This window comes from Euprymna scolopes, chromosome 12, assembly GCF_053919585.1.
Source record: "Euprymna scolopes isolate OS-2025 chromosome 12, ASM5391958v1, whole genome shotgun sequence".
In the NCBI taxonomy this organism is placed as follows: domain Eukaryota; kingdom Metazoa; phylum Mollusca; class Cephalopoda; order Sepiida; family Sepiolidae; genus Euprymna; species Euprymna scolopes.
The window spans coordinates 135,649,303-135,861,802 of NC_136493.1; the positions used below are offsets into that span (position 1 = coordinate 135,649,303).

General features: G+C 33.6%; 3 protein-coding genes across 3 annotated transcripts in view; 2 read left to right on the forward strand and 1 right to left on the reverse strand.

The window, feature by feature from the left end:
• The window catches only part of LOC145291502 (ras-related protein Rab-22A-like), a 31,510-nt gene extending 19,276 nt beyond the window's left edge, over nt 1–12,234 (forward strand). The window contains exon 2 of the mRNA XM_080137425.1: nt 11,324–12,234. Within this exon, the coding sequence (XP_079993551.1) occupies nt 11,324–11,699 (376 nt within the window). The 3' untranslated portion in view covers nt 11,700–12,234. The remainder of the gene's footprint in view (nt 1–11,323) is intronic.
• A 35,081-nt stretch (nt 12,235–47,315) lies between these two features.
• On the reverse strand, nt 47,316–88,219 carry LOC145291504 (tRNA-dihydrouridine(47) synthase [NAD(P)(+)]-like). Its single transcript, XM_080137427.1, has 12 exons — nt 87,965–88,219; nt 85,192–85,485; nt 79,529–80,249; nt 77,950–77,991; nt 76,004–76,153; nt 70,929–71,045; nt 67,578–67,754; nt 60,983–61,079; nt 56,399–56,477; nt 52,647–52,835; nt 50,317–50,445; nt 47,316–47,536 (listed from the first exon to the last, which is right to left on the reverse strand). The coding sequence occupies exons 2-12, from the start codon at nt 85,473–85,475 to the stop codon at nt 47,464–47,466; spliced, it is 2,058 nt and encodes a 685-aa protein (XP_079993553.1). The 5' UTR covers nt 85,476–85,485; nt 87,965–88,219; the 3' UTR covers nt 47,316–47,463.
• Nucleotides 88,220–88,409: 190 nt separating this feature from the next.
• LOC145291503 (general transcription and DNA repair factor IIH helicase/translocase subunit XPB-like) lies at nt 88,410–179,366 on the forward strand. The gene is made up of 21 exons (XM_080137426.1): nt 88,410–88,548; nt 93,117–93,197; nt 102,362–102,483; nt 105,796–105,876; nt 108,554–108,709; nt 111,763–111,837; nt 115,779–115,895; nt 117,244–117,488; nt 119,633–119,704; nt 123,755–123,861; nt 126,236–126,339; nt 127,598–127,670; nt 127,902–128,021; nt 132,277–132,479; nt 133,985–134,050; nt 135,768–135,904; nt 140,848–140,944; nt 145,140–145,257; nt 148,742–148,890; nt 150,649–150,762; nt 179,145–179,366. The coding sequence occupies exons 1-21, from the start codon at nt 88,521–88,523 to the stop codon at nt 179,268–179,270; spliced, it is 2,391 nt and encodes a 796-aa protein (XP_079993552.1). The 5' UTR covers nt 88,410–88,520; the 3' UTR covers nt 179,271–179,366.
• The last annotated feature ends 33,134 nt before the right edge of the window (nt 179,367–212,500 follow it).

A 212,500-nucleotide genomic window follows, 5' to 3' on the forward strand; every position in this document is an offset into this window, starting at 1 on the left:
AAAAAAAAATTGTTAATCTTTCCTAGGTATGGAGGTATAGTCCCAAATAGTATCTCCTTACGCCCAAGTGGCAATATGCCTTGTTAGGATTGAACGTGAGTATATATAAAAAAAAAATCGTTTCATAGGATACGAATAAATTTAACTTATTGTTTGTAAAAAAAAAAAAAAAAACAAATGGTCATGACAGCTGTACCTACTTCCACGTGTTTATTGAATGAGCCACGGATGGTGATAATTACCTTTTTTGTTTGAAGTTTTCCTATTTGCTTTCTATCTGGAAGAAATACCTGTATATTGTGACGATATAATTGTAGGGCTTCTTGAATATTTCAAACCAATAATGGTCAGAAAAGTAATAACTGTATTTATTGATTAGAAGATTTCTGTTTGCTTATATCCCCCCCTCTTCCTTTCATTTTTGTTTGATCACATTCCGTTGAGCATTTCTTTTTCTTTCTATAGGAACGATTTATCATCTCTATGAATATCGTTAACAGGTGTTACTATTAGGTAAATAGGATCTGTTACTATTACGTGAATTATGCTGTAGGTAAATAGGATCTGAAATAGGAATTATCACCTCTCCCCTCCCCCTTTATTTTATTTTATTTTTTTAACCCCAAACAAGACATATTGCGTTGGAATGTAAGGTTCTACTAACAGGAGATTATGGGGAGTTGAGCAACAAGATGTTTGTTCACATTACTTTTAAACTTCTACACATTAGTACAGTCAGGAAAACAGAAGTCTAACAATTTGAGAAGAAATCAAAATAGAAGGCTCTCCTGCATCTGGGGACCTCAACAGTGATGAGGTGGGATTTTGCTGTTTGTCTAGTTATTCGAAGTTATGTATGTCGAAAGGAGGACAAGTGCTATAAGTTCATCAGAGCACATTCTATTAAAGTACTTGTAAAACAAGCATAGGGATGTAACATTGCGATGATGTGACAGAGGTTGGAGCTTGGCTGATAATGTGGGATCAGATTTTTATTTTTTATATAAGAGTGAGAGTAGTGATAATAAAGTTTATTTCACAATGTCAAAGAAAATGTCTTCTTTCTAGGATTTATATTCAGATAAATAACAGCTGGTGTTTTTTTTTTGTTTGTTTTCTTTTTTGTTTTTCTCTCTCGAGGGTGGGGGATACTTAATAGATTATTTATTGAAATTGAAAAAAAAACAAAAAAAAAACGGGTGATGACCCTAAAAGGGATTTTTCAGATTCGTACTTAAAATGAATAAAGTATTTTATTCAAAAAAATTATATTGAAATGAATTCTGGAAACAAATCTACTTATTTTAATCTTGTTAATAGTTGAAAAAAAATGCTAATGAATTGTAACTATTTTAACTGCGTTTATAGAAACTAATTTCCAGCTTTTAAAATTGAGCAAATCCAAATGTTTTAAAAAATTGAATGTTTTCACTGCTATTTACATATAATAATTTTATGATTTTTAACATTACTTTCCCCTGGTGCTACCAGATCAAACTTTTTGAAGATATTGGCTTCTGCTCTTAAATGCATCAAACATTAATGTTATTTTTTTTTTCATTCACTTTGCAAAACTGAATCATTTTTTGAAAAAAATAAAAAATTTTCCTATACAAAAAAAGCAAACTAAGCACCATGAATAATTATTTGAAGAGATAAAGAACTTAAAGTATAAAAAAACTTTTCCAAAATGAATGGATTTGGCATTTAATAACTCAAAAAGGATTAATATGCCATAAAACAAAACTATCAGACATTATCTTGACAAAATCATCATAAATAAAGTTGATTTAAATAAAGAAAAAAAAAAAACCTCAAGTAACAAAAAAAAAAAAAATCTTACAATCTTTGGTAACCTAAATAAAAAAAATATTAATTTAAGTCTGGTATTCTTATGAAAATTAATCTGTACGATGTTACTCGACAAATATTTAATATAATCAGAGCCTTCCTAACCAAAACGATCCACGTTCTCTATGATGGCTGTACATCTAAGCAACATAACGTCAATGCGGATGTATCCCAGGGTCAATCCTTGGACCTTTATTATTCTTGATATTCATAAACGACCTCCCTTATAAAATTGTGTTGGAGATGGTTCTATTTGCTGATGACACCATCTATTCTAGATTTGTGAGCAAAACATCTTAGACAATGTTTGAATCATTAGAAAATTGCTCCTACACAGTTCCTTTTGTGTGTGTGTGTGTGTATATATATATATATATATATATATATATATGATGATTGCAACGTCTTGTCAGACGAGTGCCACTTCCTCAGATACGAGCCCAAAAATGACTTCCATCGCCACAGGACCATTTTAATAGACAAATGCGTGAGGGAGTATCTATACACAGATGATGTTATAGAGTCTTAGCTTTGTACAACAGCTAAGTCTCTCTCTCGGTTCAAAATGTTGAGATCCAGCAACGAGCAAGATAGCCAGCAACAAGTTAAACTGCAGACAAGCTTAATACGGGTACTGGTCTCCCGGTTTATGGTTTTTTAAATTAGAGATTTGCTTCTCCTAGAAAGGTTGCCTTCACCACGGCTTACTGAGCCCTCTCCACCCCAACGCACACACACATACACACAAACACACACGGTGCTAGTTGGCCGCTGACCCCCAAAAAGGGTTCATTCGCCCTTTGGAAGGTCTTGTTTTTAATCCTTCAGGGAGACTAGCCACCCTCCTCACCAAACAAGTCTGGTGGGGTAACCAGTTTAGTCGCCGGTGACCCGACCATGAGGCAGGTAGTACTGGGTTACATGACATGGTACCAGTAGCATATGACATGACCTGACACAAATATATATATATACATATATATATATATATATATATATATATACACATACACCTGGTGTTTAACTAGCTAATCAATCAGATTCACTGTTATTCCCTTCTATGGGTTAATGTTTCCATTAGCCAATAGCAGAGCTTCTTTCAAATAAAGGTTGCACTTATCCTTTTTTGTATAGAAGTAACGACCCCCCCATTTTGTTTTGAGAATGTGTCTAGTTAATAGGTGACCTTATTTAGCATGTGCATGCCTGGAGGTACTTTTTCTATTTTAGCTGTTTAATTTAGTTATTTAATTATTTTATTTCATTCTTATGCATTTTTATCCTAAAGCAATGTTAATTCTGTGTATACAGTTATTTGCTATATTATTTTACAGTTTAATAGATTTAAGGAGGGGAGTTTTTGAAGTTTAAAATTCTAAATTTCTTTAGATTTAATCTATATGGGTCATCTAAATTTCTGCATGAACTCCACTGTCCAGCTATTTTCCATTACTGGTGAGCATCAATTTTCTTAGAAGACCCAGTAATTGGTGTTTATGCTGTTTTAATTTAGCGGGGTTTTTTTTGTTTTTTTTTTGTCATTAAATGTGCTTTTATGGCCATATCTATATTGTACCTGTTATTCGGTTTTTCTTTGTAAATATTATGGCTTTATAAACTATGCTTTTAGTGTGGCATTTTTTTGTAGTGGATAAAGTATATGAGTCCTACAGTTAGTTTTTTTCTTAATTCTTAGCTTATTTCTATTTGGGTGATTGCTATTAGGGATTGGGTTATTACTATTTCTAATGATTATACTTTTTGTTCCTTTTAGTGTTATTTTTATTGTTGCTATATGAGTCACTTCTTCTTAATGTATTTTATTTTATCTTATTCTCTATTGCTGTCATTTAATATTTTATTGTGTGCTTTATCATTTCTAAGTTTTCACAGCAATTGTGGAACAATTTTAGATTTTTGTTGAATATTTTATGCAAGGGATTGATTACAAGAAAGTGTGTATTTTTATAAGATTTAGGAATTTAAGTATAGTTTTTAGCATCTGATTATAGGGTGATATATTCCAGATGGCAAGTATGACACAAATCAAGAGGAGAATTGAACAATCTAAAAACTTTTAACAGCATGAAATGCATTTTTACCAACAATAAGATAAGCTTCAAGACAAAGATACTTATTATGAGAGCCTATGTTTGGTCCGTTCTTGTATACGGATGCAAATGCTAGACCGTAACAAAGGACACATAACGGCAACTAGGAACAGTGGAGATGTGGTTCATCTGGAGAATCATGATTTGTCTCGTAGACAAAAAGAAAAAGAAATGCAGAAATAATGGACATGGCTGGATACAAGAGATCTCTTCTTAATACCATCAGAGAAAGACAGCTCAAATTTTTCGGACATATAATCAGGACTGACTGACTAGAGAAATAGTTATGGATTGGTAAAATATGTAGAAATAAAAGAAGACAATGCACAAAATTCACAGACAATTTAAACAAATTTGTAACAAATAAAGAGGGCAACAACAATGAGAAAGACTGCAACCAGGGAAGAATGGAGAGCCATGATTGTCGATGTCTACAAAACCAGACCGGACACTTGAAGAAGCAAAAGTATACCAGATTATATTTCATATTCTTCTATTTTGAATCTTATAACTTTTATTTTTAGAGTTGTGTTGTAAATGTTGCTTGACTTGCATACATTTTTGTTGCTAGAGTTACTGCTGAGCTTGCGTTTGATATTAGGAATCTGTTTTATGATTGATGAGATGATTGGACTTTAGGTTTGTTTGTTGGATTAGCATTTTTCTTTAAATATGGTTGTAAAATATCTTCATTTAAGCCTAAAGTGATATCTAAAAAGTAAGTTATTTTTATGATAGCTAGTACATCTACCTAAATTTTTCATTTCTATATGTATAATTTTCTTCCAGTTTTTTTTCCCCTTGACCTTGTTGGAATCCCTTATAACTATTATACAATTCTGTGCATATAGTAAATGTATATAGGCCAATATATGTATTATCAAATATATTTTGTGAGGATATATAAGATACATATAATTAAACAAGTTCAAAAATATTGATAAAATGAACTTGAAACTGATAATTTTTCAATAGGACTCGATACAATGTAGAGCTTTATTATATAAACATTTAAAATAACCCACATAAATACAATTACATTTCAGTACTTGTACCTCGTCGTCGGGGCCAAAGAATAGTAATGAAAAATGTATTCAAGGGTCAAAATGAGATGTCAGAATGTTTTTAATTAGTTGCAACACAGATGGCTCGGTAATGAAACGTACTTGTATTTATGTAGATCATTTTAAGTGTGTGTGTGTTTGTGTGTTTTGTTTTGTTTATTTTAATCACACAAAATATATGCTAATAGTTTCCTCAATTTTGGGATTGAGTGATGTTTGAAAAAAAAAAAACTTTCATTTTGTTCTTATTAGCTGCAATTTGTAATTAATTCACCAAGCTACCATATATGGTTTGATCCTTCCCCCCTCTTTGTACTGTTACCCTCCCTCTTGACCTCTATCTGTTTTAACAGTCGATTGTAATAAAAGAAAATACCTTTGTCCATTATAAACAATAGAATATCATTACACGCAGTAATATTATTAATCTAGAGAGATATTTAATGAGCAGAAAAGATTAATTTTTGGAATATATTTAACTAATTTTGCAGACTCGTTTTTTTGTTTTTGTTTTTTTTTAACAATGTAAACTGAGTTACATCAGTCACATTTTTTTTTTTTCATGCACCAGGGATCAAAACGGAGCTCATTCTTATTTACAATAGTCATTAACAAAAACTTGCAGAAATAGTGCTTCATGGGAGATTCTGTATAAAGATGATATTGTTAGTGTACTCAGTGCAACAGAAGTGTGTAAAACATGTAACGGATGGAAATCAGCACAGGAAAGAGGTGGATTCAGGGTTAATATGACAGACGAAGCATATGATATCTGAGGTTACAGCGATCATATGTTGCACAAACACATGCAGCATTTGTAAGCTTTGAACTGACTCGAAACCCATCAAAACTTATGCAGAATATGCAATAAGTTGTCACAAAAGGTGCATTTACCTACTAATGTTACATGCAGCAGGTGCAACTAATTTCGTTTGCAGTATCTGTCAAAATCTGCCTCCTATGGAAAAAATTAGTGTTGGGACGTTAATCGGGAATCTGAAAAATCAGAACTTTGAGATATCAGATCAGAATCGGAAAACTATTTTCCGATATAAAAAAAACGATTTTTTTTTGTTTTTGTTTTTTTAAACAAAATCTTCCACTACTGGTAGTAATAACAAAATAATATTGGTTTGTAAAAACTATAATCTATAGATCACCCTCTCCCACAAGTGTTTTTACATTTGAAAAACATATGCAGATTTAGCATGCGTTTTTATGATAATCGGTAAGAAAAAAATCTTTATAGTTAAATATTTGAAGCTTTATGATAATTGTATTAGAATTGGGAAAATATTGGATTCGTCCCATCAGTAGAAGTTATTGCAGGTGTTAGTAAATTCACCTATCAATGAGTGAAACAACAATTGTCACGTTGTTGCATACATATAAGCTCCATTATTAACTATTGTTGTTACATTACGTGTGCCTTCGATTGAATTACAGCATACAGGTCTTCTGAATGGTTTTATTTGTATGAGAAAGATATAGACATCGATTACAAGTAATCTGATAATATATAAGAGAGAGTGCACATGTGGTAGAGAGACAGGCATTAAGCTACCATTTTGCCAAATTACTTCATGGGTCTCCCTGCGTCCACCTGTCTCGGAGATGAGACAATTGATTACTGCACACATCCAATTTTGGTGAAATCTCTATAGAAAAGAGACCATTAGCCTCTCTAATTGAACTGCTGTCATGCCTTGACTTTTATCCATCAGGGGTCGTACTCTGACCTCTATCTCCAATCATTCAGCAAGTTTATTGATTGTTCCGGAACTTTTTTTTTTTTTTTTATTAATCTAATACACTATTCTTTCCCTTCAATCCCTGATACTCCCTATAAAACATTCACAGTAGGAATTCGTTTAGTTATAATCACAATTTAAAAATTTATTTTCTTTCTCTTTACAAAAAAAAAGGCAAAAGCAAGCAAAACTTCCATGAACAGTTTATTTCCTAGAACATCTTATGTGTGAGACAAGGTATGAGTTTACTTCCCAGCTGACTACAATCTTCAAGTCTAATGTGAACAAATATTTGTTGAGCTGTCCCCTTGGATAATCAATTCCTCTTTAGTAATATTCTGCCCATTCTACTTTATTGCTTTTGATCCTTTCATAGATGCAACACAATCATGTTGATACACCCGTTCCCACTAGATCACCAAAGTTAGGCAACAATGAGCCTGGCCAGTACCAGATGGGTGACCATTTGGAAAGGCTAGGCACTGTATGTACCATGCCAAGTCGTAAAAATTTCCAGGTTGGTATCTGAGGGCGCTTTTAATTCGCTGGGGGAGATGCACGCCCAAGATAGGACGGAAAGCAACAGGGGGAAACTACCGTCTTTACTTGTCTTCCCGAGATTACCATGGAGAGCTGTGGTCGCTGATGCTGTTAAAACAGTAGGGCCGCTGATGATGATGATGCTAGAAGCGATTATGATCCAACTGACCATCTCTAACTTTTATTCTCGAGTAGCCGTCCAGCCTTGAAAAGTGGTGATACATCAGTAACAAAAAAAACAAAAATAACCCTGTTGTGATTCATCTGCTTCATAAAGATGAATGGGCATGCTTAATATAAATGCTAATATCTATTTTTTTATTAGTGTTTTGTTGGGATAAATTGAAAATCCAGTTTGATATGTTGTAGTACTCGTTATGGCAACAGCAGAAGCCGCCATTAATGGTGTTTTGAAATATCTGCTCGTAAGGTGGATGCTGATTGGAGAAAACATGTGATTGAAAATTGTGCCAATCAGAAATGATTTCTTATGTGACCAAAATTCTGGTCCCAAAGGGTTATTCCAAAGAGTACACCAGCATTTTTAGCTGTAAGAGGGTACAGTTGTATAATCCGCCCCAACGTCCCTCAGTTCAACCATCAAACTCCTCTCTTGGTGCCCAAACTAAACTATCCCTAGCCATGGTTATCGGCATTGGCAAGAACATTTTAATATCTAAGATGGCGAATTTTCAGCATGTGGACATGCTCTCAATACCATTCGAGATATAAGCTTATTTCAAAATAACAATATGAACTCCTGCCAAAACTACTTTTCTATTAATACGCATGTACATATACACTGTTAAGAACATTACTCTATTATGAACTCTCAAACCTTTTTTCTTGTTTAGACTCGTCGACTTATCCTCTGTTACTAACACCTTGTCTGTTATTACATGTTTAACAAAGATGGCCAATAAGGTCAATGTAAATGGGACTTTGTCTTTAATTCTACAGATATACTCATGATGAATACAATTGGAACAGATAATGCTTGTAATCACTTCCGTTGTATTGATTCCAAATATTGAATATAGGATACCGATGCCTTTTTTTTACCCTATTTGAAATAAGGTTTTGGCGTGGATCTCATGTTGAACTATCTGATCCTCGATAAGTAGTATATGAGACTAATTTTTAGTGCGTTTAGTCGTTTTATTGTATTTTTCAAGAAAATAATTAAGTATAAAAGAGTTTTCAATCTAATAGGTCCTACTTTGTCAACTAAGCACCAACCTCTGTCCCATCACCACAATGTTGCATCTCTGTGCCTGTTTTACAAATATTTTAATGGAATGTGCTCTGATGAACTCATTGCACTTGTGCCTCGTCGATGTAAATATCCCTGACAAACCTGATTAGCAACAAAATCTCATCCCTTCACTGAAGTCCCTAAATGCCAGGAAGCTTTCTACTCTAATAATTTCTTCCCTCAATCAGCTAGACTTTGGAATTCCCTTCCTACTACCTGCTTCCCTAACTGTTCTGATATGCAGAAGTTTAAATGCAATGTAAACCAATATCTTAATCTTTCCTAGGCATGGTCCTAAATAGTAGCCCCTTATGTCCAAGTGGCAATATGCCTTGTTAGAGATGAATGTGTTAAAAATTATATATATATATATATATATATATATATATATATATATATATATATATATAACAAATATTATTGAATAGCACGGAATTATTCTGTTTTACAATTTTCCTTTTTATCTTCTCCAATCTCCGAATAGTCCTTTTTGTGTTCTTCTCGAAATTGTATATGTTGGATCCATAATTGCGAGCGCTTTCGACAGAAGTACTTCTATCATCCTCAGGCATATTGTAGAAATAAATGTAGAGATTGTTTTTTAATTTACTTATATATATATTTTTTCTAGTCATGTGGTAATTTGTTACAAGTTAGGTGGGCGGACTTTTTTTTTTTTTTACATATATTAAACACATTTATATATACAAACACATATATACATTTTCAAACATTTATCCCAAACGTTTTTAAAAAAACCTACATCCGTTAATTCCTGTATTTTAAATTTTAAAAGTGAATGTCCATTCCGTTATAAAACGAATATTATAAGGAATCTTATACATCGTGCAAAGGTGATTTCCTCCAGCAAAAAAATATTCTTTAACTAGCGGGGGTACCCGGCGTTGCCCGAGTGTTTGTTTCCGGGACGGGGGGGGGGAGTTTTAAAAAATGTTATGGTAGGTAAGTAGGAAGGATCAAACCCGGAGTCATGAGTAAAAGTAGGAAAATAAAGTGTGAAAAAAAAAAATCTGCAACGTTAACAGTTCGGCCACCAAGAAAAGTCCATTCCAGTTGTTTAGGAAAAAAAAAAAAAAAAAAAAACGACTACGGTAGGTCAGCGCGAACGTGAAAATATAATGTGAATTGTCCAGCACGCTAACCACTATGCCACAGAGCACTGCAGCTTAGTTTAGTGATTTTAAATAACTTCACATGAAAGAACTACGAAGCCAAACCGGTGTTCTCTTCTCAACTGTTCCTTGTGAACGATCTCCAAACGGTGTTAAGTGGTGGCAGGGGGAGGAGGAATTTATTAGAGAGAAAATATTTTACCACTTCCATTGATCTTAACCGATTTTGGCCGTGACTTCTCAGCAGAAAAAGTATAGAAATCTAAGATTATCGAGGAATTTGAGAAATAATAAGCCTATAACACACCTCAGATATTGTTCTGCCGTTTGTGCATATTATATTTGCATGAAATATCTTGATTTTTAATCCTATTAATGTCAAAATCAGACGGGAAAAAATGAGTTCATTTTATTTATATAGAGAAGATGAATTAAAAAAAATATAAAACAAGTGTTAGTAAATAATCAATTCCCTAATTCTCTTGTTGATAAAGAAATAAAACTAGTCATTAGTAATTTGAATCAAATTAGTAATTTTCAAGAAAATTATCAACCTGTTAATATATATTACCGTAACCAGTTACACAAAAACGCAAAAATTGATGAGACTATTCTTAAAAATATAATCCGTAGATATGTGGCTCCCAAAAATAACAAAAAAATAAAATTTATTATATATTATAAAAAAATACAGACAACAAGCCTTGTAATGGAAAACAACATTTCGCAAACAAATGACCTGGTGGAAAGGACCAATGTAGTTTACAAATTTAGCTGCCCAATAGGAGAGTGTATCTCCAATATTAGTAGCTACGTTGGTTCAACAACTAACACATTGTCGCAAAGATTGACTCTCCACCTCTCTGACTCTAGCTCCATATCTCAACATTTGAAGGGACATGGCTGCCAACATTCGGAATTTCGAAGAATTATGGTAGAAAATACAAGACTATTGCAGAGTGAGAGAAATGTAAATAGGCTAAGAATACTCGAAGCATTGTACATTAAAACAAAGAAGCCTCAAATAAATAATATTAATTATAAGTGCAGCCGGAACGTCTTGAAATGTTTGGGATAAATGTTTGAAAATGTATATATGTGTTTGTATATATAAATGTGTTTAATATATGTAAAAAAAAAAAGAAAAAAAAAGTCCGCCCACCTAACTTGTAACAAATTACCACGTGACTAGGAAAAATATATATATAAGTAAATTAAAAAAACAAACTCTACATTTATTTCTACAATATGACTGAGGATGATAGAAGTACTTCTGTCGAAAGCGCTCGCGATTATGGATCCAACATATACAATTTCGAGAAGAACATAGAAAGGACTATTCGAAGATTGGAGAAGATAAAAAGGAAACTTGTAAAACAGAATAATTCCGTGCTATTCAATAATATTTGTCTAAATGAGAAAATGCTGCCTAAATATACACTATATATATATATATATAATCTGTGGTTAGTAGCTTGTGACTTGATTTCACTACTCTAACCAGAAAAAACTTTATTAGAAAAAATTAGTAAAGAATACACTTTTGAAGAAGTGTATTTGTGCATTTAAAAATATTTTCTTTTAGAAATCTGTCATTTTTTATTTTTATTTTTTTCAGATCGGCAAAAGAATGGGTTAAAGAATTGAAGAAACATGGGGTGAGCGATGCAGTCATTGCTCTGGCTGGTAATAAGTGTGACTGTGAAGACTTGCGGGAAGTGACATGTAATGAGGCCAAAGCCTATGCTGACTCCATCCATGCCATTTTTGTCGAGACGAGTGCCTTGATCGCTGTGAATATTCCAGAATTATTCACATCCATTGCTCATAAACTGCCACCGTCTGCTGAAGATAAAGACAAGAATCGAGATTCCAACACTGTGAACATGTCAAATCGGGGTTCAGCCACACCAAGGGCAGCATGTTGTTCGGGGAGCTCATCTGCAACTAATTCTAGTAATTCTATAGACAACACAATTGCATTTACCAAATGACCTCCTCAGCTCTTCTAATTTCTCTAATTTTTTTTTTTATTACATTCCTTTCTCTGATTAAGAAAAATTGAAACATAATTTTCTTTTTTTTTTTTAAATCCTCAAATCACATTTTTGTTCTCTCTAAATCACATGATTTTCTTGAAATGTCATCTAAATAATACAATGCTCATTCTTTTTGAATTTGATGAAAATATCTTTTTGGCCTGTGACTGATCACTGAGGTCAATCTCACACATTTCTTTTAATGGTTAAGGGATTACTAGTCTAATTGCTAAGGTTAAATTGTGGTTAACAGATTGGTGGCCTCCCTCTGCTTACAGATAGAACATGTGGAAAAGCAGCAACTTTGAGTCACCTTATATTGTGATTGGTTATTTTTTAGTTTATTTCGCTTTTTTAAACAGTTAATTTTTGTGAACTGAATTTAAATTTGTCTTTAATAAATAAATTTGCAATAACATCTATTTAACTAACATGTATGCAATCGGACATTTTTTTTTAATGTGATTAAACTATTTTTTTTATTTTTCAATTTTAATTTTTTTTTAAATTTGCAAGCTCGCTTTTTTTTTTTTTTTTTTTTTTTTTTTTCAATACCAGCTATATCTAAGAAAAATTACTACTGGAAATTTGAGAGGCATAAATTTTAAGAATAAATCCTGGACGGGAGATGTGGAGGTAACAAGTACTTGCATAAGTATTTTTAGAGGGTGCGTGCTTCGTCTAATGAATCCCATCTTTGTTAAAAATGACAGTGTTGTAGTCAGTTGGGAATCAATAGTAATGATATAAATAAAAAGTCAACGCATAATGAATGAGGATGATAAATAAAAAAGCATATATAAATATGAAAAATATGAAGTATAATAAATGAAAATATCAGTTATATCCAAGAAAAATGACTTGTATATATAAATAGGCAACCAGTATTTTGGTAAAATTAATATAAGGTTCACAAAAATATTGTTTGTTTAATTTCTGGAACTGATGCATTTTATTTCAATTTACTAATTCTTGCATAAGAAATTATATATATATATATATATATATATATATATAATTGAAATAAGTTATATCAGTTCGAGGAATTGAAATTCAAAATGGCATAATGGAAACATGTAAGGTATTTACAGCTTCTTTCCCAATTTTCGGATTTTAATCATGTCAAAAAGCACTTTATTTCCTTTTGACGGATTGATTGTTGCTATTTCTTCTGATGAGTTGAGGGCAAAATAGATTCACTGATTGATATAATAATTAAGTGATTGATTTTGCGCTACAAAACAGATACTGTCAAGAATTGTATAAGTCAACTGAATTAAAGGAATAAATTATAAGATGGTCAACGTCATGAATTTTGGAATATAACTTTTTGTTATTTATTCTCTATATTGCTCTATAATTATATTGAGCTTCTTAAATAAGGATTGATATATAATAAGAAAATATATTTCTACAAATATATATATATATATATATATTTCTGTGGAAATATGATTTTTTTTTTCAATTTCACCTTTTTTTATATATTAATCCTTAATTTGAAATTCAATGTAAATGCAGAGCATATAACAATCAAATGGCAAAATTTTATATTTCAAATTTCGTTTACAATTCTATTTAATTAGATTGACATTCATATTTCTTGATGGCTACTGTTTCAAAGTGCAAAATGATTCATGAAATGGCATAAGAAAAGATAAAATAAAAGGTAATTGCAACTTCCGATTTTTGGATTTTATAATCATGACCAAATGCATTTTCCAATTCTTTTAATGAATTGATTGGTGCTTTTTCTTCTAATGAGTTAAGGGCACAATAGATTCATTGATTGATATAATAATTATCGAAACAATAATTTTGAATGTCAATATAATTAAAGGAATAAATTGTAAGATGGTCAACATTTTAAAATTTGGAATATAGATTTTTGTGTGTGTGTGTGTGTGTGTGTTTAATTGTTCATTATTTGTAGTTTTATGCGTGAGCGATTATTAGTTGATCCTAAAACATGTTACATAAGACGGGAATTAAACAAAGAATTCACAGGTTTTTTAGGTCGGCTCATGCTGGTAATGATTGATTAAAAAAAATATTTCAATAACTGAGAAGTCATCAAGTATATATACATATAAGTGTAAATCCGAAAGCTTGAACTAATTTTAAAGAAGATACAACTATCACCGTGTGTGTGTGTGTATATATATGTGTAATAGATCTACTGGTATGGACACCCAGTGATTATTGGTCTTACAAAATATTATTGGCTGTAATATTTTATAAAGACAATCCCAGCTAAATAAAAATTGCTCAATATACCAGATAGAGCAAATAAATTAATATGAAATTCAATATTCTTTTCATTTTGAACCAATATATAATTTCCCTTACTTTATGATTTTTTTACATGGAGGTCACCACTTATCAAGGCCCGGAAGCCACTCAGGGATAAGGGTTATTGCGTGTACAGTAATCAATGGGATAGTACCATTATAATCGTTAGTATTGGAGAGTTGATAAAGTGTCTTATTTACATCCAGAGCAGCAAAGCTTGTTGGTTTTATACAAAGTCCGGGAAGATTTTGCCCACAACATATAAAGGAATGAAGGTGCACGTGCATGAAACCAATATTGTTATCTTTACTCTAAAGATCTGTGGTTTTGTGCCTAACAGTCTTGCTTATCAAAAACAGGGGAGACGAATAGAGCATAACAGATCTGGGGTTTAATTCTATTTTTACTAGAGCCCTGTTTTCCAAAGAGCTTTCTCACTACCACTGGATGAAAGAGTTGAATTTTGTGGGAGGTGGTGGAGGGAGGTAATTAGTAAACCAAATTTCACTCTCCACTTATGCCATAATACAATTCCTCTTTAATGAATTATTTCCAATAGTTTTTTTTTCTCTCCATTGAATAACCTGCAAAGAAATTGGTTGATATGCTGCAAAGAACAAAATCCAAACTTTCTCTGAAAAAGACATTATTGCTTCGTTTCTTTTATACAGGATGATAATCGGGTTTTGTAAGAAGTGCAACTTTGGCAGTTATTTCTCCTTCACTTCTATATAATAAAAATAAACATATGTCTGGTCTGATTCATGATATGAAAAAAAAAAACAAAAACAAAATTTGTGGGAAGAGAAGAATGAATATAAATGTGAAAAAAGTAGGCTGAGTAACTGCTGCTCTCAAAGTTTGGTCAACAATTCAAAATTCAGTTTTTAAACTGTTGGCTTCTGCTTCAGTATAAATCCAAAAATTCTCTTGTTGGCATTGGTTTCCTCAATAATTTCCTAGTTATTATTTCTAGAAAGATATCAAGTACTTATGTGAGGAATCATGAGAAAGTCGCTAACCTATTAAGTGAAAATGATTTTTGTGGAATGAACAGGATTTGAACTTGAAACACCCAGGTTGTCAGTGTTGTTAATCACTTGACCATTGTTACCTATCTTCACATACCAATGAGTAAAAGAGTGAGAAAACTCAGATTTTACTTAGTTTTTAGCGATTAAATTGTGAAGTGATAGTAGGCAAAACTAGCTAGTAAGAAATGATTGTGATTTGGGGATTGCAAGTTCAGCACTTCCTGCTCATTTTTTTTTTTTTTTTTTTTTTTTGTGCAATTATCATTATTATGAATTATTTTGCATTGTATATTTTCACTGACTTTTTTATGTAAATCAAATGCTTCACTCTTCGAAGCCTCTGCAACACATTTTATTTTCCTTTTGGTTGTTACGTGAACTCTTAATCATAACAACAATATTGTGCTATTTTTATCACTCCAACTGATTATGCAGTGCATAGCAGTAAAACAAGCAAAAAAAAACAAAACAAAGATAACTTTGAAATAGATTTTAATAAACTGTGATTGGAGTGAATCATAGCAGCTGTGGATTTCTCTTTATGGAAAGAACATATTTGTTTCAAGCCGTGATGATGCCAGTATTAACATGTCCATTGTGTTTAATGTCTTGTTATATAAACATTTTTGTACTTTCCTTTTTAAACAGAAGAAACAAATTTTCTAAAATTCCTCAAGTATTTTGTTTTTATTTACTGACTGGAAGAAGGTGCTCTGAGTTTTTTTTTTTTTTTTTTTTTCTGTCAGATCTGTAAATACTTGAACTAAATGCAATGCTTACCAAACATTTTCATTTTATAATTATTACTAGCAGTTCAGCCTGGCTTTGCTCGGGCCCTATGTACTTTTCATAACTTGCCCTACGTGTGAATACACTTTATGTAACATTCCAAACGTTTAGACCAAAATTTGTCTGAGTAATTTCGTAGAGACCGCAGAGGTCAATTTTTTTAAAACTTTGACCCCTTAACATATATTATTTTGGTCTCAAATCAAAATACAAAGTTTTACTCATGTCCAAGTTACCTACATCTAAAATTTCAAGTGTTTAGACCCAAAATTGGTGGAGGAATTTGGTAGAATCTGCAAAGGTCAACTCTATCAACTTTAACCTTTGGCAGCCAAATTTCCGCCCTAAAACTGATTAAAATGCTTGCCGTAGGTCTTTATACCTGTTATGTATAAATTTCAAATCTTTAGACCAAAAATTGGCTGAGTAGTTTGCTAGACACCGCAAAGATCAAATCTTTTGAACTTTGACCCCTTTGCAGCTCAAATTTTGACCCAAGCCAATTAAAAGGCTTGCCCTATCTCTGAATACCCTTTATGTAAAATCTCAAATGTTCAAACCAGAAACTGGCTGAATAATTTGATAGAGACCACAGAGGTCAATTTTTTTTAATTTTGACCCCATAACATTTATTTTGGGGGGCTCAAATCAAATAATAAAGTTGGATCCATGTCCAAGTAACCTACATTTAAAATTTTAAATGTTTAAACCCAAAATTGGTGGACGAGTTTGGTAGAGTTTTCAAAGGACAAATGAGTGAACTTTGATCCCTTGCCAGCCAAATTTCTGGCCGAAAACCGATTAAAAAGACTTTCCAAAATCTTAATCCTTATGTCAAATCTCAAGTCTAGACTGAAAATTGACAGTTATTTGGTATGGAAATGTATACAGACATGCACACATAGACATTTTATCTTTTATAGATATAGATTACTAGCAGACCACCCAATGTTGCCTGGTCATAAGATATGCTTAAATATATTTTAATTAATGCAGATTACATAATATAAAAACAATTCTATCGATTATTACATTGAACCTAATATATGGCAGTGATATCAAAGCTAAAAAAATATGCTTTGGATGCTATCAGCTAGAATTGAAACCAAAACATACAATTCTTCAACCTCATTCCTTAACCTCTGAGCCACAGCCGCGCGCGCGTGTCTGTTTATATGTATACACACACACACACACTGCAAATGCAGTACAACCCAAAAGACCAATTTCTTTTATGTACTTTAACTGGATTTTTTTGCATTTTGAAATTTAAGCCATTGGACCTGAAATTCTGAGTATTTTTTTTTTTTTCTTAAAAGGTGTTTTCTTTTGCCTTTCGAATTATCAATGGAAAGGTTATTCCCGGTTTGTTTTTGTCCCCCCCCCCCAATTTTCATGTATATACATTTTTTTAAACTGTTTTTCTTAAAATTTATGACCAAATATCATAAATTGTGGTTTCATCTAATGCATCAACCAGCAAATTTAGCTTTGCTAGCAAGAGTGGCATTCTTTGAAACTCCACGGAATAAGGACTTTGAAAATTGTTTTAGAGTATTTTGTCGAATAATAAATTAAATTGTAAATTTTAATTTACAATTTTAAATTCTTTTATTTTCCCATATATATATTCACACACCAGTCATCTTTTTCTTTCTTTTTTTTTTTTTTTTTTTTTAAGATAGAATTGCCCGATCATTGAAGACAAGATTCAAGCAAGCCCGAACGGGCCAGTTTTATGTATATTTGTTATCTACATACAGTACTGTTGTTATATCACAACTCATCAGTGTGGCTAGAATAGCAGCGTTCCCTTGATAGTGGGCAGTTCTACCCATCGGCCCATGAGATCTGTGCTCATAAATGACCTCAACAAATATCCATTTAAATAAATATTGCTTTTACAGTGGTTAAGTTGCTTGTTTATTTACTAACAAACAGTGAACCTTGCTTTATAGCCATTTAAGTAGCGGATGAGATACATTGACGACAGTGTTTTACCCAAAGAGGGGGAGTTTAAATATATCGTCCTCCACATACAGTACCGTTTCAATTCTTCATCAGAAATGTATTGCTTCACTTTTATGTCAACTTACAAAGATTAAAATATATAATGATTCTAAATCTTAGGTCTAAAATCCTTATTCTGTTTTTCATAAAACTGTATTACGTGATTTTGATTATAGAAAATATTTAAGCAGTCTTAATTGGTGTCTAACGACTGTAGATCAAATTAATTGCAAATCTGAAATATTTCCATTTCAAAATGGGAGATTGTGCTCATATTATGCCTCCTAAAACTCTTTAAAATACTCCAAAGAAAGATTTGAAGTATCTGAAGCTTTATAAAGGGTTTTCCTTGAGCTTAGGGAATAACCAAAAGTCACAGGGAGCAAGGTCTGTACTATAGGGAGGGCAAGGAACTGTTTTGATTCCCATATTGGTCAAATAGTCTGATCTTCTCTGAACACCCTTGGAACAAACTTTGCAAATCTTTCACATTTTCAGTTCCTACACTGACATCAAACTGTGCACTTATTGTCTCTATAGACATAAAGGTCCTTATCCATGAAATTCTTTATTTGGCCAATCAACTCTGGTGTTCTGACTTCCTTACTCCTCCCACACCTCACATGATTTCTCACAAATCTCTGCCTTCTTTGAATCTCTTATGCCACTCAAAAACTAATGCTTAATTTTTGCAAGGTGGTCCAAAAGCAATCTGAAATATTACATACATTTCTGTGGGGTTTTTTTCCAAGTTTAAAACAGAATTTCATTGCATATCGTTCTTCTAAAGTGTCCTCACGCCCAAATTACATCTTTGAAATTCACCAGCTGTGACAGTCGGGTCTTCTGTAGGGTGTATTTCAATTCCAACTGTAGCTGTTTATTTGAACCTGAAATTATAAAAATTGGTCAGTCATCTCATGTATAGCAGTAACATACTGAATTTTCAAGAATCTACGACAAAAAAAGTCTGGAAACTTATTGAAGGCACCTTCATATGCGCACACACACACACGCACACATATATCTATAATATAAAGCTGAACGTGTGTGTGTCTGGTCATGAATAGGCTCCTATATGGTTGACTATTATAGAAAACTGATCTCATATAATGATAGATGTATCGAGACACAGGAATGGGTATGTTTGATCTGGCATAATGATGATTCATTAAAATTGTGGGGTCTGCATACGTGCCTGGTCCACAAAGTGTGGAAATAAAAAGTTGAAAAATTTAAAAAAAAAAAAAAAAAAAAAAAAAAAACGTTTACAAGTGTTTTTGATATAGATGTACATAATAATACTTTGATAAGTATCTTTTAACTTAAACTTTAAAGACTTTTCATATCTATCTGTATATACTTTGATAATTATGTTTAAGTTTGAAGAAATATGGTATAATAAAATTAGGGGGTGTTCGTTCGTGCCTGACCTCCATAGAATGGAAATATATCACAAAGTTCAACAAGGTTTTTTAATATAGATCCAGAGAATATTGTGATAAGTGTTTCAGTGTGAACAGGTATGGTATAATAAATTATGGGGTTTATCTATTTTATTTTTACTTTCATCATATTTTGCTTTGGTTTTGATACCCCCAAATTCGAAGCTATCTCTTTACAAGCCTTCCTTTTCATAACCTATCATACTTTCATAAATCAGAGTCCATTTTCTGTAGGCTGTTTTTGAACCCAGTCAATAGCGGGTACTTTTGCTAGTATTTATATATATATATATATATATATATATATATATATATATATATATAATGTATGTAACTTTGGTATCAATCTATTAATTTTTAACTTGTTTATCAGATTCATCGTATTAATTGTAAACAAGTGTTTAATAATGATACAAATTGGTTTATTCTTGAATTATAAATCCTATAGATTAACATTTGAATTCCTATTTATATTCTCCTCTCTCTTCCATCCCCATATTTTAATTATTTCATAATTTGTGAAGAATTCCTTTTATTTTTACGTGAGAAAAAAAAGCTCTTGAAATTTAATTATCATATACTAGCATTGGTGCCCGGATGTCTGGAGGTGTATGCTTAGCAACAAAAAAAATAATAAAAATTTAAAAAAATAATAATTAAAAAAAAAAAGTCAATTTTTTAAAACTTTAACCCCTATTATGAACCCTTAACATTTATTGTTTTGGGCTCAAATCAAGTTATTAAATTAGATCCATGCCCAAGGGACCTATATCTAAAATTTCAAGTGTTTAGACCCAAAATTGTTGGAGTTCTCAAAGGTAAAATCGTTGAACTTTGACATCTTAACATCCAAATTTCTGGCCAAAAACCGATCACATAGATTTTCCCAAATCTCAGTACCCTGTATCTCAAATTTCGAGTCTGTAGACTAAAAATTGACAGTTATTGCGTAGGGAAATGTACACAGACAGACACACAGACACGTCCACTTTTCTAGATTAATAGCACAAGATTACAAATTTTAATTTTGAATACTGGAGATAAAATAAATGCATAAAATTGTCATTTCTGCAGTTATCATATTAGTATTATATATATACGAGAGATGTATGAAAAGTCTTTAGAATAAGACAAACTAAATGAATGAGATTTTTGATAATTTATTTTTCAAAATAGTCCCCTAGTACATGATTCTTAAAACTTTTCATACACCTCTTGTGTGTGTGTACACACACACATACGGTGGTCACTAGAAAAGCGGGAAATTTGAGTTTAAAATTTTAAAATTTTATTGCATCTGGCTTATTCGCTTAAATTTATACAGACGACATTTGAGCAACTGTGAGTGTATTAAATCATTGTGTTAAATCATTTGACAATTTTTCTAGCAACTACTGTGTGTGTGTGTGTATATATATATATATATATATATATATATATGATCTCATTAGCTATCATTCTATGTGGACCCAATCTCACCACAGCTGTGCTATGAAAAATAATACTCTGTCGAGGTTGCCCAGTTCTCTCTAAACTTTACGACAAATGTCTTAACGAATCTTGCTTTCCTCACTGCTGGAAAACTGCTTCTGTAGTTCCTGTTTTCAAGAATTCTAGCGAAAGAACTGGCTCATTAAATTATTGCCTTGTTAGCCTCCTCCTGCTTTTCGCCAAAATATTTGAGACCATAATTAACCAAGCTTTAGTCCATCACCTTACAGCTGCTAAACTTCTTACCAACAAACAATATGGATTTAGGCAAGCCCGTTTTACAGCATATATAAGGCTTTTAACAGGGTATGGCAAAATGGTCTTCTGAAGAAAATCAAATCATACGGTATCACTGGACGAATACTTAACATAATTAAATTCTTCTTAAGTAAGAGAAGAATCCAGGTTGTTCTCGATGGTCGTACATCTAAACAATATGATATAAATGTGGGAGTACCTCAGAGGTCTATCCTTGGATCTTTATTATTCCTAACATTCATAAATAATCTCTCTGATAAAATTGTCTCTGAGATGGGTGTATTTACTGATGACACCATGCTCTATAACAGGCATGACGGGAAAACAAATGAACACATATCTAAGGAAATGGCAGAAACACTAGAGGAAGATCTCCAATCTGTAGTCAAATGGGGACATATGGATAGTCACGTTCAATGCTGCCAAGACTAAACTTGTTTCCTTTAATAATTACAAAAAACCTTCTCAACCACCAATAGCAATGGCTAAAGATACATTACCTGAAAGTACTTTTTTAAAACTCCTCGGCCTAACGTTCACAGGAAATATGAGTTGGAAACATTGAGAGCATTGCCAGAGCTGCTGCGATAAAGGTGGGCTCTCTACTGTGCTTGATAGCTACTTATGCCTGAAAGTATTCTGTACCTCTGAGGCCACCATTCGCCCATGTATGGAGTATTGTTGTCATATTTGGGCTGGTGAATCTGTCACTAGTCTCTCATGCTTGGACAGGGTTCAAAAGAGAGTCGCCAAGCCGGTAGGTTATGAGCTGTCATCTAAGCTTCAACCCCTGTCTCATTGATGAAATGTTGCTCCCCTCTGCCTGTTTTACAAGTACTTTAATGGTGAATGCTCTGACGAACTACAAGCACATGTACCCCCTTGACATAAATAACCCTGACAAACCTGACAAGCAGCAAAATCTCACCCCTGCACAGTAGAGATCTCTAGATGTAAGAAAGCCTTCTACTCTAATAGTTTCTTCCCCAGAACTGCTAGACTTTGGCACTCCCTTCCAGGATTCTGCTTTCCCAACTGTACTGACATGCAGAAGTTCAAGTGTAATGCGAACAAACATCTTGCTACTCAACTCCCTACGTAGTATCCCTGCAACTTATGTCCCTGATAGTAGCTTCTACATCATAGTGGCACTGTGCCTTGTTTGGGGTGAAAATGGAATTAAAAGAAAAATAGATGTACTAAATTCCCTTATGAATTTTTATTCATTTTTTTTAAAGTATGCCTTCAAAATGTTTCGTTAAATAGTGGAAGATCGCTAAACAACTCCCCAGAGACAATTGTATGTTCTTAAAAAAAAAACATATAGATAATTTGTACTTACTCATCTTTGCCTGGAAAGTAATTTTTATTTGTCTATTTTCTTTTAAACTTGCACAGAAAAATTAAAATTTTAGTTGTAAGAAACATTTTTTTTTCATATTCAATTAAAACTAAGAACATAAATTTTCTTTGATTATTTTAAAATGTTTCATAGTATAGATTGTTTGGGTTGGATTGAATCATTTTAACAAACATATGTAGCAAAGTATGTTATTGCTAATAACATGGCACAGTAATAATAAATGAAAATTTGATAGTGGGGAACAAAATTTAACTGTCCGCTTAAAGGCTATTTGGAAAATCAAACAAAACTTTGGTTATATATATATATTTTAATTGATGTGTAACTGCTTATCAAGGCTAAAAATCACTCGAGGATAAAGGTTATTGAAATGGATGTTTGGCAATTGAATGATAATGATTATTATAAGAGTAAAATATTTTTAATGGTTAATAACTGGATCTTAATTGATTTAATGGTTAATAAATGGATCTTAATTGAGGTAGTGTTACAGATTCAGATTTATTTTCTTAGAGTTTATTGTCACTTAGTTTTTAAGATACCTTTAATGGAGATAAAAAACATTTGATTTGAATAATTTTTAAAAACTGTAAATGTCTTCTGAAAAAAAAAAACAAATAAATCGTTCAATAAAAAAAATAATCGGAAATATTTTAATCTATATACTTCTGGGTTTTTTTTTCTTCTCACACTGACATTGGTATTAAAACCCTACTTTTTCTATTTAAAAATTATTAATAACTTTTTAATATACTCAGTCATGGATATGTGAGTGACAACATAGAGGTTAACTAATTTACATATTCCTTTGAAAAAAAAACGAGCATTAATTAATTATTTATGCAAAGTGACCTTGTTGGTGAGTGTGGAAAAATCTCTACCAAACTCCTCTCTAAAGATAAGGTTTATAGAGTTCAATTTTTATATATGGGGTATTTGGACATGTAGCACACTTGCAATTTGGTTTTTAGCCATAAAAAATTGCTGCTAAAAGTCAAAATTGAAAACAAAAACAGTAGACCTTGGCAGAGTAAGTTGAATAAAAAATTACTCCTGTGGTTTCTTTTATGCATGCTCAAAATTGAACATTCATAGCTCAAAGTCGTTTAATTTCCAGACGACGCTGGAAAGATTAATAACAACTAAGGCTGGAGCTCTAAATGTTCTGGTTTTGATTCTAGCGGATGGTAGCCAAGTTATATTTTTTTATAACTTTCGAAATCATTACTATATATTGGGTAATAATCAATAGAGGATTGGCTCTATAATGAGAAATCTGCATGAATTAAAATATAATATTTATGCGTATCTTACATATTTTATTTTAGGCGACCTGCTAATGTTTAATAAAAAGTGGTTAAAGTGTTCATTTATTTGTAAACTGAATAATGAGATTTTTTTTTTTTTAGGTTTCTTTGTTACAGTAGCAGGTTCAGTTCACAGGGGAAGGCCAAGGAAACACAGGAGGAAGTTATAAGAAAAAAAGGGAGATAAATAAAAACATGTCTTCTGATGGGTTACTTTAGAAGTCAATTTCTTAAAACCATCCCACACATGCCAGTATGTAAAATCGATGATATACATATGTTAGTATTCTTACATACTGGGCTGTCACATCCAACTCTCAGGACAAAAATAGAAACAATTTATTTTTAAATGTAAAGCCAATGTTATCATGTCAAGGAAATAACAAGTCACAAACTGAAACTAGAACACCCTTCATTTTCAGTGAAATGATTTAGATCCTGCTTCTAATGATAGCAAAAAAAAAAAAAAAATAAAAATAAAATATTACTTGAAACATGAAAACGCAATTCAAGTGCTTTGGTGAGGGAGTTTTTTTTTTTTTTTTTTTTTAATAATCCCTGCATTCAGACCATGTACTTTTTCATGAAGAGATCTAAAAGACAATATCTACACTATAAAATCTGGAAAAGTCATCAAATTTAAGTAATTAAATGTGAATGCACCAAATGGCAGACGAATTGTTACGTGATGTATACGATTCTATTGCTTTGCATCAGGGGTCTCTAAAGTCTTAGAATGGGGAGCCATATTGCTGACTTTTTAGAGCTACGTGGGCATAAATAAATTTAAAAAAATGACTTGAACGTGTTTTATGTTTTGCTCATTAGCTTTGCTTTTTAGTGAAACCTTTTCTCCAAAACCTCATTCTTTTAATTATTTTCTGAACAAAAAAACAAAAAAAAAACACCACACTATTTTCACACATTTCCAATTTCAAAAAAAAATTTTCCTGAATACTCTTACATTTTCCATAAGAGCTCCATGGGCCGGATCTGACCCACGGGCCTTAATTTTGTTAGCTTTGGATTGTCAGCAGTGGCTAGATTCTTTAAAGTCTGTCACTGTCCCTACCACAGTGAAGTATGGTGGTATTAAAGCTACCCAACTAACCGGGCTCTGGTGAAAATCCAGAAGGAGTCAGCATCTTAATTCCTCATCTGATTGTCTCTACCTCTCCTTGTAGAAACTAATCTAGGAAAAAGAAAAACTCTGAAATAACACCAGTCTTTCTCTGCTTATACCAGCAGTTTTTCTTGTCGTTAAAAATTTAAATTAAATTAACAACTAGAAATATTGCCGAGATAAGCAGAGAAAGACTGGTGTTATTTTGGAGATTTCCTTCTTCTAGATTAGTTGCACAATCATATTTTGAGCCTAGTCAACCTTACTGCTTCATCTATAACTGAAGATGATATATGGATTAACCCATTTCAGTTTAGCGGTGCATACATGGCACAGTAACAGCATAATACAATACTCCATCATACATTTCTCTAGAGTGAAAAAAAAGTCTAAACAAGGGCATTAGCAACACTCATCAGACGTGTTATATATGTAACACGTCTGTACTGTACGCATACAACCCTTCAAACCTGCCAATCTGTGCTCTGCTTCCTCTGTGAAAAGACCCGTCACTGTCACATGTAAATTAATGCATTTTTCTAATCAATTATGTTGAGCCGACATTAGAAAACTAAACATGCTAGTATATGTCATAGATATATATGTCATACAAGTCATATATATACAAAAAAGGATTGTCTAGTGTTGAGTTACTTGGAAAGGTCATAAATATTTGACAAGTGATCGTTATTGTAGCTTCTACTCATAACAAATGTACACTTTAGAAATGAACAGGAAGAGTTTTTACAAACAATACTACAATCCCATTCTCTCTCTTGTTTTTATTAGAACTAAATAAAACAAAAGATGGCGTTTTTGTTCAATAAATATTAAATACAGGAAATGTTTAAAATGTTCATATTTTTTATTTTTAATCCTCATTTTTTTTTGTTGTTTTTTCAAATGTTTTGGTATAAAAAAAAATTTGGTCCTTCTTCATTATGTTAACAAAATTCGAAAATCGAAATATTGAATTTCAAGCGAAACCAATAGTATCTACTGAATTGTCATGTCGCAGTAATGAAAATATCCAAATATTAAGAAAAACGATTAGGTAGAAAATTAATTATTAATGAAAAGTTTTCGAAGACAATTAGCAAAAATTAAGTTTTGTTAAATTGCCAAAGATTTTTAGTTTTCAGAAAATATTTGCCTTCCTTTTGTTATGATTCAAATTCTCTGGTTCTTTTTTTTTTTTTTTTTTTTTTTTTTTTTTTTTGCAAAACTCCATTTTTGTTAATTTTCTTCAAAAATTATTTCATTAATAATTTTCTACCTTATGGTTTTTCATAATTTTTGAATATGTTCATTACTGTGACATGACAATTCTGTAGATACTATTGGTTTCACTTGAGATTCAATATTTAAATTTTCGAATTTCGCTACGATAACAAAGTCTAACCAAAGATTTTTATATCAATCTGGATATCGTATCAAAAGCAAATCTAAAAAAAAGCTTGCTCTCTTTCTTATCATTCTGCACAATATTTTTCTCAATTATTTCACTCTTTCAAGAATTGTCAGTCAAATTTATTTATAAATAAACATTGAAGCTGATGAATCAGACTTTATTTCTGACTAGCCGATTTCCATTTGTTGTTGTTGCACCATGTTATTGGCAATATAATAACGTATTTTGTTACAATTTATTAAAAAAAAAATTACTTAGTCCATCCCAAACAACCGGTAACATGAAACATTTTTTAAATGATAATCCAAAAATAAAAATCATATTATGCCAGTAAAAAAAAAAAAAAAGATAATAGATTTAAGATTTTTCTTCAGTTACAGGTTTTATAGCATAGACCTAATCTTTTAGGTTTCTGAATTTTTAGATGAGGATTGGCTATTCATATTATTTGGATTTTTCAGACTACTGTTCTCATCTTCAGTGTCATTTTTCACAACATTTCGGTCGCTGTAATCTCCAACCCTCTTCAGGTGTATCTTGTCAAACTTGAGAATGTGTCTGTCGAACTCGGGAATCTTGATGGAATTCTTAGTGTGGGCGACCGAAAAATAAAATTGCAAATCTCTTAGAACCTCTATCTAGTCATGGCTGATGGAACAAGAGCACGTTACCCCTGTGAAGTAAATAAAGGATTCCGTTCGTTAAGATTCCTGAGTTCAACAGAAACATTCCCGAGTTCGACAAGATACACCTGAAGAAGGTCGGAGGTTACATCGACCAAAACGTAGTGAAGATGATACTGAAGATAAGAACAGTAGTCTGAAGAATCGAAATAATCTTTAGCTTTTAGATCTCTCCATCAAAAATACATGATGTTATGTTTGAATGCAAAGATTATTCAATAAAACTCCATCATCCAAACACTTGAGTTGCATTTTCATAATTAATGTAGTGTTTTATGATATTTTTTTGGTGCTGTTTCTGTTATCATTAAAAGCAGGATCTGATTTATTCTACTAAAGATGATTGTCTTGATAGTTTTATAACTGCATAATAATAATAATAATATTATTAAGAATAATGATAATAATAATTCTTCAATAATTCTATGCTTCAGCCTCTGTCCCATCGACGAAATGTTGCATTCTTCTGCCTTTTCTACAAGTACTTTAATCCTGAATGCTCTGACAAAGTACAAGCACTTGTACCCCCTCGACGTGAATAACCCCGACAAACCTGACAAGCAGCTAAATCCCACCCCTTCACAGTAGAGATACCTAGGTGTAATAAAGCCTTCTAGTTCAATAGTTTCTTCCCCAGAACCGCTAGATTTTGCTACTCATCTACCTTCATAATGCCTCTGCAACTTATGTCCCCGATAGTAGCCCCCCACTTCAAAGTGGCTCTGTGCCTTGTTTGAATTGAATAATAAAAAAAAAAATAAAATTCCTTCTAATAGTTTTGTGTAATATTTATAAATTTCAAATTGATCGAAATGTGAAAATAACAACCAAGATAAGAATCGTAGTTTGATTATATATATATATATATATATATATATATATATATATATATATATATAACTACTTCATTTACTCACATAAAATTAATATACGAAAGTATAAATTTATGTGTAAACTTTAAGTATTTACTTCAAAAGTGCTCAATACGTAGGTAGAGCTAGTTATAAGTTATAAAATATATATGGCGATTAAGCTACACTGAATATTCCGTGTTTCATCCACTCTGGGACTCTTCAGGCTTACGCGCGAATTTTGTAAAAACGACAGACAACAAAATTTGCGCATAAGCCTGAAGAGTCCTAGAGTGGATGAAACGCGGAATAGTCAGTGTAGCTTAATCGCCATATATATTTTATAACTTACTATATATATATATATTAATTTTTATTAAAAAAATATCATAAGGCCTCTCTAAGGAAAGTTGACCCCTTTTTAGGGAATTAAGAAAAAGCAATAATTTTTAGTGCAATGCAATATACCAATGTCTGTCGTTATTTCCTAGTAAAGCAACTGGTCCCGACGGTATTCCAATTATAGTGTTAAAATAATTACAACCAGAACTTGCCCCCCATACTTTCCAAACTGTTTAAGCGTTGCCTTAAGGAGAAGTGCTTTCCAACACCCTGGAAAACCTCATCAGTATGCCCTGTATTTAAGAATTCAGGTGATAAGTCATCCCTCTCTCAGTACAGACCAATAAGTCTCCTGTGTGTCATGAGTAAGTTGCTGGAATCCACAATAAATAGAGAAGTAGTCAACCACCTCAGCAGAAATAACCTTCTTAGCGACACGCAATATGGTTTCCGCTCTGCTAGATCTACAGCAGATGTGCTAACGGTTATATCTTATAGGATTAGCGAATCTCTCGACAAAGGCTTCATTTCTAGGGAAATTGCTCTCGACATATCAAAGGCCTTTGATAAGGTTTGGCATAAAGGCCTACTACACAAGATTTCCAGCTACGGTATAACTGGAAATGTTTTCTCTATCATTAAGTCATTTCTCTCAGATAGGCTCATAAGAGTAGTTGTTGATGGGCAGAAATCAGAGGCCCACAGTATTAATGCTGGAGTCCCTCAGGGGTCCATACTGGGCCCAACTCTCTTCCTGATCTACATCAATGATCTTCCAAAACACATACTACAATCTTTCGTTGACATCTATGCTGATGACACGACCATCTACGGTGTGTTTAGGGAGATCATTGATGTAGATCAGGAAGAGAGTTGGGCCCAGGATTGACCCCTGAGGGACTCCAGCATTAATACTGCAAGCCTCTGATTTTTGTCCATCGACCACTACTCTTATGAGCCTATCGGAGAGAAATGATTTAATGATTGAGAAAACATTTCCAGTTATATCGTAGCTGGAAATCTTGTGTAGTAGACCCTTATGCCATACCTTGTCGAACGCCTTTGATATGTCAAGAGCAATTGCCCTAGAAAGGAAGCCTTTGTCAATTTAAGTTTTCACTTTTAATTCTCATTTTCGCAATTTCGCACTTTTACTTCAACACCTGAAGATGATCTGTGGACGAATCGAAAGTGCTCATGACAGCAACAATTATGGAACTTTTATTAATATTTTTGACTTTGATATAAAAAAGATTATACGGAAAATCGAAAAATTAAAAAAAGAATCATAAAGTAAAGTGTCTCCGTTGCATTTAATAATATTTGCTTGAATATATATATATATATATATATATATATATATATATATATATATATATATTATATATATATATATATATATATATATATATAAGAACAAGTAGTTAATAAAACATGTTAAAAAACACTTTGAGAAAGAGTTAAAAACATATTTAATTTTAAAAAGGAAGCACAAAATAAGTGGACAGTCCTTAATCCGCAGAGTTTCAAATAGATTCTTTCCTTCTCATCAGAGGATAGTGATTTGCAAAATGCGGGATCGGATTTTGCTTGCAAAAGTATTTGATGAAACTACAAGTAAGTCATAGATCTTACTTGGTAAAAATAGTGAACCAGAGGGAAAAGGTGATTTCATGTGAATGGATAGCTTGGTGAAGGGTAAAATATCCAATGACGGTAAAATCCAAGAGTTGATTAAATTTCCAATTCCACAAGTAAAATCCAAAGGAATCGCGTTAATGGAAGATGGTTCAAAGTAATCCAAAAGGCAGAATTCTGTGGAATAATTCACAAATGGGTACAAGGAAAAAAGGGAATGAGTTCAAATAATATTATTAAAAGAAAGATAACTTGTTCGTAGAAAGAAGAAATGGAGAGATTTTAAAACACGGCTGTCAATGCTGAATTAAGAAAAATGACTTATTTATGGACATTTTACCCTCCACCAGACTATCCATTCATGTGAAATCACCTTTTTCTTCCCCCTATTCTCCCTGCTTCACTATGTTTTTTACAAAATTGCGATTTCAAAAATAAAAACTATATCTATATGACTTGGGTTCATCAGCTTGAATTAAAACCGAATCCTAAACTTATGAATATATATATATATATATATATATATATATATATATATATATATATATAATTTTAGTTCCTTCATATATACATATATACATATATATATATATATATATATATATATAATTTTAGTTCCGTCAGCTATCATCGAAACCGAAACCAAAATTTAAGAAGAATTATTGATAAAATTATTTATAAAAAAATAAATTACTAAAGTGCTATCAGCTAAAATCGAAACCGAAACCAAGACTTATGAAGAATTATTGATAAAATTATTTTAAAAAATAGATTATTGGAGTGCCATCAGCTATAATCAAAACTGAAGCTAAAATTTATGAGGAATTCTTGGTAAAAATATAAAAAAATATTTATACTTATTTTCATTGACTTAAGTGCCATCAGCTATAAACAAAACCGAAACTAAAATTATGAGGAATTCTTAGTAAAATTATTTATAAGAAATTAAATGACTTGAGTGCAATCAGCTATAATCAAATAATCGAAACTGAAACCAAAACTTATAAAAAATGCTTGGTAAAATTATTTATGACAAGAAATGGAAGTACATAACAATTAAATGACCCGGATGTAAACGTGACACAGAAAATAACACACACACTATCGTATTAATATATAGATGATGATAATAATAATAATAATAATAATATAACCACTAATCATCACAATAAATTTACGTTCAGATGAAACGAAGTTTTACTCACTGAATTAAATTTAAATAGTTCAACTCATCAAAAATTAAACTAAATCTCCCTCAGTATTTTCTTTAATTTTTTTTATTTTTGAGCGATTATCAAGACTCCTAAGATATAATCCCTTATGTGGAACATTATTTCTTATTCTCATGTAACACTCGACGCTACTTGTTTTTTTACTGAATAAACGCTTTAAAATAAGTTAAACCACAAACAACTTAGCCAAATAGGTAGAAAAATCGATTTTGCTCTTTTCAAAACAAGAGAAAATAAGTATAAATATTAAAAAAATATATTATGTGGTCTGAAGTCTCTTTTTTTTTAACTGAATAAACACTTTAAATAAGTTAAAATACTAAAAACTTAGTCAGCTAGGTAGAAAATGAACATTTAGTAAATCGATTTTATCTTTTTTTTTAAAAGAGCAGTAAAAAATAAAAATATTAAAAAAAATTATTTTGGGGGCGTAGTCTCTTTTAAAAACAATATCTCCTTCAAGAACGTTGATAAAATGTGTTTTCAATCGATAATGGACCAGTTTTCCTACATAGCAAAAATGGACGAGTTTTCCGTAGACGAGTTTTCTGTGCAAGAGTCTCTTTATGTATCATTCAAGATTTTGATAAACTCATCTGAGCTTTTCATCTATATTTTTCACTTGGTTCTAAGATGAGCGTCATAAAATTTTATTTATTTCAGAAGAAGCCGATGACAGACACCTTCAGTATACAGCTGGCTCCAAGAAAATTTAAAAACCCCATCCAGAACATTTAACCTTTTAATAATCAAGTGAACTCCCTCGGATGAGGGTATCTAGACATTTAGCAAATAAGTGCAAAATGTTGACAAAGGGAATAGGCAAGTTATCTCTGGATAAATGACCAATAAATAAAATAAATTAAACTTTGTGAATCAATGTTCAATTCTGTGGCCCTTCTCAGTCTGATGTTCTAAATGAACAACTTCTAATAAAAAACAATTTGTGCTTGTTTCATTTTTTATTGTTACTGCGCGAGCCTTTTCTAGTCTCACACAAAAACACGCGTTCACATTTCAAGCTATATTACTTGTCATATACATACGCGCACACAAACATACGCGCCCACGTACACATACATCATATATTCACGTTCGCGTACATGCACTCACATTCACGTGTATATACACACACGCTAATGTACACACATGTACTCACACACACGCACACAAGGACAACGTCACTTCCCCTTTCAAAGGAAATACACACATGCGCAAAAGATCACCGGAAACAAGTATAAAAGAAAGAGCAATAAGCGGCTTCTTTTTTTTAGGACCAGCTTTCGATCAATTTCGACAGCGTGCCTTTTCGGCATGCGCATGTACCTCACACCACTTGCTACTATGTGGGACAAAAAGCCAACAGACAGTACGTACACTTTATACACTTTCTATCTCCATAACTTGGATTAACTTTCTCACTCTATCTCCCCTTCGTTTTGGTCCATCAACACAGACATGTCCGCGACTCTCTACTGAGCTTAACCCTCTCTTTCTACAGGCCGGCTTGCCACTTCGCGTTTCTCTATTGCATTCCCCTTTCCTTCCATGCGCTTAGTCGTCAACGGCCGAATGAACACGTGTACACCCAAGACTTTCATTTCTCAACAAAAAATAAACGACATGTTTATTTTATTCCAGCATTTGAGTTCTTTGTTTCCTTCATTCAATTCGTTTCATTATTTTTTCTTGTAGCGAGTTAGGGTATTTATATCCTAGTCTTCTACATAACAAAAGACCATAAATTAATTACAGTACCAATTATATAACAATAACAAATGAATCAGAATCAAAATTACTTTTGTGAACTTAAATGCTATTTAGGTTTAACTTACAAGCTCACAATATTAATAAAAGCAAGAACAGATTTATCGCAAAGCTGGAGCGATGAGTAAGTTTTATAAATTCAGTCTTCAGTGACGGTTAGGCTTATTAGCCAAATGGTTAATATGACATCCGTAACAGGACATAGGTTTTTAATTTATGAAATAATGTCAGCTGGATTTTAAAAGTTGGACGTAAGTAGCATTTAAGTTAAATCTAACTTAAATTCTGACAAGCCAATTTTTATTTGTTATTTTTGTACCATGTTATTGACAATAAACTAACATATTTTGCTACAATTTCTTTTTTAAATATGCTTCATCTGGCTTGACAGTTTGTTAACGTGAACATTTTTTTAAAAATAAATACTTTAAAAGAAAAACGATCTACAGGAAATAACTTTATTATTTATTATTATTTTAGTAAAGGTTGGATTTCTTATTTACATTTTTTTTTGTTTTTTTTTGTTTTATTTTATTTTTTAGCTTATATCAGCATTTCTCAACCAGGGTCCAAACATTCAATCAGAAAGCCATAAGATGACACCAGAAAAATGTAATTCAAAATGCAGAAACTTGCAATGTATAAATAAGGTGACAAAACTCCAGCTACGAAAAAAAAAATAAAAAAATCATTTATTACTAATACAGTGGAACATCTAGATATGAAATTAATTGGTTCCGGCTTGAATTTTGTATCCTGAAATTTTTCTATCCTGAAAGGCGTTTTACACACAAATTGCCTAATTTATTCTAAACCTTATGAAAACACTCAGTAAATTTTATAATAAAATGAAATAAGAACAAAATAAACAACATAAAACAAAATGTCGAGTAGAAACAGCCAGTATGTAATACAGGGTGACCCCAAAAAACGGGCCCCAACTCTAATTAGGCCCCGTTTCTTAGTGTTTTGTCTGAATGAAATGAAACTTTGGTCATAACTAGTTTATTATAGTCAAAACATCACATAAAAACACTAGGGTCTTTGCCCTTTTTTTCTCCGTTCTACAGCATATGTTCTAGATGGCCTCCATTTAGCTTTTGTTTTTTTTTGGGTCACCCTGTAAATATGGTGTCAGTCTATTTGTTTAGTGACATGATTGAAAACAAATTCACGTAACACCAAAAAGAAATTTTCTAAGGTAAAATTTTCTGAAGAGACCAATGGTGATATTTATATTTATTATCTGAATTAATTTGGAGCTGTTTTCCCTTCTCAATTCACAGCATTTCATATTAAAATGTTTATGATCTTTAATTTTGCCATAATAAATCACTAGTGCTTTTTTCAAGTCCAACATAAACAAGTTCTTGATGAACCGTTCCACTTAAGTTAACAAATTTACTGAATTTCCATTACTCTTTAACCCTTATCCTCGAGTGGCCTCTGGGCCTTGATATGTGGTGATGCCTATGTAAAAAAAGAAAAAAAAATTGTAGCACATAAAAAATATTTTAAAAAGTTTTTTTAATTAAAAGACAATTTCTGAGTCACATAAGACATTGACAGGAAACGTTTGTACAAAGTGTCTTTTGGCAAAAAGCAAAAAGATGTATTTGTTCTTATGCTTTCCTTTCATCATAATTGCTCCCCCCCCCATCACACCCCATCTGATCTGAAATGGAACACATACATCAAATCTGTTGCCAAAATCACTTGTAAAATGGTTGGATCACTCTACCATTCCAGAAGGTATCTCACTGCTGATGCAATCCGCTATCTGTATAAGAGCCAGATACGCCCTAAAATGGAATACTGTTGTCACATCTGGCCAGGAGCTTCTCGGCGCGCCCTATCCAGCCTTGATAGAGTTCAAAACCAGCTTCGAAACCTAGTAGGTAGTGCCCTTTTCTCTTCCCTGCAACCTCTTTTCCACAGAAGAGACGTTGCTAGCCTGTCTCTGTGCTATTGTTATTTTTATAGCAAGTGCTCGACTGAACTTCAATCTATGGGTCCCCCTTGCAAACTTTCACAAAACCACTTGACTAGTTACAGCCACTATAAACGATTTCCCCCCACTCTCTATCTGTACCTAAAACTAAACGCAGATTCCATGAACAAAGCTTCTTTTCCAGAATTGCCTGCCTGTGTAACACCATTCCGTTGGGCTGCTTCCCAGTTGAATACAACATGGTAGTCTTCAAATCGAATGTAAACAAGTTCTTGTTGAGCCATACCCATAACTAATCAAATTCTACCCATTGTACACGATTAACGATTACTAAACTATCACCTTACATTCATTAAAGCTTATCCTTGAGTGGCCTTTGGGCCTTGATAAGTAGTGACTCCCAAGTAAAAAAAAAAAAAACACTTCATCTTATCCTCGATTGATGGAGGGGAAATCCTTCTAGATTGGGACAATTTTATTTTATTTCCTTATCTAGAGCAGCCCTTTTGTGGAGTTGGATTTTTCCCACAATAAAAAAAAAAAAAATAGGGAACTCTGTAAAAAGGTTGAATAGACACATGAAGACAATCAAAACACAGAAAATCCTATCTTAGAATTAAATGTTCTGCTTTACTTATGTTATGTGAAATCTGGTAGCGCCAATCATTGAGAGTAAAAATATGCTCAAGATGCAGGAGGCTAGAATGTGAATTATTAAGTCCTCTCTGCCTCCTCTGGCATGGAGAGGGTGTTAAGCAGTCAGTCTGGAGTCCTATTCAAGGTGCAGTAGGCTTGAGGATTCTGAAAGAAACTGATTTTTTTGACCAGATCTTATAAGAATTTCTAAGTTCACACTGACTTATTACTTTTACATAGATGTGTTACTTTTTGGGGAATTTGGAACGATTTTCATTTTTTGGAAATACTTTCTGTGAAACTTACTTGCTTTTGGAAGTGACGAAGAAAGCGAACTCGAATGAAGTGGAAAAAGAAAGAGAGTAAGCTATTTGAGCCATTTGCGTTTTAGTGTTCGTGCGAATTCAGTCACCTGGTGAATCAGAAGAACAGGTGACTCGAAGCCTGCAGCAAACTGTCAGACAACAAAAAAAATTTTGCATGATACTTAATTATTTTGTGCATAAAATGATAAATAAAATGTTCATCTGTTTTGAATTTGCTTTTAGTAATATAAAAAATATATTACTTTATGAAATAATTATTGATGTCTTTTTTTTTTTTTTAGAAAAATAAAATAATTTTTTATCTGACACTGTTTGTTTCAGACTTCAAGTCGCCTGTTCTGATTTACCCATATATATATTTTTTTTAAATTGGCGCTTCTACACTATCAGAACGAAATTTCGGAAATCGTAATACTAAATTTCACATGAAAACAATGGCATGTATGTATTCCTCGTATTTCTAAGATTATTAAATCCAAAAATTACGACAATCGATGAGGCAAAAAATTATTTATTAAAGAAAATAGGAAATAGAATTTGAAGAAAGTGATCCTATTTGCTTATGCTTACACAGGAGAGTTCAAAGGGGAGGCAATTTTCTATTTTGAAACAAGATGACCGCAATTTTTCACCTGCTAACATGATTAAAGTTTTTTTTTGTTTTTTTTAAAATAATAATTCAGTAATATTCAGGTAATTTTGACTGCATAATTTGGAAGCTAATATTGTAATTTATTAGAATTGACAAAAAAAAAAAAATCAGTAGAAACTTTTGTTTTTATCTGAAAACTCCATTTATTGACTACAAAATTTCGTTCTGATAGTGTAGAAGCGCCAACATTTTGACCTACCTAAAAGCAACTTTTGTAAATTTATTTTAAAGTTATGAGAGGTGAGGTAGGTGGGTTTTAAATGCTGTCATCTCTATATTTTATTTGCAACAATTCATCTAAATACAAAGCAAATGCAGACTTTGGTTCAAATCATTAAACAACTGTGGCTGCGGGAGAGAATGACGTCAATGTCTATGACATCTTTCCTTTTTTTTTTATTGTTCCATTTTGAAATAATTTTGTTTGACATGTAGATAGCATAAACTTATGAATCATACTTCCACTACTTTGGATGCTAATAATAATTCTGCATGAGTTTTAGAAAAGCTAACATGAGAAAAAGAGTGAAATGTTTTCAGATTTTTCATTTAATTGACAAGGAACTTATTTTAGTGCTTATTAAGATACAGTCGACAGATAGATTTTAAAAAAAAAAAAGTTTCATTTTAAGCAAAAAAAAAAAACAATATTACGTACTTACTTGTCATGCCGAAAATAGTAATATATCAAAAAATTATGAAAATTCATCGAGTAGAAAGTTATAGTTAAAAGTAAGTTTTTACGGAAAATTGGGTAAAATCGCATTTTTCTTAGATGTTATAAAATAGACGGTAGGAGATGTAGGGATGTATTTTCTGCAGGGTAACCAATCTATAAGGATGAATTCACAGCGGAGTTACCAATTTAAAGGATGTTTTTTTCGGAACCCTTAAAGATAAATTAAACGGGGTCATCAATTTATAGCACAAGGATTACCACTTACATCCCACAATAAAGAAATAAAAATAAATTCAGGTAAAGATCATACTCGACAAAGAACACAAAATCGCTGAATTAATATAAAATAAACAACATTTATTTACGTGTTGGAATCGTTAAAATAGATTGTTCCAACGTAAGTGTTTTCTTGTGTTTGAACGTTCATAATGAATGGTTGCTGGTGTGAGGATTTTTGTGAGTATGGCACGAGGCTTGAAATTATTTTATGATAAGAGTGTTGTATGAGAGCTTGGAATCAATATTGCTTATTTCTGGTGGGAACAGTTCATGATCCATACAAGCGAATATGTATGTATGTGTTCGTATTGTAAGAACAGTGGTTTGAAATATGTTTACAGGAAGATTTGAGTTCTCGCTAAATGTGGGGAATTTCCGCAATGGGGTATTGGTTTGTCTGTGGTTAGCGTAAAAACCATGATGGGTGTTTTAACATCTCCTGCAGACAGAGTTCCTGCCAACACGTTTCGGCCTTGAGAAATTGAAGAGAAAATTCTGGTTGTTCTGTGGCATTTTTGGTGATGCTGCTTTACGTCTAAATAGATGTAGTCTGGCATATGTGATAACCACGGGCAGCGGTGATGGTTACTTGTGGAACTACTTTTTTCTTTCTTTCTTTTTTTTTTTTTTTACATAGGCATCATCACTTATCAAGGCCAAGAGGCCACTCGAGGATAAGGGTTAAAAAGTGTACAGTAGAAATTGGACAATATAGTAATTGTCAGTAATGGAAATTCGGTAAATTTGTTAACTTATATGGAACAGCTCATCAAAAACTTGTTTACGTTAGACTTGAAGACAACCATATTGTAGTCAGCTGGAAAGCAGGAAAATGGAAGACAATTCCATAGGTGTGCAGTTCTAAGAAAGAAGCTTTGTTCATGGAATCTACGTTTAGGTGTAGGCACAGATAAAGAGTGGGGGAAATTGTTGATAGTGGTTTCTGCTAGACGGTTGTTTCTTGTGAAAGTTTGGCGAGGGGAGACCATAGATTGGAGCTCAGCCGAGCACTTGCCATGAAAATAACGATAAAGCAGAGACAAACTTGCAACATCTCTTCTGTGAGAAAGAGGTTGTAGGGAAGAGAAAAGGGCATCCCCTACGAGGCTACAAAGTCTATTTTGAACTCTATCAAGACTATTTAAATTTTGATGGGTTAATCTTTGTATAAAGGCTTTCTCGAACGTTCTGGCCTGTTCACTTTATTCATACAAAAGAGAACATAACAGAGTTCCTTTTCTTTTATGTGTGCAGTGGTTGCATCACATTGTCATGTTCTTACGCGTTTTTCATATGTGTGGGCGTTTCAAAGTGGTGATTGCTGTGAAGTGTTCCTGCCGGGCATTTATTCTGGCCGGGCATAGCGGTTGCTACAGAGTCTAAACAAATGGGACATAACTCCGAAAAGAATATTTTAAATTACTTATGTCATAGTTGCAATATTTGTTGTCTATAACGATAGACTTTCTTTTCTTTTTTTTTTCACTAAAAACACAATAGCAGTTGTTTTACTTGATGAAGTTTCATAATTTTTGGACATTATGATATGGTAATTAAGTACGTAATATTGTTTGTGCTTAAAACGACATACGTCAAAAAAATCGATTTGTCTACTCTATCTTAACAAGCACCCTTTTTTATTTTAGAATATAAATATTCAAATGAAATGTAATTGGGATATTTTGTATATATATTCACAATTTTTATTTGTTTATTTTGACTGTTATTTCACCACAAACAAGGCGCAGTGCCAATTTGAAGTAAGGGCCTACTAATTGAGAACAGATGTACAGGGATACACTTCATATTTATATAATTCCTCTAAAAACTCATAAAAATAAAAAAAAGTTATGATTTTAATTAGTGTCAGAATTGGGAATCATAAAAATCAGAACTTTTTAATGCATTGGAATCTGTATCAACATTTTGTGCCTATTTTCTGATGCCTAAATGATTATTTTAATCATCTTTTGTTCGTTTTTGTTAAAAACTTAATTTTTCATTGCTGTTACTAATGATAAAATGATCAGTGTTTATTGATTAAAAAGTTCCAGTAAAATTAAAATCTTTAGACTCCCTCCCCCGAAAAAAAAAAAAAAAAAAAAAAAAAAAAAAAGCGTTTTTACGTTTGTGAAAATATATGCACATATCAGCTGCAGCTGTTTATTTGAACCAGAAATCATAAAAATTTGTCAGTCATCTCATAAGATGTATAGCAATAACATACTGATTTTTCAAGAGCCTATGACAATTTTAAATGCCTGTACAAAAGAAGTCTGGAAACTTATTAAATGCATCTCATGCTTTGCCCAGGCATGAAACCAATCTGCATTTCATCTATACTTATTTAACTTTTTATTTGCAGCTTTACCTTTGTAGCAATTTAAAACTGAACTAAGTTTTCAGCTGTTCAGGATACCCTCTTCATTCACGATCTGATTTATGAAGTCTGTGAGACATTGTGTAAAAATCGTATACATGCACACATTGTGAAGGCAGAATTTTTTTTCCATCATAATCATTTTATAATAAACCAATAAATCTTCAAAAATGTGTCTACAATAAACATTTCAATTTAGTTTCTGTGCCACGCATTTCCTCCCATGACGTCACATCTTAACACGGAATCCTTATTCTAAACTTCAAGGAATTTTCCACTCATTTATAATTTTTACCCTCACATGAAAATCCTAATTTTAAGCTGATTTTTTTACACATCCTCAATTCAATATCGCTACATTGTAGAATCATTCTTTATCATTTCTTTGCTTTCATTTCACCTCAAACAAGGCACAGGGCCACTTAGTCATAAGGGGCTACTATTTGGGATCAGATTTGCAGGGATACTATTTATGGAGTTGGGCAACAAGATATTTGTTCACATTACACTTGTATTCCTGCATGTCAGTAGTCAAGAAAGCAGGCTCCCGGGAGGGAATTCCAAAGTGCAAAAGTCCGAGGGAAAAAGCTATTCGGCTTTACGGCATCTAGGGATTGCTACTTGGCAAGTTTGTCGTCGAGGGAGTACTAGTGCTCGGAGTTTGTAAGAGCACTTGCCATTGAAATACTTGTAAAACAGGCACAAGGCTGCCACGTTTCAGTGATGGGACAGAGGTTGGAGCTTAGTTGATAGTTCAGGACCTATCAGGTTGACGACTCTTTTTTGAACCCTGAGAGACTAGCGACAGATGCACCAGCTCAGATGTGGCAAAAATACTCCATGTATGAGCGGACCATGGCCTTGTATAGATACAGGATACTCTCCAGGTGTGAGTAGCCTTTTGACATGGTAAAGAGAGCTGATTTTTTTACACATCCTCAAGTCAATATTGCTATATTGTAGAACCATTTCTTTATCATGGTAGAGAGAGCTCATCTTCCTCGCAGCAGCCTTGGCAATTGCAGTTTGAAGTGGAAAGCCAGAATTGTTTACCTTTTCATAATAATAAACTCACATTGATAGATTAGTATTGATTATGTCAGTTTTAGACGTGTCCAGTCATCTTTTAAAGTTTCTGGCAGTCAGTTTATCTCATACTTCATCACTAATGATTAAACGACAGGTGATTAAAGAACTGGTGAAACGTGTTCAAATGTTATTTTAGCATGATTATCAGTGCCTCCGACTCTTCACAAATCATAAGCAAGTAGCTGTCCTCATTTTCTTTTGTGATTTTGTAGACAAATCTATATATTGTACACTAGCCTGGGTGTTTGTAGGTGTGTGTTGAGAAAAAAAAAAAAAAAAAAAAAAAAAAGAAAGTTGTAGTAGCCAGGCAGGCTCGAACCCATGACGCGAAAATGGAAAAGAAAGTGGAAAAAAAACAAAACAAAAAAAATATGACACGTTAGTTGTTGTGCCCATCACCAAATCGGAAGTGACATCGGTTTAAATTAAGGCTAGATATTTGAAAAGAGCCACTAACTTAAAAAAATATTGGCAAAAAAAAGTGACCCCTCCCTGTAGAAAAGTGCCCAGTTGAGGGTGAAGGAATTAATGTTTTTAGCAAATTTTTTTATATCTATCATCTGAAAAGTCAAACTTCCAAATGATACCGATCTTGAGAAAATCCATCACCTCTGTTGAAAGTTTTTGCGATACATACAAACATACATACATTTAAACAGACAGGTGAGATTTATATTATAGATGATAGCATGTGTTATCATCTTTTATCAAACTATCACTTGTAAAACATGCTTAAATTTATTTATTATTTTTTTTACTCACATTCACTCCTAACAAGGCATATCGCCACTTGGATGTAAGGGCTACAATTTGGGACCATGCCTAGTAAACATTAACAAGATGTTGGTTTACATTACATTTAAATTTTTGCATATCAGTACAGTCAGGTAGCAGGAAAGGAACTCTAAAGTTTAACTGTTCGCGGAAAGAAACTATTAAAGTAGCTTTCTGGCATTTAGAAACCTTAAAAGTAAAGGGGTGAGATTTTGTTGCTAAGTGAGTTTGTCAAGGATATGTCGTCAAGGGGCACAAGTGAAATGAGTTCATCACAGCATGTTTCATTAAAATATGTATAAAACAGGCACAAAAATGTAACAGTGTAGTGATGGGACAGGTGTGGAGATTATCTAAAACTAGCATGACCTGTTAACCAGCGTTGCCCGGTGGAAGCATGATTTGGTGGAATGTGGATATATGTATATTTCCACCATCGAGAAAAATCATTTAACATTACCACTTTCCCAGGTTTTTGGTGGTGCTGAAAACAAAAATAACGTATACAATTACTACCAACACAGTTTCTAAGATATGAGGAAATGTTAGTTTAACAAAGTGAGGATCAGTTTCCTCCAATAATGTTATAGAAGATGAGCACCCACTTTATGGCAACCTTTTGGGAGAGGGCACATACAATGAACTAAATTTAACGTAAACTGAGTACCCACATGTTGACCCCCCCCCCCCCAACAATATTAGATGTTTAAATTTGCGGGAGGGGGCAGGCCAGACAATCGACTTTGCAAAAGAAAATTTAAGAAATCCCACCTTTTTTTTTTTTTATAAATAGATTGTTGAAAACACTTTACAGATGGGCCAGACAATTGACTTTGCAAAAAAAAAAAAAAAAAAAAAAAAAAAAAAAGAAAAATTTATAGTAAATTAATAACGTAACGATTTCTTTGTCTAAAAGAGAATGTGGAAAACATGGTTTCTAAATCGAAATCAGTAATGTATTTTTAAAAAAGTCAATATTGCAATAAAAAAATTGTGTGTGCGCGTGTGTGTTTGTGTTAATTGTTAATTTGTTTGTCTATGTGTGTGTTTGAGTGTGCATGCGCGCACATGCCTATGTGTGTGTTTGAGTGCGTGCTCGAGCATGTGATGTGCGTGCATATATACACATATATACATGTACATGCATGCTTGATTGTGTACAGATATACACAAAAACGCATACGCACGATTGTGTACATATATACACAAATACCTGCATGCATGTTTTCCATGTAATGGCAATGTAATTTGTTTTCGAACCCAAAAAAAAGAAAACCGTGTTTTCGACATTATCTTCAGTGAGACACAGGAAAACAAACACAGCATCACATGACTGGAAAAAAAAAAAGAAAAAGAAACGTATAATACGATATATATATATATATATAGTAGATATATGTAATAAATATTTATTTTCAGTAAAATATTCATCAACCGGGAACTGGGGTTCGGTAATGTAGGCAAGTGTAGGATTCTAAGAATAATGGAATCTTCCAAGCTTAGCTAATAGGTAACAAAACTTCAGCCATCTCAATATCCTTGTCATCCAAATATACTTTTTCTACATCCGAGTTCTCAATACTTACAAGCACCATACAAAAGTGAAATAGTATAAACAAACACATCATATTGGGTTATATGCAACCAGATGTTAAGGATCGCGCATTCGTTCCTTTGCATTTACGACATCAACAATCAACTTTAAAAAAATAAATTTTGTTTTTGCAATCTAGAAATATTTAAATGATACAGATGATGTGTTAAAGACAGGCTTAGATCTGATTAAGATCTAAGATCAGAAGAAGATTAAATCTGGAAAGTATAGAGTGATCTATGCAGAGCAGTAGACATTGGTGGTTTGGTCACATTGAAAGAATGGAGGAGACTGCTTGGGTTAGTGACAGAGTTGGAAAAAATACATTTTGATGACAAGGCTATTATGAGGTTTTTCAGAAGTTTTATTATCTTGATGATACCATGAGAGCACAAGGTGGAGCTGGTGCTAGCAAGAGTTATGAGTGGATGGAATAAGTTCAGGAAACTGGTGACCTCAGAGGAAGATTAAATCAACAGTATTGGAAGATGTGTGCAGAACAGGAGACTTTGTTGGTTAGATCACATTGAAAGAATCGACGAGAGTGTTTAGGTTAGTACATGGAGGTTAAGATAAGAATGTCAGATAGCAGGGAAAGGTCAAGAAAAACATGAGAGAGAGAGAGAGTGATAAATATGGACCTGGTCATAGATAATTTAGTTTGGAAATCATTTTTCTAAAGGCCATCCAAGAACAGTATGTAAAATGCACATTAAAATCGAATATGATGATGATGATAACATGCTACTGAATGTAAATGATTCATCATTTGTTTTTACGAAATCAACAAAAAAAAAAACTAAAAAAAAAACTTTCATTGTTAAATGTTTGAGAGATCTAACAAGCTGTGACCAGAAAAGTCATTTCATCCACAATTGAACATAACAAATTAGGTTATTGATTAGAATTAGAATTACTAAAATACGATTTTTCCCATGTGGAGAAAAGAAAAAAATAATACTACATAACAGAAAATGGATTATTGATAGGTTTGTTTTCAAGTGGAAAACTTTGCAAAAAAATGTTTTTTTTTTTTGAGATGACGATGTATAATTTGTATTAATCAGACTACTGTTCTCATCTTGAACATTATTCTCACAATATTTCAACTGATGTAACCTTTGACCTCTTCCAGGTGCATTTTGTTGAACTTGAAAATTTCCTCTTGTTTGTCAGTCTGTTATGAAAAGGGATAGACCCCAGTAAAAAAAGTTAATACATATTGAAATCCTAGGCATGCAAAACGATTGTCATTGTTCTCGCAAATAGCTAAATATTATTTATGTCAGAGATAGATAATTAATTTATGAATTCAGTCTATTGTTCATTCTTTTAGAAATAGCTGGATATTAAATATGTCAGTTAAAAGAATGGACAATACAAGTTTATAAATAATGATTAAAATAGGTTAGATATTGAACAATAAAAATTGGGAATTCTTTGTTTGCCAAAAGTGTGTTTGGACATACATATGAAAATCCACGTGAAATTTATTCACATTGAACAGCAGGCCTTTGACATCATAAAGAAGGGAGATTCTCAACATATTGAGACAGAGTTGGAGTTAGTCGGAGAGCAGACGAGAGTCGGACAATGACTTAGTGATAGCTGATGCCCTCTTGGAGGCAAGAGGGGGGAGGGGCGCGGAGAAGAGGAGACCATGTAGTTGTAAAGGCTTGAATCCCTGACAATCATCATCATCCAGCTGGTATGAATAAAGAATCATCTAATATTTGTAAACTGTTGTCTTCGTCTGTCGTCATTCCACCCAAAAGGAAAAGGTAAATGTGTTTTGTCTATTATCTTGTAAACAAACTTTGTATAACACCCTTCCAAACAAATCCCCTACTTCAATAATGGATTCACATTTCTTATGTGTTAAAAATATGAACTGTGTGTGTAATGTATATAAATGCCATTATAGTCTCTGTTCTGAGTCCCCATTGTATATTGAATATTCTTGTATATATATATATTATAATTATATATATTATAATAAAAGATTATATTATATATATTATAATATATTTATATTATAATATATATTATATAAAAAATTATATATTGAATGTTCTGAGTCCTCGTTATATGCGTCTCCAATATGTACCCGCTACACAATAAGTCACGACCGGGTAAAATTTGTCCACAAGGACCTGTTGCATAAAGGAGGAAGTCTCCAGGGAATATCATATTCACAAGTGGTCCTTAGTTGCATGTATTAGTTGTAACGTAACGGATATAAGTGCTATCCTCTGGAGGTTGAATCCTCATTACGGCCAATACTAAAAATATAGTTGAATTTCTTAAAATTTTTACCCGAAAAAAAATTCAAAAACAATTTTATGAACATTTATCATATTAGTTCTATTTTATACACAACTAGCAATCGGTGCCCGGCGTTGCCCAGGTGTTTTGAGGTTAATGCTGAGAAAAAAAAAAAGGGTCAATTTTTTAAAACTCTGACCCCTATTATGACCTTTTAACATTTATTGTTTAGGGATCAAGTAAAGTTAATAAGTTAGATCCATGTCCAAGGAATCTATATCTGAAATATCACGTGTTTACTGTTTAGACCCAAAATTGTAGGAGGAGTTTGGTAGAGTTCTCAAAGGTCAAATCGTTGAATATATTAAATATTATTTTTTAAAGCAGTTTGGCCTTCAAAATTTCTGTTTGGCCTTTTTCTTCACCGATGAAATCTGGAGACGCAACGGGAATTTTCGGCAAAAAAATGTTGTTACTATGCACATCTTTGTGGCAAAATTTCAGGAAAAACTAATGGATGGTTATCTCGCAATAGTCCGGACAATTCGCTAAATTATCTCGTCAAAACCTTAAATCTCGAATTTTTGTGCATTTTATTTTTTTGGAGGGGGGGCTAATTTGGCATAATAGTGTCCATTTAATAGTATTATCTTGAAAAAATAAAAAAATAAGGAAAATTACCAAAAAAAACAAACAAGAACAACAAAAGTGTGCCGTATTTTTAAAAGTTTTATTGCGTTGTTTTTATGTGCTTCTTTTATTTCATCGGTGAAGAAAATGGCCAAACAGAAATTTTGAAGGCCAAACTGCTTTAAAAAATGGCCAAATTCGCGAAATTTGGCCTCGCTATAAAAAAAAAAGGGGGAAATCCCCCTACTTGAAATTTCTGTTTAATTTCGCTTGTAGCGTTGATTTTTTTCTTTTTTCGCTATAAAAAAATAACTACTTGATGAAATTACGTGATTTTTTTCTGTAGGAAAACTTTATCCCATGACGAGTACGTACAATATATTTTTTTAAAAAATATTTCCATTTTTTAATGTCAATGGAAAACTGCACACGTACCCAAACCCGAAATGTAAAGACGTAGAAATGAAGAAAATCAAATTTACTGTGTATTTATCGTGTTGCCATAACAACGTGACGTAGCCAAGGACGGTAGTGGACGTGAGTGTGTGTGCGTGTGTGCGCGTGTTTTGTTTCGTATCTTATCAACTTCTTCGAATCTATGTGTACAGTAATACACACCCGTTTTTCGAGCTGAATAAATGTGTTACATTGAATAAAAACACGAAGTTTGGTAGAAAAGTAACTTATCTTGCCTTTGATAACATTTATTTGTTATATATTTGTTTTTTGACACCTTTTTCGAATCTATGTGTACAGTAATACAAACCCGAAATGAAAAGACCACGAGGGAACGCGCGTTTTACATAAAAATAAGTATTTTTAAATTTTATCTTTCTAGCTTTAAAAAAAGTTTAAAAATTTTATCAGCCGGCATAATTTATTTTTAAATATTGAAAAATTTCAGGAAAATTAATTTTTGCTAGATTTTCAAAACATTGTTTTCGTGCTGTGTACGTGTCTGCGGCTAGCAGAATGGCGGCTGTGGATGTCGTAGGTTGGATTGTAAGATTGTGTAAGATTCGTATTTTTTTAATTTGTAAATAAACAAGTTAGAAAAAAATTAAACCCTTCCAAGATGGACAATAAATAAAGCCATAATATTTTATGGTAAAATTAAGAGCCTACGAACCATAGTTTTTTAGGAGATGTGATTATTGGATTAACCAATCAGAAATCGTCTGTGGCACACACATCTCTGTTTTTATAGATATATAGATTGCTCCTTATTTTGTTACAATGAGACGGCAGTAGATGGAAATAATTCAAGAAAGACAATCCAGAAGAATTTAGTTGTTTTATTCAAAGATAAATTTTTCTGTCTTTAAATATATACACACCCGTTACTTCCAGATGGCAAAGCTAAAAATGAATGTACACTTTCGTATTCATGGAGATTTATTTTGCCTGTGTGCATCAATCAGAAATTCTTCACTTGTAGGCGTTGGCTTTGTGCTTTGGTAAAAAGACAAATTGGTCAGGAACCGGACCCAGCAGCATTTCACTAGGGAAGAAAAGAGAAATCAATCAGTAAAGAGAAGAAAAATTGAAAAATGATTTACATGTTTTTTTTCAAATACCAAATATGTGTTATAATCAGAAATTAGATTTGTATCTGTCTCTCCATTTAACTTAAAAAACATCCTGGGAAGACAGAACTATGGCATTAAAGCAATAACTCCAGTTGTAAATCAAAGAATTTAGAATTTTGAACAAAAATATATTTTAAGTGTAGGAGATGGATGGGACAAGTGCACCCTATTGGGGATGACCATCAATATGAAATGGCACTAGATGATAATACTATTGGGGATGACCATCAATATGAAATGGCACTAGATGACAATACTATTAGGGATGACCATCAATATGAAATGGCACAAGATGACAATACTATTGGGGATGACCATCAATATGAAATGGCACTAGATGACAATACTTTCTGCTATCTAGGAGATATGCTGAGTGCTGATGGGGATGTGAACTCAATACCGCCACAAGAGTGAAAGCAGCTTGGGCAAAACTGTGAGTTGTGATCTCTGATAATATCACGTGCCGTCTCTCTCTATACAGGGTGGAACGATAAATTTGTCCCTCTTAAGAAAACAACACTACAGCTTTATTTTAAAATTTTTATTGAAAAAAAAAAACAAAACAAAAAAAAACAATTCAGGTAACAATTATGTAGTTGAGCTGACATCTATTCAATGTAGCCACCTTCAATCTCAATCACTGCCTCGATATGGGTCCAGAACTGGGAGCATGCCTTTTCCACAAGCACTGACGGGAGCTTAACGAATACTCTGTGGATGGTGGCAATCATGCTGGCTTTAATATTGTGGGAGGTCATGTTGGTGATGTTAATGGTGATTAAAAAATTTAATACCAGAAAGTTGGAAGACTATATTATCATTATAAATAGTAAGGAAATATATACTGTGTTAGAAAACTACAAAAACATTCAAAGGAAAGATGTGTTGTTATTCTGTCAACATGTATATGACAACTAGTGCATCCTCTGTTAGAAAAGAAAGAGAGAGACAGTTGTACAACAAAACTGCTAAGTTGGTTGGTTGGTTGGTTGATTTTGTTTTACGGCATATCAACGCTTTTCATGTTATTTAATGCCAAATCCAATGATTTTGAAAAACAATTTTTTAATAGAATATATTTGCTTTTTACAAGTCGGTTTCTACTTAATCCATAGTTAATTTTCTTTAAGACTGCTATATACAAAATACTAACTCATAATTCCATCAATTCCGACTCCCAGCTTCTAGAAAAAAAATTCTCTGAATTGAGTGGATATTTTATTTATTAATATTTTATGTTGACCATGACTAAAATAAATATAAACCTCTTTCTAAGCAGGTATACCTAAAAAATTAAGCAACCAACAAAACAAAAAACTGTTAAGACTGACAATAATAACAAGTGAGACGATTTGCTCCCATTTCTATTAAAGGAAGTTAGAGACAATGATCACTACTACTACAACTATGATGCAGCTGAAAAAAATGAACACAAAAATACAACAAAATATTAGGTTAATTTTAACATTTTAATTTTAAATAATTATTAATTGCAAAATACTCCATATCTATATTTTATTTCTTAAATTTATGTGCTCCTCCCCTTCAATTTTTTAAAATTTAGCCTTATGGCTTCTAAAATATTTCATGCCAATCCCTCTCCCATATTGAGAGACCCTTGTTCTAGACAATCATCATCTTTGATCATAGACATATTGAGAAATCTCAAACTGTAAGGTTTATCATATGCAAAGTATAAAAGGACAAAAATATATTGCTTGTACAAAAAACAAAAAACAAAAAAAATGTAAAACAAACAAACAAAAACAAACATGGATATTTTTTGTAACCTGATGATCATGTTTGTGGTTGTGCTATGATAAAACACAAGATGAGTACTTGATGGACATTTGTTAACTTTATGTGTGTGTGTGTGTGTGTGTGTGTGTGTGTGTGTGTTTGTGTGTTACAATCATGTAGTGCAGAAAAAGAACCCCCAAGCATTCGTTCTTAACTGTTTGGTTGCGTTGTTCCTCAAAAATTTTCTTCTCAGCCCGATTTACTCTTGTCTGACTTCAACTCTAATTTCTCTTGGGGGACCTCCAACTGTCCTCAACTGTCACAAACTCAAGAGTCTAAACTGTCCCTAACTAACATACAATTCATTGCCACTCTTAAAAATCTCCATAAACTCTAAATATATTGATCTGTATATCCAATCTTTTGCCACACCTTGATTAACAATCCTATGTTAGCTTTCTTTTGTGTACCTTGGTGAACAACTTCTATTGTCTTTCTAGTAAGCTCACTTTCTTGGTTCTGCTCATCAACTTATTTTCTCTCTTTTTTTTTTTGTTATATTTTTTCCTCTTTTTTCTTTTTAATACTTCTATTACAGTTACATCCTTTGCACAGCAATCAGATTTCCAGTTATAAAACGCTAAGCACATCCCCTTCAAAGAAGAAGTTGATACGTCGCTTGCTGGATGACGTCTTTGGTCTAATTTTTAATATTTCTCACATTAGTGGCTGCCACACTCTAACTTACTTTGTGTTCCTTAGTGAACAACTTCCTCCCCATTGTCTTTCTATTAAGCTCACTTCCTATAACCTTTGTTCTGCTGATCAACTTATTTCCGTTTTTTTTTTTCCTAACGCTGCATTGATAGTGTCACATTTTGAGTCTGCAAATTCTAACCCAAATGCCGCCTTAGTCTCTCCCAATCCCCAAGCTGGCACTTCAGTCTCTTACCTAATCTTGATCCAGTCACCACAATTTGAACTTGCCATCAAAGTTTCAAGATCATCACGAGCAAAATAATAAGGTGGACGTTCATTAATCTTTTGAGGAACACGTTCCAGAATCCCAACTGGAATGTACCTAGACAAAAAATGGGAAAAATAAATGTAAGTGAATGAATATATAAAAATAGGTGTCACAAACTGATTTTTTTTTTCAATATACAAAAAACAAAAAAAAAACAAAAACAAATGTATGCATATATAGTATTACAAGACATAAATAGAAGTACCAAATTTATCTTGGAATCTTGAGTTATGACCATTTAAAATTAGTTAGACATTGCATTTTATGTGATACCAAACAAAAGACATTTGGACAGTGTATAAGTATTATTTTTTTTTTACTTGGGGAGGGGGGGGTCACCTCTTATCAAGGCCTGAAGACCACTCTAGGATAAAGGTTAAGTGTTAGGTAGATAGTGAGACAATATGATTAGTGACATTGGAACTTGGGTAGGGCTAGATTATTTAAGAGAAGGGCTCAATAAGAATTGAAACACATTAGATTTTGAAGATGATCATTTTATTGTCAGTCGGGAAGCAGACACGATATTGCGTTCCACAGACTAACAGTTCTAAAAAAGTGAAGATAAAAACTTTAAATAAATAAATAAAAAAAATCCTCATAAATATAATAACATAGTTTATTAAAATAAAAATAATATAGATCGACCTAACAATTCTTAGATATGCTCAATCTAAAATGTTGGTGAAAATCCCATGCTGTTGCAAAACTCGTGCAGGAACGAAGCGAAAAACAACTTTGTTTACACAAGTTTTATTTTAGCAGCTAACACATAAAATTATGATTCATGTTTAAGTTTTTTTTGTTTTTTTTTCATTGGAGCATTCAAAAAACATCTTATGTAAACATGGCGTAAGGCCTGATTTGGTAGTTGGTAAGAAAAATAGGTCAAATGTATTGCTTACCAAACTTTTGGGAAAATGTTACCTATTTAAGATAAAAAAACCCAATTTTTTTAATATTTGGATAATTTTAGGATGAGGAATAAAAAACAAACAAACAAAAGTTTTCGACGATTCTACAGAGTAAAACTAATAAGATGAGGCCAATATCAAAATCTATAAAAGAGAAATCAGTAACCAATAGGAAACTCATTGTAAAGCTTAAGACCATTTATTTTTATTGTTTATTTAAAAAATTTTATTCATTTTTATTGTAAAGCTTTAAAACATTTATTTTTTGTTTATTTAAAAATTCTATTTATTTTATTGTAAAGCTTTAACCATTTATTTTTCTTGATTACTAAAAAACAAAAAAAAATAAATGGTTACATATATTGAGAAGATCCTTTATAATATCGTAGATGACCTATGGTCTAAAGGATCATGGGAGCATCAAATATGGAACAGTAATCTAGTAATATTTTTTCAAATAAATCAGATATAATTCTTTATAACATGCAAAGTTAGCACAGAATTGTTAATATTTATTCAAAAAAGAAAAGTGTGCAAGAGAAAAATGTGTGAAAGAGAGAGAGAAAAATGTGCATGGCAGAGAGAGAGTAAAATGTGCATAAGTTTAGGCACAGATATAGAGATGGGGAAATTGTTGATAGTGGTTGTAGTTAGACGAGTGCTTTTTTGTAAAAATTTGGGTCATAGATTGAAGCTCTGACACGCATTTGCCATGACAATAATGATAGAGCCACACTCGCATCTCTTCTGTAGGAAAGAGGTTACAGGGAGGTTTAGTGGTTTCCATCAATTTGCTGTCTTAAGACTTCACTATAATACAACTTTCTAGTTGAGTAGCTTCAGTAGCTTCTTTCTAAGAACTGCAAACTTGTGGAACTCTTTCTGCTGACTGTTTTCCTCCTACTTATTAGTCTTGATCTTTTCAAAACTAAGGTCAATAGGTACTTCTTGTCTTTGCAATAATCATCTTTCGTTTTTTTTTAGCTCCTCACATAAAGTGGCTTCATGCCTTGTCCGGAGTGATTTCCATAAAGAAAAAGAAATTAAAACAGATTTGTTTTTAAAACATAACTTCATCCCAATACCAAGAAATATTTTCACACATATTTTGTATGATGAAAATATATACGAAAAACAGCTTTAAGGAAACAAACGTTAATCAACCCGGCTTTAGTATAATAATAAAAAAATTAATAACAACCAAGTTCCCCCCCCAAGAACCACACCCCCATATTAAGCTTAACTTTGTGTCACATCTAGCCCTTATAAAGAGACAGCTAAATAATAATGATTGAAAATCTACTTTAGAGAGGTGGAATAATGAAGGAGGGGGTGTCATACCTGTGAAGGAATGAAAGCCACTCTAGTAAAAATCTTCGTGTTGTCTCCACGCCTTGTTGATCACTACCCCAATGTTCAAAACCGTTGTGTACAAACTGACGTAGAATATCCATCCGCTCACTCGATGAAATATCCCAATGTCTTTGTTCTTTGATTTCTGTGAAAATCCAAGGTTTGATTAGAGCTCCCCTAGTTACAAAAAAAGAAAATGGACATTTTAGATTTCAACGAGTTTTGAATACAAAATTCAACTTCAGCAAAAGCAAATAAATGTAGAAAGAACACAAATAGATAATTAACAATAATTATATTAAACATAATTGATTTATTTATAGGTATTTGTGATCGGCCAAATAGATAACGTCAGAAACTATGGAGTCAGCTATCTTAAGAAATTGACATTATCAAAAAATTAAAAATCTCTCTCTCTCTCTCTCTCTATAAGTAGTAGTGTGTGTGTGTATAACTCTCCTACAGACCACATCACTGGACTGATCATGACCAAATCTAGCATAATGATGGTCCCCGAGCTAGAGATTGTGCACACCATTTTTCAAGGTTAAGGTCAAAGTTCAAGGTCATAGCCTATGTATGTATACTCTCCTACAGCACACACCACTGGACTGATCATGATCAAACCTGGCATGATGGTCGCAGACCTAGAGATAGTGTACACAATTTTTCAAGGTCAAGGTCAAGGCAGGTACCTAAGCATACAGCAAAGTCCCATGCAAAGTGTGGGTATCTTTGCCCAGTAGAATGATAAAATAGATCCATACAAAATAATTCTTTTTATTGAAAAAAAAAAATGAATAACAAAGGGTTTGTAGAATACAGAAGCTTAGAAAATCCCAATAAAGAAAATGGGTTGTTTTAAAACTTTTATCAAGCACTGACGTGTAAGAAGAGAAGCCAGAGTTTCTAAGGTCTCTGTACAGAGGTTTGTCAGGACTTTGTATGAGGATACTTTTCGCTACAAATAAGCCCTGACTAAATATTCAAAATTACATAGTATTCACAGACCAAATAAGATCTCAGTATGACTAACTTAGACTGGCTTTTACGAGGAATGGTGCACCTTCTCAGAGTGATGTTACCTCATGTAACAGCACGAAACTGGATACTAGATTTATTCTTGTCCAAAACCAAAAGTATTCACAGACCAAATAAGATCTCAGTATGACTAACTTAGACTGGCTTTTACGAGGAATGGTGCACCTTCTCAGAGTGATGTTACCTCATGTAACAGCACGAAACTGGATACTAGATTTATTCTTGTCCTGTAATCCAGTAAAACCAAGAGACCATAAGAAATGTATACTATAATATATTTAACTGGTTAAAAGTGAGAGGAAAATTAATATTCCTAAATATTTTTATTGAGAATTAATGGGATATTCGAACATTTATGTATCTCATATAGAGATCAAGTGTTAAGACTCCAGAAAGGGGCCCTTTGTTCTTGAGAGCTTTGACTGAAGTAAAAAAAAAAAAAGAAAAAAAAAAAAGGCTACTGTGAATTAAGGGCCAGATTTATAGGGGATATTTATAGGGGATATTTATAGGGGATATTTATAGGGGCAATTCTAAGTTGATCCTTATGTAGCATGATGTTTGTTCAAATTACATTTAAATTTCTGCGCATTGATACAGTTAGAAAAAACAAGGAGAAAATTCCCCCAAAACAAGTCGTTCCATGGAAAGAAGCTATTAGAGTAGAAAGCCTTTCAGTATTTGGGGGACATCTACAATGAAGAGGTGCAATTATGCTGCCCAACAGATTGGTCAGGTGTATATCCGTCGTGGGGCACAAGTGCAGCAAGTTTGTCGAAGCATAGAGTTAGACATAAGGTCGTTTTTTTTTTTTTAATATGTGAGGAGGTATCCAACTCTTCCAAAAGGGATACCCTGGATCAAGACAAAGATAAAAATTGCCTCAGTCTAAAAAGATTTCTTCTTCACTGACAGAGGACAGAAAATATGAAGGTACTATTGAATAGATACTACTTTGCTCATAGCCAAAAGATCAAGATGTCATAGCAGGTATTTGTGTTTACCTGTAATGCGTGTATGTTTTATACTGAATACAATTTTGTAATTAATCTTCCAACTTTTAGAAGTGATTGTTAAGTAACACCCTTACCCATATGTTCATGTTGGCCATTCAAGTATGAATTTAGGGAGACTTAAACCTCGTATCTAGGTGTGTATTGTTAATATTTATCAGTATAGTATTTTTAGGGGCTTCTGTTATTAGAGAGAAAATTGAGAAAAAAAAAAAAGAAAAAAAAAAAGAATTTTCATTAAAAAACAAAAAAAAACAATGTTATCTACTTAATTGTTGTGCCGCAATTAGTTAAATATTACTGCATTATTATATAAAACAAGTACTTTTATGGTTTAACAAAAGGAACGATTCTACCATATTTGTTTGGTAAACACAAGGAAAATAACTCAGTTTAGAATTAATTACCTCCCCTGTTAGTATGCAAACTATTCTGTTTATAATTTAAGCAAAACAAGCAAATTGCTTTGAAAACTATTTATATTAATGATTAACTTTCTATTTTATCGTTTTTTGTAATTTTTGGATATATTACTACTTTTGACATGACGATTAAGTATTGTTTTAATTGACATTCAATAGTCTGATTTTTGCTCTAGTAACAAACCCTTATCCCCGAGTGGCCATTGGGCCTTGATAAGTGGTGAACTCCATGTAAAAAAAAAAAAAAAAAAAAAAAAGCACCAATGATTTTTTTTGAAGGTGTGGAGCTAATGGTTAAAAGCAGTAGTTAACAATCAGGTTATCTTCTGGGAAGGTTTATGGTTCAATACTTACTACGGGCAATAATAACAAAGAATAACATAAAAACTTAGCACTGGTGAGCAAAATGAGAACAATTTACCTCATGGGTTACATAAAACGTTCAGTTTGAAATTCTGTACAGGTTTCTTAGATTAATATAAAGATTCCCAAGTTTGGAAAAAATATTCATGAAGGTTGGAGGTTATATTAGTCGAAAAGTCTTGAATATAAGAATATTGATAGAAAGTGTGGGGGGGGGGGAGATAAGACACTGACTGAAAGCCTAGGTGTGCCAGGTTCAAATCCAGTACCTTCCAAAGAAGTACTGTAATCATACCCACACTTGAGCTACTGTTTAACCTGCTGGAAAAGAGGTAAAGAAAATAACAACCAAGATAAGAATAATCGTTCAAATAATACGAAGAACATACTTTTCTTATACTACTTTTTCCAAAACATGTTATTTCCCTCTTTAATGTTTGATACAAATATATATATATATATACTCTTTTTTTTTTTTGGTGGGGGGGGGGATGAAATTTATAGAAATATAATTTATATAATATAATAGAGAAAGAAAGCTGAAATCAAGATTAATCCCCATGTGTACATGCATGTATGTTTGTGGAGGTTAGTACAAAGAAAAAAAAGGGACAGGAAATAATTCTTTGATGAAACAAAAGTAATCTACTCCCCCACTTAGCATTAAGAATTATCTGAAGTTTGTGTTCATGGCAAAATTAACATTTTCAATTTTCAGAGGGGAAAAAGGTGTAGAAGACAAGACAGAGGAAATACAAAGAAAAAAAAAATTCTGGGAAAAGAGAAAGACAGAGAAAGAGTGATGCAGAAATAAAATCTAATTAAATAGCGAAAATTTGCTCTTTTTGTAGAATTCTGCTAATAAAGTAGAGAACTCTCATCACTGATAGTTGTAACTTACCTTGCCACCATGAGACCACTGACACCCGATTGAGACTGGAAAGCATTGGCATCTTCAAAAGAGTACACATCACCATTACCTGCAGTTGAAATAAAGCATAAAAACAATTATTACTAATGCAAAAAAAAAAAAAAAGGTAACTTTTCTTCCACTGTCATTGGCATCTAATTAAAAACACTGCATTAAAATAAAAATACACTCATTTCAGCAGGAATATGAAATAACCAATAAAATAGTCATGCAAATAAAATCGTTTTTAATTTTAAAGATTAGGTTTGATAATTTGGATTATTCAGACGATTATTCGCATTTTGGATGTGAAGCTCTGACCTTTTTTAAGTGTGTCTCTTGTATCATCGATTTTGAGGCAATGCTGGAAGGTGTGCCGATCAATTATTATTATGATTGCATTTTGTAGTCTAATGTCAACTAAAATAGGTATTTTAGAATAAAATATTTACTTACAATAACTTTGGAATGCTATCAAACGGATGAATTTTTGTTGAGAATTTAGGAATTTCTAGATAAACATAGATTATGTAAAAACATCAGGTGATCTTTAATGTTACATGTGATAATGACATCATGAAAGGAAGATAGATTTTGAGACATGTACAGTTTTAGTTAGAGTTTGGTTGTTGTTGGAGACAGTCAGTCAAACTGATGGGTCATAATGACTCTAAACATCTGGGGAAGCTGTGGATCCAACACCTATCAAATGTAAGGAACATAGGACCAGCTTGTAATTTCCAATGGCGGAAACATCTGAAATCAAGTTGCTGAAATACAACCCGAGATTTGTTGGTTTCTTGGGAATGAATCTTATTCGCAGATTTCCATCAAAACAAAAGATGGACCAGATATGTTTCTCCGATTGGCCAGAGGTTAACCCCCAACAGAGAACTGTTATTTATCCCTTTTTGTTGTAAAGATTGTATGTCTGTTGTTAAACTGTATTGTTATATAGTTGTGGAACAGAAGAGAAATTAGCTGTTATTTATCTATCCATCGATCTATCTATCTTTGTATCTGTTTACCAATATATTTATCGATCTATCTATCTAACTGGAAGTAAACAAGAGATGTGGAACTATGTTTTAATATATTATCAAAAAATGTCAAAATACATCAAACTCGATGACCGATCTAGTTGCACTGGAAGATATTTGACCAGCCGATCGGAAGTGACTGGCTGTTGTCATGTGTTCTGGTTAGCTGGGAAGATAGTAGAGTTGGATTGAGGGAGTCAACAGAAGAAGATGATCTGAAAGATGTCTCTTCCAGAGGGAGGTAGGGAAGAGTCTCAGACGTAGGTCGCTGATCACTCCTCTGCGAATGTCGACTACTTGGGAGAAATAAAAATATAAAAATATACAGCATCTTGGTTTCTCTCTGAAACATCTTGTTTACACAGAATCTTTCTCCCCAAGATTGGCTGAATATCTTCCAGAGAAAAGACAGCAGAAGGAACATGTACATCAATGTATGTGTTTATGTATGACACACATATCAACACCTAGATGAAATTATCATGGACCATGAAATAGACAGTTACGTGTATATATATATATATATATATATATATATAATGTATATATATGAGAACATATGGTTTAGATAGTGAAGAAGCCCACTATAGACATTAATAACAATCACACTACATACGTTGGTCTGTTTAGTTTTAATATACAACATTTTCATACAAGTACATTACAGTATCTGTTAATATATCGAATACGAGAACACTAGACGATCATAGAAACACTGTCACGTTATACACGCATCAATTCGACGAACAAAAAAAAAAAAAAATGGAGATGATTATGAAACGAACATATGCATCACACACAGATATACACATAAACACATGAACGTTTATATATACAACTAAATAGTATATACATCCTGTTATATAAACCCCAGTATGAACATACATCAACTTCGTTATTCGCTATATAGCAACCTCAGATTATACAACACATTGCCAAACTCATGGATCTGCATGGAATTTCTATAGAATATAAGAATTCTATCAGATCAAAGATGATGGAATAAAGAAATTCAGGTTGAAAACTTCAATGGATGACATACTAAAGAAATTCAATTTAAAAGATGAAAAGAGCAGTCCAAATAATCCGAAAATATATCATTTCAGTTATTATTACCTTGAATATTTAATTAAAAATGCTTTTAGTTATCCTGAATATATATATGACAGCAACTAAGTGGCAAGAATGAACAGTAAAATTTTGTTGGTATGCCTTTCTTATAAATTTCCAAAGAACTTTCTGGATAAATATTTATGATAATTATATGAAAAAAAGTTCAAAACCGGTTTCACCAATTTAGATGTTTGAAAAAGTTTTAAATGAAAATTTACTGAAACACATTAATTGAACTTTGATAACCAACTACGGCCAAACTATTTGACTGACTTTAAACATACTAACTTAAATGTGCTTTGGAATAGAATTAAACATGCAGCTACCCCTTTTATAAACTTAGTGAAATTAAAAAAAAAAAAAGAAAAATGGTTTTACAAGGATGGGTCACTTTTTCATTGACATTTTTGCAAGTAATTCAAACCTCACATCAATGATGTTAAATAAAAGAGGTTAGTTTGACTGCCCGTGACGTGACAATCGTGGTGGGTGCATCGATAAGACCGTTCGCTTTTTTTACCTCCTTTTCCTCTTGCATGTTACGGTTTTGAGCCTGTCTATTACACCTATTTTTTTTTTTTTGCTCAACCAACCCCTCTTATACATACCTTCACACACCCGGCACTGCTGGGCACCCAGGCTAGTCTATATATATAAAAGCGAAAATGTGTGTATGTATGTGTGTTTGTGTGTCCGCTAAAAACTTTCGACAGACAGAACAAAAATTGACAAACTTGGTATCATATTGAAGCTCCATCCTTTGCCCCCAAAATATCGAAAAATTGGCTAAAAACGTTAATTTTTTCACCCTGAAATCAACAGTTTTCTACAGGGGGGGGGTCAACAAAAACCGTCCTCTCATGACGACGACCGGTTCTACGCATGCGTCAGATGACGTCATGACCTGATTTAGTTTAAATAGTTGAAGAACTTACTAAATTTCATGTACGTCGTGTTAGCACAGTTGGTTAGAGCGTTGGTTCATTATCTAAACGTTTTGGGTTCGAATTATGGTGTGAGATGTCTTTTTTTTTTTTTTCGATTTTTTAAATTTAAATATTGAACCAGTGTTATTTAGGCCATTTTTCACGTAACGTTCGTTTTTCTGTTTTTTTTTTTTTACTTCGCTTATTCTTAAGTTTTCATTAACACCCCCGACTGACCACACATACCCAAAAACACCCGGGTACCCACCGATTTTTTAAATTTTAATATCGAAACAGGCTTATTTAAGCCATTTTTCACGTTTTTTTTTTTAACGTTCGTTTTTCTGTTTTCTTTTTGTTTTCTCGATTTTTACATTTAAACATTGTTCGTTTGCCTTACGTTAGTTTTTTTTGTGTTTTTTTTTTCCGATGTTTTGATTATCCTCCCCCCTCACCGCCCGGGTACGTTTTTCTGTTTTCTTTTTTTACTTCGCTTATTCTTAGGTTTTCATTAACACCCCTAGCCCCTCCAAACACTTGGGCAAGGCCGGGTACCCCCCCCCACACACACTTTAGTTTTAATGTTCATTTTTCTGTTTACATTTTTGTTTTTTCGATTTTTACATTTAACATCGTTCGTTTGCCTTACGTTAGTTTTTTGCAAGTCATATGCCTAGTAATCTGAATGTACATTTATAAAATGTTATTTCGAAGGCTCATGACGTAATAAGTTGTTATGGCTGTGACAGCTAGCACATTACCTTTTTCATTTCCTTTTTCTTTTGCGTTACAGGTTTGAGCCTGCCTACTGTGGCTAATTTTTTGGTGGTCACTCAGGCACTCGCTGATATTATGATCGGAACAAAAGTTGTTTTAACTCATTTATTTTTTTTTTCCTGAGGGTTGCTCAATATCTTTAGTATACCAGCTCTCTCCACCCGGGCAATGACAGGTATCCTCGCTAGTGTCTTATAAAAGGTAAAATAATGTTGCAATAAAATGAACTTTGCCTTTTATCCTGAGCCTTTTTTTCATTGGTGGATTCAGTGGACGTTCCTACAGAAATACAACAGGACTTTCGTTGTTCTCTTGTGTTTAGTTTTGCAGTACCAGGTTTGCACATTTATAAAACCATAACATTTTTTTATAATTAATCACATTTCTTTTTTCAGTGATTTGTATTTGAGTATGCGTTCCCTTTGGATGTTTAGGTAGGAGTAAAGTGTGGTAACTGTTCTGAAACACTTCATCTTTTACGTCATCATTCAGTGAAGAGGAAATCTTTCTAGACTGAGGAATTTTTTTTTGTTTCAATCCAGATTGTCCCTTCTTTAGGGAATTGCATTTTCCTCCACATCAAAATCGAATTCGTGTCTAACTCTGCCCTCACGAGTAGGAGAGTGAATAGAAACAAAAACCAAAACAATACAAAGGAGATAATCGTGGTGATCAGATTTTTACAGAACTTAATTTATTCTACATTGAAAAGGACTTACCAAAAATAGGAATTGTTTTCCCTGCGATTGAACACTGTTTAATGTAATCCCAGTCAGCAAGTTTTGTGTACCTCTGTTCACGTGATCTGCCATGAATCTGTAAAAATTAATGATAGAAATGAAAGTTTTCTTTTTTTAAAAATGTGGGCAAACAGATGTTTTGATAAACAATATCATATTTACTTATCACTCTGCTGATGTGTAAGAAACAACAACAAAAAGATTAGTTTTAAATGAGAAGGATAAAGTAGAGGGATGGGCAAAACAAAAAAAAACAAAAACAAAGTTATATTAAAAATATGAACAACTTCTATGTTTCCTGTTTGAAGAGAAATATATTCAGAACCTTTAGAGAAAAGTAACTTCAATAAGTACAAAAAACAAAAATCAATGAAAGGTACTGTTAGATAACTCTACAACGCAGCTGGTGGGTCCTAGATAAAGACTAAAAGAAGGGAATTGGAACAGCTGTTCTATCCCTTTATGAGGTATGGATTAAAGAAAGCCCATGGGTTGTAGTTTATATATATATACATATATTTATATAACATATTTTTTTAACATATTTTATTAACTGTTTGCTCATATAAGTACATAGATATATCGCCGCTACTTCAACATTAAGAAAAGAATATCAAACCACATTTCTTTTAACAACCATAATTCTAATAATAACCAAAAAACTTCTCTAACCACTTTAATTAAAAAACTTAATTCTAATAATACCCCCTTCTCAATCAAATGGACTATTATAAAAAAAAGTTAAGTCTTATACTCCAGGCTCTAAGTCATGTCGCTTCTGCACAACCGAAGCTATAACTATAATTACTTCCCCTCAAAGTAACAATATAACAAATTCTAAAAACGAACTGATCTCTTAAACATAAGTCCAAATTTAATTATGGTAATTTTGAAATTACATAGCTATTACTTTAACCTGTCAGATATATATAATTTTTCTTTAACATTATCGTTTTTTTCTACATACTTTTTTAATACTTTATAACTTAATAATCCTTTTTTTAATTCTTTATTTCTTCTTTGCTTAGCTGTTTTTTTTTTTTATCTGCAATGTTTTTTATCTGCAATTTCCATTTTAGTCTTTAAATATTTCTATCTATCAAATATATCAATCTACCTACACATTCATATCCTGTATGTATATTTATTTATATTTTACTATATGCATTTACTTACATACTTACTTGCTTTATCCAGAATTTGCAGATACCGACCATCCTATCCCCTTAAATTTTTATTTTTTTTATTTTATATTTTATTTTTTCCATTTAGTGTCTTTTAATAACTCTTGTTGACAATTTCTTAAGTAATAACCTGTACATTTCAGTTGACCTCTTTTTTGCCCTATATTTTTTGCGTCTTTTAACGTCTTCTTGTCTGGGTCATTTTGACATTTGCTTTTCTATTTAATTCTATCACGATTTAATCTTTTTTTCCCCTCTTCTTCACTAATTTTTCTTAATTACACTTTGTCTCAGCAGCCGTGTTAAACGCATATCTTATTTTTCTTTTATTAATATTATTGGAATTTTTTCCCCTTTTCCTCGTACATATTTGTGAATTATTCCACGAATTTCGGCCTTTTGGATTATTTTGGACCATCTTCCAATTACGTGGTTTCCTTGAATTTTACTTGTGCGAATGGAAATTTAATTAACTTTCTTGGATTTACATTTTTGGATTTTACCGTCATTGGATACTTTACCTTTCACCAGACTATCCATTCACGTGAAATCACCTTTTTCTTCACCATATTCCTTCTGTTTCACTTTTTGTTATCAAGTAAGATCTTTGATTTACTTGCAGTTTCATCAAATACTTTTGTATCCAAAATCCGATCCCGCATTTTGCTAATTCCTACCCTCTGATGAGAAGGAAAGTATTTCTTCGAAACTCCGCGGATTAAGGACTATCCACTTATCAAGTGTTTCCTTTACAGATTAAATATGTTTTTAACTCTTTTTCAAAGTGTTTTTTTAACATGTTTTATTAACTGTTTGCTCTTCTACATACATATATATATATATATATATAGGAGAACCATAGGAATGGGAAATGAAGTCACAAAAACTATATTGGTGAATATAGATTGGTTCATTTATTCAATAAGGGAATACAAACAATTAGTTGGGGGATAGTTGGGACTCTTTATGCCAAGGCGTTTTGAAGCCTAATGCTTCTCATCAGAAGAGTAGAGAAGATGCTAGGTAACATAGTGGGGATGTGACGTCTAGCGTTGGATTCGTTCTTAATTGATCTAATTCGTTCCTAATGAATCCAACGCTAGACGTCACATCTCCACTATGTTACCTAGCATCTTCTCTACTCTTCTGATGAGAAGCATTAGGCTTCAAAACGCCTTGGCATAAAGAGTCCCTACTACCCCCCAACTGTTTGTATTCCCTTATTGAATAAATGAACCAATCTATATTCACCAATATATAGTTTTTGTGACTTCATTTCCCATTCCTATGGTTCTTCTATATAAGCTCCAATTGATACTTGTTGAGCTTTGTATTGTCCAGATAAGTCTCCTCTTATAGAATTGAGCTCACTCTTTTCTTCTCATGCACTAAGCTATATATATATATATATATATATATATATATATATACTGTTAAAAAAATAAAACAAAAAAAAAAACACTACCAAAAAATTGTTAAACTCCAAATGGTTGCATGCTATCATTATTGATAACTTTTACAACTGCTTTTATCAAAAATGAATGACTGCAACAAAAATCGAGCAACATTACTTTGACACCTACTACTGCTAGGTGTCATTTACGCAACAAGATTTCAGCTATTTACATTATCTGGCATGATCTGGTTAATATCTGGAATCAAAGAAATGGTACACCATAGTATTTTTTTAATTAAAAAAAAATTTTTTTTTTTTTTACATAGGCATCACCACTTATCAAGGTCTAGAGACCATTCGATAAGGTTTAAGAGTGTACAGTAGTCAATTGAACAATATAGTAATTGTTAGTAATGGAAATTCAGTAAATTTGTTAACTTAAGTGGAACGGCTCATCAAGAACTTGTTTACATTGGACTTGAAGACAATCAGATTGTATTCAGCTGGAAAGCAGGGAATCGGAAGAGAGTTCCACAGGTATGCAGTTCTAAGAAAGAATCTTTGTTCATGGAATGTACATTTAGGTTTAGGCACAGATAAAGAGTGGGGGGAATTATTGATAGTGTTTTCAGCTAGATGAGCGTTTCTTTACAGTATGGCGAATTCTAATTGGTGTGGCTTTAAGGTCTGCATTGGATGGAGAAGGGGTAGAAAGCAGACCAACAAAGAAATATATATATATATATATATATATATATATATATATATAAAAATCAGGTGTGCCATAAGTAACACTTGTTTTTATTGACTGTTTAATTTTTTTATTTTTTTTGAATTATTAATAAAAATGACATTATATTGCAACCTGTATATGTGTGTATATATATATATATATATATATATATATATATATATATAATGATATATCAAAGTTATATCGTGATTTAATATCAATTTTGGAGCAAAAGAAATATTATATACATTTCTGGAAAATTTTAACGCATATCTAAACAACTCCACATAAACATTCTGTCTGTAATTAGAAAGGTTTGCTGATTTGGAAGCAATTTTTCTGCATTTATATTAAACAACAAGGGTGTTGAACTTGCTATTTGTTTATCAATTTCCTTAAACAAGCCATGCGTGCATGGTCCCACTCTGGTGTTGTATCAGAAATTATGCCACAAAAAATAGTAAAGAAATGATGAATGTGAGAAGTATGAATGAACGGTCAACGTTGTCTTCACATTTTCGCCAAGTTTCAGAAAAATCTAATGGATGGGGCAAAAAGTGTCATTGCTTTTACAATTTTGAGGCATTTGTGACACCTTTTCAGCTCCTAAGAATGCCGAATCCCAGTGAAAATAGACAAATGGTGTAGTTTCACACCTTAAGACATGTATATTTGAATTTAGCACCATCAAAAACTACTATATAGACATACATATCAAATTCTTGAGTAATATGAAAAAAGAGCTCAAAAAGGCATGATTTTTTAACCCTAAAAGTCCCAGAGGGATGCAAACCAAAATTTTGCCAGGGTCACCCATACTGAATTTATATTAAAAACAATGGCCTTCACATTTTGGCCAAGTTTCAGGAAAATCTAATGGATAGATCAAACGCCATAAAAGTGTCATTTTGGGGCATTTTTTAACCGTTTTTGAGCAACGGGAATTTTCGCAAAAAATTTTTTTAACTGTGCACATCTATTTAATGAAATAAAATGTGGCAAAATTTCAGGAAAAACTGATAGACAGTTATCTGGTAATCATCCGGACTAATGGATGGATGCCACGTAAAACATAGGTCCCTCTCTGATAAATCGGGGGACCAATACATGAAACTGATTTTTGTAGCAGTCTTTTCCTCATTAATTTGTGTGACAAAATGGATACATATGTGTATCCGTGTGTGAATGGATTTCTGCAAAACTTTAAAGCTTCAAGTTGCCATATGAATATCACATCTTCAGAGTCAGTTGCTAGATGAAAACCATACAGTATCGAGGAAAATTCATGCAAAGAAGCCATTAGAAAATTGTTTAGAAAAGTACCAGCAATATCAATGGCAATATGAAAGTGATACAGGCCAACTCGGTCAAAATATTATGGGTAACATAAATTCAAAAGTATGCAAACGCACCAAAAAAATTATTCATAAACTGATTCCATACTTTTTGGATACATTTTCGATTTTATTGCGTCACTAGCCTGGGTGCCCGGCATTGCCCGGGTGTTTGGAGATGTATGGTAGCAGGCAGAGAGGCTTGAACCCGTACCGTGAAGGAGGAAAAGAATGTGGAAAAAAAAAAAAAAAAAAAAATTGACGTCTTTGCTGTTGCGTTCATTGCCAAAGGTTTAAATTAGGGCTAGTCAATCAAAAAAAAAGGGGATGACTTTCGAAAATATCGATGAAAAAAAAAAATATAACCCCTCATTGTAGAAAAGTGCCCAGCTGAGGGTGAAGGAATAAATGTTTTTAGCCAATTGTTCGATATTTGTCGTCCGAAGGGTCGAGCTTCAAAACGATATCGATCTTGTGAAAATCCATCACCTCTGTCAAAAGTTTTAGGCAGACATACATACATACATACATTTAAATAGACAGGTGAGATTAATATTATAGATTAACTGACCTTTTTGATCCTGACTAATCCATTTACACTTCAGATTACAGATTCTTCCACTTCGATCTTATGGAATATAATTTTATTGATTGTTTGATAGTTTACTTTGACAATTTAATTTCTTTAGTTCTATTAAAGATGCCTTTTAATTTACAAAAACCTTTTTTTTTAAATATATATTTTTAAATTTATGCTAACACCAATATATTTTTTTTTACTGATTTTTATCCTTTAATGAAAAAAGCTAATCTATGAAAATATGGGAGTTAAGAATTAAAACTTTTTATTCTTTAACTTCTTGTTTCAATATTTTAATTTATTCAATTTTTATTTTCATCATCAATTTTCTTGTTTTTTTAATTGCTCTAATTCTACTATCTTGATAGATTCTAATATAGAGATAACTATTTTTATTATTTCATATATATATATAGGTTGAAACGATTGTCGCCATAGAAAAGACAACATGATTCCATTTCTGTTTTCTTTTTTTGTTGCAGACCATCTGCTAGTTGGCCAGTTGTGTACAAGTCTCAAGAGCAATAGGAACCTTCTATCATATCTGAAAATGATACAATGTCAAACAATCAAGATTATCGATGCACTGCTGTAAACATGCTTTCAACTGATCCAAATTATGACAGCAATACCATTGCCAGTATCCTCAAAATGCATCGCTGGATTGCTATGAACAACAGAGTGATAAAAACAAAGTTTCTGGCCATGGTTATGGTATTTAGTGTAGTTTCAAGTAAAGGCCACGTCATGCCATCTCTCATCATCAAAGTCAGCTTGAATGTCAACACCAAAGTGTACCTGGATGTGCTGAAGAGTGTGGTGATCGTCTGGTGCAATCCTGTGTGTAGCAACAGGACTCAGCACTGGCCCACAAGTCCAAAGAGACCCAGGCTTTGTTTCAGGAGGAGTGTTATAACTGCCCCCCTCTTCCTCCGACCTGAACCCGCTGGACTACTTTAATTGGTCATACACCAAGAACATCACCAACATGATCTCCCATTACACCAAAGCCAACCTGATCATTGCTATCTGCTGCGTATTTACTGAGCTCCTGCTGGCATTTATGGAAAAGGCATACTCCCAGTTCTGGGCCTGTATCAGGGTGGTCATTGAGGCTGAAAGCGGCTACATTGAATAGATGTTAGCTCTACTACATAATCAAGTTACCTGAATTGATTTTTTTCAATAAATGTTTTAAAATAAACTGTAGTGTTGTTTTCTTTACGGCGACATTTTTATCGTTCTACCCCCCCACACACAAACGCATAAATAAACATATATAGATTACAGGATTAATAATTAAATAGGTCAGACTTTAACAAATCTTGTGACATCAACATTACTTACTGTGACAAGGTCTATACCCCAAAGTTTGAGGCGTGGAATTAGGGTGTGTGCTATACTCTTACTGCCATAGATACCGGTCCTCATCTTTAAAGTTAGTGGTATTTCCAAGACTGACTTCATACCACGGACAATCTGTTCAAGTCGGCCTGAACGACCCATCAGCGCACAACCTTCTCCCTGTGAGGAAAGATAAATGTACACCATGAAAGAAAATACAAATTGCTTTTATGTGTAAATACTTGAGAAAAGTTGAACAAAAACATTTTGGAAAAAAAAAAATAATAAAATAAAGCCTATTCCTGTATAAGTATAATTTTTCAAATAAATTAGTCAAAAACATAAGTCTGCGATAGATCAACATTTAAGATGTCATTCTTAACAATTCAACTGTTAAAAGATTATGCATTTAGATTTGTTTATTATTTTGATTATTCATGTGTGTATTGTATTGATTAATCGCTCAATTATTTTCATCTTGGGTGTTATTACCACGTTTCAGTCGCTGCACCCCACAACTTTCTTCAGGTGTTGAATTCATGTTCCTTTTTTTTTCTACTAAGGAAAAGAGGGGTTAGCTCTGCATCGCAAGAATTCGAATCGTGGGTTTGAAAGGAGGGGGGGGGGGTCCGTAGATCATAAAAATAGTTCAATCTTCACGGGTCACTAAATATTTTTTTTATAGGGTTTTCCTATGACTCAAATTGTTAAGATATCTATGCCAATTGTTAATATTAGTGAAAAAATATGTTTTACGCAACAAAGGATCGATACCCATATGTATTTTCGTTTTTTTTTTTAAAACACAATGCAAGGGAGACAACTCAACTGTCCTCATCTTGAGTGTCATTCTAACAAAGTTTTGGCTGATGTAACCTTCGATCTTTTCAAGTGTATCTTATCGAATCTGCACTGAATTTCAAACATGAGGACAGCTGTGACAGAGTAGAAATCTTAAGTAATTTGCAATTATATTCTTACCATTGCCCGCACTGAGGATTGAACCTTCAACCGTCAAAAGGTCACTTAGAACTGCATTTTGCCTAGTATTTTATCCATTATGCCACGGACAATATACACCTGAAGAAGGTTGGAAGTTGGAGCCGAAATGTTGTGAGAATAACACTCAAAATGAGAACAGTAGTTTGAATAATCCAAATTATCAATGCTTACTTAAAAAATTCAGAAATATTTTAGATTTGTATTTGAAATTAATTTACCTAGTACGGGGCAAGAACAAAGACTGTTGAATATTGATAACTGAAATTTGGTGTCAGGTAAAAGTTTATTTTTATCTAATACTAGCATGGATGCCCAGAGTTGCCTGGTCATACAATACACTTAAACATGATATTTTAATTTATGCAGATTGCATATGTATTATATAATCAATCCTCTATTGATTATTATACATTACGAGGAATAATTTGCAAACAAAGATAATGATAATGTCATTCATCAAATTCCGTCTGTGTTTGTTTACAATATTATGTCAGCTGATATTTGAGCGTCACGATGAATGCCCTGGAAAAGTAACTTCTGATTAATGTTTAATTTTAAAATATGCAAATGAAGAAATGATTTGTGGTGATTTTAAATGGTACCTCTTTTATCATAAACTGAACTTTTAAAAAATTTTTTTAAAATTTAATTTTCACCCCAAACAAGGCACAGTGCCACTTTGAAGCAGGGGGCTACTATTAGGGACTTAATTAGCAGGGCCATTATGAAGGGAGATGAGTAGAAAGATGTTTGTTCACATTACACTTGAACTTCTGTATATCAGTACAGTTGGGAAAACAGAATCCCGGAAGGGAGTTCCAAAGACCTGCAGTTCTGGGGAAGAAACTATTGGAGTAAAAGGCTTTCTTGCACCTAGGGATCTCTACTGTAAAGGGATGAGACTTACTAGCTTGTCGGGTTTGTCGGGGGTAGTTACGTTGGGGAGGTACAAGTGTTTGCAGTTCGTCAGAGCATTCACCATTAAAGTATTTGTAGAACAGGCAGAGGGATGCAACATCTCGTCGATGGGACAGAGGCTGAAGCCTAGATGACAGTTCAGGACCTATCAGGTTGGCGACCCTCTTTTGAACCCTGTCCAGGAGCGAGAGACGAGCAGCAGATACACCAGCCCAGATGTGACAACAGTACTCCATACATGGGCGAATGGTGGCCTTATAGAGGTACAGGATACTGTCAGGCGTAAGTAGTTTTCTAGCACGGTAGAGGGAGCCAACCTTCCTTGCAGCAGCCTTGGCAATGCTCTCAATGTATCTATTCCAGTTCATATTCCCTGTAAATGTTAGGCCGAGGAGTTTAAAAGAAGTACTTTCAGGCAATGTGTTCTTGGGCATTGCTATTAGTGGTAGAGAAGGTTTCTTGTAGTTATTGAAGGAAACAAGCTTAGTCTTAGCAGCATTGAATGTGACCATCCATTTTTGTCCCCATTCCACTACAGATTGGAGGTCATCCTCTAGGGTTTCTGCCATTTCCTTGGATATGTGTTCATTTGTTTTCCTCTCATATCTGTTATGGAGAGTGGTGTCATCCGCAAATATACCCATCTCCGAAACAATTTTATCAGGGAGGTCATTTATGAATATCAGGAATAATAGAGGTCCAAGGATAGACCCCTGAGGTACTCCTGCATTTATGTCATATTGTTTAGATGTACGACCGTCGAGGACAACTTGGATTTTTCTCTTACTTAAGAAAGATTAATTAATAAGAAAAAATTAAGGTACACTCGGGCTTGAACAAGGGATCATTCGATATGTTGTCGAATGCTCTACCACTGAGCTATATTTCCAGATGACAATGAATTTTTTTTTTTTTTTTTTTTTAAGAAGGAATGATTTAGAATTTTAATAGCCATTCCATATACGTCATTTTTTTCAAAAGGAGAGAGAGCGTATTTTGTATCATACAAAAACAAAAAAACTTTAAAATAAAATTACTGCAGCAAATCTCTTTTTTACATGATCTAATAAAGAAATATGAAAAAATTTTAATTTAGTTTTACCAAAAAATTAAAGTGAAAATATTTTTTTTTCAAATAAAATAAAATATAAGAAAAATGTTTTTTTTAAATTAGTGAAAATTTTTTAAAAATAATTTAAAAATATGATAATATAAAAATGATTTTTTTAATTTAATCTTACCAAAAAAATTAAAAAGTGAAAAAAATGTTTTGTTTTTTTAAATAATTTAATTTTAAAAAACAAGTATAAAAGTATTTGTTTAAAATTTAATTTTATCAAAAAATTTAAACACAGTGAAAATTTTTTTTAATAATTTAATTTTAACAACAAAATAAAAAGACATGTAAAAAAAAATATGGGAGGAGCAAAGTACCTTTTGAAAAACGAGTTCAATTGGGCAGCCACAATTGATATCAATAAAATCCACTTTACATGTATCTTGGATCAACTGTGCACAGCGGGTCATTGGTTCATAATGAGAACCGCACACCTACAAGAAAATTAAAAGAATTCAACAAAATGAAATAGTGTTAATTTTCTTTTTTCATAATTCACAAGCATTCACACTTGGTGCTGCCCAGGAATGAATAAGAACTTCTGTCGGGTTAGAGATGTACTCCAAACCCAACATTTCTATTTTTGATTTTATTTTTCAATTTCTATCATTTTAAATTTTAATTGGTTTAGAGAAAATAACTTTAACTGAATAAAAGAACATTTTCTTTTGATAAGTACTTTACCAAAACCTTACTGAAGTGAAAGTTTGAAGCCAAATATATAACTAACAAATCAAATTCAATTCTCTTATAATTGACACTGGGGTTAAAACCTATCAACCATACCTAAGTAAACACATGCATATATCTTATACAGGGTGCGTAAGGTATTTGAGAACACTTATAATTTTGTAATTTAAATTAAAAAATATACTGTTTTTTTCTTTCAGAAGATCCCATGGCAAATACTACTATAACTAAAAGAAATGAAAAGACATGCTATAATAGTATCTATAAAAGTGAAACATAGCAATTTAGAAATTGCAAGATTTCTAAAAGTGGCCAGATCTTTATTGCAAAGTTAGAAAGGAGTTTAATAAAAACAATGGTGATGAATTGGCCAAGAGTAGAGAACAGCATTGCCAACGCTCTGACTTGCTCAGAACACCTGAGTTTGTTAGAAAGGTGCATGGCCTGATCAACGAAAATCCTGTTATATCAATGTGACATCTCACCAAAAATCTTCAAATATCTGCAGGAACAATAAGGAATGTTGTTCATTCAGACCTCAGATACAAATCATACATTCTTAAGCAAGGTCAGTTCATGTCAACAAAAACTTACGAGAATCGTTTAATGCATGCTAAATGACTCTTAAACAAATTGAATCATCCAGAAAAACAAGAGTGGCTTTGGTTTTTCTCCTATGAAAAAAATCTTTGACCAGGATCAAAAAGTCAATCGAAGAAATGACAGGTGGCTATGTGCAGAGCCACTGAGGTTCCAACTGTTATGTACACAAAGTTTCCAGCAACAGTGATGGTTTTCGGTGTTGTTAGCAGTGAAGGGCGCATCATGCTTCCTCATTGTTTTCCACAGAGTCAACGCAGATTCCTATGTTGAGACTATTCAAACCATTGTTAAGTCTTCGATAGACAACGTAGCTAATGGAAAGGCCTATGTCTTCTAACACGATTCGGTACCATCACATAAAGTTCTCAGAAAACAGGACTGGATGACTGAGAATTTTCATGATCATGTCACACCAAACTGATAACCTCTTAACTCACCAAACTTTAATCCTTTGTATTTTGAGGTATATATTACACACACACACGTATTACACAGACACACACACATGTATTACAAACACACACATATATATTAGACACACACAATTACAGACACACCCACACCTATATACACAATATATAACTATACAAATCAATCAAACCCACTTCTTTTATAGCTGAGTCTAGCGTCCAAACTTGTCTAAGTAACTATGTGCACATATCTTCATTAAACTCCAAGTTGCATGTAACAAAGAGAAAATGAAAACAAACGTTTGCAAGTCGAGATGAATGACTATGACATGTCATATAAAACAAAATAAAAATAAAGGAATATAAGTGGACAACGTAAGTTTCCCAATCTTTATGATTTAGTAAAAAAAACGATTGATTTGATAATTTGTATTATTCAAACTATTCTTCTCATCTCTGACCTTCTTTAGGTTTGTCTTGTTGAACTTGGGAATCCATATGGATTATTAAACTAAAACTTTCATTTTAGCTACATGGATAACTTGCTCTTCAAGACAGCAAAACATGCTCTCTGCAACACAATAGCCTACAAATGTCTTTATTGACCAAAAAGAAATAGCTATAGTTGACTACTTCACCTATTTAGGAAGCTTCATAAACAAGGCAATATAGACTATGAGTTGCAGTGCAGGATAAGCAAGACCTCAGCAGCATTTAACCAGTTCTGTAAGATTTAGAAAAATAAAAAAAAATTTCTCCTCAAATTTAAATTAAGATTTTATAACAGCAACGTCTTGTCCACACTGCTATATGGAAGTGAAAGCACCTCAAAACTTAGCACCTCAAAATTCAGCCACGAGAAAAAATCTGATGCGTTTGATTCCAGGTGCCTTAGAAGGATTCTAGGAATCAAATGAAGTCATCGAATTACCAAACAAGAAATTAGAGACTGTATTAACCAACAGTTAACATCAATAATTTGCAAATGACAACTAGGCTGGCTCAGACATACACATACCTAAGATTGGCTCCAGAGAGAATTGCTAATCAAGTGTTCCATAAAAGACTCTTGATGAAAAAAGGAGATGACCAAAAACGAACTGAAAACAGACAATCGAAAGATTTGATTGAAAAGAATTGGAAGGATGCTGTGGATCTGGCTTCAAATCAAAAACAATACCATACTTTGACTACCACATGCATCGCAATGCGCAAGAGTCCCTAAATCTAAGATAATTTGTATTTATCCCATCAGCCATGATTGGGTAGAAATCTTAAGTGGTCTGTAATTACATTTTTATAACTGCCTATAAACTTTATGATTTATTTAAAAAAATGATTTACTTTAAAATTTAGCAAAAACCAAAAACACTTGAACAAATAATAAAGTGCACATTAATAATCGTAATAGTTGGAAAATAATTTTGCTAAAATCATCTGATCTCTACATGATCCCTTCAACTTATATTTGTCGCTAACATATCTATGTTTTAGAATTTCTCAGCAAGTTATCTTGTAGATTAAATAAAAGGTTCTATTTGAACAATTCTGTACAGACTCGCAAGTTCGACATATAGATGCACCTGAACAAGATTGCAAGATTAACATTCAAGATGAGAATAATAATCTGAATAATCCAAATTAAAACAAAATTTCTATTATAAGTTTTTAAGAACACATTTGAAATTTTCTGGTAGCAAAGTTCTTGCAATGTATTACTCACTCGCCCTTATTGCAAAATTACATTTTTTTTTCAATTTTAACAAAAACAGACAAATATCATGCTACTGTTTAAGGCTTACATCATCACATTCAGTTTAATGACCGTTTTACTGATTGGCATATGTTGAACGGTTTTTAGGAATTAATTTCTAGACTAATCTCCCTCTGGCCAGATTCTTATTTATCCTTCTTTCTCCTAAACCATCCTTATCACTTCCATCTTTCCTTGGCCTTCCCTTGCAATTTCAACTATTTTAGACCTACTAAACCCCAAACTCTAATCTATCTTTTCACCATGACCAAATTAACAAAGTCTCCTGTTCTGTACATGTCGCCTATATTGTCCAAATTTGTTCTTCCTTTGAGGTCATCAGATCTAAGTCTGTTTTGAAGACTCATATTACATATCAATTATATTTCTTAACATGCAACACAATGTCCTCAATGCTTATTGTTCAGGTTTCACTTCTACACATCATCACACTGCATATACATGCTTCTAGTCATAGACTATCCTTGGTCAATAGTGGTAACACTCTGCTGTTTAGTAATGAAAGAAGTTCCTTACAATTGGTGATGAGTTAGAAACAAGTAGATGTGATGTTAGCACCTAAACTTTTTTTTTTTTTTACAAAGGCATCACCACATTATCAAGGCCCAGAGGCCACTCAAGGATAAGGGTTAAAGAGTGTACAGTAGAAATTGGTCAATTACAGCAGAGAAAGAAAAATAAACAGAGTTCAGTTAAATAACAGGGAGAATATATCGAGGAAGGTGGGCTCTCTCTACCGTGCTAGAAAACTTCTAACACCCGAAAGTATCCTGTACCTCTATAAGGCCACTATTCGCCCATGTATGGAGTATTGCTGTCATATTTGGGCCGGTGCATCGGCTACTAGTCTCTCTCTCCTTGACAGGGTTCAAAAGAGAGTCGCAAATCTGATAGGCCCTAAACTGGCATCAAAACTTCAGCCTCTGTCCCATCGTCGAAACGTTGCATCCCTCTGCCTGTTCTACAAGTATTATAATGGTGAATGCTCTGAAGAACTGCAAGCACTTGTGCCCCCACGACGTGAACACCCTCGACAGACCCGACAAGCTGCAAAATCCCACCCCCACACTGTAGAGATCCCTAGATGTAAAAGATCTTTCTACTCCAGTAGTTTCTTCCCCAGAACTGCTAGACTTTGGAATTCCATTCCAGGTCACTGCTTCCCCAACTGTACTGACATGCATAAGTTCAAGTGCAACGTGAACCAACATCTCGCTGCCCTAATCCCTACATAGTGCCCCAGTAGATGTTTCCCCTGATAGTAGCCCCCTACACCAAAGTGGCAATGTGCCTTGTTTGGGGTGAAAATGTAATTAAAAAAAAAAAAAAAAAAAAATCATATGAATATGCTATTTCTCAATACATCAGGTCATCTAAGTGACTTTGAGCCTGATCAGTACTAGATGGGTGACCATTTGGAAATACCAGGCACTGTATGTGGGATGATGGGGAAACCTCCCATCAAGAACTAACATTGTCATTTTTCCTGACCAGAACATACATGCAACTGAGGTTTAATATTCCCATGAATTTAATATCCCCTAGAGATTTCATCCTTTAGAAGAAGCCAGCTGAATCCATCCGGGTCGAGTGCTGCACTAGGAATATTAGAGAAGCTCTAATGTTGTTGGTGCTTAAAAAAACAAAATTGATAAAATAAATATGGATCCAGTTCAGCTATCCATCAACACTAGACCCCCCCCCCATCAACTAAGAAAGTAGTCCCTTATGTTTCAGTGGCAACATGTCCTTTAGGTTTAAAAAAAAGAAAAAGAGTGGGGGGGGTGTTCACCAATGAGCTGAAAATCAAGGAATGAATAGTAGGAGTTATGTAAACAAAAATATATAATTTTTTTCACTGTTCATCGACAAAAACAAATTAAGTAAAACGATTCACCAAATGTGAAAATATTACCTGAATGCCGAATAAATCTTCTGATGGATGTCTTTTAAGCAATGCCCATTCTGTTTTGCCTTGCAAAAGGCTGGTAGCCATAGCCATTTCACTACACGTGATGTCAGCACCTAGACTCTTACAAATTCGACGGTATGGAAGATTACCAACCTACAAAAAAACAAAAAAAAAAAATAAAAAAAAATAAGAAAAACACATTTTGAGTTGAAACAAAGACAAAAAATACAATTTGCCCAGGCAATATTTTACTATGGCAATAAGAACATACAGATAAACATATATTGAAATAATTATGACATTTACATCCGGGTCATAATAAGAGTTACTTCTATCTATTTTTGTGTATGTATAAACCTGAATTTCTATGAACAAAGATTCTTTGCACAGGTTTCCTGGGAGGTCACAGTGATTAAACGACATGGACTGATTACCTGGGTGTTCCAAGTTCAAATCCAATTTGTTCCTCAAAAAAATCACTTCCATTTAGAATGTTGGCAACCTTCATGTGGTCACTCCCGTAAGTACCTGATGTGTTTCTAAAAAGAATTCTGACTAGAAAAAATATTGAGAAAACCAATGTCAACAATAGAATTTTCAGATACATACGATATGATTCAAGACTTTCTTGTCTGTGGAACATGTTACTACAGGTGGGCTTCCCTGCTGATTACAACAGTTATCTTCAAATTCAATGTCAACAAATTCTTGTTATGAACTGTCCCCACAATTATTCAAACTGGGCCCTGACAATCATTTCCTCTCATTAATCCTTATCTTCCCGTGGTGATTCATTTAATAACGTAAAAACTTTTTAATAAAAAAAAAATAAATAAAATAAAGAAAAAAGGTGGACACCTTCTATACAAAATCAATTGGTTGTTCTTCATTATTATAGTGAAATCTGACAGCCGAAAAAATGAGTTTTCATTAAAAAAAAACAACCGAGTATGTGAGGTCACCTTCCACGAGTGAAAAATTTACTTTAACCATGACTAATGTTTGTGCAAAATTTCCAAAAAATCCAAGGCGTGGTTATTGAGAAAAATGTGAATGGACGAATGGTAGTGAATTACTAGGTCCAATTCCTCCTTTGTCGGAGGACCAATAATGAGAACTACTTACTGTTTTTATCAATTTCAACAATAAGCAATGTTATCTACCTAATTGTTATGTCACAATTGGTTAAATATTAATGTATTATTACATAAAACATGTACTTTATACAAATAAATAATTGTGTGACAGCCACTATTATTGTAACAAGACGAACCGAGTTACTTCCTCTGACTTCATCCTATTAATTTATATACACACTTGAAATTTTTTCAAAAACTATTTTCATTAAGAATTAATTTTCTATCTTATTGTTTTTCAGAAGTTTTGGATAATTTCATCAAAAAATTGAATGCCAACTAAAAACAATGGTATCTACTTGTCATGTCGCAGTAATGAACATATCCAAAAATTACGAAAAAACAAGGTAGAAAATTAATTATTTATAGAAAATAATTTTCAAAGACAATTAGCGAAATAATTTTAGCCTAAGATTTTTTAAGTTTTCAGAAAAAAAAATTACCTCCCTTTTTTTATGATTTGAACGCTCTGATTTCGCAAAACTCAATTTTCACTAATTGTCTTCAAAAATTATTTTTATTAACAATCTTCTATTTTATTGTTTTTGTAATTTTTGGATATGTTCATTACTGCAACATCATAATTCAGTAGATAACATTGGTTTTACTTGAAATTCAACATTTCAATTTTCGAACTTTACTTTTATAATGAAGAAGAACCCAATCCGATGAATACAAGAATTAAAATTTTGTAAACTTTAGAAGTCAAGTACAATAATTGTACTTTACAAAGAAGAAGAACAAATTAATCTATCTTAACATTCTTAAGAGATTAAGTAATACTTCAGTATGATGAAAGAGTTGAAAACTTACGGTGGTCAAGGGTGCCAAGTACAGCTTATTTGAAAAGTCAATCTGAAAAGAAAAGAGAAAATTAAAAAAAAAAATGTTCAATCTGTTAAATATTTTTTTTTTGTTTTATTCATTTTTTTTTATCTTATCGAGTTAAGTATAAGAGTAACTTATCTTGCCTTTGGTAACACTAATTTGTGATTATATTTGTTTTTTGAGACTTTTGGAATTTCTGTGGATTATAAAACAAACCATTTTTCTTTTTTATTAAAAGATCTTGTTTTTAAGTAACATCTGGAAGTTGACGGTTCAATCCTTACTACAGGCAACAATAATATGAAGATAAAATTAACACGTTATTTTGACAGAATGAAAACAATTTATAACTGAATTAAATATGTAATTTTTCACCTTTTTTCAGGCGTGTTGTGTCGAACTCGGAAATCTGTACGGTATTTTAAATGCCACCCTTTGCGGCATATAAATTTCATACTAAAATTGTCCACATGGATCTGTGGTGCAATGGATAAAAGTGCTAAATATAAACAGTTCTAATTGAATCTTCTGGGAGGTGAAGGTTTAATTCTCAGTATGATCAATACTAAGAATACAATTAAGAATTACTTAAGACTTCTACCCAGTCATGGCTGATAGAACAAGAACAATATACCCATGGATTAAATAAAGAGTTAGGCTTGAAATTTCATAGAGATTCCAGAGTTTAACAAGATGCACCTGCAGAAGTCTGAATTTACATCAAGCTAATTCTTGTGAGAATATAAACATTAAAGACGAGAACAATTCATTATTGAGACGAGTATTAATTTTATTTGTTGCAGATTATTATCCTCAGCTTTTAGTTGCTTCACAACGGTTTGGCCAACTATTCTTCTGGCCTTCAGAATTCCTATCCCGTCGTGGTTTCCACCTGACGAAGGCCAGAGGAATAGTTGAATAGTTGGCCGAAATGTGAAACAACTAAGAAAAGATGAGGATAATAGTCCGCAATAAATAAAATTAATAATAGTTTGAGTAATTCAAATAATTTATATATCTATCAAAGTGAGAATGTGTGGGTGTGTGTGACGATGCTTCTCAACCTATATACGCAACAAATTTTTGATCTACAGACTTGAAATTTGATACATAGGATATTCAGATAGGTGGAAAACTTTTAATCCATTATCATCTGGAAAAAGGGCTGCTAAAAAGGTGTTAAAATTGAAAAACATTGGTACGTGGGAATCATCAGTTTTTTTTATCTGTTTGCTGTTTCATGAATCCGCATGCATGAATAGTTCACATTACAGGTTACTTATGTTAAGAATAAGTAGGTTTGAAAACACTTTTTATAGATTGTGTCATGCTGGTCTAATGGTTATCGTACTCAACTCACTGCCTTTAGATTTTGATTTTAACTTGAGTATTTTTTCTTTTTTTACTTACACAAAGTGAGCAGTTAAGAAAAAAACAAACATAATACTCGCACACATTTGTCTCAATTTCTGTATGAATTAAATTATAATAGTTATGTGTATTTTATGACTGGCTAACACCGAGCAGCCTGCTAGTACATTATAAAAAATGCAAACTAACTCACCTTTTTCTTTTCTGCAGGTCGTAATGCGATGAGACCTTCATCTGTGACACAACCCAGAGTTTGTGGAGTGGATTTGCTTACAGCATCACTCATTTTTGATTCTGGATTTGTCTCTCGAGCCAGATCAGTGGTTTTATCTGAACTATCTGCTTCAATTATGGAACTGACACCATTGTTGTTAGCAGTCTGTTTACCATCTTTCATATCCTTGAGAAACTTCTCGGCTTTTCTGAAGTCGTATTTCCTCTTCCAGAGAAGCCGTTGGATATCTTTGTCCAGATTATTCAGCCATCTTTTGCTTAAGGCATCTTTCTGCTTTTCATACAATTCTTCATTCACAAGATTTGTCTGCTCCACCGTAAGATGGTGCTGTGCAAATCTACAAGAGAAGCTATACGGACATTTGCCATATTTATCAAAGAGGTAACATTTTGGACCAATATCTTTAGGTTTTGAAGCAAGAAAAGTGTTGATGTCATGCAAGAAAATGCACTTATCACCAAATGTGCATTCTTGCTCTTGGGAAATACTTGCGCAGAGTTTCTTGCTTGCATCAGGATTCTTCTCAAATGGACGTTTTTTATTCCGGCCCTTGAGCCGCAGCTTTTTGCTGACTGGCTGATCATCACCATTCTCGGTGATCATTCGTTTCATGGCATCTTTAGTTTCTTGGGGAACGTAATCGGACACAATTTTAGGTTTGTAATCAACCAACAGATACCTGTAACATATAAAAAAAAAAGAAATATTGTGTTTACAAATGATGATAGGATTAAAAAAATTAGTTTCGGAGAAAATTATTTTTTGTAAAGAGTTTTTAGTACATTTAGAGTCACAGCTCCTAAAATAATAACTAGTGAGACCTGTGGAAATTCCACAGCGAACTCTTTCATATGTAATATATTGAGGTTTGCATTCTGTGGATATTCAGCATAAATGGAGATGCCCTGATATTATTGTAGTTCTTTTGTTATATCTGCAAAAGTATTTATCTAAGCTAGCAAGGACACCCCACGTAGACAGATTGTAAAATATGCTAAAATCTGATATTTTAATTTATGCAGATTTTGCATATATTATTATAAAGTCAATTTTCTATCAATTTTTATATATTATAAAGTTATGATTTCAAAAATAAAAAATATATATCCATATAACCTGGGTGCATCAGCCTGAATCAAAACCAAAGCTTATAAATAAAAAAAAAATACATATATATACAGGGTGTCCACAAAATCTGGCTGAATTATGTAGCCAAACTTTGTGGACAGCCTGTAGATTATGTAGCCAGACTTTGTGGACAGCCTGTAGATTATGTAGCCTGACTTTGTGGGTACCCTGTAGATTATGCAGCCAGACTTTGTGGGTACCCTGTAGATTATGCAGCCAGACTTTGTGGGTACCCTGTAGATTATGCAGCCAGACTTTGTGGGTACCCTGTAGATTATGCAGCCAGACTTTGTGGGTACCCTGTAGATTATGCAGCCAGACTTTGTGGGTACCCTGTAGATTATGCAGCCAGACTTTGTGGGTACCCTGTAGATTATGCAGCCAGACTTTGTGGGTACCCTGTAGATTATGCAGCCAGACTTTGTGGGTACCCTGTAGATTATGCAGCCAGACTTTGTGGGTACCCTGTAGATTATGCAGCCAGACTTTGTGGGTACCCTGTAGATTATGCAGCCAGACTTTGTGGGTACCCTGTAGATTATGCAGCCAGACTTTGTGGGTACCCTGTAGATTATGCAGCCAGACTTTGTGGGTACCCTGTAGATTATGCAGCCAGACTTTGTGGACACCCTGGATATATAACTTGAGTTCCTTCAGCTATAATTGAAACTGAAACCAAAACTTAAGAATTCTTGGTAAAATTATTTATTACAAGAAATGGAAAGTCATAACAATTAAACGACAGTCACTTGGAAGAAAAAGATGTAAGCATGACAAACAAAATAGCACACGCTATCGTATTAATATATAAATAATAATAAAAAACCACAAAATCCTTTGGGACGTGGTGATACAAACAGCTAAACCCATAAAAAAAAAAAAAAAAAAAAATGTAGACCGGATGTCATAATAATTAAGAAGGAAAGATACTATCAAATTGTAGATTCTGCTGTCCCAACAAACTACAGAATGGAGATCAAAGAGACAGAAAAACAAAACAAATATGCAGAATTTTCCAGAGAACTTATAAAATGAAAAGGGAACAAAAAAAAAAAAAAAGGTGACAGTGTTAAAATTTCCTCTTGTCGATACAATGCACGACAGTCCTTTTTTCCTTTCTTTCCTCAACTTGCAACAACTCATTAAACTTGTCTTTTCTTTTTCTTTTCTACATTTCTGTCATCATTTTACAGGCTAAGCAAACACAAGGTCGTTTGCAAGAATGATGATTTCTATTACATAACTGAAGAAAATCTATATAATATCAATAATTGTGGGAGGACTAGGAACAATCTCAACGAACTTAGAAAAAAAAAAGACTGAGAAATCGGAATCAAGAGGAAAACTGAGATTATATAACAGACAGTAATGCTGAAAACAGATCTTTCTTGTCAACCTGATAGTAAATCAAACTTATTGAAAACTAGATCTTCTAAAAATGAATAGTGCTGGTGATTTTCTCAAATAGTGGTTCCGCCAAGAAATACCGATTCTCATTTATATTAGATGCACAAATGAACCACATTACTCAACTTTGGGTATACAGTAAATATAGACAAATTACTTTTTAACCTAAATTTTGAGGACATTTGCAATCAGTCACTTACAGCATTAGAGTAAAACAGTTTATTGTTATAAATAAGAAATGTTTACCATCAGTACAGCAATCAAGTAATATTAAGAAATGAATATGCTAATATTTATTTAAAAGAAAATGTAATAGCTTATCTGATACTGATAATTGGACTTAAAAATATATTCTTTTTTTATTAATGACAAACTAATTTTTTGATATTAGTGTACAAGGTGCTCATTTTATAAATCTTCTGGGCTGGAATAATTAATTTTCTAAAACAGAAATGGAGTACCCTTTTTTGTAGGTCAAATAATATGGTATAACAACAAGAAGCAAAGATTGGCTCATCAGAAACAAATATCAATTAATTAGATACATATGGGAGTGTAAATCGAAAAATTCAATGTGATGGAGTACCATGTTTTTCTAGGTTAGATCATGGCCTACTATAATAATATGTATAGTAGGCCATGGTTAGATTAGATTTTGTTTTTTTTCTCAGAAAATAATTCGTTCTCTTGTGTGATGCTTAGCTATTCTACATCTAATTGAATTATTCCATTATATACTGTACTGTATTTTGTTACTGATTTTTAATGCTGTGTCCTGGGGTTCTACTGTAATTTAATTTTTTAATCCTTTACTACCAAATTGTACTTTCAAGTCGCCTTTCAAAAAAAAAAAAAATTTTTTTTTTACTCTTATCGTTTGTCAATCCAACAGATCTTCAAAGTACAGACCTATGCATGGTCCAACAAGTGAATGAGGGTTTTTTTTATATTCATGCGTCAATTGCATGCTAACTTTTGTCACTTGTGGGTTTTATGATTAAAAAATTTATTTGCTGTATAAAAAAAATTCTGGCAGTAAAGGGTTAACAGTTAACTTCTTAAAACAGTGACCATAAAAGATTTTATGAAGAATAAAACTTGGAATCTTCATTCGGTTCTAAATTCTTTAAACCCTTATTTTGATATGTTTTTATTTTTTTGAAGAGGAGGGGGTCATATGCAAATAGAGATCAATGAAAGAATCGGACTTAGAAGTCAATTAAACTTGTGCTTTTTTTTAAATGAAATAATTGTATTTTTTTAATGGTACAATTATATGACTGGTGCCATAACCAGTAACTTCAGGTAGGTGAGCTCTTCAGCTTTGGAAGGAAGAGAATCCATCTACGGAAAGTAAATCATGATTTCAAACCTTCCCTGCCTTGTGAGATAGACACACATAGGAAAGGCTTCAGGAATAAATCTTGACTAAAAAATCCAGAATTGAGGCGTCAGGGAGGTACTTACAACTTCATTCTACCAGTTCTTGCAATGGCGTTAATACCAAACTATAACAGTCTTTCTATTCCTTTAGCTCCATCAATGATGTGGAGAAGAGACATGCTATGGCTAACATCTAAAGGATCCATCATCCATGGTTGATGCTGACCAATGGAGGCCTACTACTACTACTACTACTACTACTACTACTACAATTATATATATAAGATAAAGATTGCCTCTCAGTCTGCCTGACAAATATGCTCCCACCTCATGGAATTGATTGCTTTTTTTTTTTTAAGTTAAACACTGTGTCCTGATTTTAGGATTAATCAAGAATAAGGGAGATAAGTCTTCCTTTTAAATAATAATAAAAAAAAAAAACAGTTTGGAGATTATGTTAGCATGCATATGAAAAGTAAGATTTTAATATGTGCATTTACATGCACAAAATATGGTTATTATTGATTAACTTCTGCTATCCCTTCAATCTAGAAGTTTCTACTTTGTATAGGCTGTTAGAGAATGGAGAGAGAGAGAGAGAGAGAGTGTGTGAATTACAGTGTAGACACATTGACAGGAAGTTAAGATTAGCTGATTGGATTGCATGTGAGTCATGTGATCAGGTTAGCTGAATCGAAGAGATTTGGTTGCGACTTGGATGAGAGCGGACGGCTTTGCTGTTGTCTCCTCCCCTTCCCTGGGGGTGGGGAATGAACGCTGACGTGGTAGAAATAAGACCTAGAAGAAAAAAAACAACACAGGCCAAATTCACTTTCCACCTTCTGCAAGATAATCTTCGTCCCCAAAAACAGGTATCAAGTCTCCCTCCCAGACGAGAACTTCCAGATGGATCAACAAAATGGCAGAAGGTATGTTCAAATGACATGTCACACACATATTCACACTTAACAGCATATGAACATATGTAATAGAAAGACCACTAGATGATCACACGCAAACGACATTAACTCTGATAAGATAATCAAACACTCAATCTTTTATAAATAGACACGTTTTAATATATCATCTCCATTCCAATTTCAACTAATATACAACAAACGCTCATTTTATGATATGACAACGTAACAAAAACGATTACATATGAACATGCTAAAAAACTTGTTGGAAAGAAAAATAATTTATTTGGAATGAAAGATCAATTTCACATAAGTTTATAAATTAATTTCACATAATCTAAAGTTATCCCCCATTTCTCGGATATTCTAATATTTTAAGGCAGGTAAATATTATATTTTTTATAGGGAATAAATCCTGTACATTTTTTTTGGGGGGGGCAGAGAAAGGTCTACCTTTTATTTTTAAAGATAATTATGTCTGGTTTTACAGCCTTACCACTTGGACTTAGGGTTAATGGCAAAAAAGTTAGTTAACTGCTCTTAAATGTGAGAATGGTTGGGATTTGGGAGATCAGTTTATGTTAAATTTATATATGAAACTGATCCCTTATTCTAAATTATTTTTCCTTCTTTTCAGCAATTTTTTTTTGTTGTATTTATACACATAATTGCCTAAAGAAATGTAGAATTTAATTTTTTGTGAAGGTGGGGGGGGGGCAACAAAAGGTGCTAATCTCCAAATTTCCAAAAATATAGCAAGATTTTTTATAGCACAAGTTGACTTACTGGGATTTAATTTTCGCTTCACCTTTACGTTCAACCTTGGAAGATTCAATCATACTTTCTGGCACAAGACTGGTTTCAGATGATGCCTTTTCGGCGATTGTTTTTTCTGTATTTGCCTGAATATTGGAGGTTGTCTCACATCCTTCAGTTTCGGTTGATCCTTCCTTGATAGATGATTCCTTTTCAGATGTTTTGTCTGTATTGGCTTCAATATTGCCAGTTGTTTCACATTCTTCAGTTGTCCCACCCTCAGAAGGAGTCTCATTTACTGCAGAGTCTGCCATCGATTCAAAACTAAAATAGACAAAAGAAATTTATTTCTATCAATTAATGAGTTCATTATTTTTATATTTGCTTCAAAATTAACTAAATATTACAAAAGGAACACTCAAAAATAAAAATAAGGTCTTTTTATGGAGTATATTCTCCTGAATTAAAATATCTTTTTCCTAAATGGGGTTTGTCTAAAAAAAAATGTTGAGTTCACCTATCTTGGCAGTAAAGTTGCAAACCAAACTAAATATATGAATCAGCATATAAAACTAAATATATGAACTATGAGGGAGAAATACTATGGACACTATCCTCGGATCTCAGAGGGCCAATCAGAAAAAAAGACCCAAATTTGTTGGTTACTGCTGGATGGCTAAGGATAAAATTGCCAACAATGTTTTTTTGTGGATGCCAAAAACCATACCTGTTTTTGGCATCCACAATTGAGTATACTGCACAGAACTTACATCAAGCAACTAACAGGTCATGGTTGTGGTATTCACCCTGGGTCATTTAGGCAGGGTTTTTCTAACAAGTACACCAACTCCCAACACTAGCTGACCAGGCACAGCAATTCAAGGCTACTTCCATTATGTGTGTGAGCCAGTCATGGTTTTAGTTGTCTGGCTGTGTAGTAATGCCATGTAGTGAGGGTTAGCTGTGTCTGGCTGTGAAGAAGGGCTAGCTATGTCTGACCATGAAGTGAGGGCAGGCTAGCTAGGTCTGATTAGGTCAGAATGTGATTTAAAAAATCATTAACAAAGTCTGGCTAGTTAAGTGAGAGTCAGCTGTGTCTAGCGGTCGGTGTAGTTAGGGCTAGTTTAGTCTAGCCATATAGTGAAGGCTAGTTTAGCCAGGCTGTGAAGTGAAGGCTAGTTTAGCCAGGCTGTGAAGTGAAGGCTAGTTTAGGCTAGTTTAGTCTGGCCATATATAAAAGCACTAGAGAAGTAAGTGCTGGTATTGGCATGGGTTTATATGATGTGAAATGATTCTTAATGATCATTGGGGGGGCATATGGTTTAAAATATAAATGCATTAATTTGCATATGAATGAATTAACTGGGAGAAAAAAAAAATGAAGTGCTTCTTGGCAGCAAAGGAAACACGGCAAATTTCTTCTTTTTTTTTTTCTTTTCATTTTAGATTACAGGTAAAAATTAGAAGCCATTTTTTCACCATTGCACCAGTGCACCACACCACGTGTTCCAGATTCGAAGAGCGAGAATCAACGGATCTTTAATGTGCCGTCATAGACCGTTGTGTCCTTGGCGTAAATGTCAACAACTGATTTCAGAATGTGACTTAAAAAATCATTATGATTAAAAAGAGGGTTGGGTTTAAGATAGAGCCTTGTGGCACACAGAGATTGAACCTTGGACTTTTGTTCACTAACAACTATAAGAATTCAGTAGTTGCGAAGACATTGCCACAGCTGTCAAGTTTGTAAAGCAACCCTTTATATCATAACTTATTAAAAACTAACGATCTATCGAGAGCTTGTCCTAGAAACGAAGCCTCCAACAAGTCATTCGCGATACGTACGCTTCAAAATTCCTTGTAAATTTCGAAAGGTGACGATGTTTTTGCAATTACAAAGAAACGATTAAAATAACTGATTTATTTACATAGAAACAGAAATGCATTCTGGTGGATTTAATTTCGCAGTTAAATTATTTATTTGAATATAATTTGGTGCTAATGCACTTACTGACCCGCGCTATTTTTTTAAATCGTATTTCCAAGTTTAATTAAAGTTTTATGACTTTTTTTTTTAATCAATTGTAAGGTTAAAGTACAGAATAGGTACAAAACACCCTCCCTCCCCATGTTAAGAATGGCTTTTTAAATAATAACGTTATTATTTCAGCACGGATCAATAAGTGCAGGATACCTATAATAATAATAAAAAAAATGTTTTAGCTATCTTCTTACAGTTTTCGATTTAAATAAATAATCGATTTAGGTATTTCTGCATTTATGAACCCGCGATTTCCACGAAGTTACTCGGGTGTGCCCGATGGTTGACGGAAAGAACTGGAAACGGTCGACAAGTAGTTTTCTGGATATTAAGACATTTTTTCCAAATGTACTATTTTATGAATTTCAGTGGTCGCCGTCGTCATTCTTAATATGCGGAGGGAAGGGGTGTTGTAACAATTTGTGTTTTTTTTTTTTTTTTTGATTAAGGCTCGTCCGGCCGTTTCTGGTTATCCCAGTCATCTGCCGGGCACACTCGAGTAACTTCGTGGAAATCGCGAGTTCATAAATGCAAAAGTACGTCGATTTATACTAAATAAAAAATGTGTAAGTCACGTAGTGGCGAGAAATTTTTTCATAATTTTGTTTATTTTTAGAAAGTTTACACTTCTCTCTTAAAAAAGAAAAGGAATTAAAGAGAAATTTATAAATAAAATAATCTTTAAACGCATAACTTGTTGACTTCAAATAAATAATTCGTTTAAATTATAGTTAAATAAATCGTATTCAAAACTTCACTCACCTTAAAAAAATAATGAAAAATAGGAAGGTCTCGAATTCCAGGACTTAACAACGTGGGTTACGACTATAGCCGTAAATGAATCTTCCAAATATAACGGCAGTGTTTATAATTGTGTATTTGCATATATAAGCAAATACCAATAAGTTCAGATGAAAAGAAAAGCTGAAAACTATAAAACAATATAAGTTTTGTTTTATTAATCAAATAAATAAATTTATCCAAAAGGTGTTGTAAATAAACATTACGGTGACACATACAATATGTCAACCATAATTAAAGTTCCCAATATATTGCCACATTAATAAAAGCTGATATATTTTATATTATAAAATGTTTGTTATGCTTCTAAAATGCTGAAAAATAGGAAATATTGTACACAAATAAGCAAATTATTTTTTGTCGTTTAATATCTTACTTTATCACATAATTTCCCTTTACACCGGTTTCCCTCATTCTTCACTTCGACATTGTTTAGTTCAGTAGGAAGAAATCGTCATTCCTTTTATATAATTACAATAATCAACAAAAAAGCCAGTTAGAAGAGCATTTATTTATCATGGGAGGAAATAAGAAAAACAAGAAAGGTATATTTTTGTTTGCCGATTTATTGAGAGCATATAAGAAAAAGAAAACTTAATTTTATAAACTTTTTTTTTACGTTGTCTTTTCTATTTACTTTATAAACTTTCAGTATTTTTATAGAATCACTCCCGTCTCTTAACCGAACTCGAAACCGTTGCCTTTCTTTTTTTCTTTCTTTCTTTCTTTTTGTGGAGAGATGGTTATACTTATGCAGAATACGGACCGTGGTATTTTCTTTAGATAAGATTTTACGGTTAAAATCAATTTTTACGGTAACTTATGTTTATTAAATTGTTAGGTGAAAGTACAGAATTTTTTTTTTAAAAGCTCCCCTCCCCTCCCCTCTCTATGCTAAGAATGGGTTTCTAAATAACGTTATTCGGTAAATTTTTACGACTTTCCCTAGCGTATTATAAACATCCCAATCTCCCATGTTGAGAACGGCTTTCGGAATAAACACCGCCACCTCGAAAGCCGTTCTTAATATTATTGGAAGGTTGGGGGGTGTTTATTCCGAAAGCCGATTTTAACATGGGGTGGTTGGGGGTGTTTATACTACGCTGTGACAGGTCGTAAAAATACCCGTTATTCTTTCGGCACGGTCTGTATTCTGCATAATAACCGAAAAGGTGTTGTTGCTCCTCAGACCTAGGGTTACTGGTAGGGTTAAGAGATGAGTTTGTATATATTTTTTTCTGGTAATCTCCAAAAATACCGTTAGGGCTTACAACATGGCCGCCAGAAGAGTCAACAAAAAACTGCGAATAAAATATATAAAACTCGTAATTTCTGTTTTTAAAGTGGGTTGTCAATTTTCTTTATGAAATATACTTCCAAAATAAACTATTACAGTCGTTTAAAACATAATAGAAGTATTATTTTTTATTTTTTAAAAACAATGTTTACAAAATGTCTACGAACGTGCGTAGACATTTTGTAAACATTGTTTTTAAAAAATAAAAAATAATACTTCTATTATGTTTTAAACGACTGTAATAGTTTATTTTGGAAGTATATTTCATAAAGAAAATTGACAACCCACTTTAAAAACAGAAATTACGAGTTTTATATATTTTATTCGCAGTTTTTTGTTGACTCTTCTGGCGGCCATGTTGTAAGCCCTAACGGTATTTTTGGAGATTACCGAAGAGGGTTTAAGTGGAGAATGTGGGTTATCATTGTGACTACTGTGCACGCAATATCCCTTATCCCCGAGTGGCTTCCGGGCCTTGATAAGTGGTGACTCCCACGTAAAAAAAAAAAAAAAAATGTGCACTGTATGTGATAACATGAATCATAAATGTCATACTTAACCTAATTAATTACCAGCTCCTCAGTGTCAGTATCTCCAGATGTTCACAGTGGGGTTCTTGATGGTGGTGATGATGATATCCTCTGTCCTGGTGTTCTTCAAGGATGGAATACTGTTGCCATATCTGGGCAGGAGCTGCTAAAAACAGCCTATCCTGCCTTGACAGAGTACAAAATAGACTTCGTGGCTTAGTGGGGGATGCCCTTTTCTCTACCCTGCAACCTCTCTCCCACAGAAGAGACGTTGCAAGCCTATCCTTGTTTTATCGTTATTTCCATGGCAGGTGCTCATCTGAACTCCAATCTCTGGTCCCCCCTTGACAATCTTTCACGAAAAACACCCGTCTAGCTGAATCCACTGTGAAAAATTTCCCCCACTCTATATCTGTGCCTAAATCAAAACGCGGATTCCATGAACAAAGCTTCTTTCTTAGAACTGCACGCCTGTGGAACTCTGTTCCGTCTGCCTGCTTCCCACCGGACTACAACTTGGATGTCTTCAAGTCCAATGTTAACAAATTCCTAATGAACCGCCCCCTTAAGTAAACACTTCATCAAATCTCCACACTAACGTAATGTACTTGCAATAACCCTTATCCCTGAGTGGCTTCCGGGCCTTGATAAGTGGTGATCACTGTGTAAAAAAAAAAAAAAAAAAAAAAAAAAAAATCTTGCTCGTTTCTATTCCCTCTGCCACATCATCTGAATGCTGTAGCAACCTTCTTAGCAAATATCTCCATGAGTTCGTTGACACCTTCATCTGCTGCGAGGCTTTCACCATATTAGAAATGTTGTATTCTGGCTGATCTCCCTCTTGTTGCAGATTGAAATTGGGGAAAAAAGTTGTTTCATGAGTTGGCTGAAGATGATGAAGTCAGCAAGGAAACCGGCATGTCTGAGGATGAATGTCCTGGAGTGTAGGGACAGTGCAAACACTGCGTAAGATGGTGTGAAGAAACATAATATGGGCTCTGTTTGAGCAGTGACATGTGTCTGACTTTTCACATTCACCATTTGGGCATTGAAAGCATAAATGCCTGCGCAACTGAATCTTGCTTTGACGATCTCTTGTTTGAAGGATGTATATATATATATATATATATATATATATATATATATAGGCCATAAGTATCATGGGAAAGTTCATCTTTCCCCCTGGTCTGACGTGGGTTTGTGAAAACTTAATGAAGAGGGACTGAGATGAACCGGTTACCTCATTACTGCACCAGCTTAATGAATTCGGCAAGCTTATTTTCATGAGCAGAGACAACACTGTTTGCTTCCTAACATGTTTCCTCGGACGTTATCCTGAACAATGACTTTTTGTTGATTTTGTGAATACCTCAGAGTTTTAAGGTGTGTTAAGGCAGACTCTATCTTCCATCTTCAAACACATTTTTAATAGGGCACTAAAAACCTGTGTACTCAAGTATTATCATCAGTAAATGTTGCCTTGTTATTACAAATTTCTGGTTTTATAAAACTTTTTCAATCATAAAAATAGGCAAAACTTAATATAATTATACTTCTCATTATTTACATTACTGTAAAGAATTTTTGGTACTGATGCAGAAATAATGTTATTATTTTAAAACATTCTTAACATGGGGAGAGGAGGGTGTGTTGTACCTATTCTGTACTTTAACCTTACAATTGAATGAAAAAAACATATCATAAAACTTTAATTAAACTTGGAAATACCATCTAAAAAATAGAGCAGATCATTCTCTGCATTAGCACCGAATTTTCAACTCTTTTTCCTTCAGAAAAATACAGAGCTAGGGCAATAAGCACCAGCCTTTTTCAAAGATCCAGATATTATTTGAACAAATAAATGATACACTATTACGTGGATTACACTTAAATGATTATTAATACAAAGCAATTAATACACAAAAACATGACAAGTTGAATTTTACAGAAGATTTCAAAATATATGTTGAAACCATGATCATATTTAATAAGTTGTGGATGAAGACTGCCTTAACATACCTTAAAACTCTGAAAAATGAAAACCTAAATTAACTCAAGTGTAAAAAAAAAATTAACACTTTGATTATATTTAAATACTTATGAAGCACAAGGACACTTTGTAAGCTTAATGATTTAACAGAAACAGTTTTGTGCAATCACTTTTCTGGAGTAAAATGGTTTGAAGTCAGTTTCAAAATGGCTGCAAATCTGGAAGCAAAACAGTTTCTCAGTTTGGCACAAAATGTCTGTTTGGTTGACTCTATAAATGCTACTCTTAAGAAACAAGGCCTTTTATTGTTCATTGATCAGACAAGCTTGGTGTTTGTTGCCCCACTAGTGTCATAGTATAGGGAGGTTTGTGAAGTATACCTAGTTGCTAGGCTGGTGCACGTCTGTGGAATTATCTTCCATTTTCCTGCTTTCCAGCTGACTACAATATGGTTGTCTTCAAGTCTAACACAAACAAGTTTTTGATGAACCGTTCCATATAAGTTAACAAATTTACTGAATTTCCATTATAAATGATTACTATATTGTCCAATTTCTACTGTACACTCTGTAACCGTTATCCTAGAATGGCCTCTTGGCCTTGATAAGTGGTGATGCCTATGTAAAAAAAAAAAAAAAAAAAGGTTATGCTAAAGATTTAAAAGCTTGAAAACATTGATGTTATTGTTTTTATTTTCCTTTGCAAAACGATCTTTTTATGCAAAGCCAAAAACAAGAACAATTTTTCTTTATAAAACAACCAAATGAAACACAATGAATAAATATTTGAAGCTATAAACAATTTGAAGGATAAACATCTTTGCAAAATTAATGTTATTGGCATTAAATAACTCCAAAAAGATTGATATGCTGTAAAACAGAGCAACTAGTATTTGAATAAAATGGGGAGTTGGACAAGAAAATATCCTTCTCTTCAAAAAAAAAAAAAAAAAAAAGGGACAAAAATACATTAATAAAACCTTCTCAACCCTTTTTAAAAAATAGGCTACCATTGTTTTTCAGTTTGTTTCAAACTGAAAATAAACAAGCTGATACCTAAATGGGACTCAAGTGTGAGGAAATTAAATGAAGGTAGAGTTTGGGAGTGAATTGTGCCTTTTTTATATAAGAAACATTTGAGTTTTTTTTATTAATAAATTAAAAGGTTTTCAAAAGTTAAATTCTGTTTAAATTTTAACCATTGCTTTTGGAACTCTTTGAATTTTTTTTGTATTTTCAATGTTTCTTTTTTTTTTTTAATAAAAGAAAGCATTATATTTTGATTTTTGTTTTGCAGAAAAAGAAGACCGGAAAGCAGCTAAAAGAGCCCGATATGAGGAATTAGATTTGGATGAAGATGATGAAAATGAAGGAAAAGGTAAAACATTTTTTGACTTTTTCCTTTTGTGACTATGAAATACATCTTTAAATCACAAACAAACCTAGGGTAAATCAGAAGAGTGCTTGCCAGACTCAAAGTCCACAGTAAACTGTATCTGATATTAAACTTCATCTGCAATATAACTTCTGGCGAGAGTTTCAGTTCCCCAAATTTATTAATTGATTTATCAAATTGTTAGATGAAAGAAAAAAAATTGTTAACAAATCCCCCTTCTCTATGGCTTTCTAACACTATTATTTGATCAGTAAATTGCAGAAGATTATTTAGAAATCCATTCTTAACATGGGGATGTCAAGGAGGGCTTTAATTATTCTGTACTTTCACCTAACAATTTAATAAATAAAAAGTACAAAATTGGCAAACCACAAGAGTAAGCAACTTAATCTTTATTATTCGAATGAATAGAAATAGTAGAAATGAATTAATATATATATATATATATATATATATATATATATATATATATATATATATATATATAGTATAAATTCCACAGCCAAACAACATTGCAGCCCACAAGAGCCATGACAGTCAACGAACCAGAAGTCCAAGACTCAAGTTTCGCCCTCATTTGGGCTCATCAGCTAAACACATCCAAACTCAAAGGATTTGAAACCCGAGCCTCTTACATGCGAGGCAATCACTCTACCAACTGAGCAAATGCCCCACACACAAGGAATTCTATTAACCAACACAGATCAAGCAAACCGCGTCAAAATCTGACTGTGAAATGGACCTACTTCGTCTCGACAAGGGATGTATATATATATATATATATATATATATATATATATATATAATCTACTATTATATAAAAGGAACTTTGTGTGTGTGAGTTAGTTCCCTTTGAACTTGAAAATGATTGGGCTGATTTTTATGAAATTTCACACAAAGGTACTTTATGTACCTGGCAGTGTTCTTAGATAGGTTTTTGTATCAGAATGTCTTCAATAAATATTGATAATCAATAATCAAAATAATCCGATGAAAGAAGGAACAAGCGATTTTAACCAAAGTTAATACCTTACACCACCTAACATCACAAGTGCATTTAAGAAGTTTTATTACCACAAACAGAAAAGCTCAACATAAAATCAGCAGTAGGTTCTTTGATATGACAGAGGCACATTCGAAATGAATACTTCTGCTTAAAGCACAATTGAACTATGATACATGATCTTTTCATTTTAAACTTAAATTCAAGCCATTATTGCTGCACAAGCAGTAAGGCAAGGCATATAAAATCAACAGTAGGTTCTTTGATATGACAGGGGTGCATTTGAAATGTTTTGAGTACAATTGAAGTATGATACTTGACTTTTGTATTTTGAACTTTAAATCAAACCATTATTATATAATAATAATTTTATAAAACCATCAGTAGGTTTTCTACAGTGCAATGTAGACTGGACTAAGTCATTGTGGGGAGGCATGTGAAGCTTCCTCCCGGATTACCATAATGGGTCCCCAACGAGAGCAGGCAATCAATCGATTTGATTGAAAAATGCATGATTTCACTGATTTCAATGATAATAAAAATATGGGATTGTGAAACACTTGGTGATCATTATTCAATCCCGAGCAATGTCAAGTCTCCCTGCTAGTATATATATATATATTCACAATTGAAAACATAAACATAAGATAAAGAGAGTGAGGAGAAAAAGATGAAAAGAAAGAAAGGAAAGGATTTCACAAATTTTTTGAAAGATGTTTAACAACTACGAAAAAAACCAAAGCAAACAGAAAGAGAATAGTTATGTCCCATACTAGGAAAATATTTAAAGAAGCAACTGCACTCATGAAAAAGAATTTCAAAAACTACCTGACAATATACCCAGTGAAGCAAGTGCAAGAAAGATACAAACGATTGCATTTAAAGGGACAGTTAGAATCTTTAAAAAAATCTCTTAGTTGGGAGATAGCAGATGAATGTCTGGCATCCAGTAGGATGCCTCATCCCCAGCTTGAACAAATTGATAAGAAAATTGAAAAAAACAAAGGAGAATATATGTCCTGGGATGAGGAAAATTAATTTATGTCACCTTACAAAGATTAAAATCAATATACAATACTACTAAACCTTATGTCTAGAATACTTATTCCAATACCCACCCATGTTTTTGAATGTTGCAGAGTTAGTCTCCTCATTGCTTTGGTTGCTTGGACACCTGGATAGACAGTACCAGTCAAGAATCCGTTCTTGGCAATCAGTCTGACAAGTGTGGGGTCAGGAACTGGCCCAGTATCTGTCGGACTGAGCTACACTGCCTGAGTATTACCATTATTACCTGGCTTTAAGGCAGGGTAAGATCATCGCTAGTTGCCTGATGCGCCCCTACCGGGGAATGCCAATGGAGATGCCAAGGCAATTTTTGCTAGGCCAGAGTGCCCCTCCTTTAGGGGCACTAGCTGGACATCGCCGCTTTCTGACCTTGTGTCACATCTTGCTGGGGTGGACAGCAAGTAAATATTTACTTATTCCAATTTTGATAAAAATCCATTACATGATTTTGATTGTAAAAATTAAGATTAAGGTTTAAAAAAAAAAAATGGAAATTTAGAAAATCTTATTTGATTTGGATTTTTAAATGGGAGGATGTGTCCATATTATGTTCCCTAAAATCCTTTAAAAATTCCAAATTTGAGGAGTATTTATTGATTGTTATCTAATAGCTATTGTTAAAATTTAACAAAAATTGAAGGTATTTGAATTTTCATAAAAAGCTTTCATCCTCTCTTTACCTCCTGTGCATGAAATGAAATTAAACTAAATATAGCCCACATTTGAACTCCTTATGCCTAGCGGATGTGTTCTAAAAATTAACAATGATCAATTAATACGTTTAGGAGTGAATCCTACAAATATACAAAACACATACCTAACTTCATATGGAATAATATTTTTTTAAATACTATTTTTACATACAGACACTAATGTTTCGTGCTTATGCAATCATCAGTGTAGCAAGTGATAATTATTGCTGGTCAAAGGATTCAATCCTAATCACAAAGTCACTTTTGACTCTGTAGTCTAGTATTCAACCCCTTGGCCAACAAAAATTATTAATGGAAAGAATATTCAGTTCTAGGCAAGCATACAAATACAGAACTTCAAATAATGTTCAACAGCAGAGGCTGGAACATTGTATTATGCTTATTATAACTCTTAAAGAAGCCCAATCCTAGTTGAAGAGGGCTTATAAAAAATTTTATAAATAAATATTAATTATTCTTATCTACAGACGCTAGTGGTTCATACTTACGTAATCATCAGTGTAGGAGGTGATAATTACTGCTGGTCGAAGGATTCAAACCCAGTCACAAAGTCATTTCTACTCTGCAGTTCAGTATTCAACTCATCGGCAAACAAGAATTATAACTTTGTAAAGATATCTCTACTATTATATAAAAGGAACTTTGTGTGAGATTGTTCCCAATAGACTCTTAAATGGCTGGGCCAATTTTTAAAAATTTTTTATGTAAATATGCTTTATGTGCCTGACAGTGTTCTTAGATAGATTTTGTATTGTAATGTCTTTGATAAGTATTGATAATCGAAAAAATCCATTGAAAGAATGAACAGCTGATTTTGACTAAAGTTAACACCTTATACAACCCAACTTCACAAGTGCATTTGTGAAGTTTTATTACTGCACAAGCAGAAAGGCCTGGCATATAAAATCAATAGTAAGTTCTCTGATATGACAGGGAGCGTTTGAAATGAATGTTTCTGTTTTAGAGCACAATCGAACTATGATTATTGACTTTTGCATTTTAAACTTAATTCAAGCCTATTATATAAATTTTTTTTATAAAATCAACAGTAGGTTCTTTACAGTCCAATGTAAACTACAATGTATTGTGGACTAAGTCATTGCAGGTAGCCAGGTGGAGGCTTCCTCCTAGTGCACTGTGGTGAGTCTCCAACTAGAGCAGGCAATTAATAGATTTGATTGAAAAATTGGCAATTTCACTGATTTCGATGACAATAAAAATATGGGAGAATAAAACATTCTTTGATCATCATCCAATCCTGGATGATGTTGGGTCTCCTTGCTAGTATATATATATATATATATATATATATATATATATATGTGTATATATATATATATATATATATTAGCAAAAGTAATTAAATTTCAAGAGCTTTTTTTCTCACACGTAAAAATAAAAGCAATTCTTCATAAATTATGAAATAATTAAAATATGGGGATGGAAGAGAGGGGAGGATATAAATAGGAATTCAAATGTTAATCTATAGGATTTATAATTCAAGAATAAACCGATTTGTATCATTATTAAACACTTGTTTATCAGATTCATCGTATTAATTGTAAACAAGTTAAAAATTAATAGATTGATACCAAAGTTATATATATATATATATATATATATATATACACTAGCAAAAGTACCCGTCGTTGACTGGGTTCAAAAACAGCCTACAGAAAATGGACTCTGATTTATGAAAGTATGATAGGTTATGAAAAGGAATGGTTGTAAAGAGATAGGTTCGAATTTGAGGGTATCAAAACCAAAGCAAAATATGATGAAAGTAAAAATAAAATAGATAAACCCCATAATTTATTACCATACCTGTTCACACTGAAACACTTATCGCAATATTCTGTGGATCTATATTAAAAAACCTTGTTAAACTTTGTGACATATTTCCATTCTATGGAGGTCAGGCGCGAATGAACACCCCCTAATTTTATTATACCATATTTCTTCAAACTGAAACATAATTATCAAAGTATACTTACGCAGATAGATATGAAAAGTCTTTATTAAAGTTTGTGCCTATTTCCATTCTATGGAGGCCAGATGCGAACGCAGACCCCACAATTTTATTATACCATCCTTATTTAAGTTATTATGTACATCTATATCAAAAACACCTGTAAACGTTTTTTTTTTTTAATTTTTAAATTTTTTATTTCTATACTTTGTGGACCAGGCGTGTATGCAGACCTCACAATTTTAATGAATCATCATTATGCCAGATCAAACATACCCATTCCTGTGTCTCGATACATCTTCTATCATTATATGTGATCAGTTTTCTATGATAGTCAACCATATATATTCGTGACCAGACACACACACAAACGTTCAGCTTTATATTATAGAAGAATATATATATATATATATATATATATATATATATATATATATATATATATATATAGAGAGAGAGAGAGAGAGAGCATTACCATAAAATAAATAGATTTTATATTGCCAGTTTCTAGGATGATTAAGCAAGGTGGGGATAAAACTAAAATAAAGCATTTGTTCATTATCCTGGTGCTTTTGAATCATATAAAATTAACCAGAATATATTAATAAAGGAAATTCAAAACTATATTAGTATTTATACTGTATTATACTGTATATTTACTGTATTATTTATTAATATATATATATATATATTTTTTTTTTTAAACTTTTATATATTTTTAATAAATAAATAAGAATGTAAATATATAAAGTCCTAATAAAAGTAGGGGGAGATAAGTAGTATGATGGATTAATCCGAATCTTATAAATACAACAGTGGTAAATTAAAAAATATATCCGTTTTGAATTTGGAGACAGGGCCGAATCTCACAGGTAAGGAAGACATTTTTTTTTCATGGCATGAATAGGTTAGCCAAATTAATCATGAGTAGGTAACTAGATCCAATATCTAGAACTTTTTTTTTGTTCTTGTGGTTAAGGGAGGTGGTGTTTGATCAACACTGCTGGAGAGCCATGATTTAATATACTGCTTTGTTTTTAAATCCCTGAAACAATGCTTCATGGTAAATAATTGATGATCCCTTAAATTAACATTATGACTATTGTGAATTCAAGAGAGCAAGTTGATGCAGTGATTGCAGGTGATTAAATGACTTACTGACTTAATAGTTTTCCAACGAATGATAAAAAAATATTAAAATTAAATAAGTTCTTTTATATAGTTTTAAAGGTTAAAAACCCTCCAAGACATATATATATATATATATATATATATATATATATATATATATATATATATATATATATACACAGTGTATCACAAAAGTGAATACACCTCTTACATTTCTTCAAATATTTAAGTATATCTCTTCATGGGACAACACTGGAAAAATTATTTTTTGACACAATGAAAAATAGTCTGACTACAGAATATATAACAAAGTTCATTTATTTTCCCCTCAAAATAACTCAAAATATAGCCATTAAAAGCTAAATCCTTGGCAACAAAAGTGAGTACACCCCTTACGAAAAGTTGTCAATATTAACATACAACATGTCAACTCTCAATATTTTGTGTGGCCACCATCATTATCCAAAACTGCCTTTACTCTCCTGGGCATGGAGTTTACCAGAGCTTCACATGTAACCACTGGAATGCTCTTCAATTATGCCGTTGCAGAATTGCAAACCTTCACCTTCTGCTTGAGGATGCCCCAAAGATATTCTATTGGGTTCAAGTCTGGAGACATACTTTGCCAGTCCATCACCTTTACCGTCACCCCCTTCAGTAAAGGAATGGTTATATTGGATGTGTTTTTTGGGTCATTGTCATGCTGGAACACAGCTCTACGACACAGTTTCTGAAGGGAGGGGATCATGCTCTGCTACAGTATTTGACAGTACATGTTGCAGTTCATGTTTCCCTCAATTAAATGTAATTCTTCAATACCTGCAGCACTCATACAGCCCCAGACCATGACATTCCCACCACCATGCTTGACTGTAGGCATGACACACTGTGTACTCCTTAAATTAGTGTGCATGGCTGTCACCCCAGGAGGAAGCCCCTTCTGAAGGCAATACACTAGAAAGCCTGCAAGCAGTTTGCTGAAGACATGTCAACGAAACCCATAGATTACTGGAACCATGTCCTATGGTTTGATGAGACAAAATTTAATTTGTTTGGTTTTGATGGCCTTAAGCATGTGTGGCAGCGACCAGGTGAGGAGTACAAATTGTCATATATATATTAACCGAGATTATTAATTAAAATGATAGATGCTCAAAACAACAAAATTAAACAAAAAAAAAAAAACAAAATTAATACTTCCTGTTTGTCTTTGTATGTGTGTTTCTCACCCCTATGTGTCCTGATCAATATTTTATTTTCAACTAATTAAATTGATTTTAATATTTAGTCTCGATCAATATTTTGTTTACAATTAATTTGATTTTGATATTTAGTCCTGATCTATATTTTATTGGTCCTCAGACAAAGGAGGGATTCGGCCTAGTAATTCAATCTTGTTTGTCCGTTTGTATGTTTGCACTTTTCTCATTAACCATGTTTTGGAATTTGTAAAAATTTTGAACAAACATTTGTCATGGTGAAAGTAAATTTTTGCTAGATCAGATTTATTCACTCATGAAGAGGAAATTGGCTTGTTTTCAATTAATTTAATCCATTTTTATATTTAATAGTAATTAAAAATTTATTTTTTATTACTTGTGAACAAAAGAAATTGGAGGAGTTTTCACCTACAGTCATCGACCCTGATATTAATTGAATAACAGAAAAATACTTGGCTATTTACTAATCTATATATATAAAAGCAAAAATGTATGTATGTATGTATGTATGTTTGTGTGTTTGCTAAAAACCTTTGACCGACAGAAAAAAAAATTCACAAACTTGGTATCATATTAAAGCCACACCGTCCGGACAACAAATATCGGAAAATTAGCCCAAAAGGACCATCAGAAGTGCGTCAACTGATCGATTTTCTGCAGGGGGGGGGGGGCAAAAAAGTGACATATTAATGTTAAACATTACATATTTTTAAATCGATTTATAACTGCCCCAAAAAATACGGGCGCCAACTCTTCTACATAAAGTATACATGGGGCCGTTTATTTTGGGTCAACTTGTATTTAAAACCCGCTGAGTCATGTCACGTGATCTTGACGTCAGCAAGCTCTAATAGCAGTCTGAATTTAAAAATTGTTGTTATCGGTAAAAAAAAATTTAACCCTCACACAAGCTAAACTATGGACTTCTACACTATGACAACGTTACCAAAGTTATTAGCACATTAAAAATACTTAGATACGATAGTTAAACGAAAAATAACAAGCCAAAAATGTGAAGAAAAAAAAAATATGCTTACAAAAAATATTAACGATCAAAGTTTTTACAAAAAACAGCCAGACGCCATTTTCTTTTTTAGTAACAGTCTTTAGAGTAAGGAAGACGAAGTGAGAGAGAGAGAGAGACACACACATACACAAACGCAAACAGAGAGAGACAGAGAGAGACAGAGTGATGTCTAGACAGGAAACGAAATACGTAATTTAATAAACGCTAATATGAAGTAAAACAAAAAAAATAAAATACTGCTACGTCATTTCGTAACGCTCCCGCGATGACCTCATTTAGTGGCTATCTGCTAATCAAACCTCTTTCACTCACTTTATAAGTCTTATTTTAACACTATAATCAATTCCTCTTACTCTTGGCCTACACGGTTAAGTGGTTGGAGTTTGTTTCACCTCCGCATCAAGGCTCCCGGGTTCAATCCAGCCTCACGACCAAAACTATTTTTTTTCTTTTACATCTTTAGACACGCGGGCAACGTTTCTTTATTGTTTTTACTTTGCTTATTCTTTAGTTTACCCCCCCCCCCCCCCATACACACAGCGTTTTTTTTTTTTTCGCTGTTTTTTGGTTTTTCCGATTTTTTTAACATCGTTTCAGGATTATTACTTATCCCCCTCCCCCATACACACACCTACAAACACCCGGGCAACGCCGGGTACCCCCCCCCCCCCACTAGTGAAATAGAAAGCGCTTTCTTTCCTTTCTGACCAACTTTCCATTTTAAAAAGAGAGGAAGAAAGAAAAAAAAAAGACTGATTTAGGATAGGCCAATTGGTTAGCTCGGTAAGTTTGAATTTCACCTGGAGTATAATAATGTCCCCAAATAAACTCAGCCATTTCAAATTACAATGTTAAACAGATTGTTTATTTTGTATTTTTTTCTTCTTCTGTAAACTATGTAATTTATAGAAATTAGAATTCTGGTTGATGACAGGTAGCTCTGCTAGTAGATAAAAAGAATGTCATAAAAAGAGATCATTTAATCTCCTTCTCCATGTTTTTTTTTTTTTTTCAGATATACCAAATTTGGCCACTGCTAAAGTAAATGAATATTCCAATGAAGATGAATTTGGTGCGAAAGACTACCGTAGGACTCTAGAATTGAAACTGGATCATGCTTCTCGGCCTCTTTGGGTGGTACGTATTTAATCACTACTTTTCAGATTAATCGGAATCAGAATTCTTTTGGGATATTGGAATTGGTATAAGAATCGTAAAAGTGTGTGTCGTTTTTACAATGACAAAAAGGATTCTTTGAATTATTTTTGTTTGTTCTTTTTTTGTTTGTTTTTGTTTAAAACTTAATTTATTATTGCTGAATACTGATGATAAAAATGATAAATATTTGTTGATTTTAAACTAAATTAAAATCTATAGATTAACCTCACAAGTGTATTTTTAAGTTTGCAAAAAATGTATGCACTTATTACATGGGTTTTACAGTAATCTGAAAATTAAAAAAAAAAAAATAAATAAATAAATAACAACAACAAAAAAAACAAACAAAAAACAAGTCTATACCTAAATATTTACAGATTTTAAAAGAATCAGAATTGGTAATTGTATCAAGTTCAAATTCAGTCAGCATTACTTTCACAATGGATGCTGACAACCTTCATGTGGTATCCTTTGTAAGTATCTAATTCTAGAAAGAATCAGGGAAACCAATGCTAACAACAGAACTGAAGTAGTCAAAAAGGTTGTACCATACAAATTTAATTTTTGACATTATGAAATGAATGACAGCAAAAATGTGCTTTTATCATATTTCACGTACTGTGGTATTTCTAGTTTTCAATTAAATCTAGTAATTATTATTTAATTATAATTATCAAACTATCCCAAAAGAGTTCTGATAAATATAATTAAATTTGAATAAGAATACTTAAGGATGACCTCTGTCTGGGAAATATAAATTAAGAGACGTTTATGCAGTGTTCACGACTTCCTTTTGTTCAAACTCTCTAAATTGTCTAATATCTGCGCCGGAATTGTGAATTTATTAGTTATTAATTCCCTTCATTTCCATATCAATTATTTAGTGGCCTGGAGGTAAAGGCTTGAGCAAATGGAGTCAAAGGTGGTTTCGTGGCTGGGTTAGAATCTCCCGACTGGCAGGAATTGTTACCTCCTACACTGATGATTGTGTAAGCATGAAACAGTAATGTCTGTAGGTATTAAAGAGTAATTATTATTTAGTTATACACACACACACACACACACACACATGTTCTTATTTTATATTTTATTGTCTTGATTTTTGCAAAAATATACACTTGCTCGATTATGAATATCGATAATCATGAAACTTAATTGATTGAGTCAATTAATATTTGAACATTACCGAATTTTAATATATAAACAAAAATTTGGTAAAAAAATATTAATAAGATATATATATATCATTCAAACATGGTAGTGTTTGAATATATGGTTAAGTGGCAGTTTTAGTCATTTAGAACTGCTTTGAAGCTTCACTGCGCTCACTCATTTTTCGACCAAATTTCAAGATCACCTTCTCAGTTATATTGTGGAAAGAAATTCTCAATTTTCATTCAGTAAAACAAAAGTTATGATGAATTTACTGGTGTTCAAAATTGTAAAAAAAACGTAAGCAGATAAGCGACGTTTTTTTATGACTGGTTTCCATAGCAACCACGTTGCTTCGGCGACTACTGTTGTTACCAATTCACCGCTCTCATGAAAAGAGAAGTAACAAGTGAAACGGAGAGAATGAAAGAATGAAAGAGAAATAATTGAAGGGGGGTAATTTTATTGAAAGCAGACGAGTGCCATACATTGTTATTACATATGTGCATGTTATGTTTATGGGGGCAAAAAATAAGACTGAAATTAAACAAAGAACATGTGAATTTACTGGAAGCTTGGAAAAATCATGGATTACAATAGAAAAATGTGAGCATGAAAAGTAATATGGTTAAGCTTGGTAACAATGGGTTCTAGCTGAAGATGTTTACAGAAATTAGCTAAATTAAAATAAACATATCAGTGGTATAAAATATTCTAATGAATATGTGTATACAGAATGTATATATGTTTGTATATATGTGTCACAGTCATCTATATGATGTGTGTATATACATGTGTATAAGACTTATGACAGTGTTGATATCTTAACAGATACAGTTTAACAATGGACATGTAACATTTACAACAGAAACGGACAAATAACATCTGGGGTTTTACATTGGCCAATGGAGAAACATATCTGCTCCATCTTCAGTCTTTATTTGATGGATCCTCGGAAAAGCTGCAATTGAAGATACGTACAACTCAAAGTCTTGGTGGTATTTACAGCAGCTTTATCCCGAATTTTTGCCCCATTGGAAAGCTGCAAAGCTGGTCCTAGACTTACATTCAACACCTTCTCCTACTTGGAGTCATCTCTGTCTGTGGACTATCTTTCTTCCCCTGGCCACCGACTCTGTCTGCTCTCTCTGACTCCCTACTCTTGACTAAAAAAAAATGATATACATCTTTCAAGTTCTCTCCTAAAGCCCACGTCATCTTACGAGAATGACCTCTATCTCATGCTACGTCAAACTCTAGAGGTCAATCTATTTTTACATTATTGTTTGTGTTCTAACATTCTTTTCTATTAAAATATCTTGACATAAATAATTTTATCTGTAAATATTTATTTCGCTATGATAGCATTATTTCTGACAATCTGTTTTTACAAATATTAATAACGGTCATAATAATCATTGACCAACACACTTTTTTGGCATTGCACGGCCAATATATCTTACACTGTTATTCCCAAATGGTCACCCATTTACTACTGACAACGTTGCTTAACTTTAGTGTATCAGCATGATTATGCCAATTATGCATATCTATTGCAAATTTTAAAAAAATATAAGGCCCGATTTTTATGGTTGACACCAAAATCCATATTTATTTGTTGATGTTGTTGCTATTGCTTTTGCTTGTTTGTTAGATGAGAAGACTTCTGCATAGAGCTCATGAAGATTGTGCCTCAGGAGTACCTGGTCTGCACAAAGTCTTCCAAGCTGATTATAACTGTAGAATTGCAGGTGTTTACGCATGATACCAAGAACAGCAAAGCACTTTAATAGTAAGTTGGAGAAGATTTGGCCGAGAACACACAAAAGAATAGTGCAAAAGCAAAATTGTCACTTTCATTCCATTGATTTGTGGCTTTGCACCTGATGTGTTTCAGCACCTGCTGCATCTGTGCTTGTCACATGCAGAAGCAGAGATGACCAGAGTATAACAGTTCCTGATATTGACTCGTCCTTGATTATTACGAGAGCCTTGTTAGCCAGGTAGCTATGATGCTACCACATTGCCACTTCTATGGTGAGGAAGGGTTGGACCTCGAGAGGGGGTGTCTTTGTTGCTGAAAGCCTTGTTTAATATATTTCCTTTTTTATTATTTGTGTTGTTCCCATTTCCTTTCAGGCTCCCAATGGACATATCTTTCTGGAATCTTTCAGCCCTGTCTACAAACATGCACATGATTTCCTGATTGCAATTTCCGAGGTGAGTTTGGCCACTAGACCATTCTAAAAAGGACAAGTCAGCCTATTAGATTTAGATTGTAAATACTTGCATGCATTTACTTTCAGGGAAATTTTAAACAATTTTTGGTGATTTTTGACAAAACCTTAACCCAGTAAATATGTTAAATAAAATTCTAACTTTAAGAGGTACATACTTATTATATTGATTAAAAACCAGGGTGCTTGTGCAGTATGCAGGCTTTTCGAACAAATGCATATCAGTTAAAAACATTATTACATACTTATGTGCTATGTTAAAATTAGTATAAATTCCAAAAAATAATCCAGTAGAAAAATAATTACAAGCAAAAATAGAATTTATTGAATTATTAAATTTTATTTAATGTTTTAATGTTGAAAAATTGTGTGATCAATTCTGTATGACAAACTGACTTTCTTCCATGAAAAAAAAAAAATGTTCAACCACTAGCTTCTACAATTTTTTCTAAGAATTTAATCTAACATACTTGTAACAGAGCCTGTATGAGTGCGTGGGAAAATATCAGTAGCAGCTGAAGGATGGATGACAAGCAATTGTATTAGCAGCAGGAGCAATATTTGAATGCGTATGCAAATTAGGAAGTGTGCACGAGCTGACGCGAAAAAAAACCCCAAAAAAGACACCACGTGATTGGGGAGAAACAAAGTCGATGCCGAGCAAGACAGACGTGTAAAATGAAGGCAAGAATGAGCTGGTTTTGGCCAGTTTGTGGTCAGAAGAGAATAAAATGCGAGCCAGGGAAGATGGATATGTGGTCCAGCAGTGGCAGTGAAATACTTTTTAAGCTGGTGTCGAGACAGTAAGAAAGAAAAACGGCAAAAAACGACTTGTGTTAAAAAAAAAAGAAGCTAAGTCGGATTTATTTATTTATTGTTGTTTGTTCCTGTAATTTTTTTTTTTGGGGGGGGGAGGATACTTATACAGAATAAGGACTGCTTTATTGGATTACATTTTGTAAGATTTAGAATTTGTACTAATTGTGACATGTTAGTGTCTAACATTGTTTTTGTCTGAAATGCATTTGTTTGAAAACCTGGTAACCAAATAATCCATTTTTTTTTTTTTTAAGTATAACTTAACATGCAAGATTTATGTTGTAATGCCTACAAATTCCCATTAATCGTTTAAAAATGATTATCTTTATGAAAATAAAATTAAATGATCAATTTACGTGACTTTTGGAAGATAATATTTTTGTTTCATCATGAGTACAGACATCATACAGATTTTCTTTTCTTTTTAATATACAGGGAATTCTAGACAAGCACCAGATATTTTCGCTTGATTAAATACTGTGTAAATAAAGCCTTTGTCTTCAGTTCCAATATTTTATGATTTTCCAGTAATTTCCTAGTCAATATTGATCATCATCATAAATATAAATAATGCACTTGTTTATTTTTTAAAAATAATTTTATTGTGATTTAAAGTAAAAAAAACAAAAAAACTTCAATCAAACTGGTGTGCAAAATAGAAAGTTTTCAGAAATCCGGCATTCACTGGTACTTCAGGTATTAATATAGAAAAGAAAATATGGGTAAAAATGCTCAATTATAACTCAAGTTGTCTAAGAGAGATAAGTCATACTTTAAGCTGCAAAGGTTCATCTCCCTTACATTATTTAAGTGAGTATTTAAGATTGTTGCCATTGTAGCAATCTTTCTAACTGGAATAATTTCTTTTTAAAACAAACTGAAGCCAAAGACATTTTGATATTGTGAAAAATATGCTAGTAGGAAAAAAAGACTATACTTAGTCAAAATCAATTATCAGATAGATGTAATACTATTTGGGTGTAAATTCTAAAATCGGACAAGATAAATTTATATGTTAGATAAATTGTAACAAATATTGTCATAGATGTTATTTATTGTGTTTATCTTTATATCTTCTTTATGCTGTATGCAATTTTATGCCAAATACATTTTCTTTTTTTTTTGGGGGGGGATACTTATACAGAATAAGGACTGTGCTGCCATTAGTATTTTCTGAGCAGTTTATGTAAAATGCTGGAAGGTATCGAACTAATGTTTTGTGATTATTTTTTTGCGCAAATGTCGGCCAACTTTTTCAATGAAAAGTATATTATTTTTGTTATGAAAAATTAATTGAAAATTGAAAATATTTTTTATTGTTACAAAGAAAATACAATGAATAATTATTAGACAATTTTTATGAAATTTTAAGAAAATTAAAATTCAAATCAAGAAAAAAAAAACACTCATTGTTAGGTAAGTTTCATGAATAAATATTTTTGATTTGTTTTGTATAATATTTTTCGTTTTTATGATTTTTTTGTTGAAATCCAGGTAAATTTTGTTGAATTGGTTGAAATCCAGGTAAATCATTTTTTTTTTTTTTAAATAATAAACCAATGATAGCAAATAAATGTTTTCTTGATGTTGGTTGCTTCGATTTCATTGGTTCAGTATTTTACATAAACTGCACAAAAATTTCCAATGATAATACAGTCCTTCTTTTGCATAAGTACCTTTTTTTTTTTTTTGACAACATTTATTAGTTAAACAAGCTTTAAAATTAATTTTAATTGTTCACCTCATGGAGTGAATATTAATCAAATTGTATTGTGTAAAAAGATATTTAAAAGCAAAGGATGTGGAAATTTTTCATTGTATTTATGCATTCTTTTTTGTAGCCTGTGTGTCGGCCTGAAAATATCCACGAGTATAAATTAACAGCCTATTCGTTGTATGCAGCTGTATCAGTGGGTCTCCAGACGGCTGACATTATTGAATATTTGCGACGTCTCAGTAAGACAACTCTACCTGATGGCATAATGGAATTCATCAAGGTAAAAAAATTGAGCTTCATTTTCTTTCCCTTCTGTTGAAATTAGCAATTCTTGGTGTTCATTTATTTAAATATTTACATTTTGCTTAGCAGAAAATTTTACATAATGAGGACAAAAATGGATGGGAACGTTCAATGCTGCCAAAACTAAGCTTGTTTCTTTTAATAATTACAAAAAACCTTCTCAACCACCAATAACTATATCTAAAGATACATTACCTGAAAGTACTTCATTCAAACTCCTCAACTTAACGTTCATGAAGGTTGGCTCTCTCTACTTTGTTAGATAGTTACTTACGCCTGAAAAGATTCTATATCTCTACAAACCCACCATTCGCTCATGTACGGAGTACTGTTGTCACATTTGAGCTGGTGCATCTGCTACTTGTCTCTCACTCCTAGACAGAATTCAAAAAAGAGTTGCCAACCTGAAAGGTCCTGAACTGTCATCTAAGCTTCAGCCTTTGTCCCATCGACGAAATGTTGCATCTCTCTGCTTATTTTACAAGTATTTTAATGGTGGATGCTCCGATGAACTACAAACCCTTGTACCCCTTGAACGCAAATACCCCCGACAAACCTGCCAAACAACAAAGTCCCACCCTACACAGTACAGATCCCCAGATGTCAAAAAGCCTTCTACTCTAATAGTTTCTTCCCTAGAACTGCTAGTCTTTGGAATTCCCTTCTGGGTTCCTGTTTCTCCAACTGTTCTGACATGCAGAAGTTCCAGTGTAATGTAAACAGACATCTTGCTGCTCAACTCCCTACATAGTATCCCTGCAACTTATGTCCTTAATAGTAGCCTCCTACATCAAAGTGGCACTGTGCCTTGTTTGGGGTGAAAATGTAATAAAAAGTATATATATATTTTAAGATCAGTGTATCCTATGAATAAAAAATAATTATCCTATAAAATTATATTTGACAACTTTATTCAGCATTAAGTAGCTCATAGATAGTCAATAGGTCTTAAATTAAACCAAAACATCTAAAAGCAATGTATTCTACAAATATAAAATAATTATCCTTGCTGTAGAATTATATTTGAAAACTTTATTCATATGATATGCCATAAACCAAACAAATAGTTACCCATCATAATATAGGTACAACTGTAAAAGAACTATTTACATTTGTATATCCGTGCATATTATTCAATTGGTGTTATTGATGCAGGATTCCAAACTATCTTCCACCGGAACAAATTTTACAGATTGTGCGAGGTGGCACGGTTTGTTTAAAGAAAAAAATGTTTCATTAAATCTATGTGTTAGTTTTCGATTTACGTTAAGATTTTGTGAAGACACAGAGTTTTTGACTTCAAATATCTTTTAGAAAAATGGATGGTGAGTATCATACAGTATTGATAACGTCAAAACCTTTTTTTATTTTTCATTATTTTCCTGGATGACTACAATATGCCTTCAAGTTCAATGTAAACAAGTTCTTGTTGAACTGCCCTCTTAAATAATCCAAATTCTACCCAATCTACACCATTAACTACACTTTACATTCATTAACCCTTATACTCGAGTGACCTTCAGGCCTTGATAAGTGGTGATTTCCTTATAAAAAACAACAAAATATGGCAGTCATTAGTGTTCATTTCTTCACGACAGTAACAACTATTATTTATTCATTTATTTATTGCAGACTATTATCCTCATCTTCAAGTTGTTTTACGATGTGAAACAAAAACTAGAAGTTGAGGATAATAGTTTGCAAATAAATAAATGAATAATACAAATTACTCGTCTCAAAAGATTTCCAATCAATTAAATCATATAGCAACAACTACGTAAATTTGTTGAAAATACCACACATACCTCAGTCGCGTATTCCTAAATGTTATGTATATTTATCCAACTTTATCTGTTTATATATTTTTTATATTTTAACTCTTGCATTTATCTTTGAAAGCAATCTAAGGAAGTGAAAGTGCATGGCGACAATTTCGGAGAACATGAAATGAAATAGATATCCGTAGACAGGAAAATAAAGTTTAACTGAAATTAAAATTAAATGAAAATGGAAATAATTAAATGAAAATAAAACTAAAAATAATTAAATAAAAGAATTGCTTATCAAACCAAAGCCAAAATAGTCTTGAAAAATCAGATGCAGTTTTTGTTAACAAGATTATATATAGGGACAATTGGTTTAAGAGAGGGAAAATTCTGAGAGTAGAAAGTGGATCTTCGGTTTACTTTCAACAATCTCGTAACATTAGATTCTTCTTATTTTTCCTTTTTTAACATCATTCAACTGTTAATCTATCCATCTTATGGACCTTTCTCCTTTAGTGGTTTTTGGCCTTGATAAGTGATGATCCATTATTAAAAAAAAAAAAATCTCCGGTATGTATACAGATAAAGACATCGATGAAAATCGTATTTCAAATAAAAACCTTTTGATATACATGTTGACGCTTTTTATTACGCACCCATATAGAACATGATCCAAAAGTTATGTTCTACCAGATCAGGTTGTCTAAAGATACAAGCTTCCTGACTTAAAATGTATCAAGCATTAATGTTGTTTTTTTTGGTCTTTCTCTTTACAAAACTCAACCATGTTCTGCAAAATCAAAAGCAGAAAAAAACATTTTCCTCTACAAAACAACCAAATCAAATACCATAAATAAATATTTGAAGGGCTAAAGAACTTGAAGCATAAAAATATTTTCCAAAATTACCGTATTTGGCATTATATTACCTCAAAATAGTTGATATGCCGTAAAACAAAACCACCAAACCAAACATCATGAAAAAATATTTGAAGATATCAAGAACTTGAAGCGTAAACAATTTTTCCAAAATTACTGGATTCAGAATTAAATAACCTGAAACAACCAAACCAAAGTTATGCTATTTATTTTACAGACACCAATATATATCTTGGCCAATACACACTACTAACAACATATCTACTAGCAAACACGCCCACAGCAATATTTGAACAATTTGTTTTTTTTATACTCTCATTATGCTTTGTGAACGCTTGATAATGTAGCAATTGCAAAAATCATTGTTTCTTTTTGTTGTTTTTCAGTTGTGTACTGTCAGTTACGGCAAAGTAAAACTTGTATTGAAACACAATCGTTATTTTGTTGAGAGTATTACTCCTGTAAGTATCAACATGGTGGTCACTATTCGAAAAATAAACTCATTGTGTTTGAACACCTTTTTGTATAATAAAAAAGTTCATCAAACTTTTTCATAATTATTTTTACTTTTAAATTTGAATTTAAAATATTAACGCGTGCCATCTTTTTATTCTTTTTACCAAAATGTTCTTTTGCTTTGTTTTTGAAATCATTGTTTTATATTTTTTTTAGTTTTTCCTGTTCAGAATTCCCCCTATATTGATAAACAAAAAAGAAAAAAATCTGTATGATGTGTGCACCGAGGGCGAAACAAAAATATCATATTCCAAAAATCATGTAAATTGATCAACCAGTTTTATTTTTAAATGAGATCAAATCATTTATTTTTATTGTCCAAAACAATTTTGCTTTAAGTACACATAGTATGTAGTTGTTTCACAATAATATATTCCTTTTAGCAAAAACAAATAACAATTGCTAAAGTATTAAAATCGTAATGGTGTATTTATATAATGGAATTATATTTATGATGTTTTATTTGATTTTGATAAACAATAGGTGTACTCCTGACAAACAAAAACACAGACGCAAGTAAATATGATGTGCGAAAGGTTATAATCTACGTGTGAACACAAAATATTTCTGTGTATTGTTAGGGTTAGGGTTATATAGATAGATCGTAGATAGTCCGCCAACAAAAGTTGTGATTAATGTTTGTTTACATTATTTAACTAGTTGTGATCGTAAGGGGAGTATCTGAGTAGTTACTGTGTAGCTAGCCATTTTGAAAAAAAATTTCAAGAAGCAAAGGGAGATAACTCAACAATAATTCACACTTAGTAGACATGTTGTAATGCTTACAAAATTCCCATTAATTGCTTAAAAATGATTTTCTTTATAAAAATAAAACTACTTGATCAATTTACAAGATTTTTGGAATATGATACTTTTGTTTTGTCGCGGGTGCATACATCATGGAGATTTTTCTTTTATTCGTGTTTTAATATGGGAGCAATTCTGAACAAGAACCTCCCTTTTCTCTTCTTTTTATTCATTCTTCAATTATTTTCCTTTTTTACTTATTTTAATTTTGCTAAAATTGTTTCTTCTTCCTGAAATCATAGCTTTTACCACTTTTCAACAAAGTGAAAAGCCTATCAGTCATGTGTATGCAGTGTGATGATTCATGGAAGTGAAACATGGTTAATGAGGGTTGAGGACATGCATTGCATGGTGAGAAATGATCCGAGAATGATACTATGAATGTGTAATAGGAGTCTCAAAGACAGGCTTAGTTCTGATCACCTCAGAGGAAGATTAAATCTGGACAGTATAGGGAGATGTGTGCAGAAGAGTAGACTTTGATGGTATGGTCACGTTGAAAGAATGGATGAAAGTTTTTGAGTTAGTAGATGTAGAACAATTGAGGTAGCAGATTCAGTTCACAGTGGAAGGCCAAGGAAAACATGAAAAGAAGTGATAAAGATGGATGTGAGGAAAACGAGGGATAAAGAAATATATAGACAGAGATAGGTTATTTTCTAAGTCAATTTCTTAAAGCCGTCCATACATGCCAGCAAGTAAAACAGACGTTAAACTAAACATGATGATAGCTCTTAACTCCTGCAGAAGACTGTTGGGAATTTATTTCAATATTATAATTAGTTATTTAACTGTATTCCATCTGGCATCCCAAATGACCTTTATGCCAAATATGGTGTAATTCTAATAGTTTTGAACTCATAAATGTTTGCAGCTATTAATGGTAATAGCAATAGTAGCTGTATTATAATTTTGACCTTCCTGTGAAATACCAAGTTTTTTTCAAGATTGATTCATATCAAATTACATCATTATCTGTAGTCACAGTTGTACTCCCCTCCTCTCTTCGACATGATACATACTAAGGGTGCTTCATGCCAGATTTGATTCAAATATACCTGATACCTGATACTGGTAATAGTGTTTAACTTTAGTTTGACTGTCTTTGATGCATGTACAAAGGTTGTTCCAAAAGTGAAGTCTCCTATTTTTAACTCAAAAACTATAATGTTGACCTATGAAGACAGGAATGGTACCATTAAATGAGTGACATTTTGTATTCTCAAATTTATTTTTCTACATAGTCATCACCATTCTTAATTCACTTTTCTAGCCTTTTTTAATGCCTCAGTCGTAAAAGTCCAGAGTGTGCTTTGTCACATCTCTGTCACCACTTTTAAATCAATGAACCCATCTCCTAACTGTGCTAAAATGAACTGCATTGGCTTCATTCAACAGGCGCTGTTTAATTTTTTTCTGCATAGAGGAATTCAGTGACACATATCTGCTTCTGATGCATGTCCATGATACGGTTGCTTTCTTAGAGTTTCACACCATCAATATCTGTAACAGAGAGATGAAACTTTTAGGTCATGAATGCATATGTTCAGTCATCATAACAATGCAATTTGTAATTCCCTCTGATTCATTCAGGTGGAATAAAAAACATAGGAAATGAAATGTCCCTCATATATTCTTTTTTATACAACCGTAAGTTGGAAGTTATGTGTGGTTTCGTCTTTGTCTTTGATGAAATCACAAGAGGCTAGTTTTCTATCAAAACAGGCAATATCTGCGTTTGGAACTTATTAAGATGACATTTACAGAAATGAAGAGAGAAACTTGAATAAGGGACACAATTCATGACTCCCCCAACTGCATGGGACTAAGAAGAATTATTCTTTATGTGTCTACGTGCTTTGAAAGCTAACAGGCACAAGAGGCCACAATACTCTTTGGAGAAAAGGGCATCAGATTCTTAACTTCTATTCATTGCTCTGAGTCACCTTATTTGTGCAAGGAATACATCACGAAAACATCATCATAATCATGATGTGCAGGTTGAGGTTTTTTTTTTTTTTTTTTACATAGGCATCACCACATTATCAAGGTCCAGAGGCCACTAAAGGATAAGGGTTAAAGAGTGTACAGTGGAAATTGGACAATATAGTAATCATTAGTAATGAAAATTTGGTAAATTTGATAACTTATTTGGAACGGCTCATCAAGAACTTTAGACTTGAACACAACCATATTGTAGTCAGCCGGAAAGCAGGAAAACGGAAGACAATTCCACAGGCGTGCAGTTATAAGAAAGAAGCTTTGTTCGTGGAATCTACGTTTTGATTTAGGCACAGATAAGGAGTGGGGAAAATTATTGACGGTGGTTTCAGCTAGTCGGGTGTTTTTTGAAAAAGATTGGCGAGGGGGGACCAGAGCATGGAGCTCAGACGAGCACTTGCCATGGAAATAACGATAGAACAAAGACAGGCTCGCTACGTCTCTTCTGTGGGAAAGAGGTTGCAGGGAAGAGAAAAGGGCATCCCCCACCAAGCCACAAAGTCTATTTTGTACTCTGTCAAGGCAGGTAGGTTGTTTTTAGCAGCTCCTGCCCAGATGTGGCAGCAGTACTCCATCTTTCGATGTACTTAGCTCTTATATAGATAGAGTTATGTTGAGTTAGTAATGAAGTTAGGGAACATAAATTATCCTCTCACTAATTGACCAGTTAAATACAACATAGTATATCTTTCTTTTAGTATTACTGGATTCTAGAACAAAAAATTCATCTAGTCTGGTGGAGTATCCAACTTAGTATTGTTACTATAAGCAACTCGAGAAAATGTGCCAATCCTTGTATAAGCCAGTCTATGGTAGTCATGCTTAGAGGATCTTATTTAGGTTTTGAATACTGTTTTATTTTGAAAATTTAATCATGATTTACTTGTAGGAGTTAGTATCCTCATGCTAGGTTGTCCTGACAAATCTCTGGACCGAGAGTCCGTAGACACTTGAAGAAAATGTCTAGTAGGCATTCAAGTTCTTTTCTATTTATCCTCGTGTATTGTGTGCTGTTGAGAATTCAGTTAATTTTCATTTGTTCCAAATGTCTGAAGGTGCATCTTGAATATTATTGTAGGATGTCATTCAGGTTTTACTTAAAGACCCGGTAATCCAAGAATGCCGCCTTAGAGAGGAAATGGAAGATACGGCGATGAAAATGTTGGAGAATGAGAATCCAATACCAAGCACGCAGGTGAGCAAAATATCCTATCAACTGTCTTTTAAAATTTTACACACACACACACACACACACACACACACACACACACACACGTACACGTACACACACATCGAGTGCATGAATATCATTGTGACCTATAGAATCAGCTATCGGAATTATTGTGGTCACAAAAACATTTTTGAAAGCACCTGCACAGACAACATTCATTTCTGAGAGAGATGAAACTATACCAAAAAATATAACATCAAAGCCTTCCAAATAACTTTCAATTAAAATGGATAACCTTGTCCCCCCCAAAAAAAAAAAAATTAAACTAACAAACACTTTGAAACAAATGAATCAAATCAAAACGATCTTCAGCATTAAATGACCCAACGAAGATCGATATGCTGGTTAAATAAACGAACCAACCTATTGTGGTCACTTACATACTAATATTTTTGGGAAAGATATATGTTTCGTTATCTCTGGTTAGACCATATTGCATACTGACATGAGCATTTTCATGACAGTTTTCTGAGCCTTACTACTTCTGTACTCATGACAAATTGGAAGTAAATGTTTTCACTAAAAGATTGCCATATAGAACCAGTGGACTCCTTCTATCCCTCACTTTTTTATTACTTACATACTAATATTTTTTAGGAAAGTATGTGTTTTGCTGTCTCTAGTTAAATCAGATTGTAACATGAGCAGTCTCATGACAGTTTTCTGAGTCTTACTACTTCTATGCTAGCTCATGACAAATTAGAAGCGGATATTTTGTTACAAAGCCAATGCAGTTGATGTCAGTACAGTTAAGATTAAAAGATTGCCATACAGGACCAATGGGCTCCTTCTATCCAGTTTGGCTTTTCATTAAAGCCCACCTCACTTTCTTAGATGTATTGCCTACATTACGACTGGGAAACTCCATCTATTCCCCTGTATGGTAACCCTGCAAAATATCAGAGGGAGGCTAACAGGGCTACACTTTGCCTAAGGGTAACCTAGAACTGTGCAAGACACGAGTGTTCATATCGAAGTATTATACATACAGCACCTAGTATCAAATTGTAATCCATTTGGTACTGGCCAAGTTTGCTGATCAAACAAGAAAAGATGTGTCAATGATTTGCAGAAAATTGAATATACAAAAGATTTGTTTAATAAAGTTCAATAAAGCCAATATATTCAATTTTCTGAAAGTCAGAAGATTTTACAAGAAATTTGAAAAAAAAAAACCCCAAAGAAATAAAATACATAAACTAAACTTCTCCCAAATTTTTGTCTGCAATAAAACCCGCCTTAAAATGAAGGAAACACTCTCAAGACACGCAAGAAACATTTTTGTCAGTTTACTGTTTGATTGTTTTTATAGCAACAGAAAACTGACGGTTCCATAAAGTTTCCGACTGGTCCGACTACTTCCACTTCTACAACAAATGGTACACCAGCTGCCGGAACGACAAATGGGGCAAATACGACTGAAGAAGAGCCAGCCAAAGTGCCTGATGATATTTTCAGTTATTTCGAAAAAATTGATCAAGAAGATGAGGATGATATTGATGCAAAATGTGTTTCGTTTGAAGTTATTCAAGACAAAATTGAAGATCTACAAAAAAGGTTTTTTGATTTTTTTTCCCCCCTTTTTTTGTTGTAAAAGTTTAATTGTATTATTCAGACTCATCTTGGATGTTAGTTTCATAATTTTTTTGTTCGATAAAAAATCTAATCTTTAAGTGTGTGTCTTGTCAAATTTAAGAATCTTTATGTCAAACTCGTTATGGTTGATGGAACAAAACCAATCTATCTTCATGCATTAAATAAAGAATTCTGTTCAGTACTTTGTTCGGATTCCTGAGTTTGACAAAACTCACCTGAAGAAGGTCAGAGGTTACATTTTGGGTATATCTTGTAATTCACAGCAATTTGAAAAAGTGATAAAAATATCAAAATATATAAGAAGTAAATGTTACCAAAAGCAAGAAAAAAATGGCTGTGTAACAAGTACATTGTGATCATTTTTCTTTGTGCTTGTGTACCGCTTGACATTACTTGTTTTTTGAGCCGAATAAACATTTTATATTTTGTAGAAACACTAAAAACTTATCCAGCTAGACAGAAGAGTAACTTATCTTGCCTTTGGTAACATTTATTTGTTATGTTTTAAAATTTTTTGCCATGTTTTTTAATTACTGTGGATTATCAAACATTCCTTAGATTTTTTAAAAAAACATTCACAGAGGCATAAGGGACTACTGTGAATTAGGGACCATGGCTGCAAGAACATTCTAAGTAGGAAGTTGAGCAGCAAAATATCTGTTCACATTTCATTTAAACTTCTGCATGATAGTACAGTTGGGAAGCAGGAAGCAAGGAGGAAATTCTAAAGTCTTTCAGTTTGAGGAAAGAAACTATTAGAGTAAAAGGCTCGCTTTCTGTTTGTCATGATTTATTTAAACATTCTTTACCTCTGGAATGTTTAATACTTCCCATTGTCTTGAATCCTTTGACTGATAACCTCTCACATATTTCTCGGTCAAATTATGCATTCCAATAGACAATAAGGGAAAGTCTTGCATTTCTCACATAGAATCGATCTGCATGTGTGCAACCCATCAAATGCGCTTCTTCCTGGGGTCAACTGCCAATCCAACCTCCCAGAAGTTTTAAAAGCTTACCCTATCCACTTTAAACTCTTATCATCACCAGCACCAGTTCTTTCCTGTGCTCCACTGGTATAATCAAGATAACAAAATTTCTGGGCAATCTCAACAGCATCGTCATTTAAATATCTATATATTAGTATGATAGTGTGTTATTTTGTGTGTCACACATTTTTTTCTTTCGTTTAATTGTTATGACCTTCTGTTTCTTGTAATAAATAATTTTACCAAGAATTTTTCATCAGTTTTGATTTCAGTTTCGATTATAGCTCAAGGAACTCACGTTATATATATATATATATATATACACATTTTTTTTTCTTCATAAGTTTTGGTTTCAGTTTCGATTGAAGCTGATACGCTGAAGTCATACGGATATACAGTAGAACCCCAGTATACGGTGACCCTAGGATACGTTTTTTTTTTTTTTTCAGGTTATAATGTGAAATATAATGTTTTTCTGGCTCCTGGTTACGGTATTTATCCCGCTTTACGGTGTTATTTATAATGTTATTTGATTATATACATGTGTATTATATACGGTACTGTATTTTGTTACTAATTTTTAATGCTGTATCCTGGGGTTCTACTGTATTAGCCTTTTTGAAATCACAACTTTATAATATATAAAAATCGATAGAAAATTGACTATATAATAATACATACAAAATCCGCATAAATTAAAATATCAGATTTAAACATATTTTATAACTGGGCTATGTCAGACTTCCCTGCTAGCTCAGATAAATACTTTTGCAATTTTAACAAAATAGCTACAATAATATCAGGGTGTCTCCATTTATGCTGAACATGCACAGAATGCCAACGTCAATATATTACATATGAAAGAGTCTGCTTTGGAATTTTCACAGGTCCTGCTAGTATTTTCTTAATACCTGAATTCTTATTCATCTTCATTGTTTTACACTTCTTACATACAAACAAGTTATTTTCTCTAAACCAACCTGTAATTCCACTGAACTTAGTATCGATCATGTGCTTACAAATACCATAAAAATTGCCCAGGGAAACTTTCCTCTTTTAACACTACAATTATAAAAGGTATAAAAACCATGAGTATAATGTTTCAATCTCTTCCAGATGTATTGAACTCGAATACCCATTGTTGGCTGAATATGATTTTAGAAATGACTCTGTCAACCCAGATATTGAGTAAGTCCTATTTTAACACTTACTTCTGAAAAGATGTCCTTTTTTCTCTTTTTAATTTTTGTGTTTGCTGAAGGATATTTTACGAGGGTCGTTCCTATATTTTAACTCAAAAACTAAAATGTCGAAAAGCTACAAAGACGGAAGTGGTACCATAAAAATGAGTGACCTTTTGTACCCCAGAATTTATTTTTCTTCATTTTGCCAGCGATGAATGATGGCTCGAGTGTAAAAATCCTGAGCGTGCTTTGTCACTAGCATCACTGTCGTCACTCTGAAATTGTCAACCTATCTCTTAACTGTACTGACATCAACTGCATTGGCTTTGTAAATGTTTAACAGGTGCCAGTAAATGTTGATTGGTTCAATTTTTTCTGTGTGGAGTAATTAATGATACACTTCTGTTTCTGATGTACATCCATGACAGGGGTTGCTTTCTTAGTCTCACACCATCATTATCTGCAACAGAGAAATGAAACTTTCAAGTCATGCATGCATAAGTTCAATCATCATAATTTTCAATCTCCTCTGAGCCATTCAGATAGAATAAAAAATGCAAAGCATTACTTCTGAAATATCCTTTGTATAAAGAAGATATTTTTTTAGCCAGGCCAACTTTTCTAATCATATATTTTTTTGATGGTACATTTTGATTTGTTTATGGATGGAAATACAGGATGGAATGATAAAATTGTTGCCCTAGAAAAGACGACATGATTCCATTTTCATTTAATGAAAACTGGTTTTCTTTTTTTGTTGCAGACGATCTACTAGTCGGCCAGTTGTATACAAATCCCAAGAGCGATAGTAGCATTCTATCATGTCTGAAAGTGACACAATGTTCAGCGAGTGAAATTGGAGATGCACTGCTGTACAACTTATGCTCTCTACCAATCCAATTTATGACAACAGGACCATTGCCAACACCCTCAAAATGCAAATCCTAAAGGTTCAACGCTTCAGGGCACTGGCCGTAGCTATGTTATCTGGCGTGGTTTCAAGTGAGGGCTACATCATGCCGCCTCACATCTTCAAAGTCGGTTTGAAAGTCAACACCAAAGTGGACCTGGATGTGCTGAAGAGTGTGGTGAAACCCTGGTGCAATCAGGTGGCCACTGGCAGACCCTGGGTATGGCTTACAAGTCCAGAGACCCAGGCTTGGCTTCAAAAGGAATGCTACATAATTATACTCTTCTCTCAATGCCCCCTTCCCTCCTCCTTCGACCTGAACCCGCTGGACTACTTCATTTAGTCATACATTGAGAACATTTCCAACATGACCTCCCACAACACTAAAGCCAGCTTGATCGCCATCATCCACCGAGTATTCGCCAAGCTCCTGCCGGCGCTTGTGGAAAAGGCATGCTCCCAGTCCTGGACTTGTATTGAGGTGGTGATTGAGGCTGAAGGTGGTTACATTGAATAGATGTCAGCTCTACTACATGATCAAGTTAGCTGAATTGATTTTCTCAAAAGTTTTATAATAAAGCTGTAATGTTATTTTCTTTAGGACGACAAATTTATAGTTCCACCCTGAATATTGAACATTATGCTGATTGGTGAGAATGTGTAGTAATGTTGACTAATGTTATTACCTCTAGCAGATTATCATGATCGTGGCTTAAACAGCTGAACTTTTATTGTGTAGACCAACAATTGCCAACCTTTTGAACTTTGTGGACAACTAAATGTATAATTTTAAATATGTATAACACATCATGCACAGGCCTAACATATAGATAGTGCCACTTATAAAAATGTTCATAAGATTTTGGTTTTTATATTTTGGAACGTGTAAGGTATTTTTTTCATCAATTATTGGTGCATTTGAAGGAAGAATTTAAAAAAAAAAACAGTCAATAAACAAGAAAAAAGTGCTCTTCCACCAAGACAATGCACAGTGTAAGAAGCCTATTGCATTGATGACAATAATACATGAATTTTTACAGACTTCAAAAGAAAGCTTATCGTAAAGAGATTTTAACTCCAATGATGAAGTGATATCTGAAACGGAGGCCAAAGACAATTCATTCTACAAAAAAGGTATTGTATTGGTATAGAAGTATTGGAAATGGTGCATGATCCTAGGAGACCATGTTGATGAATAAAGTTGAACTAAAAATTGTTGTATTAGTTAGGTTCAGAACTTATTGATGCATTATTATTATCAGATTGGCAACATTCGACCCTCTTGTCTAGTTAACCCAACCTTTACTTGTTGGATAATAGGAAAAAGATATCAATTGAATAAAGAAAATGTCTGATGCTTATTCAGAATCTGCATGATGTACATACCTCTGATGGAAAGAAAATAAAAGAATGTTCCAGAGAAAGAGATTTGGCTGCAATAAAAAAAGAACCTTAGAAATTGAGGTGAAAATCCAGACACAAAAGGCATCAAATTGTTAGAGAAGCGTTAGAATCAGTTCATCATGTTATGAAGGATTAACTATGTTGATAAAGTTGAATTTTGCTTAAAAATTGTTTTATTAGTTAGGAACTAATTGAGTGATGTGTTATAGATTTTCAGCTTTATTGTTATTTTATCATTTTTTCTTCTCTTTTTCCTTATTTTGTTGGTGTTCCTATTTACAATGCCTCCCCACGGTACAGAGTTAGACACCAAGGTCGTGTTTTATTGTGGAGAAATGGAAGAAAATAAAAATTGTCTCAGTTTTGAAGGATTGTTCCTCCACTGAAAGAGAACAAGAAATTGAAGTGCAGCATCTGAAGAACAGATACTAAACTTTGATCAATGACAGTCTTTTTTTGATAAGGACGGATGCCACTAAAAATCTGAGACATAAAAATAATAATTAAAATAATTAAGTTTTCATTTTAAAAAAACATTACATGGTTTTCTAAAATGTTCAAATTTAACCTTATGAAATAATGCTTCAGAGGATGTGACATATTCAAACACATTTGATCTGTCGAGATCCGACACAAATTTTCTCCTTTAGGTATCTCTCCCACTTAACAACAAAAGAAAAGAAAAGAAAAATGAAAAAGTAACAAAGTTTTCTTTGATAAGGTTGGATGGCAACAAAAGTCTCAGAAATAAAAAAATAATTAAAATATTATTTTTCAGTTGATAGAAATTATACTACAGTACATGGTTTTCCAAAATTTTCAAATTTACATATATATATATATATATATATACTAGCGGGGGGGGGGGTACCCGGCGATGCCCGGGTGTTTTGAGGTGTGTGTGGCTTTGGGTAAATCAAACTAAACTGAAATAAAAAAAAAGTTTTGGTAGGTGAGTATGAGGATCGAACCCGAATCCTTGAGGCAAAGTTGAAAATTAAAGTGTGAAAAAAAAAAAAAAAACGTGTGACGTTAACCATTGGGCCACCGCAACACACAATGGTGACACGTTTGAATTTATTTATTTAACTATTAAAAACAGGTGTCCGCAATAAAAGTTAACTCTGCTGCTTCCATTTGACCTCATTAAGAAGGTCAAATAGAAGTCACGCAGTTGCAGTTAGCAGCATTTGGGTTTGTTTACCCAAATTTGACTGTTTTTTTTCCTCAACAGATGTTGGGGAGGGGGAAACGAGCTCCCAATTGTCAAGATTGAATAGCAATTGTCTGATATACAAGATTGATCAAAGCTGATTGCTTCTGGATGTTTCCCGCCGCGATGCTGAGAACTATGTTAGCTTTGAATTAGTTTCGCTTTTTATCCGAAAAAGCCCAATCAACACGCGAGAAGCCAAAATAGCAATGATTTTGTAAAAGTCAATGTAAATAAATCTATACGCTACATGCGTTCTCAAATCCTAGATATTATTATCTACGGCCTATATAAATACTTCTAAGTGATCGTACGCCCCCCGGGAGCGTATGCGAGAAAAGCCTTTGCAAGACATACACAAAATGGTCACACACATTTTGCCTTTTATATATATAGATATGTGTGTGTGGTATTATATAATATACATTATCAGTGTAGATATAGGAATAAAATTTCCATGGTAATTGGTTTATATTATTTGTACAATGTTAGTGAAAATGATTTTGTTGGGTTTTTTTCTTCTACAGAATTGATCTTAAACCAAGCACTACGTTACGACCATATCAAGAAAAGAGTCTTCGCAAAATGTTTGGGAATGGACGAGCAAGATCTGGCGTTATTGTGTTACCTTGTGGTAAGGCTCACATTGCTAATTGCTATGTTTTTGTTTTTATTCCTTTCTTTTTTTTAATGGCTTAATCATGCTTCTTACTTTATGATGAGAGAAATGGATAAAAGAAAAAGTTCAAAACAAAATAACATTTATATGTCAGAAATGCATTGTACAGCTAAAATTATCTTTATAATTTGTTGGGAGGTTTCAGCCTTGAAAATATGCCATAAAGGGTTATCTCCTTTGCATGCCATGGAAAGGTAATCTAGAAGATAAGCTGTCAGCCATGACAGTTTATATGTAAAAAAAAAACTTTGCCTTGGAGAACATCGGACAATCACTGCTCATCCAACGGGGTTTAAATCATCTTCCAATTTATAAATGATTTCAATGAATATATTATGTTCTGGTGCAAGTCCATAACCCCCCCCCCACACACCTGTCATAAAATGCCAAAAATAAAGAAAAATCTTTATGGTGTGCAGATCTGTGATGGTAAGAAAATACTATACACCAAAATTCACAGGAAAAAAAAAAATCAAATTTTATAGCTAAACAATGATCATTGATCTCTGAATGCCATTTTTGCTGGCTAAGGGAGATAATTTCAAATAATTCAAATGTTTGCAAGATTTTAGAAGGTCATTCTTAACATGGGGAAGGGGAGCTTTGTAAAAACTCAAATCCACTTAAAAATGATTTTGTTTAGAAAAGTAAAAGTACTTGATCAATTTTTGTGATTTTCTGGTGTACTATATTTTCTTCGGTCATGGGTATATATATATATCATAAATATTTTTATTTTTACTTTTTTCATGGGGGACGGGAGTAACAGGTATAAGTTTTTGTATTTCTTCCATCGATCATTATTGGTTTAGTAATAAACCGATAACAGCAGTTATCGTCAGTTATAGCATAGTTTTAATAATTGTCTTTTATTTTTTGAATCAGCAGTGAAAGTGCTCAGCATTTTCAGATATTAGCATATGGGAATATCAGCGATGGTAAAAGAAAGTGAAATAAGGAGAACCCTTTAAGGGTAACTGAAATAACAATTCATCAGCTAATACAATAGAAATCCCTTGATGTAAGAAATCCTTCTACTCTAATAGTGACTTCCCTAGGACTGCGAGACTTTGGAATTCCCTTCCAGGTTCCTGTTTCCCTGACTGTACTGATATGCAGAAGTTCAAGTGTAGTGTAAACAGACATCTTGCTGCTCAACTCCCCACATAGTACCCCTACAAATTATGTCCCAAATAGTAGCCCCCTACATCCAAGTGGCACAGTGCCTTGTCTGGGGGTAGAAAATGCAATAAAAAAACAAAAAAAACAAAAAAGAAAATTATGAAACAGAAAAACATGAAAACTATAAAAATTTTAAAGTAAAAAATATTTAAAAATTATGAGTTTTAAGTTTTTCTCCTAAAGCGTTACCCTGTTGACGAGACTGTGAATTTGCTGTCTGCAACCCCTATGCAGACGGATACAACCAGACCTTCTCTCCCCCTTAAACTGTAAGTTGTGGATAGCAACTGTGATACCTGAGGATGGGATTCTGGTGGCTGAGCTATTCTACTTCTTTGGTTAAACAGGAGATCAGAGAGGCTCAATCCAATCAATCGGCTAGTCATATCATATCCTAGTTCATCTCCAACTGTATTATGCTATACGATTCTTAAAAAAAAACAATTCTAAACCTTTTTATGTTTTCTTCCCAAATAGATACTAAAAAGTGAGGGTCAATTATGTTGAGAACAAAGAAGATACCCAGGAATAATTGTCTTTAAATATCACTAGTCAAGTCCTCTGTTTTCCTCTTCTTTGGTAATGATAGTACCTGCTGTGAAATTTCTTTCTAAGAGTGATGCAATGTATTTTATGAATATAAATAATCATCCTAATTATCTACCTGTCTACTTTGTGTGTGTGAGTTCCTTCCTCATAGATTCCGAAACAGCTGACCCTATCTTTGCAAATTTTACGCAAAGGTAATTTATATTTCTGGCAGTGTTCTTAGATATGTTTTGTACAGAAATTCCACCGATAAGTATCAAAAATTGAAAAAATTTTATCCTAGAAATTGTCTTTTTTTCTTATAGATAAAAAAGAATTTTTACAGGCGAATATTTTACGTTACATTGGTCAAGGGAAATAATAAAATCTCAGCAAATCATTTCTTAAAAAACCTCCAGATTTATTGCCATCTGGAGATATAGCTCGGTAGTAGAGCATTTGACTACAGATCGAATGATCCCCTGTTCGAGTGAGGATGGGCCGTTCTTAACTCAATATCACCCGTTCTTTTGTTAATCCGTTAGTGATCAGAAATATATAAATCAGTAACTTCATACTCTGCTGAAAGAATTTCTGCATATTTCTGTTTTGATTTCAGGTGCTGGTAAAACACTAGTAGGTGTAACGGCTGCCTGTACTGTACGCAAGCGATGTGTCGTCCTCTGTACATCAGGTGTTGCTGTCGAGCAGTGGAGATCTCAGGTATATGTTTATATATAGAAGCTAAATGCTTTGTTTTTCTTGTTCTTTTTACACAAACAAAAATTCATTTCATCAAAAAATAAAAACATCTCTTAGCACGGTAATTGTCTGTATTTTTGAGATGAGGTGTTTTCATTGATTGAGATTGTCGGACTGACTTCCTCATCTTGGTTGTTATTGTCACAACGTTTCGGCCGTTTTTCCCTCCGGCCTTCGTCAGGTGTTTTGTATCAAACTGGGGAACTGTTTGTTAGGAGTCTCGAACCCAACCCTTTATTATTATTACGGGGGTACCGTGTTCGGACTCCAGCTAGGGTCTGGGACATAGTTGCTGATTCTCTGTTTTGAATGTTACTTTTTCACTGCCTTCGTTCAGGATTGAACTCAGCACCTTTGGGTAACTGTAAACTTTGATACAACATCTAGGACCACTCGGCCATATGTCACTTGGACAATTCTTAGTTGGTTTTTGTTAATGTTAAACCTATGTTGTTATTCAAGGTTTTCTCTCTCTATCAGAGGTGTCCAAATTGCATTCAGCTCTATGCTTGGTTTGCTCAGTAGGTTGTTATGTCCAAGCATGTGAGCTGTTTCTTTAAGTTTTCTCACTTTCCAGAAAGTTTATAAACAGAGAGATCCAATGCAATAAAATAGTAAAACTGAAATTATTTCCAATGCAATAAAATAGTAAAACTGAAATTATTTCCAATGCAATAAAATAGTAAAACTGAAATTATTTCCAATGCAATATGCAACAATTATGTTTGGACACCTAAACATAAATCAATCCTCCAAAAAATTTACTGTAATATTTTCTATGTACTATAACAACTTTTAGGACCCGATAACGAAGCTTAGAAGAACGGTTTGTATTTTTTCACTCCAGCCCAATGAACATGTGCAAAGGATGAATAATATAAATCCAGTCAGCAACTGTAGGTTTATTGAGGTTGATGGATTTAGAGGAAAGGGTAGACCATGTAAAACATGGAGTCAGTTAAGGATGACTTTACTACATTGAAATTACAACCAGACTTTGCGCAAGACCAAGAGAAGAAACATCAGGTAAAGCTATCCAATCCATGCTAACATAGATACGAATGTTAAATAAGGATGATGTTTTTTAACTTTTTTTTTTAAATCCATAGATTATTTAATGTTGGATATCTTGTTTTACAAACGTATATTTCTGTCTTTCAATTCGATAAAAGACAAAACATTTTTGTACGTTTTTTTTTTTTTTTTTTTTAATTTTTAGTTTAAAATGTGGTCCACAGCCAATGATAGTATAATCTGTCGATTCACATCTGATGCTAAAGACAGACCGACTGGTGAGTAGGTTTTTTTTTCATTGCTTGGACGCTGTCCAACTTTGTTCCCTGTAAATAAATCCTTTCGTTGTGTTAAAAGAGGTTCCGTTTTTCTTACTGTGCGACATTTTTGTTTACTACTAATATACAAAAGTTCATCTTGTATTTCTAGAAGTATTTTGATATATATATATATATATATAAAAGAAAAAGAAAATTAATCTGCATATTTTTTCTTTTTCTGAATTTCAGATTGTTCTATTTGTATAAGTACTTATTCTATGTTAGCCCACACAAATAAAAGATCCTGGGAAGCTGAACAGATGATGCAATGGTTGCAAAGTAAAGAATGGGGTCTCATGGTTCTTGATGGTAAATATTTGTATATTTTTCATCGTATCATTATTATTATTTACTTGAATAAATGTAAAAATAGATTATCAAAACTTGGTATTCGTTTTAGTAAATTATTGCCAAAGTTCTTCTTTTGACGAATATTCACCAGAGTAGTAATGTTAGATTCAAAGCGGAATTGAACAGAATGATTAAAATTATTCAAATGTTTTATAATTTTTTAGATGAGGATGCATAATTTATATTTGAATTATTTGGACTACCATTCTCATCTTGATTGTTATTTTCATATCATTTTGGCCGATTTTAAGATACATCTTCTCAAACTCTTGGAACCTATAGAGAACGTTTATGTCCCCTTAACAAGATTAAAATCAAGATATAAACCTCATACCTAGAATTTTTATTCTAATTTTGGTGAAAATCCAATACATGATTTTGATTCTAGAAAATTTCTAAAAGAGGCCTTATGAATAAATTAAAATTCAGGAAGTTATGCTTAAATTGTGTCTAATGACCATCATTAAAATTTAATACAAATCTGAAATATTTGATTTTCAAATGGGAGATTGTGCTCGTATTACCTAAGAAACCTTTAAAATATTGTAAAGAAAGTGAAATTTGGGAAATATTTATAAATTGATGTCTAATACTGTTAATATTTGACAAACATTGAAGGTTGCTAATTTTCACAAAGGGCTTCCACACTCTTTTGTTCCTTTTTGCATAAAACCATATATAGTCCATATTACCCCTGTACCTAATAGCTGTCTTCAAAAATTCATAATAATTATTTAATTGGTTTAGGAGAGAGTCCTACACAAAGAAATGCATGTATATTAATAAATATCTAATGTTAATTAAATATATATATTCATGTAGCCAAATAAAATATGAGATAATATTTTATGCATCGATTTTCAGTATTTCAACTATGTGAGTAGAGCTAGTTATTAAGATATGAAAATAAATATATATGGCAATTCAGCTTAATTGCCATGTATATTTTCATAAGTTACTATATGTGTGTATATATGTGTGTGTGTGTGTGTGTGTGTGTGTGTCGTCAGATATCCGGGTATTTTTGAAAATTGAGTAAAAACATAGTTACTATCAATTGGCAAAAAATTTCTTGCAGTTTTTAGCTTTTAAATTCAGATGAACATAACTTGGCTCGGACAAAAATTTATTTATCAAAATAAGCACCATCAGAATCAACACACTTTTGTCATCACAAAGCAAGTGTATTTATGCCAGTAACGTAAAAATCTTGCGTTCTGGTGGCGATGAAGTATCTGAAGGCGTTTTTCATATCGTTTAGGTGTTTGGAGCATTTCTCATACAGAAAGTTGTTGAGATGCTTGAAAAAGTGGTAGTCGGTAGGTGAGAGGTCTGGAGAGTATGGCGGATGAGGCAGAGTTTCATAGCTCAATTCGTTCAACTTCTGTAGGGTTGGTTTAGCAACTTGCGTTTGGGCATTGTCATTGAGGAGAATTGGGCCTTTTCTGTTGACTAATACTGGTTGTTGAAGTTTTTAATGCATTTCATCCATTTGTTCTTCTGTGCCGTAATGATTTTGTCTGCATTCAAAAACCTGTAATGGATGAGACTGGACTGGTTGCAGCATAGCCTTGTTTTGGTGCAACTCTGGCTTCGGGAAATGTTATCGAACTTTGTTGACATCCAACCACTGAACTGAGCATCGCCAGTTGTTGTAAAGAACCCACTTTTGATCACAAGTCACAACCTGGTTGAGAAATGGGCTGTTCTTGTTGCATAAAAGAAGATAAAATGACACTTCATGATGATTTTCTTTTGGTTGTTGCTCAATTCATGAGGCACCCATTTATCAAGTTTTTTTTATCTTTCCAATCTTTCTCAAATGGTTGGAAATCGTATACATTACATTTAATTCAGAAGCAAATTCTCAAACAGTTGTGTGTGGATTGGCTTCGGCTAAGGCTCTTAATTGATCATTGTCAACATTCGATATGCATCATCTTCAAGACTCATTGCCATCACAAAATTTCTTAAACCACCATTGTGCTGTGACTTTAGTAATGGTTCTTGAGCCAAAGATTTTGTTGATATGGCGAGTTGTTTGAGCAGCTTTTTAGCCTAGCTTTAATTGAAATAAGAAAATTGTATGAATTTGCTTCTTTCCATCTTGTATTCAACGTTCTGAAAAGAAGACATAATTGTTTTAAAACGATTGTAATTTAAACGATTAGATAGAGTGAGAAATTCTCTTTAAATTGATATATAAAGTAAAGGTATTATAGCAAACAAACAAACAGTTGGCATGACCTTGGGAAGTATCGTTGAGCTTCATCGGCATCTAACCACTGAGCTTGTTGTCGTAAAGAACCCAGTTTTTATCGCAAGTCACAACCCGATTGAAAAACGGGTCGGTCTTGTTGTGTAAAATAAGGGAAGATGACACTTCGTAACGGCGTTTCTTTTGCTTGTCATGATGCATCCGTTTATCAAGTTTTTTGTCTTTCTAATCTCTCTCAAGTGGGTGAAAATCGTCGTATACGTTAATTTTTCGTGGATTGGTTTCGGCTAAATCTCTTAATTAATCGTTGTCAACATCCGATGACCGACCACTACGCTCATCTTCTTCAAGACTCTCATCGCTATCACGAAATTTCTTAAACCACCATTGTGCTGTGCGTTCAGTAGTGGTTCTTGGGCCAAATGCTTCGTTAATATCGCAAGCTGTTTCAGCAGCTTTTCGGCCTAGCTTGAATTGAAATACAAAAAATTGTGCGGATTTGCTTTTCTTTTTTCATCTTTTATTCAACGTTCTGAAAAGAAGACAGAATTGTTTTTAAAGGATTGTAATGCAAATGATTAGTTAACTCAAAAATCACGCTTTAAAATGATAAATTAAAGGTATTATAATGACAACTTATTTGCAAATACATCATTTGAAATCAAAACTAAAAATTCAGCAAGAACTTTTTTATCGATCTAATAATTTCTAACTTTCTATTATTTTTATTTTTATGTTTCAGTGTTAAACAAATCAGAAAATAACATCCATTCAGTTTAAACCTTGAATATCTGACTATTATTATTAATAATAATGAATATATATACATATATATATACTAGCAGGCTGCTGGCATTGCCCAGTTGTAAAATAAGCTTAAATATGATTTTTTGATTAATGCAGATTTCGTATTTATAATTATATTATATTGGACCCAATATATAATAATGATTTAAATGACTCGTGTGCCACCACTGAGAATCGAGATCTAAACGTTTAGCTTAAGATTTACTTTTTCCTTTGACCTTAATGCTTGAGCTATGAAGACATGTTTGCTGTAAGGCTAAAAATTAAAACATGAACCAATAGCTATTATGTTATGCATGGAAATTCATAATGCCGTCATTCAACCTTCTGGCAAATTCTTTTTTTTTTTTAATTTTCACAATTTTGCACCAATTTTCCTCAGCTAAAACCCAAATGTAAAGTTTCACATGGGTTATATATTAAGTTTCATGTCCGTAGACCAAAAACTGACAGAGGAGTTTGGTAGGCAAAAATTTTAAAGAAATATATATATATATATATGCATACGTAAATAAATATATAAATATATATATATATATATATATATATAGAAAGAGGTTTGTGTTTACTATAACCTTTTTACACAAATATTACGCAAGTATAAATCATGTAGAATATCTGCATGAATATAATTACACATAATAGTTAACTAAAGATGATTATCCCATGAGAAAATTGAAAAAAACTAATAGGGAATTAATTAAAATGAATGTTTAAAAGAATATGAAATATGCAAATTAGCTAGATCTTTTGCTAGTGAATGCAATTCCACAACCAATATATAACAAAGTTATATTTTCTTTTTAAATAAATAGAAAAAAGGCTTGCCTTTTTTCTATTTTTCTTGGCCTGATGCTACACTAAGTTAATTTGTCTTAGTCAATAGAGAGGAAACCCTCTACACTGAGACAATTATTATTTTTGGTCCCTACCAGACTCCCCCTTTTGCCTTTTTTGCAAGAGCAGGTTCCCCCCCCCCCACATTAAAAAATGACCTTGTGTCACATTTTGCTTTTGTGGGGAAGCAAATAAATACTAATAAATAGAAAAAAGGGTTTTTAATATGAATATCAATACACAAAAAAAACAAATTTATAAGAGTGTATATATATATATATATATATAAAACATAATTTTTCAAATATGTTTTTACTGGTTCATGTATGATATTTTTTTAATGTTTTGCAGAAGTACAGACTATTCCAGCCAAAATGTTCCGTCGTGTGCTAATGATTGTCCAAGCGCATTGCAAACTTGGGTTGACTGCAACCCTTGTACGAGAAGATGATAAGATTGCAGATTTGAATTTTCTGATTGGACCAAAGTTATATGAAGCCAATTGGATGGAATTGCAGAACAAAGGTTTCATTGCAAAAGTGCAGTGTGCAGAGGTCAGTATAGCCCTCCCCCCGCCAAAAATAAAAATGGTCCTAGAAGATTTTTTTTCTGTTTGTCATTTCATACATATTTTTGTTTTGCCTACTCTTTACTAACTTACTTAACTAACAGCATTTCAAAATAACATCGCAGACAGACCAACGCGCAGACTCATCGTGGCAAAGAAAAAAAAAGAAGAAAGTTATAAAATTCTGAGGATGACGTCTATCATTGAAATATTAATTTTAAATAAATCAATATTTGTTTATTTCATAATATTACATTGTAATTTGGCTAATAAACATATTTTATACACATTTTATTTTTTTTGTTTCAAGCTTGCGGTTAGATGTTTTGGGATGACCTTGATCTATATGTGCATCTGTGAGAATAAATGTGTTTCTGATCATGCATAAAAACCCAACTGGAATGTTCATAAGGCTGATTTTAATGAGATTTCAACCATAGTTAACAAATTTCAATCATTTAAACCAAAAGTCAGAATATTTTTTTCAAGTAGTTATGTAAACTGTAGCCAGTCCTGACATTGCAAACTACTCCTCTCACTACTAGAGGAAGATTATATAGTAACTATGTTACATGCGTGATGCTGTATAAAGTTGAGTGCTGAGTCCCAACGAAGTCTTCAATCGCCCATCTTCAGTGTAATGGCAGCAATCATCAGATTAATATACAATATTGGGTTCAATCAGACTTAGCATATTGTCTCTGATACCTTATTGGCAAAGCTGAATGTACCAAAACCTGATGAACTTTTGACAGTCAGTTGCCTATGTTGGTTTGGCCATATTGAACAACTCTTAAAATACAAAAACTTGAGGTAAAATGCCAGAGAAAAGTTGGACGATCCAAGAAAACTTGGATGCAAGCCATCAACAATGAAATTTTAACAGAATCAATGCAAAACTTAGACATTCAGATTGCAAGCTGTTAGTGTAAGTGTAAATTCCTCAATCTCCAAAATAAAAAAAAATAATAATGTAAAACCGTTCCCACCACTCTGCTATCTAATTTCTTCTAACTGCAAAAACACAACTCTCTGCTCACAAGACTTGTTCCTTCTGTCACCAAATCTTAAATTGCCGAGTCTCTATAAAAGTCAGGCTTTTATACTACAATCAGCAGCATCTCATTTGCATAAAGTGGTTAGTTGGATTAATATAAAACTGGAAAGGCAGCCATTTTTTTCTTTTATTTTCTTTTTGTCTGTATGGGACCATGCAAGAAACAGGTGTGAGCTGATTTTTTAATGCCTTTTAATTACAGTTAGAAAATGTCAGACTCCTGACCAAGGAAAATAAAATGATAAAATGGAGGAAGAGTAGAAGGAGGAGGTTCTCATAAAATGGTAGAATGTTGATAAGCTTTGATTACATATGACTAAATTTATATAAAAAAAGATGAATTGATTTAGAGGTGTCACAAAACTACTAATGATTAAAGAAAAACAACTTATTTTTCCTTAATGGTTATTTTAACAATATTTATCTCTTTTCAGGTTTGGTGTCCAATGACTCCAGAATTTTACAGAGAATATCTGAATACGCAATCTCAAAAGAAATTAGTAAGTCTAACTCAAATATTTGGATTTCTTGAAAATTAGAGTCTTTATTTTGAATCTTTATTTGTAAATTAATTTCCCTTTTGTTCTACTCTAATTGATCTCTAAATGAAACCTTTATTTTAATGGCAATTTTTTGTTTATATTCTTATAACCAAAAAATCTTAATAAAACATGTTATGTCTGTTTCAATATATCTATAAATAGTGTGTAACACTAAAGGAGATAAGAGATAAGGTAGATGATTCAGTCTGTAATATCAGGAGTATTATGCTTTATCATTATTTTCATGGCAAGTGCTCGTCTGAGCTCCAATCTATAGTTATAACACGATCAGCCAGTCACTGAGGTGTGACCGGCTTCACATGTTATAGTAAATGTCTTAAAAGTGGTCTCGGGAAGATATGAAGATGGCCGTCATTAGGGTCTATAAGAAGAAAAGCATACCTGAGATGTTGGATGTGCTGTGTGGCTCCTTCTCTTAAGATAATTTCTTCACCCCGATTTTCTTTCTTCATCCTCCAGACTGCTTCGTTGTTTCAATGAAGACATTTATGAGGGCATTTATGGCAGACACAAGAAAGACGACACGTGACACAATTGTAATATATATGGAACATAACTATTTTACTTTACATTATATATTACAAAAAACTTCTACAATTTAAAACTGGACAATAGGCTTTTCAAAGCTAACTAACCTAACTAGTTTTGCCTTTAAAACTTTGTTGAAATAAAAATATTTTATTAAATATTATTTTTTTTAAACTTGACTTTTTTCTTATTAATTTCACATAGTAAAATATGCATTATCAGAGAAAGTGTTTTTTTCGTTTTGTAATTAGAAATTTGGTTCATGTTATTGAGACAGTAGTTGGATGTTGTATGCTGTAAGGTGGAGAAGATCTCTTTAATTTGATCTTTTTTTTTTATTAATGCATGGTCTCTGTAAGGAGAAATAAGGTTAGTTGGTTGGTTGGTTGTTTTTGTTTTACGGCATATCAACCCTTTTCAGGTTATTTAATGCCGAATTCAATGATTTTGAAGAAAAATTTAATAGAATATAGATATATTTTTTCAAGTCGGTTCCTATTTAACCCATAGTTGGAACCCTAACAGGTACTACCATTCCAGGTCAGAGTGGACCTGGGAGCAATGGCAATTAAAGGGTGGCTCCACACTCTCCAAAGCCTGCAAGCTGGGGTTTCACCATCGGATTTAATTTAAGGTCATATCCAGGACCAGTGAAAAATAAGAACATTTATAATTATAAAAAAAAAAACAAAAAAAAAAAACAGTTTCTCTCATGATGGATATTTTTCTATACAAAATTAATAAGAAAAAAGCTTAATCCCCTCCTCTCCAAAAAAATCTAATGATTTTTTAATAAAATATTTGCATTTTAAACATAGTTTCAAATCATTTTGTCTGGTTATTCAAAATTTCAAATATGTAAATTATTAACTTTAAAAGCATTGATTGCATAAATATTCAAAAGGCATTATTCTTATTATTTTGGTGTTTTGATTTCACTCACATTGGGATAAATCGCCCAACTAAAGAATAGAATCTATTATCTTGTGATAATGATCCAACAAGCAATATCAACATTAAATAATTCCACATTCTATGTCTTGCCGATAGCTATGGTTAGATATATACTTGGAAAAGTGAAAGATTGCCTTGTTCTGATTTTGTCTTCCTTTTTATTTTTTGTCAGCTTATCTTCACGATGAACCCGAACAAATTCCAGGCATGTCAATTTTTAATTCATTTCCATGAGAGAAGAAATGACAAGATTATTGTGTTTTCAGATAATGTGTTTGCATTGAAAAATTATGCCATAAAACTTAACAAGTAAGTAAAAAAAAAAATATATATTTTTTTAAAACCATCGCTATTCGTCTGAGTTACCTCCCCTTAGTCTTAAAAAACGAGTTAACTCCCCTTGAATAATAGCACGTTTGAAGAAGTAAAATAGTGGTCATTCATTCATTCATTTCTTATGAATCAGATAATTCTATTGTTAGCACTGATTTCTCTGGTATATTTATAGTTAGAATTCTTTCTAGAAAGACATTGGACAACCAGAATAGTCAGTGTCATTAATCACTTAGCCAGCGTCAGCTTCCAAATTGGTGGTGCTATTTTTGATCCGCATAGTATTAATATTGGTCGATCATGATCCACTGTGAGGTAACGGGGTAACGGAGGCTGGCTTATATAACCGAGTTAGTATAATTTGCAAACTGCTTTATGAAGTTTAGTACCTGACACATGAACAAGAGCAACTAAATTCAATTTGTTGCAATTATTTATAATATAATAAGATTAGAAAAGGCATTAACATTCCTCCCTTGTAATGAGTTAAATAAAAGCTTGCTTTCAGCGAATTTTTCCTAATAAATATTGTGTTTTAACATTAAATGACCCTCTAAAAAGGTGGTTGAAGTGCAAATGAAACAATACTATTGTTAGCTATTAATAGTAATACCAACTGATGTATCGTTTAGCGCTAGACAAGGCACATTCTGCTTCTTAATCTGACACTCATAGTTTTGAAAACAAAATTAGTAGATTTTTCCTACATCAATCAATATAAAACTTATATGACTAGATCCAAAATAAAATTTTCTTTAAAACAGTATTTTTTAATATTTTTATTCTGATTTGTATATTTCAAGAAATTGAGATTTAATTCTGCCTATTAACGACAAAACTCACCGCCATGTCATGTCTGCGAGCGATAGATGACTTTTCGGATGTGTGCGTTTTAGGTCTATATAAATACTCAACATGGAAATTCTTCTAGTTGATGACGTTTCATATTTTTAAATAATAAGAGAAAAGAATTTGAATAAAACACGTGCAAATTTCCAGTCAACAGTTAGAACATCGTAAAGTTGAGGCTTTCTAGTATAAAAATAAATCAAGATAGAAATTTCATTCAAACGCTATGTAATAGCCAATATATTTATTTCTTTTCTTATAAAATTTGAAAAGAATTGGTTAAGAACTTTTTACATGCGCATCGATAGAAATGATAGTAAGTGATAATATTTAATTGATTTTTTGTGCCATCTGTGACCTGTGATGCCGTCATGTGAATTCATAACAAAATGTTTGTTTACAAAGTGGCTTACAGCAATGAGGCATACATTATTATTTTTTAATTATTTAGAAAACATAAGTTTTTGATTATGGAAAGAAAAAGAATATTTTTGGGAATGTTTTGTTTAGCATCAGAAAAAATTTATTTAAAAAATTTCAATTCAAAAAAAAAAATTGAATAGAAAGTTTATTTGTATAAATATAAATGAAAAGCATGTTTAAATGTGATAGGAATGTTTAATTTAACAAATAAGGCATCCAAAAATGTTATCATTTTTATACATATATCATATTATGCCACTGTTTATTAATAAATAGTAAAGATTTCATTAAAATTGGTTGGTTTCCTGAATTTTGGTAAATTTTTAAGTTGGAGGGGTCTGCTACTCTAAAACAAAGTTCCCCAAACTTCTGAAACACTTTATTTAGAAACCCATTCTTAGTATGGAGATAAGAGGATGTTTTGTAACTATTCTGTACTTTCACCTAACAATTTAATAAAAAAGTTATATTATACTTACATTATTAATTAGAAACCTATTCTTAACATGGGGAGGGGAGGGTGTTTTGTAACTATTGTGTATTTTCACCTTACAATGTAATAAAAAAGGATATCGCAAAATTTGAATTTAACTTGAAAATAGCACTGTAATTTTGTTTTATTTCATTAAAAAATTATTTTTGCTTAATTTTAATTCAAACGGCTTCACTCGACACTACTGTTTTTTTTTATTTAAGTAAAAACGCTTTTAAATGAGTTAACACACATAAACCACTTATCCAATTAAGTAGAAGACTAACTTGCATGTCATAACATTTATTGGGTTTGTTTTAGAATCCACAGAAGTACAAAAAGTGGTCAAAAAGCAAATATAACAAATAAATGTTGCCAAAGGCAAATTAATGTACTTTTCTAACTACTTCGATAAATTTTTGGTGTTGTTAATGTTTATTCTGTTCGAAAAACAAATAGTGTTGAACGTTACATGAGAACAAGAAAAAATGGCCGTGATATCTCTTGAAATCTTTGAAGTCTCGACAAAGATTTAAAAAATAAAAATTATACAAAATAGTGAGAGAAATCTATCTGATAATTGTCACAGCAACTTAAAGTCGTTAAAATGAAATTTAATTATGTTTATTAGTTTAATGTACTTGAAAACATAATTGTAATCTGTACAGAATTTCCTTTTTTTTGATATGCTATAAACCATATCTTAATAGTTTCTTTGAATCATGTCGTGGTGGCCATCTTGGATTTCCCAGTCACCATCTTGGATTTTTCATAGTGTAATGGTAACAAATGTAATGTTTATCAGAATAATATTTTGCATTTCGCTTACACCCCATTTTTTTTTTTTTTTTTTTTTTTTAGATGTTTTTATGTTTCTATGAAAAATATTTATGCTAATTAGTTTAATGTACTTGAAAGCATAATTCTAATCTGTACAAAATTTCCTTTCATTTGATATGCTAAAAGCCATATTTTGTTAATAATTTCTTTGAATCATGTTGTGGTGGTCATCTTGGATTTTTTCATGGTGTGATAATGACAAATGATAATGTCCATCAGAATAATATTTCATGTGATGATAAAGCCTTACCATTTATCTTAGCTGTTTTTATGATCTTTCTACTTAAGGCCACTAAAATGAAACTGAAACTGAAACATGCTAGTTTATAATATAAATCTCACCTGTCTGTTTAAATGTATGTATGTTTGTATGTCTGTTTAAAACTATTGACAGAAGTGACAAATTTTCACGAGATTGGTATCATTTTGAAGCTTGACCCTTCGGATGACCCTCAATTGGCCACTTTTTTACAGGGAGGAGTCACTTTTTTCACCAATGTTTTTAAAAGTCATCCCCTCTTTTCGATTGATTAATCTTAATTTAAACCTATGTCACTCCGGTTTGGCGATGGGTGCAACAGCAAAGACGTCACTTTTTTTTTTTTTTTCACATTCTTTTCCTCCTTTCCAGTACAGGTTTGAGCCTGCCTGCCTACTACCACTTATTTTTTGTGCTCAAACCCAGGCAACGCCGGGAACCCAGGCTAGTTAGTCCATAAGTTAACAAGTGAGATGATCGTAAATGCAACCATCTGAACCTTTATGGGCTTATGATAGTATGTTCCAATTTTCATCATAATATCTTAAAAGGATCTGAAGATACAGCTTTTTAAAGATGAGTTAGTCTGTGAATTGTGCAAATTTCATACCATTTTCAGTCACAAGCTTATATGCATTTGAATAGGACTGACTTAAGACAAAATGTCTAGTGAACCATGCATTTTTTAATACTTTGAATGGTTATAACTCCAGTTCTAATGGGCTGATTTAAAAAAAAAACTCAAGATAATATTTGTTTGTTTTTTTATGCTCTTTTCAATAATGCTTGATTTGAGTTTATTCGATCTAAAGAAAAAAAAATGGTGTTGCATTGCTACTCGGTTTGCTATGCTATTTCAGACTAATGTATTAATCTTTTGATGCTTAATTCAGAGGGATTGGTAGTGTAGTATCTGTTCTGTTGTCATGAGACTATCATTTCAGGCATTATCTCCTCCTTGGGGGCGGTCAGTGTGGTATATGTTCATTTGTCATATATACTAGTAAAAATATATGACTAGAAGGAGAATATTTTTACTAGTCACATTAATTTTAATTTTGCAAAACAAGAAAGGCTTGATATGTCTAAATATATAAAAACTTAATGCCTGCATGTGTGTCTGTGCTCAAACATCACAGACAAGTATGCAGACATTAAGTTTTTTTTTATATTTAGACATATCAAACCTTTCTTGTTTTTTAATGAATAAAATATAAAAATAAAGTAATTCCTATCAAAAGGAAGGTTAGAGAATCTACAAAAAAATCTATTCGTATGTAAAATTTACTAGGGAAGATAATAAAAGTGTTCCTGAACCTCTATGTAGTCTATAAGAGCATACCTCTTTTAAAACTTCAAATATATCCTTGAGTGGCCTCTGGCCCTTGATAAGTGGTGACTCCTATGTAAAAAAAATAATTTAAAAAAATATAGTTTTATGAAATTTAAATCATATGTATATAATTTTCTGAGGAAGGCAATAGGAATTGTCTCAAATCTACAAGTGCACTCCTAACATAAGGAAGCACTGGGAACTAAACTTCTTTTAAATTATATACTATTTTTATGAAATGTATGAAAAACTATTTTTATGAAATGTATGTATTACATTCTCTGAGGAGGAAAATTGAAGTGATCTCGAATCTGTATGTTATGCTCTGTGTGTTGGATATCTATGTGGCCCCGTCTCTAAGTGATCCCTGGGGACATACTCCCACTCTCCCTCTTTAAAAATTCAAGTACGTATATCCAATTTTAATGAAATTTAAAACATGTGTATAAAACACTAATGCAAAGAGTTTTCCAACAGTTCAGTTTCTCCCAACTATATTTATGAACGAAATGGGAATGGAGGTGGGGAGCAGTAAAAACAAAGAAATTAATATGGTTTTATGAAAAATTATATAGTAGTGATCCTGAGCAGTGTCGAGTCTTCTTGCTAATTTATAAATGTTATTTTGCACAAGATTTTGTATATTTGTTTTGTTAGTTTTGTTTACCGAAAAATTATTCTCAAGACAAATAAAAACTTGTTAATCCTATTAATTTTTATCTGTCAACTTTTTCTTTCTCTAGACCTTATTTGTATGGTCCAACTTCTCAAGGAGAAAGATTGCAAATTCTTCAAAATTTCCAACATAACCCGAAAGTGAACACTATTTTTGTATCAAAGGTAAATATGGTTATTTTTTTAATTGAATTAGAATGTTGTTTCATTCAATGCAAGTAGGCGCAGGTGAAATGTGAATAAATTCTGTGGAATCTTTCACATTTTTTTCTAATTGACTGGAAATACTTGATGCTTCATCAAAACTATCAAAGGCATTTTTTCTTGTGACACCATAACTAGATGGGTTGCCTACCACAGCTTAAGAGAGGCCCATCTGTCCTCGAGAGAAGGATAGACCATGCCAGTTTCCCAACCTGGTATTTTTACTTTGCGGAATTGGATTAAAGTGAATAAATTGGCATCAACTTTCAAGCAGGGAAGAATGGCACAACATTGTTGAGGATATCTGTGAGATATTGTACTGACATGTTAGAATGGCACAACATTGTTGAGGATATCTGTGAGATATTGTACTGATATGTTAGAATGGCACAACATTGTTGAGGATATCTGTGAGATATTGTACTGACATGTTAGAATGGCACAACATTGTTGAGGATATCTGTGAGATATTGTACTGGCATGTTAGAATGGCACAACATTGTTGAGGATATCTGTGAGATATTGTACTGGCATGTTAGAATGGCACAACATTGTTGAGGATATCTGTGAGATATTGTACTGACATGTTAGAATGGCACAACATTGTTGAGGATATCTGTGAGATATTGTACTGTCATGTTAGATTCCAAAGAAATTCCATGCAAAATCTACATAGTTTAAAAAATCTCTCAAAACTGGATAAAATATTTAAGAAATAGAAATCGGGATCGACAAAACTGTGGAACTCTCTTCCTTTTCCTTGCTTTCCAGCTGACTAAAATATAGTCATCTTGAAGTCCAATAAAAACAAGTTCTTGAGCCATCCCGTTAAGTAATCCAATTTACCAAATTTCCACTATTAATGATTACTACGGTATTGTCCCATCGACTACTGTACACTCATTAACCCTTGTCCTCGAGTGTCCTTTGAGCCTTGATAAGTGGTGACTCCTTTGTAAAAAAAAAAAAAAAAGTAAAAACAAAAAGCAAAGCAACATATAGATATACGCCTGTATAAAATGGCAGTCTGGAGCTAGGAATCACCTACCACAATGCCAAAATTTTCCTAAGCTTCAGTGAAAAACGTCTAAAAAGTGTTATTTACTTATGTAGCACATTGTTTCTAGATCATCATCGTATGAATTCAAAGATTCTATTGTTGGTATAGGTTTCCCTAATATTTTTTTAGTCAGAATTATTTCTAGAAAGACATCAGGTACTTACAGGAGGAACCATGTGATGGTTGCCAACATCCTAAATGAAAGTAATTTTTGTGGAACGAAATGGGACACCCAGATTGTTAGTCTGTGCTGTTAACCACTGAACCGCTGTCACTTCCCTATTTCCAGATAAAGAAATGTTTTCAATCAAAGTAGACTGGGTTACTGGTTGAAAACTGAAACAAGCAATAAAGCCTGCACATAAGTGAGGATTTAGTTAGAAAAATTGGCAAGATGTGTTTTTCAATCAACATAACAATTTGATTGTTTAAACTGACTCATGTATGGGTGTGATTTAGTATCTAAATTTCCTCATGCTTGTCACTTACATTCCATTAAATTTTTTATATTCTAGTTTATGTACACATATGAACATGCCCTTGTGCGTTCACTTCACCAGCCATGATCATCTCATGTGTTGTGCCAATCTAAGTTAGTCCTGCAACTAGTAAAAAATCACAGACCCAATTTCTAAACAAATAATAATGTTTATTCTTTAGATATTATAAGCGGTACTCGCCTTCCCAAGATTGAATGGCAGGCTTGCAGAATGAGCGTTTTGCTTGACCTGGCCAAAATACGCAAATACTCTTAATGCAGTTCTTCAGTCAAGAGCCCCAACCTATCCAAAGAGACACATTCACCTAATTGCTAAATATCTCTCTGGAAAATCAACTGCCTCTGTTGAACATGCAATTTCAACCCCTTCTCTTCCTTTTTTTTTTTTTTTTACATGGTGGTCACCACTTATCAATGCCCGGAAGCCACTCAGGGATAACGGTTTCCTGAAAGAAAGCTCTAACTGCCTCCCCTTGCCATATCCCGAAATCTTTTCAGCTCTGACTGATAACAGCCTTTTCTTAGTGGTCACTATTCGGTCACCCAGAGGTTGACCACTCAATACATCCATCGACGATAACATCTATATAGCCTCCATTCATTGGCATTTATCTGCAAATAACCGTTTACATTGCGTTTCACATAAAGGCCGATTCCAACATGAGTTTCTCATGCAGTGAAGCTTTTATTTTTAAAAACAAAGAAAATATCTCTTGGGTATTTAAACTTTGGTCAAAGATATTTCTATTCTATGTACCCCTCTTTCCTCTCCCCTTGGCCAAGCATCTATTACCTGCAATGTCTGCCATTTGTATGCACCAGCAAAACCTGCATGTTTACACACATTTTTTTGCCATTGTTTAAATGTTCGTAGGGGGCATATAGCCGCAGTCATACAATTACAGCTTTATTATAAGGAAGATTTTTCTAAGGTGTACCTGATAACGCCAGATTCACCTGGCTTTTTAAAAGAGTTGTCCTGCTTGTAGACTGATTGCTAATCACAGCCAGTCTACCTTACAATTTTTTTTACTCGTAACTGAAAGGACTTCTCTAAAGGATTAGTGTAATCTGAGTATTAGGCTTATGATTAAAGTCTATCCTGCTGTTTTCCCAATGATGTTAATGCAGATAGAACACTTCTTTGTTTCTGGACTATGTATACAAAAAGCACCCTAAACAGAGATCCTAAAACAATAATGTGATGATCCTTATTTTGTTTGTAAGTGTCACAAAGTCTATAAAGTTCTTCAAATGATTATGTGTGGCATTTCTTATTATTTTATTTATCTCATCAGGATGTTAGACACAAGGTCAGACAGTAAATTGAAAAGCTAGTGCCCTAGAATTAGTGCACTTTAGCTTACAAAAAATGCCTGAGCAACCCTGTTGGCATACCCTGATAGGGGTGCCTTAGGTAATTAACAATAAACTAACCCCTTCTCAAAGAGAATGTATAGCTAGGGAGAGTAGACCTGCTGACATAACTGGACCATTCTTCGGCCTGACTGCAACAAAGTCACTGTTGCACTGCTTGTCGAGGACAAATCCCTGACTGGTATGAACAGAAATAAGTTGTGGTTATGTATCACAATACCATAATTGAAAAGCAGCACTTACTGTTTTTTGATTTATTTCTTTGGACTGTGAATTTGTCCAGTATTTTCAGAAACACTTTCTCCTGTAGCTTTGATCACAAATGAATATTAAATACAATTTATTTTTTAAATATAATTTATTTTTAAAATATAATTTATGCAATTAATGAATATGAAAGAAAGTATAATGCATGGACTTTTATTTAAAATTCAATGTAGGCGCATTCATTCGTCACTAGTTTTTCAAGTCGACCATAAATTGCATCAACTAATTTCACAAGAAATTCTTACAGAATGATAGGCATAACTTCATGCATTCACCCTTCACGTTCTAAATTTCTTGGTTTGGTTGAGTAGACTTGCAACCCCAAAGAAAAAAGTCACAGAGCGTTATGTCAGGACTTCTGAACGGTCATTCATGCGAACTATGCTGATCCATTCATCTTCCAGCGAATTGGGCATTCAGCCATTCACAAACAACAATAGCAAAGTTTGGAGGTACCTCATAATGTTGAGAGATGAAATTTGACCAATTATTAGTGCTTGAGACAATATTGAAGATTTGATTTTTATGCAACAGAGAGCTCCCACATGCTTTGCTATTGTTGTTCACGAAACTTAAAAGGCCAATCCATGAAGTTATGACTACCAAGAGTTTCTTGTGAAATCACTTGATGCAATTCCTGGTAGACTTGAAAAGCTGGTGGCGAATAAAGGCAGCCATATTGAATTTTAAATAAAAGTCCATGTAGCATACATTCTTCTCATATTCATTAATAGTATAAATTATATTTAAAAAATAAATTGTATTTTAAAATAGCTTTTTTTGTATTTTGTTTTGGAGTGCTTATGGTATATATGGTCCTTTTTACCCTTCAACTTATTTTCATTATTTTATTATTTTTTTTATTATATTTCTATTGGATAATCCAAAAATTGTTTTATACAGAATCCTCTTTACCATGAAGTCAATTTCATTTCTGTTTAACTCTCAATCAGGTGGCCGATACATCATTTGATCTCCCAGAAGCCAATGTCCTAATTCAGATCTCAGCACATGGAGGTTCACGACGACAAGAAGCTCAAAGATTGGGGCGTATATTGAGAGCGAAAAAAGGTTAGTGTTTATACGTATAACTAAATGGTATGAAAAAATGGTATGATGATGAACCATTATAAAATAATGGTATGGTGAAAAGGTATGAATTTAATTGAAGTAATGGTATACTACGTTCTTTATCTAGAATACCCCCTATATTAAAAAAACGAAAATAGAGAAAAATTTTTATGAGGTATGAAACGAAAATATCATATAAGACGAAATAAAAATATATTCCAGAATTTGCGTAAATTGATCTAGTAGTTTTATTTTTAAAAAGAAAATAATTTTTAAGTGGTTAATGGGAATTCGTAGGCATTACAACATAAATTTTAGTAAGTATGAATCACTCTTGAGTTATCTCCCTTCGTTTCTTGAAAATTTTTTTTCAAAATGGTGGTCACTCCTTGGATACTCATAACGTTTGATTTTCTTTTTTAAAAATAAAACTACTTGATTAATTTACGTGACTTTTGGAATATGATATTTTTGTTTTGTCACAGGTATGTGCATCATAAATTTTTCATTATTTTTTTAAATTCTGAGCAAGAATTCATCTTTGTTGTTTGTGATGGTACGGGGCATGTTGAAATGCTTAGTAAGAAGAGTCATGCAAAACAAGTCTCATAATTATCGATATATCGTAAACAATGTTGACACTGTACCAATCTGAATACAACTGATGCCCTGGTAGACTCTAATATGGATTAAAGACCTGCAAATTTGTATTTGGGTACCAATTTGCTTGCCTCCCTATAAGGGGAGATCCAAAGATAAGGATTTTTTAAAAATTAAAAAAAAATTTTTTTTTAATAATACAGTGAAAATCCAGCTCCCTAAAAAGCAACATTTTAAATTCGAACCAAAATAAAAATTGCCCCAGTCTGGAAGGATTTCTCTTTCATTGATTGAAGACAGAAAGTATGAAATGTCGTATCAGAACATATACTACACTTTACTCTTAGCCAAAAGGCTAAGAAGTTTGTATATCCAGTGTAAAAGTCTGCGAGTCTATGTTTGTTTATTCATCAATACATTTTCGTAGGCTGATTTTTTTCATGGTTTGAGGCGGTTCATAAACCAAGATACCAACTGGCTCAAATAAATATGTTTTAAGAAGATAAACTTTGGTGTATATATTGCAATCAAGGATTAACAATAAAACAGATAAAATGTCAAGAAAAATATTACAATGTAACAAATGCAGTTTTAGTATTTATGTATGACAGCTCAAGGCATAGTCATTGCTGTTGATTCTCTATTCATGCAACTTAGGCTTGTCATTCGAGTAATCTGGACCCATCGGCTAAAAGTATCTGAAATATTTCTTGTGGTGTTATTTAAAAATAAAATGGTTTTAGTCAGAACTTTCTCCCATAAAGATTATATGGAATTCAATATAGACTTAGAATTGATAATTCAGAAGAGATAAATGTTTTTAAATATTCTCAGTTAAGTCTGAAAATGAAATTGTTTTACAATGATGTTGTTCGGAAAAAATCTTAAATAAAAACAAATGTAATAAGACTGCAAGAAATATTTCAGATACTTCAGGCTGACAGGCCCAGATTGTCTGAACGATGACAGGAATCAAATGTTGTTTGAATGATGGGTGTTGATTACCTGAATAAAGAATAAGCACCAGCAGTTGTTGCGTCCTGTTATGTGTGGTTGAAGTGGCATCCATAAATGAAGGGTAGAACGATAAATTTAATCCGCGGAGTTTCAAAGAAATACTTTCCTTCTCATTATTATAAGCTCTATTTCCTATTTGGCTTTATCGAGCTTTTACATCTGGTTGAGATTACTTTATAAATATTAACTCTTCAATATTTATAATATACTTTAGTTTTGCCATCTTGGATTATTTTGGTAAACTTAACTGTAATTCTTATTTCATTTTATATATATTATAAAACTTTTATTGAAAAAATCAATTCAGGTAACTTGATTATGTAGTAGAGTTGGCACCTATTTAATGTAGCCATCTTCAGTGACAATCACCGCCCTGGTATGGTATAGGTCCAGAACTGGGAGCATGCTTTTTCTACAGGCGCTGGTAGGAGCTCGGTAGATGGCAGTGATCAGGCTGGCTTTGGTATTGTGGGAGGTCATATTGGTGATGTTCTCGATGCAGGACTAAATGAAGTAGTCCTGTGGGTTCAGGTCGGATGAGAAGAGGGGCCAGTGAAAGAAGGGTACAAAGTTGTAATAATCCTTCTGAAGCCAAGCCTGGGTGTCTTTGGACTTGTGGGCTAGCACCGAATCCTGCTGCCACATCCCAGGTCTGCCATCGGTCATCTGATTGCGCCAGGGGATCACCACACTCTTCAGCACATACCACTGTCAATAATTTTCCCCACTCTTTATCTGTGCCTAAATCAAAACGTAGATTCCATAAACAAAGCTTCTTTCTTAGACGTGCACACCTGTGGAACTCTCTTCCATTTGCCTGTTTCCCACCTGACTACAACTTGGAAGTCTTCAAGTTCAACATAAACAAATTCCTGATAAACCGCCCCCTTAAGTAAGACACTTTATCAAATCTCCATTACTAACGATTACTATGATATTATCCCATTGATTACTGTACACGCATTAACCCTTATCTCAGAGTGGCTTCCAGACCTTGATAAGTGGTGACTACCATGTTAAAAAAAACAAAAAGAAAAAAAAGTACACTTTGGTGTTGACTTTCAAGCCGACTTTGAAAATGTGAGGTGACATGATGTGGCCCTCACTTGAAACCACACCAAAGACCATAACCGTGGCTGGAAACTTTGTTTTCATCACCCTGGGCATGTCTCTGTTATTCATGGCAATTCAGTGATGCATTTTGAGGATGTCGGCAATGGTCTTATTGTCATAACCTGGATCAGTAGAGAGCATGAGTTGTACAGTGGCGCATCTCTGATCTCGCTTGTTGAACATTGTATCATTTTCAGATATGGTCGAAGGCCCATATTGCTCTTGGAATTTGTACACAATTGGCCAACTAGTAGATGGTCTGCCAAAAAAAATGAAAACAGAAATGGAATCATGTTGTCTTTTCTAAGGTGACAATTTTATCATTCCACCCTGTACTAAAACTCTAACAAACCTCTTAATTTCTTTTTCTTTTGTGTTAATCCCAAGCTATATTAACAAATATAAAAACATTATTTGAAAATATATCGTTTTCCCTAATGATGAAGTTTCTTAACAAATCTAATTTGTACATGAATATTTAATAATAAAAAAAAACTACTTGCACTGAAGATTGAACCTTCAACCTCCAGAAGAGTGTAACTTAACATCACATGTTAGTCAGAAAGATTTCCAAGTTTGACAAGATACACTAGAAGAAGGTTGGAGGTTACATTGTCTGAAACATGAAATTCGCACTCAAGATGAAAACAGTCCAAATAATCCAAATAATATGAAATATCAATTCTCATCCAAAAAAAAAAAGAAATTAAAAACATCAAATCTAAGTAATATTTGCTATTTTTTTCTATTGCAGGAGCTGCAGCTGAAGAATATAATGCTTATTTTTATTCTCTTGTTTCACAAGACACAATTGAAATGCAATATTCACTGAAAAGGCAACGTTTCTTAGTTAACCAAGGTTACAGTTATAAAGTCATCACAGAGTTAGTTGGTATGAATGAGGTAAGTGAAAAAACCTTTTATTTCAAACTGAGAGTACAATTATATTTTATGTTACCGGGAGTGTGTGTAATAATATCGGTTTCATGACTCTGGCCAGGATTTCATTTGATGCTCCAGTTTTCAAACTTTGGTAGCAAAACAATATTACCTTTTTTTTTGAGCAAAAGATCATGGCTGGTCTCTTAAGACTCTTATTGTTTTTTTTTTGTTGCTACAAATGATGGAGATAGGGGGCTAGGACCTTTTTCATCAAGACTTCATGGCTGACCCTGATTGGTTTCTGTAATCGCTGGAGTTTATTTCTTTCTGCCTAATGCATAAACAGGTTGAGAGACTCTTTTTATCCTGGGTGCTGGCCTGGCTTGCATATATTTTTGTTTTTATTCATATTTTATGAGCTCTGCATTGTCTATGTTTTTTTATTTTATTTTTATTTATTTTTATTAAATGCTACTTTCTTTTAATAAAGAAGGTGCCCTCATCCACAATCTGAGAGATATGCTGGATTGCTTGAGAAGACCATTTTTCTTTTCTTTTTTTTAAATATTTGGTCAAGATTTACTTCAAATGAGAAGTATCCTTATGTCAGGATCTCTGACAAATCCCTGTACAGAGACTGAAGACATCCAAATGAAATATAATTCTTAAACTTTATTGAATTATTTGAATTCATCTATTAATAATGAAGATTTGGTATCTGTCTGAAGACAAAACTATATTATTACTGTCTTTTAATGTCCAGTTCTGTTTACTATTTCAGACTAATGTACCATCTTGGAATGTTACCCTTCTGCAATTTTTGGGGTGGGTGGATGAGGTAGTGTAATATCTGTTTTGTTGTCAGGTGACCATCTTTCTTGGCATTACCTTCTCCTTTAGGGAAAATAATGTAAGATCTGTTCTGTTGCCATAAGATAATCCGGTACATGTACAGTTTAATTAAAAAGTGAAAATATTGAAAAAAGTTTATATTGTACGTATCTGTTATGGAATGAAGTTCTCTGAAAAAATTTTTCACTTAATTTCATCAAGTAGTTTTTGTTTTACAACGAAAAAAAAATTTGTTATGATATCGAGCAAAAGGTTCGATTTTTAGGAAGAAAAGCTAGTATTAAAGATGGGGAGGGAGTGTCGGCGCTTTAAATGGAGTTATCTCCCCATGGCGTTTCTAAAATCCAAACAAAAATTAAAAAAATTCCAAGATGTCTGCCTTCAACGTGCTATCATAAAAACGTGTTTTTCCGCTGTAAAAAAAAAATGCTTGCTCAAATTAAGTGAAATTTTTTTTCGGGGATCTTCAGTTCAAAACGGATGCGTACAATATAACCTTTTTTTTTTTTTTCGATATTTTCATTTTTTAATGTCTTGATTAAACTGTACAAGTACCGATAATCCTTCCAGGCATCATTACCTCTTCATTTTGGAGAGGTTATATATTTGTCATGATACCATCCTCCTAAGCATTACATCCTCCTTTGGGGGAGGGGTCAGTGTAGTGTATGTTCTTTTGTTATAAGAAATAGGTTGACTTTTTGGCTCTCGCAAAACAAGATTTTTATATCTTCAAGGAAAGAAAATGATGAATAAAAAATAAAAATTCTGGTTGAAAGCTTGGTTCATATATTTAAGATAATACTTTATTTTAAAGAAATAAAAACAAAAACAAAGCTTTCTTAAATGTAAAAATTTAATATTCTTTTTAATAACTTGTTTGTAACACGTCTGCTAGCGGTTAACTTTGTACTGCTTATTTTGTAGGAAAACCTTGGCTATAAAAGCAAAGAAGATCAGCTTCAGTTGTTGCAGAAGGTTCTAGCAGCGACTGATGCTGATGCCGAAGAGGAAGGAGAAATTGGTACAATGCGACCGGCGGTAAGTATTTAATATCTTGTTGTTCATTTTTATTCTGACAGCTGTGTTTTGTTAACGTGTTAAACAATAACAGTTGTGTTAATGGAAAAGTATAGCAGGTCAGAGTAGAGAGGGGGGGGGGCACCGAATGGAAGTAATGCAAACCATGTGGTGGGAGCTCTTTGAAGTAATGCAAAAACGTGGGTGGGGCTCTTTCTTCCTCATTCTTAGCTGATAAGATTTAAATGAGGAGACATTTTTCTGTGGTATTTTTATTTTATGTTTTGTTATCCATGGTTAGATCAGATAGTGCAATGATATGACTATTCTCATGACAGTTTTTTGAGCCTTACTACTTCTGTGTTGGCTCATGATAAATTGGATGTGGGTATTTTGTTTGTGATACCATCACTAGAAAATTGCCATACAGGGCCAACAAGCTCCATCTATCACGTTTGGTTTCTCAAAAGAACCCTTTTTTCCTAGATATATTGCCTTCAACACAGCTGAGAAACTTCATCTACTCTCACTCCCCTCTTATGGTAACCTTCCAGAATATCAGAGGAGATGAACTGGTACTACATGTTGCCCAAAGGTGAGCTGTAACTGTACTAGGCAGGGGTGTTCATCTCCCTTATATATTATACATACCCACCTTTTGATGTGTTGTCTTAGAAATAAGGACAACATACATTTCTGGGATATGACCTTAAACTATATCCAGTGATGAGGCCCCAGCTTGTGGGCTTTGGGGAGTGTGGAGCCACCCTTTAATTGCCATTGCTCCCAGGTCCACTCTGACCCAGAGTGGTAGTACCTGTTAGGGTCCCAACTATGGGTTAAATAGAAACAGACTTGAAAACAACAAATATATTCTATTCAAAAAGTTTTCTTCAAAATCTTTGGATTCGGCATTAAATAACCTGAAAAGGGTTGATATGCCGTAAAACAAAAACAAGTAAACCAACCAACATACATTGGGTAACTAATGTCGTGAAATCTATCTATCTCATCTCTTTCTTTCTCACATGTATACAAAGTTTATGTTCTGTCCATTCCAATAAACCTGTTTTATAAACTAACCAAAAAGTATTGGTATGGTTATAGTGTTAGCAACGAGAAAGCAACCGGAGCTCACTGATTATGATGGCGATGAACGATCAGCCTGTGTGTGCTTTATCGACAATTTGATCTCTTAGTGATTATGGTAGCTGTGGGAGCAGTGACATTGGGAAGATGACCAACTCGTGTGCAAAGGATTTTATACACTCATCAATAAGAGGGTATATATAACACATGTGCTAGAGATAAGGATTCTTATTAAGAATTCAACTTAATTAAAAAAACTACTGACCCTAGCTTTATGCTGTATGCGCCCATCCCACAATGGAAATATGTGAATTGATCAAGTTGTTTTATTTTATAAAAAAAATAATTTATAATATTATGTAAAGTGATCAAGTAGTTTTATTTTATAAAAAAAAATCATTTTTAAGCGATTAATGTGACTTTGTTGGCATTATAACATGAATCTAGTTATGAATTATTGATGAGTTATCTCCCTTCGATTCTTGACATCTTTTCATAATGGCAGGTGAGATAGTTACTTTTAAGATACTTATAAAATTTGATTTTCTTAGTTAAAAATAAAAGTACTTAATCGATTTACATGATTTTTGGAATATGACATCTTTGTTCCATGAACCAGAATCAGACAAGAAGATGTGATGTTTTTCTCTCTCCCTCTCTCTCTCTCTCTCTCTCTGCTTCTGCTTTTATGCATCTTCAGGATTTTAGAAATTAGATTTGCTTCATCTCCAGCATAAAAAAGGTTCTCTCTTTGCCTGGTGTCTAGTTTGAAAATTAAGGAAATGTCAAAATCAAAGATTAGTAGTGAAAATCAAACTCCAAACATATGAGAAACAGAACAACCGGTTATTGCACTGCAATAAGCAAATCCGCATCAATAAGAAAAAGGTCAACCCATGAATTATCTGTATTCTCATTGGTTAAAAAGAATTTGCTGAGATTATTTAATGTCTGAAATCTGCCAACTCAAAGAAGACAAAGAGAAATGAAAGAGAAATGTCCAGTGATTTGTAAACTGCATTATTTTTGACTGAGGCAACAAGTTGATTATTGTTTTCATTATTTTATTCAATGGAATTGAGCTTTAATAATCCCATTAAAGTCAAAATGTGAATGCATTTCTGATCAAGTTTCAAACCTTTCTTATGGTTCAAATAGACTTTATGATGGGCTAACATATATTAAATAATGGTTTGATTGCTTGTGGTCTTGAACCCAGATCGAGCAGTGGCAGTGGCCCTGACTTGCCTCATCGCCATCATAAAAAAGGTTTTTGCTTTACATGACACATAGTTTGAAAATTAAAGAAATATTGAAATGAAATGCTACTAGTGAAGAATTAACACAGCATATGAGAAACAAAATGACTGGTTATTACATTGCAATAAGAAAATTCACATCAATAAGTATGAACCCATGAATTATGTGCATTGCCATTGGTTAAAAAGCAGAAAATTATATTATATTTTCTGATTTAAAGGAAACAAAGAAATAAAACATCTAGTGATTTGTGAGACGCATTAGTCTGAACTGAGGTAACAAAATCAATTATTATTTTCATATTAATTCATTAAAATTGAGCTTTAACATTTCCATTGAAGTCACAGTGTAAATGGTTCCTTGATAGTTTCAAACCTTTTTCATGTATTCAGACGCTAAGTTATTCTTTTGATTGATGGGCCAATTACTCTGTGTTTGCTTTTCTCTATACATTAAGATAAAATAGTACATCAAAAGATGCCACCTTTTAATTAAATGAAATTAAGCTTAAACAGTATGATTGAAGTTACAGGTTAGTGCTTCCCTGATCGAGTTTCAAACCTTTTTCCTAGTCATTACTGCTACTTTATTTTAATTTCATTATGATTGTCATCACTGAACACAACTTTTGATGTATTTTTTTACACTTAAAAATATCCTCAATCATTTCTAAGAAGATATTTAACCTTTCTTAAATTTCTTTGAAACCTTTATAGAGTACTTTTGTTTAACGAGACATCAATACATTTCTGTTAACTTGTCAAATCTATGACTGTGATAAAGATCATGACCTTCTTAAATCCTCAGCAAAGCAACTTCTACAACATTGAGTGAATTTCAGCTAAAGAAATCAGTAATGCCAGGCAATTTTACTTAAAAATTTATGGGCATAATTTTACAGTAACCAAAAAAACAAAAAGAGATGAAAAAATGAATACACGACAAAATAATACTACTAAATACAGAGTTAGAATATATGTAAAAAATACATTTATTTACAAACAATGGAAAAAGAACAATGAGAGCGTGTATGTGGGTGCACATGAATGATCATGCATAAACTTGTTCCTTGTGTGTAAATGCGTACGAACTAGTAAAGTTCTGATAAGTTCATTGTGAATGCGTGTGTACCAAGTGTTCAGATAAGTTAATGTTGTTGTAGACATTTTGTTCGATTGTTCATTACAGACCAATAATGTTTATGATGAAATTAAGTCATCTTACCTTGAATATGTATACATGCGTAAAGGTGATGGCATGTTTGTTCATGTTGAGGTGAAAAAGAAGAGAAAGGACAGAAATGGAAGTGGATAGAGAAAGGTAAAAGGTGAAATGAGGAACGCCATCTGTCTGCAGTAGACAGATAAAAGAGGTGATAATTTTGTTACTGTTTTCTTTTACACTTTGTGACCATGTGTTCGTTCTATGCACAAACCGATTATAGCAGTTGCACTAGTTCACTATAATACTCCCCTCCCCCTCAGATAGCTGGAGGCTACAGAGAAAAGTAAATAAAATTAGCATGCAGATGTAGATGTGGTATAGCATATATATATATATATATATATATATATATATATATATATATATAATTATTTTCTACTATAATAATTAAATACCTACAGACACTAGTGTTTCATCCTTTCGGGAATCTTCAGTGCAGGGTGTTACGATTACTACCAGTCAAACGATTCGAACCCCGCATCACGAGACATTTCTGGCTCGATTAGCGGAGACCTAATCCATTCGGCTACCATTAACCGCTTGAAATAACGTTGAATTTTAAATATCTTAAATTTAAGTGTTCATTTACGTCAGGCAGACAGTGATCTAATCGTTATACGATGATCTACGCATAAGAGCTAAATTGACCGACTTTTAATTCAACTGAAAGTGCTCAACGATAAGAAACGAATTTCTTAAAGGGGCTGTCATAATTATTTTCTACTATAATAATTAAATACCTATATATATATATATATATATATATATATATATATATATATATATATATATAGTAAGTAGGTCTACCTACGTATTAAGCGCTTTTGCAGTAAATACTTAAAGTTTACGCATAAATCTATACTTTCGTATATTAATTTTATGTGAGTAAATTATGTAATTATATATATATGTATATATGCAAAAAAGTTTAAGACATGTCAAAGTTTGCGTACATGATGGCCACTGCGAGTCACGGGTTTAACAGAAGGAGCAGGAAGGTGCAAGTCAGCATCACCACGAGGTGTGTGAGAAGCAGTAATGATAGAATCTGGATCAGGCGTGACGATTGTATTTGGGTTGGGCGCAATGATGCATTCTGAGTCAGAAAAACTTGTTGCAGTGAACGCTAAATCATATGAGCTTTCTTAGAACGCTGGTTTGATATGATCTATTGCAATTGAATCACGTTTGCCATTGTGGTTGATAACTAAGTATTTGTCAGAGTGTTCCAACACTTGATATGGCCCATCGTAGAGCGGCTGTAGAAGTCTGCGTATCAAGTCTATATGGATGAAAACGTACTTACATGATTGAAGATCAGGTGGATAGTACGGTTTGGAAGTGACAGTACAGTGGAGTGTACATCACTCGAGACATTGTGAGTTTCAGACAGTCTGCATAAACGGAGGTGGTTACGGATGTGAATCTGTTGACTGTGAAAGCAGAGGGTGGTTCCAAAAACCATTTCTGCTTGTGTAGTCTTCAGGTCTTTAATAATGGACTGAAGCGATAAATGTTCGCTCCAGCGATGTGATTTGGGCTGGGCAGATAGGGCAGCTTTGAGTTGACAGTGAAAGCATTCTACCATTCCATTAGTGGAAGGATGATAGGCAATTGTTGCAATGTGAGAAATTCTGAAGGACTGGCAAAGGTCTTGGAAAGTGTATGATGTAAACTGGGAACCTCTGTCAGTGGTAACAGTGATGGGTACACCAAGTTAGAGATCCGATTTTCTACAAATGCATGAGCTACGGCTTCTGTGGAAATGTCATGTAAGGAGATTGCTGCTGGCCAACGAGTGAAGCAGTCTACCATCATAAGAATGTAGCGATAACTAACGGAAGGTGGCAGAGAGCCAACGATATTCAAATGGATATATAAGAAACGAACATCAGGTATAGGGAAGTTGTTTGGGGTGGATTTAGTATGGCGATGTACTTTTGTAGTTTGTCAGGAAATATATGCCTGAATCCACTGGTGTATGTTAACGTTCATATTAGGAACCCCCCAAAAAACAAGCTGTGATCAGTTTGACTGTTGCACGTTTGCCAGAGTACGTTAAGTCATGGAAGTGACGAAAAATTCTCTTCTGACAAGAAGGAGGCAAGTATAGCCTTGGACCTGTGACAGACATATTGCATCAGATTAGCTTATCCAAAAATGGGATCGGAGTCTTTTTCAGCGAAATAGTTGAAGTTGACATAAATTTGTTCCTGTTCAGCTATGATCTAATCCAAGTCTACACTCATGAACAAAAAAAATGGGCCAGGAAAGAAATTTACAATTTATTGCACAAAAAGCTGCATTACACAAAATGCAATTAAATAATAAACGAAAATGAGTAAAAAATATAAAGAGCAAGATATTTACTTTAATAAAAACTTAGTATGGAATGGAATTGCCCTTAGTTCTTTTGAAAAGATCAATTCTTTTTATCATGCTCTCAACCAACTTGGAGCACTGTGAAGAGGAGATGTTATTCCATTCTCTTTTGTTATATTCCTAAATACTTAGGAAATAAAGACAAACGTGAGTTACACCGAGTGGTATGTGTAATGGGGTTTATTTATAATACAGAAACGTAAGGCTGCTCGCCTAAGGTAAATAGAAGTACATAGTAACAAGTATGGGGAAGAAAGTCTGATAATCAACACGTAAGACTATCCGTCTTACTGCGACTGCTTGTCTGCCGCTGTCTGCCGCTGTCTGCCAAACAGTCCAATATATATATACAGTTTGTAACCGGTGTATAGCCAGTTATGTTCCTTCACAACACCTCCCCCTGAAGCTGAAATCTTCCTGATTTTAGCTTAAATACCTCTTCCTTTTAGGGTCAGGGCTTAATCTCCTGGTAACTTTTCTCTTTCTTGCGCTTTTCCTTCTGGTCAGCGTTACCCGGGGTAAAGGTTTCTGTCCAGCCCGTATGGTCGGTTCAGGCGAAATATTCATTGTTTGCGGTACACACGCTGGTTTTGGTATATCAAAAATATCGCACAATGTTTCCATTGGTGTCTCTTCCACATTTGGAGACAGTCTGGGACGTATTTGATTTCTGTGTCTTTTGCAGACAAAACTTAATCCTTGGATGGTATAGACCATGCTCCCAATCCTTTTTTTGATAATACCTTCAACCCACTGATTTCGTCCATTTTGAAAATTTTTGAAATATACATTTTCACCTGGGGAGAAGCACTTGGTATTAAGGTTTTCTTTTTTGAAAACTTTCTTTTTCTCTGGTAGCAGCCTATCGAAGACAGATCTTATCTTTCTTGCAAACATTAGCTCAGCCGGGGAAGAATTGACATTATTATTAGGATTTGGTGTCCCCCTGTAAATTGCTAAAAATGTTTGAATACATTGTTCGTCTGTGTCCGTAGTAAGATTTTTCTTAAGTGCCCTTTTAAACGTATCTACAAATTTTTCGGCCAACCCATTCGATCGTGGATGGTACACAGGTGTTGTCATATGTAGAATATTTAGTGAGTCACAGAATTCTTTGAATTCATGAGCAGTAAATGCTGTTCCATTATCGCTCACTAAGGTTTTTGGCACTCCAAAACGGCTAAAAATTTCATTAAGCGCACTCACAGTGTTTTTTGCTGTTGGATGTCTAAACTTAAATATTTCTGGCCATTTTGAAAAAGAATCTACAATAATCAAGTAAAAATAACCATTTATAGGTCCCGCATAATCAATATGCAGACGTGACCAGGGTAGGTCCGTCTTTGGCCATGGCGTCGTTTTTACTGGAGGATCTCGAGCTGCTAATTGACATCCTCTGCATGTCTTGACACATTTTTCAACTTCCTTGTCCATACCAGGCCAGTACACATATCCTCTCATAAGGGATTTCATTCTCGAAATGCCCGGATGACCTGTATGAAATTCCTTCAGAATTTTCCTCTGTAACGTTAGTGGAATTATGATCCTCTCACCATACATGAGCACATCTTCACAGATGGAAAAAGGCGTTGTTTGATCTACCTTTTTATTTTTTTTTATCCATCCCAATTGATTTTTCATTTTCTTAATGAAAATGTCATTTACTACCTCTTTTTTTATTTTTTCGAAAGTTACCGGAAGTTCACGTATCATATTACACATTGAACTTGTACATTCACTTTCGTCTTTAAGCGCAGCAATTACCGTTTCTTCGAAACTTTCGCTTCTTTTAGGGATCAACCGTGATAATGCATCTGCGTGTCCTAACTTTTTTGAGGATACATGTTCCATCTTAAACTGATAGTTTAAGAGGGTTACAGCCCATCGCTGTAATCGATTCGCAGTATGTGTGGGAATGCCTTTCTTTGATCCAAATATGGTAAGTAGGGGTTTATGGTCGGTTTGCAAAATAAAAGATCGTCCATGGAGAAATCGATTGTACTTTGTAATTCCAAATATTATCGACAGCGCCTCTTTTTCAATTTGGCTGTAATTTTTCTCCGCTGCAACCAACGTTCTTGAAGCATGGGCGATAGCTTTTGTCCTACCATCCTCATACTTGTGAAGTAATACAGCGCCAACACCGTAATCACTGGCGTCCGTTGCTAGTATTAGTTCCTTTTCTGGATTGAAATGTGCCAATGCTAAGTCTGACAGTAGACATCTTTTGATATTTTGGAAAGCAGATTCACATTCCTTATTCCAGTTCCATTTAACACCCTTTTTCAGTAACTCGTTAAGAGGAGCTCTTAAATTATGTATGTTAGGGATGTAAATTGCATAGTATTGAACTAATCCCAAAAACGATTTTAATTTTGTCACTGAATCTGGAGCAGGCATCTTTTCAATTGCTTCAGTCCTTTGTGGATCCGGTCTTCGACCCTCTTTGTCGATTATTTGACCTAGATATTTAATTTTTTTCATAAAAAAATCGCATTTTTCTGGGCTCAATTTAAAACCAAATTCCTGTATTCTTTTGAATACTTCTTTTACATGCTTCTTATGATCTTGCAAATTTTCACTTTTAATTAGGATATCGTCAAGGTAGGCCATTGAAAATTCCAACCCTGCCAGCATCGTGTCCATAATTTGCTGGAAAATAGCAGGAGCAACCTTTAATCCAAAAGGAAGCCTCTTTAGCTTAAAAATGCCCTTATGAGTATTTATGCCTAAGTATTTGGAGCATTCATCGCTGATCTTAATTTGCAAGTAAGCATCTGAGAGGTCTATCTTAGAAAAAAATTTTTCCTCCGTTAAGCTTAGAGAACAGATCTTCTGCGGACGGAAGGGGATAATTATGGTCCAATAGACAGTCATTTAAACCCGTTGAAAAATCTCCACAGACCCTTATTCTGTTATTTTTTTTCTTTACATACACGGTTGGACTTGCCCAATCTGTGTGGTTAACTTTTTCAATGACTTCCAGTTGTTGAAGTCTATCCAACTCTTTTTCGATTGCGTCCATCGCTGAAAAAGGCACATTCCTTTTAGGTTTGAATACTGGAGTGGCATTTTTCTTTAATTCAAATTTTGCCTCTGTCTTAATACAGAGTCCTAGTCCTTCGGCAAAAACATTGGGAAATTCAGTTTTCAAATCCTTCAGGAAGTCTTCCCTTTGGTTTGCTTTTTCTGCAGTTAAAACGTTACAAAACGAATTTATGGGTTTCTCCCATAAATTAAACAGGACAATCCAATCTACCCCAAACAGGCATGTATTCTTTCCTGGTACGACGTACACTTTGGATTTATGAGTCTGGTTAGCGAATGTCACTTTGCATTTTAATTCTCCCTTGAACTCTAATCTTTTGCCGCACACACTTCTCGCCGTCTTTCTGGTTTTCGTTAATTCAGGTCGACCTATCCTTTTCCATATATCTTCATTTATAATACTAATATCTGCACCGCTATCCAGAAGCAATGTAACCAGATGTCCATTTATCCGAACATCAACATATTTCCGTCTTTCGCAGCTTTTTTCTTTATTCATGCGAAGCGTATTTACATTATCGGTCCCTTGTCTTTTCTTCTGGGCACAGTATGTTCCCTTGTGACCTCTGAGACCACATTCATAACATATTTTGTTCCTAAACCAGCAGGTCTTATTGTTGTGTCTTAAACTACCACAACATTTACACTTTAGCTTTGGGTCTTTGTATCCTTTAAGGATCCTGTGTTCTTGGAACCTGGACTTTCTTGTGGTCCCTTGCCTTTTTACTTGCTGCACCTTAAAAATATTTTTCTCTTCAATGCGAGTGTTGTCTTTCTTTATGTTAATCAGACGTTGACACTCTTCAGTGACTTTTTGCAATGTTATGTTAGGATCCGCCTCCATAATTGTTAGGATCCGTGAACGTATATCTTTGTCCCTTGGTGCTGTGAGACCTTGTACAAAGATTAAACATTTAAATTGGTCTGCGGAAATTTCATTCAATTTAAATGATTCGCATAAACAGTTCACAGTGCAAGCATATTCTAGATAGTCTTCAGCTTCTGCCTTCTGAATGTTCAAACATTTGTATCTAGAGTGAAATAGGCTATCCCTTTTATCAAATATTTTCGACAAGGTACTAATTGTTTCCTCGAACGAAACCTCCTCCGGTTTTTTTGGTAGAATTAGATTTGTATACTTGGTGTTTTCATCAGTACCCAGTTTTTGTAGTAGCAGGGTAACTTTTTCCTCATCGGTCCAGTCTAAACATCTTTTCGTAAAAATTGTTTCGTATCTTCTGTAGTATGCAGGGAAAGTAACACCAGTATCCGGGGAGTAACGAAATTCCGTTAGTGAATTTGAAATACCCTCGGCAGAAAAATTAGTCTTCTTCCCGGTCGACGTTAGAATTAGCTTTTCTAAATTCTTTTGCTGTGTCGACATTTGTCATTGTAGTATGTTTGTTTGTTCTTGTTGTGCCTCTAAAGTTTTTTGTGTTCTTTCTTGTTGTTGTTGCAGCTGTTGCTGTAGCTGTTGTTGTTGAATTTGTTGTTGTTGTTGTTGTTGCGCTAAAAATTGTTGAGTCATTTTTGTCTGTTCCTGGATGCTAAGGGCTAGAGCCTTAGTTAACTCTGCTAATTGTTCCATGTTAGCTTCTAGTACAAAAATGTCTTTTCGAATTCTACACAATAATTCCAAAGAAAAATCGTAAATTTACGTATATCGTAAATTAGTAGCAATATGCAGACACAACACGTTTCAACAAAGTTCATCCATAGTAATTCAACAGGCTTTGTAAAATAATTCTTTTTTTTTTTTTTTTTTTTTTTTTCAACAACGTAAGTTCATACACAAAATATTTCTTACTTCCCACGACAAATAGTTCCAATTATTTATATAAAGGCAATAACAAACAATTAATTTTCCAAAAAAAAAAAATATATGGCTGCCGTTCCCACGTGGCATAAAATGGTACAATAGTCGTTGTATTTATATTTTTTCTTTCGAAACTCGTAATCCTTTAGTGTAGTTTCGAATTCAACTTGCGACCATTTTTTTTTTTTTTTTTTTTACTTGTCAAAATAAATATAAATTCCACTTTACCTTGAACATGTTTCTATAATTTCTTGTGAGTTCTTTACGAAGAAAAATCCGTACTTTTCGCTACTTTAGGTAGGAAAAATTTTTAAATTCATTGACGCACGTGGTCAAAAATCCTTGTGTAGTTTGTTTTTTTCGTAAAACAAAAAATCCTTGCATTGTACACAGTCCTTGGTACGGTAATTTATCTCTGTTAAGAGAAAGAACATCCTTTCGTCGCCATTGTTATATTCCTAAATACTTAGGAAATAAAGACAAACGTGAGTTACACCGAGTGGTATGTGTAATGGGGTTTATTTATAATACAGGAACGTAAGGCTGCTCGCCTAAGGTAAATAGAAGTACATAGTAACAAGTATGGGGAAGAAAGTCTGATAATCAACACGTAAGACTATCCGTCTTACTGCGACTGCTTGTCTGCCGCTGTCTGCCGCTGTCTGCCAAACAGTCCAATATATATATACAGTTTGTAACCGGTGTATAGCCAGTTATGTTCCTTCACAACATCTTTGTACTGCTTCCCATAATTTTTCTTTGTTGGAAAAAGTTTTTCTAACTAATGCACAAGATATTATAGCCCAAATATTTTCCATTGGGTTTAAATCTGGGCTTTGGCCAGGCCAAAACATCACATCAATTCAATTATAAGTAAGCCACTTCTTTGTGACTTTTGCTGTGTGTGCAGGGGCATTATCATGTTGAAAAATAATGTCATTGTTCATTTCTAACTTCTGGATGCTTGGTAATAGACCTCTTTCTAATATTTGAATGTATTCTTTGGCATTAATTGACGCATCACATCTGATAATTTCCCCAACTCCTGCAGCAGAAAAGGTCCCCCATACCATTATTCCTCCGTTTCCATGTTTTACTGTGGTTTTTATGCAATTCGGTGAAAATCTTTCTCCGGATCTTCGGATTCAACGTTCAGGGGCATCACTGGCAAGGCAAAATCTTGATTCGTCCGACCAGAAAACATTTCTAAACCAATCTGCATCTTTCGTACCATAACATGATGCAAATGTCTTTCTGTCACTGATGTTCTTCTTAGTTAACAAAGGTTTTTTTGCACATCTTTTTGATGAAAATCCCATTTCCTTCATCCTTCTGGATATTGTCACTCTAGAAAGAGAATTTCCTTTTGCTGTTTCGAATTGTTTGCTATGGTCAACATAAGTTTTTTTTCGATCTCTCAAAACGGTCATTTTAAGCCTGTGATCTTCCTTCATTGTGGATGCTCTGGGGCGACCAGAACCAACTTTCCTGCTCACTGTGCCTTCAATTTCGAACCTTTGCCCAATTCTCTTCACAGCTGAAAGAGATGTTGCCACCTTTTCTTCTTTCAAAATGTCGAAAATCTGCTTGTAAGTCAAATTTGCCTGTCGTAATCCTGCAATTCGGTTTTTTAATTTTTTCATCAAGATGTCATCTTACTTTTCTTGGACTCATCTTTAATACTAATAATCTGAAAAATACTAAATAACAGCTAATTATTAGCAAACAAGCGATAAACATTTAAAAAATTTTTTTATTTCCAATTTCATGGCCCATTTTTTTGTTCCAATTTTAATCATGGCCCATTTTTTTTGTTCACGAGTGTAAATGTAATATGTAATATTGTGGGATGTGAGAGAGGTTTCTCAAGACTGTTGAGATTGCAAAAGCAGGAAAGGGTGTCAGCCACAATATTCATTTTGCTTGGTAAATATCAGATGTTGGCAGAATATTGTCTCACATAATCCATCTGTCAAAATTCTCTGGGTGAGTGTTTACTAGATATAAGGGAAAAAAATCAGTGGTTTGTGGTCAGTGAAAATTTATTTATTTTTTGCTATTCAATTTTCACCCCAAACAAGGCACAGTGCCACTTTGAAGTAGAGGGCTACTATCGGGGATATAAGTTGCAGGAGTATTATGAAGGGAGTTGAGTGGCAAGATGCCTTGTTCACTTGAACTTCTGCATGTCAGTACAGTTGGGAAAGCAGAATCCTGGAAGGGAGTTCCAAAGTCTAGCAGTTCTGGGGAAGAAACTACTGGAGTAGAAAGCCTTCTTACAACTATGGATCTCTACGGTGAAGGGGTGGGATTTAGCTGCTTGTCGAGTTTGTCGGAAGTATTCACATCGAGGGGGTATAAGTGTTTGTAGTTCATCAGAGCATTCACTATTAAAGAACCTGCAGAACAGGCGGAGGGATGCAACATTTCGTCGCTGGGACAGAGGCTGAAGCCTAGGTGACAGTTCAGGACCTATCAGGTTGGTGACTCTCTTTTGAACTCTGTCCAGGAGTGAGAAACATGTAGCAGATGCACCAGCCCCAATGTGACAACAATACTCCGTACATGAGTGAATGGTGGCCTTATAAAGGTACAGGATACTTTCAGGCGGAAGTAGTTTTCTAGTGTGGTAGAGAGAGCCCACCTTCTTCGCAGCAGCCTTATAGTGAATTGTCTTCCTTCTTACTTGAAAAAAAAAATGTTTAACTGCTAAGTACATGGTGAGTAGTTCTTGACCAAAAATGCTGTATTTATGCTGAGGGGTTAGGGTTAGGGTTAGGGGTGTTCAGCTTAGCAGAAAACAAAGACAGTGGTCACATTTGATCGTTTACAACCTGGTTGAGTACAATACCAACAGCTACATCAAAAGAATCTGTCGAAAGAAAGAGCTTAGCTGATGGGTCAGGGTTGATGTACGATAGTTTTTTGAAATCCACCAGAGCTATTTGGAAGTGTGGAAAGATGTCTGGGCTTCTTCTGAGAGAGACAGGGTCTTCTTTCACGTATGGAGTGCTTCAGTGAGCTTGGACAGGTGATGTGGACAGTTGGGAATGAATCGACAGTAGTAGTTCACAAGTCCAATGCAACGCCATAATTGATGCAAGGAGGTATAGGAAAATCTTGCCCTTTTGAAGGCAAGTGTGTAAGTTTAGACTTGTCGATCTGGTGTCCAAGGAAATCCAGGAAATTAACACTGGATTCATACTTTGCATCATTGATTTTTAATCCATAGGATTGTAAACGTTGGAAGACTTCAGTCACATGGTGTATCACTTAGTTCCAAATGTGCTTTCTGGTTTGTATTCCCAGGACTTCTGTATTCAGTATTCAACTTTTTACAGATGGTCTAGTGGAGATATTTGCACACTCCATTGTATAGTAGCCATCTGCTAGCAGAACCTTATTGCTGGATGTCAAGTGGCTCACACCCTCTTCTTCTATGTATCAGAATCTGCACTTGTCATTGCTAAGACCATTATCTTAATATTTTTTTTTTCAATTTTCTTATCAGTTTGTTCAAGCTAGGGATGGAGCATCCTACCAGATGCCAAACATTCGCCCACTATCTTATATATTTCAACCGAGAGATCTTTTAAAGATTCTGACTGTCCTTTTAAGTGCAATTGTTTGAATCTCTTTTGCACTTGGTTCATTATTTGCTAGATAATTTCTGAAATTCTTTTTCGTGAGTCCAGTTGCTTCAATAATTATGTGAATGATAGAGATCTTCTTAAGATGCCAGTTTCTTTTCATGTCGTACATAAGACACTGGTATTTTGCTATCTTTTTCTTCTCAGCTCTGTTTAACTTAGCACTATTGAGGACATTAACTTCTACTAAGGTTGCTCCTTTCTTCTTGTTCCATATCACTATGTCAGGTTTAACAGCTCCGTTTTCAAGGTACGTAGAAGTCGGAATTGCATAGTCATAGTGTATGGTGTATGGCTTATTTCCAAATGTTATTTCTGGAATATTTTCCCAGGACTTGCTACTGCATTCAATAGTCAACTTTTTGCAGATGGTCCAGTGGAAATATTTACACACACCATTGTGTCGTATCATATAGTAGCCATTCCCCAGCAGAACCTTACAACTGGATGTCAGGTGGGTCACACTCTACTTCTGTATAGCAGAACCTGAATTGTAATTCAATCAGTTTGTCAACCTGATAGGTCCTGAACTGTCATCTAAGCTTCAGCCTCTGTCCCATCGATGAAATGTTGCATCCCTTTGCTTGTTCTACAAGTATTTTAATGGTGAATGCTCTCACAAACTGAAAGCACTTGTACCCCCTCGAGGTAAATACCTCTGACAAATCTGACAAGCAGCTAAATCCCACCCCTACACAGTAGAGATTCCTAGATGTAAGAGAGCTTTCTACTTTAGTAGTTTCTTCCACAAAATTGCTAGATTTTGGAACTCCTTTCCAGATCCCTGCCTCCCCAACTCTACTGGCATGAGAAGTTCAAGTGTAATGTGGACAGACATCTTGCTGTCCAACTCCCTACATAGTACCCCTGTAGCTTATGTTCCTGATAGTAGCCTCCTACTTCAAAGTGGCGATGTGCCTTGTTTGGGGTGAAAATGTTAAAAAAAACAAAACAAATTGTGACCCAATGGGGCACAGTCATTATAGCATATAAATGTGTGTGTGTGTAACAAAATATTAAATCAGTTCCTTGAATATTTTGAAATGTCATGAGTTGCCATTTCTCTCTCTTCTCTAAATTCCTATGATTTTCTTAGCAAATCTCACCAAATTACAATGCAATAAAATGTCTTCTAATCTTGGGCTCCTTTGGTATCTGATATATTGCTTAATTAAATTAAGTTAATCGATATTGATAAACTGTGATGGTTGTTAAAAGTGCTTTCTTGATAGATAAAAAGATTAGCAATTACTGTAACAGCTGGTCCATTGGATAATCAGTAGATATTGATCGCATATGAATGAAAGGAGCATAAACAGAAGAAGATAGAGAGCCGTGTTGGGGAAATAAATATCCAATAAAAGTTAAGGACAATAAGGAGACAGACAAACGCACATACTTATACGATAAAGTGTCTCCCACACATACACACACAAAAAAACCTCAGGAAATTTATCACAATCTATTTACGTTATATATGTGATTGGTGAAAATAGGAAACAGTTGTTGGTAAGAAAAATGTTCAGCAAGATGTTTCTTTTCATGAGCAATTGTGCAAAGATGTAAACAATCGAATTACCCTTTCGATGACTTCAAGTTTGATATCAAGATACTTTTTAAGAATTTTATGAGTGTTGCAATCTCCCTAATTGAAGTTGATGTAATGTTAAATTCTGAATTCACTATTTTGAAATCTGGATTTTACATATGTAATCATAAGAAATAGAAAACGGTTGTTGATAACAGAAACTGTAGAAAAATGCAAATATTCAATAAAATGTTAACATGTTTTTCCATGAATAGGCGCACAAAGACGGAGGCAGTCTTGTCAAATTTCCAATTGCCCTTTAAGCAATTATTGTTATAAGCTTGCATCAACAGAATATGGTCCTGGATATGACCTTAAACTATATCTGATGGTGAGGCCCCCGCTTGCGGCTTTGGGGAGTGTGGAGCCACCCTTTAATTACCATTGCTCCCAGGTCCACTCTGACCTGGAGTGGTAGTACCTGTTAGGGTCCCAACTATGGGTTAAATAGAAACTGACTTGAAAACAACAAATATATTCTATTAAAAAATTTTTCTTCAAAATCTTTGGATTCGGCATTAAATAACCCGAAAAGGGTTGATATCCCGTAAAACAAAACCAACCATCAACAGAATGTATAATATTTTTATGCATGTTGTGACTTCTCTCTTCTGTAATTGTGTAACGTTACCCAACACGTTGTAACCTCAGTCGTAAAGGAGACAAAGAATAAGAAAGAACTTCAATTCTTTTTTTTTTTTGTAACAACGGCATTTATTTCCTCATTTTCCCGCCACGCGTGACTTTTCATTATGGCTGTGACGTTTCTGATGTGATCGTCTATTCGAACGTGTTCTCTCCTTTTTATATTCTTCTTTTTCCTTACCACAACGTCATTTTGCTCACAACTCAGTATTTGCATATAACTGTCCGCGCAATGTTACAATTGGAGTTTGGAAAAATCCATTATTTTGAGTTCTGAACTTCTTCAGAGCTATTCATTTGGTTCCATAAAGATGGGAATATTAACTATGAGATGCACAACAGTGTCTTTGGATGTATGGATAATGACTCCATTTTGTTACCATGCCCATTCCTCTCTTCCCACTACTTGCTTTATCTAATGGAACACTATTTTTAGCCTAAATCTAAATGTCTTTGTCTTTTATTTTTTTAGTAGGGTGCTGTATGCTTGTCCCTCTATCATGTATTACCTGAAAAAAAATGTAACACAGTCATTAATATATAGGGACCCAACACGTTGTAGATTCCATCACAAGGAAGAGGGGGGAAAAAATTCAACTCAGTGTTTCATGTGTTAACAAAAACCCTTTATTCTCCCTTCTCTGGCCACATGTGATTTCTTGTATCGGCTGTGACGTCCCTCACATGTCTCTAACGTGATCATCGGGCTGTGAACACGTTCTTCTTTTTATAATCTTTTTTCTTCTTCCTTGCCGTGATGTCACCTCATGCACGGCTATGTCATTTGCATACAGCTGCTATGCGCTCACCCATACTCTGTTATACAAAGGTCTATACTAATATCAAATAACAATAAAAAAAAATGGATTAACTTTGTTGAACCAAGATGTAGAGGAAAGAATCACTCCTTTCCCTGAATTGCTCCACTTACCCTTGATTCTTATCTTATAATGCTGAGTGTTTAGTAAGATGGCGTCTGTACCATTTTTTTAGTCTTTGATATGCCTCTACCAAAGATTGAACTTTGTCTCCTGACCCATTATTGAATACATTAACCATCGCCAAATGGACCAGTAAAATTAAAATGTAATGAAAAATCCAATGATGATATTCATTTTGTATTATCATGTCTTACAATAATTTTGTGGGGTCTGGGTTCATCTCAGACATCCATAAACAGCAAAGATGACTTTATATTTTATTTTATTTATAACTTGAAAATTATAGGAATCAAAAAAATAATAAAAATGATAATATTGGAAGCAGGAGTACATGGAGTCTTCATTCATTGCGAATAGTATCAATTATTATACTAAAGCTAAGTTAATCAAAGATTTTTTCCGATATATTTTAATCACATAAAATACATGTTGAAATAATCTTTAGTTTTTGGATTGAATTATGTTTAAAAAACTTTTTTTTTTTACTGGAAATTGCTCCAGACAAGTCATGAAGCCACTTAATGTCAGGAGCTAAAAAATATGTATATTATTCACTTGGAATACATTATTGTGAACGCGGTGAGATGACAACAACTACAGAAGGCAGTAATTGCTGAGGATGCAGTTAGAAGATTCCTATCCCGTTGCGGTTACCACCTGAAGAAGGCCAGAGGAATAGTTGGCCAAAACGTCATGAAAAAAAAAAAAAAAATGAGGATAATAGTCCGCAATAAATAAATTGCTAAAAAAAAAAAATACTACTTCAAAGTCCAAAATTTGCCAGTGATAAGTATTAGATGGAATAGATTCTAATCCAGAAGACAGTAATTCTTCCCTCTTTGTCAGAAACATCACTCTTGGAATTTGAGGATTAAAGGATAAAATAAGGGGAATTGAGAATTACAAGGTTGCTGAAAGTAAACTGGAGATCCACTTTCTACTCTCTTTGCATTTTAATGGTTCTAATTAACTGTAATTTGCAATTAACTTGTTAAGTGACCTCTAACTTTTTACAAATGCTGGAATGATTAATCGGAATCGGAAAACTTTTTGAGGTATCAGTATCCAAAAAAATTGTGTTTTTTTTCCAATGCCAAAAACGATTTAAAGAAATTTTTTTTTGTTTTCTTCTGCTACAAGTGTGTTTTTATGCTTTTAAATATATGCACATATTACATGGATTTTTACAGTAATCCACAAAATACAAACAAACAACAGCAAAAAGACCCAGCTCTATAGCTAAATATTTAAAGCTTTAAAAAGAATCAGAATCAGTAATTGTATTGGAATTTGGAACCAAACAAAATTAAAACTTGTATTAGAATCGTCCCATCACTACTTTTTACTATCGCTTTTATCCTCTCTTACAGTATGTTGTTTGACCCTCTCCACCTGCTCTTATTCTATACGTTGTCTATTACTGTCGCCATTGTCTCTTTCTTTTCTTTTTTATTAACAAGAGTAATAAAGAAAATAAAAAAGATACAAATAGTCCATTATGAACAAATGGAAATATTACACAAGTAGTAATATTATTTAACCTGTAACTGTAGAGTGAAAAAAAAAAAGTAAAAGATGGGGAAAGTACAGGGAGCAGGAAACACTAATTTGGCATTTTATCTTTTATTTTAAATATTTAACTGGTCTTGCATACTCACTTTATCCTGATTCAAAAAATCTAATCTGAACTCAGTGGGTAACCCAACGAGTTTGAGTTTTTTTTTTTCGCTTGTACTTTATAATATGTAACGCTGTTGAGTTATTTATCTCTAAATCTTCATGATAATTCACAAAAACTTGAAGTGCATACTCAAAGCATATACACCCAGCAGGGGCATAAAAATATTTGGCATAGTATCCAGGCACAGGATTACCCATCTCAGTGAGATGGACCCATAGGTCTTGTTAGATTATCCATTTAAGAGAAGGAACGATGTAAAATTTGTGCTTTTCTTGACATCAAATCATTGAGAGAGAGAAGCCTCCTTAGACCTAGAAAGTCAATCTAGAGCTGGAAACTCAAACATGTCAACATATCAAAGGCTTTTGATAGAGTTTGGCATAAAGGTCTACTTCACAAGATCGCCAGCTGTGGAATAGCTGGAAATGCCCTATCAATTATTAAATCCTTTCTCTTTAATAGGCTTATAAATGTAGTCATTGATGGACAAAAATTAGAAACTCTTAATATTAACGCTGGCATCCCTCAAGGTTCCATCCTGGATGCAACTCTCTTCATAAACTTCATCAATGATCTCCCAAGTCACATTCTTAGATCATTTGTAGACATTTATGCAGACAACACAATCTTATGGCTACACTTCAGCAACTAGCAATGGCCAAGATCTTTCTGATTCTCTCTCTTCTGATCTTGAGAATGTGGTGCAATGGGGAAAAAGGTGACTGGTTAATTTTAATGCATCGAAAACCAGTCTTCTCTATTTTCAACATAATCGCTCTGACCCTCATCACACCCAAATTGAAACGAATGGCTTTCGTCTTGGGAAAGCTTCACATCTTTACAAGCTTTGGAACAGTCACATCAAATCTGTTGCCAGGATCACTGGAAAAATGGTTGGATTACTCTACCGCCCCAGCAGGTATCTCATTGCTGATTCAATCCTCTGTGCAAGAGCCAGGTACGCCCTAGAATGGAGTCTGTTGAAACCTAGTAGGTGGTGCCCTTTTCTCTTCCCTGCAACCTCTTTCCAACAGAAGAGATGTTGTGAGCATGTCTCTGCTCGATCATTATTTTCATGGTAAGTGCTCGACTGAACTCCAATCTTTGGTTTTTCCTTGTCAAACTTTCACAAAAATACTTGACTTGCTACAACCATTATAAACGATCCCCCCCCCCCACTCTCTATCTGTGCCAAAATCTAAACACAGATTCCATGAACAAAGTTTCTTTCCCAGAACTGCCTGCCTGTGGAACACTGTTCCGCTGTCTTGCATCCCGGTTAATTACAACATGGTAGCCTTCAAATCCAATGTAAACAAGTTCTTGTTGAGCCGTCCCCATAAATAATCAAATTCTACCCAATTTACATGATTAATGATTACTAGACTACAACCTTACATTCATTAACCCTTATCCTTGAGTAGCCTCCAGGCCTTGATAAGTGGTGACTCCTAAGTAAAAAAAAACCCAACAAATTATCAAGTTTGCAAATCAAAAATTGATTAAGGAGTAGGTAAACTCTGTTTATTGCCCAGCTTTTACACTCCTTTTTCACAGAAGTACCATCTTAGGTACTCTCCAGAGGCACCTGGTGCTTGGTCTTGTTTCTTAGTGAAGACAATGAACATCTCTCTCTGTTTCTCTCTAGCATGCTTACCACTTATTTTTACATGACTAGACTGGTCACACTAGCAGGTTGAGGGTATAGGTTTCACAGCTTATCTTGCTGTTGTTTTCAACTGATAGTACAAGATTCCTAACTCTTTGGTAGTGCTAAGAATAACCGCTTCATCAACAGTTGTATAATATCAGAATAACTGCAGTGCTATGTCATGCATGGAAAGAGACACTGCACTTATCTCCAGTGGACTGTCCTGAGGCTACAACCTTATAGGTAAAGACTAGCTAATGGTTTACTTGTGTGAGCACCTAATTTGCCCAGCCCACTCTATGCCAAAACTAAAACAATTATATGGTCTGTCCTGGGCCCAACTCTCTTCCTGATCTACATCAATGATTTTCCAAATCACATCCTAAGATCATTCGTAGACATTTATGCTGACGACACTACCATCTATTGCAACATATCAAAAGTCGTAAATGACCACGTTCTCTCTGACTCTTTCTCCTCTGATCTTGAGCATGTGGTACAATGGGGGAAAACAGTGACTGATTACTTTTAATGCGTCTAAAAGCAAGCTCCTGTCTTTACATCATCAACGTTCTGATCCCCATCTGGCATCAATTGAAATGAATGGCTCTCGTCTTGAGCTTCTGGGCTTCACCTTTACTCCTGATCTGAAATGGAACACATACATCAAGTCCATTGCCAAGGTCGCTGGAAAAATGGTAGGATCCTTCTACTGCTCCAGTAGATAATCTCACTCCTGATGCAATTCTCTATCTATATAAAAGCCAGGAGCTGCTAGAAGCAGCTTATCCTGCGTAACAGAGTTCAAAATAGACTTCGTAGCTTAGTGGGGGATGCTCTTTTCTCTTTCCTGCAACCTCTTTCCCACAAAAGAGATATTGTGAGCTTGTCTTTGCTTTATTGTTATTTTCATGGCAAGTGCTTGTCCAATCTATGGTTCCCCCCTCGCCAAATTTTCACGAAAAACACTCGTCTAGTTGAAACCACTATCAATAATTTCCCCCACTCTTTATCTGTGCCTAAACCTAAACGTAGATTCCATGAACAAAGTTTCTTTCTTAGAACTGCACGTCTGTGGAACTCTCTTCCATTTTCCTGTTTTCCAGCTGACTACAATTTGATTGTCTTCAAGTCCAATGTAAACAAGTTCTTGATGAACCGTTCTCATAAGTAATCTAATTTACAAAATTTCCACTACTTATGTTTACTACGCTATAATCTCATTGACTACTGTACACCCATTAACCCTTATCCTCTAGTGGCTTCCTGGCCTTGATAAGTGGTGACTCGTATGGAAAAAAAAAAATGAAATGACATCCATGTGATAAAACCATGTGGTATCCCACTCAACAACGATTGCGAACCCCAACATTGTGTGCTATAAATTCCTTTTTTTTTTTCATCTTCTATTCTGGCTGCGTTGACTATCAAGGAGGACATGCAATGGTTCACAAGTATGAAAATAAAACAAAAAACAAAAACACATTCTGCAAATATCAGTTGTGCTTTGAGCATTTTAGTCATCTTCTGAAGCTATTTTTGTCAGTTGGTTGATTAATTTATTTTTCCATCTGCTATGAGCCACAACTTGTCTTCAACTGTGTACTGTTTCCAACTGGCCATTGTCTTCAACTGTTGCAAACCCAAGACTGTCTGCAAATCATTCTAACTATCATAAACTGTCACAAAACTCATTGCGACTCATCAAAGTCCCTAACTCTAAATACATCTGCACTTAATATCTGGTCTTTTGCCAATCACACCTTGATTAACAATCCTATTCAGCTTCCTTTATGTACCTCAGTGAACATCTCTCTTCATTGCTCTACTGATAAACTTATTTCCTATTTTTTAAAAAAAATATTTCTTTCTTCTTTTTTGAAGAATTTGAACGGGGGATATTGATTAGGATCATATCCCAAAACAAGAAATCCATCTAAATGCAACCAATTCACATCATCCCTTGAGATTTGCAATAAAAAATATCCAAGTCTTTATAATTAACATAGATGATGTAGAATCATTTCTCCCAGTAAACTCCCCAGGTATTTTAGCACTAAAGTGAAACAAACCTACACTCCTCAATCCCCTAGCTTTGACATGACTGGATACCTCCCACTCTGCCTTAAGGACTCAGACATTCATATGAACAGAATTAAAGTCTATAGTTGTAACATTTTTCCTTTGATTAGACTCTAGAATCAAATGATCAAACCTTTATGTGCTTTTAATGTTTCAACATTGTTTTATATTTCCTCAACTGTTTTCCTTCGATCTAGGACTGTATCCCACTTAACTGTGTTTCTGACTTGCAGCACTTTATTTTAGATATTACATAATGAAATATATATATATATAAAAGTGAAATTGTCCGTGTGTTTGTGTGTGTACATTTCTCTACCAAACTACTCTGTCAATTTTCAGCCTACAGTCTCGAGATTTGACATAAGAGGTATTGAGATTTGGGAAAATTATTTTAATCGGTTTTTGGCCAGAAATTTGGCTACCAAGGAGTCAAAGTTCAACGATTTGACCTTTGTAAACTCTACCAAACTTCTTTGCCAATTTTGGGTCTAAACACTTGAAATTTTAGATGTAGGTTACTTGAACATGGATCAAACGGTTAAATTTGATTTGAGCCCAAAACAATAAATGTTAAGGGGTCAAAATTCGGATCAAAGTTTAAAAAATGTAATCTCTGCAGTCTCTTCCAAATTACTCAGCCACTTTTTGGTCTAAACATTTGAAATTTTTCATAAAGTGTATTCAGACATAGGGCAAGCTTTTTAATTGGTTGTTGGTCGAAAATTTGGCTGCCAAGAGGTCAAAGTTCAAAAGATCTTACCTTTGCGATCTCTAACAAACTATTCAACCAATTTTGGGTCAAAACATTTGAAATTTTACATAAAAGGTATTCAGACATGCATCAAGCTATTTAATCAGTTTTTGGGCGAAAATTTGGTTGCCAAGATGTCAAGGTTGAAAGAGTTGACCTTTGCAGACTCTACCAAACTCCTCTGCTAATTTTGGGTCTAAACACTTGAAATTTTAGATGTAGGTTACCTGGACATGAGTCAAACTTTTTAATATATATCTACATATGCTCATAAAGTTATGAACAGTACATAAGGCCTGAGCAAAGCTTGGCTGAACTGCTAGTATATATATATATATATATATATATATATATATATATATATATATACTAGCAAAAGTACCCGTCATTGACTGGGTTCAAAAACAGCCTACAGAAAATGGACTCTGATTTATTAAAGTATGATAGGTTATGAAAAGGAAGGGTTGTAAATTTGGGTTGAATTTGAGGGTATCAAAACCAAAGCAAAATATGATGAAAGTAAAAATAAAATAGATAAACCCCCATAATTTATTATACCATACTTGTTCACACTGAAACACTTATCACATTTTTCTGTGGATCTATATTAAAAAACCTTGTTAAACTTTGTGACATATTTCCATTCTATGGAGGTCAGGCGTGAACGAACACCCCATAATTTTATTCTACCATATTTCTTCAAACTGAAACATAATTATCAAAGTATATACAGATAGATATGAAAAGTCTTTATTAAAGTTTGTACCTATTTCCATGTTATGGAGGCCATGCGCGAACGTAGACCCCACAATTTTATTATACCATCCCTATTTAAGTTAAAACATACTTATCAAAGTATTCTTATGTACATCTATATCAAAAACACTTGTAAACGTGTTTTTTTAATTTTTAAATTTTTTATTTCCATACTTTGTGGACCAGGCGTGAACGCAGACCCCACAATTTGAATGAACCACTGTTCTGCCAGATCAAACATACTCATTACTGTGTCTCAATACATCTTCTATCATTATATGTAATCAGTTTTTTAAAATAGTCAACCATATAGAAGCAAACGGAAAATGTAATTCAATAAAAAAAATGGAATACTGTTGCCACATTTACCGTTAATGATTACTACACTACCACCTTACATTCATTAACCCTTATCCTCCAGTGGCCTTTAAGCGTTGATAAGTGGTGACTCTCAAGTAAAAAAAACAAAAACAAAAAAAATCATGCATATCCTGACAGACTATTCGGTTTATTAGAATTGGTAACAGCACTTCATCCTAGGATGTAATTGGCTCTTATACAGGTAGAACATTGCATCAGCAGTGAGATATTTACTGGAGCGATAGAATGATCCAACCATTTTCCCAGCGACCTTGACAACAGATTTAATGTATGTATTCCATTTCAGATCAGGAGTAAAGGTCAGACCCAGAAGCTTGTCAAAACATGGAGCCTCCCCAAGACAATAGCCATTCATTTCAATTGATGTCAGACGGGGATCAGAGCATTGATGATGGCAAAATAGAAGCTTAATTTTAGATGCATTAAAATTAACCAGCCACCTCTTTCTCCATTGTACCATGTGCTTTAGCATTAATACTTTTGATTTCTGCCCATCAACCACTACTCTTATGAACCTTTCAGAGAGAAATGATTTGATAAATGAGAAAACATTTCCAGCTATATCACAGCTGAAGATCTTGTGGAGTAGTCCTTTATGTCATACCTTATCAAAGGCCTTTGATATGTCAAGAGCAATTGCCCTAGAAAGATTATAAGAATATCTATTCTTGTTTTTGAATCATAATTGTTTTGTTTGTTACTTTAGTGTGAAGTCTCAGAAATCGAAGGGTCGTATTTTTTGTGCCAACACTTGATCTCTGTATGAGTTGCATAGATATCGAGTCTTCAACTAAAGTTCTTTATCACTTAAAAAAAAATGTAGAACATTAATTTTTCTATTGCCAGTTGATCAATTAACTATGTTATAGTAAATCTTTCTTGTAATCTCTTGTTCTTACTATATTTTTGGACAAAAATTCATCTGGTCTGATGGAGAATCCAGCTAAGTTGTGTTACTTGAAGTAACATCAACTGGAAATAGTGCATCATTTTTCGCATGTCAAGGAGATCATATTTGGGCTGCGAATAGTATATTATTTTGAATATTTGTTCAGAGTTTACTTGCAAGGTGAAGTAACCTTATGTCAGGTTGTCCTGAAAAATCCTTGTACAAAGACACTTGAAGATTGTGTCTAGTTGATAATCTAAACTCTGTGCATATGTTGAGCTCTGAAACTACACAGGATACACTCATAAACTTTACATCATCAGATTTAATGTAATCTCGACCTGATTATGACAAAATAAAAATGAAGTAACATTCATTCCCTTGTAGTCTGTCGGAACTAGATTAGTGAATTGCCTGTCGAAAGGAAATGACTTTTTTACAATGACTTATATTATATGAAAGAGAGAATGCATTTAGAGAGACTTTCCAAAATTATCTTGAAACTACATCAGTCAGCTTTTTCTTTCTTTCTATTACGAGGGGGCGTGCAATAAGTAATGCCCCTGACCCACTTCCAGTTGTCTGATCTAGCTGAAATTTTGCATGTGCAATGATTTATATCTCTAAGGGTTATGTGGCAAATTACAGCCCTGAACTAATTGTGGTTTCTGTTTTACAGGTGTTTGAACCGAGTCAGGTGTGAAATGGAGCCTGTTGAATGTCAAACAGTGATCCAGTTTTTGTATTTGAAAGGACGCACACCACAGGAGACTTTTGATGAAATGAAAGAAACTTATGGTGATAATGCCCCATCATATGACCTTGTAAAATGCTGGCATCGTGAATTCAAATATGGCTGGAAGTCTGTGGAAACAGCTCCCAAACCTGGTCGCTCCCCCCCTTTCTGCCATTGATGAGGCATCTGTCCGTCAAGTTGAGGCTGCCATTTTAGAAGATCAGCGCATTACTATTCGCCAAATAGCCCAAAATGTCAAGCTGTGGAAACTATCATTCATGACCATTTGCTATGCATAAGGTGTCTGCCAGATGGATTCCCAGGTTGCTCACACCATTCCAGAAGCGAGAACGTGTTGAGTGCTCGAGGATGAATTTGGAGAGGTGCCAAGAAGATGAGTCAAAGTTTTTCAAAAACTGATTACACAGGATGAAACCTGGGTCCATCACTATGATCCAGAGACCAAAGCCCAGTTAATGCAGTGGAAGCACTTGGACTGACCTCCTCCAAAGAAGGCAAGGGTGCAGCCCTCCGCTGGCAAGGTCATGCTCACAGTCTTCTGAGACCAGGACGGAGTAGTGATGACAGATTTCCTGGCAAAGTGTACTACAATTACAGGAGTCTATTATGCTTCACTTTTGAGGAAATTAAGGGAAGCTATCAAAATCAAGAGGTGGGGCAAGATCAGCAAAGGTACCCTCCTCCTGCAGGACAACGCTCCGGTCCACAACTCGCATGTCGCCAGATCAGAAGCATGGGCATGTGGTTATGAAATCCTACCCCATCCTCCCTACTCTCTTGACCTTGCACTCTCTGACTTTCACCTCTTCCCAGCCATGAAGTTGTTTTTGAAAGGAAAGCGCTTCCCAGATGATGCAACCTTGATTTCTGAAGTCAGGTCGTGGTTGGAGGACCAACCTGGGGTATTCCACAAAAACGGTCTTCAGAGCTGTATCAAACGATGGGAGAAATGCATAACTCTGGGTGGTTCCTATGTAGAGAAAGACTAATAACTGTGCCAAGTGTCGTTGCTCTACTGCTATGGGAAGTGGGTCAGGGGCATTACTTATTGCACGCCCCTCGTATCTTGAACTTTTTGCTGCATTTTTTTTTATCAAATCTCCAATACTAACGATTACTACAATATTATCCCATTGATTACTGTACACGCCATAACCCTTATCCCGGAGTGGCTTCTGGGCCTTGATAAGTGGTGACTACCTAGTAAAGAAAAAAAAAAGAGTTGGGTAAAAGTAGAGAGAGGAGATGCAATCATAGAAAGAGGGAGAGAGAGGCAGTTCGAGAGCGAGGTAAACAGAAAGAGGTAGTCTGAAAGAGAAGCAAAGAGAAAGAGAGAAAGAAAAAGGGTAAAAAGGAAGAGAGTGAGAGTGAGTGTCAATTAGAGGGAGAGGCAAAAAAAAAAAAGGGAGTGGTAGATGAAAGGAGCGGTAAAGAGAGAGAAACGGGTAATTAGAGTTAGAGGTAGAGAAAGAAATAGGGGTAGTTGGAGGAAGAGAAATCGAGATCAGCGGTAAAAAGAGAGTGAAAAGGGAGGACAGTTTAAGAGAGAAGTTTGTTGTCAAATTCAATCAAGAACCAGTGAGAAATGAGGGCATTATTTCAAGATAAAAATTCAAAGACACTTTTACATTTCATCCTGTATTTCAAATAAAGATGCTATACACACTTTTTGCTTTTTAATGCTTGCATTTCATTATTCTTGCCCCCCCCCCCTCCCCCTCTGGAAATCTCCAGAAAATGCTGAATAGCTTTGCTAATCTAATCTAATAGAAATGACATTCTGATCTTTTGTAATATTTCTCTTTTCAGCTATCCCGAAAGGCTGGAAACTTGGGTTCCCTGTCTGGAGCAGATGATGCTCTCTATTATGAGTACAGCCGGCAACGCAAATCCACAGGACACACACATCCAATCTTCAAACATTTCCGTAAATAATTTTTTTCTTCTTTTTTTTTTTTCTTTTTTATTTTTATTTTATTTTATTTTTTTTTTTAGAGAAATAAAAAAAGAATTTATTCTGAATCGAAAATTTGAGCTTTGTTTTTATTTTTTTACAAACACAAAAATAATCAACAAATCAATTAAAATGCTTAGAAAAGGTGTTTTGATTATTTCGGCAAAAAAAAACAAAAGTGAATCTATTTTTTTTTCTTTCTTGCTTCAATACTCTGCAAACAAGACACACTGCCATCGAGACATAAATGTTTACTGTGAATTAGGTACATCCTAAGTGGGGAGTTGATCAACAAAATGCTTATTCACATTTTCTTTTTTCTTTTACACACGTTCCACCCCTAACAAGGCATATCGCCACTTGGACGTAAGAGACTACTATTTGGGACCATGCCTAGGAAATATTAACAAGATGTTGGTTTACATTACATTTAAACTTCTGCATATCAGTACAATCAGAGAAGCAGGTATCAGGAAAAGAATTCCAAAGTCTAGCTGTTCGAGGGGAGAAACGATTAGAGTAGAAAGCTTTCTGGCATTTAGGGAACTCAGCACTGAAAAGATGTGATTTTGTTGCTAGGCTGGTTTGTCGAGGATATGTACGTCGAGGGGGCACAAGTGCAGCGAGTTCATCAGAGCACATTCCATTAAAATATTTATAAAACAGGCATAGAGAAAGAGAGAAAGAAAAAAGCGATGGGACAGGGGTTGGAGCTTAGTTGACAAAGTGGGATATATTAGATTGGAGACCCTTTTTTTGGACCTTATCCAAGAGGGAGAAGCTAATGGTAGATGTACCAGCCCAGATGTGGCAACAATACTCCATGCATTGGCGAATGGTGTCTTTGTAGAGGTACAGGATTCTCTTAGTTGTGAGTAGTTTTCTAGCTCGATAGAGGGAAGCCATTTTCTGTGCAGCAGCCTTTGCAATATCCTTAATGTATTTGTTCCAGTTCATATTGCCCGTGAATGTTAAGCTGAAGTGTTTGAAGGAAGAATTCTCAGGTAGGGTGTTGTTTGTCATAGATATCGGTCTGCATTTTTGTACAGTTGGAGAAACAGTGCAGGGAGGTAAACAGTTGAAAAAGTAGAAAGCTTTCCATCATTTGGGGACCTCTACAATGAAGGAGTGTGATTTTCCTGCTTTTAGTCTAAAAAATATCAAATTTATTAAATTTAATTTGAGTTAATCAAAGTTTTTCTTTGAGGATTTATAAAAATATGTTTTAATTATATAAAATAGGTTTTTTTAATTAATGAGTCACCACTTAATAAGGATAAAGGCCATTTGAGGATGAAGGATGATGAGACAGATTGCCAGTTGAATGATGACGAACATTATGAGAGGATTGAAAATGATAAATGAAATGAACAATTTGATTACCTATGAGGATGGCTTATGAACTATTTATTGTAGTATAAAATCAAATTCGCAATCTAGTGGAGGATAATTTCTTCTCTTCTCAACACCTCTCCCTCTCACATAGAAGAGATATTGCTAGTCTTTCTGTATATTGTTATTTCCATGGAAGGTGCTTGACTGAGCTCCAATCTCTGATTGCTCTTTCTTAGACATTCTCAGAAATAACTCTTTTTTTCTAACACAACTGAAAAAAAGTTTTTCTTTCTTTGTATGCCTAGCATCAGGTGGAATTTCCATGAATAGAGTTTTTTTTTCAAGAACTTTCTATCTGTGAAGCACATTATCATCAGACTTCTTCCCTGCAGATTACTACATAGTCATCTTCACATCCAATGTCAATAAATAGTTCATAAGCCATATCTCCTTCACATTTCAAATGTCGAGTTAGTAAAAAAGTTAAGAATATTAATTTTCCTTTTCCCCATTAACCAGTTTAATATTTTATATAAATATGTGATATAAATTAATATTTTATATAAAAATGTGATATAAATTAATATTTTATATAAATATGTGATATAAATTAATATCTTTCTTGTAATCTCTTGGTCTTAATGGATTCCAAGACAAGAATTCATTTGTTCTGGTGGAGTATCCAACATTGTGCAGTTACGTGAAGTAACATCACTTAAAAAAGATGCACCATTCCTCATAAAAGCTAGTGTTGTTTAGCCATACTGAGGAAATATTTGGGTTGTGAGTACTTCGTAATTTTGAATATTTAATCACTTGTATGGGAAAGTATCAACCTGAACCCACGGGACTACTTCGTTTGGTCATACGTTGAGAACATCACCAAACATAACCTCCCACAACACCAAAGCTAGCTTGATCGCCACTATCTGCTAGGTATGTACCAAGCTCCCTCCGGTGCTTGTGAGAAAAGGCATGCTCCCAGTTTCAGACTTGTACTAAGGCGGTGATTGAGGCTGAACATAGTTACATTGAATAGACGTTAACTCTACTACATAATCAAGTTACCTGAATTGATTTTTTCACAATAAAAGTTTTAAAATAAAGCTGTCGTATTGTTTTCTTTAGGGCTACTAATTTATTGTTTCACCCTGTATTATGACTGAAGTCGTACAAATAAACAAGTTTTTAAACACTTTTCATGTTTTTTCCAAATGCTTGACATCTCTTATCATTGACAATTTTTGATATGTTAGGCTTAAAGTTTTGTGCAGTTCAGAGTTTTATCATAGATGACTAGTCAACCTAGTTCTCTTAAAATTCTGACACAAATAATTGTAAATCCCTCTCGAGTTTTCATAATGAAACTACCTGTAACTTCTTTGATCATCTATAAATATAAAAGCGAAAATGTGTGTGTGTATGTATGTATGTGTGTGCACTTTTTCTGTATGTCCGCAAAAGGCTTTTTTCGTTGGCCTTCTGGTTCGGCTCGCTCCTTCTTAAAACTTTTTATATCACATCTAAATCATAATAACTACGACTTAAGAATGGGGTCGCGGCTATCTTTTACTTGCCCGACTTTTACCAGCTATTTTCGATCGCTGTGTCTTCTAAAAGCAAATAATGAGGTGGGGGAAACAGTAACTAGCTTACAGCGCAAAACTAGGTCAAACATCACGCCACTTAACTTCCTCGCACCTGTATATTTCACTTTATAAACCTTAACTTAACACACTTATCAATTCCTCTCCGCTTGTAGCCGAGATGGCTAGGTCTCAGGTTTTTTTCCATTTCCTTTCCACCTTCACGTCAAGGCTTCGGGGTTCAATCCTACCTACCTACTAAAACTTCTTTTTTTCTTTTACACCTCCAAACACTCGGCCAACGTTTTTTTTTAACACACACACCTCCAAACACCCGGGCAACGCCGGGTACCCCCCACTAGTCTATTATATAAATCTGACCTGTCTGTTTAAATGTATGTATGTTTGTATGTTTGCCTAAAACTTTCGACAGAGGTGACGGATTTTCACGATATCGGTATCGTTTCGAAGCTCGGCTCTTTGGATGACAAATATCGAAAAATTGGCTAAGAACATTAATTTCTTCACTTTCAATTAAATTCCTTCACCCTCAACTGGGCAGTTTTCAAAAAGGAGTGTCATTTTTTTTTTGCATCGCTATTTTTGCAAGTCATCATATCGGTTGGAATGACTTTACTAATTTCAACGTTCCGAACTTCTGGTCACATCATGGAGTAGGGGTAAGACGTCAGGTTTTCTTTCACTTTCTTTTTTGCCTTCGCGTCATGGGTTCGAGCCTGCCTGCCTGCCAACTACCACTTTTATTTTTTGCTCAAGAGACACCTCCAAACACCCGTGCAGCACTGGGTACCCAGGCTAGTAAATATATAAATATATGTATATATATATATACATAGTGATAACTCAAAAAATGTCGGGTCTGTTATGTTCTAAAGTTTCGATTAGTGGATTCCGATACTCCTTGTATTTTTGATAATTTCCTCCTCCACTGCACACTTATTCAAAGCTGCAAATGAGTTTGTAATGGGCCGCATGCAGCTCAGACTGCATTTTTGCCATGCCTACCTTACAAGATTGGTGAGCCAATTTTGTCAAGACAAAAAAAATAATACTCTGAGTGACACCTCCCCAGATGTGGCAGCAGTACTCCATCTGAGGATGCGTCTGACTCTTATATATGAAGTTGAGGTTGTGTCAGAGATTTAGTACTTTCTACAGTGGTAGAATGATCAGTACTCCAAGAAATCTGGACCAGACTCAAAAGGACACCAATCAGAAGCTCATCACAGTTTGTATACCATATATGAAGGGCTTGTTCATTGCCCCAAAGGTCCTTGCAGACAGTTCTAGTACGAATTTTAAGAGCCTTAAATCTATTTTATTTCTAGATGTAAATATCACTATTTATTAGTACATATTATTACTATATATTACTATATCTATATTATACTACTACTACTACTACTACTACTACTACTTATTACTGTATATATTATCTATTATTTATAATTAACGTTTCCCTATCTCATGTTAAATTGTATACTAGGTCTACTCAGTAATTGATCACTACCCAGCATATGTGTTGCTTCTTTGAACCATCTTACTAACTAGCGTTTTTCTCTATAATTTTTACTTCATCCCACAAGAGTTGATGATTTCCCTTTTTCTTCTATATATAGTCTGCCATATCGACTTTTCTCCACATATTTTTTCTTCATATAATTAAACTTGGTATAACAGTTTTGTTTTCAGTGTTTTGTTTCTGTTTAATTACAATGCTGTGTTTGGAATTTACTAGCAGTCTTTGCTGATGTAACCATGCTGGTATGAAGTTGCCAGAGATGATTTCGTAATCTGGAAAAGAACCGAATGATTAAATTATTTTTCAAGCAACAGATTGGATATAAGCTTTGCATTTTCAGTCTGGAGTGAAGGTCAGTCATAAGAGAGCATATCACAACAAGGGGCTTCATCAAGGTGAAAACCTTCCATTTTGTCTGATGGAAAAAAAGGATCTGAGCATTAGTAGTGAAACGAGATAAGATAACAAACTACTTTTTCCCCCATTGTACCCGTTGCACATGCTCCAGATTGGAAGAGCAAAAGAATCAGTTCTTGACCATTAATGTGTCTCCGATAGAACGCCGTCTCCCAACGTTGTGTGTTGTGGATTTTTCGTTCACTGTGAGATTTTTCGTTCGACTATTCCTCTTATGGCCGGATCATCATTTTCTCGCTAGCGACTGTCGATGGGAACACCCCTGGTTTCACAAAGTATAAATATAACTCGTAGAACAAAAAAAGGAAAAACACAAACACCAATGTTTCACATATAATTGATGGTTGGACTTGTGAGCGTGTGTGTCTTATCCCCGTTCTATCGATGTTACATTCGTCTGTCAGTCTAAAAACCATCCAACCGTTTTCGCTATCAACTCCCATCCACCGCGAAGTGCATTTAGTTGTCAACTACCTCCCCTCTGTGTTGGTATCTGAGGTTGCCCTCCCTCCACCCTGGCTACCGGAAGCTGCCCTTCCCTGTTTTAACTGTAGGTTTCTATTGTCATTGTGAAATTTTCAGGCTTGATCTAAAAATACCTACAGATTCATTGCTTCCTACTTCCTATCTATTGTTGATTGTAGAATATTTCCTATTTCTTTGTCTATTGCCTCGCTCTCAGCACTTAGTGACTCCACCTCAGGTCCACTTTATAGTATCACAATGCTCTTTATAGGCAGTTGTATCATCTGCATAGATATCAACAAATGACCACAATATATTTTGGAAGATCATTAATGAAGATCAAGAAGGAGGTTTCAGCCCAAAATAGATGCTTGAAGCATGCTAGCATTGATAGGCAGGAGTCGGAATGATATACTATCTCCAACTACTTTATAAACTTATAGTAAAGCATTACTAGATATTTCACAGGAATTTTGTGAAGCAACCCTTTGTGTCAGTACGTATCAAAGATTTTTTGATATGTTGCAAGCTATTGCCCAAGAAACACTTGGCAAAAAAGATCACACCCTTTCAATTGTTGAGGTCTCTAAACTCCAGAAAGCTTTCTACTCTAGTTTTTTCCCTTGAGCTAGATTTTAAAATTCCCTATCTGCTACCTACTTCCATGACTTTAGTGATATGCAGAAGTTTAAATGTAATTTCAACTAACATCTTGTTAATCTTTCCTAGGCATGGTCCCAAATAGTAGCCCCTTACATCCAAGTGGCGATATGCCTTGTTAGGGGTGAACATGAGTAAAAAGAAAAACAGAAAAACAAAAACAAAGTCTAAATCAATAGATTTACTGATCCTATGAAGTATTATAGTTAGTGCATGAGCAGTTATTTTTGTAGGACAAAATCCATATTGCTTGTTACTAAGTAGATTACTTTTGCTGAGGCGATTGACTTTATTTCTCATGGAGGCCTTTTTAGTGAGACTTGCAATTTTTCTTCATTCAACAGACCAGAAATGAATAAAATGAATATCTAGATGGTTCTGTTTAAGAAATTTTTCAGAAGAAATTTTCATTATTTATATTATAGGAATTATTTAGACTACTATCCTCACCTTTGTTGTCATATTCACAACATTTTTACTGATGTAACCTTCAATCTTCAGGTGCATGCTTTCCAACCTAGGAATAATATTTATGTCAGACTCAGGAATTTATACAGAATTTCGAACCGAACTTTCGATTTACAAAAATGAACAGTGTTTATCCTTGTAGAGTAAATAAAGATTCCAAAGTTTGAAAGGATGTATCTGAAGAAAGTCAGAGGTTACATCCGCCAAAATGTGACTCGTGATCAAGAACAGAATAGCAATACAAATTAAATGGTTTTGTATTATCACTCATTCCACAAAAATAAAATTGAAAACTAATAAAACTCAAATTAGACTCAAACAAACTAAAAAAAATAACCACTAAGTAACAAAATCTATGTCAAAGTTTTGCATCCAAAATAATTTGTCTATTTCATCATTAGGTCGTTTTCATCTTGGATATGTGTACATTCGTTGTTCCATACAGTCATAATCAATGAGAAGAATGCATGCACTTCTAAAAACTACTGTCAAATTTAAAAGAAAAAACGAGTCTCTTATCTATATGTGTAAAGGAAGTTATTCAAAATTTCTGATATATCTCTATTTGATTCAGGGTAGCCTATTTTCTATTAGTTTTCTCCCTTTATATTATTGACATTAATAGATTTTATTTCGGTTTAAGTTTTTTCTGAAAACACTTATTGCAACTAAGAAAGCTTTTTAGGTAAAGACAGACTTTTGAGGCGACAGTTCGGACAACCATTTGTCTTCAGGTAACAGCCATATCATAACTGTCAACCAATGAGAAAAGCGCATCCCTTCCTTCGAAATATTGTTGCCAAATTAAAAGAAAAAAAAAACACGAGTTTTTAGGAATAAAATCTGCACGTGATCGACCGAAAACTAATCGCAAATGTTAGCATTTCTCTCAATACTCCTCCTTGTAAATAAACTTTCTAAATATGTAGTTAACTTTTATTGGTATTGATTGAAGAGATTTGTAGTTATTGCAAAAAAAAAAGTGACTAGCATAATAAGTTGAAATAAAGTTGTTCAGAACCTGATCATTATTTTACCATGTTGATTCAAAGACATTACTTTTTTCTCAACACTCTGCAGTCTGAGCAATTAGAACAAGCATGCTATGACTATGTTTAAAGATAGAAGCAATCAATATAAAAACTACGCCCAACAAGAATAATAAAGAAAAAGAAGTATTTGCCATTCAGTATATTAGCATCTGCCGTTGTTATTTGAAGAATTGCTTTTACCACTCAACAAATAAATTTGTTAATGATCAATATTTGTGAATATGTGACTGTTTAATCGGAAAACAGCTTTCATTTAACATATAAAGTTATCTGGTCGTATTTTCAAACTCAGACCCAAATAACACTTAATCTAACAAATCAAACGTCGCTTCTGACTAGCAACTGACTGACGAGATCTTTTACATCTAGGGATCTCTACAGTGTGGGGGTGGGATTTTGTAGCTTGTCGGGTCTGTCGAGGGTGTTCACGTCGTGGGGGCACAAGTGCTTGCAGTTCTTCAGAGCATTCACCATTATAATACTTGTAGAACAGGCAGAGGGATGCAACGTTTCGACGATGGGACAGAGGCTGAAGTTTTGATGCCAGTTTAGGGCCTATCAGATTTGCGACTCTCTTTTGAACCCTGTCAAGGAGCGAGAGACTAGTAGCCGATGCACCGGCCCAAATATGACAGCAATACTCCATACATGGGTGAATAGTGGCCTTATAGAGGTACAGGATACTTTCGGGTGTTAGAAGTTTTCTAGCACGGTAGAGAGAGCCCACCTTCCTCGCAGCGGCCCTGGCAATGCCCTCGATGTAATTGTTCCAGCTCGTGTTTCCTGTGAACGTTAGGCCAAGGAGCTTGAAAGACGTACTCTCAGCTAAAGAGTTGTTGGCCATTGCTATAGATGGTAGAGAAGGTTTCTTGTAATTATTGAATGAAACCAGTTTTGTCTTTTGTGGCATTGAACGTTACCATCCATTTTTGTCCCCATTCCACTACTGATTTGAGGTCATCCTCTAGTGTTTCTGCCATTACTTTAGATATATGTTCATTTGTTTTCCTGTCGTGCCTGCTATAGAGTGTGGTGTCATCAGCATATATACCTATCTCAGAGGCAATTTTGTCGGGGAGGTCATTTATGAATATCAGGAACAGCAGAGGACCAAGGATAGATCCCTGGGGCACTCCCGCATTTATATTATATTGTTTAGATGTACGACCGTCGAGGACAACCTAGATTTTTCTCTTATCTAAGAAGGATTTAATTATGTTAAGTATTCTACCAGTGATACCGTAAGATCTAATCTTCCTGAGGAGACCCTCATGCCATACCCTGTCAAAAGCCTTAGATATATCTAGAGCTACCGCTCTGCCCTCTCCCGCTTTGTCCAGTGAATGGTATATGCGTTCAGAGATTACAGTGAGGATGTCTGCCGTGGAACGGGCTTGTCTAAATCCATATTGATGGTCGGTCAGAAGTTTAGCATCTGTAAGGTGCTGGACTAGAGCATGGTTAATTAAGGTCTCAAATATTTTGGCGAAAAGTGGGAGGAGGCTAATAGGGCGATAATTTAATGGGTCAGTTTTTTCGCCAGAATTCTTGAATACTGGTACCACAGAAGCAGTTTTCCAACAGCTCGGAAAGCAAGATTCATTAAGGCATTTGTTGTAGAGTTTGGAGAGAACTGGAGCTACTTCGGCTGAGCACTTTTTTAATAGCACAGCTGGGATGAGGTCGGGTCCACATGCTTTGGAAGTGTCAAGGTTTTTTATGATAGCATGCACCTGAGCAGGGGTGATTTCCAGATCGTCTAGCGTGGCGTCTGTCCGCATAGGAAAGTCAGGTAGGGGGTGGTTTAGAGGGTCCAGTGTAGAGTTGGAGGCAAACCGACTGGCAAGCATGTTAGCCTTCTCGGTTGCTGAGGTGACCAAAGGTAACACCTTATACAGCCTAACATCACAAGTGCATTTGAGAAGTTTTATTATCACACCAGCAGAAGAGTCAGGCATGAAAATCAACAGTAAGTTCTTAGATATGACAGGGGTGCATCCGAAATGAATGGATCTATACAAAGCACAACTGAACTATGATAGTTGACTTTTTTATTTTAAACTTAAATTCAAACCATTATCACTGCACAAGCAGAAAGGCCAGGCATATAAAATCAACGATAGATTCCTTGATATGACAGAGGCGCGTGCAAAATGAATGTTTCTTTTTAGAGTACAATTAAGCTATGATACTTGAATTTTTCATTTTAAATTTTAATTCAAGCCATTATATATAAATAAAAAAATTATAAAATCATCAGAAGGTTCTCTACAGTGCAATGTAGAATACAATGTATTGTGGACTAAGTCACTGCGTAGAAGCATGTGAAGCTTTCTCTCAGTGCACCGTGATGGGTCCCCAACTAGAGCAAGCAATTGATCGATTTAATTGAAAAGTAGGCGATTTTAGTGATATTGATGACAATAAAAATATAGACTTATGAAACATTCGTGATCATAATTCAATCCCGGGAAACGTTGGGTTTCCCTGCTAGTATAAAACATTTAAAAATAATCACTTCAAAAGTTAATAAAAAGCAGCAAGGGGGGCAACTCATGATTTTAATTTAAGAATATAATAGGAGTTGTCTATATCCACTGAATAAATAATGTTGTTAGTGGTAAATATTTGTGAACATGTGATTGCTTGATCATAAAACATATTTCATTTAAAATATAAAGTTATCTAATTAAATTTTCAAAGTCAGATCCAAATAACATTTCACCTGACAAATCAAACGTTGATTCTCACTGGCTAATTTTCATTTGTAATTGCTGTGCTGTGTTATTAACAATATAACGTACTTCACTACAATTTATTAAAAAAATGAACTTAGTTCTGCCCAGAAGACTAGTAAAGTAAAAACCATTTTTAAATAATCATTTAAAAGTAAAAGTATCAACTAGGGGGAATAACTCATACTTTTAATTGAAGAATATAATAGAAGTTATCCACTTTACAAAAAGTTATTTTCTGCATAAGTTTCAAAATGTGAAAAACAAATAAAAATGAAAAAAAAAAAAAAAAAAATGAAAACGACTTCGCTGAATCCCGGGCAATATCGGGTGGGTAAAACTAATGCATGATTTAACATTATATTTAGTGATAGAAAAATGCAAGTTGACAGAAAAAATTAATTTTAAATCAGCATTTTATTAAGTAAAATGACTCTAGGAAAGTTGCATGTGAGTTGAAAAGCAACAAAAAAAGTACAGCATCAATTTTGATGGCGCTTGCACATCATCATCATCATCATCATCATCATCATCATCATCATCATCATCCATTTCAATGTCTTATTTCATTTGGTCAGGGATCTGACAGGTTGTAATCTCAGTCTCCAAGCTTGAAGATTGGTTTGCATTCAAGTTATCCAGCATTCATCCTAACTTTCACTTTAAAATCTTTGCATTTTTTCATCCAGAAGTTGCCCTTGTCAAGGTGGTCAAAACCAACATGGCCGAAAGATCGTTAGGAGTTTATCAAGCTTTGGTATATTCAGTCTATGCCAGATCTGATCTGACGTAACACTGGATATCCATCGGATTATTGTTCTATCATCATGCCGAAGATGGGCGAGTGAGGACTGTGTGGGGACCCAGCATACACCAGCATAGGATATTATGCTTTTAACACAGCTGTTATGTTATATAGGCTATTCCTGAGAAGGATAGTTTGCAATGTCAATACATGATTTTACCCTTATGGTAGAGCTGAACTCGTAATCACCTGCAGAAAAATAGTAACGACAATTATATATATATATATATATATATATATATATATATATATATATATATATATATATATATATATATACACACACACACACACACACATATATATATATATATATATATATATATATATATATATATATATATATATATATATAATGGATTACACCATATGCATGATTTTGATCTTCAAAGATTTTATCTTCCAGCCTGGAATATGCTTAAAAGCCCCCCCCCCTGGAATTTATTTTGGAATATACTAGTATTCATTGATATGGATTTTACAACTGTTCTTGTGTCCTGATTCATTCAACTATCGAGTATCCTTTTTACACTATCATTTCAAATTTAATTTTCAATTTATGTGCTAATAAGCAACATTTATAGTCACCCATATCTATTTTGCTAATAATATTTCCTCTGATGAAATGAGTCCTTCATTGAAGATCCCTGAATTAAGGAAAAAACTTATTTGTACTCCTTTGTTAAACAATAAATTTTGTTGTAATTCCACATAATTTAATTCAGAATTTCGATTTATATATAAATACTAGCTGTACCCGGCCACGTGTTGCTGTGGCTCAGTTTGTTAAAATGGAACACATGTGAAAGTAGAGAAAAGTTTGATTCTTTTTTTCAAGAGAATGTACAAATTATTATTTTTTTTTTAACAGATGTTAAGAAAATAAACAGAAAAATACTTCCATCATTAATTATGCAAAAAAATAAATAAAATGTTTATTTAGTGTTTCAATATGCTTATAAATTATGATAAAACTTGCTGAGTATGCACTGTTTTACGGTTGTTGTAAAAATGGAACGGAAACTTAAATTTCGCTTCATTTTAATCTTTCTTAATTTTTTAATTGTGCCCCCAGTAACATTCAACAATTGTACTTTATGTATATAAAACACAAAATATTTATTAAAAAAAAAATTAAAAAAAAAAAAGTTAATAACGAAAGGGAAATAATTCCATTTTTAAACGAAAAAGTCAGTTTACCTAACTTACTGTATTAATGCTATTGTTTTTAAGCAAGACAAAAAAAAAGGTAAATATCCAGATACGCTACTACAGAACACCGACCACTCTAATTTGCTTTTTGTATAGGTAATTGAGGTCGCTGACAACGAATCTGATAGTAAAACTTGGGGCAAATTTACCGTTTGCAGTGTATTTACTCCTGAACCCACGAACTTCTTTCCACCATTTTGAAGCTTCCGTTTATGCTACGCGCATGCACGCTGTAGCATAAACGACGGCTTCACCAAGCAAACTACGTTGGGGGGAGGGGGATTTTTTTTTTCCAGGACATAGAATTTTCTAATTTTCAAAAATACATTATAGCGCTTTTTGGGTGGAAAATTTAAAATTAGCTGAAAAAGAAATAAAATAAGAAAAGGAAAGCACACCAAGTTGGAGTAGGGGGGGTAATTTATCGTTTTTTTTTTACCTGGAACATCAAATTTTCAAATTTTCCGTAAGTAACGCACCGACATTTACCAATTAGAAAGAACACCATTTAACATTTTCCGAAGATTTTACTTTGTACATTGGGGGCGCGAGCGGGGGGGGGGGGTGATGATGTTGGGGCGCGCGCGCGCCCCAACATCACATCCCCCCCCAACAGATTAGAGTGGTCGGTGTTCTGTAGTAGCGTATCTGGATATTTACCAAAAAAAAATATTTAGGTTTGGCTATAAATTCCTAAACTCATTTCACCCTAAATAATTTAGGTGACTGAAATAGGAATCTAATTGAATCTTTAATTTCCTGAATAGTATACGATAATTCATTTTTCTTCGAGTTATATCGAATACATTAATACGGACTTTAGGGGCTTTTTTCGTAATGTTACTGTAAAAATTATTTTTTATTGTTACAAATTACGACGCTTTAAAAAAGCAAAAATAAATTCTTGCGTTTTTTATTTACTACTGAAAACCATAACTTTAGTAAAGGTATTTTTTGTTTAAACAAAATAAAACATTTTCACTAAGAGTTAATTAAAAATAATTAGTTCATTATATTCTGCGATCATTATTTGAAAAATACTGCAATTTTCATTAAAATTCGTTAATTTCCTGATTTTTGGTGAATTTTTAAGTAAAGGGAGGAGTCAAAATGTGTATACACTTTGAGCGTCGGCATTCATTTTGCGACCACGTGTGGTTAATTTAAATTAAAGTTCAATCACATGGTTACATTATCAATAATCATGTAATTAAACCCATTGAAAATTTACCGATATTGTAAACACATTCTGTTTACATTAAGCCTGTGGTGTTTTTTAGTGATGCAATGTTGTCAACTGAGATTTAAAAAAAAACCCGCGAGATCAGGAGAAAGAAATGTCCAGAAAATCGCTTTTACTGTACACATAGATTCGAAAAAGTTGTCACAAACAAATATATAACAAATAAATGTTATCAAAGGCAAGATAAGTTACTTTTCTGCCAAACTGGATATATTTTTCGTGTTTTTATTCAATGTAACATGTTTATTCAGCTCGAAAACCATACAGTGTTTACCGATGTATTGGAACATTCAAGATGGAGTCTGATTCTCTCTTTAACACGGTAAGTTTGGGAAAAGATGTTATAAATAAAAAACCGGATAAAATACTGTTAAAAACTCGCTCAATACATGTTACTGTGACATAGGTTGACATATATTCGGCGGGTTTTTAATAGTATTTTGCATAGTTTTTTTATTTATAACACCTTTTTCCAAACTTACGGTGTTAAAGAGGGTGTGAGACGCCATCTTGAATTTTCGAATACATCGGTAAACACTGTATGTTTTTCGAGCTGAATAAATATGTTACATTGAATAAAAACACGAAAAATATATCCAGTTTGGCAGAAAAGTAACTTATCTTGCCTTTGATAACATTTATTTGTTATATATTTGTTTTTTGACAACCTTTTCGAATCTATGTGTACAGTAATACAAACCCAAACTTCGGAGGTTGGAATCCCCCTCTCACCTAAAATGTACTTGGAAAAATCGATTTTATAGTGAGATTTAAGAATGGTTAGTCGAAAAAAAAGGTGAAAAACAAAACAAATAATCAATAAATAATTGTTACCAAAGGCAATAAATACTACTTTTTTTTTTACTTACATTGAATATTTTCAAGCGCTTTTCTTTATTTTTTAATAATCTAATGCGGTGTGTGGGTGCCAAATACCTCCAGATTTTCTAGAATTTCCCGCTAGATTGTAAACAAAATCTCCAAATATAGCAGAAAAACCGCTAAATTGTAACACTGGTCACGTGACAGGAAGCGGTAATAAATAATTGTCCCTAAATAAAAAAAATGGCCTCTCGGTACAAAGAAATCCACCTATTTATCATAGAAAACTTAAGTATAATGTTATAATTAAAAAGAAATATATAAAAACACACATGGATATAGTAAACATATTATACCAAAACGTGAAAGCCATCCGTCCAGTGGTTTTTTAGACAATTAATTCCGAACGAACCAACATTTACATTTTTATATATATAGACTAGACTACCCGTGACCCGTTGGGTCAGTATGTTATATTAGCTATGGAATTAATGTATGAGCATGACACTTGTGACGTAAAGAAAATAGTTTTTGTGACATAACAGAAACATTTCTATGAAGGTATATTAAAACGAAAAAAGAATATAGATAGATTTCTATGAGTCATTCTGTTTATAATTGTTTATTTTTGAAAAAAGAAAACTTACAGCCATTGAATCATAAGTGGTTTGCCATACTTGTAGGTAAATGTGCACGAACAGATACAATAATACTTAAAGTTAAATTCAAATTTTGATATATCTTTTAATTTAAACGTGAAAAAACCTCCAAACAATTGGGATGCTGAAAACGTACACAGTAAAACAATAAAGTTTAATGTCACGTTGATTATTTATTTGTAATGCAAATTAAAAAAAAACATATTTTCGGGGTTATTTATTTATGTTGGTAGTGTAGAAGAAAATTTATGAATGTTTTTTAAAAAAGGTGTATTAAAAAAATGGAGAATAAATTAAAAAAAAGGAAGGCTGAGGGTAAATCGCGGTTGTAAAATGCTCTTATGGTTGTCAACGGGTTAAAGTAGATTTATTTGTAAGAAAATTGCGTTAAAATAACTTAAACGTAATACAGAAATGAACGATGTAAAAAAAAGTGCAGAAAGTATTAACAATTTTTTATTTGGATAATTTAAACACGGAAAAAAACAATTGGGATGCTGAAAACGTACACAGTAAAATAATACGTTTTATTGTCGCATTGATTATTTGTTTATGTACGCATGCACAACCGGAAGTCGTAAACCGGATGTTGGATTACAGCACCCGTTACAAGATCATTTGAGTTATATGTATATATATATATATATATATATATATGTATATATATTACAATTTTTTTATACAATAACTGTCGTTTGTACAAAACCTTCATCAGGCAAGGTTTCGTGGCTGAAACATCATTTACAATTAGCCCAGAGTGCTTCAGCAGTATCTCATAATATCATTAGACTTTGTTGGATTGTCATCATTCTGTGGGATTGCCATATCCACGATGATGCAGATAGAGTCTTATCTTGTATTTTCATTATGTATTTTTTCTTGTCTTATGGAGAAAGATCAAGATTATTCAAGAACATGGAGGTTGAGCTTGCAATAAAATCTCGGCATCATACTTCGATAGAAAATACAATGATTTTCCAGCCATTTCTGACACATTTTTCTTGTAAATCTTCATATCTTTCCAACTTATGCTGGTATGCAAAGTCAAACGTTTCTTCAAATGGAAATTGTTAATCCAGTGGCAAAAACGATATCTGGATTCTGATTTGCTGATGTTATTTCAGTTGGAAATACGACAAATCCACTTAGCAATAAGATCTCACCTTTTCACTGTTGATGTCTCTAAATACTAAAAACCTTTCTATTTCTAATAGTTTCTTCCCTCGAACAGCTAGACTTTGGAATTCCCTTCCTACTGCCTGCTTCCCTGGCTGTACTGATTAAATGCAATGCACCAGTCTATAAAGCCATCAAATAATGACGATCTCTGCCTATTTTTACAAAAAGATTTTGAACTATTTCCTTCTTTCATGAAATGAATCACTCTACATCTTTATTGGCAGTCTCACAACATATCTTCATTAGCCTTTACAACAGTCTTCAATACTTCATTGTGTCTCTAGATGAAGCTTCTTAGGAAATGCTCGCATCCAGTGAGAATATGTCTGAGGTTGGTAGTTTTCCTACATGCACTGCATCGATCAGATGTAGTTCACCCTCAGGCATGAAGGTTAATTGGTGTTGGTAAGATATTATAGGCTGCTTTTATAAGAAAACTTAATTTTTTAGACTGCATTTAGATTCTGCCATGCGATTTCTCTGTTTTTTTTTCACTCTCCCACTTAGTCCATGCTCCTTGTTTAGTTTTACCTACAGCAATGCACTTGGCTTCCTCAAAACCATTTTTCTCTGCTTCACAATAGATTCTGTGAACAGTCGTTGCTTTGGGTATAGACCTAGACCTATTCTCACGTATGCCACAGCACCAATTATTTCTTGCATCCTAAGGACCGATTCTGCATCTTCTACGGTTTTTTTTTGCTTTCTATTTTCGCCTAGTTATTACAACTGGTTGAGCATTCCTCACTATTGAGTCGGAGAAGTTATGCTTTTCCTAATTTATTTTCCTCAACAAGTGACGATGTTGAAAGTTTTAACTCTGTTGTGAACTGTATAGCGCCACGTTTGTCAAGGAATTAGGCATCCTTACCATTTTTTCATAAACTTTCTGATCATTCGTTCCATTGTTTCAACTCTTGTAAGTGAGATATCCTAAACCTGCATTGGCCATGATAACTTGGGAATTAATCCAAAGTAAATGCACCGAATCTTGTTTTTGTTTTGGAGGTCACACTTAACAATTGAGCGGAATCCATCTTTTAGGAGTTTTGTTTAGTTTCTGCCAAAAGTGCCGATCAGTCAGAGGTAGAGCATAACAGCGACCAAGGCTCTTATGCTTTTTTCACAGATTGTGAGGGATTTTGTTCCCATCGACAAAGAACCTCGTTTCTCTGCAGGTTCCTTTAATTATAAATAAACTGCTACATTTTGATGGCTTTATTTTCATCGCACTCCATTTGAACAACTTCTGTGAATAATCATTATATATATATATATATATATATATATATATATATATATATATATATATATATATATTCACATATGAGTAGCGAGCAAGTCAGAATATTAAAGGCCGTTTTAAGGCCTTTCCCTCCAGAAGGACTATTTCATCAATTCTATTTTTTAGATTACAGCATGTGAGAGAGAGAGAGATTTCATCAGATCTATTTTTGTCGGATAGTGTATTAAAAGACTTTGTGTAGCAGATGAAATACACATTGCTGCTTGCCAACGGTCTCCTCTCCCCTCTCGGACCATTGATTAAGCGATTGATTAAGGTCTCAAAGATTTTAGCAAAGATGGTTAAGAGACTGATAGGGTGATAATTATCCTTTCATCAGAATTCTTCTACACTAGTTCTACAGAGGCTTTCTTCCAGCTATTAGGGAAACAAGATTCAGCAAGGCATTTGTTGTAGAGTTTGGAAAGTATGGGGGCTAGCTCAGCTGAGTATTTCTTAATTAGTAAAGCAGGGATGAGATCAGACCACACGCTTTGAAGGTGTCTAAGCTTTTATGAGATTGTGGACATGAGAAGGGGTGATTTTCAGATTTTCAGTCTGCAGAAGGAAATTTTGGAGGGAGTTGTTATTGGCTGTAAGGTGGAGTTGGAAGCGAATTGTTGGGCAAGTAGATCTGCCTTCTCAATTGCTATGCATGCGATCTTCTGGTTGTTGGATGGTTGGGAAATTACTGATTGCCCTTTATTTACTATATTACTATAAATTTTCAAGCAAGCAGTTCCACCTTTTCAATTGCCGTGCATGCAACCTTTCAGTACACTATTATAAATTTTCCAGAAATCACGAATTCCTATCTTCTACGATTCTGGTTATTTCAGCATGCATTGTTTTCGCTGTGGGTATTTCTCTCTTACAATGATTTCTAGCATCTATAAATTTTTGCCTATTTTGTAGTTAACTTATAACGTACAAGCCAATAGAATGCATGCTGTCTTTGTGCAATGTCAACTGCACAATCTGCAGTGAACCATGGGAGTGAGTGAGGTTTGCTATAATACTTCCGTGTAGGAACGTGTGCTTCAATGCCCGCTTTGCACCATTCAGTTGTCTCATTGACACACTGTTCAACATGAAGAGAGAAGATATTGGTCCATGGGCATCTCTGATGTGTTATCTGATCGTTTCCCAGCCAGCCCTTTTATAGTACCTTGTCGTTTTAAGCAATGGCTCCTCACCTTGAGGTTGGGATTTAACTTTAATATATACTGGTACCACTAGGTAATCTGCATTTCCAAGTGCACTGCTGTGGGCATTAGTCACACAATCCTTAAGTACTATGGTAAGAAATAGGCCAAGAAGTGAAGCTTGCTGTTGTTCACAATTTGAGAGGCAGGCTGGGAAGATGACTGTCTGTGTGAGGGAATGAGGTATAGAGAAGCTATAAGTAAACCAAACCATTGTTTATGGTGGACATTGGAGCCACCAAACACATATATTTGGGCGTTACTATCTAAGGAGATTGCTGTATCTATACTATCAGAGACATGCTCGATTAGGGTACAGTCCTTACTTGAGAGTGAACAGTAGAGAAAATATTAGTGATTAACACAGTCAAAAACACCTAAAGGCCTGACCATCCGTTTCCAGATGCTGCTCTCTAGTTAAGGAAGGATGCTTGAAATATAGACTCCAAACCCATGCATATATCTATCTGAATTCTTACGGCAGAGAGCGAGGTTTGCTGTCATGTGAAAGTAGTGACAAGGAATTGAAGAGTGTAGGTTTGTTTTATTTAATGCTAAGATATCCGGGGAATTTACTAAGAGGTAAAACTCTATATCATCATCTGATGATACAGCAGCCGTTCTAAGCACTACAAAAGAGTTAAGGCGCCTGTACTGTCAGACGGAAACAGCTACCAGACAAACTGTCAATCAGGTACCCTCAACCTCTCAGATCAAATGAGTGAGTACAAGTGGCATGCAAGCAAACCCACTTTGCTCAGTTTGTGAGAGAAAGAAAGAAAAAAGTTAGGGATAAGGGAACAGCGTTCTATGTCCTTGTCAAGAAACAACGTCAAGCACAGGGCGACTCCGGCGGATCCCTTGTATTGTATCTCTGTACTTGGCTAATAGACAAAGAAGGAGTGTGAAAGCCAGCAATAGGCAAAGCCTATCTACTCCTTAAACAATTTAAGTTTGCAAACCAGAGAATTTGTTCGTCACTTACATTATGAAGGTTGTCGACTATGACTGAGGAGGCCTTCCTCCCCCAGTTTTAATATCAGAGTTTTCCTTCTCCTAGACGGATGACGTGACAAGATCTACGGGTCCACCACTTCGATAAGGGTAACCATGTGCCTGGTTTCTACACCAGGTATTTCTGCGCCCCCGCAAGGACGAGAATATTAAGTACTCTACTTAAATAAAGTTTTGCTCTATTCTAAATAAATAAGAGTAGAATTAGAGATAGCTACAATTAAATGTACTTAGCTTGGTGTCTTTCGAGCGACCAAAGATGGGGGTTGCTAACAGAGTAGTGTCTCCACGTGAAATGAATTTGACGTGCCAAGATTACTATCTATTTCAGAGTAGTAATAAGAGGAGGGGATAAGAGTGCCTTAAGGGCCAAGTTTGTTCTTTTGAACAGTCGACTGGTAATTTTTTCCATTCTTGTATTTGATTAGAAGGATAATTTTCGATTTCTTTACTCAAATCAGTTTAAAAGCCTAAAAAGTCATTTTCAAAGAGTAATGCATGCTAGATGCATTTTTTTTTCCAATTTCTTCATTGTATATATATATATATTGTTACACGTTGTGTTTTCAATATCTTCAAAAATGCAAATTATTGTTTTCCGATAAAAAAACGCCCCGTGTCTATTTTTGTTGTCATTTAACGAGGATCAATAAGACAATGTTTGCACTATGGAATCGCACAATTACGTAATAAACAAGTTGATCGATTATGATTTACGTAATTCCGGATCGATTTTATAGTGAATATCAGATTGGTGCAAACGCTTTGCTGTTTTGTAGAAAGGCCATTTTAAACAACTGTAATTAATTTTATGGACATTGTTATTACTTAAATATATCATCATGATTGATCTATAACTTTTATTTTCAAATTATTAAGGCATCATTTATAATTTTCTGCAATATTCTTACCCACGTTGACCTGAAAACGACACTCTTTAGTCAAAAGAAAGAGGGGCATCTTTTATAAAGATAATGCACGTTCTCACGCAACACTATTGACCAAAGATCTTTGATTGGAAAATCTTGTCCCATCCTGCATAGCTGACCTAGCTCCCTCGGATTATTTCTTATGTCGAGGATTATAAAATTATTTAGATGGCTTTAGGTTATAATCATCAGAAGAGATTGCACATGAATTAGATTCATATTCATACGAAAACCTAAAGAATTGTACAAGCGGGACATTTAAAAGCCTGTTGACTTTTTAGACTTGCCGAATACTGCGTCAAATACACGACGTCGCTCGGGATAAAATAGATTGCCTTTCATAGAATTTATAATTTTAAATATAAAGTAGAGTCAGTCGATTTACAGTTTTTTAAAGGGTTAATGACCATTTAAAATAAAGAGTGGATATTTAATTCTGTTTCGCAAGGCAACTGCGGAAAATACTGGTTCGTGTTCTTAAGAAATATATTTCTCATCGGTTTTAATATCTTAATATTTTTATGTTTTAATATATCAATATATATCCCGTTTATATTTTTGTTTGATTTGCCATAAATAAAGACAAGATAATAGTTACTCATCTCGAAAACGAAGTTCTCCTGCCATTTATGACATGCATTTAGTACGAGACATATTTTTGGATTCCCCATTAAATTCGCAATTAAGCAATAGCAAAATACATATGTTATTTTTTAACGGTAATAAAATAATATATTATTTAATTTCATTTTAATAAATAACATAACAATAAGTTGCAATAATCGTTTTTATTGCTTGTATTCAAATAAACGTTTTACCACTAAAAAGTAAAAGTATTTCTTATCGCAAAGACCGGTTTATTTTTCATCTTTTTGATTTTCATCTTACTATTGTCGTTTCTCCTAAAACACATTAATATTTTAATATTTAGACTTTAGTATTTATTAATCACCGTTTTGTAAGTTTTCGATAAATTGGTAAAAATTGGTAAAAATTTACTAATTAGAGTTATCTTCTTTTGAGCGTAAAGATTTTACGACGATAAGAAATTGGAAAGATAATAAATCAAAATAAAATACTTAGATAATGATAAGAATTGAAAAGACCAATTTAAAATTTAAATTATTGGCATAAACAGTATGGGATGAAGATAACTTTTAATTAATAATATTTAAATTAATCTTTTAATCACAGTTCCTGCTTAAGAAGCAAAATGTTAAGCATAAATTAACTAATAGATCGTAGAATGTGAAGAAAGTTTTACGAAACCATCGTATTGTAAAAGAAATAATGGAGCATAAGTAGAAACTTGAAGGTGTGGATTATTATTTGGAAATAAATAAATTGGGGAAGAAAAATAAAACATACAAAATATTAAAATAGGTAATTGGTTTATTGAGATTGTCGGACTGACTTCCTCATCTTGGTTGTTTTGGCCGTTTTGCCCCCCGTTTTGCTTCATCAGGTGTTTTGTATCGAACTGGAGAACCGTTTGTTAGAAGTCTCGAACCCAACTCTTTATTATTATTACGGGGTTCCGTGTTCGGACTCCAGCTAGGCTCTGGGACATAGTTGCTGATTCTCTGTTTTGAATGTTACTTTTTTCACTGCCTTCGTTCAGGATTGAACTCAGCACCTTTGGGTAACTGCAAACTTTGATACAACGTCTAGGACCACTCGGCCATATGTCACTAGGACAATTCTTAGTTGATTTTTGTTAATGTTAAACCTATGTTGTTATTCAAGGTTTTCTCTCTCTATTAGAGGTGTCCAAATTGCATTCAGCTCTATGCTTGGTTGGCTCAGTAGGTTGTTATGTCCGAGCATGTGAACCTGTCTCTTTAAGTTTTCTCACTTTCCAGTGGGTCTGTCTGTTTATTATTTTTACTTCATCTCATAGGGGGCGATGGTCCCCCCTCTCCATCCAGACATGGTTGGCTAATCCCGATTTTTCCGTCTCCCCTTTAGTTACCGCTTTTCGGTGTTCTTCCACCCTTACTTTGAGGTAATTGGTGAAGTATCATTTAAAAAGTAGAAATACCAAAATAGGGGCGATTACTAAATGCAAATGCTATAAAAAATATAAACAAAAAGAAAACATAAGGATGTATAAGGATGGTGCGTAGGTAGGCGCAACTGCTTGTTCTCTAAAAATAGAGATTGTAAATGTATTCATATATATATATATATATATATATATATATATATATATATATATATATATATATATATTAGTGTATTAGGCTGTCTGAAAAAGAAACTGTTTTGGAATATTTTTAAATGATATAATATTTAAAATTGTCCAAACAGTTTTGAAACAATTGTAATGCATAAGAAAATACACAATGGGATGTTTTCATTTTTATATTTTGTTGTCTTGGTTTTTGCGAAAATATACACTAGCTGGACGCCCGGCATTGCCCGATCGTACAATACGCTTAAACATGATATTTTTATTTATACAGATTGCGTATGTATTATTACAGAATCAATCCTCTCCCGTGTACAATTTCCAAAATATTACGAGGAATAATTTGCCCGGTGGACTAATTTGTAAAAAAAACTAAACTAAAATAATAATGATTATGTCGCTCATCAAATTTCGTCTGTTTTTGTTTACAATATCACGTCAGCTGATATTTGGGCTTGACGATCTTAAACATAGTCTTTCTACTCTTATAGACAAAAAGAATTTTTACAGGGAATACTATACGTTACACCGGTAAACGTAAAATATTCCGATGTAAAAAGTCTTTTTATTCATAAGAGAAGAAAGACTATTTTTAAGATAAGACTATCTCGATTTTCGATACTTATCGGATGAATTTCTGTACAAAACATATCTAAGAACCCTGCCAGACATATAAATTACCTTCGTGTGAAATTCGCAAAAGATCGGCTCAGCCGTTTCGGAACCTATGAGGAAGGAACTCACAGACACACACACAAAGTGACTTGTATGTAATAGTACACACACACACACACACACACACACACACACACACACACACACACACACACACACACACACATATATATATACTTTTGCTGATGAGGTGACTTTGTTTAAAAAAAAACTATGTGTCAAAATTATTGTCCGTGGCTTAATGTCTATCACAATAAAAACATCGTTTCCAAAACGATCGTACAAATTATTGACTTTGTTGTTGTTTCTTCTTATGAAACAGATTTTTAATTTTTAATTCTAATTTGAATTTTAAATTATCAATCACATTACTATATATATATATATATATATATATATATATATATATATATATATATATATATAAGTAATTAAAAATTGGGCAATCCGTTAATATATTTTTAATAATCACAAACCCGAATTTAATTTATAATTTTATGGCGTGGCTCGAACACGTGACTACGGTTCACAGTGAAGGGAAGCAAAACTAGTAGGAGTCAGTTGAAGCTGCGAGTTAGAATACAAACAGTTAGCGGTTTACTTCTCCGCTCATTTACCAGTTGTTTCTACCCAACACGGACTTCTATTATTGTACCTAACGAAATAAATCTATTCTATATCTTATATTCGTGTATTGTTTTCAATCCGACGATACAAGAATAATTCTCCTAATTTAAGTGAACGAATTAAATATTTAACTTAACTAAAAATTCACACTGTATGGTCGATGGTACTCTAAAGCAATAAAAGAATGTAATAATTGTGACAAACCACATTTTATTAAAACTAAGAAAGAAGCAGGATAACTAATCTTACTCACTCGCGGCCGCCAGGTAATCCCTGGATCGATTAATAGACTCAGTCAGGTAAACGAGAATAATTTAATTCAACTTTTATCCGCCGTATCTTTTGGAATGAAAGGGTACAATTCTCGAAAAGGCAATTTATGAAATTTATGAAATATAGTTCGAATCAGCAATAAAATTAAGAAAATTTAGATAAAAGAGGCAAATTTATCGTTAAAGAGTTATTCAATTCAGAAACAGCATTCACTTTCGGAAGTTCTCTTGTTTTACATTGATCCTATTAAAAAGGAATCCGCACTTGATTTTTAATTCAGTTTTCTTTTATATTACGACAATGATACTCTGAGCAATGTGTTGGAAGTTCTCTAATCTCAATATAACACCTTACCCCCTTTTCCTTGTTGACTCTGTACTTAACAACTAATTTAAATTTTCCCTATATAAAAATAAAAACCGTTTATATCTCATGCTAATTTCTTCTTGTTATATATATTTTTGGGGTTTGGTATGTTTCAGCCTGGCCGATTCGACGTCGCCATTTCAGCCTGGCCAATTCAGCATCGCCATTTTAGCCTGGCCGATTCGGCGGGGGGACGATTCATCGTTATATTAGCATTTCGTCATTATAGTCAAAGTTTTTTTTTTTTTTTTTTTTAAATATTTTTAATATTAATTCAGTAAATTAAGATATTTTTTTCTTTGTATAAAATTGAAATAAATGTTATTAAAAGTAAAAAATATTAATTTTATATAAAAAAAGAACTTAAAATGACTGTGTTAATTTAAAACAGAACACAAAACCAGACAACAACACTCGGTCGTCAACAACGAGATTATATTTTCATATTGTTTTTCTTAATTTAAAATCTTAAAAAAGTTAAAGTGATATAAACATTTAAAATATCGAACCGTGTTTATTTAAAACACGGTAATCGTGAAGGAAGAGAGAGCCTGTTTCCTCCGTTCGACTATAGGTGGCGTTACTGTCTGTCCACCCAGTTACGGAAGTACAAAATGTATATAATGCCACCTTTGAAATAAAAATAAATGTTTTTGTTATATTTTAATTTTATACATGTTTCTTTTTTTTTTTTTGTGCAAACATATTTAAGTTTTATTTTTTTGCAAACATATTTAAGTTTTATTTTTCCAAACATTTACGTTTTGATGCTTGTTTATTTTTAAACATTTACGTTTTTTTTTTTTGCAAGCATAAACTAAATGTTTTTGCTATATTTTTCTTTTAAACATATTTATGGGTACAACCGTTTTTCCGCGAGTATTTTTTACGCTCTTATGATAATAATAAAAAAATCAACGTTTTTTCTTTTATCTTTTTTATGGACCCCCCTTTTTTTTTCTTAATTTTTCTGCACTTATTTTACCTTTTCCGCAAGTATATATATATATATATATATATATATATATATATATATATATATATATATATATTTGAAAAAGGATATTGTAAAACCTGAATCTTACTTGAAACTACTATTAAAAAATAGCGCGGTACCAATAAGTGCATAAGCAAACTTTTCAAAAAGAAAAATATTTCAAAAATATTTAGTTTATGCTTGCAAAAAAAAAAAAACGTAAATGTTTTAAAATAAACAAGCAACAACACGTAAATGTCTGGAAAAATAAAACTTAAATATGCTTGCAAAAACAAACAACAAAAAAACGTAAATATGTTTGAAAAAACAAAAAACAAAACTTAAATATGTTTGCACCCCCCACCCCAAAAAAATCAAACCATGTTTAAAATTAAAATATAACAAAAACATTTATTTTTATTTCAAGGGTGGCATTATATACATTTTGTGCTTCCGTAACTGGGTGGACAGACAGTAACGCCACCTATAGTCAAACGGAGGAAACAGGCTCTCTCTTTCTTCACGATTACCTAAAACACAATACAAAAACAGATAACATTCAGTCGTCAACAAGGCGATTATATTTTAATTTTTATTTTCGTTGATTTCCTGAATTTTGGTGAATTTTTAAATGAAAAGAGGGGTCAAAATGTTTATACATTTTAGAGATCGGTCATTAAAAAAGAACTTAAAAAATAATCGTGTTTATTTAAAACACAACACAAAAACAGACAACACTCAGTCGTCAACAACGAGATTACATTTTCATATTGTTTTTCTTAATTAAAATTTAAAAAAATATTATTTTATGTTTTTAATCGTTAAAAAAATCAATTAGAAAATAATTAACCAGAAAGAGTTTTGCCAAAAAAATTGATTTTTCTTAAAAACAGTTGAACTGATATATTTTCATGTTTAACAATTTCTTTTTTAAGTTATAAAATTGTTATAAAAATGCTGACTGGCATGATCGACGTCAAATCGGATCAGCTGAATAGACCACATCGAAACGGCGACGCTGAATCGGCCACGCCGAAGCGTCCTGTTGTAGATTCGTGCTAGGAGTCACAAATGAAAGAAACCACAAGTAGTGTAAAGTGTATAAATATAATATGTATTTATCATAAAGAATACAGGAGCCACTAAAGTGATATGAGAGGAACGTATTCGTAGCATGCGGTTAAACATGGTATGAATGTCTCCATTTAGTCTCTGAAACCAGTGGTATGCATAGGACTGGTTGATCCCACTTAGTTCTCAAATAGGGGTGATTTGTACCCCCACAACACCCCCCTCCCGAGCTTTTCATTCCTCTGGAATGATCGTATAGTTCTTGTTCCTGGGGTTGATATCTATCGGCTCGGTCATTTTCCTTTTTCTGGAGGATTGGCGTTGTCTGGCTGCTTGTGGTGTTACCAGGTCGAACGTGTCATATATTTGGTGCATAACTCCTTCTTGTTCAGTGGAAGATTGTCTTTCGTCATGTGTTATACGTTTCCGAATTTGATTTAAATGCTTCTTGTGAGTAAATCTCGGACCTTCGATAATGCAGACCATCCGTCCGATCCTTTTCTGGACCTTTCCTACTTCTCACATCGTACTATTATTTTTTGTGTACCTGGAAAAATAACTTTTCATCAGGTAAGTACCTCTTTTTAGGAATTATAGTATTTGGCGGTTTCACCGGTTTTAGCAAAAGTTTCTCGAAGACCAGCCAAATTTTTCTCACGAACATTAACTCTGCAGGCGACATTTTCGATGGAGCGCTTTCATTTGGCGTAATTCGGTAAACTTGTAAAAACTGATGTAGCGCCTTTTCTGAGCGTGTTTACAAACATCTCTGCCTGACCGTTTGATCGGGGATGATAGGCTGGCGTCGTTATGTGGTTAACATAGAAATCCTCGCAGAAGCTTTTAAAATCTGTTGAAATGAATTGTGTGCTATTGTTCGACACTAGACAATCGACCACACCAAACATAGCGTACAATTCATGAAGAGCACTGATTGTAAAATTCGTCGTTGAACTTTTACATCGAAATACCTCAGGCCATTTTGAAAAACTGTCTACCACTATTAAATAATAGTTTCCATCCAGTGGGCCCGCGTAATCCACGTGTATTCTTTGTCATAGGTGGTCCGCTTTAGGCCACGGGCTTAATTGTAGGAAAAATGCTTCAACATCATTTCCTTTGGTACTGACATGCATTGTTCCCATGATTCCAGTATTTGTTCGTTCATTTCTTTCTTTTCTATTTCCTGTTTTACCTTGAAGTATTTCATTAAATCTAACTGCTTTTCCAATATTTATTCGTTCATTTCTTTCTTTTCTCTTCCCTGTTTTTCCTCGAAGTATTTCATTAAATTTAACTGCTTCTCTTCCATCTGTTTTTATTGTCAGTTGCATTTCGTCGTTTTGTTTCTGTATTGTCAATTCCTCTTCTCGGAACCTTTTTTTCAATTTTCACCTCAAACAAGTCACAGTGCCACTTTGAAGTAGGAGGCTACTATCGGGGACATACGTTGCAGGAGTATTATGCAGGGAGATGAGTAGCAAGATGTCTGTTCACATTACACTTGAACTTCTGCATGTCAGTACAGTTGGGAAAGCAAACTCCCGGAAGTGAATTCCAAAGTTTAGCAGTTCTGGGGAAGAAATTATTGGTGTAGAAGGTTTTCTTATACCTAGGGATCTCTACTGTGAAGGTGTGTGATTTGGCTGCTATTCAAGTTTGTCGGGGGTAATCACGTCGAGGAGGTTCAAGTGCTTGTAGTTCATCAGAGCATTCACCATTAAAATACTTGTAGAACAGGCAGAGAGATGCAACATTTCATCGATAGGACAGAGTCTGAAGTCTAGATGACAGTTCGGGACCTATCAGCCTGGCGAATCCCTTTTGAGCCCTGTCAAGAAGTGAGACAAGTAGCAGATGCGCCAGCCCAAATGTGACAACAATCCTCCATACATGGGCTAATAGTGGCCTTATACTTTTAGGAGTAAGTAGTTTTCTAGCACGGTAGAGAGAACTCACCCTCTTCACAGCAGTCTTGGCAATGCTCTCAATGTATCTATTCCAGTTCATGTTCCCTGTAAACGTTAGGCTGAGGAGTTTAAAGGGAGTACTTTCGGGTAATGTGTTCTTGGCCATTGATATTGGTGATAGAGAAGGTTTATTGTAATTATGGAAGGAAACGATCTTAGTTTTGGCAGCATTGAATGTGACCATCCATTTTTGTCCCCATTCCACTACAGATTGGAGGTCATTCTCTAGAGTTTCTGCCATTTCTTTGGATATGTGTTCATTTGTTTTCTCCTCGTGTCTGTTATAGATCGTGGTGTCATCAGCAAATATACCTATCTCAGAGACAATTTTATCAGGGCAGTCATTTATGAATATGAAGAATAATAAATGTCCGAGGATAGACCTCTGAGGTATTCCCGCATTTATATCATATTGTTTAGATGTACGACCGTCGAGGACAACCTGGATTTTTCTCTTACGTAAGAAGGATTTAATTACATTATGTATTCTTCCAGTGATACCATATGGTCTCATTTTCCTTAGAAGATTATCATACCATACCCTGTCAAAAGCCTTAGATATATTGAGGACTACCGCTCTGCCCTCCGCTGTTTTTTCAGTAAACGGTATTAACGTTCATAGATTACAGTTAGGATATCTGCTGTAGAACGGGCATGCCTAAATCCATATTGATTGTCGGTCAGGAGTTTAGCAGCTTTAAGGTGATAGACTAGATCTTGATTAATTAAGGACTCAAATATTTTGGCAAAAAGCGGGAGAAGATAATTTAATTGGCCTGTTCTTTCGCCAGAACTCTTGAAAACTGGTACCACAGAAGTTAGGAAAGCAAGATTCGTTGAGGCATTTGTTGTAAAGTTTGGAAAAAACTGAAGCAACCTCAGCGGAGCAGTTTTTAATAGCACAGCCGGGATGAGATCGAGTCCACATGCTTTTGAGGTTTCTAGGTTTTTTTTTATGATACCATGTACCTGAGGAGGGATGATTTTTAAATCATCTAGTGTGGCGTCTGTCCGCAAAGGAAAGTCAGGGAGGGAATGGTGTGTCGGTTCCAATATGGAGTTAGAGGCAAACTGACTGGCAAGCAGGTTAACCTTCTCGGTTGCCGTACAAACAACCACCTGATTGTTTGATAGTGGGGGAATCGTTGACTGCCCATTATTTACTACACTGTTGTAGATTTTCGAAAAGTCACGGGTTCCTAATTTCTGTGCTTCAATGCGTTTTCTGGTGGCTTCAGTGGATTCTCTCTTAGCTGTCGCTATTTCTCTCTTACAATTACTTCTACATTCTATATACTTCTATCTGTTTGAACTGGACTTATGTCAGTTGGATCTGCGGTACGTATGCTGCCTTTAAGCATTGCCAGCTGCACAAGTAGAAGTAGAGTGAGGCTTGCTAAAGAATTTTTTCAAGTTCTAATTGTTGACCTTGTTGGAACTTCACCATTTCCAAAATCTATTTTGCAAAATCGTCCATTTTGTTAGAAGGTTTAAAATTACTTAATAGGACAAAATGAGTCTTTTTAGAAACAACACAATTCGTTGATTTACTTTTCCTATAGTCCCAAACTCTATATAAAAAAACCTTTACAAATTTCGTACCTGGTTATTTAACGAACATTTCTTTCATATATTTATTTCCTCGTGTGGCAATTTTCCTGAGAAAATAATTCGGCGTTTGCATTTATACAGAATTTTCAATTTTCGTAATGTGGGTTTAATTCCTTGTTGACCCTACATATTTTTCTTTCATTAAAAAAAATTAGTTATTTATCTGTGAAAGAGAGTTTATAGCATTTATTTAATATTAGCTATTCTTTTCGATTTCTGTGCGAAAAAGAATATCCTTTTCTCGTTTACACTTTATTTGTGCTTCGACGTGCAACCCCGTCGATCAGTAAAAAGTTTATCTTAATCGGATTAAAATCCGACGTCTTTTTTGATTTGTGCGAATACTCGCTTTCACCAATAAAATAAAATATACTATCATTTACTTTTGCATGAATTTTTGTTTTCTTTTCCCAACGCTAATACCATTTTAACCATAAGACGTATTAGCGGGACATGTCTTATAGAACGACAAAGGGTTTTTTCAATATTAATTGTATTCATAGCGATGGAAAAGAAGTTTCTTTTTGTACATACTGAAAACTGGGTCTCGTTAATTCAGTAGTGATAATTCTCCACGCAATTTTCTTATGAGTTCTGTTTCACTCATTATTACGCTTTTAGTAACTTTTTTAACAGCAAGATAAGGCTCTTGACGACGTCGTTGTAAAATCCTTTTTTCGGCAAGAATTTTTGTCCTTTTTCGAAGTCTTCTTTATCCCGTGATTGTGGATTTTTACGCTTGAATGTTGCTTTCTTTTTCTGACGTAGACAACAAGTTTTTCCGGTTCTTCACCGAACTTTTGAAAAATAAATACTTTTAACGTTTCAAATTTCCCCCGAGTGTAGGGAAAAATTATTTAGAATTTCCGCGTGTGTTCTTTTTTCTTGAATCCTTTTGGTCGTCAAATGTTGTTTTCCAATGGCTGTTTTTTTTTAGAGTGAGTCCTTGCCCGAATATTCATCATCCAGTTGTTGTAAGCAATTGTTGTAGATTGATTCGGGAAATTCTTGAACCGCCCTCGTCCGCCAGTTGTGTAGACCCGTGCTAGGGGTCACAAATGAAAGAAACCACAAGTAGTTTAAAGTGTATGAATATAATATGTATTTATCAAAAAGAATACAGGACCCACTAAAGTGGTATAAGAGGAACGTGTTCGTAGCATACGGTTAAACATGATATGAATGTCTCCATTTAGTCTCTGAAACCAGTGGAATTCATAGGACAAGTTGATCCCCCTTAGTTCTCAAATAGGGGTGATTTGTACCCCATAACACGTCCCAATCCCATATTTTTTAACCACATATAGTTTGCACTTGCATTCCTTACAAACAATCCTTGGTGTATGATTACTATTTTCTGTTAATTGCAATGTTATGTGACCAGTAGTTTAAGAGTTTATCGGTTAAATAGTTACAAACAGACAGACAGAAACACATACATACATATACAGTTTTATTTATATAGATTTATTTTAACTAAATAGATGAACTCTTTGAATCCCCTGTCACTGTCCTCTTGATTTTTTTTTTTACAATTTTGCTCATCCATATTTGTCTAAATTAATCGTTATAAAAATATTACCATTTTTTAAATTATGTTTTTTAGTAATCCTCAAGTTTTTCAATGGTTTTATTTTCAGGATTATAAAAACTTTCTTATGTTAATGTTCTTATGTTAATGATGCCTTCAAGAAAAATAGTTACATTTTTTGTAAGAATTGTTATTAAAATAACATGAAATATTTTTGCATTTTTGCAATTATATTATTTTTTTTGTGAAAATATTAAAACAATGCTTAATCTAATGATAATATCGATCATTCGAAAAATTATTTTTTCTTCAAATTATATTGATTTCATTAACACGGAGTTTAGGCTTTCTTTTCGTAATGTTCATGAAATATTATTTTTTTTGATTACTAACATGGTTACCCGGAGTTGCCCGGGTGTTTGGAGGCGTATGCTGAGCAAAAAAAAAAAAAAAAAGCAACAAAAAAAAACAACAACAAAAAAGGTCAATTTTTTAAAACTTTGACCCCTATTATGACCCCTTAACATTTATTGTTTTGGACTCACATCAAATTATAAAGTTAGATCCATGACAAAGTTCTCTCTGATTCTCTCTCCTCTGATCTCGAGCGCGTGGTTCAGTGGGGGAAGATGTGGCTGGTTACCTTTAATGCATCCAAAACCAAACTCCTATCCTTACATCATCAACGCTCTGATCCCCATCTGGCATCAATTGTGATGGATGGCTCTCGTCTGGGTGAGGCACCGTGTTTTGACAAGCTTCTGGGTTTGACCTTTACTCCTGATCTGAAATGGAACACGTACATCAAGTCTGTTGCCAAGGTCGCTGGAAAGATGGTGGGATCCTTCTACCGCTCCAGAAGATATCTCACTACGGATGCAATTCTCTATCTATATAAAAGCCAAGTACGTCCAAGGATGGAATACTGTTGCCATATCTGGGCAGGGGCTGCTAAAAACAGCCTATCCTGCCTTGACAGAGTACAAAATAGACTTCGTGGCTTAGTGGGGGATGCCCTTTTCTCTACCCTGCAACCTCTCTCCCACAGAAGAGACGTTGCGAGCCTGTCCTTGATTTATCGTTATTTCCATGGCAGATGCTCATCTGAACTCCAATCTCTGGTCCCCCCTCGCCAATCTTTCACGAAAAACACCCGTCTAGCTGAATCCACTGTGAAAAATTTCCCCCACTCTATATCTGTGCCTAAATCAAAACGCAGATTCCATGAACAAAGCTTCTTTCTTAGAACTGCACGCCTGTGGAACTCTGTTCCGTCTGCCTGCTTCCCTCCGGACTACAACTTGGT

Bases quoted from the DNA above. Each gene is read 5' to 3' on its own strand.
- LOC145291504 (XM_080137427.1), bottom strand. From the start codon at position 85,475: ATGGCAGACTCTGCAGTAAATGAGACTCCTTCTGAGGGTGGGACAACT. The intron at 77,992-79,528 runs GTGAGTTAGTTT...TTTTCTTTTCAG, and splicing joins GACCTGCAGAAAAGAAAAAG to ATTGACTTTTCAAATAAGCT. The intron at 47,537-50,316 runs GTAAGAGACTGA...TTTCTTCCCTAG, and splicing joins GGTGACTGGATCAAGATTAG to TGAAATGCTGCTGGGTCCGG.
- LOC145291503 (XM_080137426.1), top strand. From the start codon at position 88,521: ATGGGAGGAAATAAGAAAAACAAGAAAG. The intron at 102,484-105,795 runs GTACGTATTTAA...ATTTCCTTTCAG, and splicing joins CTTCTCGGCCTCTTTGGGTG to GCTCCCAATGGACATATCTT. The intron at 150,763-179,144 runs GTAAGTATTTAA...TTCTCTTTTCAG, and splicing joins TTGGTACAATGCGACCGGCG to CTATCCCGAAAGGCTGGAAA.